Consider the following 288,358-nt stretch of genomic DNA (forward strand, 5'->3'; position numbering starts at 1 on the left):
AATTAAATTACTCTTTTTGATGGGCACCCAAACTACTAAGAATTGATAACAAGGAAGAGATGAGACGACACCCTGATTCTATAAACCTGGTTCAGATTGTAAACTTCACTGATGGAGTGACTTAGGTTAGATAATCCTCCAGCTCATCATCGTATCTGCCCGTGTTTTACAACTTCCCAAGCAATATTAGTGACAACATCTTTAAAGGTGTCCCTCAACTATTTCTAGTGACTGTTCCTTCAGTCACCTGGTTTCTATAGCATTTAGTGACTTTGTGGAGGTAGCTAGCGATATATCTAAATACTTAATTTGAGTTTCTGCTTCAGAGTTGATGAGGACCCGTTACCTTCGAACTGGAAAGGGACTATCCAGTTTTCAACATTCTAGACAAGTGGTCATTCTCATAAAGATCTAAAATAAATTTTGAAAAAAAAGTGATTAAGAAGGAAGAGATGATACTGCTGACTCAATTTGCAGGATTTTTAGAGTAGTTTGAGGAGGTAAAGAAAATAACTTCAAACCTTACTCATGTGAGATACAATTTTAAAGGCAGACATGGTCGGAGGAGATTTGTATTGATTTGCCATTGGCTGCTTAAAATTCATACTATTTACAAAAAATGATATTCTCTGTTGACAGAATCAAATAATCTATTTTTCTTACACTTTAAATTACTCAGTGAAGTCCTCAAAAAAAAAAGTATGACCAGAAATATTCTTTGAAATACTGTACATGTGAGACATGAGCCTAAGGAAACATTTAGAGCTGAAAGGAACCTTGCAGACCATTTAATCCAACTGCCCCCTATTCCACTTCCTCATTTTGCAGATGAGAGAATTGTTCAGAAAGGTTAAGAGATTTTCCTAGGATCACACAGCTAGAAAAGATGAAGTGTTTTTTTAATTCAGGACTTTGTGATTATTGAAAATTGACAGGTATTTCTGAAGTACAACTACCCAAAATCAATTTGGAGAACTGTATTTACAAATACTTAGTTCAAGTAAATTTCAATGCACAGGGATGAGAGAGTGGAGTTCAAAGGAATTAAAAATTAAATTCCAGCTAATTGAATTTGGAATCCTAAAATGATAGTGATAGAGCTAAAACTAATGTTTTTAAGGAACTAATGTTTTACTTAAAATTGGCTCCTCTGCCCCCTTAAAACCAATTCACAGTAGTAAAAAGAAAAAAACACTCAATAAAGGCCTAGATAAGAGAACACAAGCTTGATGACACTGCTGCTCTAGCAGTTAAAACTTAAAAAAAAAAATTTTTGTTAATTTTTATTTTTTTTTAGTTTTTCATCTGTGACACAGGTTGTCTTAAGCTCCGCCGATTAGAACTGCTACCAATTGTACAATAGCCACGGAAACAGGGACTGCAGTTGATTATACTGAAAGCCCAGGCTGCACTGATCACATACACAGAATGGATCAGGGAGATCCCAGCATCAGTTTGAAGCTACGTTATGTAGGTTTGGGTTCCATAAACAGGATGAGTACAATGGAATTTCGAAGAGCAAATGAAGGAAGATAATGATTTACAGTTCAAACAACCAATGGCTGAAGGGTAAGATCTTGGTCAGATAAAACAGGAAACTGACGAAGTGCGGAGGACCTGTAACTGACAAGCTTTATTTTGCAGGCTAATTACATGAGATGCTCATGTCTGAGTTAACAGTAACATTCAGACAGCAGTTCTCTTAGTGGTCTTTTTCCTTATTGTCGACCCTTTCTCCTACCATGGTTTGGTGGCTTAAATACCCAATTTTGATAAATGTGTTCCACTCAAATCTTTTTTGCATAAAATGCAGTTGAATGTGATTCCATTCAACGAAGATAATAAACAGATCACATACATTCTTAAGAAACAAACACATCCTTTTGCCACATCTTGCAGTGAGTAAGTATAACTAACCCTAAATTCGGTTCACCAAATTGCTTCGTCTGACTTAAGAAGCTTTTGCTGCTAGGTGGGATACCATATTCTGGCAGCCTCGGTTTCTGAGTTATGAGTACACTGATTATAGCTGACTAGGCATTGCAGGTTCAAACAGATAAAATAAGTGAAGAGGAATTACAAGCTTAATTCCTTTTGATGGCTACAATCAGAATAAGTATTCTTCAGTATCTCATTAACAAACATTAAGGTACAGCTTGCCAAGGTCATGTTAGACTCAAGGGGAGATAAAATGGCTTAATCAAACATGAAGTGCCTACTATGTGCACTATACTAATAGTGGCACTATAGGTACCATACTAATAAACACCAGGAATTCAAAAAAAGGACTGGGGTGGGGGGCGGTGAGAGTCCCTGCAACATGCAAAATCTATCTAGACACGTTCGAGATAAACGATGATGGGGTGACACTTGTTATCCTCATGGTTCTATGTAATAATGGATCTGTGGTAAGAACCTGCAAATATTTCAGAGAACATAATTTTAAATATTCTTTTGTGTTCCTTTTTCTCCACTGAAACCCTGTTTTACAAATGAAGTCTGAATCTAAAGTAATGACTGATTTTAAACAGGAATATTCGAATTTATTTAAATATGCCCTTTAAACCATTTCTATTGGCTATACACTTCTAACAATGTTGCCCTTGTTAAAAACCACACAAGTCAGTCTCAGTTACTTAAGATTTATTTTTGATTTAGATTTTATAAAACAAGAGCATTACTATATGAGGAAAAAACATTTTCCTCAAAAAGTTATGAGAAATTTCATTCTCAAGTCAGGTATAAAGTCTTTTGTATTTGAAGGGGCAATGGCTGAGGCTATATAATACAGGAGTTTTATCAGTCTAAACTTGTGATTTCATAGGATCGTTCATCTAGACCTAGAAAGGAACTCCCAATTTATATTGCCTCTCTCCATCTCTCCCTCCCCACCCCCCACTCCCCATTTTACAGATGAGAAAACTCTGAGGCCTGAGGAAGTTGTTACTCAAGATAACACAGCTAAGCATCAGAAGCCAGATTTGACTCCAGAATTAGCGTCCATCCAGATTGGCACCTGTTTTTCAATTTAGTTTTTGAGGACTTGCCCAGGTCGCTGAGAATATAAATGACTTGCCTATCACACAGTCAATATGTATCAGGGAGAACTAGTCTTAGAATCCAGATTTAGAGCTGGAAAGGAAGGGACCTTTGAGGTCATTAATCCAACTCATTTTATGGAAGAGGAAAAAAGCATAATTTTCAGCAGAGTTCATAGTAGGACTCAAATAAGATGGCGCCTGGGAGACATTTTCATTATGTTTTGATGATGATAGAAGAAAAGAAGGGTAAGAGGAGAAAAGGGAACAAAAGGGCAGAATGAGGAGACAAGTGAAGGGCACTCGTAGAAATTATACAGATGAAGAGGGAGGGAGGAGACATCATTTGGAACTAACTTTGATAACATAATGAGGCTGGGAGAACCAGAACAATTTATACTAATATATAGTCAGATGTGTATATACACAGAACATATGTATATATTATACACTGTTACCTCTTAACATATGTTTAATATACACACATTAGCATGTAGATTATATATGATGCATGTGTATATTCTCTATATATATGATTGTTATTTCCTCTCAACATGTTTATGTTATATAGATATACACACCTATATATATATACTCATATAAATACAGAATATGTTCTGTGTATACATCTATGTATACACAGAACATATTCTGTATCCATATAGACATTGCTATGGAAACACAACACACACATATGCAGAATATATTGTGTACACACACATCTACACGCTAACGGGGTGTGTGTGTGTGTATAAAAACATACGAACATGTTGAGAAGGAACAGCATAACCTCTCAAAATTCTACAACATATGAGTTATGTGTCAGGGCTAAGAGCCCAAATCCCTACTAAGGCAAGCTGATAAACACCAAAGACGGCCAATCCTCTAACCCTAACGTGGTGAGTCAGCACCTCCTCACCCACTAATATCCCATTCTGGTGGGCAGCGTGACCCACAGGCTTGTGTTCTGGGATTTGTTCAGCAAGTCTGTTGCTCCTGAGGCAATCTTGGCCAATACCTCCCCCACCCCCCACCCCACTACGCACACACCTTTGCCCCAACATTCACATTACTGTTCTGGGGCAAAAAGGAACAGAACTCAACTCCATTTCTTCTGACCCCACCCCATACTAAAGAGATGAAGGCATAGGAAAGCAGAATCATTCTCTGCCTAGACTTGTAGCTCATACACTAAACCATAGCTCAGTCAGAGATCTAAAAAATGGAACTGGAGCAGGGTGGCAGTGTGAGCGTCCATAAGATCTTATGAAAATGGTATTGACATCCAGCTGGGGCCAATTCTATCCCCCCAGAAGTCATTTGGGGCAGGGGTTGAAATCAGTGAATTCCCCAGAATGGAGAATTCTGACTGAGACAGCTTTGAGGTTCAGAGTTTGGGGAATCCATTATCAAAGGGGAAGAAGTCAAAAAGTAAGTGATAAGAAAATGTAAGGAAAAGGAATTAAAATTACCAAAAATCTTAGGAGAAAGAAAGCTTTGTTAAAAAAAAAAAAAACAAAACCCTGAACATAAAATAAATCAAAAGGGAAGGTATTATAAAGGCAAAGAAGATTACCTCTGGGACATTGAAATAGTTCAAACAATTCAGAACACATATTGCAAGACATAGGAAAATGACTGAACCCCAGAGGAGCCAAAGGACCATGTGTATTCTCAAAAGGGCATGGAATCACAGTAGAACTGAACTCAGTCCAAAAGAGAAATAAGAATCATTAAAGCAGAATTTATGGCCTAGATAGCAGAAGTAATTAGTACAATAGGAAAGCCTCAAATCCATGATCATAAGTCTCTCTCAAGAAACAAAAGAAAAAACACCAGATTGTGCTTCACGTCTGTGTATTCATATTTCCAACTTGCAGAAAGAAAAGCAACGATCGGTAGCGTTAAAAGACCAGGAAAGCACACTGACCATGAAGACGGGGTGCAGAGGGATAATGTAAGAGCGCTCCCAGAGGAACACAGCAAAGTCAAAAAACCAGAATGCAAGAAGTGAAGATGATGATGACGATGATGACAAACCTCTCCCGAACGTGTGAACACAAGAAGGTGCCAATCTAAAGAATCCATAGGTCACTTCTGGGAGGAAAAATGAATAAACCTATGCTGCAAATTCCAAGAAACACGGTGGTGAAATTGAACATTCTAACGAAAAGCAACCAAGAAAGTAACCTTTAAATATAAAGAAAGGAAATTCAAATAACAAAAATTCTTCAGTAGAAATCACAAGAGGAAATGAAATGCGCTCCAAAGAGCCAAGGGGCTCAGGATGCTCCAAAGTGACGTACCCTGCACATCTGAGTCTAATAAGAAGAAAAAATGGATTTCAATAAGGGAGGAATTTAAAGTATTGTTACCAAAACAAACACAGCCACTAGAGAAGATATAAATAACAAAATAATTTGTAATCAAAATGGACAAATATAGCATTTATATTACGCTAATTATAAATATAATGTTATAATTTGTAAAGATGAAATAATATATGAATTATATTTATAATTCACAATTACAAATATTGCATTAATTTAGTTATGAATACAAAACATACATGTTATACATGAATATTTTATATTATAGAAGATATCATTTATAGTTACATGTATCGTTTCTATTTCTATTTTATGTAGCATACAAGATACAGCATATTTATAAATAAATTTTAAATAAATAAAGCAGAAATATAAGGGGAAAAACCAAAAGAGAAAGACAGCAGCCACGGAGCAACAACGAAGCAAACGACAGAAGAGCCATGAAGAGTTTTTCTTTCCGAAAGAACCCAAGGAGACAAAGGTGGAAGAAGAACTTCAATAGACACGCCAGCAAAGGAAGGGTCCGAGGAGGGGGACGGGCTACAGGAGAGTGAGTCAAGGGGCAAAGGGACAGACGGAAATGGAGGAAGTTGAAGACCGCTCCCATAGTAGAGGGAGATTCTCTAACAGGACATGGGGACCTAAATGCAGGGAGTTGGTGCTTAGAGAATCACTGCCTCTAACCCTCAGGAGGAGAATTAGAGCTCCTAAGGGCAGCAGACATGAAGAAGGGCAGGAGGATACGGATCCAGTAAGGATTCTATTTTTGTGGGAAATGGAGGGAAATGATCACTCAGAGGGGTAGCAATGAACTGCACATTCAGGGACAAGGAAAATTGCTGCAATGGGGCAATATTTCTGCTTTTTCTAACTCCTCCAGGAATTGCTGGTTTTAAGTATGAGGCATAACTAAAAGGGGAGGAGGGTCAGTATGTATAAGAAAATAACAGAAACAATTTAGAAACAAATTAGAAGAGGAAACCCCAAACAGGGATATTAGTTGCTTTAACTCCATAGGAAAAATTGTGGGATGTGAGTTCCATGTCTAGGGAGGCTCACCTGTGGTGAGGGCTGTCCTGGTGTGGTCAGAAAGAAGGCAGAACATACACCGCTAGCCTCTTCTTTCTCCGTCCTTCTCCAAGGGAGGCTTGAATTCCTGCCAGGAAGGGAAGCAGGAGGTTAGGACCAAAGGTCACTCTGCTCCCCTCAGAGAGAGGGGGTAGGTAGCATGTCTTTAAATATTGTTATTCCAGGAGATGCAATTGAATTCAATCTAACTTCTGGTCACTGTCATTGTAACTAGGAGGAAGGAGGACCCCAACCTCTGCAGAACCCACAGAATGATGGAGTGAAGGAAATCTGCAGCCCAAGACAGCCTGGATGGTCACTGGGAAGTATTTATTGTGCCACACTGGGAGCAGAGTACAGTCCAGTGGGGGCTACAAGTGCACAGAGGGATCGTGAGCAGGCCTTGGGGAGACTGAATCTCTCACACTTGTGGTGGTTTCCAGACTTCACAACCCCAAAACAGTGAGGATAAATTGGAAAGTCAGTGGGAAAAACCTGTGGGACCAGTGCAGGAGAGTGGAGTAGTCTGCCCCAGCACCAGGGTGGCAGAGGGAAAAGGGGGCAGAGGAACCTGAAGCAGCCACAGCAGCAGCAGGGGCAGCTGCAGCCACTATTTCTGGAGCTCTAGGCCCACAGATTGAGGGGGGATTGAGCGGCTGACAGTACACCTCCCACCCCTACAGGAAGCAGAAAACTACCTTGACAAAGAGCTCAGAAGTCAAGTAAATGACTGGGGAAATGAGAAAAACCAGAAAAAGAATTGGACTATAGAATCTTACTTTGGTGACAAGGAAGAACAAAGCATGCAAACAGAAGAAAACAAAGTCAAAGCTCCTCCATCTAAAGCCTCCAAGAAAAATATGAATTGGTCTCAGGCCATGGAAGAGCTAAAAAGGATTTTGAAAATCAAGTAAGAGAAGTAGGTGAAAAATTGGGAAGAGAAATGAGAGGGATGCAAGAAAATCATGAAAAACTTCCAGAGGGGTATGTTCTTTGTCCCTTTTGAGATGGCTGAGATGAGGAATTATTTGCATCTTGCTGTATAAAGATGAATTCCCAGGGAGGAAGGAGGAAGGGAGGGGAAAAGGAGGGGGAGGAGAGAGAAAAAAATCTAAGATATATGAAAGTGATTGTAGAAAACTGAAAACAAACAAATTAATTAATTTAAAAAATAAAGATGAATTCTGTTCACAGCCAGGTCAAAGATAAGTATCTGCAAAAGGAGGGGGGTGAAATTCCTAAAGGAAATGGGTTTGATACATTGCCATTCCTTTTCCCCCACTCCCACCCCACCAAAGGGCTGCCACATCCTATATCCAGCCAGCCTCTGAAGTAATTAGATCCTGTCTTCTAGGTGGAACCCTATATGAATGGTTTCAGACTTTAGCCAACACAACAACAACAACACACAACACATAACAGGTTGATCAACTGGTGAATTCTGAGCAAGAGGTTGGGACAAGTATAGCTTGGGGTTGACTCACTGGAAACGGACATCACAGAACATGCAGCTGCCCTGCTAGGGAAATGAAATTGTTCTCTGGAGGGAGCTTTGGTTGTGGATTCTGAAACATGGGGTTGATAGGAATGTAGGTGATGACTTTTAAGGAGGGACAAGGTGAAAGGAGAGAAAGAATAGAATAAGGGGGGCAGGATAGAGAGACATACAGTCAACAATAGTAACTGTGAAAAAAAATTTGAAGTTTCTCAGACAAAGGCCTCATTTCTCAAACATATAGAGAACTGAGTCAAATTTTTAAAAATAAGAGCTATTCCCCAGTTGATAAATGATCAAAAGATATGAAATGTTTTCAGATGAAGTAATCAAAATTATTTATAGTAATACCTAGTATATATCTATATATATAGTAATATTTATAGTAATCAAAACTATCTATAGCCATAAGAAAAAATGCTCTAACTCACTACTGATTGGAGAAAGGAAAATCAAAACAGTTCTGAGGTACTACCTCATGCTTATTAGACTGGCTAATACAATAGAAAAGGAAAATGATAAAGGATGGAGGAGATGTGGTTAAAATGGGGCATTAATGTATTGTTGGTGCAATGGTGAACTGATTCAACCATTCTGTACAGCGATTTGGAAGTATGTCCAAAGAGCTATAAAACCAAGTAAAACCACTACTAGCTCTGTATCCCAACAGAGATTTTAAAGCAGACCTATATGTACAAAAATATTTGTAACATTTCTTTTCTGAGGGCAAAGAATTGGAAATTGAAGGATGTACATTAATTGGGAAATGGATGAACAAGTTGTGATATGATATTGTGATAAAATACTGTTGTGCTATGGGAAATGATGAGCGGGATGCTCTCTGAAAAGCCTACAGAGACTTGCATGAGGTGATGCAAAGTGAAATGTGCTGTGTACAAAGTAACAGTAACAGTGTAAGATGACAAGCTGTGAATGACTTATCTGTTCTCCTCCCCTCCAGAAGGCTGCAGTAAAGTTTAGATATGTTTTGCTATAAATATAGATATATGCATACATATATAGACATTTACTTTCCCAAACATATTCTACTCATGATCTTTGTTTTTGTGTTTGTGCGTATCTCTTGTTTCCTATCCCTTTCTGCCTCCTCTATATTTTACTTCTACCCAGTACCTTGTCCTCTTATTACTTGCCTACCCCTCTCCAAGGATCCCACCCTATCCTCCCATTCCCATAAATCTGAACACCTTTCTATACCCCCGTTTACCTATTCACTCATTCTTCTCTCTAAAGATCCCTCCCTTGTCCTCTCCCCCCTCCCTATGCCTCTATTGTTTTATTTCTTCTGAATTTATAAGACTTTTGTATTCTTCTAAATATATGTGTATTGTTCCCTCTTAAACCCATTCCTGATGAAAGCAGGTTACCAGAACTACCAGCCCTCCTCCCCCATCTAATTCCTCTTTATCGATTCTTCCTCTTGCACCTCATTTTATAAAATAATTACTCTTTTTAACTGTTCCTAAACGGTTTTACTTTTTAAATTTATATCATTCTTAGGTTTACCCCAATCTCTCTTAAGAGCTACTCAATTATTTTTTTAATTTAATTTATTTTTTTAATGTTCTACAATCACTACCATAAAATTTAGATTTTAATCCCCCCACACACTTACCCCCCACCACCCCCCTCCCTCTCCAAGATGGCATACAATTCTATATAGGATCTACATATACTTTCCTATTGACTACGTTTTCACTATAATCATGCTGTGTAGACGAACTAAAATAAATGGAAGAAATCATATAACAAATCAAAACATAATACACACACACACACACACACACACACTCACACACACAAACATGATCTGCTACATTCTGCAAATGACTTCCATAGTTCTTTCTCTGAGTGTGGAAGGCATTTTGCCTTAGAAAACCACCACTGGGATTTTTTTTTTAAGTTCTTGTGTTATTACGAAGTTCCAAGTCTACCAGAAAAAACTCTGGCACACTGTGGTCGTTGCTGTGCACAAAGTTCTCCTGGTTCTGCTCCTTTCACTCAGCATCAGATCATATAAGTCCTTCCAGGCCTCTCTGAAGTCTTCCTGTTCATCATTTCTTATGGCGCAATAGTATTCCATTACATTCATATACCACAGTTTATTCAGCCATTCCCCAATTGATGGGCATCCCCTTGATTTCCAGTTTTTGGCCACTACAAAGAGTGCTGCTATAAATATTTTTGTACATGTGGGACCCTTTCCCATTTTTATGATCTCTTGGGGATACAGTCCTAGTAGCGATATTGCTGGGTCAAAGGGTATGCACACTTTTGTAGCCCTTTGGGCATAGTTCCAAATTGCTCTCCAGAATGGTTGGATGAGCTCACAGCTCCACCAACAATGAATTAGTGTTCCAACTCTCCCACATCCTCTCCAACATTTACCATCTTCCTGTTCTGTCATGTTTGACAGTCTTATAGGTGTGATGTGGTACCTCAGAGTTGTTTTGATTTACATCTCTCTAATCAAAAGTGATTTAGAGCATTTTTTCATATAATTATAGATATCTTTAATTTCTTCCTCTGAAAATTGCCTGTTCATATCCCTTGACCATTTATCAATTGAGGAATGACTTGTATAGTTATGCATTTGAATCAGTTCTCTATATATTTTAGAAATGAGGCCTTTATTCCCGAGATTGAGCTACTCAATTATTAATAAGAATTTTAAACAGCATTTTACATTTTATATATATAAGAAGTAAACAGTCTGTCCTTATGAAGCACTTATAATCAGTCTTTGGTATGTACATTATATTTCTCTTGGTTCTTTTATGTAGAATCTTCTATAAAGTTCAGAATTTTTTTTAACAAAATCTTAAAAGTCTGAGGTTTTATCCAATGTCCATTTCTTTTTCATTCAAGATAATACTTAAGTTTCCAGGGTATGATATTTATGACAGGAGCTGCAGTTCTTTTCCTCTTTTGGTCTGCTTCTCTTACTTGATTTTCATACAGGACAGAGGGGACAGAGGTGGAGGAAAAATTGGGAAGAGAAATGAGAAGAATGCAAGAAAATCATGAAAAACAAGTCAACACCTTGCTAAAGGAGATCCCCAAAAAATGCTGAAGAAAATAACACCTTTAAAAATAGACTAACCCAAATGGGAAAAGAGATAAAAAAGGCCAATGAGGAAAAGAATGCCCTAAAAAGCAGAATTGGTCAGATGGAAAAGGAAGTCCAAAAGATCACTGAAGAAAATAATTCCTTAAAAATTAGAATGGAGCATATGGAAGCTAATGACTTATGAAAAATCAAGATATTATAAAACAAAACCAAAAGAATGAAAAAAATAGAAGACAATGTGAAATATCTCGTTGGAAATACAATTGAACTGGAAAATAGATCCAGGAAAGATAATTTAAAAATTATGGGACTACCTGAAAGCCATGATCAAAAAAAGAGCCTAGTTATCATCTTTCAAGAAATTATCAAGGAAAACTGCCCTGATATTCTAAAACCAGTGCATATAATAGATATTGAATGAATCCACTGCAAATTGGTATCTCTCCTCAGGTAAATTTAAAGTTATGCTTCTCAATATATCTATTCCAATGATGCATTCTGAAATGGGTATAATTTCCACAGTATATTCTTTCTTAGATAATTGTCTAATTTTCATTGTTAGTTTGACTTGTCTGGCTGATATTTCAGCACCTTCCAGTCCTGTGATGGTGATAGGAGTTCCATGTTTAAACTTATCAGGATTTCCATATATAAAGGTGACCTTCTTCCCAGTATCCATTAATGCCCTAGTATTTGATCCTTTTTCCCAATATATGGTCAAATTGATATGGAATCTCTAATCCTGCCTGTGTATTTCTTTAATCTAAGCTGAGGCTTGGCCAATTTTCTATTCTCCCTGAAGGTCTGACAAACTCAGATACAAGGGTTCAGGAGGATCTGTAGGGGCAGTTCTTACTTCTCTATTCTGTCTAGTATCAAGCTCTTGTCTCAGTACATTTTGTGTAGCTCATTAGTTGGAATATCATCTATGCTTCCAAGATCTACCCCTGCCCTTTTTAAAAAATGTTTATTTATTTATTTTTAGTTTTCCACATTCATTTCCACAAAATTTTGAGTTCCAAATTTTCTCCCCATCTCTCCCCTCCCCCCATCCAAAACACCATGCGTTCTGATTACCCCTTCCCCCAATCTGCCCTCCCTTCTCTTACACCCCCTCTTCCCTCAGGTATCCCCATCTTCTCTCTTTTCTTGTAGGGCAAGGTAGATTTCTATACCCCATTACCTTGTATTTCTTATTTCCCAGTTGCATGCAAGAACGGTTCTCAACATTCGTTCCTAAAACTTTTAGTTCCAACTTTTTTCCCTTCCTCCCTCCCTACCCATCCCTACTGAGAAGGCGAGCAATTCAATATAGGCTATATATGTGTAGCTTTGCAAAAGACTTCCTTAACAGTCATGTTGTGAAAGACTATATTTCCCTCCATCCTATCCTGTCCTGCATTTATTCTATTCTCTCTTTAGACCTTGTCCCTCCTCTAAAGTGTTTACTTCTAATTACTCACTCCTCCCATTAGCCCTTCCTTCTATCATCCCCCTAAACCCACTTGTCCACTTCTCACCTACTTTCCTGTAGTGCAAGACAGATTTGAGTGTGCATGTTATTCCCTCTTTAAGCCAAATGAGATGAGAATAAGCTTCACTTTTTCCCTCTCACCTCCCCCCTTTTCCCCTCCATTGAAAAAGCTTTTTCTTGCCTCTTTTATGAAAGATAATTTGTCCCATTCCATTTCTCCCTTTCTCCTCTCAATATATTTCTCTCTTACCCCTTAATTTTATTTTTTTAGATATCATCCCTTCCTATTCAACTCACCCTGTGCCCTCTGTCTGTATATGTGTGTGTGTGCGTGTGTGTGTGTGTGTATGTGTGTATAATCCCTCCAACTACCCAAATACTGAGAAAAGTGTCAAGAGTTACAAATATGATCTTTCCATGTAGGAATGTAAATAGTTCAACTTCAGTAAGTTTCTTAGGATTTCTCTTTCCTGTTTACCTTTTCATGCTTCTCTTGACTCTTGTGTTTGAAAGTCAAATTTTCTATTCAGCTCTGGTCTTGAAAGTCCTCTATATAATTGAATGACCATTTTCCCCCCTGAACTATTATACTCAGTTTTGCTGGGTAGGTGATTCTTGGTTTTAGTCCTAGTTCATTTGACTTCTGGAATATCAGCTCAATTCCCCCAGCGTCTTTAGGTGGAGGGTTCCAAAATGGATGCTGCTGCTGCAGTAGTTGCTGCTGGCAAGGCCAGACCCTATTTCCTTCTCACCCAGGTGAAAGAACTTTCTCACTGACCTTTGAAGCTGTCTTTGGCCTTTGTGGGTTGAGCAATCTGGGAATCGCAGCTGCTGCTGGGGATTCTGCCACCTGAGGTTTGCTCCAGTCCTGTCCCTGCCACACCATGGCCAAGGCTGGGTTGTGTTTCACTCTGTGCCTGGTGCAATAGACCTTTCTATCGACTTTCCAGGCTGTCTTGGGCTGGAAATCTCTATCACTGTTATTTTTGGCTTCTGCTGCTCTAGAATTTGTTTAGAGTCATTTTTACAGTTATTTTATAGGTTATGGGGGAGAGCTTTTACCACTCTGTCCTCCTCTGCCATCTTGGCTCCACCTCCTCTACCCCGCTCTTAATAGAACAGTAAACAATTCTTTCCCTATCAATCTATTCTGACTTTGAAACTGCTATTTACTCTTTTCTCTTGAGGAAATTTATCTTTTCTCCAGTCCCCTAAATCACTAAACTGTGAAATTTTATCCAGCATCTCTGAAAAAAGGTGCCCTATTTCCCCAATTATTAGAGTCAAAACTAGGTGATTGCAGTCAGGCAGAGCTGTCTTCACTATTATATTCCTATGGGAAACTGCTAAGGGGGTGTCATAGTATGCATCTGCATTTCTGATCATTATGGCAGTCTTCATTACCTCCTCCTTTAACTTTCTCATACAGTCCCTAAGTGAATACCAGGGTCTATCTCCACTAGGCCATATAGAGTCAGTAGGATACTACTTAATGCATCTTTCTGTAGCCAGAACTAATAGATTAATTGTATTGTTACCTCCTTGCTTGCTGAAATCTCTAAAAGTTTGCTGTACAAAAGGATTCTAATATCTAAGAATTTCAAGCAATCCACACTATCTATAGATACTCTTCTGGCCCCTTCATCATTGATTTTTGCCATCCAAGATATTAATGATTCTCCCATCCTTTGAGTGAACCAACTCAAAATATCTCTGACCTCCTGCTGAGGACAATCCTCAATTATCTCCCCAAACACTGATTCTTCTGTTTCCACCTTAGTGCTGTGTGTGCTTCTGCCTGAGATGCTTCTCTGTCTAATATTTTCATTTTCGAAATCTGACTTTGTTACATTTTCCTCCCACACACTCTCCTGCCAACTAGGCTGGGTCTATACAAAGGTTGCATTGCATACTTTTTTGCCAACTTTTCTCTTTTTCTGAGCTAAATGAACAGTTTTTTCTTCTACCACCTGAGACCACTCAGTTTGCTCTTTTAAAGGGTAGCCTAAATGCTGAGAATTCCCATGCAAACTAACTCTTTTTCCATCTCAATTTTTTCCTTCAATAGCTCATCTCTGCTTTTACATATAATACAGTAACCTGTTAGTAAAATCCAGCTTCTCCTACACAACCCTGCCTGTTCTTTCCTTGGTTTTATCGGTATTCCTTACAAATACCTTTCTGAATCTCTATGCTTTCCTTCTTGTAGCCTTTTTCCCCAGTTTTCACAGGGTCCAGTGCTTTTAGCCCATTCCCTTCCTAATGAGGAATAAGGTAAATTCCCCTATCCTGGCATATCCATTTCTTCCTCTAAAACATTTCTTCCTCCAAATAGAGATTTTTTAGCCTGTGATCCCGTTCATGATACCAAACATATCGCCAAGCAATATTCACAGCACTGACAGTGACTATAAATATGCTGGCACATTTAGCACTGCAGAGGACAAAGCTATTGCTAAGCCTTCCCCTCCCCACCCTTGCTGGGGCCTTCCCACAAACAAACACTCAGAAGCCTAGTTGTTTGCTTATCCCTGTCCTATCTTCCCTCTGCTGTAACTGCTCTCACAAACTTCCTCCCAGTTCTGTTCCACTCTTCCTATTCCATCCGTTCAGCAAGCTCCTCCCACTATATGTGACTTAGGATTCCATGTGATTTAAACAGGTCACATGGACCTATTCATGAGTGGGAAGTTCTTCAAATTAAGCAAAAATACATTAACAATACAACCTTCTAAATGTTGTAATAAAGATACAGTTCTCAAAAGTTACAAGTATCATCTACCCATGTAGGGATGTAAACAGTTTAACCTTGTTGAATAACATGATATTTTAAAAAACTTCTTGTTTGCTTTTTTATTCTTCTCTTGAGTCCTGTATTTGAAGGTCAGATTTTCTGTTCAGCTCTGGTTTTTTTATCAGGAAATTTTGAAAGTCCCCTTTTTCATTGAATTTCCATCCCCTCCCCTGAAAGATTATGTTCAGTTTTGCCGGGTAGTTGATCCTTGGTTGTAATTCAAGCTCCTTTACCTTCCAGAATATCATATTCCAAACTCTCTGATCCTTTATGTAGAAACTACTAATTCTGTGTAATCCTGACTGTGGTTCCATGGTATTTAAATTGTTTCTTTCTGACTGTGACTATCCTACAGTATTTCTCTTTGACCTGATAATTCTGGAATCTGGCTACAATATTCCTTGGAGTTTTCATTTTGGGATCTCTTTCAGGAGGTTGGTGGATTCTTTCTATGACTATTTTACCCTCTAGTTCTAGGACGTCAAGGCAGTTTTTCCTTGCTAATTTCTTTAATGATGCTGTCTAGGCTTTTTTTTTTTTTTTTATCATGGCTTTCAGGTAGACCAATAATTTTTAAATTATCTCTCCTGGATCTATTTTCTAGGTCAGCTATTTTTCCAATGAGGTATTTTACATTTTTCTACTTTTTCATTTTTTAAAATTTTGTTTGATTGATTCTTGATGTCTCATAGAGTCATTAGCTTCTACTTGCCCAGTTCTAATTTTTTAAGAAATTGTTTTCTTCAGTTAGCTTTTGTACTTCCTTTTCCATTTAGCCTACTTTTTAAGGACTTTTTCTCTTCAGTGAATTTTTGTATCTCCTTTTCCATTTGGCTAATTTTATTTTTTTAAGGAATTATTTTGTCTGGCCATTTTTTGTCCTTCCTTCAAGTTATTGGCTTGCTCTTGCATATATCTTATTTCTTTTTCTAATGTTTCTTCTACCTGGCTTATTTGGCTTTTAAAATCCTTCTTGAGCTCTTCCAAGAAGGCTTTTTGGGTGTAGAACCAATTCATATTCCCCTTTTAGATTTCAGATGTAGGTATACTGACAATGTTGTCCTCTTCTGAGTTTGTGTTTTGATCTTCCCTTTCCCATAGAAACTGTCCATGGTCAGTGTTCATTTTTGCTTTTTGCTCATGATGTTTGCTATTTCCTGGCTTTTAAAGTTGAGGTCTGATTCTGGGGCAGAGAGGGCACTGTCCCAAGCTTCTTTTGCTGGATCCAGGGGCCTGGTCACTGACTTTGTGTGCTAGGGCCTCAGGTACTGGCAGCTAGGAGAGTGTAGGGGTCTGGCAGCTTACCTGGTGCTGAGCTTGGATCCTAGTGGTAGTGTTTGGTATGTACTGAAGCCAGGCAGAGTTTTTCTGTGTTTCCCCAAGGCTACATAGAAGCATGTGAAGGTCTAGCCACTGGAGGAAGCCTGCCCATCCTGGGCTGTGCTTGCTGTCTGTAGTTTTGGCTGCTAGATGATGCCTGCCTCCTCAGGACTGTGCTGTCACACATGATGGTTCTCTGAGCTGGAGCCTGCTTGGTTCCCCTGGCTATGCTAAGGCATGTGGGGGGTCCTGGTGTTGGCATTTGTCTGCTCCACTACCCTGAGGCTCAGGATCTCCCACTGGTTTGCTGAGATGAGGCTTGTTGCTGGCTTACTGGGATTCTTCCTGTTCTGGAATGTACCCCCCTTTCACCCAAGTGAGACAGACTTTTCTTGATAATCTTTCATACTTTCCAGGTTAAAAGATTGCTTCATCCCATCTTTCTACTGTTCCAGGATTTTTCCTGGGGCCCTATTTTCTGTTTTTTTTAGAGGTCAATAAGAGAAAGTGACAGGACTTTACTGCTTACACCGCCATCTTGGTGCTGCCTCTATTAATTGCTGTCCATTTTTCCTGTATGTAGTTTATTTGTCATTTGCTTGTTATCTCTTCCATTAGATACCAAGTTCTTTGAGATCAGAGGCTGTTCTTTGCCTTTCTTGTATCCCCAGCACTTATCACAGTAGTGCTGGCACAGAGTAGGTGCTTAATCAATGCATATTAATTAACTGATAAAGAGGGCAAAGATTTGGTATTATTCCCCTGAGGGAATATTATTCCCCTGAGATAATTCTCATGTAGGGGGATGTTTTGGCAGGTAGGAAATTATAAGAAAAGTATTGATATCAGCTTTGTTCCTGGGACAAGTTGTATGTGAGAGGCTAGGGCTTCTTAGCAATTTTACTGCAGATGACTTTGATGGAGGAGGAATTGTTGACTGTGTCACAAGTGTGCATGCAGAGGCCCTCATGGTCTTGTAGTTGCTCCTGTTCATCATTACCACCTCACATCAGGAAAAGGAATCTGTGACCAGAAGCACCATCATCCATAGTGTGACTCTACTGTTTTCAATGCTGCTCTCGTTCATTATCACCATTTTCCATAAGGAAACCCAGTGTAAACTGCAAAGATGTTATCACATAGGTTGAACTGTGAGTCCTGTCTCTGTCTTTATGTCTCTGAGACATAGTCTTTCTGAAGGGAGAATGAAAGGGCTTCTGGTTTTTGTGCTCTTCCACATTTTTGGGTGGGAGGCTTGATTTCTGTTCCTTTTTTCCTTTTTTAGTACAACCAGTGCTACAAGGTCTGTCCAGTAAAAGACTTGAGGGCTTAGTTCTTCCAAAGGAGGAAAAAAAGATCTAGGATTATTGGCTTTTGTTATCCTCCACATATTTATTTTGTTTTGATTTTTTCCACTTTCCCCTCCTTTCCATCCCTTAATACACTATTCATGTCCAGAAGACTGAATAGTAAAAGGCTTGTAAGCATTTAAATGGTAGAATGTCCCCTGGAAGACCCTTAGTCTCTTACCACCAAAAGGAGGCATGTGATAGTATCAGTGTTTCCTGAAGTAACTTCCTTCAGCCCCAGCTTCCCCCATGCAGCTGCCTGGTTAAGAGAAGCAAGACCTCTCATACTTGGTGGGTGTCTGAAACCACCTGAGTCACCAGAACCTGATGATTTACTGATCAGATATGCTTCCAGATGGAGATGAGTGAGGCTGCATCCAGAGAAGCTAAGGGCCCCTGTATCCTTGTTGTAAATTCTTATTGCAATAGGGCAAAGTAAACTTCCTCTTTTGCTAAACTCTCCTGTTAAAAGCATGTGCTTCATTTTATCTCAACTTTGACTCTGAACTAAGAGAATACTAGTTTTCTTCATACCTCCAACAATCCCTAATAACATACATTAACAAAATAAAAGATACCATTAAAGAAATGAATAGACTTTTTTTTAAAATAGAAAGCCAAGAAATAAATGCAAAATAAAAACAAAAGAAGAAATGTTGAAAACTAAAAGAGAAATAGGCAATCTGGAAAACAAAAAGACTATATAAATATAAATAAAACTAAAACCTGATTTTTTGAAAACACTCAGAAATTGATACACCTTTAGCCAATCTGATTATAAAGAAAAGGACGGAAAATCAAATCAACCAAAATACCAGATGAAGTAGAAGAAATTACAACAAAATCAGAAGAAATAAAAATAATTATCAGAACCTATTATTGTACAAAAAAAAAAAGGAGACAGGGAAATACTTTTAAAAGTACAAGATAACTAAAATAATAAAAGACCAAATGTACATCTTAAATAAACTCATCTCAGAAGTAAAAATAAAAATTTGCTACAAAGGAATAAAAAAAACCCTCCTGAAAAAATTTCTAAAGAACAATTAGTACTAATACTACACAACTTATTCTCAAAAGTTGAGAAAACACTCTCCCATATTCCATTTATGAGACAAATATAGTCCTAATACATAAGCCAGTAAAGGGTAAAGCACACAAGGAGAACTTCAGAGCAACATCATTTATGCATGTTGATTTAAATATTTTAAATTAAATCTTGTCAAATAGACTACAGCAATTAATTCAAGAAATCATTCATTATAACCAAGTTGGATTTAAATTAGGAATGCAAGGATGGTTCAACACTAAGAAAACAATCAATATAATCATATTAAAAACAAATACATCATATGATTCTCTCAATAGCCATAAAAAACCTTTGATAAAATATAATACTTATATTAAAAAGTCCTACAAAATGTAGGTAAACAAAACTTTCTAATATCATAAAAATATGTTAAAGCCAAAAGTAAACATTATATATATATTGGTGAATATACTAGAAGCTTTCTTAATAAATATGTGAGTAAAAAAAGATGCCCATTCTCCCCAGTATTATTGGATATCTTTCTAGAAATATTAGCAATAGAAATAAAACAAAAGAATGAAAATAAAGACACAAAGATAGGCAAAACAGAGATAAAACTACCCCTTTTTGTTGAGAAAATGAAGGTTTATTTAGAAAACGTTAGGGATAGGTGGAATCAAGATGGTGGAACTGCAAGAAGTATTACAGCCTAACTTCCTCACCAAAACCCCTCCATAAAGACCTAGAAAACATACTAGACCAAATTCTAATGGGAAATTCCAGAAAAAATACAGAAGTCATTTTTCTCTAGCCCAGATTGGTTTAGGGAGCATGAAAGAGTGCATTTAGGAGTCTGGTTAGGAGCCTGCCATATGTGGAGTATTTCAGTGCCCAGGTAATGAAAGAAAGCTGAGAAGGGGCACCAGGAGAAAGAAGAGATGTTTTTTCTTTTAAAGAGCAAAAAATCATTTTATTTTTAAAAAAAATTATTCATTTTTAGTTTTCAACATTTATTTCCACAAAATATTGAGTTCCAAATTTTCTCCCCATCTCTCCCATCTGCCCACCCCATGCATTCTGATTACCCCTTCCCCCAATCTGCCCTCCTTTCTATCACAACCCTCCCTTCCCTTATCCCCATCTCCTCTATTTTCTTGTAGGGCAAGATAGATTTCCATACCCCATTACCTGTATATCTTATTTCCCAGTTGCATGTAAAAACCATTTTTAACATTTGTTATTGAAACTTTGAGTTCTTACTTCTCTCCCTTCCTCCCTCCCCACCCATTCCTACTAAGGCAAGCACTTCCATATATGTTATACATGTGAAGTTATGCAAAAGACTTCCATAAAAGTCATGTTGTGAAAGACTAACTATATTTCCTTCCATTCTATTCTGCCCCCATTTATTCTATTGTCTCTTTTTACCCTATCCCTCCTCAAAAGTGTTTACTTCTAATTACCCCTTTCTCTCATTTGCCTTCCTTTCTGCCATCCCTCCCCATACCTCACTTATCCCCTTTTCCCCTACTTTTCTGTAGGGTAAGATAGATTTTCATGGCAAATTGAGTGTACATGTTATTCCCTCCTTAAGCCAAATGTGATGAGAGTAAGCTTCACTTTTTCCCTCTCACCTCCTCCCTTTCCCCCTCCATTGAAAAAGCTTTTTCTTGTCTCTTTTATATGAGAAATAATTTGCCCCATTTTATTTCTCCCTTTCTCCTCCCAATATATTCCTCACTCATCCTTTAATTTCATTTTTTTAGACATCATCACTTCCTATCAACTCACCCTGTGCCCTCTGTCTCTATGTATATAATCCCTCCAACTACCCAAATACTGAGAAAAATCTCAAGTTTAATAAATATTATCTTTCCATGAAAGAATGTAAACAGTTCAACTTTAGTAAGTCCCTTATGAGTTCTCTTTCCTGTTTACCTTTTCATGCTTCTCTTGATTGTTTTGTTCGAAAGCCAAATTTTCTATTCAGCTATGATGGTTTCAACAAGAATGCTTGAAAGTCCTCTATTTTACTGAATGACCATTTTTTTTCCCCTGAAGTATCATACTCAGTTTTTTGGGTAGGTGACTCTTGGTTTTAATCCTATTCCCTTTGACTTCTGGAATATCATATTGCAAGCCCTTTAATCCCTTAATGTAGAAGCTGCTAGATCTTGTGTTATGATGATTGTTTCTTTCTGTCTCTCTGCAATATTTTCTCCTTGACCTGAGAATTCTGGAATTTGGCTACAATATTCCTAGGAGTTTTCCCTTGGGAATCTCTTTCAGAAGGAGATCAGTGGATTCTTTCAATATGTATTTTACCCTCTGGTTCTAAAATGTCAGGGCAGTTTTCCTTGATCATTTCTTGAGAAATGATGTCTAGGTTCTTTTTAGATCAAGGTTTTCAGGTAGTGCCATAATTTTTAAATTGTCTCTCCTGGATCTATTTTTAAGGTCAGTTGTTTTTCCAATGAGATATTTCACATTGTCTTGTATTTTTTCATTCTTTTGGCTTTGTTTTGTAATTTCTTGGTTTCTCATAAAGTCATTAGCTTTCATCTACTCCACTCTAATTTTTAAATACCTATTTTCTTCAGTGAGCTTTTGAACCTTTTTTTTTCCATTTGGCTAATTCTGTTTTTTAAAGCATTCTTCTCCTCATTGGCTTTTCGGACCTCTTTTGCCATTTGGGTTAGTCTATTTGTAAGTTGTTATTTTCTTCAGCATTTTTTGGGTCTCCTTTAGCAAGGTGTTGACTCTCTTTCCAAGATTTTCTTGCATTGCTCTCATTTCTCTTCCCAATTTTTCCTCTACCTCTCTTATTTGATTTTCAAAATCCTTTTGGAGCTCTTCCATGGCCTAAGACCATTGCATAGGTTTTTTGGAGGTTTTACATGCAGAAGCCTTGACATTTATGTTTTCCTTTGATGGTATGCTTTGTTCTTTCTCAACCAAAAAGATGGAAGAAAACACCAGCTCACCAAGAAAGTAAGCTTCTAGTCTTATTTCCCCCACCTTTTTTGGGTATTTTCCCAGACAGTTACTTGACTTTTGAATCCTTTGTCAAGTAGAGAGTATACTCTTGGGACCTATAAGTTCTCAGTTTCTCCAAGGTGGCACAATCAAGGCAGAGGAGTTTACTCCTCTCCTGGCCTGTGCTCTGGTCTATGAGCAACCACAAGCACTCTTTTCTGTCCAGGATCTGGTAGTAGGGTTCCCTCTCCACCAACTCCACTGTGCCAGCTTTCCTCCTCACCTCAGTTGCTCGATTCCCCCAGAGTCTTTAGGCTGAGGGCTCCAAAAGTGGATGTTGCTGCTGCCCTGGGGCCAGATGGCACTTCCCTTTCACCCAGGTGAAAGAGTTTTCTTATTGACCTTTGAAGCTGTCTTTGACTTTTGTATGTTGAGTAATCTGGGAACTGCAACTGCTACCCATGATTTTGTGCCCTGAAGCCTTCCACAAGGGCAAGGCTGGGCTCTGCTCAGTATGATAGACCTTTCCAGGCTGTCTTGGGTTGGAAATCTCTTTCATTCTGTTGTTTTGTGGCTCCTGCTGCTCTAGAGTTTGTTTAGAGTCATTTTGTACACGTATCTTATGGGTTACGGGGGTAGAATTAGAGCAGTCGGTCCTTCTACTGCACCATCTTGGCTCCACCCTATTTTATTATTTCTTTAGGTATCATGGAGTCATAAGCTTCTATTTGCCTAATTCTAATTGTCAAGGAGTTATTTACTTCAGTGATGATTTGTACCCCTTTTACAAAGCTGTTAATTCTCCTTTCATAATTTTCTTGCATAGCTCTCAATTCTTTCTCTACTTTCCCCCTACTGCTCTCATTTGGTTTTTAAAATTATTGTTTAGCTCTAGTAAATCTTTAACTCTTATAGGAATTCTTGTTGGGCTTGTGTCCAATCTGCCTTTTTCTTTGAGTCTTTGTAAATATTTTCAAGTCACTATCTTCTGTATTTGTGTCTTGGGCTGTCACCCTAGTAGCTCTTTGTTATCAGGTTCTTTTGCTGTTGTTCATTCTTTCAGTCTACTTCTTGCCTTTAGACTTCAACATAGTGGTCAGTTATGCTCACCTCTGGGTAGAGGATGTCTAACCTGAACTTTTGTCCTTTTATGTTCTTCAGTTTTTTTCCATAGCTTATTTTGGGAGCTTGCAAGTTTGGGGAGAGGTCTGTTCACTGACTTTCTGGTTTGAGCTCTGCAAGTTCCTGACCTAGGTTGAATTCTATTGTCTTGTGTGTGGTTGAATGTCAGTAGACTGCTATAGGACTCAGTAATTGATAGCCCACTGGGAGATTGCTGCAGGTTCAGAGCAACTGAATTGTTGATTCCCCTCAGTCTTGGTCTCTTACTCTGATTATTCCACCATAAGTTGATTAAGTGTTATGCTAAAGGACCAGCTCTGCTTCTGGGCTCAGAGCCACACAACTGTGTTTCTGGAACTTGTTCGTTGCTCAGTACTCAACAAAGCCCCATGGCTTTGTTGGACTGACTGCTCCTGTCTTCCCTGGACCTGTGACCCCAAAGTGGTTTATGGGCAACAGTGCTGCTAGATGTCATTTGTTCCTGCTTTTACAGCTAGTTCAGGGTCTTTCGGGATTTCTTTCAACCCTGGTGCTCTGTCTCTGATCCCTTTCCATCCCTGGGCACTGGAATGCTCCATATCCCTGCTGCCACTGCTCTCACCATGATGTACTCCCAGCCAATATCTACTTCAGTGTCCAAAGACATTTCCAGTTTCCAAATAGCATATTATATTAATTATAAGGCCTTTTGTGGTACTACTGAACAAATCTTTCACGTTCTCCCTGGACTGCATTGAGTAATTCTATCCTAACTGTGAAGGGTTAGCAAAGTCAGAATTTCCTGCTGAGCCCAGGTATTACTTTAGTTCTTTAGCCACAGGATCTTACTGTTGGTGGGTTTTTTTTTTCCTTTCAAAAGCCAGCTTTTAAGGAAACTTTCTTAATTTGAGCAGCAGAGGCTTGCTTCACTCTGGAACTCAGGAACTCTTTACACTCACAAGGTAAAACCCAAGTGTACAAACTTCCAGTTCTCAGGACAGTAGTCAATGACCTGTGGTAATAAAAGGAAATAGCAGATGAAGGACACCAAAAATAAGGGAGTTTAGGGACCCCAGTTTCAGGATTGCTTGTGTGAGCATATTTCCCAGTGCCACCTGCAGCTACTGCAAAATGCTTTTATTGATGTGAGGAGCAAAAGGGGAAGAATTCTCTCCACTTCTCGCTGGAAAACTTTAAACTAGGGAAAAGAGTCGAAAAGAGGTGGAACCAGTTCTATAGCTAATTCTTATAGGCCATAGAGGCCATCAATGCAATTTGTTATTAGTACAATGGACAGAGTACTGGGCCGAGAGTCAGGAAGATCTAAGTTCAAAACTAGCTCTCAGTGACTTATTAGCTCTGTGACCCCAGTAAGTCACTCTGTCTTCCTCAGTTTCCTCAACTGTAAAATGGTGATAATAATAGCACCTACCTCATAAGATCAAATGAGGTAATATTTTGTAAAGTGCCTAACAGTGCGAAGTTGTGAGGATCAAATGACATACTATCTGCAAAGTGCTGAGCATGGTGCTTGACAGACATTAGGTGCTAAATAGATGCTTGGTCCTTTTTCCTTCTTTCCTCCTGTAATTTAGTGGCTTGAGAGAGTTGCATGGGGCATTGAGTAGTGAAGAGATTTGCCCAATATAATACATTTTATACAATATATATCAGAGTCAAGGCATAAACCGAGGCATTCCTGATTCAAAAGTGGTATTGCTAGGTCTAAGAGTGTGAACAGTTTAGTAACTTTTGGGATTCCAAATTGCTTTCCAGAATGGATGGACATAGCTAAACTAAAAATATGTCATTGCGTCTGTTTTCCCAAAGCCACTCCACCATGTCTTTTCTTGCTCTGTCATCTTTACTAATGCAAAGTGTGAGATAATGCCTCAGATTTGTTTCATTTATATTTAATTATTAAAGATCTGGAGGATTTTTATATAGCTATTGATAGCTTCCTTTAGTAACTGCTTGTTCATATCCTTTGACTATTTACCAGCTGAGGAATGACTCTTATTCTTATAAAATTGAATAAATTTCTTTAACAGTTTAGAAATGAGATTTAAATATACTTCAAAGATTTTTTTGTTTACTGCCTCCCTTCTAATTCAAGTTACGTTGATTTTGTTTGTGCAAAACTTTTAAATTTTATATAATAAAAATTGCATATTTTATCTTTTATGATCCTATCCCCTGCCTCTACATCTGAAAAAAAATTTTTCCTTTGTTCCTCTAATTCATTAATGATGTCACCTTTTATAGTTAAGTCATGCATTAATTTGGAGCTAATCTTGGTGTATGATATGAGATTATAGCTCTAAACCTAATTTTTGACAAACCTGCTTTCTAGTTTTCATATTGATCAACAAATCCTTACTGTTGCACTGGGATTTGGGGGTTTATCAAACATCAGGGTACTAGACTGATTTATTTCTATATATTGTGTACCCAATCTGTTTACCTCAGTACCCATCAGGACCCCCAGGATCACTCTGATTAGAGGGCAAAGGGGAGAGTTCCTCCAAGAAGCTCCATTTAAAGGGAGGATGCATGTTAACCATCTCATTTCCCACCCAGCTGCCCTCCTGTGAACTTCTCTGTCATGCTCCTCATGCAGAATAACTTTCATTCCCCCTTTTCAGTTTCCTTTTGTGTATTGTCTTCTCCCTTAGATTAAAACCTCCTTGAGGGTAATGACTATCTTCCTTTTTCCTCTTTGTAACCCCGGTCCTCAGCACAGTGTTTGGCATGTAGCAAGCATTTAATAAACGTTTATTGACAGAGTATTCCTTTAATCAACTTTTCTAATTTTTAACCAGTACCAAATCTTACTGAGTGCTTTGTAGTGTAGTTTGAGACCTGGAACTCCAAGGCCTCCTTCATTCTCCTTTTCAATGAGTCTCTCCTCAGTTTGTTTTCCTGGTCATTTGTTTTTGATATGATAACTAATTTTTTCTTCTAGTTTTTCAATCTTTTGATTTTATTTTTATATTTCACGTTGTCTCATGAAATCATTAAATCCTATATAATCCATTTAATTTTTCAGGAGTCTGTTATTTGGATGAGGTTTTGTACCTCTTTAACAAGTTGTGAATTCTCCTTTCATTCTGTCTTCCAAAGTTCACAGTTTTTTTTTTCCAGCTTTTCCCTCTAGCATTCTAACTTCATTTATAATATAATTTTAAAAACTTGTTCTTAATTCTTGCTTAATTTTCCCAAGATTCTAGTTTACCCTGTGGCAAGTTGCATTTTTCTTTGAGGCTTTGCTTATAGCTATTTTGGATTTTCTTCTTCTGGGTTTGTGTCTTGGGCATCCTTGGCACCATGATAATATTTTATTGTGAGTCTTTTGTTTTCTATTTTGTTTTCTATTCAGCCTTCCAGCCTTAATTTACAAATTGAAGTTTTGTATTAGGGCCAGGCTCTTCTAGACAGAATATCAGTGTCTTAATTGGTCAACATTTATATACTCTGGAGTCCTGTTGATGTTCTCTGGATATCAAATGTTGTGTTCTTCAAAGATGTTATCAGAGGTTCAGTCTGGGGATGTGCCAGCTTTCAGCGTGTTCTAAGCAGTCTGATCTAGGACAAAGCCTGAATGCTGCCCTCTTGGTCTGTTTTGCAAGCTCCTAATCCCAGTCTGAGTCTGGGCAAGAACCTTGGGCTTGTCCCTCGTTGGAAATTCAGCAAACTGCTTCTGGTCTCAGCCAGTGTCAGTGGACTGGAAGGCTCTGATGATTCAGAAAGGCAGAACTACAGGTTCCCTGAGTCTGAGCTCCCGGCCCCGGCCCCATTGCTGAGCAATGCCATAGAATCCTAGATCTCATTTCGGAGTCAGTGTCACATAGCTGCTGCATGTTCCTATTCTTGCTCCTTGCCCAATATACTGCTTGAGGTCTGGTCTAAGTTAGATCTACTAGATGATTGGTTGCCCTTTGTCCTGAAACAGCTGCAAGTTAGCTGTAAATTTCCATTTAAATCTGGATCTTCCCATCTAAATTGCATCTGCAACCCAACTTAAGAGTCAGAACTCCATAAGTTCAGGCTGGGGCTGCTCTTGCTCCCTGCAAGGTATATAGGGTCAGGCTCAGTCCCTTTTAGACCTATGACCATTCGTTGTCCTGGAAAATAGCTCCAGATTGGCTCATATCTTTCTACAAGTCTCTTCCTAAATCTATAACTGAATCTGCTGCTCAGCTTTGAGGCCAAAAAGATGTTAACTGCTGCTTATTCCTGCTCCCTAGGCTAGAAAACTGACAGTATTTTGTTGTTGAATTTTCTGAGCAATATTTGATCTAATACTTTTCTTAGATTTTTGTTGGGTAGTTGTGGAGAGTTCTACATACTCCATCTTGGCTGGCTCTCTGCGTGTGATAACCTCCTAGAAGAATGTAAGCTCTTTCTTCTTTTTAGAGGAGTTAAGTGACTTGCCCAGGGTCACACAGCTAGTAAGTGTCTGAAGCCATATTTGAACTCAGATCCTCCCGACTCTAAAGCTGGTGCTCTCTCCACTGTGCCACCTAACTGCCCCACAATGTAAGCTTTTTGATGGCATTTGTATCCTCAGGACCAAATACAGTGCCTAGGATATATAACAGGTGCTAATGAATGCTAAATAAATAAAAAAATGCAATAAAAAAGATCATAAATGACTATTCTTTCATGAAAAGTAGTACAGTTAATCAACTGGAGGGCTGGCCTTGGAGTCAGGAACACTGCAGTTCACACTTGGCATTTGACACATACTAGGTGTGTGAACATGGGAAGTCACTCAACTTCCGAGTGCCCTAGGCAACTCTCTAAAAGCATAAGTTTTAGGTGGGGAGAGTTTCCACACAGTGAATTCATTTCTAGATGAAATCAAAAATTTGGAACAAAAATTAAATTCTTTCATGTATGTTTGCTTAAAAACAAAACCAATGCTTTACATTAGGAATTTTGTTTTTCTAGGAATGTTACCAAAGTGGGGAGGGTTCTAACTAGTCTGTATGGTCTATAATATATGCATACATGTGTATAGATGGACTAATGCATGTTTTTTTGTGTAAATATGGAACTCAGTGGAAAAGTTGATAGTGAGGTGACAGAAACTTATATTGATTAGAGTGCTCATGAATGTAAAGAGCAGGAGTGGTAGGAGCAAAAGATGAAAGAGGTAAAAAGGAATCCCTAATTAGTAGCCTCAACCCAATTTGGAGAACTTTGAAGAAAGATATAGTCAAAATAATATTGAGTAAATTAATAATGCTGACACTGAAGTGTGAAGGAAGCAAATCAGAGAAAAGATGTTAATGTTAATTATTACAAAAGAAAGTTGGCAGACAGAATGGTACAGGATCCTGGATGGATATAATCATGCCAAAATAAAGGTTGAGACACAGAATAATGAGAAATGACAGAGAAAGATAAAGATAAAAATGAGATACAAGGGGAAGTAGAAGGGTTTGGCAACTTTTTGGGGAGGAAGTTATAGTTGATAGTTCTGAATAAAGGAAGTAGTCTTTGCTGATATATGAGAAGTAGGAAGAAAAAAATAACATGCAATTTCTGGATCTAGCTGAAAACAAGAACTTGGCTGAACTACTTTGTCATTGAAATTATGCAGTAAGAAGTATCTCAAGGCAGATGTATTCCAGTGACATTTCCAGGAAAGGAACTACAAAAGGTTATTTTGTGATCATTTGCTCAAAGTGGTACAATTTTGTGCAATTAATAGTGACACATGTACTTTGCTTTAGCCAAAGTGAGTGAACAGCTGACAATCCATCCACTTCCCTTGCAGTATTGTCTGTCCCATTAAACCTTACTTGATCCCCCTAGTCAATAAAGATCCTCATGCTCTTCACCTCTACTCTTTGGACCATGAATGGCACTTGGTCTGCACCTCTTATACACTTAGCTCTTACTATTGTATAGGTTTTTTTTGTGTTTGTGTCATGTTCTCTTTACAGAATGCAAGCTTCATAGATGACAGGGCAATTTTATTTAATCTTTGTATTTCTTCCTCCTAACTTCCCTTTTTCTGTTGAAGGCATCACCATCTTCCTAGCCATACAAACTTGAGTCATCCTCCATGCCTTTCTCTAATCATTTGCCAAATCTCATTAATTCTTCTACAGTACCACTTACAACCGTCCCATTCTCTCTATTCCTTTAAGCTATCATCCTAACTGAGTACTCATCACCTCTTGCCAGGACTATTGTAATAACCTCCTAACCAGCCTCTTTGCCTCCAGTCTCCTTTCTCCAATTCATCCTCCATAGAGCTGCCAAAGTGATATTCCTAAAGGAATCTAGAATTCCTGACCTCTGTACCCTCTTGTCTACAAAGCTCCCTATTGCCACTAGGATAAAACATAAAGTCTTCTGGCATTCAAAGCCCTTCACAATCTAACTCTAACCTACCTTTCCACATTATTGTTTATAATATATAATTTCCAAAGTCACCTACTTGGTGTTCTTCATATGTTACATTCAATCACCTGTACTCCTGTTTTTGCACATGCCTGAAATGAACTCCCTCCTTACCTCCACCTCTCAAAATTTCTAGATCCTGTCAAAGTTCTGCCCAAGTGCAGCCTCTTACGAGATGCCTTTCCTGATTCACCTTCCCAGCAGACATCTATTTTCAAATTGCTTTGTGTCTACTGTGCATATATTTTGTATTGGAGAGGTACTGTGGATGGAAGGCTGCCCTCAGAACCAGGAAGACCTAAGTGCAAATCCACCTCTGATATGTGGCTATGTGACCCTGGGTAAGTTATTTAACCTCTCAGTACCCAGGTAACAACTTGCATTGGAAGAGGGAGCTTCTTCACCTATGAGTTTCCTATGTTGAAGAAATCACAGGGCCAGTCCCTATTCATGTATTTTATAATGACTTTGATGTGTTTATGTTGCCTTTCCAGATAAAATGTAAACCCCTTGAGGGTACAGAATTTTCTTTTTGTTTTCCTGTCCCCTAACCCTAACCGTAAAATGCACTCAGGGCAGCTAGGTGGTGTAGTGGATAGAGCACCAGTGCAGAAGTCAGGAGGACCTCAGTTCAAATCTCACCCCAGACACTTGACACTCACTAGCTGTGTGGCCTTGGGCAAGTCACTTAACCCCAACTGCCTCATCCTGGGTCATCTGCAGTCATCCTGATGAATATCTGATCACTGGATTCAGGTGGCTCTGGAGGAGAAGTGAGGCTGGTAACCTGCACAGCCCTCCCTCATTCAAAACAAAGTCACTTGCAAGTCATGTCATTATTTCCCTGATGGCATGGTCTTGTTGGGCAACGATGGACAAACTTCCTTCCTTCCCCACTGCCAGACACACACTCTTAAAAAATCCTTGCCTGATAGATCCTCCTGTGCCTGGTACAGAACTTTGCATATACAATAGTGCTCTGGATGTGACTGTTTAATGAATATTTAGTTAAGTAAATCAGTTCATAAAGAACACTGTAATCTGCTACCTTAAGTACACTTAAAACTTTTAGAACATTATAGCTGTGCCACACAAGCTGACTTTGTCTACTTTGCTTGTTGGTATAAAAAGGCATTTATCATTAAGGGATCAAATGTATTACTCTATGGTGGACAGTTCTGCTTTTTGATTCTCTGATCTTAGTAAGACAGCATTCTAAAATAGGACTGCAAAAAGGGTGGTTTCACAATATTTGGGATGCTTAATCATTTTAAGGGCTCTTATCTACTATATTTCTTCTTTCTGATTACTAAGGCAAATTAATAAATTGCTTAAATCATGTAAATCTTTACTATACCACTTACAAATTGTTCTTCATTCTCTTTTCCAGTAGTTGGAAGAGTTGCCAATTTCATCATAAGCCCTAGCTATCAAGGTATACCTATCAACAATTTAGTGAGTAGATCTATTCCCCAGGGATAAACAAATAAGGAAAGAAAGTTTTAAGACTCTACAAGAAACTGAGCAGAAAGCTACATACCATGCCAAAGGGGAACTTGATGAGTAAATCTAAAGAAAAAAAAGAACTAAATCTGGTTTACTAATTTATTCCAATTGATAATCGTTGGGAAGCATACTCGTAGGGGCTCATGAACTACACTTTAGAAAACCATTCCTAAATCTTCAGGGTTACTCCTAGAATGGTGAGGGCACATGGGAGACCAACATGCCAGTGTGAATGGGGGTTGGGAGAGGAGCTATTTACTACCCTGAAATCATAGGAAATATCAGAGGATCTAAGATCTACCACCTGTTATTAAGAGGGTACAGGGAAAAAATTGGTAACCTCTTTGTGTGTGATCTTTAGGCTCCCATTCAGTTCTAACGTTTTTTTTGTTTCTAAGCACAAGCTTCTCTGCAATTGTCCAAATTAACCTTAGTGTAAAGATATGTACGTATACGTGTATGTACATATATGTATATTATATATAGGCACATACTTTTTTTTTAGGGGAAAGGACATTAGAGCTGGCATCTGTGTCCTAATATAGCTCTTCACATACATGCAGCACTGCTACATTGTGTCTGCAGATCACTCATCCTACATACTGACGGTCCAATAGACTTCTTGGAAATTTGGTCACTTTCATAATTTAAACAGTAGCACTAGTTGTTTGGACTGTGGTTACTTTTCTAATGTATTTCTAGGAGGACTGGAATAACGTTTTCTTAGCGCTGAGAATTTAAGGCCAAAGGCTACTGCGGGGTGATTCCTTATTTTGGAATTTCCTGGGCATTAAGAAATACAACTCCCGGCAGATAATAGAGATCATGGTGTGCTTGAAGGCCATCTCCAAGCTCGGTTTTACTAGGAACTAGGTGTGGCTTTTTCAGTTGTTAATATTTCACTATTTGGAAACATTTTCTGAAGCTGGGGGCCATGAGGACACTTGTTAAAAAAAAGGTTTAAGCAGCCTTCCGTCAAAGGAAGGATCGGAGCATTTGTCTACACCCCGACCTGAGAGGCTGCAAAGAGGGTTCAGCGAGCAGCCTTTGGCCGCGGCTAAAACACAATTACTGGCCCGGGCCCTAGGACAGGGCTTCCGCTTCCTCGTCCAGGGGGAAACATTCGGTGAAACCTCCTAACAGTGCCATCGGACTTCATTTTACCTTGGGAACACAAGAGGAACAAGGGATTTCTTTTCCCTCTTGGGCTAAATAAAGCGCGTTAAAACTTGCGGCTTTTTCCACGACTTCGACCCTCCTCCGGGCGGAGGGCAAGCCGGTAACCTGGACCCCAAGCAGGCCGAGGAGACCACGGTCCCCGGGGGGCGGGACGCTGAGCTCCGGTCCCTCGGGTCCTCGCCCGAGCCGGAGGCCGCAGACATCCCCGGTGTCGTCCCGAAAGGGCCGCGGGAGCCGGTTCTGCTCCCGCCGCTTCCTCTTCTTCGGGGCGGGGCCGGGGAAGCGGGAAGACCACGGAGGGCGGGGGGGAGGGGGGAGGGGGTAGGGCGCGAGGCCAGCCGAGAGGCACCTCCCCTCCCCCACTCGTGCCCTCGGCGCCAGAACCACCCACCCTCCCTCCCTCCCTCTACGTCCTCCGCTCCGCTCACTTCCCCACCTAGATCCCTAGAGCGAAGCCCGCGGGCAAGCGCGTCCCCAAAAGAAGGGCGGGGAGCTGGGAGCGCTCGGGGAGGACGCAGCCAATACCGTCCCGCACGCCGGGGGAAAGGGGCGAGAGCAGCCGCAACCGGTCTGGGAACTGGACTGCGGGGGCGCGTGCGCGAAGCCGAGGGGGCGGGGCGCGCCGCCTTGCAGAGGCCGCGATGGCCGCTAGGAGGCGCATGCGCCCTGGAGGCGTCGGGCAGGCCTCGGGGACAGAGGCGGCGGCGGCGACGGCGACGGCGGCCGAGCCGGAGGAGGGTGGGGGTGCCGCTGGGGGCCGGGCCGGTGTTTACACAGCGGAGGCGAGCGGGGGTGGCCGGGAGAGCACGCAGGAGCCCGGGCGGCGGCGGCACGATGGTCATGGCGCATTTCGTCGAGAGTTTCTGGGTAGGGGAAGGAGCTGGCGGCGTCCTGGGAAGGGAAGGAGGGGAGAGGAGCCGGTCGGTCGGGTTCGGCGTCGACGTTTGGGGGCGGGAGCCGCGGCGGTGGGGCTCCGGCTCCGGTCGAGCCGGGCTCTGGGGTCCTCTGCGGCTGTCACCGGGCTGGGGGGGGACCCCCGGGGAGCGGCCCCGCGGGCCTGGGCCCCCCGCCCCCCGGAGCAGAGCCCGGACCCACCCCCACCTCCGGGCCGGCCCGTCTCAGCCCGGTCCACTCCCCTGCCCACTGCCCGGCTCTCTGGGCCTATTCACCCCCTCCCCCAAAAGGTTCTAAAAAGTTGGGGTGTGAATATCTCGGCCTCGGCGCGCCGAGACCCCCGCCTCCCCTCCCCCCGACCCGCCTCGGCTCGCTCATTCCCGGCTCGCCCCTCCTCCGAGCCCTTCGGCTTAGACGGAGCTTGTTGGGAGAATCCCTCCTGTCTCCGTGTGAGGCTCCGGGTGCGTTTTCCTGCAGTTATTGTTCGCAGCCAGGGACAGGAAAGCGGCTTGTTGACCGGAGAGGCCGAGATGGGTCTGTCCGACACCCCTCCGCCGGCGTTTGCGTTGGAATTCGGGGCGCTGCAGACCCTGAAGGTCCCAAACCTGGGTCTCCGGGGTCCTTTGACTTGGGCTCCTCCTTCCAGAATGCGGTTTGTTTAGAGAGCTTTGAACCACTCTTGCTCTCAAATTTTTTTTCCCCCAGGAGTATTGTAAAAGCTAGCTGTTAGGTTGTGAAAAGGCAGTTTATAAGTTAGTATTCACTCCCCCAAAGACCAAATTTTACGTGGAAATGTAAGTTGTTACAAACATATTACCTAGGTATTTTTGAAATTCGCTTATTGCGGCTGTAATGGGTTTTTGGGTTTTTTTAAAAGAAAAATGCTCATTGAACTTCTCCCGTAGTTATTGATTATGGTTGTGGAGGGACAAGAATATTTGGGATAATTAAAATCCAGAGAATTCCGAAGCTTCATTCTATAAAAAAGCTTCAGATTGTTTCCCACTGGTGTTTCTTATAGAACCCAAAGTGGTTGAGATTGCAAAATGAGTTTGATTCATTTTTACTTCCTTCCCAGGTGTCTGCAAAGACATCACTGAAAATAGTGCGAGTGGTCTGATGGATAGAGGTCTAGCCCCTCCCCGCTCAAGAACACCGACGTCCAAGTTTCCACATTTAATATATGCTGGTTTTGTGATCCTAAACTCTTAGTGCCCTAGTCCTAGTCTATAAGTGTGTAAGTTGCTGAGCAGGTGCAGATTTGCATTGGTAGAGTCTCTCATTAGGAATTCTTTACACCAATAAAATCACAGGTCTTCCATTCCACACATTCCCTTCTCCACAAGAAGAAATTAAAACTATATAGGATCATAGGTTTGAGAGTTGGAATAGCTGAATCAAACTCTTCATTTGATTGCTGAGGAAATTTAGGCCTAGTGAGATAAAGTAATTGGAGTCAGGATTTGAACTCAGGTTCTCTGACTCTTAAGCCCAGTATACTTTCCACTACAACAAGTTACCTCCCATTTAACCATTTAACTCTTATATAGCATATAAGTAGAGAATGTTTATACTTAAAGGGGTAATGCTTTTGAGATGAAATAAAATGAGTTGAAGTGAGACTGTGAGAATGTTACAAAACTTTAGATCTAAATGATACTTGTTTCCTTTTCAACATTTATAAGAATTGGAGATATCTTTTTATTGTAGCATTTTTGGACATTTGTAAGAGGAAACATATTCTAAGTTTTAAAGAAGTCTTTTTCTTTTAAAGTATCATTCTTGACCAAAATGATATACTAAAATGATGAATTCAATGTATTTCAAAACTTCCTTTAGAACAGGTGTTTTATTACTGATAAGTAAGTTTTTGCTACACAGTATGGTACCATTGATATTCAAACTGAAACTGTTTTTCCTTTCAACTAAGTTAATCAGCTAAAGTCACTTGGAAAGCAAGAGTCTTTGTCTTCCATATAGGAAAACAGGTGTTAGCCCATCAATAGAGTACTTGAAAAAAAGTTATTTGTATTTACAATATTTGAGGAAGTCTGCTTGTAGAAGTGCAGGGTGAATGTATATTGCATGCATGAACTGATGATCTGGGTGGTTTCAGTTTTTGCATGTGTGTATTTGGAATAGGGTGAGGTTGTGGTAGAGAGTACATTGGAGTCATAAAACCTGTGTTGGAGGTCTCTACTGGAACTCTTACTACTGATATGCATGACCTTGGTAAGTTCTTTAACTTTTTAAGTTTTTTAACCATGTCTATATAATGGGAATGATACTTTAGCTACCTAATTCATGGGGTTATATAAGAACTCTTTGTAAATTGCAAAGTACTTAAATGAATGTGGTTATAATTATTTAAATTTATAATATTTTGAGATCCATAACCGATATTGCAAAATGATTCAGTACATTGCCCAAAATGAATAATTTGATATTGAATTCCATCTGTATAGATGATTCTCAGATCTGTTTATCTAGCCCTAATTTCTCTTCTGACATCCAGTCTCCCATTTCTATCCATCTTTTGGGCATCTTTGAACTGGATGTTCTGTAGACATCTTGAACTTCACATGTCCAAAACTGAACTTGTTATTCCTACCCTTCCCCCCAAATCTGCCTTTCTCCCTAGCTTCCCTATTACATTGGACAGCATCATTTATCCTCCCAGTTACTCATACTTGGAAATTAGGTGTCATCCTCACCTTTTCTCTCTCTTATCTTCTTTTCCCGGTATTATAACCTGTTGCCAAATCTGTAGTTTCTACTTCGCAACACCTGTCCTAAACAACCTCTTATTTCCTCTGACATTGCCACCTCCCTGATTCAGGCCTTTGCCATCTCATGCCTGAACTATTGCAATAGCTTTCTGGTTAGTCTTCCTACCTCAGATATCTCCCTGTTCTAGTCCATGGTCTACTTAGCTGTCGAAGTGATCTTCTTAAAGCATGGGTTTGACCATACCACCCCTCTAGTCAGAAAATTGCAGTGCTTTCTTATTACCTTCAAGGTCAAATATAAACTTTGTTTGCTATTTAAAGCCCTTTATGACCTGGCACCTTCATATCTTTGCATTCCTCTTATACTTTATTCTCTTCCACATAATTTATAGTCCAGCGATACTGACCTTCTTACTGTTCTTTGAACATGACACTCCATCTCAACTGACTTCATGCATTTTTACTGGCTGTCCTCCAGACCTGGAATTCTCTCCCTCCTCATCTCCACCTCCTAGCTTGCCTACTTCTTTTATGTCCCGGCTGAAATCCCGCCTTCTGCAAGAAGTCTTTCTAGTCCTTAGTGGTAGTGCCTTCCCTCTGATTTTTGTTTACGCATAGTCATTTGAAAATCTTCCTTCTGATTAAGCTGTGACCTTCTTTGAAATGGAATGTTTTTGTCTCTTCTTTGTATCACTAATGCTTAGCACAGGGCCTGACAGTAATAGGTACTTCTTAAAAAATGCTTCTTGACTTAATTATATTATATAACTTTACTAAAGAATTGAACAAAAAGCTTATAAACTGTGGATTTCCTGAGTTACTGTTTAACCAAAAGAATGAAGGTGGGCAAGGGCAAAACTTTCAATAGTACTTTCAAGATATACTTTATGCACTATATCTTACATAATGCTTCTTGTCTGCTTGAGTAGACTATATAGTATTTAGAATATTCTTTAATCTGTAACATATATTAATAACTAGTACTTTTGGTTTAGAGGACTTTCAAGTATTGATCACTTAAAAGAACATCAGGCCTATTCAGCCTTTTAAAGGAAAAAAAAACACCTTAAACCATTTTTTGCTTATTTTTTCCTTAAGTTTTCTCTTTCCTATTGAATCTTCACCTTTGGAGAGGTTCAGATTGCTATTGTCTAACTTGTTGGTGACTCCAACTCCATGTGTAGTAATTCTTTTTAGTGAATATAATATATATCAGAAAATCTTTTGTAGTATCATAGAACAGACAGGACATTTTAAGAAATCTTGAATTACCCTTAGTAACAGAAAGCAGGGGGTCACAGAATCTCAGAGGTGGGACCTCAGAGGCCATCCAGTCCATCTCATATCTTCAGGAAAGGCAAGACTGGACAAGACCTTAAACCCAGTACACTTTGAAGCCCATAGATTGGACAACAATAGGTCCCTGCCCAAGCTCCACTTAATGGCTGTTTTCTGGACCCTCCTGGCTTAGAGTTATTATCAATAGTAACTGTTTCTCTTTCCCTCCCAACTTGATTTAGTTATTTTTTTCTTTTGCTCATTAAAGGGGCCATTCCCTGATGATTTCTTAAAGAGGCCTATTCACTGAATGGGCATTACCTCCCTCTAAGTGAGTACCTGAAAAGGCCAAGGTCTCCCATGGCATCCTGGGCCATCTCCAGTCATCCTGAACACAGATGGCTCTGGAGGAGAAGTGAGGCTGGTGGCCTGCACAGCCCTCCCTCACTCAGAACAAAGTCAAGTGCAAGTCATGTCATCATTTCTCTGATGGCATGGTCTTCTTCGAAAACGAAGGATGAACACAACAACAATCTTCAGGAAACCCCTCTATAACATCCAGCCTTTATTTAGAAATGTCTGGTGAGGAGAAACTTATTTCCCAAGGCAACAGGTTACACTTTTGGATAGTTCTAATTATTCTAAAAGCTTTTCCTTACATCAGAATCTATCTCTGCTCCTGTAACACTCATTCATTCCTTTTAACTTCTTCAGAACCTTTGGAGACAAGCAAAACAAGTAAAATCCCTTGTCTACATGACAACCTTACACATACTTGAAGACAGCTGTCATGTGTGTCCTCTCCCCTCCACTTCTCTTTTCCCAGCTGTGCATGTCTACTTCTTAAACAGGCCTATTCAATGAATGGGTGTTGTCTCGCCCCAAGTGAGTACCTGTAAAGACCTTGGCCTAAAGGGCCCAAGGTCTCCCAGTGCATCCTGGGCCATCTGCAGTCATCCTGATGAATGTCTGGTCACTGCATTCAGATGGCTCTGGAGGAGAAGTGAGGCTGGTGACCTGCACAGTCCTCCCTCACTCAGAACAAAGTCAAGTGCAAGTCATGTCATCTGATGGCATGGTCTTCTTTGGCAGCGAAGGACGAACACGATGTCTAGAACTGCGCTCCTAGGACAGAAAGTAGTAGGACTCCCACACTCCTGGTTTTGGTTGCTGTGCATCTCTTAATTTATTCAGTGTGAGATTGCGTTGACTTTTTTGACTACCAGGTCATATTGTTGATCAAGATTGATCAACTAAAAACTCTGCAGTTATTTTTGTGTGATTTTAATGAAGTAACAAAAACATCTATTTAAATAGGTAAAGACAAAGGGGAACCAGGTATACTTTAAATGATATTGTGAACCTAATTTAGCATAGATTTAGTTTGAGATATTTTCCATTATCTTGGATGTTTGCTAAAAATATTCTGATTCCTTAATTCTGAATTAAAAGAAGCAGCCTATTTAAGTCAGTATTTATCAAGAATTCTAATGTAAGCAAAATAATAAATACTATGAGGAGATACAGAGGCAAGGCTATAGCATCTATATTTAAAAAAAACCCTTCTATTCTCTCAAAAAATCTTCTGGAAGAGGGAGTGAAATTTCTAGAATTTTAAAGCTAGTCAAAATTAAGTGTCTACTGTATGTCAGACATTGAACTAAGTGCTGGGAATACAAAAAAAATTAAAAGACAACCCCTGTGATTAAGGGGCTCACAATCTAATGGTGGCAGGTGGAGGGAAGGTTTAAAAGCATTTGTATAGTACCTACTATGTGGCAGGCACTTTACAAATATTATCTCATTTGATTCTGAAATAACCCTGGAAAGAAGGAGATGTTATTATCTCCATTTTGCAGTTGAGGAAACTTGAGGTAGACAGGTAAGGGACTTGACCAGAGTCACTTACCTAGTAAGTGTGTGAGGCTGAATTTGAACTCAGTTCTTCCTAACACCAGGCTCAGCATGTTATGCACTGTGCCACCTAGCTGCCTTGACTGGGGGAAGCAGCATGCAAGCAACTATGTACAAACAAGTTATTTATGGGAAAGGCACTAGAGTTCAGAAGATCAGGAAAGGATTCTCATGGAAGGTGGGATGTTAGCTGGGACTTAATGTAAACCAGGTAGTTGAGGGGCAGAAATGAAGAGGGAGAGCATTTCAGGCATATAAAAATTCCTGCAGTTTAGAGATGGTGCTAACAGGGATCAGAGGGGATTATCTGATGCAGTTCCCACTTTTTATAGATCAGGAAGCTGAGGCCTTGTGGAGGTCAGGAGCTAAACATTTTTTATAACCAGTTTTAATATTTAACTGGTTTATAACTGGTTTTCACTTGTTCTGTTTTTGGGGAATGTTCCTGATGTATTCAGAGCTAATTGAGATTAATCTGGAATTAATTCAAGAAAGTAATTCTTGAACAGTGTTTTGAAGGAGGGGAAGAAAATAATTTGGAAAGGTAGTAAAAAATTATCCAGGGAGGAGGAACGATGTGAATAAAAAGTCACGGAGGAGATGGCATGCATATTTTGTTAGCTTGAATGAATAGTTAGGAAGGTAATAAGGCAAGATAAAGATGCGTGCTAATTGTTGAATATTTTTGAAAATCAAATTGAGAGTTTTTAAGTTTTTTGAAGGCAGTGAAGAACCTGTAAAAGCCTTTGAAAAGAGGGGAAAGGCAGTTACAGGAACAAAATGACAATTGAGGAATATGTAGTTCTACCAGTTTTGTGTACAGAGTAGATTGAATGGAGGGTTGGCAAGTACTTATTAAATATATAAAATCTGTCATGTCTTGATTTATAAGGAATGCTTCAGTTGTACCTTACCTATTTAAAGGCGATACATAAGGCGATGGAAGAGAGAGTAGACAGGCCTAAAGAGAGGAGACAATAACTTGGAGAGTATAAGGTTGACTTTTAAATTAACTATAGTGGTTTAGGTCCTAAGTGATTTACAGTATTAGGTAGTATGTACACATTGTGGAGGAGAAATAACATTATTTGTTCCACACCCTTTTTTTTTACTTGGTAAGTTTTGTTTTTCAGAACATGCACAACAATAAACTACCAACAATTTTTTTTTCTGGGAGAAGAGTTAAACAAAGCAGGATAAAAGTGATTGCCACTGTTAGTCCATTTTCAATCTTATACTTAGTTAAAAGAAAGGCTGCGTGCCTTAACTTTCCCACATCCCTTCTCCCAGTTTATATGGATTATTAAGAGACAGGAGTAATGTGCCCTTTACCTTTGAAAATATCATATTGCCATATTTGACCAGAATATTTTTGTCTCTCATTGGTAACTGTATTTACATTGTTGGAGGCCTTGTACTTATTGTTCTTTTGATGAATCATTTTACTCTTGTCACTTACCATAAGTCTTTCTGTGTTTCTCTGAATTCATTACATTTTCCAGGCTTTTTAATGTAATAATATTCCATCATATTAATGTGCTACAGTTTGTTCAACCATTCCTTAGTTGTTGGGCACATATCTTATTTTCCGTCATTACAATAAATGCTGCTATGAATATTTTTGTACATATTGGTCTTTTCTTGCTCTGAGTGATCTTCTTAAGCTACAGGACCGGTAGTAAAATCTCTGCGTCAGGGAATAGAAACTGTTTAGTAACTTTTCTGGCATAGTTTCACATTTTCCAGAATTGTTGAGTCACTCAATTAATTGCATGTGTGTTTAACTTTGTTTTTTAATTTTTAAAAGATAACTTTTTGTCTTTTTACATTAATCCAAATATCTCTCCCTACCCCACCCAAGGACCCTCCCCTCATAACAAGAATGGAAAAGGAAAAGGGAAAAATATTTGACCATGTATGTATAGTATTTCATACTCCTGGTCTCCCAGCTCTTCAGTGAAGGGAGGGAGCTGATTCCCAGACCTTCTAAACCTAGTTTCTTCTGAGTTCTATTCCCATGTTACCAACTGTACATTGGCTATTTTGAACTCGATGTTCCATAGTTTTCTCAAAATCGACTTTAGAATAGAACAAAACTTTACTCCTAAATTGACCCTTCCAGTCTCCTCTGTAGTTCCCCAGGATTATAGCTTTGGAGTCATCCTTGACTCTTCACTTTTATCCATCCCATCATAGAGTTATAGATTTGGACTGGGAGCAACCATAGAGGCCTCCTAGTCCACCCCTCACTTTACAAATGAGGAAACTGGGGAAGTTAAATGACGTATGATAAATCATACATCTAAGTGACAGACATGAATTTTGAATCCAGGTCCTCTGACTTAAAATCCAGCATGTTTTCTGCTCTACCTTGTTACCATACAGTTACCAACTCTTGTTGATTACAGCTCTGCTCACATAGTTTGCATCCTACCCTCAGACTTTCATCATACCTTGCTTGGGCTATTTCCATAATCTAATTGAATTGATCTTCTTAGCCTTCCAACCCTCTTCTCATCATATCATTCTCTCTACTGTTGCCAAAGTGCTAATCTTAAAGCACAGATCTGTTCATGTGTCACTTTCCTGCTCAATAATAACTTCAACAACTCTGTTACTTGTAGGATAAGATATGGATTCCTATGTTTGATATTTAAAGCCCTCATCTTGGCTCCAATCCATATTTCTACCCTTCTTATACATTATTCACCTTCACAAAATCTTCAGTTGCTGTTTCTGAAACAAGACACTCTTTCCTGTCCCCTGAACTTGTGCCTTTGCAGTAGCCTGTTCCCCAAGTCTGGAAGTTTTAAGCCTTCTTAAAACTACCCTTTAAAATCTCTAGTTTCCTGGGCTAAAATGCAAACTCTTGCATAAAGCCTTTCCTGATTCTCTTAGTTCTTAGTACCTCCCCACCCTGCAAATTTTCTTACACTGTTTTTGTATATATTTTAAACTTTATATTTGTACACATCAGCTTTCCCAATAGCATGTCATCTTGAGGACATAGATGTTTCATTTTTGTGTTTGTATCCCCAGTGCTTAGAATATCTCCTGGGACATAGTAGATGTTTAATTAATGCTTATTGATTAATTAAGGTGTATTTTCTTAATTCCTGGGCCATTATAATTATCACCATATTCATTTTTGTCTTTCTGTTTACATTGTTTTCAGTTATATATTGTTATTCTGGTTCTGCTTGTTTCAGTTAACAAGTCTTCCATTATGTCTCTGAATTCTTTATATTCATTGTATTCTATTACATTTTTAAAAAATCTCAGTTGGTTTAATTGTTCCCTGATTGATGGACACCTATTTCACATGCAGTACTTTGCTTCCACAAAGTGTTCCATGCCTTAATTTTGGAACAAGTGAGTATGATCATTCTCCTCTCCATTGTGTTTAACCTGAGTTTTGTTGCCTTTTAATGTGATTATTTATGTAGTGTATATTGTTCTTTGACTCTGCTTCTTAACTCTGCATCACTTGTTACACATTTTCTCACATTTCTTTTGCCTTTATAACTTGTTGAATGTTACGGCACCATGACATTCCATAAAAACCATATACCAGAATTTGTACAGTCATTCACCAATTGCTGAGCGCATAGTTTGTCTTAGTTGTTATAAATAGTGGTGCTGTAAATATTTTTGGTGTTCTTGTCTATAGCTTCCTCATGTTATAAACCTAGTCCTGGAGTCACTGGGTCAGAATGCTCATCTATAAAAAGATGGACACCATAGACTATTCTGGGTACACTTTGCTATTGACTTTGTTAGTAGAGTTTTGGTATTCATGGGATCATTTCTTTGAGACTGAAAGGAACTCCAGAGACCATCTAGTTCAACCCCTTCATTTTACACATGAGGAAACTGAGACCCAGAGAGGATCTGTGACTTTTCTAAGGTCACACAGGGAGTATCAGTCTAAAGATATCAAATGTATAAGTAACTGGTGAGAGAGTGATTCTAACTTTTCACAAGTTACAGATGATAAAAACATTTTATAGCTTTAACTGTTGTGATTGAATTCAACAGTTTTATAATTCTTGCTAGTTTAGGAAAACTTGCTGGGTACTTCTATATTTTCTAGCAGACTTCAAAATAAAAAATGGCAGCAAGGATTCATCATTATTAAATTTATATTTGATACTGGTAGATATTGTAATACTGAAGTTAACCAAAGAAAAGATTTTCCTTGCCTTTATGGAACTGCTGTTGAAAACAGATACAAGATTTTACATGTTTTATGAGCACTATTAGAGAAGGTTAAGGTAAGAAGATCTTATCTCCCTTATTTTTAGAGGAAGGAAGAGAAAAAGATGAGTGCACAAGGTACAATCCGTTCTCCTTCGTGGGTTCCTATGCTGCTTGTGGATCATATCCCTGTTTCTTGCATTTTAGGTGTCTAAATAATTGACCGTTCACTTAATATAAATCTGAAATCAGTTCATGTGGTTATTTTGTTGGAACCTTTGAAAGATTCAGAGTGAAGAGGGCAGAGCCATTTTCTGAAGGAAGCTTGTGGCTGCATTGTGTCTTTGCTCTCTCACGTCTTATAACCCGTTCTGTCCTTGTTTACCATCCTAGGGTCCGTGACACTAGCAGTAGGCAACTCTGCCGCCGTTGAAGTCTGCGTTCATTATTATTGTCACTGGTGTGTGTGTTTCCTCTCAAAATGGAAATACACTAGTGCTTTGTTTAATGGTTATGTTTTGAATTTACAATTATACTGAAAAGTTCTGAGAAAATTCTTTTCAGTTTCCAAAGCCATAGTTAATGATGGAGCTAAGATTCATTCCATTAGAAACTTCAAAAGTTTCTAGTTTTCTTCATTTCTTTCTGGATAACTATAATTTAATTTCTCAATAGTTAAATTCCAATTAAGTTGACAAAGTGACAGTTTGAATAGAAGAGTGGTTATCTACCTCTCAAAGTGGTTATGAAAAATCAAATATGAAAGTGTAGTTTGTAACCATAAAGAATTAATTTACATGCGTGCCGATTATTCATTGTTGCTAAAGGAGGCAACAAATGCTGGAAGGCTTATGTTCCCTTTAAGGGACTTTGTGACTCCAGACCAGTCACTTAAAGGAGGATAAGACTATGTCATGATTCATAATACATACGAGGCATGTGAAAAATTTTAACTCTTTAATTGTAGCAAAATATAGAGATTGTGGGATTTAATAATAGTTAACATTTAATGTGGTGCCTATTATGTGCCAGACACTGTGCTAAGCACTTTACAAAGATTATCTCATCTGATCCACACAACAACCTGGGGAGATAGCTGCTGTTATTATTCCCATTTTACCGTTGAACCTGGGGCAAGCAGAAGTTAAGTGACTTCTGACCAAGGTCTGGATTTGAATTCTCGACTTCCTGACTGTAGTCCTGGTACTCTTACTTATTGGAAAATCCAGGATTCTGTGAAGTACTTGGACACCAGCACATGTGTTAGCCAGTGTCAGTAGATACCAGAATTATTGTCCTCCTGTATTATTGCTTATCTGTTTACCAGTACTATTTTAAAATATGTTTTTGTCAGTTAAGGAAAATTTCACTGAAAGAACAGAGCAAGAAGAATATGCTCTTCTAACCATAACTGCTTCAGGCAACAGAAGCTTGTTAAACACAGTGCAGAAACCCTGGAGAGTGAGTGCACAAAAATGTTATTTGCCTGGCTCTAAAGTATCAATTAAACTAATGAATAATCCAGCTGTAAATAAGCTTGCCACTGCTGAGTAAGAATGTCACTTAATTCCAGACTTCCAGCTTGTGAGCAGGGCTTTATGTCGACAATCATAGCATGCCAAAAGCATTAAAAAGACTTATAACTATTTTCAAGGTGATGCATGGTGATATAAACAGCTGCCCTCCCTGAGGCAAAAATACCTTTTTGAGAGAAACAATTCTTCTGTTTTTTTACCCAGGTAAATTTCCATTACAAAAATGTAATAGAGATTTATCAGTAGGAAGTGTTTTGAAATTCACTATTCCTGCAGAAACAGTTTAGGTGTCCCAGTGGATGGAACACGGGGCCTAGAGCCAGAAAGACCTGAATTCAAATTTGGCCCCACACACTTAGTAGCTGTATGATCCTGGCAAATCATTTAACTTCTCTCTGCCACAGTTTCCCCAGCTGTGAAATGGGAATAATAATAATAGCGCCTAACTCACAGGGTTGTTGTGAAGCCCAAATAAAATAATATTTGTAAAAATACTTAGCATATATTTGTAGTACTTGGTAAATGCTTGTTTCCTGCCTGCTTGCCTTCCATGGCATTTTAGTTAACACAGGCCATATAAAGAATAAGTTGGAAATAATTCACAGAGAGAAGGCACTGGGACTAAGAGGGGTTGGGTACGGTTTCCTGTAGAAGGTGGAATTTTAGATAGGTCTTAAAGGCTTCAATAGTCAGAGCAGAGGAGGGAGAATGTTCCAGGCATAGGGGACAGCCAGAGAAATACCAGGAGCTGAGCGGTGGAATGTCTTGTTCATGGAACAGTCATGAGGCTTACTGTAACAAAAATATAGTTTTTCAAGACTTATTTTGTTAGAAATTAACATGGAGTCAATATTTCTTGAAGTTTTTCTGTTTGAATTTGTAACAAGTGCTTCTTAAAGTTAGGTATAATGTAAAAACAAGATTAAAAACAAAATGCTTAAATATAAAGGTAGATGTCATATGAAAATTACAGAAGCCCAGATGAGACAAAAAAGTTGTTGAAAAACAGTAGATAAATTCTGGAATTTGGCAGAACTACAGATCTGTCAACAGCGTTCAGAAATCAACTTTTTTTCCTCTGTGCCAGGTGTGTAGTAGAGGACAATATGAGTGGAACATTTAATGGTAATCTTTAAACTCAAAGAAATGGAAGCATCCTCTAATTTAACCCCTTACTTTCCAGAGGAAGAAACTGGGCCCAGAAAGTTTTAGGGACTTAGCCCAATGTTAGCTAGAGAAATAGGACTTTTAGAGTTGGAAGGGACCTTATTGGTTGTCAGGTTAAGATATTTGTTCCTTTCCTAAGCAACTGCTGTGTACCAAGTTCAAGGGGCCAGATTCTAGGTACTGAAGATACAAAAATAAAAGTGAAAATAGTTCTTACCCTCAAGGTATGTATGTATTAGATATATGCAGAATAAGTAAAAGTTGGTTGTTGGTGGAAGAACTAGCCACTGGGAATGAAAGGTAGGGAATCAGGAAAGGCACTGTGTAGAAAGTGGTGCTTATGCTGAGCCTTGAAGGAAACTAATGATTCTGAGAAATGGAGGGAAGAAGGAGGTAGATTACAATCGTGGAGGACAACCAATGCAAAGACATGGAGATGGAAGATGGTATAGGATGTTCAGTAAAGTTGGCTTGTCTGGACTACATTATTTATAGAGAGAAGTAGTATGCCATAAATTTGGAAAGGGGAGTGAGGGCTTAGTTGTATGAAGGGCTTTAAATATTGAAGAGAGATGTTTGTATTTGATCCTGGAGGTAATAGGGGCTACTGGAGTTTATTAAGTAGGGGAGAACATGATCAGATTTGCACTTTAGGAAAATCAGTGTAGTAATTATGTGAAGGGTAGATAAAAGGAGATATTTGACATAGGGAGACCAATTAGGAAGATTTTGGAATAGTTCAGGTGAGAGGTGCTGCTGGCCTGAACTAAGTTGCTGACTGTGTGAGTGGAGGGAAGGAGAGAGAGATATCAAGATATGGATAACATGTAGGAATTAAGTAGAAGAGCTAGAATTTATTCCTTATTAACTCCAAATTTAGTGCTCTGCCTATTCCACATGCTGTCTTCTATGTCTTGTGATTGGTGTGCCAGTCTGTTATGCATTTAAATTTTTGGTACTGATTTTTGAATAATTTCTTATTTCTAGTGTTTATTTTGGTAGGTTGGACTCTATGACACTTTCTAACTCTGAGATTCTGTGATATAGGAAAATTGGCGTTTCTTTTTTAAGTTAAACTCAGGCTTCACTTCGTGATAATTCTAATCAACTAATATGCCAATTAGATATACTGTATGTCATTTAGCTCTAAACTCCTGCTGTGGGACCAGGCTTCTTTACCTTCATCTACCACCCATCCCTGTCCCCCCACTTTCTATCGTTTTCTCTGGAAACTGTAATCAAATCAAAATACTCATTACTTTTGGAAAGGATATCTAGCATAACTGCTCCAGTGGTTCTACTCTCTATCCCTTATGACTTCCTAGACCAAAATACTCTTTCCTGGCTACCCTATATATATTGTTTACCCTAGTAACATATAAGCTTCTTGAAAGCAGGAAGTATCTCACATGTGTGTATGTGTGTGTGTGCGTGCGCATGTGCGTGTGTGTTCTTAGTGCCTGGCACATAGTACACACTCAATAAATACTTTTTCATTCATTTTTCCAACTTTCATTTACCAAACATTCATTAAGTACATGTGCAGAACATAGCTTATAATCTAATGGGATGGGGAGAGGATGAGATGTGTACTTCAGTGGATTCATGAGTTCACTGATGTGAGTATTCCCTTCAGTGGTGTGGATCCTATCCATCACACTTTCTCATCTTGGGCAGTTCCTGTGTATCTTCCAATAAATCCTTCATAGGACATCTGTAAATCTTCCTTTGCATTTTTGGCATCTTATGGATACCAAAGCCACATTAGGATTGTATATTTATTACCTATTACTATTCTGTCTACATGAATTTTCTAACTAGATAGTTCCCGGATATCTTAGTTATTTTTGATGTCATATTACAGCCTATGCATGTTTACCATACATCTTTTTATTGCCTCCTCATCACTTCATTTGTCTTTAGACTGTATTCCAGATTTTCTCCATCATGAGAAACTTCTTCCTCCTGGAAAATCACTCCAACCCTGGAGTTTCACACATCCAGTCTCAGCAGCTTCTCCCTCTGATTGGATGGTTCCTCTTAGAACCTTCATTTAAGGAGGACAACCAGAGTAGCTATGTCTCATTTCTCTCCAGACTGCATTGTGGACTTCTGTCATGTCCCAGCCTCTCCAACCACACTACCTTTGTAGCTTCTGTTTATGTGTTGTCTTCTCCTCTTATAATGAAAACTTCTTGAGGGAAGGGAAGGCATTATCTTTCTATTTCTATTTGTATTCACAGAACTTGTCACATAGTAAACTCATAATAAATACTTGTTGCTGACCGACCAATAGTTTTGCTTTCTTTAATTGATTTTCACCCATATAGCATCAATGAGAAAATGTTGGTGTTAAGAATAAGTAAGTGAGTTTCTGTGTCTGTGGGCAACTTGGGATCATTAAAATTACTACATAGTTTCCGAAATGCAAGTCAGCTTTGTTTTCTACTTCTTCTCTACTTCTACTTCTTCTCTAGTTCTAGACTCTCAGCTTATTTTCCTTTGGCTGTTTGTTCAAAATGTGGATTGACATCCAATAGCATGACAAATCCATGGATTCTTAACCTTTTTTGAGTCATAGACCCCCTTTGGCAGTCTGGTGAAGCCAATGGACTCCTCACAATAATGGTTTTAAGTAATTGAAAGTGTTGCTAAATTCCAGTTCAAAGTTAGTGAAAAAGAAAGATGTAATTCTTTTTTCCCATCCAAGGTCACAGATTCCTTGTATGTGGACCTCAGGTTAAGAATAAGAACTCCTGATGTAAACAGGATTTTCTTCATCTATTTGTTTTTTTCCTTGTGTTTTTTAGGTAGTTACGGATCTTTTTTTGTAGGGCTATGTGATCCACAAGATAGACCGACAACCCTGACCATTTTCCTCTTCTTCTAGAAAGTCAATTTTATTTGAAAGAAAGCTTGCTTACAATGAATTGTCTTGTATTTTGGTGTTTCAGAAGAGCAGATTGTGTAGGAATGTATCTCTGGTAATTCTTCATTATATATTCAAATATGGACATGTCCTGTTTATGGTCTCCCAGTGCATCTTGGGTCATCTCCAGTCATCCTGATGAATATCTGGTCACTGGCCCCAGATGGCTCTGGAGGAGAAGTGAGGCTGATGACCTGCACAGCCCTCCCTCACTCAAAACAAAGTGAAGTGCAAGCCATGTCATCATTTCTCTGATGGCATGGTCTTCATCGGCAATGAAGGATGAACACAACCCTGTCCTATTTATCCAAAATGTTGGGGGATTCATTCAGTCTACCTTTATTAAGTGCTTACTGTTTTTAGGGGACCTTGTTAGAACACTAGGGATGAAAAGACAGGAATGAAATCAATTCCTTGCATAGCCAAGTAATACACAGTAATTTGACAAGAGAGAGACTAACAACTTCTGGCATCAGCAAAGATTTCTTGAAAGAAGTACCATGTCTTCCTGAGCCTTGAGGAAAGCTAAGGATTCTGACAAGCAGGGCTGGAGGAGAGGATTATCAGTATGTGCAGAACTGCATAGGTAGGTGATGGAGTGTTGAGTTTAGGGAACTCAATGAGCCAATTTTTCTGAGATTGAGTTCATGATGGGAGAGTAAAATGAACTGTCTGAAGAGGTCAGGAAGGAAACTGCTCTGTCAGGTCCCTAATGACAACTTAACCAAGGAGTCCAGAGGTCTTTTTTCATTCTTCATCCTTCTTGACATTTCTGCACCCTTTGGCTATTTTAATCACCCCTGTCTTAGGATACTTTTTCCTCTAGTGGTTTCATACACACTGGAGTCTTCTGGTTTTCCTTCTGCCTTTTCAGTCACTCCTCTGATTCTCTGATTGCTTCCTGGTTCCTGCATCCTCTTCTTGCCCCTGTAAGGTAGGTGTTCCAAAAGTCTGGTAGGCTTAATCAAGCCCAACGTTTTAATTCAGTGTGGTTATCAAGCATGCATTTAGGCCTGACTTTGGAGCTCTAGATCCAAATCCTCAGCTGCCTAGAAGATAATGGTAGCAGAAACTTACTGTTAAAGTGGAAAGAGAAACATTGAGATTTGAGGACGAGTTCAAATTCTAGCTCTGCCACTGAATTAGTTCTGTGATTTTGAGGGAATTATTCATGTCTCTGAGTCTTAGTTTCCTTATCAGTAAAATGGATATGATTATTTATCTACTTCATTGGGTTGTTGTAAATTTTGAACGAGATGTTTATAAAACTCTTGTAACCTATAAAACACTATGTAAGTATCATCCTATTATGTCCCAAGAAGACATGTCAATATGTTTTCTCTTCATCCTGCTTTGTGACCTTACTGACCTCACTGTTTCTGTTTATGGCATCAGCATTCACCCGCTTTGCCATGGGCATAATTTTGGGGATTATTTTTATCTCAAACTTCCCTGTTTGTGTTACAAGTTCTGCCAGTCATCTAATTTTATCATCATCTCACCACCTATATCCAGTTGATTGCCAAGTCTTGTCCATCACATCTCTTCACATTTTCCAAATCTGTTCCCTTCTTTCTACTCATACCCAAACTAACCTCGTTAAAATCATTACCTCCTGCCTGGGACTGTTGCAGTAGTCTCCTAATTATCCTTCTCGCATCTAGTCTTTCCAATCTCTGGTCTGTCTTCCACACAGCCAAAACACAGGTTGGACCACATCACTTCTCTGCTTAAGATCCTCAGTGCCTCCCCATTGCTTTTAGGATAAGACAAAAACTCTTCCATTATTTTAATCCTGTCATAACTTGACTCCGGCCTCCAAATCCATTTGCGAGTTATTCATGTTCACGCCTTCTGCATCCTAGCCAGACTTGTCCCTGTATACGCTTGTGTTCCACTCTGTCTTCTGCCTTTTGCACACGCTCTCTACTGTGATTTACCTTTGCTTCTGGGAACTTGTGGCTCCCTTCAGGGTTCAGCTTGAGTCATCTCCGGCAGGGCAGCCCCCTTGCTCCCCATCCCCTGTCAGTGTATATTTTATATGTATACTGCATTTTCTTATCTGAATGGTGGCTATGTCCCTCTAGGAGATGGAGACTTTTGAGGGCAGGTATGTTCTCACTTTTTGTTTTTGCGTTTTTATGTCCTGCCCTCGTATTGTGCCCAGCAAATAGTAGGCACTTGGATGCTTATTGATGCCCTCTTCTGTCTCTCTAAGTCCTGTTGATTCTTTCTCCACAACATTTCCTTATATATCCCCACCTCTCAGTTCCTGTTTACCCATATCTTAGTATAAGTCCTTCACAAATAACTCACCAAATTATAATAATAACCTCCTTTCAAGTCTTCCTCTTGCCGCTCTTTCACCTTCTAATTAGTTCTTCATTCTACTTCTTCCTTTGCTCAAAAAACCTTAGGTAGCTCCCCAATTGTCTGTGAAACAAAATTAAAACTACTGACATTGAAGACCATCCACAATTTGGGTGCCAGTCATTTCATATTTCATGTTTCATTTCATATTTCTCCCTTCTCTGCACTATATGATGTATCCATAGACTAGCTCTGCCCCTTGAGCATCCCTCAGGTTCTCATGTTATTACTGATATCTGGTGTGGTCTCTCTCCTTGGCTTCTATCAAATTCCTACTAATCCTTTAAACCAAAACTCAAATGTTATCTCCTTCTGGAAGCTTCCACTGAAAAATAACTCCTTCCTTCCTAACTCTTCTTTAGCAGCAGCCTTGTTTTATGATTTGCTAATGCTTTAATGAAATACGTTTTTATTATCTGTGTTGTTGTCTTATCTCTCTTGCTTATATTGAATTCTGTCAAGTCAAATTCTCTGTTTTATTTAAATTTTGTATCTTCTCCAGGGCACAGCAGAAAACTAGTAGACACTGGAGAAATAGTCGTGGTAGAAACAAAAACAGTTTTTATTTTTCATATAATTATCAATATTGAGTATAATTATCTAATTTTGCTGCCTTTACGTCATTTTGTATTTCCACATTTCTCATACTTTTTCTTATTATGATGTGATCTATCTGTCCAGTCTTTTCTTAATTGCTGTACATGTAGATTATTTTTTATTTTTTGTTATTACGGATAAAGTTGCCAGAAATTTTTTCTAGCCCTGTTTTCTGATTTCCTTCTCAAAAGTCTCTGTTTTGGAGAATTAAAAAGTAAGGCAGAATATAGGAACTACAATGAGATTATGAGAAGGGAAGCAGATGGGCCAGGAACTCACTATTCTCATGGGTTGCAAAGTCTTTAAATCTACACTTGCTTCTCATTCCTTTTCTGACTTCAACTATCTCATATTTTCATTGACTCAGATATGGAAGTGTGATCTTAGGACTTAAAAGTATGGAGTCAACCAGACCACTTTGGGGATATCAGCCAATGGTATTGTGGATAGAGCACAGGACTTGGAAAGAGGGCGATGGAAGTTTGAATTGTGTCTCAGACACTTAATAGCTGTGTGACCTGGGCAGGTCACTTCACCTCTTTCAGCCTCAGTTTACTCATCTGTAAAATGGAGATAATAGGACCTACATCACAGAACTGTGAAGATCAGAAGATCTGTGAAGTACTTTGCAACCCTTCCTAACTAGCTCTTTGCTTTCTCTTCCTCCCCTCTAATTTGTTGCTTCTTATCTATTGGAGATTTGGAGACGTTGGACAAGTGTAAATCCAGAGTAAATGGGTTCTGAATGAGGAAGTAAAAGGGTTCTGATGTGAGCGAAATGCACCTGCTTAGGTGCCTCACCTTTTGTGTCAGAATCAGAACAACGAGTTTCTGACTCCTTCCTCTGCCACCTGCTGATAGTGTGACCCTGCACTGCTTAGCCATTTAACCTCTCAGGCCCTTTGGTACCTCTGTGTTGCAGTCCTGTCAACACACATTTAATAAGTGCCTACTGACTCTGTGCCAAGCATTGTGCTAAGGACAAATCAGGTACTTCTGAGATACCTAGAGACCGCCAGATGGTACAGTGAATGGAACACTGGACCGGGAGTCAAAAGACCTGAATTCAGATCTGGACTCAGGCACCTCCTCACTGTGTGAACCTGGGTAAATGGTTTAACTGTTTGTTTCAGTTCCTCCGTTTGTGAGATTGTGAGAATCAAATGAGATAATATTTGTAAATTGCTTTGCAAGCTGTGACACCTTACGTAAATGAGGGTTATTATTGTGTTATCACTTTTACAGCATTTGTATAGGAAAGGCTTCACTAAAGCTCACCAGTGAAATCACAGGTTTGGTTAAAAGTCGTTGGCTTCTGCGATCTGTGTGACATTCTTCTGGATTCTTGGCTGAAATGTGTGTGAGTAAGGGACTCCGAGGAGAAGCAGAGACTCTCGGCTGCTTGCTCTGCTTCACACATTTTACAGCCAGCCTTGATCTAATCTGCTGGCAGGGATTTTTCCTCAGGTTGTGTTCATCTATTGGGGAAAAATGATCTTTTGAGCAGAGATAGTAATGGAATCTTCTAATATCATTAGTACAGGCAGGTTTTGGTCAGGACTGTCTCTACCTTATAGATTTAGAGCTTCCTGGAGCTCTCAGAGGTTAGGTGACTGGCCAGGGTCACATCGCCAGTAGGTGCCAGAGACTGGACCAGACCCCAGGTTTTCCTGATTCAGAGGCCAATGTAGTATCTACTATGGAAGGCTGCCTCCCTATTGTTTGAATGGCACAGGATAATTCACAAGGCCAAAGCTAATTGCTAAATATGTTCCTGTTTTTTTAATTTGAAAATTAAAGAACTCAGATACTTTCTAAATGGAAATACTTGTTCAGAAAATACCTTTTTTTTTTTTTTAACATTTGGAAAAGAGTGCTCAAAATTCTAAGGAATGTTTATAGTGCTGAAACATAAATATAAGATTGTGATTTTCTGTGTGTGTAGCAAAATGCAGACTTGCCATACCATTCGATGAGGTTATTAGGGACCACTTCAGCATAACTGGGAGTTCCTGTAATCTGTTTCCTGTTTTCTTTCAGTTGTTGAAAAAGCTGGGTTTCAGATTGCGTAATATTTGCTTGTAGGCTTGCTTTAGTATACAAGTACAATACTAAAGCATTGGTTTTTTTCATAGTTATAGGGAAACCAAACTGAATAGCTTAACTGTATATTTGAAGGAAAGGGGTTGTCAAGTCTAAGTTAAAAATTTTAAGATACTTAATTAGCATTCAAGAACTGTTTAGATTTTACTATTTTCTTGGTACTGATATTGGACTTTAATATTAAGAAATAAAGCTTATAATTTAAAATAGAACATTGCTGTTTAAATGAATTCTGGTAAATATGTACTTGTTAAGTTTATTATGAGCCATCTGTGTGTTTTATCTATGAAGTGGACATTTAAAATCATATTTCTTTCACCTTGATTTGCTGGTGTTTTGTTTTTTGAATCTTAAGCAACTTTGTCATTCGTAGAGTGTTAATCTTATCCATGGTCATACAGCACTGACCTTTGGAAAGATGGTGTAGTATCCCTGGAAACATCATTTGTCTTTCCTGATGATTAAGTTAAGATTTCTAATCAAGATCAGTTCTAAGCAAGTAAGATAATTCCTTTATCGAAACCTGTTTTTCCTACGTTTCTTTCTTCTCAAATTCACCCAAAGATAAAACTAGACCACAGACTAGACTTGCAAGGGTAGTGAACATTGCAACCCAGAGGCTGGTAGAATTAAAATGTGGAGTTTAAAATGTATTGTGATCACCATTAAAAGAAAAACAAAACCACCCTGAGTTTAACATTTAACATCTGTTAAAAGAATCAGCCTTTCTGAGATCTAGTAACATATGTATTTTAAAGGTTATTTTAAACTAACTTTTATGGTTATTTTAAAACTAAGATGTCTTGAATTTCTTCCTTTCTTAACTGAAGCCTAGATTGATCTTTTAAAAGCTTTAAGTTAATATCAGTGATCTTATCTGGAATGAGGAGTTTATAACTTGAAATGTTATGAAAACAAAATTTAAAACAATATTTTGAATAGAATTATTAATAATAGGTAGAGAGAAGGAAAGCAGGTGAATAAATCATCAGTTTGAGTAACTGTTAATGTTTATTTCAGTGTCCTAAAGATACGTTGATCTATTTTTTTAACTAAAAATCTTTGTGACCTTTAGGGGGAAAGAAATAATGGCTTTGATGTACTCTACCATAACATGAAACATGGACAGATATCAACAAAGGAACTCGCAGATTTTGTGAGAGAAAGGTATGTGGTTTTTATATTAATATTTCATGTTAACTTTTTAAGAGGAAAACTGTTAAAGTGACATTGGCTTTTTTTGTTAAGTTTGTATAGACATACTTTGAAACTACACAATAAGTGTCAACCCTATAGTTTTCATTGTATGTGATAGGTAGCAAGGTGATATAATAAACATTTTATATGAAAGAATTTTTTTTAGACCACAAGTAAGAAATGCTATTTCTTTGGCTAAAAAGAATTGCTCTAATTCTATAATAAGAAAAGACAATTATCTGAAATTATATAAATCACAAAATGTTTATCTGATAGATATTACTTAAAAATTTCATCTTGATATATAGAACTGTAGGGTCTCTTTTAGAATATTATTACTGATGTCATGGTCTTCTTTGAGAATGAAGGACAAACACAACAGCTACAACTAATTTTGGGGCTATTCAAATAAGTAGATTTGGGTTATTAATGAAATTCAACTTTTGCAATGCTGTTTACAAGTCAGTTTGTTACTGGAAACACTTAACAGTGGTCTTATTGTTTTGAGCTCTTCCCCATTCTTAATATAGTTGTGCTTTGCTTTCATTAAAACAGAATTATTATCCCTCATTTGTCATCAGAGAATGAACTATTCAACATAAATTAATTTTCCTTGTAAATGAAACTTACCTTCACCTGGTTGAAGCCAATCAGGCGTTGTTAGATGTTTTTTAAATATTTATCTGAGATGTCTAGTGAAATGATTGAAGGATGAGGAGGAAGAGGGAGGGCTAAGCATTGTGTACGTGTTGGGGGAGGGCAGGTTGCGTGAAACAATCAAGAAAAGAGAAAGAGGAGAAATAGAATGGATTGTCTCTCGTTAGACCCTCTATCCTTGGGAATACTTCCATCTTCATCTTTATTATTGCCACTCATGAATTACCCTGTTTTCAAGGAAGTCTGAAATAGGGGTTCTTAACCTTATTTCTTTCATGAAGATCCCTTTGGTAGCCAATAGACTCATTCTCAGAATAATATTTTTAAATTTATACAGTCCATAGGATTAGAAAGGAAATAAATTATATTGAACGGTACTTATAAGAATATTTTATAAGAAAGTTCATGGATCCCAGGTGAAGATCACCAACTTTAGAATTTGCCCCCTCTAGGAATGTTACGGGCTTCTTATACATGAGCCTTGCCATGGAGAATAATAATATCAGTAACAGCTCACATTTATCTACTGCCTTTTTTTTACAAAGTGCTTTCCTTAAGACCAATACTCTGAGGTAGATAGCGTGATTTAGTCGTGTGTTTTACGGATGAGAAAACTGAAGCTTAGAGACTGACTTGCTTATGATTACATAGCTAGTAAGTGGTTCAGTTGGGGCTTGAAGTCCTATTTCTTGACTCTTGGTCTAGTGATCTCTCCACTATCCTATGCTGCTTTCTCGTAACATTGAAATAATTGGAAAGCTAAGAATAGCTCACATGAAATATAGGAGATTAGGTGCCCAGGTATTTGATGTAGATAGAGATTGAAGGGTGGGAAAGAGGTTAAAGTTATGTTGATTGAATTTGTTAGGGAAAGCTTAATGGAGGAAATAGGACTTGAGCTAATCTAGGAAAGAGGAGTAGAAATTGAATACATGGAGAGGGAGGGAATCCAGTTATCCCCAAACATATACATACATTTAGGGAATGATGGAACATCCGACTAGAGTCGATGGTTTTTATGTAGGGGCAGCGAGGTGGTGTAGAGACTAGAGCACTGAGCCTCAAGTCAGGAAGACCTGAGTTCCAAATGTGGCCTCAGACACTTAGTAGCTGTGTGACTCTGGGCAAGTCACTTAACCTCTCTTTGCCTCAGCTTTCCTCATTTGTAAAATCCCAGGGTTGTGAGGATCAGATGAGATAATAATTGTGAAGTGCTTGGCACAGTGCCTGGCACACAGTGCTTATGGAAGTGCTGTGATGGTGGTGTTGATGTTTGGAGTTCTTAACCTTCTTTGTGTCATGGGGTCTTTTGGGGAGTTCTGGTGAAGCCTTCGGACCTCTTCAGAGTAATACTTTTAAATGCATAAAACAAAATGCCTCGGATTACCCAGGAAACCAATTATGTGGAAATACAGTTTTCAAAATATATATAAATGTTCCCGGACCCTAGATTAAGAACCATTTCTCAATGTGAGAATAAAGGAAAAAGTCCAGACTTGTGATGTCATGGATGTAGGCAAGAATTCCAGGTGAAGAATGCGTGTGCACTGATGCATGTCAGCAGCTGCCTTGCAGCTCATGATTCAGAGAGATCTAAGTGACTTTCTCAGAGTCATGTAACCGGTACGTGTCGGAAGTAGCAAAGCTGAGATTTGGCTGGCCCTCTCTTACCAAGTATCTTTCTATTACTGCTTCACTGCTAATGCATATAGATAATAATAGGGAGGAAAAGGAAGGAAGCCAACATTTATTAAGAGCCTACTGTGTGCTGGGCACTGTGCTTTACAAATATCTCATTTAATCTTCACAACAACCTTGTAAAGGAGGTGCTATTACCATTCTCATCCTTTACTATTTCCATTTTACAATTGAAGAAACTGAGGGAGACAAAGACTAAGCAGTTTAACCCAGGATCACACAACCAGTAAGTGTCTGAGGTCAGTCCTTTCTTACTCCAGGGGCAGAGCTCTATTTTTCTCCACTATGCTACCCTGCTGAACAAATAATAGGAAATCAAATTGTACAAGGCAGGAGCTCTAAACCTGGGGTCAAAGGACCCTTGAATATGAATAAGGAAGAAAAATTGTATCTTTATTTTAACTAAACTCTATTTGAAATCTAGCATTTTCTTTAATTATTTAAAGACATTAGTCCTAAATGGGATCTACCAAAGGTGCCCGTGATGTGAAAAAAGGTTAAGAATGCCTGATACATGCCATTGAATGTTAATCAAAAAATGTTTACTAAGCGCGTATTTACTCCTTGAAGATTAGGGATTGTTTTATTCTTTGTATTTCTCTCTAGTCCCTAGCACAATGCCATCATAGGCACTTAATAAATAGTTGTTGATTGATTGATTGCCACTCTCTTCTCTTAGCTGAGAACGTTTCCTCTTTACCAGAAAAAAAAATCATATTGAAGGATTGCTCTTTATTCAAGTAGATATGGGAAATAGCTACTTCTTAATACTTTGAAAGACTGCTTTGAAAAAACCTTTAAAGGAAATGACTTCATTATTGATTTACTGATACCAGTTTGTCTGCTTTATATCTTGGGCTAGGTTGTGAGTTGTTCCCTTATTATTCATGTGCATCTCTTTCCCGAGCTTCCAGCTCACCTAGCCATAGATAATCAGTAACCCTTTGGATTCCCAGGTGGGCTTTCTGAATGAGAAAAGATTTTGAGCTGAAATTCATTAGAGTATATCTGTGTTAACTGCCTTTAAATCTGATTTGTTATCTCACTAAGTTATATACTTAGCCACTTCCTCAACCATTAATTAGCTTTTTCTATGTTGGAGAAATCTTGCATGGTATGACTCAAGGACTTTTTCCTTCCAAAACAGCAAATGAGACCAAGGAATTTAAATATTATAGCTTAAACATTTTGTTTTTATTATGAAAAAAAGATGAAGCTTAGACCCGGATCACTTAGTCCTTTCTTTTCTTCCTGTTCATTGTGCTTACATTTTCTCTTAATGGACAGCCTTCTCTAAGACCTGAAGACATGCCTCAGTATGGTCCCGTTTGTGCTCTCAGGTTTTGTGGAAAATTGGCTTTATTTCACACCATCTGCTTCTAGTCATAGCCTCCTTGTCTGTTCCCTTGTACTTCTCACTTTGTGAGAAACTGGTGCTTGCTGACCTTCTTGAAGTGAGTTCTGTAGGTTTGGGGAATATTTACCATGCCAGCAGCAGCATTGTTAGCTCTAGGAGAGCTCTGCCCCATTCTTAAAAAATTTTTACAAATTTCTCAACCCTCGCATTCCTTTCAAGCCATCATCCTATATCTCTCCTCCCTTTTTAGCTCAACTTCTTGATAAATTGTCTACTCTTGCTGCCTCCACTTCTTTTCTCTGTGTTTCCTCAGTTCCTTGCCATTTGATTTCTGACCTTATTACTCAGTTAAAATCACTGTTTCCAAACTTACCAATGATTTCTCTTTAAAAATCTACCCAGCTTCATTTTATTTATATGACTTTTATATCCTTTTACTTATTTTCAATGAACAGGCATTTATTTTCTCTTCCCCATTTCCTCCCCCTGTAACTAATATGGATAGACAAAACATTCCCACATCGGCCATGTCCAAAAGTGTATGTGATGTATCTTCCATTACCTTTCAGTTAAGGATGAGCAGCATAATTCATCATTTGTCCTACGGAATTGACCAGTGATCTGTTAATTGCTGAATTTGATGGTCTTTTTTCAGTCCTAAACCTTGTGCACCTGTTTGACACTGCTGACCAGCTTCTCCTCCTGAGTATTCTTTGTTCCCTAGCTTTTCATGACATTATTCTCTTCTGGTTCATCACTTCTTTCATCTCTTCTGCTGGTTCCTCCTCCTCATCATGCCCTCTCAACTGTGGATTTTTTCCAGGGCTCTTTCCTGGTCTTCTCTTCTTCTAAGCCTCTTTTTTAAATTTTAAATTAATTTGTTTGTTTTCAGTTTTCTGCAATCACTTCCATATATCTTAGATTTTCTCAGTTTCCTTCCCCCCGCCTCCCTGAGACGGTGTGCAATCTTATTACGCACTTATTAAATACATTTTCACCTTAGTCATATTGCATAGAAGAATTAAAATGAATGGAAGAAACCATGAAAAAAACCCCAAACAAAACATAACACAAGATAAAATAGTCTGCTTCATTCTGCGATCAAATTCCACAGTTCTTTCTCTGGATGTGGAAAGCATTTTGCCTCAAGAGTCCTTTGGGAAGGTCCTTGGATTGCTATGAAGGGCTAAGCCTACCAGAAAAATTGCTAGCACATTGTGGTTGTTGCTATGTACAAAGTTCTCCTGGTTTTACTCCTTTCACTCAGCATCAGTTCATATAAGTCTTTCCAGGCCTCTCTGAAGTCTTCCTGTTCATCATTTCTTTTTTTTTTTTCAAATTAAATTATTTCTTTTCGGTGTTCTACATTCACTTCCATATATCTTAGATTTTTTTCCCTTCTTTCCCTCTCCTTCCCCCCTCCCTCCCCACTCCTTTCCTGAGATGGCATACAATTTTATATAGATTCTATACATACATTCCTATTAAATACATTTTCTCCTTAGGCATGTTGCATAGAAGAATTAAAATGAATGAGAGAAACCATAAAACAAAATACAATAAAACGTAATACAAAAGAAAATGGTCTGCTTTAATCTGTGATCAAATTCCATAGTTCTTTCTCTGAATGTAGAAGGCGTTTTGCCTCAAGAGTCCATCAAGAATTTTATAAGTCCTTGCATTGCAATGAAGTATTAAGTCTGCCAGAAAAATTACTCACACACGGTGGTTGTTGCTGTGTGCAAAGTTCTCCTGGTCCTGCTCCTTTCACTCAGCATCAGATCATACCAGTCTTTCCTGGCCTCTCTGAATCTTCCTGTTCATCATTTCTTATAGCTCAATAGTATTCCATTACATTCATATACCACAACTTGTTCAGCCATTCCTCAGTTGTTGGGCATCCCCTTGATTTCCAGTTCTTGGACACCACAAAGAGAGCTGCTGTAAATATTTTTGTACATGTGGGACCCTTTCCCATTTTTATGATCTCTTTGGGATACAGCCCTAGAAGCGATATTGCTGGGTCAAAGGGTATGCACATTTTTGTAGCCCTTTGGGCATAGTTCCAAATTGCTTTCCACAATGATTGGATTAACTCACAGCTCCACTAGCAATGAATTAATGTTCCAACTCTCCCACATCTTCTCCCACATTTATCATCTTCCTGTTTCGTCATGTTAGCCAATCTGATAGGTGTGATGTGGTACCTCAGAGTTGTTTTGATTTGCATCTCTCTAATCAAAAGTGATTTAGAGCATTTTTTCATATGACTATGGATAGCTTGAATTTCTTCCTCTGAAAACTGCCTTTTCATATCCTTTGACCATTTATCAATTGTTGGAGCATGACTTGTATCCTTGTACATTTGACTCAGTTTTCTATATATTTTTGAAAAGAGGCCTTTCTCAGAGACACTAGTTGCAAAAATTCTTTCCCAGTTTTTTGCTTCCTTTCTAATCTTGATTGCATTGGGTTTGGTTGTGCAAAAACTTTTCAATTTAATGTAATCAAAATTATCCATTTTGCCCTAAATAATTTTTTTTATCTCTCATTTGGTCAAAAATTTCTCCATTCTCCACAAATCTGACAAATAGACTACGCCTTGCTCCCCTGTTTTGTTTATAGTATCAATTTTTATACCTAGATCATGTACCCATTTGGACTTTGTTCTTGTGTATGGTGTCAGGCCTTGGTCTATACCTAGTTTTAGACACACTGTTATCCAGTTTTCCCAGAACTTTAAGTTCTTATCCCAGAAGCTGGAGTCCTTGGGTTTATCAATCAGTAGATTGCTGTATTCATTGACTACTGTCTTGAGTACCTAACCTATTCCACTGGTCTACCCTTTTATTCCTTAGCCAGTACCAAGTGATTTTGATGATTACTGCTTTATAATACAATTTGAGATCTGGTAAGGCTAGGCCACCTTCCTTAGCATTACTTTTCATTAATTCTCTTGATATTTTGGACCTTTTGTTCTTCCAGGTGAATTTTGATACTACTTTTTCTAGCTCTAGAAACTAATTGTCTGGTAGTTTGATTGGTATGGCACTGAATAAATAAATTAATTTAGGTAGAATTGTCATTTTTATTATATTAGCTAGGCCTACCCACAAGCAACTGATGTTTTTCCACTTACTTAGATCTGACTTTATTTGTGTGAGAAGTGTTTTGTAATTGTGTTTACATAGTCCCTGGGTTTGTTTTGGCAGATAGACTCCCAGATATTTTATAGTGTCTAGCATAGCTTTAAATGGGACCTCTCTTTCTATCTCTTGCTGTTGGGCTTTGTTAATAACATATAGAAATGCAAATGATTTATCTGGGTTTATTTTGTAACCTGCAACTTTGCAAAGTTGTTTATTATTTCAGGTAGTTTTTTACTTGTTTCTCTGGGATTCTCTAAGCATATCATCACGTCATCTGCAAAGAGTGATAATTTAGTTTCTTCTTTGCCTATTCTAATTCCTTCAATTTCTTTTTCTTCTCTTATTGCTAAAGCTAACATTTCTAGTACCATATTAAATAACAGTGGTGATAATGGACATCCTTGTTTCATCCCTGATCTTACTGGAAATGCATCTAGCTTATCACCATTACACATAATGCTTGCTGATGGTTTCAGGGAGATACTACTTATTATCTTATGGAAGGCTCCATTTATTCCTATGCTCTCCAATGTTTTCTAGTAGGAATGGGTGTTGTATTTTGTCAAAAGCTTTCTCTGCATCTGTTGAGATAATCGTGTGGTTTCTGTTAATTTTGTTGTTGATATGTTCAGTAATGCTGATAGTTTTCCTAATATTGAACCAGCCCTGCATTTCTAGTATAAATCTTACCTGATCATAATGTATTATTCTCCTGATAAGTTGATGTATTCTTTTTGCTAATATCTTATTTCAAATTTTTGCATCTATATTCATTAGAGAAATTGGTCTATAGTTTTCTTTAAGATTCTTTCTTTTGGAGCTTCATCAGATCTCATGGGTTTAACTGTAATCTTTGAAGATGACTTTCTGATGTATGTATATCCAGCCAAGTCCCTCCTCTGAAGCAACAGTTCTGCAGCACCAGTTGCCTATTGGACATTTCAGACTTGATGTCCCAGAGATATCTTAAATTCAGTATACCTGAGACTGAAATCATTCCCTTTCCACCTAAATCATCTCTTCAAACTTCTCCTATTTCCTTTGAAGTCACCACTCCCCAGCCTGGTATCTTTGTTTTTCTTGACCTCATTAAAGGGACCATGCCCTGGCTACTTCTTAAACAGTCCTATTCAATGAATGGGTGTTGCCTCACCCTAAGTGAGTACCTGCAGAGACCTTGGTCTAAAGGGCCCAAGGTCTCCCAGTGCATCCTGGGCCATCTGCAGTCATCCTGAGGAATATCAGGTCACTGGATTCAGATGGCTGTGGAGGAGAAGTGAGGCTGGTGATCTGCACAGCCCTCCTTCACTCAAAACAAAATTAAGGGCAAGTCATGTCATCATTCCTCTGATGGCATGGTCTTCGGCAACGAAGGACGAACACAAACAACCTTTTCAGTTCTCAGATTTGTAATCCTGTGATTTCAGAAGATGGTTAGAAAAATGGATGGATGTGCTCTCTATGGGGAGAGTATAAAGAAAAGGAAAACAGGGCCTAGGATTTACTCTTTTTAGAACATCTCTCTATGATTTAGGTCAGGGAGAACAAGATCCAGAAAAAGGTATAGGAGATATTGGGATTGGATGGTGTCACAGAAACCAAAGCAGTAGAAGATAACTGAAAGGAAGTTGTAGTCAAGGTATCTATGGAAAACACCCTAATTTTAATTGTATTAGCTCTTTGAAGGTATAGATAATAAAATTTCACTTTTCACTCTTTTGATCCTTGAGTTATTTCTCTACGTTTCATTTTTCTGTTATGACTATAATAACATTTTGTCATGTTATTGTAGTTTTAGGTGGCTATGCCTACTTTGTTGTGGTTTAGAAGCATAAACTTTAAAAAGAAATTGGTCATTTAAGTAAAGCATGTAAATAGATAGCAGGTTTGTATTGAGTTTTTGTTCCTACGTGTTGATGGGGGCAAATGGTTTTTCTAGCTCATTTCTGGAAATTTATATGTTATGGCCTCTGACTTTGTGGAAAGGACTAGTTTCCCTTATATCTTTCCTTGATGCTCCCTTCTTACCCAGCAGCAACCCAGAGACTTAAACTGAATAGATGTATAAACCACAGTTTTTAGCACAATAAATTTTAGTTTGTGAAGGTAGTAGATACAGCTTCAAAGTAATTGGAATTCAGGAGCTGATTCATTATTTAAGTTGGGGTAGATCACTGGTCCTCGCTTTTCTGATCTGTGAAATGAGTGTAATAATGAGCTACTATATCAGAATTGTGAGGACCAATAAAAGTATGTAAAGCACATTGCAGAATTAATAAGTGATATACCAAGTGATTTAGTGTGATGATTCAGTAGTAGAGAACATAAGCATCACCCTTCAGTTTCCTGTTGAATCACTGAGTGCTACTAAATAAAAGAGGTAACTATGTTGTGGTTAATTATAGGTTCCACGAATCCCTTTAGAATAGATATGAATATTAATTAGCTCCTTATAATATGATCTGCTTGTAAAAGCATTTGAATCTGGAAAAGAAAATCTTGGTCAAAAATAGGCTTATTTTTAATGTAGTCATTTGAAGTGTCTCTGGTACTAATAGAGGTTTTCTAGTTTGATAGTTTTGGGGCGCTAAGCTGTAGGTATTGTTATGGGAATTTTGTTTCTTTTTAAACAGGGCTACAATAGAAGAGGCATATTCAAGGTCGATGACAAAACTAGCAAAATCAGCAAGCAATTATACACAACTTGGGTAAGTTAATATAGTTTGTTCCTCTTTTTGCATGATTTTATGTGCATCTTTGTATGTAAAGTGTATTTTTTATGTCTGCACATTGATAACCCTGCATATAGGCCATGTCTCTATAAGCTCTCATTGAAAAAAAAAATGGGTATACAATGAAAAATTACTATGGTAAAAACAAAATCCACTTTGGAGAAGCATGTAGTTTTTCTTTTTTTCTCCATCTTATTAATTTATATATTTTTAGTTTTCAGCATTCACTTCCATAAGTTTTAAATTTTCTCCCCTTCCCTTGCCAAGATGGCATACACTCTGATAAGATATATTTAATAGATTCCTATTAAACACATTTTCACATTAGTCATGTTGCACAGAAGAATTATAATAAATGGGAGAAACCATGAGAAAGAAAACAAAACAAAAAAGAAAATAGTCTGCTTCATTCTGCATTCTGACTCCATAGTTCTTTCTCTGGATGTGGATTGCATTTTTCAGCATGAATCCTTTTTAATTATTTTAGGTCCTTGCCTTGCTGAGAAAGGGCTAAATCTATCAAAATCAGTCATTGCACACTGTGGCTGTTATTGTGTACAAAGTTCTCCTGGTTCTGCTCACTTCACTCAGCATCAGTTCATATAAATCTTTCCAAGTTTTTCTGAAATCCACCTGTTTATCATTTCTTATAGCCCAGTAGTATTCCATTACGTTCATATACTACAGCTTGTTCAGCCATTGTCCAGTTGATGGGCATTCCCTCAATTTCCAGTTCTTGGCCTCCACAAAAAGAGCTGCTATAAATATTATAAATATTTTGCTATAAATATGTGAGTCCTTTTCCCATTTTTATTATCTCTAGCCCTAGAAGAGGTATTATAGACCTTTTGAGTATAGTTCCAGATTACTCTCCAGAATGCTTGGATTAACTCACAGCTCCACCAACAGTGAATTAGTGTTCCAAGTTTCCCACATCTTCTCCAACATTTATCATTTTCCTGTTTTGTCATGTTAGCCAGTCTGATAGGTGTGTAGTTTTTCTTTCCTAAAAGCAAATAAGCTTCTGTCCCACAAAATTTTGCATTATAGCAAGTTAAAAAAGATCTAAGAAAGTGGGAAAATTTTGAATAGTGAGCAAATATGAGAAATTGTATGTTCCTGGCCAAGGAGAAATCTTATACAAATGAATCATTCTGCAACCTCTCATTCTACATCCCGGGCAGTACCTGAATCATTTGCAGTTTGGAAGCCTAACAATCCGTAGGGTCTGTTATCTCCCTCTCCTTTATTACTTTTTCATTGATATTGAATTCTGTACAGTCTCCTCTGCAAGTAAAGGCTAAGCCTTTTAGGGAGATTAACTCCCTTTCTACCACTTGCCACAACTCACATAGCCTGTTCTTTCTTGCCTAGGGCAAATAGGAGAGAGAGGTGAGTTGATGAGTTTTTCTGTGAGATTTCTATGTCTAAAGCAGAGATTCTTAAACTGAGGTCCATGAACATATTTTTAAAAAATATTTTTGTAACCTTATTTGAATATAAATGATTTTCTTTGCAATCTGTATTTTATTTTATGATTTTAAAAGCGTTATTCTGAGAATGGCCCATAGGCTTTTGCAGACTGCCAAAGTGGTCCATGACACAGAACAGGTTAAGAACCCCTTTCTAAGGGGTTAGGAGGAAGGACACAGGACAGGACATTACTGGGAGACATGGTGGGGCATTTGCTTCTCTTACCTTGTAGCACCAGTATCTGGTGTCTGGCTTAGGGTCCTTTAGCGTGTTGTGGCAAGCTGTTGCTGCTGCTGCTGCTGCTGTGGAGGAGACCTTATTCCTCAGTGTTTATCACCCTCAGTATGTGATTATAGGCTGCCCACGGGTTTTATGCAAAGCCAGGTTGGGGGAGGAGGGTTGGGGAGGGCAGTTTGTGTTCCGATTAATAGGGTGAATATACATGCCCTAAGGTTTTTATTTTTGGAGGTTGTCCAGTTCAGATAGGAAACATTTAAATCAGTTAATAGATTTGAAATGAACCAGGCATTTGGTATTTCCTACTTTTATTAAACAGTTTGTATACATAAGTTTTATAGTGAGATGTTGTTATGGGTACATGCAAAGAATATAGAATGATCTTTAGATTTTCCTAAAGAGACTTAAATTGTTCCGCCATAATTTTTAAAAAATCAATTAAAACAAAACTTACTTTCTCTTTATTTGACTGAAAGGCAGTATTCTTTAAAAAAAATTTTATTTTTCATTTCTAATTTCTCCCCCCTTCCCACCCCCATTGAGAAAGAAAGACATACGATAGCCATTTTGCATGTGTTCTTACCATGCTATCCCTTCAGAAATGTAGCATCAGGAACAAATTACTGGAGATGCCATTAGGTGCTGCTTTAGCAGAGTACATATATATTTCCCTTCTTGCTCTGAACCCCTTTTTTGTTTCCTTTAGTGTAGCCTAAAAGGGCATTTGCTTTGCTTGCTGCTGCAGAGCTACAGACATGACTAACTCACACTGCATCTGTATTCCACAGAACCTCTGTTTCTTTTCCCATTAGATGTATTTGGTTACGTCTTGCCTCGTCCTGTATTTATGTAGTTGTTTTTTCCAAAAAACCTGAGTAAAGACTTCTACACTTGCCTGTATTGAACTTCTTCGTTCAGGTTGGCCTGCAGTTTGACTTGTACTCTTATAACAGAATCATTTTTTTCCTTCTTCCTTTGGTCCTCACTCAGATGTTTTCTACAGTGCTTTTCTTTTCAGGTTCATGGTTTTCTATACAGATGGATGTGTTGCTGCTCTGCTTCTCCTATTTAATCTCTTCTTTTTTCATAATATTTTATACCTTCCATTACTGTGGACTGTCATGAATTATAGGGTCACAGCTTTAGAGTTGGAAGGGGCCTTAGAGGTTGTCTACCAGCCCCTACATTTTAAAAATGAGCAGACTGAAGCTTAGGGAGGTTAAGGGACTTGTGCATGGTCATTGAGTTACTAAGTAGTAGCCAACTTCAAATCCAGTGCTCTTTTCATTGTACTGTCAGATCTTCTAGCAAGTCTCAGAGATACCTGTAAGACCACAATTACCTTCTGTTTTGGAGATCTCTAGCTTGCTTTATTACGATGTGAACTTTGGGAATTGATCTGTAAACACCTGAGGCCATGAGGATCATTTCTGCCCCTTTGTGTGTGGGGGGGTGGTGAGGAAGGGGTGGTGAAGGAGAGGATATAAAAGTGAAGAGGCAGGAGCAGAGCTGGGAGAGAAATGAGCATGAGTACATGTAGATTGTGGTCAGGAGGAACACACCATTTGGAGTACAGGGTTACAGGGATGGAAGCATCTCCAGAGTGAGATGACAGATGGGGTAGAGATGGAGAAGTCCAGAGGCAGGAGTAGGTCAGAGAGAGGAAAATAGTTAAATGATCAGGTAGCTTAAGTTAACCTTTAGAATGTTTTCATGCTTATTTTGAATTAATATCTGCTAAAATTGAGGAAAAATAGTAATAAAAAATTAAGATTTATGTAGACCTAACTATATCAGTGATTATTTGTGATTTTTTTTCTAGAACCTTTGCACCTGTGTGGGATGTATTTAAGTCATCAACAGAAAAATTAGCAAGCTGCCACTTGGAGCTTGTTCGAAAGTTACAAGAACTAATAAAGGAAGTACAGAAGTATGGAGAAGAACAAGTAAGAGCTCACAAAAAGGTATCTCTTTTCTCTTACCAAAGAATATATTGTCAAATATTGTTTTCCTGTTATTATATCATTTTGATGAATTACTTGTTGTTTAACAGACTAAGGAAGAAGTTGCAGGAACTCTAGAAGCTGTACAAAATATTCAGAGTATAACTCAGGGCCTCCAAAAATCCAAGGAAAATTACAATGCCAAGTGTCTGGAACAAGAACGTTTGAAAAAAGAAGGAGCTACACAGAGAGAAATAGAAAAGGTAGTTAAAATAAGTGGCTTTAAAATTTTGTTGTTTCTTTGATACTTCGATGGATGCATGATATCATCAGTGTGTCTCATATTCTATGCTATTTTTATGCATATCTTTTATTTTACATTTTTTATTATGAACTTAGTCAAATTCAGCATTTAAATAAACAGTATAGAAGATTGTATCTGAAATTTTGAACTTTTTAAAAGCATATGTTAAAAAAAAAATGAACCTGACCATCATCAATAAATATGAGTATTTCTTAATGTAATTAAGAATAGGGGATTGTGCATGACACTGTGAATCTCTGTTGGGTACAACTTTTTTTGGGGGGGTAGCTTTTTTTTAATTAAATCACATTTTTTTTCCAATTAGTAAAAATCCACTCTCCCACTTCCCTCTCACTGAGGGAAAACAACATCACCTAAGAAACCAAGTAAAGATAGTAGAGCAAAACTAATTTCTGCATTGACCATGTCCCAAAACTATGTCCTGATCTGGACCCTGAGATCATCACCTCTCTGGTATGCTTCATCCTGGTACCTCTGGAGTCATGGTTGGCCCTTAGGCTGATGACAACTGTTGAAGGTTAGGTAACTTTGAAGAGGAAAGAATGCTAATAACATTCATTGGGGAAAAAAAAGCATTTTTTGCCAAGTATTTCCAGTATTTGTTGGTGCCACGGGAATGTCTGTCACAGCAGCAACAGTAATAATGATGACAGCTGAAATCGAGAAAGCCCTTTGGAGCTCTGAAGCACAGTCCAGACTTGATCGCCTTTGGTCTTCACAATAACTGTGCCAGCTGGGCACTGCAGGCTGTATGGTTTTGTTTTTTCAGATGAAGGGAGGGTCAGAGGTTAAGTGACACAGACAGCAAGTATCAGAAGCAGGACTCAGAATTACAGAATTAGAAGGGACCTCCTGAGCTGGTCTAATCTATTCCTCAGGATCCTCTCTACAACATCCCTGACAAATCATTGTTCAGTCTTGCCTTGAAGGCCTCCAGGAGCAACTTGAGGTTGGGGATGTCATCTTTTCTTTAAAATTCCAGCACTTAGCACAGTTCTTGGCATGTCTTAGGGGCTTAATAAATGCTTCTTGACTTTGAGGAGAGGAAACCCTCCTGCCTCCAGAGGCATCCTCTTCTACCTTAGGACAGCTTTAACGCTTAAGAAATAGCAAGCCTAAATATGCAACTTCCACTCATTTTTTCCAACCTTTACGATGTGGGAGTTGAAACCCAAATCTTTCCTGACTTCAGATTCCATGCTCTTCCCAGTCCACCGCCCTGCATAACAGGAGAGAGGAGAAGAGGCCACATTCACAAATATGGGGGTGGGAGGAAGTGTTGGGAGGACAGTGCAAGTATTTGTCAAAGGAGGGCATTGAGGTGAATGTACAGACAGCACATCAGCATATATAAAGAAGTTCATGTAGGGAACATGCTAGATCAAAGACAGTAGTAACAAATGAACTACTTATGCTAATAGGAAGTTTTCCTCTTAGGTCTGTCTGTGATGATTTACTGAAAATATTTGGATTAGTTTCTTGGCTAACACTGAGGCTAAAATCAAGTCCTCTGTGAATAGGTATTAAGCACTTATTTGAGGATATTTATGCCTTTAATTTCTTCTTCTTATCTTGATTGCAATTGTTAGCACTTCTAAAACTATTTCAAATATCTATTAATAAAAAGCATTTATTAAAGCCCCACCATCTGGTGCCAGGCTGTGAGAGAGACAGAGAATCCCAGAATCTAAGGAGTTAATCTTGTAAAAAGCAGTGGGTAAAGGGCTTGGGGGGTGAGTGCACTGGGGGATCAGGAAAGATTTCACATGGGTGCTATATAAGATGAATTTGGAAGGAAGCTAGGGATTCTAAGAGATAAGAAGATTCTAAGCCTAAGGGTCAGTTCAGCCAGACCAAAGAGTACAGAAGGGGAGTAATATATAAAGAACCTAGAATATGGAAGTGCCAATTAAAGAGTGTATTTGATTCTAAAGGAAATAGGGAGCCACTGAAATTTGTGGAGCAGGGCAGTGATGAAGATAAATGTGCACTTTAGTAATATCACTTGTCAGAAAGGTCACACAGGCAGCGTCAGAATGGAGATTCGAACCCAGGTCTCTCCTGACTCCTCCACTACGCTTCCTTGCTTTTTCTGCCCTTGGATACTCGGGCTCTACGGTAGCATCTACTGTGCTGCTTTGGCTGTTAATCCAATATAATGGAAAGCCTGTGCTACTGATTTCCGGATCTGGAAGAATAAGTGGGGAGGCAGGTAGACAGTGGTTTGTCTGAAAAGAAGGTTGGGGTTTTAGTGGACTGCAAGCTCAGTATGAGTCAACAGGGTGATGGTCAGTAATGAGAATAAAATCACCTACTCTGTGGGGTTATTGTGCGGATCAAATAAGATACTACAGGTGACGGTGCTTAAGTAATAAATGTGATCTTACACTTATGTGTCACTTAACTTTTCAAACAATTCCCAGAAATCCAGGCTGCCCTCAGCCTTTCGTATTTAAAAGATACCTTGAAAGTCCCCTGTACACACTGTATGTATGTGTCATTACTTGTGAGTCTTTGTTTTTCTTCCACAGGAAAAAAAACAGCAATGCCAGGTTCATGGTAAAAAAAGTGTGCCCAGCCGCACATTGTAATAGAATTAACAAAGGATTCTAAAGAAAATCAGTTAGCTGAGATTAGTTTTGTACTTTGAAGAATGCCTGTCTGAGGAAAATAAAAGCTAAAATTACATAATGCTAATTTAAGGTTTTATAGCATTTTACACGTGTTTTCTCATTCTGTCCTCACAGTAACCCTGAGTGGTAGGTGTTATTATTATTCCTATTTGGAAACACAGGCTGAGAGTTTAAGATACTTGTTTAGGGTGGAGTCTGGATTTGAACTTGAGTCTTCCACAGCCAGCATTCAATCTCCTGCATCACCTCCCTTCATTTCATAATGTTGCATAATCCTCTGTATAGTTTATAGCTGATTTTATTTCAAAGAGCAATTTTTTGATTCAGAACACAAAAGGAACATGGTACATCTCACCCATTGAATAAAATTTCATTTTCTCCAGGACTAAAGAATTGTGAGTCTGTTAAATGTCAGCACATGTATCTTGTAGTCAGCATACCTCTCAGAATGAAAGACGTGGAGAAAAAGCATTATCAGTTACTATTTCATAGATTGAGTGAAAAGAAAAAACATAATAAAATATCCTGAGGCCAACTTAATGTCTAAAAAAATACATGTTAGATGAGTAAATGCTAATGATTAGAAAACTCTTCTCCTGTGTCTGCTCAGCGACTGCAGCAGCCCTGCTTAACCCCTACAACTTTTTTTTTGATAGTTCATTTATTTTTTTATATTCATTTTATTTATTTTTAATGCTCTACAATCACTACCATAAAACTTAGATTTTTTTTTCCCCCTACCTGCCCCCCACACCACCCTCCCTCCTCAAGATGGCATGCAGTTCTATGTAGGATCTACACATACATTCCTATTGAATACATTTTCATTATAGTCATGCTGTGTCTAAAATAAATGGGAGAAATCATATAACAAACCAAAACATAATACACACACACACACACACACACACACACACACACACACACACACACATGCAAATGATCTGCTCCATTCTGTGATTGAATTCCATAGTTATTTCTCTGGATGTGGAAGGCATTTTGCCTTAGAAGACCACTGGGAATTATTTTTTTTTTTTACGTCCTTGCATTGCAATGAAGTTCCAAGTCTACCAGAAAAAACCCTTGCACACAGTGGTCGTTGCTGTGCACAAAGTTCTCCTGGTTCTGCTCCTTTCACTCAGCATCAGATCATATAAGTCCTTCAGGCCTCTCTGAAGTCTTCCTGTTCATCATTTCTTATAGTCCAATAGTATTGCGTTACATTCATATACCACAACTTGTTCAGCCATTCCCCAATTGTTGGGCATTCCCTTGATTTCCAGTTCTTGGTCACCACAAAGAGAGCTGCTGTAAATATTTTTGTACATGTGGAACCCTTTCCCATTTTTATGATCTCTTTGGGATACAGCCCTAGAAGCGATATTGCTGGGTCAAAGGGTATGCACATTTTTGTAGCCCTTTGGGCATAGTTCCAAATTGCTTTCCGGAATGGTTGGATCAGCTCACAGTTCCACCAACAATGAATTAGTGCTCCAACTCTCCCACATCTTCTCCAACATTTATCATTTTCTTGTTCTGTCATATTTGCCAATTTTATAGGTGTGATGTGGTACCTCAGAGTTGTTTTGATTTGCATCTCTCTAATCAAAAGAGATTTAGAGCATTTTTTCATATGACTATGGATAGCTTTAATTTCTTCCTCTGAAAACTGCCTTTTCATATCCTTTGACCATTTATCAATTGGGGAATCCTACAACTTTTTTTTGAAGTATATATTATATTTATTATGATAGTTCCAGTTTTGCCCTGTTTATCTATGTAAGTCCGTTTTCAAACTTCTCTTTCCTGTATGTGTGGCTTTTTTTTGCGGGGCCGGGGCGGGGAGGTATCACTATCACTTAAGGATTTTTTGTTTGTTTTAGTGTTAACGTCCCTTAACTCCTCTTCATAAGTGTCCCCTCCCCCCCAAAAAAGCTCATAACTAATGAGAATAATCTAGCATTGACCGTGTCTAAAAATGTAGGTCTCTTTCTTCACCTCTCTGCCAAGAAGTATGATTCATCATTAGTCCCTGGAGTCATTTTTGGTCATTGTATCTATCATAGTTCTCAATTCTCTCACAGTTTTTTTTCATTTATGACATAGTCATAATATAAATTGTTCTCTTGCTTCTGATAACCTTACTTTCCATTAATTCATATGAGTCCGCCCAGATTTCTTTGAATCTTTGTCCCTGTTTCTTATGACACAATATAATATTCTATCACATTTTCATATAACACAATTTGTTCAGTCCTACCCCAACTTATTTTTATTTTTAGCTCTTTGCTACAACAAATAATTCTGCTTTGTTCTTTTAAATTAAATTTTAGTTTTTCAGTCATCAAAAATCTACCTATTCTTACACCCCTCCATGCACCTTCCCTGCCATCAAGGGTAACAAAATTCTTCTTATAAATGTAAAAAATCTGGAGAGGCAGGAGCAGAGCTGAGAGAGAAATGAACATGAGCACTTATTCATATGTAGATGGTGAATTGGAACTTGCCATCGGGAGTACAGGGCTACTGGAATGGAAGCATCTCCAGGGTGAGAAGGAAAGTAGGGTAGAGGCAGAGAAGTCCTGAGTCAGGAGTGAATTGGAGAAAAGAAAAAATACTCAAAACAAATTTCCACATTGGCCATGTCCAAATAAACACATGTTGCATGCTTGCATAAACGTGTATGTTATCTCCCTCAGGATTCTGAGTCTTTCAAAGTTGTTTTTCATTAAAATATTTTGTCATTTCATAAATTATTCTACTGTTCACTTCACTCTCCGTCAGTTCATACAAGTCTTCCCAAGAAGCCATCCATTTCCATTTTTACAGCACAGTGGTGTTCCTTCACAATTATATACCATGACTTATTCAGCTTATTTATTAGTTGGTAGATGTCTAATCACTCCCTTAATCTGCCCTTCTTCCCCTTCTTCCCATTTCTTTCTTGTTTTCCATTTGAGTGAAATATACCCAATTTTGTGTGTGTGTGTGTGTGTGTGTGTGTGTGTGTGTGTTCAAATGAGAGTGAGGCACAAGTGTCAGCACTCATCCCTTCCTTGTTTGTATAGACTTATGCTTATGAACCTGGACTATGTGAGATACATTTTTCATCCTTCCCCCCTCCCTAAAGTTCATTTCTCTTAGCCTCCCTTTCTGTTCACCTCTCAAGATCATCATGACATAACAGAACTCTTCCTAGGCCTTCTGTGCGATTGGACCCCACTATGACCCTTGAAAAGGGACATGTGTATCCTCTCCCCATATTAGAATGTAGGCAGTTTATTCTTGGTTAGCCCTTTTTAATTTTTGTTCTAGCTCCTGTCTTTACCCTTCAGAATCCTTTGGCAGCTCAGGTCTTTTTATCAGGAACGTTTGAAAGTTCATTCATTTAATGACGACGATGATATCTGAAATGATATCTGGCATTACCAGAGCATTTACTGTGTGCTGAGCACTGTGCTAAGTGCTTTACCACTGTTACCTCATTTGAGCCTTACGACGACCCTGGAAGGGAGGTGCTGTCATTATCTTCATTTTACAGACAGCAAAATGGAGGTAAACTGATTCAGCGATGTGCTCGAGGTTATACAAGGATTAAATGTCTCAGACCAAATTTGAACTCAAATCTCCCTGACCACAGGCCTGGAGCTCTCTGTCCACACAGTACCGCCTCGCTGCCTGTTTCACCTTCAAAGTTGATTTTCTTCCTCCCCTTTTATGATCATACTCATTTTGGCTGGTAAAATATTCTTGGTTGTAAACCTTTATCATTCGCCTTCTTGGAGTGGGACACTCCCAGCTGTCCTCTCCTTTCAATGGCCGCTTCCACATGCGTGATTCTGACTGTGGCTCACTGGGAGCTGAGTTCTCTCTGGCGCTCGCAGGGTTTGTTCTTTGGAAGTTCTGGGATCTGGCAATGGGAGCTTCAGCTTGGGATTTCTCAGGAGGTGACGGGCACTCTGCTCCCTGGCGCTGAGAGGCAGGCGCTTCTCTTTGATCTCTTGGGACGTTGCACCGAGCTTCTTTTCTTCCCTGTTTTGGACACGTCTCTCCGTCTGATAGTCTGATGGTTGTTACATTGTTTCCTCATCTTTGTTCTGCTCTGAGATTTGTGCCTCTTGTTGTTATGTGCTCTTCTCTTAATGTCTTTATTCCTTAGCTCTCATTTCTTTTCTAGCTTTTTCCTCCAGGCATCTCTTTTCCTTTATAAAAACATTCTTGAATTATTATGTATTTATGTATTATATAAATATATATTAAATAATATAAATAAATTAAATATATAATAATATGTTTATTATTATAATAAATTAAATATATATTATATATTTTAATCTTTTGCTTCATTTCTACTGGGAATTCTAGAGTTGAATTTGTGCCTAAGCTTGAATTTTTCTTTGAGATTTTTCTTGTAGAGGTTTCAGGTTAATTTCTTCTGGGTTTGTGCCTTTTTAAAAAGTTATTTTCATTTATTTTGTTAAATATTTTCTAATTACATGTAAAAAAACTTTTTTTAGCAATTTAAAAAAAATTTCAATTCCAAATTCATTCTCTCTCTCCCTCCTGCTCCTCTCCCCTCCTTGAGAATGCAAGCAATTTGAATTTAGCTATTCAAGTGAGGTCATGCAAAACATATTTCCATATTAGTCATATTGTAAAAGAAAACAAAATAAAAACAAAAATAAAGTTAAAAAATAGGTTTCAGTCTACATCCACAATTCATCAGTTCTGTCTCTGGAAGTGGATAGCATTTTCCATCATGAGTCTTTTGGAATTTTCTCAGATCATTGTCTTGATAGAGTAACTAAGTCTTTCTGTTTGATCATCCTTGTAATGTTGCTCTTTCTGTGTGCAATGTTCTCCTGATTCTGCTCACATCACTTTGCGTCAGTTCACACAAGTCTTCCCAGGGTTTTCTCAAACAATTCTGCTTGTCATTTCCCAGGTGTGGTAGTATTCCATCACAGTCATATAGCACCACTTGTTCAACCATTCTCTGATGAACATCCCCTCAATTTTCAACTCTTTGCCGCCCCAAAAAAAGAACTGCTAAAAATATTTTTGTACAAATAGGTCCTTTTCCTTTGATCTTTTGGGAATTTCGACCTAGTAGTGGTATTGCTGGATTAAAGGGTATGCACAATTTATAGCCCTTTGGGTGTAGTTCCAAATTATTCTCTAGAATGGTTGGATCAGTTCACAACTCTGCCAACAGTGTGTATTTGTGTCCTAATTTTTCCACATCCCCTCTAGCATTTGTCTTTTTTCTTTTCTGTCATGTTAGCCAATCTTATAAGTGTGAGTGATATTTCAGAGTTGTTTTAATTTGCATTTCTCTAATCAGTAGTGATTTAGAGAGTTTTTAATGTGATTATTGATAGCTTTGATTTCTTCTTCTGATAACTGCCTGTTCATATCTAGGTTTGTGCCTTTAGTTTCCCTGCCCTGTAACAATTTTTTTACGATGGGTTCTTTTACGTTTGTTCATTCTTCCAGCCTGCTTCTTGACTTCAGACTTTGTGTTAGGGCTAGGTTCTGCTCACTTTTGGAAGGAATATGCAGGCTGATACTGAGTATTAGGTTATTCAGAGGCCTCTCAGGCAGTACAGACTGGAGATCTGAAAACCTTCAGGGCTTCCAAGGTTGTCTGATCTAGGCTAAAGTCTTATTATCACTACCACAACCCAGTCTAAGCTTTGCAAGTTTATGGCCTGGGTTTCTATCTCCGCAGTGGTGGGTGCTGATGAATTCAGCCACTTTCAGTCAGCTGGAAAGCTTTGCTGTTTCAGAGGGACAGAATTGACTTGCCTTTGGTCCTGCCCTAGTAATGCCTATCTTTGCTTCAAACTGGGGTAGACTGGAAGTGAGACCTTACTCTGCTCCTGGGCTCTGAGTCACTCAGCTGCTTCTGAACTTGTTCCATGCTCAGCATATAACCCAGAGCCCATGACCATTCCTTACCAGGACTTGACCTCCCACCCTCCTCTAAACAGATCCCCTCCTCATTCTGTCCTGTATTTGTGACCCAGAATTGAGAGTAAATAACAGCCAGTTGGCAGCAGTCTCTGGACCCTGCCCAAGATCAGGCTCTCTTCTCTGCTGGATTTGGAACCTCTTTTTGCCCTGATATATAACCTGTACCTGCACTGAACTGCCCTTTATCTGGCATCCCTGGTTTCCATGGATCTTTGTTTGCCTTCCTGTGCCATTCTGTGCTGGAAAGATGTGCTACTCTGATTAGTTTTCATTGATTTCCTGGTTAGGATTAGGTCAATATACTTCTTTCTGCTACTCTACCTCCCCAAAGTGCTGATTTAAATATTTTTGTGCCTATGAGTACTTTTCCTCTTTTATCTCTTTGAGGTTTAAGTCTAGTAGGATTAGCGATGGGTCAAAGATATGTCAAGTTTAGTGACATTTTGGATAAAGTTCCCAATTACTTTCCAAGAGGTTGAATCAATTCACAGCCCTGCCAACAATGTTTTAAAGTGCCTGTTTTCTTTTTTCTTTTTTTTTTTTTGGTCACGTTTGCCAGTTGGTAGAAGGTAGAGCTCCACAGGGTTTTTTTTGCATGGTTAGTAACTGCTAGCATTTTTTCTTTTTGGAATTACCTGTTTTTATCCTTTGACCTGGTACTTATTGGGGAATGACTCTGTTCTGTATTTGAATCAGTTCTTTAATTGTAGGTATCAGCTCTTTATCAGAGAAATTTGCTGCAATGATATCCCCCTCTTTGGTTTAATAGCTTTCCTTTTAATTCTGTTTTGTGCAGAATTTTTTCAGTTTTATATAATTAAAATGATCTATTGTGATGTTCTCATGATCCTCTTTAACCTTTGGTCAAGAATTCACTTATCTATAAATGTGAATAGTAATTCCTTCTCTGGTAATCTAATGTGTTTATGAGGCAATTAAATTGTGCAGTGGATAGAGCTGGGCCTGAAGTCAGGAAGATCTAAGTTTAAATTCAGCCTCAGAAATGCCCTATCTGTGTGACCTTGGGCATATCACTTTACCTCTGTCTGCCTCAGTTTCCTGAATTGTAAAATGTGCTTAATAACAGTACCTGCCTCACTGGAAGGTTGTGAAGATTCAATGAGATGTTTGTCCTTAGCACAGTGCCTGGCAGATAGTAGATGCTATATAAAGGCTTATTCCTTCCTTTCCTCCTGGTTTAGGGATGATTCTCAGGGTCTCTGATGATTTTTAAACTGTCTTTGTTTCCCTAAATGCACCTTTACCTTTCTTCTTTTCCCCCCAGTCATTTGACTTAGAATATTTCCTATTGTCTCATAGAGTCATTGAGGTCTGATTTTTCTTTACTCATTTCTTGAGTAACAATTTCTACCTTCTGTTCTAAATTATTTATTCTCCAATCTTTTACTCCAGAGTTGTAATTTTCAGTTTTGCTTTCTTGTATCCTGTTTCATTTCTTTGAGTTATTCTTATGGGCCTTTTGGCTAAGCTTTTTTTCCCCCTCTGTGGCTCTACTACTATTTGTTGTGCATTCACTTTTTGTCTAAATTTGTGAGCTTCCTTTAATCCATAGTATTTCTTCTTTGTGTTCTATTTTTTTAAATGTTTACTCACCTTTTCCCCAGTGGAGCCCCAGTGTAGGCTTTAATCCCTTTACTGAGATTTGGGCTGGCTTCCTGGTGCAGGCTTTCCCCTTGGCACTGCTGGCTTCTTGCCGCCTTTTTTTCTGGAGTAAATAAAGGCTTTTCTGATATTTTTTGTTTTTGTTTTTGAGAAGAACTGGTGGGGAATTCTTTATTGTTCTTTCATCTGGGATCCCCTTCAGATTTTTGCTGGAGTGTGTCATGGACTGTTTATCTGTTCATGTTATCAACTTAAGAATCATGGAATCAGTTCTGTCTCCATCCCACGAAGCATGTTTCACAAAATAAAGGCCAGGGTGTTAGGCCTGAGTAGACTGTTTTTCTGGGTTGAGAAGGGGGAGGAGAGGTGTGGAAAAAAAGAAGAGAATGTTGGATTTTGTTTCTCTGACCATTGGTGTGGGGGAATAGTGCGCAGCCCTAACCTTCTGTGGCTCCTAAAAATCCCTATTAAATCTAACATAATAGTATAACTGTTCTTAAACTGTCCTTTTTATGTTCTCTTTTGAACTAACTTCTCAGTGTATTTTTAAAAATGTTTTATTAATGCTATGATCGTTTTTGCATCAGTATCTCTACCTACCAGTTCTGTCCCCCACTGTCCCCTTCTCTAAATAGAAACCTTCCATAGCACAGAAGTATAATCAAGCAAAATAAATCATTACGTGATCTGAGATTTAAAAGGTGTCTCCTGTATTTCTGATCCATCATTTCTTTGCCAAGGGTCAGGAAGTATTCTTCACCATTATTGTTCGTCCATATCTTTTCGTATGGTTTTCCTGTAGAGGATCTACCCAGTGTTTGGAGGTTTCCCTCTGCTGCTTGCAGTATTTTTATTGGTGCTAGTGTAGCACTCAGGCTTTCCATCTAGTATCTTAACTCTTCCTGATCAATCCGTTTCCTTTTCCAGTCAGACCTGATGTCTTTTATAATGCTTTTTGGGTATCAGCTTACAGTTTGAGATATATTTTAATCTACACATTTACTTATTGTTCTCTTTTTAAAAGCTTGATAGCTTTTGTTTTTACATCACTGTTATTTTCAGATATCCTTCTTTACCCCAGAGTCATACAAAATCAAAACTCATCAGCGCATCATCCATATGTAACATTCTGTCCACTGCTCTAAACCTCTGCAGAGGGAGGGAGGTGCCTCCTTGTGTCATTGTAATTACACAGCGTTCAGTCTCTTATTGTGACTGTTGTTTATCGTATTAATATTGATGTGGTCATTTTGAACACTATTCAAACCTATTTAAAATGATGTTTCTAATTAAAAATATTTATTGAGATTTCAGTGGTAAAACATTTGTCCTGGGAACTCTTTGGTGCAAGGTGTGGTAATGGGCTGCTTTTGTTTTCTTTAAAGCAAAGCTGTGGTGTATTTGAAATCACATATATTTGAAAGTAAGCACTAATGATTGGTTGAGGGCTGCTTTTATTTGCTATTTATGTGCTATGGTTTTGTGGTAAACCACAAACTCCCCCAAATTTCAGTTGGAAAAAGATGTTTAAAGGAAGGTTTACCCAACCATTCACTTGTTTGATGTTGTACACTTCATTTAGAAGTGCTATTAATAGGAACTGTAACCACAACTCAGTAAGCAGCGGAGTGCAGGTTTCTGAATCACTTATGCAAATGTTCTGTTTCCGCAGGCCTTCTGTACGAACGGAATAGCTTTCTATTAACCAAAGGAAGCTGTTGGTTTGTGCTGTCTTTCTTCTTTACATCCCTGTGTAGTGCCATCAACATAGATGCCCAGTTAATAACTGGTTACTGATGAGAATTTAAGTTGAAAGAAATTAATATTATGAGTTTTAAAAAATATAAATATTACGTTTTTAATATGAAATAGCTATAGATTTTTTGGAAGTTGCTCATTTGGTGTATTCTGCTCTTGTTCCCTGTGGAAAATCTATATTTGCTTTTTTAAAAATAAGTTTTTATTGCTATCTTTTTTTACGTCACTATTTCGCTCAATATTCTTCCCCTTCCCAGAGAACTCTCATGTAACATATATTATTTTTTTAGAGAACTAAAAAAAAAATAACAAGAAGAGGAAAAAAATCAACACAATCAATATATCAGAACTGTCTGAAAGTATGTGCAGTAGACGACATTTGGCCTCCCACCCTTTGCAAAAGGACAGGGTGGAGGATGTCTGCTTTTGTATCTTTTCTCTAGCCCTGCTTGTTCTTCGTAATTTTACAGTATTGACTGTTGATTTGTGTGTTTCTTTCCACTTAAATTGTTGTGGCCACTGTGAATTCTTTTAGTGTTTTTATTAAAATACAAATTTATGTTTCTCTTTTTTTTTTTTACATGTTAGTTTTCCTCAGTATCCCTCCCCTCTCCCAGATGACCATCCTGTGTAACAAATAGTATTTTCTTAAAGACAAAAGAAAAATAGAGGAAAAATTCATTATAATTGATCCATGCTTCATAAAAAGGTCTGAAAATATGTGCAGTGTGAAATACTTCTCGTATGTCTCTACATGGGCTTAGAATAGAGGAGTCTTCTCATTTCTTCTTTTGAGCTGTGATTATTCTTTATTATTTTGCAACATTTAGTTTTGAATTTTTTTCTTCTTTCCACTTACATTTCATTACGTTCACACACTACAACAGTTTGTTTAGCTATCACTAATTGATGGATACCTACTTTGCTTTCAATTTTTTAATATAAAAAGTGCTGCTATAAGTGTTTTGATGTTTATGGGAACTTTTTTCTTATCATTGGTCTCTTTGGGATATGAATCTAGTAATGGAATCTCTGAGTCAAAATGTATTACAATTCCAGATTGGTTATCCTAATTCACAGCTCCACTAATACTGCACTAGTGTGCTTATCTTCCACATCCCTGCCAACGTGGTTTTGGTTTTTGTTTGTTTTTTTTATTATCTTTATCAGTTTTCTGGGTGTGAAGTGAAACCATGATGTTGTTTTGATTTTCATTTCTTATTAGTGATTTGGAGCATTCTTTCATATGGACCTTCTTAGGAGAAAAAAAATATTCATATCCTTTGACTTAATTATCAGACAATGACTTTTTGTTATATCTATATCTGTACATATAGATTTAGCTATAGTTAGATAGATATGTCTTAGATACCAGAACTTTATCACTTTTTCCATTTTACCACTTCCCATCTTAACCTAGCTGCATTAATTTTGTTTGTGCAGAAGCTTTTCATTTTCATGTGATCAAAGTTATCTGTCTTCTCTCTCCCTTGTTTGGTTAAGAATACATTTCCTGCCCATAACTATGGAAGGTATATGATCAACTTTTCCTAATTTTTTAATATAATCTTTAATATTAATGTCACAGGTCCATATAAAAGGGGCATCTAGTCTTGCAGTAGATAGAATGCTGAGCTGGGAGTCAGGAAGACTCTTCTTCTCGAATTCAAATCTGGCTTCAGATCCTTACTGGCTGTGTAATCCTGGGCAAGTCACTTAACCCTGTTTGCCTCAGTTTCCTCATTTGGAAAATGAGCTGGAGAAGGAAATGATAAAACATTCCAGTATCTTTTCCAAACCCCAAATGGGGTCGTGAAGAATTGGACATAACTGAAATACAACAGTAACAATCTGCATAGAATATGTTGTGGAATATGGGATAAGCCCAGTTTCTGCCATATTGCTTAGTAGTCTTTAGTCAAATAGGGAGTTCTTTCCTAAGTTATGTATGGTTTCCATTTTATCGGATACAGGGTCATTTAGTTCTGTTCTTATAGATTCTCCATTGTTTAGACTGTTCCGTTGATCTGCTTCTCTGTTTTACAAACCAATACCAGATGGTATTGATAAGATCTGATTGTGCTATTCCCCCATCATCCCTGCTTATTTTCATTATTTTCTTTGATAGTCTGGATCTTTTATTTTTTCCACATGATTTTTTTTCTTATTTTATCCGGTCCTGTAAAGTATGCCTTTGATAGTTTGATTGGTATAGCATGAAAACTTCGGTAATATTGTCATTTTTATTATATTGGCATGGTGCAGTGGTGAGCAATGAATATTTCTCTAGCTGTTTAATGCTCTTTATCTATTTAGAGAATGCCTCGTAATTAAATCTATGCAGGTATTTTGTTTGCTTTGGTGAGTTGATCCCCAGATGCTTTATGCATTCTATGGTTGTTTGGAAGGAAGTTCCCTTTCTATTATTGCCTCTTGGGTTTTGTTATTATTACTCAGAAATGATGTTGATTTTTCTGAGGGCTTTCTCAGTGAGTACCTTTGCTGAGTCCCTAGGATTTTCTAAGTAGGCCATCATATCTTTGCCTGTATTTACTCCTTTATTTTGTCTTATTGCAATTGGTATCATTTCTTGAGTGTTATCAAATAAGTGGGGAGAATAGACATCCTTGTATTTATTGGGAAGGTTCTAGTGTATCCCTGTTGCACATGATGCTTGCTTTTGATTTTTATATACCTTTTGTGATATTAAAGTCTCTCTACCTATATTTTGCATTTTTTTTTTTAGCATGAATGAGTTATACTTTATAAAAGGCTTTTTCTGTATGTAGTGAGAATAATAAGTTGGGTTTGGATGTTTTAAATAGGATTATGTTAATGTCAACCTTGCATCCCTAATATAAATTCACCTTGGGTAATGATGAATGATTTTTTGGATGAATGTAAACTTTTGGAGACAATTTTATTTAAAATGTATTAATCGATATTCAGGAATGATATTAATTCTTAGTTTTAACTAAGAAGCTTTTATTCAGATTTGGAATACAAAGGAAGTACTTTTTATGAATGGAGAGATTTGACTCATCTGTCATTTGGCAACTTCTAAAAAATTTCCAGTCCAGTCCTTCATCATTCTATGGAATTGTTCCTGGGTTATTAAAGGTTTTGTCACTGGAGTGCAAACTGGCAAATTTTAACAAGCAGGTCTCGGGATGAACTGAATTTGTTCTCTGAGGACCAATCTAGTTAAGTATAGGGAGGCTCTTCATCATGCCTTCAGTCCCATGTGAGCCTTCTTTCTGCTTTTACAATGACAGTGGTAGAAAAGGGGACAGAAGTGTTAATCACAGTTTTTAGACCATCTGTAAACATTGTAACTAGGCATGATGACACATACCTGTAATCTCTGCTATAATTGGAGTTTTGAAGGGGAAGAGGCTAAGGTTTTGGGTTTGCTTGAGCTTGGGCATTCTGAATTGCAGGCAGTCAGGTGTCTGTGCTATAACCAGAACCAATATGGTGAACCACCTCCCCGGCAAAGAGTCACCAACCTGCCCACAGAGGGGTGAACTTGCCGGGTCAGTAGTGGGAAGGGGCCCATTGGAGACTTCCTGCCTAAGATAGGGAAATCCAATCTGAAATAAAACAAACCAAAAAACTATTAATATTTTTGTTCTGATCAACTCTGCTGTTAGTGAGAGTTTAAAACAAGAGAATCATATCTTGGTATAACTAAAACCAAAAGGGCATAGCTTAAGAACATTGGAGCTAGATGGAAAGATGGTTCAAAGGTCCACTGTGGAACAAATGAAGGAAGGACGGATTTAGTCTCATCATGTGCCCAAAGACAGTAAGAAAAATCAGCTAATGAGACAGTTGATGATCATGGGTAAAAACTAAAAAGTCCCTTGAAGATAATTTCAGGTTAACTACCAGCATCTCTTGCAGAAGAGTGGAGAAATTCTATAAAAAATTGGACAATATCTTCCTAAACAAAATGTGTACTCTGGGATTATCAACATGTATGTGTCCTCAGTTTGTATATTCATTGACTTCATTATGAAGCTAGTTGACATAGGAGAAGATGGTAAATGAGTTTCTGTCAGAAAATGTAGTTCTGTATTAAGAAATGTAAGAGGCCAAAGACTCTGTAGACTATTCAGAAACCTCACATATAGTACAAATTGTCTTATTTTTTTTTTTTGAGAAAAGGTCACCATATTTAAATAAATTTTATTAGTTACTTTTTACGTGATAGCAAATATTTTCCTTAAGAATGGAGTTGGAAGGCAAGAGACAGGGAAAGTCTGGTTACTAATGTGGGAGTCTGCTGGTGCATTCGGACCATTGACTAGTTAGAGCAAAGGTGATTTGGGAGTCACACAGCCTGTGTTTGGATCCTGACTGCCTCTGTAAACTTGGGTGTGCTGTTTAACCAGCTTTAGGCCTTTTTTTTCTCATTTGTAAATGAAGGTTCATGAATGGCTAAATCTGTGATTCTGTGATTAATGACTTTTAAGAAAGGATAAACGTTGTGCATTCATTTAAAATAACATTAGTCTGACCTGTGGCAAACAAGCTATTTAATTCAAAAAAAAAAAGAGTACTGGAAGTAGGTAAAGAAATATACTTTGATTTTTGCCATTTCTTCCTACAGACATTTAACTGATAAAAAGCAGTTGCTGTAATGAAGAGACCAGTGGAGCCCTAGCCAGCAAACATTTGTTCTCCTTGCCAAGCAAAGAGACATGGCATCCAATGGTAACACTGGTCTGGAGTGCCAATTGACTTTTTAAAAATCAGATTCTAGTTTTAGAAAATAACAAGTATATTTTCTCTCCATCCTACTTTTCTTCAGGGGAACTTCTAGTCTTGAAAAAAAAAAATGGAATACAAGTCCTTATAGCAAATACATACAATCAAGCAAAACAAAAACAAATTCCTGTATAGTTGCTATGTCCAAATATGCCTGTCTGGTTCTGTATATTTATTTATTTATTTATTTATTTATTTTTTTATTTTATTTTATTTTATTTTTATTTTTTATTTTTTTTTTTTATTTAGCTTTTAACATTCATTTTCACAAAATTTTGGGTTACAAATTTTTCCCCTTTTCTCCCCTCCCCCTCCAAACGCCAAGCATTCTAATTGCCCCTATGACCAATCTGCTCTCTCTTCTATCATCCCTCTCTGCCCTTGTCTCTGTCTTCTCTTTTGTCCTGTAGGGCCAGATAGCTTTCTATATCCCTTTACCTGTATTTCTTATTTCCTAGTGGTAAGAACATTACAGTTGATCCTAACACTTTGAGTTCCAACTTCTTTAGCTCCCTCCCTCTCCACCCCTTCCCTTTGGAAGGCAAGCAATTCAATATAGGCCAAATCTGTGTAGTTTTGCAAATGACTTCCATAATAGTTGTGTTGTATAGGACTAACTATATTTCCCTCCATCCTATCCTGTCCCCCATTACTTCTATTCTCTTTTGATCCTATCCCTCCCCATGAGTGTTGACCTCAAATTGCACTCTCCTCCCCATGCCCTCCCTTCTATCATCCCCCCCCACTCTGCTTATCCCCTTATCCTCCACTTTCCTGTATTGTAAGATAGGTTTTCATACCAAAATGAGTAGGCATTTTATTCTTTCCTTTAGTGGAATGTGATGAGAGTAGACTTCATGTTTTTCTCTCACCTCCCCTCTTTATCCCTCCACTAATGAGTCTTTTGCTTGCCTCTTTTATGAGAGATAATTTGCCCCATTCAATTCTCCCTTTCTCCTCCCAATATCTTTCTCTCTCACTTCTTGATTTCATTTTTTTTTTTAAGATATGATCCCATCCTCTTCAATTCACTCTGTGCACTCTGTCTCTATGTGTGTGTGCGTGTGTGCATGTGTGTGTGTGTAATCCCACCCAGTACCCAGATACTGAAATGTTTCAAGAGTTACAAATATTGTCTTTCCATGTAGGAATGTAAACAGTTCAACTTTAGTAAGTCCCTTATGACTTCTCTTTGCTGTTCACCTTTTCATGGTTCTCTTCATTCTTGTGTTTGGAAGTCAAATTTTCTTTTCAGCTCTGGTCTTTTCATCAAGAATGCTTGAAAGTCCTCTATTTCATTGAAAGACCAATTTTTCCCCTGAAGTATTATACTCAGTTTTGCTGGGTAGGTGATTCTTGGTTTTAGTCCTAGTTCCTTTGACTTCTGGAATATCCTATTCCATGCCCTTCGATCCCTTAATGTAGAAGCTGCTAGATCTTGTGTTATCCTGATTGTATTTCCACAATACTTGAATTGTTTCTTTCTAGCTGCTTGCAATATTTTCTCTTTCACCTGGGAGTTCTGGAATTTGGCCACAATGTTCCTAGGAGTTTCTCTTTTTGGATCTCTTTCATGCGGTGTTCTGTGGATTCCTTGAATATTTATTTTGCCCTCTGGTTCTAGAATCTCAGGGCAGTTTTCATTGATAATTTCATGAAAGATGATGTCTAGGCTCTTTTTCTGATCATGGCTTTCAGGTAGGCCCATAATTTTTAAATTGTCTCTCCTGGCTCTATTTTCCAGGTCAGTTGTTTTTCCAATGAGATATTTCACATTATCTTCCATTTTTTCATTCTTTTGGTTTTGTTTTGTGATTTCTTGGTTTCTCATAAAGTCATTAGCCTCCATCTGTTCCATTCTAATTTTGATAGAACTATTTTCTTCAGTGAGCTTTTGAATCTCCTTTTCCATTTGGCTAATTCTGCTTTTGAAAGCATTCTTCTCCTCATTGGCTTTTTGAACCTCTTTTGCCAATTGAGTTAGGCTAGTTTTCAAGGTGTTATTTTCGTCAACATTTTTTTGGGTCTCCTTTAGCAGGGAGCTGATTTGCTGTTCATGCTTTGACTTCATGTCTCTCATTTCTCTTCCCAGCTTTTCCTCCACCTCTCTAACTTGATTTTCAAAATTCTTTTTGAGCTCTTCCATGGCCTGTGCCCATTGAGTGGGCTGGGACACAGAAGCCTTGATTTCTGTGTCTTTGCCTGATGGTAAGCATTGTTCTTCCTCATCAGAAAGGAAGGGAGGAAATGCCTGTTCACCAAGAAAGTAACCTTCTATAGTCTTATTTCTTTTCCCTTTTCTGGGCATTTTCCCAGCCAGTGACTTGACCTCTGAATATTTTCCTCACACCCACCTCACCTCCTGATCCTCCCAGCCAGTGTTTGGGGTCTGAGATTCAAATGCTGCTTCCAGCCTCAGGGCTTTGGGCGGGGGCAGGGCTGCTATTCAGTGTGAGGTTAAATTCAGATGCTCAGTTGAGGGCAGGGCTGCCTCTCAGGCTCAGTTCCCTCAGGGAGTTTATGCACAGACCTTCAACAATGGATCCAGGCTCCTGCCTGCTTGGAGAGCCCTGGTCTGCCGCTGCCCCTCAGCTTCTGTCTCCCGAGGGGGCCCGAGCCATGGGGGCACCCCACTCCCCCCTCGACCCGCCAAAGGGACTCTCTCACAGACCCCCGTCACCTGTGGGTGGAGGTACTTGTGCGGCCGCTGGAGATCCCGTCCCTGAAGCCCGCTCGGATCTGTTCCTCTCGGTGCCGCGGCCACGGCAGGGCTGTACTCAGCTCCCAGTCCCGGCGCCCAGTCCGCAGCACGAAGGACCTTTTACGAGAGGTTTGCAGGTCTCTCCGGAACAGAAATCTCCCTCGCTCCAATGTTCTGTGGCCTCTGGGTGCAGAATTCGCCGTGAGTTACTTCTTTGTAGTTGTTCTATGGGTTGTGGGTTCGGAGCTATGTGTATGTGCGTCTTTCTACTACGCCATCTTGGCTCCGCCCCCTGGTTCTGTATATTTATAAAAGTTCATTACTTCTCTGTCATTTCACTTTACATCAGCCCATGCAAGTCTTTGCAGCTTTTTCTGAGAGCATCTGGTTCATCATTTCTCATAGTACAATAGCGTTATTCCATAATAACCACATACCACAATTTATTCAGCCATTCCTCAATTGATGGGCATCCTCTCAGTTTCTAATTACTTTTCCACCAGAAAAGAACTGCTATAAATGTTTTTGTACATATAGGTGCTTTTCCTTTTTGTTTTTTATCTCTTTTGGGATAGAGAACTAAAAGTAATATTGCAAAGGGTATACATGTTTCATAACCCTTTGAGCATAGTTCAGAATTGCTCTGTAGAATGGTTGAATCAGTTTACAAATCTAGCAGTGCATTAATGTCTCATTTTTCTCACATCTCCTCCAACATTTGTCATTCCTTTTCTGTCCTATTTGACAATGTGATAGGTATGAGGTAGTACCTCAGGATTGTTTTAATTTGCATTTCTCCAATCATTAGTTATTTTTTCATATGACTATAGATAGCTTTGATTACTTCATCTGAAAACTGCTTATATCTTTTGATCATTTATCCACTGGAAAACGGCTCTTATTTTTATAAATTTGACTCAGTTGTCTATGTGTTTGAGAAAGAAGGCCTTTAGCAGAGAAAGTTGCTTCATAATTTTTTTCATAGTTACCGGTACTAACTGTATTTCCCACCATTCTATCCCCTCCTTTTTTCTGTTATTTGCTTGCTTCTCCAGCCTATTTTTTTTTTGCTTTTATTGCTAGGTCCCCTTTACACTTTTTACAGTATTTCTGATTTCTGATGAAATTGTTTCTGTAGATGAATTTCACTACTTTTTTTTTCTGCCTATATAAAGTAGTCCATTGGTACTAAATAAATTAACTTAGACATATTATTATTTTTATTATATTGGCTTGACCTATTCATATGCAATTGTTATTTTCCTAGTTATTTAGATCTATCTTTTTTGTGTGTGAACAATGTTTGTAAAATTTCTGTACGTATCTTAGCAGTTAGATTCCCAAGCATTATATGCTGTTACTTAAACATAGTTATGTGTTTATAACTATATAGTTATATAGTTACTTAAAATGGAATTTCTCTTTTTATCTCTTCCTGATGGGTTTTGTTCGTAATAGCAGCAGTGCTGATGATTTATATGGGTTTATTTTAGATCTTAAAATTTTGGACTGTTGTGACTACAACTCAGAATCGTACCATGTTGTCTCATAGTTGTCACTATTTTTAATGAAATTCTCTGTTTCTGTGATGTGTTCTTCAGCTTATTTAAGATTAAATTGTTCAGATAATTTAAAATTCTTTCTTTGATTACCATTTATTCAACATAATTTTTATTGCATCGTAGTCAGTAAAACAATGTTTAAAATTTCCACTTCAGTGTATCTGTGAAAGTTTTTGTGCTGTGGTTTACTAAGGTGCTGTAAGCAGTTGAGAACTGTACGTATAACTGTCCGTTCTCATCCAGTAATCCCCAAGATTTATCATGTCTAACTTCTCTAAAATTCTGGTCATGTCCTTACTTCTTGTCTGTTTTTTTTTTTGTTTGTTTGTTTTGGTTTGATTTGTCTAGCTCTGAAGTTCTCCATCATTATGGTTTTATTGTCTTTTTCTCTCTGTAACTTTTTTATCTTTTCCATTTGTGCCATTCAGTGGATATCTTTCAAGTAAATATACTAATTTATTGTCTGTGGCACCTTTTAACTTAATTGAGTTCTCCCATTTATTTCTCTTACTCAAATGAATTTTTGTTCTTGCCTATTGTTTTGAGGTCCATTGAAGAATAAGAGATTTTGTTCTGTCCCTCATTTTAACTCTAGGTGAGTCTTTTATGTTTCAAATGAGTTTAGACTTTGTTTTATTTTGTTTCTGTTTTCGTAAATACCATATTGTTGCATTATACTTTCTAATTCATTCTTCTGTTTGGTGGGTGAGTTCACCCGCAGAGTTGGGATGGTTAATTGTGTTTTTCCCCTTTCTCTTATTCTCTTCGACTTTTCCTTCTTTGTTTTTCACCTGTGAGAGAAATACTTAGCGCTAGAACTCTGCGCTTCGTACATTTTGCTTCTGCTCCAGCTTTGTTTCTCTTGCCCACCCTTCAATTGTAGCTTCTTACTTTTTCTTTTTTTTCTTTTAAGCTTCCCTTCCAAATTCCTACTCCAAGCTTAGTTAGAATTTGCCCAGCACATAACTAAACTCTCCCTAGATCTGTCCTTTTATTCTCTGATTTCAACTCTGCCTGTTCCTTCGTTTCCCTGTTGAGTTAAAAGTTATTCTATATGAAACACTATGTGTGTTTATGTAGCATGTAGTGTTCTGCCTTTCTTTAACCACGTCAGATGAAATCAGTGCTATATCTGATACCTCTTTCTTGTTTGTATGAATGTCTCTGTGCCCAGCCTGATTATTTGAGACAGTAAGTTCCCTTTAGGGCAGCTAGGTGGCATGGTGGGTAGAATGTAGGGACTGGAGTTAGGAAGACATGTCTCTTGAGTTCAAACCTGGCCATAGATGCTAGCTATGTGACGCTGGGCAAGTCACTTAACCCTGTTTGTCTCAGTTTCCTCATCTATAAAATGATCTGGAGAAGGAAATGGTAAACACTTCAGTATTTTTGCTGAAAAAACCTCAAATGGGTCATGAAGAGTCAGTTGTGACTGAAAAACAAGTTCCTCTGGCCCTCTCACCTTTTCTTCCCTTGTGTATCTTTTTGCCCTCAATTTTTTTACTTTGTAAAGATCATCAGAACCATACAATTACTCCTGGGCCAGGCTCCCTTGTAACTCATTCCCTGTGTTTCCAGATGGCCTTCGGATTCTAAGGGGACTCACATCATTTCTCCTCTCCAAACCCCCAGCTAAAGTGTAAATATTTCATCATCATAATTCTGTTCCGTGGCTCACTTGTAGCAAACACCTTTTACAAACAGCCCTTTCTCCTTTTGGCCTGACCTGATAAACCCCAGGCTAACATGGCTGCTTCTGCTCTCTGATCTTCTATCTTTCAAGGAATCTTAAAAGACTTTGATATATGAATGGTACACACCTCTTATAAAAGAGTCTGTAAGGTGGTACTTGTTATCAGCAGGTAGTAAGCACATGGGACCTTCTGTTCCTCACAGCTGTCAGATGGTGAAGATGTGGTCCATTGTTCCATGTCACTAGTAAGAACATGCTTGTTCCCTGCTGATAACTTCATTGTAGATGCCCTTGACTTGTGTTCAGGTTAACAGTAAATGATGTTCTCAGTTGCCTTTTGTTTTTTGGTATTAATAAGGTCTGAAATTTCCCCCCTCCTTTGAATATCATTCCTTGCTTTAGCTACCTGGCATGTCGGCTGTTTAGTCCCTTCGCAGTTGCATTGCCTCTGGTATGTAGATCTCTTCTGTGTGTACTTTGTCCAGTCTCAGTATTTTCCCTACCATTATTCTTTTTAGTGCGCCTTCTAAGAACATCTGGGACTGTGACGGCAGGGCACTAGTATTGTAGTCTTACTTTCTTCGGTAGAGAAAACAATTTATCAAAATGTTGTTTGCAGGGCTTTTCCATTTTTCCTCTGTTTGTAGTCTTTTCATTTTTATTCTTGAATGCCCTTGGTTATTAGATTATTGCCTTTGATTAGTTGGTATCTTTCTAGACTTTTTAAAAACTGATTTTAACCTCCATTATTTTTCTCCATCTTGTGAAACAATATTGCACATTATCAACTTTCTTTGTAAAATTTTATGAACCAGTTGTATTCTAAGCCAGTGATTGCAGTTCTGTTTCTCCATTTGACTAATAAGTCAGATGTTTGTTGACTAGAATGCCTTTCTGAACCTTTGGTTCTCTTATTGTGGTAATTAATTCATATTGATTCAACTTCTGATAAAATTGTTATAGAATTTGTTGATGTCATTTCTGTTGTCCATTTCCTATTTTTGATTTTCAGTTCTAATATTTTGAGGTTGATTTGTTTCAATTGTATGCATGTATTTTCTTAATTATTGTAATTTCTTTTGTCTTTTGTTAATTCTGATCGTAGCTCTGACAATTTGATCTGGCTGTGGTCTGAAAAGCTTACTTGGAGAGAAGTCCTACTTCAGTAACATCTTTTTTTAAAAATATAATCTCTTTCATTCTTTTTGGTTTTATTCGATGCTTTCCCTGCCAGGCACTTCGTAATAAAAAAAAAATAGTTTCCAATATATTCATGATATAGAGGATTACTGAGGGAATCTTTCTTCCCCCCCCATTGGAGACTTGAAGATAGAAAAGAGCATTTGGAACAGTGGTTTCCAATAATGAAGTAGAATAAATTAAGGAAGTATTGAAGGAGTTCCATGAAGCAGCAAGGACCTGGTTGAAATTAAATGCCATCACTTCATTGTATTTATTTATTTAAGTATGGTTATGATGTTTGTTTTTAAAAGCTTTTATTCTGAACTTAGAAACTCCAAAAAAATGACCATTTCCATAAACAAAGCAGCCCAAGAGGTTTTTATATGAAACTGTTAACCTCTTATTTTTTTATTGCTTTTTTTAAAGTATGCAGTCTTAAGTCGTTAAAAGTTGTGTTTCTTTTACAGTATTGTTGTCCTTGTATAAGTGGTTCTCCCAGTTCTCATTTTATTCTGTGTCAGTTTATACTCCCCAGGATTCTTTGAAATCACTTCCTTAGTAATTTCTTATCACACAGTAATATTCCATTATATTTAATATACCATGATTTATTTATCATTCACACAGTTGATGAGAGTATCTTCTTAGATTCTATTGTTTTTTCCTGCCTTGCCCTTCAGGAGAAGGAAGTTTTGTTTTGCTTTTGATATTTTTTTCTGTTATTATCTTCCCTCTTAATCCAACTCCTTACTCTATCTCAGCTTGTTTCCATGTTGTGTTTGATATATTTCTGTATATACAAAATTTATATGCGTTCACTTCTTTGTCTGGATCAGAAAAGAACAGGGTTTATTGATTGCTCAGATTCCCCCCATCATTCAATTTTTGTATATTCTTCATCTTACCCCAATTATGAGAGATAGCAAGTTCTCCCCTCTTCTTCCTAGAGAGGAATAGGATAATCCTTTTATTGTCCTTCTTTTGATTCCCCCCCCCTAAACATCCTCTGTTTTTCTTATTTAACTCCCTTAATATGTTTTAAAGATGCTAGACTTCTGAAGTTACACTCATTTCTTCTCCCATGTTAGACTATTGAGATTACTCCAACATACAACCTCTTCTAATTGTTCAGATAATTCTAGGTGTCTTTTGCTTCTTGTTTGTTTTTTAGTATTCCTACTAAGCTCTGGTCTTTTCACCAGCAGTGCTGAAAAATGCTCTCCTCCATTAAAAATCTGTTTTCCTCCCAGTAGAATTACACACAGCTTTGCTAGGTAAGTTATTCTTGGTTGTAAACCCCTTCCTTCTGGAATATTGAGTTACAATATCTCCCTCCCCTCATTTATAGTAGAAGTGGTAAGGTTTGTATGGTCCTGATTCCTCTTCCTTGGTACTTGAACTGCTTCTTTCTAGATGCTTGTAGCATTTTTTTCTTTGACATAGGAGTTGTGGATTTTGACTATGACTTTCCTGATATTCCTCCATTCCCTCCTGAACCAAGATGTGATTGGTGGATTCTTAGTCTGGATGTGTCTGTGTGCGATTTCTTGAAATATGATATCCAGGCTTTTAAAAAAATGTTTTCATTGGCTCATAACTTTCTTTAATATATTTTTCCAAGTTGGTTGTTTTGATAGCAGATATCTTATATTTTCTGCTATTTGAAAAAAATTTTTTTCTTAATACTTCTGTCTCAGTGAGTCAGTCATTTATGTTTGGTTTAGTCTAGTTTTCAGGCTATCTCTTATTTGGGTAAGGTTTAACAATTTCTGTTCTAAGCTATTCTCTATCCAGTTCTTTCCTCTAAATTTTTTTTTAACTCTTGTTTTATTTCTTCTAGGTAGTCATATATAGTCCTTATGGAAAAATCCGTTTTTTCCCTTGGATTTCCGCTTATAGTTGTTATTCTTTCCTTTGAGGGGGGTGGGCTTTTAGATCTACATTAATTTTTTCATTCTGGTCAGTGTTTTCAGTTTACTCCCAAATTGATGCTTGCCAGACTTGATCCCCAACTCCCTTAGCCCTGCTTTGTCTCTTCCTGGGTCCCCTGGTTTTCTCTGCTGAATGTTGCCTTCCTGGGTCAGACTTCCCTGAATTTTGATTTTCAGGGGTGCTGGATCTCCAAACAAAAGCTCTTGGAGCCCCTGTCATGGTCTGCTCAGTGCTGTACTGGGCTGGTCACTGCTGCCTCTCAAGGCTTCCAAGAACTTCACCCTCAGCTTTTCTGATCACTGTGGGGTTTTCTTAGAGGAGCATTACTTTTTTTTTCTTTTTAAAAATTACTATTAATTTATTTGTTTTCAGTTTTCTATAAGCACTTTCGTAAGTCTTACGAAATTATTATATGACTGAGGCACTGTGCCCTCCCTCCCCCCTCCTCCCCGAGACGGCATACAATCTTATATGGGTTTTACACATACATTCTTATCAAACACATTTTCACATTAGTTATGTTGCATGGACGAATTAAAATGCATGGGGGAAATTATGAGAAAAACCCAAACAAAACAAAACATAAGAGAAAATATTCTGCTTCATTCTGTGTTCCACTTCCATAGTTCTTTCTCTGCATGTGGAAGGCGTTTTGCCTCAGGAGTCCTTTGGGAATGTTTTAGGTCCTTGCATTGCTGTGAAGGGGTAAATCTACCAGAAACAGTCCTCACACACTGTGGTTGTCACTGTGTACAATGATCTCCTTGTTCTTTGAGAAGCATTACTTTTGCTAGCCCCAGTCACAGAACCACAGACCACACTTGTCTCTGCTCACTCTGGGAAGCTGTGAGCTTGTTTGCCTGTACCTGTATTGAGTTTGCTGTGAGCCCTCTCTCCGGTTGCCAGATTCTGGCTGAAGTGAGAGAAATCATTTTTAATCTGGTAGGAGTTTCAGGTTTTTGCCAGAGTAGGTATATGGAAGCTGGACAGTCTGCCTGCTGCCTTCATGCAGCCAACTGCTGGAAGTTGGATCAATTCAGTTTCTGTCAACAATGTAGCACCCTCTAGTGTTTACAGGTTTTTTTGTTATCTTTGCCACATGAAGGGTATGAAGTAAAACTGAGAATTTATATTTGCATTTCTATTAATTATTTTGAGTATTCTTTCTAATGGTGATTTGTAGTTTATCTTTCTTCTTTTGAAAACTGCCTGCCATATATTTTAATGCCCTTTTCTGCTGATTGGTAAGAGCTTACTATATATAGTTGTACCTTACCACCTCACCTCTTTCCAATCATGATTCTCGGGCCTACCACTCATGCCACTACATCTTTCCAGTTGAACCTCTAGAGACCATGCTACTTAGTGGGAGCTTACTACATGTATCTAACCCCAGACACTTGTCCTCATCAGCTTCATGTCATACTATAACTTGTATTCCTCTCTCCCTCTCCTTCTTGTGCTGGGAGTAGTAATAAAATCACTTCTTATCTTTGCTTCTAGAAAGGACAAGTTCTATGAATGCCTTGTGGATACCATCCCTGTAACTTCACCCTTCCCTGGATACAACTCCCCATGTGTATTATACCCCTGTTAAGATGTAAATTTTTTGAGGGCAAGCATTGTCTCATTTTTGTTGCTGTGTCGTTGCTCAGCATAGTGCCTCAGTCATGTAATAAATGCTTTTTCATTCATTCATTCGTACATTAGAAATTGTTCTTCTTATATGTTTGTATCATCTCTCATAGCCATCATCTCAGGTGGTGGCTTTTGTGGAGAAGGTGCCATTTCCACCAACTTTACAATCAACTCACAAGGCAGGCAAGGCAGCCTGGCTGAAGTAGCAAAGTCCCCTGAGAGGGATAGGAGGCAGCATGGGCTAGGCAAGTCAAATCATCAACACCTTCATTGCTATATTCCCTCAGACCCTGATGGATACAGCCTAGGATCCTGAGCCCAAGACAAGAGTCTTGGGAATCTAAACCACCAAAACTTTCTACTCCAGCCATCATTGTGAGCAGAAATCATTGTGGAGAAGGGCTCTTTCCTTGTCATCACCAGTTATAACTGCTAACTAACTGTCACCATAGTCAGATAAATACAGGAGCCCTGGGAGCAGCAGAACCCACTAGCCCACTTGGTCATGCTTTTAGACCAGTCCCCACTGCCATCATCTGGAGAAGAAACTACTGTAGAGAAGGGGCAGCTATATCAAACACTTGCCATTCAAACCAGCTTAACTGAAGTGGAAAAGCACCTGGGGAGAGAATCAGGAGTCAGTACATGCCAGAAAAGTCAGCCCTTCTCCCCACTTCCACTGCCTTGGCCACCATCATCTCTTTTCAGACCATGATGGAGATAGCTCAGGACCCTAAACCCAAGAAGGTGCCTATGGAATGACACTTCCCTAGCCGCCATCCTCAGAAGATGCATCATCTCTGTGGAGATGCTGCCTGGAGACTGCTCCTGCAGGTGCTGCACCCATGACTCCTGAAGACTCAGGAAGGAAAGTTCCTGTAACTAAAGCCTTTGGCACTGTCATATGGCTCTGCATCAGAAACTGACAAGACTTTATCAGTGGATATAACATTAATAAAGAGACATTAACTTCCCCACTGGTGCACTCTAAGGATCATAGGACCTTTATATCTGACTTACAGCCACAGTCTTCCATAATTATTGTCTCCCCGTAGTAGAATGTGAGCTCCTTAAGGGCAGGGGATATTAGACTTTTCTGTTTGTGCCCGTAGCACAGTGCTTTGTGCTTTAGGGATCGCTTAATAAATACTTCATTTGTTCATTTATTCAATAGTTCCTAATATGTTTTGTATGTCCAACCTTTATTTGAGATATTTGCACTGAAGATATTTATTCCCCTCGATATTCTCTTATAATTTTATCTCTTGATTTTGCTTATGGAAAAGTTTTTAAATTTTGTAAATAAAATTGTAGAATTGTCTGTTTTATATTTTATGATCACATTTATAAGGGCCATCTCTTCACGGGGGAGCAAAGGAGGAGAATGGAATTGACATAGAGGGTTTTTGAGGTGTGGGTAAGACAAAAGTGTTACTTCTTGCTGGTGATTTCAGTTTTCTCAATCTTTTATCAGGGTGGAGAGTTATGGTAAAGATAGCAAAAAAGAAACACCATGGAAATATGAAACAGTGGAATTTATTGATTATTTGAATTTAGGCAGAAATCAAGATAATTCTTAAATATTAGGGGGTCCTCATGATCAAATATTGCTTTAGTAACAAAGCAATATTTCATAAAGACTCATAATGCAAAAATTAATTCAAAACCTACTGAATATAGAAGGCAAAAAGAAAAATGGATAGCTCTCTTATTTTTTATTTTTGTTGTCTATTTTGTTGTTTATTTTGTTTGGAATTATTGCTGTTTGTGGAATTTCTTTCCTTCTCTGATTTCCTACTATAACTCCATTGGGAATATGGAGGGAGAATGAGTAGGGAATTAGTTTGTCAAATACTGAGTGTCACTGTAGTAAGAGGTTTTCTGAAGGATGTGAAATGGAGCGATGCTTTAACAGTTGGGAAGGTATTGAATTCATGTTCTAAATGTAAATTTTCAAGGGAGGGGGTTGTCTCAGACTTTTTAGTGATTTCCGTAAATGCTAGTAAAGGATTTAAATTATCTGCAATGGACCACCATTATTTTATTATCATAACATGATGCCATTATTTACTCAGAAAAATTAAATAATACCATGTTTAACTTGCAAAGTATTCTCCATCCTTTAAAGGTGAAAGAATGAGTAGGCTCCAGTAATTCAAAGATAATGCTTTAACTTTTGAATAATTGATGTTCACAAAAAGGAAAAGAAAATAGATGTCTTAAGCAATTTTGAAAAAGTAATGCTACAGTATTTAAATTTACCATATATGAGTACACTGTATCATCTCTTCAGAAATCTCCTGGAATTTGTTTTATTTTACATGAACACATACAAAAAGAAGAATAAATGGTTATTTTGTGTTTTTTTGTTTTTTGTTGCGGTTGCTACAGGCAGCTATTAAATCTAAGAAAGCTACAGATACCTACAAGCTGTATGTGGAAAAGTATGCAACGGCCAAGTCTGATTTTGAACAGAAAATGACAGAAACGGCACAGGTTGGTGGTTATGAACTAAGGACACATTTCACTTACAGAGCAACCCTGGGATCTTCTTTACCTCAAACACAGAGAGAGGGACTTTCTTAATTGATTGAGAACCTAATTTACGGCCAGTTCTGCTGAACATGTAACTGATAGGAAAAGAAATTTGAGTTGTCAGCATATGAAATTGAAATTGTGTTTTCGTAATTGTGAGGTCACACCGGTTCTTGCTAGAAAAAAATCTCTGTGTATAAAAATCCCCTTTTGTTCAACATGGGTTTCTCAGCCTTTGATTTAATTGATTTAGTGAGCTCTCAGCGAAGGAACTTCTAACGGTGCCAATCACAGTACCTGCTCTCTGACTTACAGTAAAGATTTTGGAAGAGAGAGAAAGGAAGAAAGGAAAAAAACATTTATTAAATGCCTACGTCTGGCAGGCACAAATTTAGTTGGTGCCGTGAACTCCTAAAGAGGAAACTCTCTCTGCCAACACAAATGGGCAACTACTTTGTAACTTTGCAGTCTCAAAGAGGTCCCTGGAAGTGAGCGTTTATTAACTGTGTGGGGGCACTGTGCTAGCACTTTACAAATACTGTCTTATTTGACCTTCACAACAACCTTGAGATGGAGGTGCTGTTATTATCCTCATGTTACAGTTGAGGAGACTGAGGCAAACAGATTAAATCACTTGCTGAGGGTCACATAGCAGCCACTGCTGACCAGCTGCTGCTCACAGTCAGATAAGCACAGGAGCCCATTGTTGTCACTTCTACGCTAGTCCTCACTGCCATCCAGAGAAAGAAATGTCTCATTTGAGTTTAGGTCTTCCTGACTCTTGGCTCAGCACTCTATCTACTGCACTGCCCAGCTGCCTCCTGGGATAAAAAGAGATTAAGTAACTTGTGCAATCACTAAGCCAGTATATGTCTGAGCAGTGACTGTAACCCGGGATTTCTGAGTCAGAGGCAAGCTCTTTTCCCTTAATACCATGAAGGTAAAAGTATCACAACCCCCTTATTCTTCTTCTTCATGTTTTGCAGACTTTGGGACTTTTTTGCAGTACAAAGTGAAAATTAGTTTATCTACTTTTCTAAAGATATATTTGGTACAGCTCCGAAAATAACCAGTTGCCCAAATATGTTGCAAGTTTGAAAGATTTTTTTTAATGCAAATATCTGAACCTCTGTCTGTAGTAAATTGAGTGTTTACAGCTGAAGACTTTTGAAAGGCATTTTTGTATAAGAATAGGAAATTTTCAAAGTAGATTGAGGGGAAATGCTTGTCCTCTTAGAGTCTGACATGATAGATAACAGACTAGGTGAAAAGTGTTATTTGCATGTATACGTACTCACATGTGCACACATACATACATTAACTTAGTTTAGTCCCTTAAGCAAATGAACAAGTACTTCCTCATGAATTTCATATAGTCAGTGGTGGATATACTATATTATAATCATAGCTCTGTGTGATTCTCTACTAGACTACCTTTTTGCCTACTTGACTAGTTCAACTAGTTTAAACATTGCTAATGTCCAAGTAATTATTAGTGAAGTTCTTATCAGCATATTAAAAAACTTACATCTCTAGCTAATTAGCACAGATCTTTTTCATATGAATTTTTGTTAAATAAGTTTGTATTTGTGCATTTAATTTAAAAAAAACTAAAGATATTTATCTTTGTTAAATTTCATCTTAATCAGCTGTTGCAGCCTATTGATGTAATTTTGAATTTTAATTCTGTCACCAAAGTTTTAGTCATGCCTCCTAGATTTGTGTCATCTTCAGATTTGATAATGCTTCCTCTACTGTCTGTGTCTGTATCTAGGTCATTGATAAAAAAAGAATTGAAGACGATAGGCAGACTGTAGTACACCTGCAGTAATCTCCTCATAGATTAAATTTCTGACCATGAATTAGCAGTGTTGGCACACAAATGTTCCGTTAGTTAGGAGTCTGCTTAACTTACTGTGACTTAGCCATCATTTCTCTGTATTGTCAATAAAGATCTCATAAGAGACTTTGTCATACCTTGTTGACATACCTTGTTGACAGATTAAGATTCATACCTTTATAAAGTGTCTGTAGTGTGCAAAACAGCGCTGTCCTGGTTTGGAGAGTTACAAAGTTGAGATAAGATGTGGTTCCTGATTTCATGGAACATAAACTTTTGTAGGGAATAAAGTATACGTGCAATGTGTAACATAGACTGTTACTGCTAATGACAAATTCCAGGGAGAACAGTTATTACTGATTAGGGGCATCAATCGAAAGCATTCATGTAGAAGATGCCATTTTAATATTTGAGATACCTATGATGAAGATGGGAGGAGAGGACATTATGGCTTTAAGTAACATTGTGAGCCATGACAGCATGGAAAGCATAGTGCATATTCAGAAAACAAAGTAGGTTTTTGGTTAGAGCTTAGAGTGAATGGAAAAGAACGATGTGAAATAAGACTGAAAAGATAAGTGGATATCAGAATGTAGAAGGCTTGAACTCGCTTAGGACAGATGAGGTTGAATTTTGACCAGTATAGACAGTAGAGAGCCACCTAAGATTTGATTTCTCTGCAGAGGAGTGATAAATGGCCAAATTTATGCTTAAATATCAGAGACATTCTCTTTATCAGCCTGCCTAGTTAAGTCTAAGGAAATATCTTCTGTGTGGCCTAATTCTTAGTGATTAATCTTGATGAAGGCTGTTTTCTTTTAAAGGTCTTTTCAAGTGATCTGTTTAATAATCTGTCCCAGGATTTTGCTGGGGAATTAGCATCAAATTTGCCATGTGGTAGTTCTCAGATTCTGCCTCTTTTTACTTTTCTGAAAATTGGAAAGAAGCATTTTCCTATCTCTGTCTGTTACTGCTCTAATTTTTCATGACTTGGTAAAGATTATGAACTATAAATGTGTAGTCACATCTGTCCACTGTCTTCAGTGACTTGTCTAATTCTTGGCTTGGAGATTTGAACTCCTGTTATTATCTGTTTCATTAAGATAGAAAAAAATTTTTAATGAATAAGTTTGGGTAGATGGCTTTGAACATAGCAGCTATACATCTGAGAACTCTTGGCAATGTTAGCTGGTTTTGTTACTTTGAATAGTCCATCTTCGTAAAATTATGTCCATCCTAATGCTATTTTTTAAAATGCATTTTCAAATTATAATTTAGAACATCTAGCTTGTGACCAACCTATGAAGGATTTAAGTAAAATTTGTAAAATCCATTTGCCTGTAAACATCTTGGCAGTAGTTTCTAACATTTTTCAATTATTGGTTGTTAAATATTTACAAATTAGATGCATTCAGTTAAAATTATATTGAAAATTCTGAAAATTTATTACTGGCAAGACCGTAATTTTTTATATTTACTGCACAGAAATTTCAGGATATTGAAGAAACTCACCTCATTCATATAAAAGAGATTATAGAATCTTTGTCAAAGGCTATACAGGAAATTCATTTACAGATAGGCCAGGTAAGTTTATTTTATATTAAATTTTCTTTTTAAAGGTGATGGGTTTAACTTTATTATTGTCATGTACCAGGATAGGTATAGAAACAACATGCCCTTCTGCGTGGTATGTACCATAAATGAACTGTATCTTTCAGCTGCTTCATTAACTCTCACTGTTACCAAACTTTTTAATAGAATTAATGCTTTGAGGTCATGCTCAGTCACTGCTGTTAAACTATCTTACATATATATTAAATCCCATCAATATGGGCATAAGGATATAGGTAGAGGTAACACTACTTCATTCCCTACATTCCTTTGCCTTTGCTTAGAAAAGAGTACTTTTTATAACATTGCTGTTTAATTTAGCAAATATAATATCCCATTAAAATGACTGAGAAGTGATCTGTTCAAAGAATTACACTAACTAAAGGTATTTTGCGTATCACCATTGTTTAGTCTAAAAACCTGGCAACCAGTCACAGTGTATAAAGAGAGTAGTATGCTTTGGGATGTCTGTGACTGGTATATGACTAATATAAAATTATATTCTTATCCCTACATTAAACTTGCACTTTAACAGTTACGGGGAATTGGGTACTTGAGACAAAAATTGTTTTGTGTCAGATGTGAATGGGATAAAAAATCCAGACTATGTTGACTTGGCTGTAGAACAGTAATATAGTAAAGAAAGAAGTTTACAAGGGACATTAGATTAAAAAGAAATGTATATAGGTACACAATTTAAATATGCCATTTATAGGTTTAGTGATATAATTACCAATGCAGATGATTCAGTTTTAATTTTTACAATGAATTGTGTTCATCTGTCATAATGCATGTAGAATATGTTAAATATCTGAAGTTTGGGTTGCTGTGGAAACAGACATCTGGGCTAGTAAATCTTAAGCACATTGTTTTGAAATTTCAATACACTTAAAGAGACTATTGATCTTTAATTTTGTTTCCGTTTATGGGGGGAAAGAAACAGATACAGTGATGGTCAATAGTAACCGTATTCTACCATTGGGTTACACTGTCTTAAAACGGAGAAGCCATTTTTGATTTTAAAAATCCCAGTTGGTATGACAGTACCTATATTGGTGTTGTCTGTTGTGGGGGTTGTCAGTCCTGGAACAATTGGTAAGATGTGAATAAGTTGTAAAGAAGGTATTTTTGCCTGTGAGGCAAGTGATAGACCAGAATACTAGAGGAGTAGTGGTTCATTTGTCCAGATATAGGCACCTGAGCTAATCTTTAGGATATACAGATGGTTGTATATTTTTTTCAACACTCTTTTTAATCAGCCATGAGTCAGAGGAAAAATCTCATGTTGTTACTAACTTTTCTTTATAGCAGTTGTTTCTAAATTGGAGGAGAAATTTCTGTAGAAAAAGAAAATAGTCTTTAATTGTACTTCTCTTTAGATACACGAAGAATTTATAAACAACATTGCAAACACCACAGTTGAAGGTTTGATACAGAAATTTGCTGAGTCAAAAGGCACTGGGAAGGAAAGACCTGGTAAGATTAAAACTATTCAGTAGAACATTTTTTTAACCTTTTAATTCACTTTTAGTCATATGTAGACATGACTGCCTCTAAAAATTCTGCTGTGCTGCTCTTGATTATAGTTAGAGATATGATAAGCTTTATCTGAATAATGCTGTGACATTATAAAAACCTCTCTGAGATAGGTATGAAATATCTATAAGATCTTTTTTTTAAACTTATTTTTCCTTGTATTTTTCCTTCTATCCTGTTGAGCTCTTGAACTAAGATTTTTTTTAGGGATCAAGAATTTGGTATAAATTAAAATGACTATTAGAACAGAATGACTTGGTAGTAGTTGCACTTTAGTTATGGTGAGAGGGCTGCTAAAGCAACTGAAAGTTTTTTTAAATGAATTAAAGATTGAAAGAAAGCATTTCAAACAGTAAAGTATTGATAGTTTTAGTGTAAATCTTTTCTTATAATGGAGTAGTTTTTTCCTTTTCAAATGACTTCTTTAATACTCTTTTTATAAAAGTGTTGTTTTATATTGAATTAAATGACACATTCTTCCCACAATCACGAATATGACAAACATGTTAAGAAAGAGTTCAGGGCTTTTCTTTAACACCTGTGGTTTACTTAGAAGACACCTATGTGATTCCACAACCGAAAAATCCAGAAACAATTGTAAATGTGATCTGAACAAGATGGAAGGGGTTGAATGTTTTCAGTAGAATTTCTCACAGTTTTTCATAAGGAGAGTAGGCATTAATGAGGCTTGAGAAAGAATAAAATGGCAGCAGGGAAGTTCCCAGTGGGCGTTTACATGAAAGAAGAGAACACCATTTGCCAAATGCTGATATATTTAATTCAGTTCAGCAAACATTTTGTATTGGCCAGTAAGAGGGGAGGGGAGGGCATCAAGAAAGGCAGCTGAAGTCTATTGTAAAGTAAGAGGGGAGTACTTTCCTGACACGGGAGACCTGTGTAAGGTACAGAGTAGAAAATGAAATGTAAATGAAAATGAAAATGGAGAATGTGAAAGAGAATAATATGAAATGAGATTGGAAAGTTCGATGGGACCCAGATTGTGAAGGGCTTTAAATGTAGGCTGAAGAGTTTGTATTTTATCCTAGAAAAAATTGGAAACCATTGAAGATTTCTGGGGAGGGGAAGTGAAATGGTCCTATCTGGAGTTTTAGGAATGTCCGTTTGGCAACTCTGTGAAGGATAGTTGAGAGGGGAAAGATCAGTTACACAGGCAGCTATTGTGTAATGTTCCAGGTGAGAGGTGATAAGGGTTGGAAGGAAGCTGTATAAGTGGAAAGTCTAGATTCAAAAGAGATTATGGAAATATGATTGACAAGACTAATTGGTTATGGAGGAAAGAGGAAAGAATTCCAGATGACTCGGGTTCAGTGCCTGGTTGACTAGTAATAGAGTGGTGTCAGAAGAAATGGGGAGACCTGAATCAGGAAAAGGATGTTGAAGAGTAGAGGGAGCAAGAATGGGGTGTTCTGGACATGGGTGCAGAATGGTGTGGGGCCAGTAAAGACGACCAACTTTGGGGGAAGATGGATCTGAACAAAACATTGGAGGAGAAGGCTAATTTTCACAGCGAGAGTTCAGAGTTTGAATGCATCAGGTCGGCTGAGGTGCCACCACCCCTAAGAAATCTTTTCTGATCTTTCCCTCTTACACTCCAGTTGCTTGTGTTCTCTTGCTCTAATTACTCTGTTTTATTTACCTGCATACTTGTTAAGCTTCTCTCTTGTTCTACCCGACTCAGGGAAAATGTTAGATCTTTGAGAAAAGAGACTGCTTTGATTTTGTGTGTGTCGTGCACTAGCAGAGTTCTTTGCACATAATAGGTGTTGAATAAAGAGTGGTACAGATGAGTGTGGATGATGTCTTAGAATGAGGGACTTGAACTGACCTGTTAAATAGAAAACAGAATGAACCCTAAACTGAACTGGTCTCAAATATCATTACCTGATTAAACTATGATCTTACCCCATTTTTTTTTAAAGAACCACAAAAAACCTTAATGAAGCAATTTGAACTAGAATGGAACTTGTGTTTTCCCTAAATTATTGAACCAGAACAAAACTGTCACATTAGACTACTCTCTGAATCCAGCTTATATTTCATTTTGACGCCTTGCTCAGAAAAGGGATAGACAATCTGTGGCAGTAGTGTTTGGTGTTCTTTACCTTGTCACACCCTATGTATTCTTTCTTTTCTTTCTCATTCCACTGCCCTCTGTTATCTCCTCCTCCCTCTTCCTTATTATTTTCCTGCTCCTGCCTTAAGCCTTTGTTAACCGTAGATATTGTTTAGGTCTATTTGAGGGCTTAAGCCTGAAGAATCCCAGGGCAGGGCAATTGTATGTTATGTTGTTTTTAGCATATCTCATGTCAGTGGTTAATTAACACCTGCTCCAAAACAACTGTTTTTCATCATGTTGTTTTTCCTGAAAATTAAGAGAAAAACAAAGATGTATATAATTACTTACAAAAGAAAGTCTGAAATCATTTATAATTTCTTAATATAACTAGAGATGCCATAAGTACATTGCAAACAAGCTAATAAAATGAATTAGGCTAAAAAAAGGAATATTAGTTCAACTTGATGCATTTTTAAAAAGTATAGGTTAACAAATATTTTACTAGCTCTAAATTTTGCAGCTACCTTTCAGAAACTTAAAACGATACCATCTACTCCCTATTCCTGTTAACTTTTTACCCCTGATAATATTCAGCCCAAACCTATTGAGAATCATGTCATAGCTTCCTTGAAAGATCTAAGTGTAGATAATAGAAAGGAGATAGTTTTTTTTTTAATTAGGTACTATGTATTTAGGTCTTTTACTGCTGTATATTAGAATACTCTTCTCTTATGGGTCATCATGATATCTAGAGAGTCATTTTATTGGAGGACAGTGGGAATATTTAACCATGTTTTGGTCACATATTTGGAATGAAGAGCTAACCATTACTGTTCTGTCTCCTGCTCTCCTTTGGCAGCCTTAACTGTAATGGTTGCTGGGTGTTATTCACCATGTGTTCCCATATTCAAGAGAAAGATTGAGACCTTTTAGCTCTCGCTCCCTGACCCTCACCCCCTACTCCCTTCCACTCTTACTCTCTCCTCACCCCCTTTTCATTTACTATAACTTTATTATAATTATACCTCTTTATTCATGGGTATTGTGGGGGAAAGGATGGGGTACAGAACTAATATCAGATTTTCTTACAGAAGTATTTTACTCATAGGTTCAGTGTGGTCATAAATAGCATTTGAGCCCTGTCTGCTTTGCAAGAGGGCCCTCTAGTGGATAATCCCTTCCCCCAAGGATTTTAATGTAATCTGTCAATATATAGGTTTTTGGAATAGAATATATTAAATGTGGGTTTGTGTATGTTTAAAAATTAACCTCTCTCTCTTTGTTCTCTTTGGTTTGAAACATAACTACTCACTTTTTAAAAAGAAATTTACTCTTTAATTTGTATAACACTTGATTGTGAAGCAGGTTGGGAGGATTAAAAGTTTATTTTTCCCAGTTCTTAAAATCTGTTTTATGTTCTATTTAACACCTTTCTTATGGTTAAATTTTAGGTAAAACATTGCACTATTTGTTTTTTTAACACTGACTGTCTTAAAATATGGCAGTGTTTTTCACTTTAACACACTGGCTAAGAAATTCTGTCACGACTAAACAGTTGAATTATGGTTCTGGTATCATTTTGGAAGAGTCCTGTTTTTGATCATGATAGATCTTGTCTCTATTTAAGAAGTTTTTTATTTTGAATTTAAGTATTTAAAAAACATTTGTACACATATAACAACACCAAAAGAGGATTTAATATGAAACTCATTTGCTCTTTTTAAAAAGACAATAAGTTTTACATATTCCTTTCAAAACTGTCCTGTCTGTTCTTCTGAGTTTCATTCCATTTTCTTGTGTGCATTTTAAAGAATGTTACAATGACCTTATTTTGGGGTCATCATTACTGCTAATATTCGCTTTTCCCTGACTCCTTACTTAAATAAAACCGAGAAGAAGAAACAGAGAAGGAAACCTTGGTCGTGATAAGTATAGTTGAACAAAAAAGAACTCAGATAGTGACAGTTTTAAACAACGCATGTCTTTCTGTCCCTTGTGCCCGTCTCCTCTCTGTCAAGAAGTGCTTCATCGCGGTGCTCTGGTGGCATGGCTAGGCCATTGAATGGGTCAGAGTTCTTAAGTCTTTCAAAGTTATTTTTCTTTTTAGTTTATTCTGGTTTTCAGGGAGCCCATATTTGGGTAGGGTTTACCACTTTTGTAAATTACTTTTTATCTTTTTAATTCTTCCTTTTGGAGTTTTTATTTAATTTTCCTTTTGTCAGTATTCTTACAATCTCTGTGGAACATCTGTTGTCATTATGGCCACTACTGTGTGGCGCTTCTGTAGGCTTCTCAGGGGAGCCCTTCACTCTTGCTGCCTCAGGCAGAGAACCTGCAGGCTAACTGATGGCACAGTGAGGAGAGCACTGGCTGGCAGTGACCTGGAGTCAGGATGACCTGATTTCAAATCTGGTCTCAGATACTTACACCTGTGTGACCCCGGGCAAGTCATTTAATTTCCATTGACCTCCGTTTCCTCAGCTGTTAAATGGGGGATAATAATGGCACCTACTTCCCAGGATTGCTGTGAGGATCAAATGAGGTTCTTAGCGTGGTGCCTGGCACATAGTAGGTGCTATTTAAATGTTTATTCCCTTCCTTTTCCTTCCCTTCCCTGTCATAAGGATCCCAGGTGCATCCAGTCATTGTTGCTAGGCCACCCTGTCCTGGCACTGGTTTTGCTGACAGCCTCCTTTCTTGTTGTTTCTTCCTGATGGTTTCTTCATGACCTTTTATGAAGTCTTGGAGTGGAAGAAATCACTTATTGTATTTTTTTATTGGATTTTTTAAATCATTATTTGGTTTAGTACAGACTTAGAAGGTTTTAGTGGAGTAAAGCCTGGTGGTCTGCTTCCTAATTAGACAGAAATCTTGGCTGGAAGAGACCATAACAGACCTTGTTATACGTAGCCCAGCAGCAGAGCTGACCTTTGACCACATTCATGATTGTTTCTTTTTGAATATTTTCCAGCCTTCTTGCTTTTCACCCATTTCATTAATTCTACTGAGCACTGTCTTGTCCATGCAAGTCTCCATATCTGTGTTCTTTTTTGCCAAAATAACTCATCAGGAGGAAAATACCGTAGGACAGTTAGACATCATCTCTGCTGAAGAAAGGCCTACTTATAAAACGTTTGTGTGCTTTCACTGCTATGTTGTGAGTAATAGAAATCTTCAGGTTTCTAGAATGTTTGAAGAAGAGAGCTATATTAGAAAAACTACTTGGGAAACAGTCGTCAATGAGATGAAAGAGAGAGTTCTGTTTACATATAACATGTTCTGCTTTACACTCAACCTTATGGTAAATAATTGTACAATAGCACCTCCTTTAGAGAGCAGACTTCTGGAGCCCTCAGCTGTCCATCGTGGCTTTAGTCTGCTGAAACTAGGTTAGAGGTTGTCTTTGGTGACAGAGAGCATCATGTGAATATCAGGGAATAGTGAAAATAGGTGAGAGCACGTGATTGGTTTGTCTACTACATGGACAGGACTACTGACCATGGCAGAGAATGTCTACAAAGGTCAGCTTTCTTGTGGGAAACTTGAGAATCAGGAGAATGAGGATAGACAATAAAAGAGAAGGACTAACAGCATAGAGAGAAAAGGAAATGAGTGCTAGAGATTACAAGTAGTAGATGGGCAGTCGTAAAGAGGACCAGTGAGGAAGAGACAGAAGGTAGAATAGTCTTATGGATATAGACATACAGGATGTTGGGATAGAACACATGTTGAGTTTGTTACATATGTTACAGCTCATATAGGAGTTTATAAGCAGCAGAACAGAACGAATGTTTTTTTCCTTTTCTTTATTTTATCACTTTATTTCAAGTTCCAAATTCTCTCCTCTTTTCCAATCCCTTCCCCACTCATTGAGAAGGCAGACAGTATATCAATTATTTATACATTGGAAGTCATGCAAAACATTTCTGGCTTAGCCCTGTTGCAAAAAAAAGGCAAGAAAAATAAGAAAAGTGGGAAAAAATATGTTTTGGACTGTACGCAGAGCTCCTCAGTTCTCTGTTGGAAGGTGGATAGCATTTTTGTCATGAGTCCTTTAGAATTATCTTGGTATTGAGCAGAGTAGCTGATCTTTCCCAGGTGATCATCATTAGAATATTTTTGTTACTTTGTACAATGCTCCTCTGACTCTGCTCACCTCACTTTGCATCCCTTCATAGAAGTTTTCCCAGGTTTTTCTGAAATCATTCTGCTCATCATTTCCTAGAGCACAATAGTTTTTCCCTCCAATCACGTATGTACCAGAGCTTGTTCAGTTTTTTCCAACTGATGGGCATTGCCTCGATTTTTAATTCTTTGCCACCACAAAAAAAAAGCTGTTATGAATATATATATATATATATATATATATACATAGAGAGAGAGAGAGAGAGAGAGAGAGAGAGAGAGAGAGGGAGAGAGGGGCAGAGGTTCTTTCCTTTTTCTTTGATCTCTTTAGGGGGCAGATCTAGTGGTGATATTTCAGGGTCAAAGATTTATAGCCCTTTTGGCATAGAACTAGCTTTTTCCGCAGCAATTTCCACAACTACTGTTGGGTCTGTACCCACTGAATTCTGCCCTACACCATTTACTTATTTTCAACGTGGTTTTTTAGAAGGAGAAAACATTTCCATAAAAGATTTATAAAATATTTCATTATGTAAAGGTCGTATCCAAGAATGATAATTCTCCCTAATGGTGCTGGGTGATTGCGTCGCTCATTTGTTGTTCATGGCCCCTCGGAAGTTTTCTTGGCAGAGATGCTGGGCTGGTTTTACCATTTCCTTCTCTTGCTCATTTTGTAGATGAAGAAACTGAAGCAAATAGGGTTAAGTGACTTCCCCTGGTCACACAGCTAATAAGTGTCTGAGACTGGATTTGAACACAGGAAGATGAGTCTTCCTGACTCCAGGCACAACACTTTACCCACTGCACCCCCTTGTTGCCCATTTTTTTTACTGACTGTTGTAATGGAAAGTAAGGAGAGTTGAAGTGAGGGAGTAAGGGAAGGGAAGCAGGCAATTTGAAAAAAATTAATTTACCAGCTACATGTAGTCCAACTGGAACTAAAACCAGAAGCACAAATATCAAGTAGGAGATTGTGGTATACCATGTGTGACATTGAGGTCCTGGACTGGAGCAGTTGTAATGAAATTGAAATGGAAAATAAGAGAGACATTACAGAGGAAGAATTGACAGGTCGTGGTGATGGATTGAGTGTAGGAGACTAACATTAGAGGAGTAAATCATGCCTTATGATTTTGAGTCTTAAGGTACTTAATGAATAGTGATAATATTTTTGGCAGTAGTGGTCATCAGGATGAGATGTTTTTGAAAAACATTTAAGGTATAAAGAATAGACTGGAGAGAATGTAAATTTTAGAACCATACAGATGGTATTTAAAATAACTCCTAAAAGAAATTAATATAAAGGGAGAATAGAAGTCAAGGATTAAACTGGGATGGGGTGGGGGAGAGGAGTAGTAGTAGATTGCTAGGTTAAAATGCTAGGGGAGGAAAAGAATCCAGCAAAGAAATAAAAGCTGTAGGAGAACAAAGCATGTCTAAGTATATCAGAAATTCAGGAGAATTCTAAGGCAGGGAGATGAGAGGTTCAGTGTTATGAGGTACAGTTGAAAATTGAAAAGAAATCGATACATTTGTCCAAAAAAGGATTCATTAGTATTTTTGGAGAGAAAAAAGGTTTTTTACAATAATAACAGCTGACATCCACATTGTGCTTTTGAGTTTAAATTGTATTTTATAAACATACACATATATGTATGTACATACACACAAATGCATTTATATGCGTATTTACGTATACACATATACCTATTGACATATTTGTAAAGACTAGCTTTCTCCTTATCCTTGTGTACATAGGTGTAATTATGCACAGGAAAGTATGCCTGCACATAGATCTACATATGTATGAATATTGTATAAACATAGACATACATCTCTATCCACACATTAGGGTAGGAAGATGGTAAGAGAGCAGTGTGATGGATCTGGAACTCTCAAAATACAGATGAGGGTGTTAAAATATTCTTTAATTAAGATACAAAATCACAATTTAATCAGTGAGTTATGTATACTCAGCAGTTGATTTACCCTCCCTCCGATCACAGAAAATAGAAATGATAATTTGAGATTTGAAGGGGCAATTGAAGGTGGGCTTTTTTTTTTTCTGTGGTAGGTATTTAATCTGGCCACATTTAAAATCCAATTGAAGAAATTGAAAAGAGAATAAAGTTACTTAAAAGGGTGAAGATAAGTTAGAGCAAGATTCCTCATTGGGTAGAAAGGATAGGATTGTAAGCGTAAGTTAAAAGATAAACCTTTGAGAAGAGCAGCCAGGGGGATTCTGGGAAGATGGTGGAACAGGTCAGAAAACTTTAGGCTCTCCCAATTTCCTCCACAGAAAAGGGCAGAATATGGCTTCAGGGTTAACATAGAGAAGAAGAAATAAACAAAATTCGGAGTAAAGCATTTGTTCTCCTAAGACTACTTGAGAAGATCCCAGGAAAGACTTGACATCCAGGATGGAGGTTTGGCCTGAGTGCAATGAAAACACCTCCCTGGGAGGGGGCAGCTGGGTGTGAGGCAGCCACAACCGCAGGAACTTTCATTTCACATACAGCGTAGGGGATTGTAGCTGCGTAGGAGAAGATTGTTGAGGGGCCCCATTGACAAGGTCAGCTGTGACCAGATGCTGCCATGGCTGGGCTGCCGCTGTGTGGGAGAAGGAGCTAGCACACGCCTATTGAGTGCAGTAACAGAGGTGCTGGGACCCTGCTATCTGTGGGCACTTGCAGGACAGCAGAGTCCCTGGTTGAAGGGGCAGTTGGAGTACGCAGCCACCAAAGGGACTGCAGGGAGCAAGGGCATTTGTGGGACTGTGTGGCCGGGGCCCAGGCCTTGGCCTAGGGGTGCTGGAAATGTTCAAAGCTGGGCCCAGGACAAAGCTCAGAAAATAACAGTAAGAAGGACCAGAGGCTTGGGGCATCATTCCTCACACCTCAGAACTAGAATCATTATAAAAATGAGTAAGCAAAGGAGAAAGAACCCAACCCTAGGCAGCTACTGTGGAGATAGAGAAGATCTGGGTTCTCTGAGGAAGACAGTGGAGCTAAAAAAAAAAGCCACTCCATTTTCAGTGAGAAACGTCAAATGGTCACAGGCCCAGAAAGAGCTCTTGGAAAAGCTTAGAAAGGACTTTAAAAATCAAGTAAGAGAGATTGAGGAAGAATTAGAGAGAGAAAGAGCAATCCAAGGAGAGCAAGAAAAGTATGAAAAAAAAACAATAAAAAAAAGAGAAAAAAAAGAGAATAAAAACTTGAGGAAGAAAATAATTCCATGAAAACTGGAATTGGTCAAGGGGAAACTATAAGAATTGTTGGACTAGCTGGAAGATACAGTTAAAAAAAGAATTTAGATACAGTATCAGAAGAAATTGTTAAGGAAAATTGCCCTGAAGTTCTGGAACAAGGAGGCAAAGCAGAAATAGCAAAAATCCAGTAAACACCTGAAAGATATCCCAGGAGGAAAACTTAGAGGAATGTTGTAGCCAGGTTTTAGAGCTCCCAGGTCAAGGAGAAAACATTGCAGCAACAAGGAGAAAAACAACTGAAATGTCATGGAGCTACAGTCAGGGTGACTAAGATCGAGTAGCTTCTTTGTTGGAGGTTTTGGAGCAAAAGAGCTGGGGTTATGGCCAAGGGTGATTTACCTGTCAACATGAAGTATAATCCTAAATGAAACAAGGGACATATAATGCATTTAAAGGATTTCAGGTTATTTGTGACAAAAAGAGCAGAACTTAATGGAAAATGTGACATCTAAGATCCAGGAGAAATATAAAGGAAACATTAAAGACCAGTTAGAAGAGGCTCAAGAAGATCACACTATTTACTTCCTCTATGTGAAAATGTTATCGGTGCTCTTATGACTGTCATCATTATTTGGGTAATTTGAAAGACAGGATTAGACTGAGCTGTGTATGATGAGGTGGTTCTAAAAAGTAAGACTTTGTAGGGAGAGATAAAAGCAAGTAATTATTTCTTTTTTTTTTTCCTGGTTTGAAGAGTATTTTTTTTTATTAATTTTTAACATTTATTTGCACACAATTTTGGGTTACAAATTTTCTCCCCTTTTATCCCCTCCCCCCCCCCCAACTCAAGCTTTCTAATTGCCCCTGTGACCTATCTGCTCTCTCCTCTATCCTCCCTCCCTGCCCTTGTCTCCGTCTTTTCTTTTGTCTTGTAGGACCAGATAGCTTTCTTGACCCCTTAACCTGTATTTCTTGTTACCCAGTGGTAAGAACATTACATTTGGTCCTAACACTTTGAGTTCTAACCTCCTTAGCTCCCTCCCTCTCCACCCCTTCCCCTTGAAAGACAGGCAATTCAATATAGGCCATATCTGTTTAGTTTTGCAAATGATTTCCATACTAGTTGTGTTGTATAGGACTAATTATATTTCCCTCCATCCTATCCTGTCCCCCTTTACTTCTATTTTCTTATGGTCCTTTCCCTCCCCATGAGTGTCGACCTCAGATTGCATTCTCCTCCCCATGCCCTTCCCTCCATCCTCCCCCCCACCCTGCTTGTGCCCCTGTCCCCCACTGTCCTGTATAATGAGATAGGTTTTCCTATCAAAATGAGTGTGCATTATATTCTTTCCTTTAGTGGAATGTGATGAGAGTAGACCTCATGTTTTTCTCTTGCCTCCCCTCTTTATCCCACCACTAATAAGTCTTTTGCTTGCCTCTTTTATGAGAGATAATTTGCCCCCTATAACTTCTCCCTTTCTCCTCCCAATATTTCTCTCTCACTGCTTGATTTCATTTTTTTTTTTAATATATGATCCCATCCTCTTCAATTCACTCTGTGCACTCTGTCTCTATGTATGTGTGCGTGTGTGCATGTGTGTGTGTGTGTGTACTCCCACCCAGTGCCCAGATACTGAAATGTTTCAAGAGTTATAAATATTGTCTTTCCATGTAGGAATGTAAACGGTTCAACTTTAGTAAGTCCCTTATGATTTCTCTTTGCTGTTCGCCTTCTCATGGTTCTCTTCATTCTTGTGTTAGAAAGTCAAATTTTCTTTCCAGCTCTGGTCTTTTCATCAGGAAAATTTGAAAGTCTTCTATTTCATTGAAAGACCATTTTTTCTCCTGAAGTATTATACTCAGTTTTGCTGGGTAGGTGATTCTTGGCTTCAGTCCTAGTTCCTTTGACTTCTGGAATATCCTATTCCATTCCCTTCTATCCCTCAATGTAGAGGGTGCCAGATCTTGTGCTATCCTGATTGTATTTCCACAATACTTGAATTGTTTCTTTCTAGCTGCTTGCAATATTTTCTCTTTCACCTGGCAATTCTGGAATTTGGCCACAATGCTCCTAGGAGTTTCTCTTTTTGGATCTCTTTCATGCGGTGTTCTGCGGATTCCTTGAATATTTATTTTGCCTTCTGGTTCTAGAATCTCAGGGCAGTTTTCCTTGATAATTTCATGGAAGATGATGTCTAGGCTCTTCTTTTGATCATGGTTTTCAGGTAGTCCCAGAATTTTTACATTGTCTCTCCTGATTCTATTTTCCAGGTCAGTTGTTTTTCCAATAAGATATTTCACATTATCTTCCATTTTTCGAATCTGCGCGGTATGTTCTGTGATATCTGTCTTTCTCATAAAGTCCTTAGCGTCCATCTGTGCCATTCTAGTTTTGAAAGAACTATTTTCTTCAGTGAGCTTTTGAATTTCCTTTTCCATTTGGCTAATTCTGCTTTTGAAAGCATTCTTCTTCTCATTGGCTTTTTGAACCTCTTTTGCCAATTGAGTTAGGCTAGTTTTCAAGGTGTTAATTTCTTCAACATTTTTTTGGTTCTCCTTTAGCAGGGAGCTGATCTGCTTTTCATGCTTCTCTTTCATCCCTCTCATTTCTCTTCCCAGTTTTTCCTCCACCTCTCTAACTTGATTTTCAAAATTCTTTTTGAGCTCTTCCATGGCCCGAGCCCATTGGGTGGGCTGGGGCACAGAAGCCTTGATTTCTGTGTCTTTGCCTGATGGTAAGCATTGTTCTTCCTCATCAGAAAGGAAGGGAGGAAATGTCTGTTCTCCAAGAAAGTAGCCTTCAATAGTTTTATTTCTTTTCCCTTTTCTGGGCATTCTCCCCAGCCAGTGACTTGACCTCTGAATATTCTCCTCACACCCACCTCGCCTCCTGGTCCTCCCAGCCGGCATTTGGGGTCTGAGATTCAAATGCTGCTTCCTGCCTTAGGGCTTTTGGCGGGGGCAGGGCTGCTATTCAGTGTGAGAATTAAGTTCAGGTGGTCAGGTCGGGGCAGGGCTGCCTCTCAGGCTCAGTTCCCTCAGGGGGTTTATGTACAGACCTTCCACAATGGATCCAGGCTCCTGCCCGCTTGGGGAGCCCCTGTCTGCAGCCGCCTCTCAGCTTCTATCTCCCGGGGTGGGGGGGGGGGGCCGAGCCATGGGGGCACCCCACTCCCCTCTCGACCCGCCAAAGAGACTCTCTCACCGACTCCCGTCACCTGTCGGTGGAGGGACCCGCGTGGCCGCTGGAGATCCCGTCCCTGAAGCCTGCTCAGATCGTTTCCTCACGGTGTTGCGGCCGCAGCAGGGCTGCCCTCTGCTCCCAGCGCCCAGTCCGCAGCGTGAAGGACCCCCCGGGAGAGGTTTGCAGGTCTCTCCGGAACAGAAATCTCCCTCGCTCCAATATTCCGTGGCCTCTGGGTGCAGAATTCACTGTGAGTTGGTCCCCTCTAGCCGTTCTGTGGGTTGTGGGTTCGGAGCTATGTGTATGTGCGTCTTTCTACTCCGCCATCTTGGCTCCGCCCCCAAGTAATTATTTCATGCAAGTGAGCATATGCAGAAGAAGTGGAGGTGGAGGGCTCTCATTGGAGCTGGGTCGGGCTTGCAGGGGTGGGAAGCCTGCGGTCTGGAGGCCCTCAGGTTCCCCACCCCTGTGCCTGTTAGGGGCATAGGATAAAGGGTGTGTAGATTAAGAGTTGTTGTCCAGTCTGTGAGCTCCAGAGTGAAATGGGTTTAAAGTTTGGTCTTTGAGAGAGAGAAAGAAAGGAAAGAAGGAAACGAAAGAAGGAAAGAAATGGCAATACTTTGGTCCTCCTGGCTCAGAGTGAATGTGAATAATAACTGTTTCTCTTTTGGCCAATGACCCTGAGGGTCTTTCCCTCCCAGTTTGATTTTTTTTTTTTTATATTAAAGGGACCATCCCTGGACTCCTTAAATAGGCCTATTCATTGAATGGGTGTTACCTCACTCAAAATGAGAACCTGAAAAGAAGCCTAAAAGGGCTAGGGTCTCCCACTGCATCCTGGGCCATCTCCAGTTGTCCTGATGGATATCAGGCCACTGGACCCAGATGGCTCTGGAGGAGAAAGTGAGGTTGGTGACCTTGTACAGCCCTCTTTCCCTCAGATCAAAGTCACCTTCAAGTCATGTCATCTTCTCCCTGATGTCATGGTCCTCTGAGAACGACGGACAAACGCAGCAATGAGATTAGGAATTAGGAGGGGAAAGGGATAAGGGAGAAACTCTTGGGTAGATTAGGGTGGAGGGAGAAGGTAACGAAGAGACTCCTAGAAGGGTGGGTAGATTAAGAAACAGGAGGGCAAGGTAGCCTGTAGAAATAAATTACACTAGTGAGGAGGGATTGGATAAATAGGTTGAGAAGAATGATGAGGACAAATAGGATGGTGGGAAATACGCAAGTCATTATAACTTAAAATGTGAATGGGATGAATTTACCCATAAAATGGAAACAGCATAATGGATTAAAAATTTCAATTTAACAATATGTCACTTTCAGGAATCAGAATAAAAATGAGAAAAACACATGTAAAATAAAGGGCTGAAGTAGAATTTATTATGTAAAAAAAGGTGGGGTAGTAGTCATGACCTCAAAGTTAAAGCAAAAATAGATTTAATTAAAAGAGAAAAATAGGGAAACCATTATGTGTCACCAATATTATTCAGTATTATTTCCAACCATTTAAAATAACTAGACAATATAAAGTAAATCATACCCCAGTTGATGAGTGGTCAAAGGATATGAACAGATAATTTTTCAGTGAAGAAATCAAGACTGTATAACGAAGTGAGAAAATGCTCTAAATCATTATTGATTAGAGAAATGTGAATTAAAATAACTTTGAGTTAACATCTTACACCTCTCAGATTGGTTTAAAAATGATATTTTCAGCTGGGGAGCGGCTAAATAAGTTGTGGTATATGGAATATTGCTGTGATATAAGAAGTGATGATTGATGTAGGAAAACATGGAAGGACTTGGATCTATGAAGGAAGATGCTGTCTACCTTCAGAGAAAGAACTGACAAATGGAAGTATGCATAGTGTGGTCTTACATACGTTATATATGTACATATGTGTATGTTTATGGATATGTATGTATGTGTCTGTATATTTCCATTTAATTGTAGCCTTCTCTAGGGCAAGGGGGAAGGAGGAAGAAAAAAATAAAATAGCAGAGAACAGAAGAAAACTCAGAAAGCACAGAAAAGCTAAGCCGGGTTGTTTCAGAAACATTGTGCAGGATTTATTTCATAGGTTTTCATGAAGTGGAAATTTATTGTTTTGTACTGAATCTTATGTTTTCCTTTTCTTCCCTTGTTTTGTATTTAAGTTTAAAATTTTAAAAAGAGGGAGAGAGAAGGGCAGGTTCAGGTCCTGCTGTGATGTTTCATCATGATGTGGAGGTAACCTTAGGATCTCTTAGTTTCATGCAGGAATGGCATGTTTCTCATAGGTCATATCAAGGTGGAAAGATGTGTAGGGACTCAACTTAACAGATCGAGACTCAGTATTGGGAGGCTGGCCACCAGATGATGGAATTTTTTTTCGCCACAGCAACTAATAAAAAGTAAGGTGTTCAGAAGGGTTGTCCTCCAAATACACTTAGATAGTAACTACACCATTGAAAATGTATTTTCTGAAATGTGGAAGCAAGGTAGATTTTGTTCTTTTGGAATACATGGACGGGTGAGTTGCAAGGATAAGAGTTTTCTTAATAATTCACATTTTCATCTTTAAAGTAGAGTGTGTCATCATTAGCTCTGGTTAGGGGTTTCAGGTAAAAACAAAGTTTCATATAATTCTTGATCAGTCACAAGTGAATCACACATTACGGACCCACATTTATCTGTTTTTTAAATTTATTTTTATTTTCAATTCCAAATAATCTTTTCTCCACCAACTAAAAAGGCAAGAAAAATAAAAACGGTTGTGAATGTGTATAGATATACGAAACAAATTCACACATTAGCTGTGTGCTCCTCAAAAAAAGAAAGTAAAAGAAATGCTTCAGCCTCCACTTTGAGTCCATCAGATCTTTCTGGAGGTGGATAGCGTGTCTGATCCCGAGTCCTTTGGAGTTGTGGTTAGTCATCGTGTTCATCAATTATAATCAAAAGATCGCTGTACTAGGAAACCTCTGAGATGTAGTTAGAATGCAGTATGAAGTCATAAGATTACAGAACGCCATAGGTCACCTGGTTCCCCCTCTCATTTTACAAATATTGAAACTGAGTCCCAAAGAGGTTAAATAATTTGCCCAAGGCCACTCAGGTAGCAAGCATAAAAGCACATGATACGAATGTGGGTACTCTTATTGCAGCTTTAGTACTCTTTCCACTGCCCCATGCTACCTCTGGGCGGATGGTTAATGAATAACTGGGCACTTAGCCCATTGCTTAACTGGAAAGTCCAGTCTAATGAGTGGTTGCCAGATTATCAAGCTGCCACTCGTTACGTCTTTGATTCTTTCAGGCCCTTAATAGTTTCTCGTTCCCAGATAAATACATAGTACTAATGTAGCAATAGACACCGCATGACAGACACTTTCTAAGGACATGCTTACCCTTGGGATTCAGCAAGGATCTTTTTGATTAAATTAACACTTGTCACTTCCTTTTGAATGTGTGTTGTCTTCAGACTTAGGCCTTTGAGCCAGTTGTATGCAGGACCCTTTAAGGACAGGGTGCCCCAGATGTTCCTTGGCTCTTCCTTTTGCTCGCTGTGTGCATTGTTTTCAATCAGAATCTTCAGGAGTAGCTTTGCTGTTCTTTGAGACAGCCTGCAGTTGAACATGTTGCTGTGTTTTGTAGTTTCCTGTCGTGACTTCAGTTCTTGAGGAGGTGGAGAATCGTCCTTCAGAACCAAGATTTGCTGCTTAGACATTGGAGTATTTGGGCAGATTTCACTCTAGAAAGAATGGAATCCTGTTAACTAATTATATTCCAGAATTTGTAGTTCATGAAACTGTCAGGCTTTCGATGGTTCCTCATCCTATGCTTTGTTCCTTGAGCCCTCAGGCAATAGATAACCTTATAGATGTCTTGTCTTGGGAAGCAAGGACAGAGTCTCTGCCTCAGAAGGGGATTGGATCAGTATAACCATATGCTCTTTGAGGGGAGAGACTTCCATTTTTGTCCTTATATTCCTAGCATTTGACATAATAGGTTATACATTTTGTACTTATGTTTGCTGAATAGTATACAATCCTACTATTAAAATATTTTGCCTATATCTTAACTACTTTAACTGGAAGGTTTTTTAAATCCCTATTACCTATATCCTCTGGGTCCCAAATCTTTTGTTTCCCTGGTTAATAGCCTGTCTACCTGAAAGGTCTTCATCAGTCCCAAAAGTGTCATTTTACAGATGAGGAAACCAAGGTCCAGGGAATTAAAATGATTTCCTCAAACTCTTGGAGTAACATTATTTTCAGTACTCTTTAACATTAGTTTCAGTAAGTTGGGGCTTTGGACAGGTATGTTTTGATGGGAGGGAGTTTGAAGAAGGGCTAAATTTTGAACACATAAGCCTGCCCTGAAGACAGTCAAAATTGGGCTATTGCAATTCAAAGTTTAGAGTAGTATGAGGACCCTGACTAGGGAGGATTATCCAAAGCAGAGAGTGAAACATAAAAAAAGAAAGCGATGGGAACAGGAGAATATAAATTTCATAATTATATACTTAATAATTTTACCAGCTGAACGGTATAGGGCTTTCTACATTGCATATCCAGTGACTTAAAAATGTCTCTTAGCTAGCAGACTAATCATGTTTAAGATGACAAAACTTCATTTATTTGTGAGGTGTTCTCTCTTCCCCCATAATTGAAGTTTGGCTGCACTTTAATTTCCTCCTTTCCTCGTCAGCACTTCAGATTTTCTGAGTGAATGGCATTGGTGGCAAAAGTAGATTCTAGGATCTGAATTTTCTTTTCTACTCCTGGTTTCTAGCATATGGATTCAGTTTCAACTTTGCATTAGAGCTTAATCTACTTCCTGTGCAGATGATCACTTTTTAATATAGACACCTTTCAGTCCCTCCCGCTGATTCGATGGTTGGCAGGGAAGCTGAAGCCTGATGATTTTCTTGGTTTTGTTTTTAAGATATGGGCCAGTCTTCCTCTGCATTCTCAGAGGATGTATTGGATTCCACAAGTTGATCAGCAGGCTTAAAAAGATAGTCATTTCTATTGACTTTACAACTCTTAGCTCTTACAGTCTGTCATCATCAATCCTTTTGTTCCCTTAGGATGAATCGAGTTTATTACTTAACCTTTAATCCTGTGGATCAGATATTTTCTAGTCAGATCTCAGTACCTGAAGATACAGGATATTTGTTTTTGATGGTGTAGATCTAATATTGGTCTGTTGACATAGTCCTTAAATAATGAAGGATAGTTTGTCTTCATGTGTCTTGTGCTTGATTCAGTAATGGTAGTTTTAACCAATAGCTCTTTATTCTTCCTTTTAATATTTCTTCTGTGATCAAAACTTTTTTTAAAAAAAAGTTTTAATCTTCCTGTTTTCTTGGAAGGATATTGATGCCTTTTTTTTTTTTGGCCTTGGGAATCAAGGCATTTATATTATTGTGGGTGATTGCTTTTCTTAGGTTTGTTCTTCCATCTTTATCTTTAAATTTTATTATATATGTATTTTTTCAGGAAAATACGCCTTAAACAGCATCAGATGTTAGGAACAATGCCTGTTTGCTTGTTTACATGTTAAATTGACCTTTGTGATTCAGCCTAACATCTAAGCCCTTAGAGCAGTCATTTGTTTTGACAGAAGGATTAATTGAGGCTAAAACAGTTGAAATTCCACTTGTATCAAACTATTCATTAGGAATTGCTTTCTGGCTCTAGTACTGTCAGAAAAATAACCTGTCTTCCTTTGATTAAATAGCAGAATGATAGCCGGTCCACTGATTTTGAGAGAGAGGTTGAATAAACTTTCTACTTTGGAAACAATTCAGAAGTGACACACTGTAAGGGAGGTCATAATGTGCACTGATGTCCAGCTGAGCTGCTGACTGGCTCTGAGCCAGGCACGCCAACCTCACCACTTGAAGCAGCATGTGAATCATATACATTTTTTAAAATCCTTTTACACATAGTTTAATGTCAAAATGAGTATTTTTAAACTTTAAAAATCAGAAACCAGAACTGTCCATAATTATTTGTACCTGTAGCATAAATCTTTATAGGTGCAGATGATAGTTATATACAGTTTTAAAATTATTTTGTTATCAGATAACAGATTTTCCTCTCATATTCGGTTGTATTGGTGGAAAAGCTTTTACATTTGTTTTAAAAGTGATGCCCATTTTGAAAAAATGATTTTTTAGCATATTTCATTATATTTTCTTTATATAAAAAGCTTTAAAAGTAGGTTAGATTTGACAAGAGGCAGAATAAAGCGACCAAAATGATGAGATTGGTTAAATGGGTTTTAGAAAGAAAGGTTAAAGATTTATTAACACGATGACTAGGAAACTAGGGACAGGGTGATATTAAATTAAAACTGCTTAAAATACACATAAATATTTATTCAGAAAGGCATGAACAAGAGAAAAGGAACTTAAGATGCATTTGAAAAGTTTGTTTAAATTTGAGGAAGATCTTGTTGACCATAAGAGTCAAAAACAATACCCCAGACTGTTCGAGGAGAGGTTGTCGAGTCCACCATCGGTGACTAGTTAAGGCTGTGTTTCATGGCCACATTCAGCGCTGCCAGAGTTGTTTATGATAATATGGCAATTACTGTCATCAGGAAATGGCACTAAAATAAGTTTGGTGTGTATTAAATCATGGAGATTGATTTTTTATCTTGTTTTTAAGGACCAAGTGCCCATATTGACATCTTTGAGGCCATATTCTTTCAGTCCTTCAAGTTGAAATTTCTGGACTCGTTCAAACTATGTGTTCTTGTAACAGATATAGGGAGAGTTTTTACCTGATAACAGTTGTGATACTTTGTCTGTAATATAGGCTTATTTGGCAAAATAGGTTTGATATGAATCATATCATTAAATGGAAAAGTGATACTGTGAAGTTGTTAGAATGCAGGCAAGATTTACTCACAGTTTTTCTAACTAGAATTTCTTCCTCCTTTCTGTGATGCTGTATTATTTATTCAAGGTCTAGCTAAAATCCCTTTCCTTAGGTAAGCCCCTCACCCTGATGTTCTGAAACACCTATAGCTTGTTTAGCATTCCTGTATTCTACTATGTTTTATTTTTCTTGTACTGTACTTTGTCCTTTCTCTCCAGCTAAGTTATAATCTCCTTGAAGGCAAACACCAGGTCTTCTAATACCTCTTTTAGAAAACAGGCATGTTTACTTTAATGCAAAGTAAACATACTAGACTCTTGGAGAGATTAAGAAATAAAGCAGTCACTGACCTTGAGCAGTCTAAAGTCTGTTTGCCTGTCAAAGTGGTGTTTTACATGTAGAAAGTACTTAATAAGGCAATGTTAGCATGATTTAATTTCTTTAAATATTAACTAGTTAACATTAAAAAACTGGAAAAATATGAGAAAAAAGTTTTTTAAACAGCATTTTGATGTTCTCTGATTTGATTATTATTTTCCACCAGGCTACTAAATTTGCTCTTTCTTCCCCCAGGCCTTATTGAATTTGAAGAATGTGATGTTGCTAGCATGGTTGAAGGTAAGTTACAAATGATGAATTACGTTATGGCATTAGAATTTAAGTAGTTAATAGCCCCTAAATCTTAGCAACCTTACGGTCTTGTTCTTGAACAGATAAACGTTAGGGATTATTAGAACATCAGAAGGGAAATTACAAACAGCAGTCCTAGCAAGGGGGTATTTATAGGAAAAAAAGAGTATTTCACCCTTATAATATATTAACATGGTATGAAAATTAGCAGCACCTTATCTTTATTTACTCACAAGTAGATCTTTGGGTTGCCAAAAGAAAGTATCATCTTGTTGCCCAAACACACTCTATTTGATAGAAAATGTGATGTGTGTATTTGCCTAGAGTTAGAAAGGACTGGGTTCATACCCCACCTCTAACGTTGTCAGTCACTTAACCACTCTGGACTCAGGTTTCTCCATCTGTAAATTTGGTGATCACAGGAGAAAGGAGCAGGACAGGAGTAAGGTGAACCAACACCAGTCTATTAGAGACAGCTGTGGAGGCCTCTCCTGCTGATTATCGGACCACTGGCACCCTGACGTATGAAAGGAAGAAGATTACTAGATAGTCGTTGTACACCTAGAGGGCATGATTCGACCTTGTAATGATCAAATCAGAGTGGTTTTCTTAGAAAAATGATTGTCTTAGAAATGTTCTTTCCTTCTCATATCACTATCAAAAACTTTAAACATGAACTATTTGCTAAGATTCACAAAATGCTCAAATAATGTCTCTGCTAAAGCATCCAATGAATAATTCATCATTCTCTGTTAACAATAAATCTTCACTTTAAAGGGATAAAGCCAAGAAAAAGAAAGACTTTCGCTTTGTCAGGAATAATTAAGAAGGATAAGGATGCAGACTCAGTGTAAGTAGATTAAGTGTAATTTCTTTTTCTGTATTTTTTGTAGATTCTGTCCCTCTCAAATTTAATTATATCTCCTTTTTTTCATGAAAACCTAGAGAGGAGAGAGTATTCAGGAGGAGAAGGTGCTCAAGCCAGCAAACATTTATTAAGGGTCTACTATGTACCAGGCACTGTGTAAAGGACTGGGAACACAAAGAAGGACCAAAAGTAGTCCCCAGCTCAGAGAGCTCACAGTTCATTGGGGAAGACAACACACAGCTGCGTTACCAACATGACATACACGGGACAAACTGACAAACTGAGGGGAAAAGTACCACGGAGGACTAGTATGGTCTTCTTATAAAAAGTGCAACTTTAGCAAAGTGTTGAAGGAAGCCACAGAAGCTGGGAGTAGAGATGTGGGAAAAATTCCAGGTGTGGGGGGACAGCCACTGAAAATGGGGAAGAAAAGCAAGGAGGCCAGTGTCGTTAGACTGAGGGATACAGGAAGGGAAGTAAGGTGTAAGGAGACTGGAAAAGGAAGAGGCCAGTTAGGAAGGACAACAGCTGCTAGGATCTTAATTGGATGATAAATATGAATTAATAGAACCTCAAAGGAGGAGAAGGTGATAGTGGCATTGATAAGCAAGGAGAGTGTTCAACGCCCTGACCTCTGCCAGTGAGTGACAAAGTGAATATAAGTAAGTGAAAGTGCCACCAATGTCGGTTATTGTTGGAATATTATATCTGTCTACATGCATTCTCTGTAATCCTGGGCAAAGGGCATGTGTGGAAACTACTGTATTTGAAATGCTAGAATCAGCAGGCTCCACATCCTTTAAACCATAGGAGAGGGTAGCATGGCCAGTGGCTCCTCTCAGCTCAGCCACCTCCCTTTGGAGATGTCCTGGGTCTTGTCCTTCATTTACTTTTGTGTGTGTTCTGTAATAGAAGGCAAGCTTTTTAAATACAGGACCTCTTTTTTTGTATCCTTGGTGCCTAAAATAATAATGTCTTACACTAAAAGTTGCTAAATAAAAGCTTGTTGAATATATTTTATACTATAGAATATTCACTATGTAAAATTGTGGGTGCAAATAACATCTTTGGGAAAATGGTTTTCATATATAATGTTTTTGGGTACAGAAGGTACATTAAATGAATGGGTTTGATTAAAATCTATTTAACAGTTACTCTAAGACTATTAACTTCCTTAACAGTATGTTTGACAAGAGAAAATTCATAGAAGAAAAATAATTTTTAATGGTATTTGGGTCAGTTAGGACAAATTTTGTTTATAGATTATTAACAGATTTATAGTTCAAAAGAACAAATGTATATAAAATATTTTTCATAATTAAAGTGCTACATGAATCCTGTTATTTCATTCACCCTGATTTTAGTATTAGAGAATTAATTTTTAACAGTGGAAGGGAACCTGTGACACCTCAAGGTCACATGTGGTTTCCCACCCCTGGATTTAAATCATGTCTGAATTAGTATTTTCTGAAGATTCAACTATCTTTTTAACCTCCAGCTTAATAGTTTACCACTAGCATGTTAGGATATGTTTATATTTAGTGTCTTAGAAATTTCTGGTGTGTTGAGTAAAAAAGATGATATTTTAAGTACTCTTTAAAAAGAAGCTGAAACATAATTAGTAATTAATTCTGGTGTATGAAAATGTCTAAGATTTTTTTTCTTTTTCGTTTTAAATAGGGAATGCCCAGATGCAGATTCAGTTGTAAGTAGATTTCTTCATACTACAGATGATGTAAATTAACTGTTTTCATGAGAAAAGACAAAATTACTGTTATATGAATTTTAATATTGACTCGGTGTCATGTGTAATGATTTTGTGGTGGTTGCTTTGATTAGCACGAGTCTTTTCAGCTTATTCTCATTAAATAGAAAGTATTTTGAGATGTTACTTATTTTGAACACCATTATATTGCTTTTTTGCCTTTGAAGAACTTGGCATTCCCTAATCTCCTTAGTGTACTGATTATGTTCATTTGTTCTCAGATCTCTCATCAAGCCACACTTTTCTATTTTTACTATAAATCAGTTTGATTTTCCTAGAGATTATAATTTTAAAAAAAACATTGTCGATACTTTTCTTGTTTAATAACATTTGAAGGTTGTTTTTTTAAAATCTCTTGATATAATTCAAAAGCCTCAAATGAAGCTCCCCATGTCTGCAGTGGGAGAATAGGTTTACCAAAAGTTGTAAACAGTCTGTGGTGCTGATAGGAATAAGGGCCCTCACTCCTTAATTTTTTGCTTCTTGTCAATACCTGCTACTTATTTCTTATACTTTTAGGCTAAAAACATTTGTTCTTCTAGTCTTTTATAGCAAACTTAATGTTATCGTTTAGAAATAAATTTCTAACAGACTTTAATTTTGCATCTAAATGTTACCTAATTGAATTGCAACCATTTTGTTCCATATTTACTTGAAAAAAACAACAAATGATTGATTATTTGGGTGGTAAATTCAACTTGGAGGAGAAAGATGTAGTCCTTGTAATAGTCTTTAATGGAGCATTGATCTGTGACAGCTATTGGGTTAAAAATCACTGGAATGAATAATAATTAGGTTGACTCATAATGTTAACTTATGATTTGTTTCAGTACCCATTCCCTGGCTTAATAATTAAGGAAATATTTATCTAAATATATCTAACATTTCTTTCAGACATTGTAGTTATAAAAATTTTAATACATTAATAAAAAGGCAGAGAGTATTTTATAAAATAAAGTTTTTATAATTTTTATCAAATGTTTCTTTTTTAATAGTCTGAATTTTTCATATACCACTAATGCTTTTTAGTATGGTCCAATATAGCCCAGTTTAGACTTTGCATAGTTTATAATTCAACCAGCTGCTGCTCATGGTGGCTTAATTTAAATACTTAGTGATTTCTAGAAAAATCATGAGTGTGTAGGAGGTAATTCAGTATTTTTCTGTGTCATTTTGGGGACGTGTTTTTACTATGTTTGTCATGTTTCTGGAATAATACTTTTTATATATTTCACTTTCTAATTTGATGAAACCTCTGATGGTTTAATTTTTGTACTATCTACCAGATGGTAAATTTTTTAGTATCCTAACAATTTCTAAGTTATGTACATGCAACCTCTCCAGTGCACACAATCTGAACTGGTAAGATCCATTAATTAATGGCTGATTTAGAATAGAGTTATTTGTGGATATTAGATGGATAAGGCTTATTACTTTACTGGTAGCAAGAATTCCCAGATGAGGAAACTTTCCTCGGCAGGGTAGTTGGGAACCCTCTCTGCATCTCACCATTTTAGAGAGTTGCCTACAACATTCAGAGGCTGTGACTGGGCTAGGGTCACATAGCCAGTAGTGTCATAGTCATGCAGTGAAAGAGGAAGCGCTTGAACCTAGAGCTTCGTGGTTCTTTGGCCGTGGCTCAGGGCATAGAGTGGTGGATCTTAGAGTCAGGAACACCTGAGTTCGAATCTTGTTGCCCTCATTTACTAGCTGTGTGATGCAGGGCAGGCTGTTTTATTTTATGATTCCCCCTTCCCTCTCCCCCACCCCACATGCCTAAAGACTTCTAGATTGAACACACTTTTACTTTTTTGCCTCTGCCATGTTATTTGTGAGAACATCGCGCGCGCGCGCGCGTGTGTGTGTGTGTGTGTGTGTGTGTGTGTGTGTGTGTGTGTGTGTATGTGTGTGAGAGACTTGATAGGAAGAATCACTAAAATCGAGATTTCCAGGATTCTCTACTTCAGTAGCTCACAGCAAGAAATGCATATGCTGAAAAATGTATTTAATGTGATGTCTTCAACCTTTATTATTTCAGATGTGTTAGGCAGAGAGGATAAATCCTCTTTGGATATATGTTTGAAAGATGTTAAGTTAGGTTTTTCACAATGCCACATCAAACTCGCTTAAACATCAGTTTCATTGTATCATACCCTCCTTTGCTTCTTACAGCATCAAGTTTAAACTCTTTATGCCTTCTGTGATGTTCCCCCCATCCGTATAATCTGTTTCCCCCACTCACCACACTCACTATTGGTTTTAGTGAGGCCCCTGTTTTTACTGAACCAACAATACACCATGCTTGTTCCTTTCTCTGTGCCTTTGTCCTTCTTGTTCTCCCTCAGATAGCCTGGCTTCAGAGCCTGCCTGATCTCGTGCCTTCCTCCCTGAAGCCTTCTGTGCGCAGTCCCCTAGCTACCATAGCCTTGCCCCTTCTACCACCTGATTTAGCAGTTCTTTACATACTGCATGTTAATATGAAGAGGCTGCTTGGACTGACCTCTGAGGCAGAAGATCTGGGTCTAAGTTCTGTCTGCTGACCCTTCTTAGCCATTATTTTGTTGTAATTATTAGCTGTTTGACCTTGGGTGTCTAATTTACCTTTCAGTTCTCTAAGCCAATAATGTCAAAGGGATCACGAAATGTACGCAAGGATCCCTTTGCACCTCATGTTGACTTAGAAAACCACATTTAAACTAACATTATCTGTATTCCATTGTTTCTTTATTTTCCTAAATATTTCCCAGTTACATCTTAATCTCATTACTCGGGAATGCTGGGGTTGGAGCCAATCATCTAAGACTATAAATTACAGTGAAAGTGCTGACCTGCTTTGGCAGAGGGAGTTTTCTCACCTGGGAGTTCTTATACCATTGAAATCATAGGTCCAGTTCCTATCCCTGTACCAGCATGAGGTTAAACACAGAACACTGTCACGTTGCTTGTTTTTCTTACATCTGTATGCAAACTCTGTTGATAGGGCCACGTAGATACTTTTCCCAGCATTGTGGTTGTGGATATATTTATTACCCAGTAAGTTGATTTGGTGATTTTCAAAAGACTGTAAATCTGCTTTTCTCTCATGACTTCAGAAGAAAAATAAAAATCAAGTGCTGAGTCATTGAAGTGTAATATGCATCATTGTCTTGTCATTTATTATCTTTTCCCTGAGATAATGTCGTCATCATTTTCATTCTCCATTCTTCTATTCTGTTACACTTCTGAAGCACACGTTATAAGTTTAAATTATCTGCAAGTTGAGAGAGAGCGTGTGCACATTTAGTCTGGCTTTAGAATTTAAAATAAAGCTAAATTACTGAGCATATATAAATTAGAGCTGCCTTTGCAATAAAATTCTCATTTTTTTCAGAACATTCCTGATGTAGACGAGGAAGGCTATAGTATTAAACCAGAAGCAAATCAGAATGATATCCTTTCATTTACGTATTTGTCGAATTTGCTATATTACATATGTGTCATAAGAAATAAGTAAATGCTATTTGTTTCAATGTTTGAGTCATTGAGCCAGTCATTACTTAGGGTATAATTTTTTAAGCGTCTCCACTTAAGACTGCATCTTTTGTTTGTAGCGTTTTTTTAGTAAATATTCTTTATTGTATTATGGTCTTAAAAAGAAGCACCTTGGTGTGGTAGATATAGGCCCAAGAGTCCTGAAGATCAGCATTCAGATTCCACCTCTGACAGATGCTGGCTGCGTACCTGGGCATGGTATCTAACCTCTCAGTGCCTCAGGCAGCTCTGGAAGTCTCTGAATTGGTATTGAGTTGGTATTGGAGTGCAGTATTCCAGTGAAATGACAAGTCTGGTTCTCCCTTCGTGGGTTTCTTCCTTCCTCTTTTCCCCTTCCCACCCCCAAAATCTGTAAAGAGTATAGTTAAGATTTCACTTTTTCTGCATTTGAGTTCTTTTTGTCCTTCAGCATAATCAGTTATTATAAAAGACTTGGTTGAGGATCACCAAGGTTCTCATTCAGTATTTTTCATAATCAATCATAGTAGGCATTTAATAAATTCTTACTTATCTTTCTAACATTCTGTGGGTAGTCAGTAATTTCCTTATTTATCTCTATTAGTTCATCAGTTCTTGTTTGAAAGCAAAGGATTCTAAACTTGGGATCCATGAAACTTTTTCTAAAAACAGATTTTGATCATCTTTAATCTGTTTGCTTTCCTTTGTAGTCCTACGTATTTTATTTTATGCACTTAGAAACATAATTTTCAGGAGAGGTCCATAAGTTTCACCAGACTAACAAAAGAGTTCATGACACACAAAAAGCTAAAATCCTCTGCTTTTAAACTCTTTTGCCTTGTAAAGTTGTACTTTGTAATCAGTTTTTGAGGCAAAAGCCCTGTCCCACTTTACTTCTCATGAATGTTGGTGCTTAGTTTTATTAGATAGGCAGTCTGTTTCCCTTTGTCAGTGTGATGCATTTCCCCCTCTTTCTTTTCTTGTCTCTGTTACATGATCCAATACAATTCTGATGTGTGATGTGCTGCTTCTTGCCTGTAAGCATCTCTCTGAGACTAAAGCTATGCAGTTTTTCTGTCTTTCTGGGTGAATTAAATTTAGGGTTCCTTGTTCCACAGACTCTCTTGGTCTGCACTTTGCCCTCTTTTGGACAATTTTTCCTTTTATTGATTGCCTGGAGTAGTTGCTCTTGCTTATTTTTCTGAGAGACTGAACAGTTCAGCTTTGTTGTTTTGAATTGTAGAGATCTTAAGACTTCTTCCAATTGTACTGTTTGGTTGTGGGTTTTTTCTCTGCCATCTTTGCCTTTTTTTCCCATCTGGCTGCTCTTGTTTTCTTCTAAGAAACCATTTCTTTATTCAGATTTTTCCATTGACTATCCCAGACTGTTGACTTGTTTGTCTTTTTCTGTCAGTGCCGCTATGTTCATTTTTGTCGGTGGCAGATCTTCCCTTCTGCCTCTTAATGAGGTTTTTGTTTTTTATACAACTCCGAAGATTGTTTAAGATCCATTTCTTCAGTGAATGTGTCTGTGGATTTTTTTCAGGAGTTAAGGGGTTTGAGGTTGGAAGCAGTTAGTTGGTTCTTTCTGGAGAATTTAGCCTTTATTTTATTCTACCTTTATTCCTTTTAAGTAGATTTTAAACTCTTTGGGGTCAGGTGACCCACATTTTGCTTTTGCCATATATATATGGCTCAGGATTTCATTGGTTGGGGGGAATCCCTTTTGGAAAGTTCTCTACTGATGTTGATAGAATTGGAGCACGTTTAGGGTTAGTTCTATGATGTATTGTCTTACAGAGTTGCCTGGGGCCCTAAGAGGTTAAGTCATTTGCCTGGAGTTACCCATTTCTGTAACCTTTCTCCTGATAGGTAGTGAATAAATTCTTCCTAAATGCATTGGGGCCACTTTTGTTCACTTATTCCTTCAGATTCCCTGTTACATCTCCTGTGAAGTTTTCCCTTCAGAAAAGGATTTTTTTTCCCTTTCTTTCCTTTTGGTGGTGGTTCTGGACTCTGGTGTAATTTTTGATGTGATGTGGTGATAAAAAGGGAACTGGGCTTAGCTATGACTAGTCATGTGCTCTCTTCCCAAAATCCTTGTGTTTGTTGCCTAGCTCATTATTCCTTATTTGACAGCTGGGTTTTGTTTTCATTTCACTGAATGACTTCTCTTGAGTCATTGACAATCACAGGTGAGAAATGATTCTGTATTTCCTCTTGGTTCTTTTGTCTCAGTCAGTCTCAGGGCCTGCCCTCCATGATCCTAAAATGTTATACCCAGGCTCCACTGATTTCTCTGTGTAGAAGTCGTTTTTCATTGAGAACATTTTGAAAATACTTTCCTCAACTGGCCCAAACATACCAAAGAGAACCATTTCTACTCATCCAGTGATTCTGATTCTGAAGATGAAGAACCAAAGAAGTACCGCATAGAAATCAAGCCTGTGCATCCCAGCAACTCTCATCATACAATGGCTTCTTTGGATGAACTGAAGGTATCCATTGGGAACATAAGTCTTTCACCAGCAATATCAGTAAGTAATATAAAATCGTTTAATTTACTGTTTTATGTAACATAAAATATACATACAAATGACATTTAGTATTTGGTTCAGGGATGGCAAAATAAGGGAACATATGGTTACAAATAAATTGAGTAGATTCTGAGATTTTAATTTTCATATTACCTAAATAATAAAAGGCTATGACTAGATAATTCTGTGCCACTGAATATTCATAGAAAGATCGTAAGGTTCTAGTTTTGAAGCTAGAGGGAAACTTGGATGCTCTTTAGTTCAACTCCTAGAATTTTTAGCTAAGAAACAGAGGCCTAGAAAGGTAAAGTGGTTGTTCCAGGTCACACAGGTAAGTGATAGGGTAGGGATTTGAGCCTGGGAATTCTGATAATGGTCCAAATTCTTCAGCACTTTTCTGTAACGTACTTTTCTGTAACTCTCTAAGACAGTATTTAATTTGTCAAATTTTATATGGTGGGGATGGGGGGAGCAAAGCATTGTTAAATTCATGTTTATAACCATTTGTTGATAGTAGTTGATTTGTCTAGTTTTTTAAGACTTTAGAGATTATTTTTGCGTATAAATCCAAAGGGGATAATATTGATGAATATATGGTTTTTACTCACATTCAATCTAAAAGATTTTTGCAAACCATTAGAAAAAAATAAGTACTTACATCATTTTATACCTCTTACCTGTCACATATGAACGTTACAGCTGATTACTCTACATCGTATACTTTTAAGACAAATCGGCACTTATTCCCCCTCTTGTGGATGCTCTGGCATTCATGAGAATTGCCAGATGATAATTCTATGTAGGCAGCATGTGGTAGTGGAGGATGAACCAGGCTGCCTGACCAGAAGACCTCAGTGCAAGTCCTGCCCCTGACATTCTGGTTGTGTGTAACGCTGTTGTGACACCCACAGCAGCCGCTATGGAGATGCGGGCATATTTCCAGGGTAAATTTGCAAAATATAAACACTGTTCCTCACAACAAAACCAAAATATTTATTCAGATGCCAGAAAATCAGTTCCACCATGGTAACAAGGAAGTTTGTATTCTCAATGGAGGGAGCACCGCCATCCCCAAGCCTTACCTCCATCAGACCTCCCCACAAACAAACTCCCTTAGACAAAATCACTCCCTCTCTCTCTCATGCTAGCTGCTGTCTCTCAGCTCTGCCTCACTGTCTCTTCCTGTTCCACCCATTCATCAAACTCCTGCCACCATCGGCTCCATGTGACTCAGGCTGTGGGCTGGGCTAAAGCTCAAAGCAGGTCTCATGGACCTATTAAGGGGCAGGGAAGATCTTCAAATTCCTTGAACTTTATATTATGTGATGCTGGGAAAGTCAAGTAACTTCTCAGTACCCTGAGGAGCAAACGCTCCATAGTGTTAAGTTGCAAAACAGGTGCTGGTCTGCCCTGGTCTGCCAGCTTTGCTGCTGGAAATACCTTTCATTTCCTCATTTGGAGCTCCTTGCCCTCTCAGATGGTGAAGTCTTGTAGTAGAATATGGCAGATGCTACAAATAACCGTAATGCACAGTAATCCAAGTTGCAGAGAGGAGAGTAAGCAAAATGCCATGAAGGGTCTGAGTGGCAAAAAAAGTCAGTATCAATTGGAGCAGTAAGGGAAGAAGGGGTCATTGTGGAGGAGGTGATGTCTGCATCTCTTTAGTATCCTGACCAGAGAATCTACGTACTGCCTTCTGTTTAGTGACGTAGTAGGGACTTCATAAAGGCTTGTTGATTGATTAGAAAATTTTCTGGCTAGAATCAGATAGCAAAGCTATACTCAGTAGTAAACTCATGCTTGTTTAATATTTTAGAGTTAACAAAGCACCTACCTCATAACTACTGTATGATATGCATGTTAGTATAATTAATATTTCCATTGTAGAGGTTCTTGGTAGTTAAATGATTTGTTTATAGTCATGTGGATGGCTAGCAGGTGGGACAGCTGATTCTTAAATCCACTTTTTTCAGGTATGCATCAGTTCACAAGATGGGAATTTTGCTTACCTTTTTACTAGAGAGGAGTTTTTTTTTTCCCATCTCAATCTTTGAATTTATTGGTCTAGGAATTCCTAATATGGAAACTATTGATGCATTTTGGCTACTTGTCTCTAACTCATGGTCTTTGAGAGTTGCATTGGGTACTGAGAGGTTATGATTTGCTCATGGTCACACATCTGGTATATGTCATATATTCATTATGCTATGTTGCCTTTCATTAGGAGTTACACATATGTATAAAGAATGTATGTAAGTGTGTTCAAGTGCCTACATGTGTACATATAGATAGAAAGATATACTACTTTCAATCAATCAACAAGGATTTTATTAATTAGCTACCATGTGCCAGGCAAACGCTGCACAGTTCTGTGGACGCAAGTTCAGAGAATCATATAATTTCATTCTAATGAGGGAGACGTTAAGTACATATATAAATATATACACCGTAAGTATAAAATGAATGGATGTGAATTACACATAGTAGTTAAATTCAGAGTAGCTCAGAAGAGAGGGCACAATCATAAAGAACTAATTGATAAGATGTTATTTAATTCCATATTTTGAGTAGGCTATCATATTTATATAAAACACTTATTTTTAATACTTTGCTGATATACTTATTAACTTGACAGAATTTTTGTTTTCAGGATTTAATTTCTTCTCTGAAAATTTAGTAAGATCTGTTTAACTGGAACTGTTTGGCATGAATCATTCGATCTTTAAATACAGTATTAAATATCTTGTATTAGACTTTGTTTAAATTTTCATTGCTATGATAAGCTTTCTTGGTGATCTAAACTTATTTTTTTTAAAATTTCAAATTATGGGTGCTCTTAGTTAAGACTCATAAGGCAGAAATAGAAGCAATGAATAGAAGTTAGAGCAAAGCATGCTTAGACTGTGGGTATTTTCCTAAAATTCTCACAATCCAATAGTATAGTGAGGCATGCCAATAGATCTTTTGGGTGACTCTACCATGACGGTTTTCAAGCAAAGACTGAACATAAGGATGTTATGAAGGGATTTCTTGGTCAGGTACAGGTCGAACTAAAAAGCCTCTAGTCTGTTACCAAAGGTCATAAAGGTGTATTCTCATACCTAGTTTAAACAAGAATTTAAAGAATATTTTCAGACTGACCAGAAATAAATAGAATGGAGAGAGGGTCAGGCAGTGGGTGGAGAGCGTTGGGCTCAGTCAGTAAAGCCTGGTTTCATTTCCTGCTTCTGACACACAGGGTTTTTGAGTCAGGTTAGTTTCTGTGTTAGCTGACCTCAGGCAGACTTACTTATAAGTCATGAGAGCTCATCTCAATATTCATGAAGTATTCAAATCTGCCGTATCTATGTAAACAAAAAGGTCAACAGAAAAATATTGTCCTTAGAATTTTAAACCTAACATTCACCTTTTTCTTTTTTCTTTTTCCTTCCATGTGATATTAGAGACACAGTCCAGTAAGTACAATTTTTTAAATCTAAGCTATTGATACTAATCATTAAATGTTATCATATGTCAGGTTGATGTCACCTCAATGAATTAAATACTTATTGTGTTTAATATATCTAGACTACTGTCTAGGTGCTAATGGAGATACAGAATTATAGAGAAGATATAATGACTGTTGTCTTGGATTTTATAGTCTAATCTTTGAAAAGGTGTTGATTATTGGACACCTTAAATGCCAAAGAAAGGAGTTTGACCTTTACTCAGTAGACGTTAGGAAAAGTATTGAAGCATGTTGAGCACATGAGTAGTATGAACATATTTATTGATGCCTAAGAAAAATAAGTCTAGACAGGAATGTGTGTGATGATTTGGAGGGGGACAGAGAGAACGCAGATAATGAGAAAAAGTTTGAAGGAGGCTCCTAGATCTCTCAGTAGGTGGTAGTGAGAGTCCATACTAGAGCATTGACAATAGAGCTAGAGAGGAGAGTACAGATACAAAAGATATCACAGAAGTACGATTGATAAGATTGGATAGCAAAAAAACAGCATGGCATTGTGGGCAGTAAGATGGTGTTTTATCAAATCAGAAATGCCCAAGTTCAGTCCCACTGGGGAAACTCGGCTATCTTTTGGAGATGCTTAATTATAAGAGAATTGCTGATTTTCATTATTGTAAGATATTAATCAACAGGAAGATTCCCTACCTCCTAGAAATCACAGGTCTGAACAACAACAACAAAATCCCCCAACCTCAAAGGAATGTTATTGGATATGAAAAGGAAGAAAAAGAAAGAGTCAAAGATAATAGAATTTCAGTGAAGCATATGGAACAGCAGACTGTAGCAGTATTAATCAGTTTAACATCCTATTGGAATAAACTTGTTTATTTAGTCCTGGTTACAGTCTCATTAAAAACAATGATCTTGACTTTGTTTTGCATTCACATGTTTAAGGAACTCTACCTGCTGTGTGGAGAAGCACCTGACAGTGTGGCATCTTGTAATGCAATTAAATAATTGGGCCTTGAGTATCGATGCCATATTGGCAGTTTTTTCATACGTAGTTTAATGAAACAGTGTTTCATGTTTCTCATGTGGTTTTCCATTTCTGTTTCAGGTACAGATGAACAGGAATTCATCTAGTAAGTGTAAAACTTTAATTAAGGGATATTTTGTGTCCGTTACTACATTTTATCATGCAAATTGTTTGATTGCTTCAGTCCTGTGCAGCAGTCACAAAGGACTTTCCTCATCAAAGATATGACTTGAGGGCAGAATGGAGGGCTCTTCTCATTTCTTATAAACTATCAGAATTTTCAGCTTCAGCTGAGAAAACAAGGAGAAAAACGTTTTTAAATAGCAAGTGAGTAAAGGTGAGATTTTTATAGATTGTTTATTCGCTATAAAGTAGAAGAACTATAAAATTTTAATTTCCACAGTTTGGGCCTAAATTTTCCCCATAGTTAACCATATTGTATTATGAAGTTAAAATGATGCACTTCATACGTTAAAAAAAAATCCATTCCAAAAACCATCTTTCCGTGCTTGCCATTTTGCAGGCTACTGTGCTTTTATAGTAAGTGCTTCAGTTGAAGTTTTTCCCCATAACCCTATTTCCATTTTATGAGAAAAAACTTGAAATAAAGTGTTCTATAGCAAATGTGTTATTAACTCCAGTAATATTGGTAACATGTATTATACAACTAGAAGGTGGAATTACTTTAATAAATGTCAGAATAATTTTAGATAGTAGAATAATCTTATTCCTACCAGAGTTATCAACTTGGACCATTGGAAAAAAATAAGAAAGAAAAGGTTCAAAACCAAAGGGCAGATAGAGACTCCCTTCCTCCTCCACCTTTGAACTCTCTTTTGTAATCCTAAGAACAGAGTTAAGCAAGATCAGCCAAGACAGCAAGTATTCCCACCCTCCTGTATTGAGGGGAGGAGGAGGATGTAGCACCTTATTGGTTCCCTGGGATTGAGACTGGTCATTACCATTTATTATTTTCACTTATATTACCAGTCAAATAAGATATTTCCCCAAATCAGGTGAATTCTCTCCAAGGCCTTTTAAAATAAATTCCTAAGGGAAGGAATTACATTTTAAATTCTGTTAGCCTGCATTTATGTTTTTTGAATTCCTCATACTCATAGCAGATTTGTACCAGTTTGTGCAGCCATTTTGCCTTCAATCAGTTGGTACCCACTTTTTTCAATGTTTTTTTTTCTGATATAAAAAAGTACTGATTGTCATCATTCTAGTATACACGCAGGACCTTCTACCTTTGGCCTCTCTGGAGAAGTTCAGGAAGATTGACCATTATAAGGATATGAACATTTTAGTGATTTTTCTTGAGTAATTCACAGTTGTTTTCCAGAAAGTTTGGACCAAATCACAGCTCCAGCAATATGTTAATTATACCTGTGATCTCAAAGACCTTCCAATAGAATTGTTTTAGTTTGTCTTTCTTAGTAATTTGGGATAATCTTTCATGTCGTTGCTGTTATTTTACAGTGGGGTTTTTTTTAAAAAAATCTCGATTGTTGACTGTCCCCAAAGTAGCTCCTTACCCAAGTGTGACAGGACCTGGAATTAGTTCCTACAACCTGAGCTTAGCTCTTGGAACACACACAGCTTGTGGGAGAGGGGTAATGCATCACCCTGTTGTGCACGACTGGCGCCGTGATGCTAATGCTCCCTGCCCACCCTCTGCTAGGGTGTGAGGTGGTTCTGAGTTAGGGGTAGGAGGGCCAGAAATGAAAAGGGGTGTTTAAGATACATTTATTTCATTTGTGCATGAATTAAAAAATGTAATGCAGTGTAAAAAAGCAGTTCTTTTTGAGACCTGTCTGAATTCCTTTCATAGGCTAGATTTGAAAGTCTTTGCGATTTTTAGCATTAACTAAATTTTCAGTTTTTCCCATATTTACGAATACCCTTTATTGTTGCATCATATTCTTTTGTGGATATACCCTTTGCTTTCCCTAGCAAGCCCTTCCTTGTAACAAAGAATAAATAACATTTCAGCAAAACTAACCAACACCTCAATCCCATCTGACTGTACAAACAGCGCTGCACTTGTGGCCCTAAGGCCAAGCTTGGTCATTACAACGACCCGAGATTTGGGGCTTTTTTGTTGTTGTTCTTTAAATTTACATTGTTGTGGATATTGCTTGCATTGTCTCGTGACTTCCTGTTTCTCCGAATTCTTCATTCTCTTCATTTGTTTTAGCACACTGACATTCCATTCCATTTGTATCATTAATTGTTAGTGTAGCAGCTCTGTAGTTAACGACCACAGCCAGCATCCAGGACAGTTGTACTTCAGGCAGAGACATTTGCTAAGAGAGATGCCACGTCATTATAATATTTTTAGCATTTTACCACGGTGGGGAAAAAAAAACCACTGAATTTTGATTCAGAAGATCTTGATTCCAATTCTGGCTCTGCTATTTATTATCTGTTTTATCTTGGGCAAGTCCCTTTGTCCATCTGCACCCCAGTGACCTCATCTTTAAAGCAGGGAATGGACGAGATGACTTCTAATGAGTGCCTCTTTCAGCTTTCATAATGTGCTCTTATTCCTTTTAGGAAGAAATAATTTAAAGCTTTAATTAAGGGATATCTTTTCTGGCAAGAAATATTAAGAGGAGAATTTGAGCCTGTTCCAAAGGTTAAATCCCTTTTGACCCTAAAAAAATTCTCCTAAAACTCTAAAACCTCCCCACAACTGTAGCAGAAATTAAGCACTTACAGAATTTTTAAAAAATTAACTAGAATACAACTTTATATGATTCATACTAGAGTTAAAAGACATTGGTGTCAAGCATACTCAGCATGTTTTAGCTTTATAAATTTTAGCTGTAATGATTATGACGTACCATAAACGTTTTCTGGGTCACTGTTATATATATTTGTCTTATAAACATTTGTATAAATATTCATTTATAGTAGAATTATTTTTCCTTTCTAAAACTTAGTAAATATTCTGAATACTTTAAGGGACAGTTTAGGATACAAAAAATAGAACAATCTGATTAGGACAATCTTTTTATTCATTTTTCCTGTTATCTCATAGATTAGGAACAAGCAAGTTTTATATTTTTCTTTTTCTTTGCAAACTTAAGAAGTTTATTTTATTAAAGAAGTCATTATACCTTTTAGCTATTGGCTTTTAACAGCATTATATATTTGGAAGATTCCACTAGAGGGCACAGGAAAGCTCTGTGATCTCATATTTCTAGTGGGTACCTTTTAGTCTGATGGTGAATCCAAGAAAGGTTTTTGTGAAGATAATAATACTGAGACTATTCAGGTGAAATTCCTTCTCCTTTTCCCCAAATTTACCAGATACTACTAGAACCATGATATTTAATAAAGTTTGTGGGTGTATAGATTTTTACATAGCTTTTTCTTGGTGCCAACATAACCCCCACCCCCTGCCAAAAAAAACCCAAACCAAACCCTAAACTTTTGAGAACTCAGGAATAATTTATAAAATAGTTTGGATTGGAAATGTCATTTTTAATTTATTTTAAATTTGACAAATATTATAGCTATAACAATTTTAATTTAGTAGCACTTGATAGTATTAATTAATCCACTTGGGTCCATAGAATTTTAGAGCCCGAACTACTTTATACAGATTGAGGCAATTTGAATAGTGCAACAAATAGTTCTTAAGCCTAGAACTAGAAACCTGACTCAAGACTAGGATCAATGTCTCTTCTATCTTTAATTGTTTTTGACCCCAAATAATTCCAGTGCCTTTTAACCTAGAAAAATGCCTGTACCATTGAAAAATAGCTTCTTTTCTTTAAAGGATATTAAAATGAAAGTTTATGTATTTATGTATACACATCATGCTTTATTGGTGTACTGTTCTGTTAGTTTTAAGGTTAGATATTACTAAATGAATGAAACTAGCTTTTTACAGTGGTAACATTACTAGCCAATGAAGTTTATCCAGAGCTCGATTTATTGCTAATTAAAAACTAAAATTAAACTTATAAACACTTATAATTTCTTCTTATTTGATATTTTCAATTTACCCTTCCTCCCCCCCATTTCCTAACCCCCTGAGTCAAATTTTCTCTTATCAAAGGAACTTAACTTTAGTGAATACAGTAGCCGAGTGGAAGCAAATAATGTCCTAGTAAAGGTAATGGAAAGATTATTTGGCAGACACTCATCTTTTACCCCCTTAGGATCTCTTCAGTTCTTAGACTTTGTAGAAAATACATAGAAATCTTAATTTCCTTTTGTTTCATAATTTTTCAGATTATATTTGCACCTTGTGGTTTCAGAATTTTTAGGTTTTTGTGTGCATGCAGTGTTATTCTTATCTGCATGTGTGTATTTTGTGTTTTTCTCATGGCATTGACTGATTTTGTTACTCAGATTATATGATTTTTATTTGTCATAATATTTTAATTTTCTAATTAGGTGAAGAGTTAACAAAATCAAAGCTTTCCACTCCATCCAATGAGTAAGTTCATTATTTAAAATTACATTTTACATTTGGCATCACTTTATTTGCATTATGTTCGTTTTGGTAGAAAGTTGCTTTTGAAAATAGTTACCTTTGACTACCCAGTTGTGCTTTCTTTTCTGATTTTTGGCTGTCAGCCATCCTTTTCCTACCCTGGACTTGGGGTTTCCGTTGCTATGGTTTTGTTACCATTGTTATGGTATTGTTATAATTTTGTTCTGACTATTTAAAATTATTTCACATTTTAAGAGAACACAAAATGATTATTTCGTCCCAGATGGAGTTTTGGCTGATTCACACAAATAATGCTGTCAGAAGACCACGATGTCTACATTTCAGTTGGCTTCATTCACAAAAGTTAATTTCTTTTATCAGCTTTGGTAGTCACCTTGGACAGTGGCTATGTGATTCATGAATCATAAAGGCCAGAAGGAATATCACTTCCCTGTCTTGGAGAGTTATAACAGAGGAAAAGAAGATGAGGTGTGAATTTCAACTTAGCAAAAAAGTTTGGTCAACATACATATTGAAAATCAGTGTTATTTACCACTTAAGCTATAATTACAAATTGTGTCCTGAACTCCTTTCCTTACCCATCATTAAATGTATAATTTCCTTGCTTTCATTTCTTCCATCCGCAAAGAGAAGTTTTAGGAACATTAATGGATTGATTATTTTTTTTTGATGTATTAGTATCTTCAGAGATAGTTTCATGTTATATTTTATTTACAAACTCTTCATTGTTTTAAATTGTCTTAAAATACCTTATGTTGAAGAATTATTTATAAAATTTTAATGTCTAATCAAATTAGATAGTACTTTACCTTTTAAAGCTACAACTAAAGTTACTTTTGCAAACTTCAATGTAAGTTTACATTCAAGGGACTATTGACTTTAAATAGTTCTTCTCTTTAAAGAGACAAATAGTATCTACGTATTGATTCACAGCATCTCTCCATTCTGCACAGATTCATTCACAGCAAAAATCATGGTGCTTTATGCTTTTGATCCATTTCACTAAATTACCTTCCTACTCCCCCTCCCCCATTCATCACCTATCCCAGGAACTCTGTCTTGTAGCTTCAAATTTGTGAACAAGTATAACCTCTTAAAATCCCCATGTTTTGACATCAGTTAAATTTTTTTTTAAATTCAGTTTTATTGAGAGTCCCACTGGACTTGCAAACAATAGATATCCTTTTCTTTGGCAACATCTTTTTTGAGTGGTCCCATGAGGGATTTCTTTCACAATTTGGCCATGGCCAAATTCGGAAGAAGTATTGATAAATTATTCAAATTATTCTTCTCCAGGATGCAGCCTTTAGTCTCTATGAGCAAGGACTTTCATAGAGCGAGGACATGCTACTTGCTTCCAACAACACAATCTTTCATTATGATAAAGTCACTATTTGCTTCATCATAGTGGGCAGAATCCTTCCAGAGGGTTAATGCTCTTGTCAGAGAGGTCATTCATAATCAGTAGATGCACTGTTTTTGATCAGTTTATCATCATTGATCCAATAGACCTGACCAATTTTGTAGGTACGCTTTGTTGATTTCAGTGCCGTAGTGGTAGCACTTCTGACCGCCCTGGACAACAGAGAATGCCACATGAGTAGGATGCCAAACTCCAGTACAGACCACTTTGTGCTGGCCTTGGTGGATTTCATGAAACAGTGTTCTTTGCCTGCCAGCAGTTGGTGATTCCTTTGTAACTCTTGCCCTTGGTCACTCCATTGACATGTCACCTCATTCTGCCCAAACACAGTGTAAACAGGCATCTGCTGCTTCAGCTTTTCCTGGACTCAGTCCAGTTTCTTAGCCACATTGCTGTCATTCTCTTGGTTCTCCATCAAGTAAGACTTTTCTGCTTCAGAGGAATCATACACATCTGGGTATAACTCGGCAATAGTTCTTCATGCTGTTGAACTCTTGGTTTAGCTATTTCTTGCTTTCATCACCCTTCCATCCTTCATCCTTCCAGAAGTGCTTAATATAGGCCTCTTCTTAGCTATGTGCCAGTTTTTATTGAAGTACCTCTTCAGTTCATTACTGATGTCATGGGTCAGGATGGTTTTGAACTATCCTCTTTGAGGGTTTTGTATCCCATGATGCTTCCAGTGAGCCCAGGAAGCATTCCCACATTGATGGCTGCCTTGACCTCTTGCTTTTTCTTCACCTTGGAACTAGGCTTACCTTGGCCTAACCTAGTAACCTTACAGGAGTTTTTTAAAGATAAAAGATAACCAATTAACTCTTTGAGGAAGGAAAATGGTGCTGAAAAAATATGTATAAATAATAGTTTTTAAATGTGTTGTTTTTATTTGCTTTTTAAAATTTGCTTTCTCAACGTTAAATCCTTAGCCCTTTCTCTTGTTCAGGCTAAGGACTGCTGATTCTTTGGAATACAATAGTACATTTTTCTGTTGGAATTGTTTTAGGATATTAAAGTCTTCCTGGATGGTGAAAGTTCCAGTTTGATTTTGGAATAGTACCTCTACACAGGTGGGGCAGACATACCAATGCTAATTATAACTTTGTTTGCCTAATGTAGTTGCATCCCCTTGTAGTGAGTCTTGTTTTTAAGATGATGTTTTGCATCCTTCCAGAAATAAACATTTTTACTTTGAAATCACTTTCCTTAAGAGAAGGTATCACTGGTTTTCTTCTGTATCTGATCCTTAACCCTAAAAAAAAACTAACTTTGTAAATTTCTCACTTGATACAAGGGAAGAAGACAATATGAACATTAAAAAAATCCAGAATGAATTATTTATACTCTGCACTTAAGTGTTCTTTAGTTGATTTGTTTTTAGGGCATTGGGAATTTATAACATTGTTTAAAAATAGGGACCCATTTTAAACTTAACATTTATGAAACATAAGATTTTGTTTTAATTATGTACCTTTGATCATTTGTGAGTCCCAGTATAAATCAAATATAAGTGATTTGGTCTTTTATGCTGTTAAAGTGTATTTGGTGTTTAATTTTTTGTTTTTGAAACGCTATATTAGGAAGGGGAACAGTGACTTACTTGCATGGGACCCGTTGTTTGGACCATCTCTTGATACATCTAACGCAACACAATTGATATCAGGTAAAAAAACAATTTTTTATTAGAAATTGCATTAGCTAGCTATTTTTTTGTATTAAATTGTTAGTAGCATTTATAAGTCTGTACATGCTATTTACCATTTCATTTAAGTTTAGTAATGAGGATGATTCTGATACTTGGATACTATGGAGGCAGTGTATTGTGTGTAAAAGTTTGTGTGAGTCAAAAGGTTAAAATTTTTGGCAAGTAGAAATTATATTATTCATTTTTTAAAGTGACTCTGGTATTTATTTCTAATATTCCTATGCCTTTAATAGCTAAAGGTTATTTGATTTAATCAGTTAACACATATTATACACCAACTGTGTTAATATTGCGGGGGAGGGAGGAAGGGGGGAATATGAAGTAGTGTGAGATGTGTAATACAAAAACCATCTCAAGATGGTTTGATTAATTGCCAAGTAAATATTATTGTCAGTAAATACTGTCACTGAGAGAAGGAAATGTTCATGAAACACTGTGGTTGTCTGTGAATGTTTCATGGACAAAAAGGAATTTTGAGCAAAGCGTAGGTATTGCAGAAAATCCATTCAAGAAATTTAGAGAACTTATAATTGGGGAAAAAAATTCCTCTTTGAGAGTAGTGTCATATATGTTAGCTTCTAGGACTGTTCTCTGACCATGTTTACAGTCATTTGAGCTATGGCTGCTGCTCATGATGCCTATTAAAATATTAAATGCACGCATGTCATTTAGCTGCATGCATTTATTTATAGCCTATATTTTGATTGTGCGTCATCCTTTTGGAGAAGAAAGAGTGCCAAAATTTTTATATACTCTGGCAGACCCTACCTATGACAGTTTTAAAAACTAGTTTCTGTAGTTCATGGATATGTACGTATTATTGTGCTAAAGGAAATCATGGCTTTATTTGGGAAAAAGTTTAATTTCATTGGCAGAGTAGTTTTAGATAGGAAGCAATTTTGAAAAAACATGTAATCTTCAGGCAAGATGAAGAGATCGTTCATGAAATTTAAAGCGTGCTAAAAGTTGTAACTACCTTTTAGTTTTAATTTTGGCAATAATAAAATAGAATTATGTTTGTATTTTTCTTAAAAATGCTGTTGTACCAGTTACCAAAGGCAGATGCAAGTTGTTCACAACCTGTTCAGAATATCTTATTTGGATTGATTACAAAATTTTTGATTATTTACTAATATGAATTTCCATAATGGTGATATACTATTTAGAATTACGAAAGTCAAAACATGTCTTAATATGTTTTATCTTCAATGATGAGATGAATATCAGTATTTCTAATTTAGTCACTCCTTCTCCTTAATTTTTTTCATCATGTCGTATAGTACAAAATCTAGATATAGGTTCTGCTCTGAGTTTTGCTGATAACAAGTTGTACGACTCTAAGACAGCCTCTTACTCTTGCCAAGCTTTGTTCTCTTTCTCTGTAAAGTGAAGACATTGAACTGGACGATCTCTGAGGAATCTTCTAACCCTGCAGTTGTGATTTAAGGTTGCAGGAGAGTTTTAAGCAATCTCAAGCCTAACAATTTTTGAGAGAGATAAGTAGGTTATTCTTGTGAAAAATATACACTGTTAAAATGCATTAACCAATTACAAATTTATGAGATTTCTTTTCAATATTTGAAGTAATTTGATTACTCAAAAATTTTTTTCTATATATTTTGCTTAGCTCAAGTATTATAACTTTGTTGATTGACCAACCTAGTTGAATATAATAATTGGATTGTTTCTGATGTGATTGGACGAAAATGTTGGGAAAGAACAGTACAAGAGTAATAAAGGTTTATTATTAAAGTCATGCTGTGTTTTTTGTTCTGAATTTTTTTTCCAGTGTGAGCGTTAGTATCTTTTTAATTAACTGTTCACTTGGACATCACACAAATCTCAACTTAACATTCCAGAGACAATGTTTTTGAGTCCGTGCTTTGTTTAGCGCTGCTTTCTTTTCAGTGTGATCTCTGCGTTTCTTCCCTACCTCAGTCTTCTTTCCTTCTCTTGCCTCCTCTCCAAAGAGTGTTTCACCTTTACCTCAGGTAAAACTTTTTCATCCAGTAATCATTTGGTAATCATTTCTTAATTTGAAATATTTATCAAAGGCATTATTTAAGCCTTTTCTAATTTTTACAGAGTTCTTTATTATACATAAGAGAACCCAACCCTCCAGTGCTGTCTGCATAATAGCATTACATCACATCTTTGGCTAAACGTTGTTAAGATGACCTGATAAATTATCCTATTATACTATCAAACTCTCCTTTGAATTAGAAATAAATCACTTACCAAATTATATTCCATTCTCCTAGGACTGTATTGAATAGTTTCTCTTATGCAGCTTAAAAAAAATTAGGCAGAGTTTGTCTTGTTTCTTTCTACTTCCTTTTTCAACCCTGTATTTACTTTTTCCCTCAAAACTAGCACTTCATGCTGCCCCCTGTGGTATCCCACCCTGACCTTCCCTCCTAGCAGTGTTCCCTATCCTGCCATTATCTCCCCCGCCCATCAGAGCCCTTTTGTTGGTCTGATCTTACCTGTCAAGAAGTCACAGTGTCATGTACCCTGAATTACTTGTGTCTGTTAGTATCTCCAGAACCCCAAAGGAATGAATATCTTATAGCATGATATCAGGCACTGTCATGACATCGTATGTTTGGAGATTTGAAGTTAGAAGCTACCTTAGAGGCCACTTAATTTAACCCCTCATTTTACAAAAAACTGAGGTCCTTTACAAGTGAAGTGATTTGCCCCAGTCTGGGTAAGGAAGACATTTCTGGGCAGGGGCTTCTCCACCTTATCTACCCTGTCTAAGGAGGCCTGCCCTGGTACAATGCAAAATGCGATAAGCCATCTTCTAGAAAATTTGGTAGTTTTTTTCTTTGCTATACTTTCCATCGAGGTATATTTAACACTCAGAAGAATATGATTTCTTTACACATCTATTGATAACATTATTGGCGGTCAGATGAGCCCAGTACTGTCTCCTAACTTTGTTAGATTTGATCTGCTGTGTGGTAGTTGTTGCACTGAACTTGGGGGAAAAGAAAAGAAAATATTTTAGCTGGTTTTCTTTCTGAAGGGAATCCTCTTTTTACATGCACAAATTTAAAAATATACTTTAATATTCTTTTATTTTCCAAACTTAACATATGTTTAGCAAGTGTTTATATACAACGTATATTTGTTGGCAGCTTTGAATCATATCAGAGCATTACAAAACAGTGTCGAGCTGTTTGTTATGTAGTTTTAAAATACAAGTTTTAGAATTTTCCTGTTGCTTTTAGTTTTCAGTCTTTTTCTTCTCCTTCAGCTATCCTTAAAGAGCAGAATAGGAACTCCTCTTCCTTTCCCATTGGTTTGCCTGGGTGTATAATAGCTGAATCTTTACTTGGAAGTGAGTCCAATTCTGGGGCCAGGAGCCTGTTGGCAGACTTGTCTATTAACTCGCTGTGCCACCCTGATGTAGCAGCCTCATCAGAAAGCACAGACATCTTGCCTTTTGCATCATGGTCACAAAGTCAGTGGATTTCCTTTACTGATGAACTTGTTACCGTTAAACACACAAATGCAGACCAGAAAGCATTCCAAAGATTGCATTGTAAAACTGAAAATCTCTTCAAGTTCCCTGATACTTTGCCTGGGAGATCTTCCAACAACTGTACCTCCAAGGATCAAAGTAACCGTGGCTGTAATGTTAGATGTCCTGAAATATCACTGGCTGAAGAGACTGAGGGTGCTGCAGAAAAGTCTTCCACATCATCTCTGACACCTCCGGACTCTAGTGTAGTCTCTGCCTTTGCTCAGATATCTGACGGTACGGCAAGCATGCATCGTATGTCACGCATTGCTAATGGCTAACGTCAGGGCTGGTGGAGGCTGACATTACCGTATCTCCTTTTGTTGTCCATTACTGGTCACTGTTTAATGCTCTGCACTTCTCTGAAACCTCCCTTCCTCCCCCGAAATCATCAACATTTAAAAAACAGTAAATCAGGGCTCTCTTATAAGGACTAATATAGGTTCCTCACTGTAATAATCTTTTCAAGAAACCCTTTATTCCAATGATGTCCTTTTAGAAGCAATGGCTCCATGGCATTTAAAATACATACTACTTAATCTTAGTGCATGGCCCCTCTCCCCTCATAAAGAAACTTGGAAGCTTATGGGAGCAGAAATTGTCATTACCATTCTGAGTTAGCCCAGAATCTACTTTACAAATTAGAATTATGTTCAAGGAAGGAGGTAGTCAGTGGGTTCATATACATGACTGTACTTTCTAAGTTGTCTCTCAAGTTTAAAATAATCACAAGCTTCACAGATCTAATGGTGGTTTGGGAGAATAAAATGCTGTATAATGGCTTTTAAAATGATCATGTCATGTTCACAACTAGTCTCTCCTGATTAATGAGAGCAAGTAATCCCATGAATTGGTTATATATTATTTGAATTTACATTATTCAAAATTATAAGTATCTGTCAAACAGGGCAATTGATTCCAGCCCAAAGAAAGTACACATTGCAAATTTGAATGTGGCCACTTTTCTGCATTACAGCATCAGCTGAAATCTGGTTATATGCAGTTCTGTAGGTCTAGATCTCAATTTGTGCTTACTTATCTTTTGACTTGTGGCTTAAAGTTCACAAGTTATAAGTGACAGCATGAAAGTTACAGGTATAATGAAAAGCAAACTAATCATAGGATGTGGATTGGCTTAGACTCTATCTCCCCATCTTTTATTTCTTCTCATTCCTTTTCCTGTTCTTTTTCTTTGACGCAGCTTAGTCTCTCCTCAAATATGAAAATCATCTCTCCCCGCATGTTCTTCTCACTGCTTCCCCCCTCCTCCCGTTTTCTTTTACATCCTTTTGTGTACTCTCTTTCCAGCTGGCTTTGGTCACCACAGATTCCATTTTGTGAGTTTACACATTGCTGACTACCTGGTATGAGAGGAAGGCATTGTGTTGTAGTGGACAGAGAGCTGACCTCGGAGTCGGGAAGACCTAGATTCAAGTTCTGCCTTTGTGCATACTATATGACTGGACAAGTCACTTAACCTGTCAGTGTTTTAGGCAGCTCTGTAACACTATGGGTCGAATTGATAGAGGAAGTTCATCACCAGGAAATCTCTACCCAATGAAATCACTTGTTTGGCTTAAAAATAGCACCACCAAAAGCAATGTCCTTATCTCCTATTTCCTGTTTTACTGAAGTTTTCTTCCCTTCTACCTTTGTTTTCTTTACCCATCAAGTGGTGTGTGTGTGTGTGTGTGTGTGTGTGTGTGTGTGTGTGTGTCCAATTAAACTTTAGTTCCTAGTGTCTTTTTTCCAATTCACTAACCAGTACTCCTCCCATGTTCCTTTTTGTGGTTGCCTGTCCCATGCCTTTTCTTTTATGCCTTTTTTTAGTGTTCTGGAGCCGTCTGCTAAATTTCTCATCTTTTTACATATGCAGTTTATTCGTATTCATCTCTTACTTTTATGCATTCACACACATGCTGAATATACTTCAGTATTTCTACATACATACACACATACATGCTACACTGAGATTTTTAGGATTCCTGGCCCAGGAGAGAGAACTTTTAAGTTGTCAAAGAATTCCTTTATTGTCATGATGAGTTTGTGCATTTCTGCTCCCACACTTTATTCTTCCAGTAATTTTTACACTAGTTAATTTGTGCCTTGTTCATAATGACGTACCTGAACATCACTCAGTAATCTCCTTCTTTGGGAAAGAATCAGTCTGTGGCCCAAGTGGGAATGTTCTCACAGAAAATATTCAGGTCTATAAGTTATTTTTAATTAGAGGAAAAATCTAAACAATTAGGAGTCAAGAAAGAGCTGTGGGAAAAATGTGAGCATTATATTGTTTTTATTTGAATTTTAAAATGTATTATTTTTAAAAATTATTTAACTTGTATTAATTTGTTAGATTTTTACTAAGCTAATACAGGGTTCTAATGCTTTTTGTCTGCATGCACAAATGTAATTGCACTGTTTGAATTGTGAGTTCAGATAAGTATTGTGCTTGTAGCTCCAGTCAGTAGGTCTAAGGTGTTGTATTTAAACCTAAAGGCTTTTTTTATCCTGCAGTAACTCCATGCAAAGCAATTGCAGAGGGGAAAAAATCGAAAGCTAATTTTTGAGTATTATATTCGTTTTTCTCCCATTTTAGGTTTAATGCCAATAACAATAATGAAAAAAACATTTCACTCATGTTGTGGATTAGGGTATTAATAATATTAGCAATATTTTGGAAACTACATCGGATAGATTTTTGAGTCATAGTGACAATCAGAAATTTGTAAAGTATTTGGAAAATAGAGTTTATAAGAAGCAATTATTACATTTTTTTCACTTTTCCATTATGATAGGATAAGCTCAGATTTTTCTTATTACTAATTATTTCCTTCAAATTCTCTCTTTTTCCTCACTAGCCAGGCCTACAACTCCTCTTTCTGCAGGCACCATTGTCCCACCTCCAAGACCTACTTCCAGACCAAAGCTTACTTCGGGCAAGCTCAGTGGGATTAATGAAATAGTATGTATTTAATTTTTTAAAACTCTAGCACTGTTTTGATTTAAAACATGATTTTTCTTTGTCCACATGTAGCTGAATAAGTAGATCTAAGTAGACAGATGTACCTGAATTAATGATATTACATTTGAAAGATCAATGAGCTATAACTGTCGAGATTTACTCCCTGTTCTGCCATTTATTAGCTGAGTAGTTTTGGGCAAATAAGTTCATGTAACTTGAAAAGGATAGAATTACAGGATGGTTAAGATCCCTTTCAAATGTTAATTCTATGATTCTGTGATTCTAGATGCTAAATCACTGTCATCTGAGGTGTGCACACTTTTTTAACTTAAATATTTGGTATTCTCCTTTTAGGAATTTGGGAAGTCTAAGAATAATGAAACTCTTAAAAATAAGAAGCGTGAAAAAGCTTTTCTTTAGTATTTAGATCCCCACATAATCTATAAATAGATTACCCTTGAGATGAAGATATATAGTGTGTACTTTGGACTTTGAGATCTGGTATCTCAAATGTTATCTCTAATCCAGATACATGAGTAGATGTTTTTCATTAGGAAGTAAAAAACCCCACAGCTTCATGTGGAGAATCTCAACAAAATAGATGATTCCTACAAGATAGCATGAAGCAGCATTTTACAAATTAATTTGGGTACAATACCTTTGGGCTTAGAATGTACAGGTGGAACTCAAGAATTCTTGGCTAGGGGATATAGAATACTACTGAGATAGCAGGGTTGGGGAAATTTTAAAGCAAATTACAGAAAGTTAAGTATACAGTATTCATATTTAATATTTCTTAGGGAAGATATTGCTAAGGTTGAAGTTTTTCCCCAGAACCACTGTTCCCATTGTACAACACAACCAACCTTCCATAAGGTACAGTTTGAGTGGTAGAGAGTATTTTCCAGGCAGGAATTTTTTTGCTCCCCAAGCCCTCTTTCATGGAAGCACTCCAGCCATCCAAAGGGCTCGTTTAGAAAAATACTGAGTGGCAAAGAGAAAACAAAGCAAAAGTACAGTTGTGAAGGGTTCTTACATCTGTCATGAAGAAAGTACTCGGTGTTGCCTACTGTCAGTATGGAGACAGGGAACAGTCGCAAAAGCACTATAAAGACAGAAGACTTCTTAAGTCTTGTTATAGACATGGAAAAATCATAAATGAATACAAGAGGATATATAATCAATTGATAAATTGTGTGGTACAGTGGATGGATGGATGGATGGATGACGGATTGATGGTTGGATGGATGGATGGATGGATGGTAGATCAATAGATATAGAGATGGATGGGTATATGGATGGATAGATAGATCTATTGATTGATCTTCCTGATTCCAAGGCCAGTGCTATAGAACTTGAGCACTGTGTACAAATTTTACGTGTGTGTGTGCACACACACACACACACACACACACATACACACACACATATATATATGTATTGCGTGCATATGAAATAACTGTGTATATTGATGAAGTTCTGCTGGCCTTGGAGTCAGAAAGAACAACATTCGACTCCCACCTCTGATCCTCTGATACCTACCAGCTGTGACCCAGGACCCAGGATGAGTCACTCAGCATTTTAAACCTCAGGCTCTGAGACTAAGTTACAAAGAGTTACTAATTTGTGTCAGTGAAACTCCTTGATGATCTTTTGTGACTTTTGGCCAAAAAATGTCATACATCTATAGACACATAAAAATAAAGTTCTGTAGAACTGGAAAGGGAGGGGCATAAGAGCTCTTCATTTTACCTTAGTGTCATCCTCAACTCTCATTCAACCCACATATCCGTTCAGATGCCAATTTTCTCATCAGTACCTTTGAAATATCTTTCATTTACATCCCCTTTTCTCTCTTTGTATGACTACTACCCTAGTTCCGATCTTCATCATCTCTTGCCTAGACTATTACAGTAGGCTTCTAACTAACCTCCTTGCCTCAAATCTATCTTCATTTCTGTCCATCTTCCACTCACTGGCCGAGGTGATTTTTCTAAAGCGTTCTTTCTGAAATCCCTCTGCTCAGTGAGCTCCTCATTGCTCCCAGGATCATGTAAGCTTGTCTCTTTGGTATTTAGAGTCCCAGAACTGGCCCCTTCTTCTGATAGTTCACTCTTCCTTCGTGCTCTAGTCACACCGGCCTTCTTGCTGTACTTCCAGCCAGTGTCTCCCGTGTCTGAAATGCTCTGCCTCCTCACCTGTGCTTCTTGGCTTCCCTAACTGACCTGGATTCTGGCTTGGTTCTTTCCACTGCCCAGCCGTGCAGCTTAGTCCCATCATAACTTCTCAGGCCTCAGTTTTCTCATCTGCAGAGAAAGCTCATTTTCAACACAGAATCCCATTGTAATTAAAACTAATTAGGAAGCATTGATTTGGATGATAAAGGATTCATCATAGTTTAATTTGTTTATTCTTTAGTAAACTCAACCCATTTAAGTTCTTGTTTGTAGATTACTAGTACCTTGACAAAGAAGCTTTTGTGGGTGAAAGAATAAAAAAAAGCAAGCAAAAAAGCAAGCGAGCAAAAAAACCTTGAGTTGTTTAGTCAGTGCTAATGAAGATCAATCAAAAACAAAATGAAACATTTATAGGCAGAATTTGTGATGTCAGTTAGTGAAGAACTATTATTTAATTTACAAAAATTCAGACTACATATCTTCCAAGGAAAATAATTTGCCCCCTTTTTTGTTGTTTTTTGTGTCTACACGTATCTACACCCTTTCTCCTCAGTGGTGGAGCTTCTGAAACTTTGTATCTTTATGGAGATTGTGAGAAGCTTTTGTATGATATACTTTAGTTTCTTAGAAATTTTGTTGATCTATTTCTTAGCTCTTTTTGTACTTAGCATGATGCGTTTCAGCATTATAATCTCTGTGAGGCTGATAATGTTATACTCTAATCCCCATTTTATAGATGAGTTAATATGTGGAAAGATTTTTTTTTATGGCTGGTTCTGTCATTTTCTTGTACCTTTTGTGAGATATCATTTTAACAACAAAGAAAAGTTATTGTCTTGCTAGAATCCTATGATGCTTACTCTGAAAAATTAAAAATATATGAGAATATTTTTATTGCCCTCTTATCCCATGATGCTAGGTCACTGATTCAAACTGTGAATCAAGGTGTTTTTCAGAATAGTCAGTGCTGTTTTAAAAGAGTTAATGACAAACTTGATACCTCCTACAGTCAGATACATAACTGTCAGTATTGTTATGTTAAAAATACAGTTCATAATTTTGCATATGTCTGAAATTCTTTTCAAAGTTACACATTAAAGAGACCTTGAAGGAAAAGAAATATGACCTGGCATTATGTAAATAGAAGTGCCCTTCTGATAAATTTGCAGACGTGGGAGTAAGCCACTCCAAAACATATTAGTGTATGTCCTTAAGAGAGTGAGCTGGTCTTTTTGTGGTGCTAAAGAATTGGCTGTTGAGGGAATGCCCATTAATTGAGGAATGACTGAACAAGTTATGGTTTATGATTGTGATTATTTGCTATTGTGCTATAAGAAATGATGAGCATCCATTCTCAGAAAAACTTGGAAAGACTTGTTAACTCATGCAAAGTGAAGTGAGCAAAACCAGGAAAACATTGTACACAGTAACAGTAATATTGTAAAGGATGATCAGCTGTGAAAGACTTAGCCACTCTAATCAAAGCAGTAATCCAGGAAAATTCCAAAGGATCCATGATGAAAAATGCTATTCATCTCCAGAGAGAGAACTGATGAACCCTAAATACAAATTGAAGCATACGTCTTTTTACTATTTTTATTTTTGTTGTTTTATTTTTAGTTTTCTTTTGCAATATGGCTAATATGGAAATATGTTTTGTACGATCTCACATGTATAATTGAAATCAAAATTGCTTGCCTTCTCAAGGATGTGGGATGAGCAGGAGGGAGGGAGAGACTTTGTAATTCAAAGTTTTTTAAAAAGTGATTGTTTAATTTTTTTTTACATTTAATGAGGAAATATCTAATGAAATAAATAAAAACAGTTTTTAAAAAAAGAAAGTGAGCTGATAATCCATCTTCACGTCTCATCATTAGATTTAGTGCAAGGAATATAGAAGAATGCAGTCCAACTCACAGAGTGGTACTCTTTAATCTGCTTTTTTGGTAGCTCAGAAATCTTAGATTATGTTCTTTGACACTAATAACAGCTGTGAAGATGATACTGAAAACCACGAAGACTTGGCTTTTGATTCATTAATATTGCATAAAAGCATGCATGTTACATTCATGTTGTGAAAAAGGCCTAAATGAGCTGATTCCAAGAACTTGTTAAAGAAAAGCACTCACTAAGAGGCAGCATCTGTTTAGCCTTTTGTCATATACCATCCGTAGATGCGCTGTTGTCCATTTGTGACAATAAGCAGTGTTCGTAGTGATGACTGAATTGCCAATACAGTCTTTATTTCAGAGGATTCTGTATAAGACAGCAGGGACAAAGATACTAAAACTTTAAAACGGTCATTAAAAGTATATCTTTGAATGTTGAGATGTGTAGGGTTAACCTACAACTAACTAGCAAAATATAGATAGCCATAGTGATACATTCCCATGAAAGTTTTTGATAGCTTACTTTTTGCTACATGAAACACTGAGTCTTATTGCAATTTTAGTATATATGGAAGCATTTAGATATATTTTTATAAATATATTAACAAAACCTCAAGTTTACTTAATAAAAATCAAGTGTGTTAAGGTAAATTGGTTCTTGGACTCAGGCAGGTCACTCGGAGGTAGAGCTACTATGAATCACTCCCCCCTTTCTTTGAATGTTGTAGCTCCTCAGTAGCAGCTCTCACTCTTCATCTAGAAGAGGAGGGAAACGCTTTCACAAAGTTGTGCTCTAATGCCTTATTGTGACATGGAAATAACCTTGGTTTTTGAAGGCTATACCATCAGTGCTAATTTTGGCAGGTTTCTACCATACTGAATAAACTTTAAGTATGGTTTTAACAAGAGACTTGTTTATAAAGATCATCCTAACTAAGTATGGAGAGAATGTTTCCAATAAGCTAGCCACTTGTTGATGTATTATTTGGAGAGGCAAAGGAAGAAGCTGGCAGAATTGGTTTTATCATGTATCCACAGGCAACCAAGATATATTCCTTCCTCAAACATTTGGTCATCTTGAGTTGCATTTCTCATGAGAAGTATGTGCAGAAAAGCCCACCATGAAAATAATTGTAGCTTATACGCATGTTTTAGGTGCAGAAGATGAGGAAGTGGAGGAATTTTATGCAAGAAGAAAATTGAGCTAAATGAATTGTTGTATAAGTTAGATTTCACTCACCAAAGATGACCAATTTAAATATTTGTGTGTGTGTATTTTTCTGAGCATCCTGTGGTACCTTCACAAAAATTTATAATGTTCTAGGGTATAAAGAAATCATAAACCAGTGCAAAAAGGCAGATGTTGTAAACACATCCTAATGCAATAAAATTATGAAATTACTAGTTTGAAAGGAAATAGGAGCAAAAGATAACATATCTAAAGGGAAACTAATCATCTCCTAACTAATGATTGGTTCAAAGACTTATTAATCTTTTAAATTGCTGTGTTAGAGGTGATAACAATGAAACGTGCCAAGACTTGGAGAGAAAAGTAAAGCAGTCCCCAAAGTAAAACGTATATTTATGAAAATTTACATTTGACAAAACAGAAAAAAGATCCTTTTAGAATGTAGGTGACAAATGGATGAAAAGGGAAAAGATTTTTGTGATACTCTTTTCAGGTTCAGTTATTGTAGGGCCACTAAGTCTAGACTCTAACAGAAGAAATGAAAATAGCATTAGAAAAAAACAAAAAAAGGGAGGAATAACTGATCCAGATAAGTGCGCAATGGGAGTCCGTGATGGAAGTAACCAATTCTGGGAGAACCTCGGGATTGATTCTGGAGTGCGTTTTTGTTGTTGTTCAGTCATTTCAGTCGTGTCTGACTCTGTGACCCCATTTGGGGTTTTCTTGGCAAAGATCTAGAGTGGTTCACCATTTCCATCTCCAACTAACTTTACAGATGAGGAACTAAGGCAAACAGGGTTAAGTGACTTGCCCAGGATCACACAGCCAGTAAGTGTCTGAAGCCAGATTTGAACTCTGGAAGATGAGTCTTCCTCAATTCAGTGCTAGCACACTGTCCATCTTGCAATTATTTTGGTAGTTTTATAAAGACCTGTGTAGCCCTTGCCATTACCCACTTTTCCAGAAAAGCTTGATGGAAACCTGTGCCCTTGAGGCTACATGTGACCCTCTGCATCCTCAAAAGTGCAGCCATTTGATGGATTTGTTCTGTGAAGTTTGGATTCGGTCAGAGAACCACACTTGAGGACATAGAGGGTCACATGTTCCCCACCCCTGACCTAAAAGGTCTAATCTCATTAATTTAAATGATTACAACTACTCCTGTGGCGTGAAGACTACTCCCATCATGTGAGAGCCTTTGTCTTGTGACTTTGTGACCTTCACATCATATTTTGGCTGTGGTTAAGGGGGTTTCAGAAGGGGAGGTCCAAATGATGTAATCTCATTTCTATCTCATCAATAGTTGTTGTGTTTGCCCTTCGTTCTTGTGGAGGACCATGACATTAAGATGATGACGTGACTTGCAGCTGACTTTGATTTGAGTGCAGGAAGGCTATGCAAGGTCACCAGCTTCACTTTCTCCTCCTGGGCCATCTGGGTGCAGTGAGCTGATATTCATTGGGACGACTGGAGATGGCCCAGGATGCAATGGGAGACCCTGACCCTTTCAGCCTAAGGTCTTATCACATTCTCACTTTGAGTAAGATACACCCATTCAGTGAATAGGCTTCTTTAAGTAGTTACTCAAGGGATGGCCCCTTTAGTAAAAAAAATAAAATCAATCTGAGAGGGGAAGTTACTGTTTAGTATTTACATTCACTCTGTGCTAGGTGGGTGAGGACCTGTTATCCAGTCAATGAGCTCCAGAGTGAATTGGGCTTAAGGCTTTGTCTTTGAGCAAGAAATCTAGCCAGTAAACCCAAAGGAAAAAAGGCAGCTTTTGGCCATGGAAGTGTACTTTCCCATGTGTAGAGCACCCCAGGAGAGAAGAGGAGAGGAAGGAGATGAGAGGAGCTCTTATTCACTCACTGGTTGTGTTTGTCCTTTGTTCTTGAAGAGGACCATGACATCAAGATGATGACATGACTTGCAGTTGACTTTAATTTAAGAGAGGGAGTGCTGTCCAAGGTCCCAGCCTTGCTTTCTTCTCCCATCTCTTCAATAGCCAATCAGATGAAGAAACTTTGATGTTGCTCAGGATTTTGCTCAGTCATCTTGCTTATTGTCATAAAGGACCCTGTTAGCCCTCACTCAAGGCCTTTGGTAATAGAGAGAGGTCATTGGCTTAAAGTATTGGTTACTACTAGCCTAACTGATAAATTGATAGTGCTTGGAACTTTGCCTCTCAGTTTACCTTAATGTCAATCATAAAGGTGCCAGAGGGAGAAAAGAAAGACACTTGTCTAGTGATAGGGCAGGCAGCAAGATGCCCACTTGGACCTTAGCTTTTTGCTAGATTCGTAGGTGGAGTATAAAGTATGATCTGAAGCTAATTGCATGTAATGGCTTAGGTAAGTTAGTAGTTAACAACCAGTGGGGACAGGGCTGAGATCCATAAATGGGTGGATTAACTCCCCTAGAGAGTGAGGTCTGGCCCTTGAAGTCAGATGCAGAGAATGCCTATTGTAGATGGGAAGAAAAACAGGGCATTGGAAGGGTAGATGACAGTGTGCCTAAATAGGTACACATACACGCACGCATGCATGCACGCGCGAGTTTTATGGATATTCTATAGGATTCATCCCTCAGTACATGTGTCTTGGACAGGGAGGCAGCTAGGTGGTGCAGTGGATAAGTGCAGAAGTCAGGAGGACCTGAGGTCAAATGTCACCTCAGACACTAGACACTCACTAGCTCTGTGACCTTGGGCAAGCCACTTAACCCCAATTGCCTCATCCTGGGTCATCTCTAGTCATCCTGATGAATATCTGGTCACTGGATCCAGATGGCTCTGGAGGAGAAGTGAGGCTGGTGACCTGCACAGCCCTCCCTCACTCAAAACAAAGTCAAGTGCAAGTCATGTCATCATTTCTGTGATGGCATGGTCTTCTTCGGCAACAAAGGACGAACACACTGACACACACATCTTGGACAGACCTTGCAAATTGACAATGAGCTAGACCCAGAAGAGGAGGAAAGAAGGTTAGATTGCCTTTGGGAAATTAAATGATCCTTTTATTAACCCCAAAGTTCACCTTCAAACAAAGACTAGTCTTTTTAAATACCAGTGCTTTTCCACTGGTTTTGAGTTTTGGAATATTCTCTGAAGAATTGGAGGACCACGAAAAGACAATGGAGAGATGCATGGTGGGTGATAGTTGGAGAAGAAAAAGATGAACCAGTCATAGAGTGAGGGACAACCAGTATCTAGCCCACATACTGCATTGATATTCATGCAGTGTCAAGAGAGTGCAAGGAAGGCAGCTAGTACATTGTATGGACTCCTGTGGTGAATTTATGGGAGGATGTATGTGATAAAATCTCCCAAAATGAGAAGACACAGTTGAGTTGTTATCTGCATTGTTGGAATGTAAAATATATCCCATGCTGAGGAGGTCCTGGATTCATTGGATTATTGGAATGGTATAGAAAAAGACTGTTTTATTACTGAGAAAGTAAAATATAAAAGCACCTGTGACTTAAACCTCCCTACATCAGTGGTGCTGGGACAATTGAAGAGCTGCCTTTTAGATTCATCAGCGCTTTTCAGTGTGTTGTACAGAGGGAACACAGTCGGACCCACGGCTCATCTGAATCTGTGTAATAAGCCGTGTTATAATGGAGTTCCTTGTTTTTGAACATCAGTGTTTTGACATTTAATATTTTGTTCTGAAGCCCAGGCCATTTAGCCCACCTGTGACTTCTAACACCAGTCCGCCTCCTGCAGCCCCTTTAGCACGGGCAGAAAGCACCTCCTCTATATCCTCATCTGCTTCACTGAGTGCAGCAAATACACCAACAATAGGTAAGTAATTCAAAGATCAAGGCAAGTGATTTGTTGCATCTTCTCTTACTTAAAAAAAGTAAACTTTAAAGTCTTTTAAATAGTTTTTCATCTAACTGTGAAATTTTAGTATCTAAAGTGTAGCCAAGATTTAATTTGTTGAAATTCAGGTGGTTTGAAGTAGAAATTTTTATATGAAAAATTTACTTTTCAGTGTTAATCCCTTGTCATATCTGATACAGCTCCCCGGCTAGACTTTTATTTAAATGTGAGTGTTTAGGGGAAAATAATCACATTCACATTGTTCAGTAGTAAATGGAGGTAAAACACTGAAATTTCAAGTTCAGCCTGAGAAAATATAGTATAAGAAAAAATACAAAATTGTTTGTTAAAAAGTATGTGTAGTTCTGTGTCTATGGGAAGTATGTGTATATTCTTCCTAAATTTGACGTATATAAAAGCATAGGGCTTTTCCCAAGTTTTATACATTTGTATTTTAGTGTACACTAACAAGATATTCTTTTGTTTTTTAATGACTTTTTAAAAATAAATTTTTCATTTAAAAAATAGGTTTTTATAGAATTAATGTTTTCATATTTATAAAAATTTAATTTAGGCTTAACAGAATTCAGGTAGATGGGCTGAAAAAATGACTTCCCCTGTTTTTCCATTATATTTTAATTATTTTTTTTCATGGAAATAGAGGTATGTGGTGAAATTCTGTAAGCAGCTGCTTTTGTAAATAATTAGGGATAAAGTGAGCAATAGGCAATGGGTGACATGCAGCTTTATATGTATTTTTTGAGTCAAAGATTCTTTTTCAGTTTAAAAAGTGGAACCTTTTGCTGAACAATTTTTGTGTAGATTTTAAATTTTGATTCCTTTGGCCTTTGCAATTGTTTTGCTTTCCTGCAATATTTTGTTTTATTTAAATATGGTAGAAGATGATAATTTCATTGGAATTCTCTCTGAAATTGAAAAGCAGTCTGAGACATCATCAGGTATTGTACCAGAAAAAAAAATTACATGTTAACTAATTATCCTAAAGTATACTTAAAATACTTGTACTTTGTGGTCTAACCATTCCTTTTCCAGCAATGCGTGGTGTCATAGAAATAATGTATAATTCTGCAGTTTAATAACCCCAATTTTATATTAATAATGTTTTGTTGATATTCCAGGATCCATTGAAATTTGGCATCTAAATTACAAAAAGTTTTGACTTAGTGCATTACTTAAATGCAAGCTCTTTCCTTTTCCCCAAAATCATGATGAACATTTGACATAGTGATAATTTTAGCAACTTCACCAGAATTTCTAGTTCAACATCTTTCTTGTAATGGAATTATTAAAATGAATACACTGGGAGAAAAAAGATAAATACATTGTTACAAATCACATTTCCTGATTACAGGACCTAGAGATGAAATGTGACCTCTGGCCAATCCCCTTGTGGTTAATTAACAAATAAGAAGACGGAGGCTGGAGGAAGGCAGTGATATTACGTACATGTTATCTTGATGCCCTTTTCCAGCTGTCTAAGCTCTTGGATCATATTTTATGTATTGTTTGATTTTGATGTGATATTTGAAAGGTCAATTAAAGAAAGGCCAGGTGAATATAATGCTTTATAATGGGACAAAAAAATGTCAATAGGGCAACTACCCTAAGCTCAGTTTTCATTCATATTGCAAACAGTAGCCAGTCAAGTTACTTTGTTAGAGAGAACAAAGAGGACTGCTATTGGTCAGATTTTTTTCCCACTGGGCATGAAATATCTTGGTTGCATTCAACTCTTCTTTGTATATGGTCATTGAAGTGAGATATTTCCCTGTATCATATTTACTGATTTCTTTCAAATCAAGATTCTCTAGCTCTAGTAAAAATGTAGATTGTACAAGGCTCAAAGTAAAGTGAGTATGTTAAGGACATCTCTTTCATTCAGTGGGATGGATTGAAGCAAAGAGCTGGACCTAATATGCTGAAGCCTGGGCGCTGCCTTCCCAGGGTGATAGTAGGGGATCTCCTTATTTGCTTGAGGCTTAGGATCTCTAGCTTTCAACTCATGGTATATTCAGAATTTTTTCAGGGAAACATCAGTGTCAGCAGTAAATGTCTGACTGAGGTGCATCATTACAGTGTTTCTTTTGAACAAAATAAGAATCTTGAGTAATAAAGGTAAGACTTCCTGTTATAAATATGGAAGGAACTTATTACTTGGCAAAAGTAATTAAAAAGAGAACAATTTTGTAAGTTTCTTTTGATCCTGGATATGTCATAGCAGTAATAAATGTTATCCTATCATACCTGTAAGTTGTTATTTGTGAGGGTGATTTAAGGAAAAGTGTTCTTAGCATACAGCTTCTTAATATTGAATTATATACTAGGTGTGGGAGTAGGAAGCAATAGTGTAGTTCCCCTGTTTTTTTTTTCAAATTGAACAGCCCTTAATTGCTGCTCCTTTTACGGGCTTATTTAGGACAAGAATTGAAGGGGCCATTTCCTGATGGCTGCACACGGGGCTCCAGGGGGATCTGCTCTCTTTTACCTTGAGAGATCAGTTCACCTTATGCCTTGTTGTTTTCATGTTAAATTCAAAATCACCTTTAATCTTTGGCCATCTAAAATTAGAGAGGGCAAAAAATATTTAGGACTTTTTTCCCCAAAATGTTTTGATTGTAGTAAGTACTTGACCTCATTTTTCTCCCTTTTCAAAACCTGTATCAGTTAAAGCTTTAGGGTTTTTATTTCTGTCTTCATTGTTTCATTTCCCTCCGACCTTTTTCCCCTATTAGGATTGTAGATTTTGACAGAAAGTGGTATTTATGAATTGTTAAAGTTTTCACATTTAGAAGACAATTAAGCAATTCTTCTTATCCTTGTATTTTCTGTAAACACTGAGTTTCCATGAATTTGATGTCAGTGTTAACTTTTTGTTCAAGATTTAGACTTGGTTAAAAAAAAACCCAAACCTTTACTCTTCATAGCATCATTGCAACTTTTTTACACCCTTAACAAAAGCTCACAAAAGACTGATAGAAAATATTGTCCCCAAAATGAACATACTGGGTTTCTCAAAGGTAGTTTTGGTTCTGCAGTATTGATAATCTATCTGGTTTTTAACAAGAATTATTCTATGGACAGAATACTACTGTTTCTAAAGGTCTTATCTATATTACTTTCTAGGTATATAGGGGTTCAGTTTTTTTACAAAGTGTCTTATAAGAGTTTGCAGTCATTTGACCTGAAATATAAATGTTATGTTAAAAATCCTTTAAAAGAAGAAATGTTATTTTTAGAGGCAAGATGTATTGAAGGTCCAATAAAAAGCCTTCCTCATACTCACAAGGAGCTTACCATCTGGTTGGAAAAACAGGGTATACAAAATCTGTGAACAAAACAGGGTATGAGCTATCCAAATGTTATTTGGATTTTCAACCCTTTCCTCTGAGAAGGAGGAAGATGAAAGGATTTTTAGAAGACTGATGGTTAATGGGTTTGTGGTGGTAGCCTAGCAATAACAGATTCCGTAAGTCTTCTTTCTGTTGTACTAATGGTCTTGGTGTGACCACTAAATATTATGTAATAAAATGAAGTTATTTGTTGCTAAAGAAGGGTAAAATGTGATACCAATAGAACCCTCAGTGTTACATTTTTTACTCTTTTATAATTTAACTAGCTTTTTAAGTGGGTTGTATTTGTAATGCGAATCATCCATTCCCTCAGAGAGACCTTGAAATAGGAGATTTTAACTTGTTCAGGTTCTGCCTGCTGGTATTTAGAGAGATTTAGTTTCTGGTTTTTTTTAACTGTGTTGGTTTTAATAGAAGTTTCATTTCTTTTAAAATACTCTTTTTAACTCTGATTTATTATTTTTCCTCTCTGTGTCTCTATAGTCTTTCGTACTAAAAAGAAGAATCATTGTGTCGGATTGCTTGGTCTCATCTCTTCTGATTTATGTTTTTGTCGATGAGTGTTTTTTATGCTCCAGATTAATGCTTTGGAATTCACTGAAGCTTAACTATAGAGATCATTCGTGACAGCTTACTGAGATGAATTACAAATATGATGTGTGTATATTTCAGGTGTTTCACGTGGTCCCAGCCCTGTCAGTCTTGGAAATCAGGACACCTTACCTGTTGCAGTAGCCCTAACAGAATCAGTTAATGCCTACTTTAAAGGAGCAGATCCCTCCAAGTTAGTCAAATCTTTTTAACTTTGGAAACTGTATTTTCAATGTAGTTTGATTTTTTTTGTATTTGTGTTTTTGTTTAACTTTTTTTAAATAAGATTTTTAAACTAGATTTTTTTTTACTAGTGATTTCATTGGTATGAGAAGCTTCTCTTGTGAGAAATTCCCTCTATTAATGCAAATCTGCATATATTTTGTAACTTATGTAATCTTGGAGACTAGCCTGGGGCAATGACTTGCCTGAGGTCCCATAGTCAACATTGGGCAGAGACAGGTTTTGGACCCCAGGTGCCCTGTTTCTGAGGCCACTATATCACATTGCCTCTCATTTTCTCATTTCAATTATAATAAATCATTTCATGTTCAAAATTGCCATTGAAATAAGTAGAGAATTTTACTTAAATTATTATACTCTTGATAAGCCAGCCAGGGTTATAGATGCAGTACAACTCAGGAGGAGAGTCAGCTCTGGCCGGCTCACTGCATGGGAGTATCAGTTGTGATCTGTTGCTGGTAAAACTGTAAACTTCCCAGCAGAGATGTGATGGACTTGCTTAATGTAAAGACTCATCATGCAAGCTTTGTCTTCTTTCTTTAAGGAGTTATATCTTCCTTAGGAGTATGGTCCCATGCTTTGTGGAGGTGGTTCTTATTAATATTATTTCCAGTTTTATTATTTACTTGTATTTATATTTGCAGCTATATCTCAAGAAGGTGACACATGAACAAGCAGGGTCATTTTCCCCAGACTATAAAACTCTCAATTGGAATCATTTTTATGATTCAGATTGTCAAGATATTCAACTACAAATATCAGGAAAATTTTTTTTATATGTGAACTTTTATTTACCAGGTTTGCTTTAGATAACTTTTTAAAAATTCTCTTTTAAATTGTTTTTCAGGTGTATTGTAAAGATTACTGGTGATATGACAGTGTCATTTCCAAGTGGAATTATTAAAGTGTTCACTAGCAATCCCTCTCCAGCTGTACTGTGCTTCAGGGTTAAAAATACAAGCAAACTGGAGCAGATTCTTCCAAATTCACAGCTCATTTTCAGGTTTTGTATACTATACTTATTAGAAAAAAGATTTAAAATCTGATCTCTTTATTTTTCAAGTAAACTCTTTTAGGCTTTGAAATAGTTGGCTTAAATGTGAAATGTCTTATAACATTTAAGTAGAAATCAAAGTCTGCAATTGTGCATCATTGGCCTTTATTCTGCTTTGTGAATACCTCTTCTCTGCAACACCCTTTGTAGACACTGCAGGCTACCCCCGCTTAAAAATCATCCTTTTTGTGTGACCTCCCCCCCTTTTTTTAACCAGTTTTCACTGTTATTACAAGCTCCCTCCTTCAGGGCTTTCTCTTTCCTTACAGATTAATCATGTAATTACTGTTGAAAGTACAAATGATAAAAGAAATTTCTCTTCAAATGAAACAACTCTTTCTTTTCTTCATATCTTCATGCTTGCATACAGTGATCCATCACAATGTGATTCCAGTGCAAAAGATTTTTGGATGAACATGCAAGCTGTCACCGTCTACCTCAAAAAGTTAGCTGAGCAAAATCCATCTGCTTCCTACTATAACGTGGATGTGTTAAAATATCAGGTAATTCTATTTCCTTTTCCACTTTACAGGACAACTTAAAGAATTTTGCACCCATATTAAACTGAAATATTTTGGTAAATAATTTTAAGTCATCAGGACAAGCAAGAGAATCTTACATCTGCATTATTAAATTAGCTAGCAGGGTAGAATGTTAGGATCAATATTGGTGTACAGGTTTCAGCACATCCTCTTGACTGCCTTGCAGCTCATCTGGGGTTCTGTTTACTTGTGCACATTGTCGCTTTAATAAAACGTATCTTCTGTTAAGTCCTTGTTAGGGAGAAAATGGCTCTGGAATTATCAAAATGTCTTTTACCAAGCTATCCAATTCAGTTAACTTTGATACTGAGCGATTATAACATGGCCACAATGGTAATGCATTCTAACGTGATGACTGTTGACTTAGTATTTGTTCTGTTGCTGTATGTCAGCAAAGTGAAAGGCTGAAAATAGGAAATAAGAATTATAGCGTTGAGTTTGGCTGTGTTCCTGGCTGTGTTCCAGGTCTGCCATTACCTGGCTTTTCTTCTTTATGTGCCTTTTGAATTCTTAAAGAGAAGACTCTTAGAATTAAAAGGAACCCTAGAGGTGGTGTTCTCCCTAAAAATGGATCTGCTCCATTTACTTTTCTGTTGAATTACTTTACTGATTTTTATCAGTATTACTGATTAATTACAGTTATGAATTACTGATTTTTATAACTTGTTTCCCTTTGAAAGGTATCATCAAACGGCATCCAGTCAACTCCTTTGAACCTTGCAACTTACTGGAAATGTAATGCCAGCACTACCGATGTTAGAGTGGATTATAAGTACAACCCAGAGGCTATGGTGGCACCAAGTGTGCTTTCTAACATACAGGTGGTAGTCCCAGTGGATGGAGGTGTCACAAACATGCAGTCACTCCCCCCTGCAATATGGTAAATTAAACACACTGCTGACTTTGTGCCCAATTTCTCTTGTAATACTGGCATTACCCAATTTACAGAGGACTTAAGTTCCAAAAAGTCATTTATAAGTAAACTATTTGGAACCTGACCCCTGTTTTCATAGCAGCTTCAGCAGATAGTCATTAAGTCAGGCCTGCACAACCTGCCGTCCACAGGCCACTTACAGCCCATCAGAGGATTTCCTCTACGTACCAACAGTGCTTTCCTCTACATTTTTCATGAGCTGCCCGAAATTCTTTGCCATGCAGCAGATGGCTCAAGGGCCATAAGTGGCCTGTGAGCCACAGGTTTTGCAGGCCTGCATTAAATGCTTGTTCTGGGGTGAGCATAAAGGCTATTTATATTCCTAAATTATTCCACAAAAGCTTCTTTGACTAGATCTGTTCTGTTTAGTGAAAAATCGTAGGGTCACCACTTTGGACTTTCTGACAATTAGAGGTGACTAAAATGTAATAGGGAGCCTCACTGGGTTTTACTGCAGGTGTTTGAGACCCATTTGGAGATACTAGATACATATTTTCCCTCACTGCAGTTCAGTTCCATTCAGTTCTTTTCCTTCATGGGTATTCCCATTCTGGATGAGCTCCTGCTTATGATAGGAAGAAGGAATGGTCTTATTGACACTGGTGGCTTCTAAGGGATCAGTACATATAGGAGATGGAGGAACCCCCATAATTTCTATGCCCACTGAGGCTTTTGTAGGGTCAAATTAGGGCCCTGAAAAGAAAGGGGACCATGGAGAGGTTAGGGCACTCACTCCTTCAGAAGTAGTGGTCACCAAAGGACTGCAGCTTAGTTAGTGAAAGTGGTGAAGGTAGAAGGCAACAACACAGAACAGTCTGCCTTGAGCTGAGTTCTTTAGGTAGGGGATTCATCATACTTAATATATTTGGCTTGTTAAAAGAATTTATAAAAGGAATTAGTAATTATGAGCATGTAGCGTAATATCTTATCTTTCAAGCCAAATGATACTACTCATTCGAAAAATGTCACTTTTAAATTATTTTCCAGTACTGATCATAGGATCATAGATGTAGAACTGGAGGTCTCTAGTCCAGCCCCTTCCCTTTACAGATGAGTAACTAAGAGAGAGGTTAAGTGTGCCCAGGGTCCCACAGGTCGTAAATGAGAGCTGGGATTGCAGGCCAAGTCTTTCTGACTTCAAATTCAGCCTGAACTTCTTTCTCTTTGTAAATACTATGAGTTCAGGATAAATTATATGCATTTCGACTCTATAATATAAACTTGTTTTACCATCATAATTATTCAACTTAGAATATTTTTTTAAATAGTCTTCTTGTATTTTTACTACAGGAACGCAGAACAAATGAAAGCTTGTTGGAAGTTGTCAGGCATTTCAGAAAAATCGGAAAATGGTGGTAAGTGCGAGAAATAGCATTTTCATGAAAAGAACTAAGAAACAGAGTAGGCAGAGGAAGGGACTTGGGTGCTACTGACAAAGAACATACAGGCAGACAGAAGCTAAACTGAATCTTTTTATAAGGTTAGTACTTCCCAGGCCTTCCCTTCAGAACCGTGATTGGTCCCAGCTCTTCCAGGTTACAATCTTTCTAGCCCACCCATTACATGTCACTCCTTGATGTGCTCCCTCCTTCCAAACATACTTCAACATAGATCCCATGATCAGAAAATGGAGGGATAATATTATGCGGGTTGTGTCAGTTAATATGCATGAAGGTCATTAGGCATGCACAGTACTTAGTTTTCACTGACTGTGCACAAACTCTCGAATACAAGCCCTTCTGCACATCTCATTCTCTCTGTCATCCATGAGCTACAAGGCCCTGACCATTTGGGTGTGCTTATCTGCCCTCCCCAGCAGCTTCCTGTATGGTGATATCTGTGGAAGCAAGACTCCCAGTCTGTTTTTCTCACAGTAATCATACGGCTGAATTTTTAATTACAGTGTGAAATCACTGGAATAGGTTGGATTTGTCAGGACCCCTCTAGGTTGATGGTCTCTTCCTGATTCTTCGTGCCTCTAATTCAGTTGGCTTTCCATGTAGTGATGGGGAACCTGTAACCTCAAGGCCACATGTGGCCTTCCAGGTCCTTAAGTGTATCTTTTTGACTGAGACAAAGTTTTACAGAACAAATCCTTTTATTAAGGGAATTGGTTTTGTGAAGTCTGTATTCAGTCAAATAGCCACACTTGAGCACCTAGAGGGCCACGTGTGGCCTTGAAGCTGAAGGTTCTCCACCCCAATGATGAGTGACAGGCTTTCACAGAGGTGTAGGATGTCCTCAAAGCATGTCTGTCCAGCCAGGGAAGAAAGCTGATGAAGGCTCACTCACTCATTAACCATGAAATGCAGAAGGCTCACAGAAGTTAAGTAACTAGCCTACGTTTCTGTAGCTGATCAGTAGCAAAGCCAGACCAGCATTCTCCATACTACTCCACATTTTTCAGTGTAATTCTGCTTTTGGAGGCAGTTTTTCTGTAAGCCTTTAATCAGTATTGTTATTCTAAAATACTAATTACCTGTGTAATATTAGGAGAAAATGTTATTTGTCACAGAAGTTAAAAAAAGTAGAACTACTAGGCATAATTCTCTCCCTATTCCTGAATTAAACTGGTTTTAGTCATTACGTAACTCCATTTTATTTTTGTCCTCTCAAAACTAATGAGAATTCACATTGAATTTTCCCAGTGTTAATAAGTAATCTTGGCTTAAAGCAAGTCTCTACAAATTCCTGGGCATTATTTGATTGCAGCTGGGTATAACAGCCCTCACTTCTCTGTCCATTGCCAAGCCTGCTTCTTTTCCGATCCAAAATGAAAGGGAGAATGCGCCACTGGGTGTTAGCTCCTCCTCCACAGCTTCCCCCATGGTCTTTAACTATCAGTGCAGGATATAGTTGGTTTTTGAGATAATTTAGTTTATAACTTAGAAGAACTTATCTGCTCTTTTTTGCCACATTAACCAGGTGGAGTTTATAGCCTTTCTAATTCAATTAAACAAATACTTATTATTGAATTGAATTTCTAATGAATCCAAAATTAACACACACACACACACACACACACACACACACACACACTTACCTTATTGCTTCTGCTAAAGTAACCTTGTTAAATTGGTTAAGTAGTTTTACTAGCTTCTATAGCCCTTTATAGTTAAATTTTTTTAAAAAAAAATTAAATATAATGTTATCAGAACACAGCAATCTAGAACTAGAGTTTCCTTACATTGTTTTGGTCTAGAACTCTGATTTCATTGTTGTAGGAAGTGCCTTGTGTACTCAGGTGCTAAGAGTCAAAATTTTCTGTCTCAGAGAGATGTTTGGAGCACTGAGTAGCCAGTATGTGGTACATGATGATAAAACCATAGATTTATTTAGAGATAGAAGGAACCAATTTAATCCAGCCATCCCTGTGTAATCCAGCATATTCTGTTTAGCTGTTTTCTGGATGAAAAGCACCATGGATCCTGTGTAGATCTGTCTTGGCATCCCTTCCTCCCCTCCCCCAGTTGCTCATAATCAAGTAGGAAGGAAACATTTTCCCATATAACTGAAATACACTATTACATGTTCTTAGGTAGCTGTTACAAAGGAAAGAAAATTTGTGCTTGTGAATTTTCTTTCATCTAGAAGTCTTCAGAATTTCCTTTTGTTAAATATCAGAGTATATATGTCAGTACGATTCTCTAGTAACTTCAGTTAAGTTTTTAAAGTAACTCCAGAGCAGATTGCAAACTAACAGAAGTGTTCACCAGGAACCTAGAACATACTGTTATATTTAATGGAGCTTATAAAAGGACAAGTGCTAGTTAGGAGGATTAGACAATTTGAACTTTGATGTCTGTTCTTTGTGCCTTGACCTCTGCCTGTGATAGTGTTTGCACATAACTAGATTGCATACTCAGAATAGTACTTAAAATTTTTAAGGAGCCCCTGTGTACCCATTGAAAAGACAGCTGTAAATGAGATTGCCGTCAGGTCTTCTTTCCCCTTTCTGATTTCCTGTGCTGATCTGCAGAGGGCAGGCTAGCCAGACTGGGCCAGCCTTTTGGGCCTGTTCTAATATTCTCTGTCAAGGATTGTGTGAACTTTATTTATTAAGCACTGATTATGTACAAGACAATGCTCGGCTTTGGGAATACAAAAACAAAAAATAGACAGTTCTTGTTCTCAAGGAGTCTATGTTCTGGGGGAGATGAGGAAGAGATGTGATATGTATACAGAAAAGTACAGACAAAGAATGTGAGAAGAGAGGGAGTGCTGAGAACTGGTGGGACCTAAAGGACTTCTGTCAGAAAAGGCTCCTGAGCTGCACCTTGAAGGAAATGTGGGGCGGAGCGAATGTGTCCCAGGCAGGTTGGCATAGGCCAAATTGGGAAGCAGATGGGACTGAGATTGTGGAGGGCTTTAAAGGAAATGAATGATGAAAAATCTGCCACCATCGCGGCATTCATCAAAATCCCAAAGTGTTTGCTTGACTTCTCCATCAGCGCTCAGTTGTTCTACTTATTATAAAATGTCAACCTATTGTTATGAATATAGTTTGTTTCTGTACCACATTCTTTTCTGAAAAATCTCTCTCCCCTTTTCCGCCGCCCAGTGAGCCCTCCTATGTAATAAAGATTAGAAGGGGAAAAAACAGTTCAGAAACACTAACCACAACATATCCATTGAACTATTCCATGCCTCTAAACCGGCCTCTCTGCAATGAAGGAAGGGAGGTGCATTTTCTTTTAACTCTTCATGGGCCAAGCTTGGTTATGATAATAACGTGACATTCCATTTCATTTTATTATTTCTTTAAATTAGTTGTTGTGGTCATTAAGTATGTTGTTTTCTGGCTTGCCTTAGTTCAGTTTGCATCAGTTTGTGTCATTCTGCAAGGAGGGGTCTGGATTTAGGATTTGTAGGTGTGGGGAACTCCTGTTTAGGAAACCTGCTCTGCAGTTTGTGGTTTTATAAAGTTGCACTAACAAGCTAAATGTTTTGCCCTACGATCATAGAATGGCTTTGTGCCAGATGTGGGACTTGAGCCTGTTTTTTTCATTGAGACCAGCTCTTTGCCCACAATGTCATGCCTGCTTCCCATGGAGTAGAATGTAATCTTTGATTCTGAATGTGCTTCAGGATCCTATAGTACCTCAGAATGAACATAAGGAATCTCAGCTATTTATAGCTGCACAAGAGTCCCTGTGAGAGATTTCTGGTTAATATAACATTAGGACAGCTTTTACTTTCATCACCAAACCCTCTATTAGAAAGAAGTTAATGGAAGATTAGTGTGGACACAGTGCTTCCAAGTCCCCAGCAAAGACTTATCCCTATCCACCCCGTTAATGGCTCACTAACAAGAGTCATCACCCACTTTTGACTTCTCCTATCACTTGTTCTCTGTTCTTCCTTAGCAGCCTTCTCTGACAGCTTTTTCCTGCCAGCTCGCTCCTGTGGGCCAGGCAGGCAGGGTGTCGTCTGGAGGTCCTGTCCAGGCAAGACTCTCCTAGAACTTGAAAGTTAAGTTGGATGCAGCTTAGCTCCACAGACTGCGTTTTGGAAATGGCACAGTCAGTTGTTTATCGTTCATGTCCTGTGTCTCGTTACAGGTTCTGGATCCCTCAGAGCAAAGTTTGATCTTTCAGAAGGACCCAGTAACCCTACAACCCTTGCAGTACAATTCATTAGTGAGGGAAGCACCTTGTCAGGCGCAGACGTTGAGCTTGTAGGCACTGGCTACAGGCTGTCCTTAATAAAGAAACGATTTGCTACTGGTAAGTTGGAAGATTTTGGTCCTTTTAATTCTCTGAGTAAATATTTGCATGTTTTCTAGCCGTTCCTAAATGCCCCTCATACAAATTGAAATCAGAAGGCAAAGAAAGTTTTTAAAAAAATTTAAATGTGTCAGATCACCATTGGTATCAGATTGAAATGTTCCTAAGGTGCCAAATAGAAGCACATGTGAGAATGATTATTCATGCTCAGTAAATTGTATTCATTTTAGGCTAAACCTTCTTCTGGTGTCTGTATTGTAAACAGACTTGAACTCTGTATCTAACGACACAGAAATTTCCTTATTTGGGCTGTAATGCGACACTGCTATGGGAATTATAATTGCAAAGGGTTGTTTTTATTTTCAGGGCGATACCTGGCAGATTGCTGACACCCCTGCGAAAATTGTTGAATCCAGGGAGTATAAACCTACTTTTCTGCATTAACTGTACCTTCCAAACACTATCTTCACATGTATTCAATGAATTTTTATCTTTGACCTACTTTGGAGCTGACTACAAAACCTAAAAATGCACTTTTAAAGTAAGTCATTTGAAAGGAATAGCACTGAAGTGATCTTGAACACTGTAAATGATCAATATTCAGGAAAGACATTTATTCAGATGCTTAGTGAAATGAGATTTATATAGGCTGAAAGTCACAATAACCAGTTGCTGTATTAGAAAAAGTTATGTTATGGCATGAACATCAAACTTAAAATTGAAGGAGAGCAAGCACAAAGGTTTTTAGCTTTCCGTAAATTTTCAATTCCAGGGTAGTTTTGCAGGTTCATCTGTTTGATGTTGGATGCAAGCAGAAGAGGAATGGAAGGTTTGGGATGCTGTCAGCTTAACCCCTCAGTCACATTGTGTCTGTGTGCCATCACAGAATCGGCTCGGAGTTAGAGTGTGCAAAAAAGACCATTTGATTCCCATATAACATATATTAATAAAGTGTAAATGGTGTTTTATATAAGATTTTTAAAAAAAATCCTCAAGTGCAATGTGTTTAAAAATAAGCTCGCAAAAAGGGCAGCGGAGAGACTCACTCTGCAGTTAGTTCACTTTATGGGAGTTGTGATCGTTTCGATGAATTAACGCTGTAGATTTAATTTATTTTTGTATGAGTTGCATAATGTGTGCCTTTAAGACAACAACAGGACTGTGCCTACCCACCTTGTGCTTATTGATGTGCCTCACTTCCTTTCTCAAAGTCTGGATCTTCCATTCAGAAACTTAAGATGGCTAAAGTTCTTCATATAAGATACATACAGTTTATAGTCCCTTTGGGATACAGAAAGGAAATGAGGAAAACTGGAGGATGCTCTTGAGTTGCATTTTAAAATACTGGATTACTTCTTTGTGGGGTAATTGCAATCAATGTGGCTGCTGTAAAGGGAAATCACCTGATGCGGAATTTTTAATATGCTCACAGAAAAAAAAAATCTTCAAAAATTTAATCCTAACCTCACCAAAGATGTGTGAGTTTTAAAACATTCTGGCAAAAAACATAATGATAACCATGTAACTGATTTTTAAACTGTAAATTTAGCATTTCCCTTTACTTTTTGTTTGTTATTCAAGACTTACGTCTCCATTGGCTGCGTTCTGTGAGCGTAAATGTCCTCTTTGTGAGGGACAGCAAAGGGAAGAGGACTGCCGCTTGTGTTCTCAATTAGTATATTGTTAATTGCCACACAGTAAAAATAGGGTTTGGAGTGATGCATTTGCTTAACATTTCTTAAAATAAGCTACTAACTGATAGCACAACACCTAGCAGATTTACAAACAAGGCCTGGTCAAACGTAAATGAAATCATATATAATACTGAAAGCCAGTGTTCTTCGTTTTACATGGTAGAAGCAATAATATATTGTGTTGTGTGCAATTTTTATAAAACCACTAATCGGTCAGTTATACTTTACAGAAATTAAGACCCATTCTGTCAGATATTTATGTAAATTCTTTTTACACACTAAATACAGCAAAAATGAAACACCTCACTGGCAAATAATATGTGCTTTTTTTTCTGTGCATTCATTATTAGAAGAATTTTAAATAGATTTGACTGAAGCAGTACACATCCATCATTTGCTAAGATGTTAATCTTTGCTAAGTGGAGAGCATAAATAGCATAGACTTTCTAACTCCTCTTGTGCTCCTTTACATGCCAGTTACTGTCTCTTACTGGAATCTGCCTTGCTGTCAGACTGCTTACTTGGGCAGTTAACTTTTCATTATTGGAATCCAGACACTTTACCTGCCATGTTTGTTTTAATCGAGTATTGCTTAAAAGTTCTAAATTAGTGGAATGGTTAGGTTTCATTACATTTAATCTACCAGAGTCTTCATCCCATGTATTGACATACGAATTGGTATTGGGTGCAGGTTGCAATTTTGAAGCCATACAAGTTCATATTGATTTTTCACTATTAGAAGCCCATTAATGGTGTCAGAAATGCCAGTAGATTTCCATTGAGAAATGTATTTAGCAAGCTGGTCCTTGCTCTTGTATACAGGGCTATACTTTGTAGCGGTGTCTTAACCAAGAATTTGTAAACGCAGACCTCTTAATGAATCTGAGTTTTTATGGATTGTTACTTCTTTGGGTTGTAATTAGACCAACACAAATCTATCTTACAAAAATTTGTAAATATTTTTGATTTTTTCATATAATGTAAATTTTACATAAAAGTTGCACCCTTAATAAACATGTAATATATAATTTATTAGCTGGTGTATCATTGTTTACACTTTCATTTAAAAAGACTGCTAAGCGTTTGGAGCAGTTATACCGCGTATCCAAAGATAAGTCAAAAAGAATGAATCACCACTTATGTAATTTATACAGTCATTTCATAAATCAAAGGAATTAAGATGTTGTATTTAGTTCTTTTAAAAAAATTGCGCTCATCCTTTACACATCATGACTTTCCCCATTGTGGTTTCAATATATTGTGGGTCAGCATAAGACATTAAATGGGAATTTTAGGAGAGTTTTGTGGAAGCTGCAGGTGACCCATGAAGGCCAGAAGACAACACCAAATCCAAATTTTACAGTAAGGTGCTGTAAACACCCCATAAAAGAAAAAGAAAAAATTCAGACTTCTCTGGTATGAATGAAGGGGCAAAAAATTTTACGCAGATTTTCCAGATCAGAGGGGTACCACACCCCTAGCCTCCGCAATGTGGAAGGGATAACTCTGTCTTATTTTTGTATTGCCTACATTTTTCAATACATCTTCCTACCCAAGAACCCATGTTTAGTTTTAATTGGCCAAGTAGTGAGTCTTCAGTTTGGAATATTACTTCAATATGTAAACATTCTTAGTCACAGGCTAGTTTTTTGGAGTGTTTATAGATTGTGTTTACCCCTTTAGTTGGTCTCCTCAGACATTCTATATCAGTTTCATGACCCAAAAAAAGAAAAGGGGGACTTGGAAGCATACGTAATTGAAATTAAGAAGTGTTCCTATTGTATATGCACCAAATGCACACTGGAATACGGAGATACATCTAAGTGGATAATAATACATCACAAATATAAGTGTCATTTCAGTATGCTTTTCAATTTCAAATGTTTCGGATGTAATAGTTGTAGCAGGTTTTGCCAGGATTTTTGCCTGTACACTTGATTTTTTCATCCATGATTTTTTAAAGATATTGACATGGTTGCCTAATTGAAGGCCAGTCTTGTAGTCAAGTGGGTTGACGTCATCTCAACAAGTCATTAAACCTCGGTGCCCCTAAGCCACTCATTGAGATTATAAATTGCATAATATTTGCCAATCGGCTTTGTTGGAGGATCTTTCCTTATTGCTAGTTTCTTTTATCAAAGAAATCATAGGTCTGAATCACCTTCTAGGACCCTCCCCCCCAAATTAAGTAGATGAAAGAAAAAGAGTGACTCTGCTATTTTACCAGCAAGTTTTTATTTTGTTTGTTTTCCAGTGCCTAGGAAACCCCTTTAGTCCTTTAGAGGGTGTGGGTGAGAAGTATTATGGGACCCAGGTAGAAAAAGAACCAGTTGCTAAAGTCATATGTATTCAGGGAAAGGAAGTAAAGAAGACTTACTAAGTAAGTGCTTCTCAATCTAGTGCAAATGGCTTTCAGTTCAGTCTTATGGTCACCATGTTATGCCTAGCAAGGCATGACTACTGTTCCTCATTTATTTAGACCCAAATTATTTGGCATTTAAAAGGAACATTCAGACTTTACTCCAGGCTCATTCCCATTCCACAAGAAAAAACAATTTAATGAACTACAGGATTTTTTAAGTATCTCTGTCTTACTCTAGGGACAGAGTAGGGGAGGTTGATATCCATGAACCTCGAAGGCAACAACACACACCTTCATAAACTCACTATGTGTAGTTTACCTTTAAGAACTCCATCTCTGTAAAAGCAGAGGCTTTCAAAATCAAGCATGAGTAAACATCTTCCACATGATTGACAAATTTATATCATACTGTATGAGCTAGAATTCCTTTTTTAAGGTGCTTTTTTGGTGAAAAGGGGCAAACCTAATGATTTCTCACATCTGCTGCTAAAAGTTTAATTTTTAGGTAAATGTTATTAGGAAATAGATGCTAAGACATTTGAAATTGGGGGTAATGAATAATTTAGGTCTGTGGAAGGGGTTGTAAATATATTAACATTCAGAAATTACTCAGAAGAAGTGGGTTATTTCATCCAACATTCTAGACGTTGCATATTCTGTTTTTCTAGATATTTATCTGTGTCACTGTGGAAATCTTGGAAACGTTCAGCACTGGTTGGTTTTCCCAAGAAAATGACTAAGACTTCAGTCAGCGTCATCTCCCTGTGTTTTAGTGCAGTCAGGGTGAACCAAAGCCTCTGTATTTGTTCTTTCAGCAGTGCCTCCAGAGTCAGTGCCCAGACACAAGCAAAGCAGGCTCTTGGCTCTTTTAATCCAATGTTTAGCAACCACCGAGACTTGGAAATCCAAGTTCTTTGTGTGCTTTTGAAGTACCAGGGTATTATGGGTGATGGGTACCACAGAAATGCTCCAGTGGGGAGAGACTTTTAGCTGAAAAATGTTATTACTGAAGAGAATCAGTGCAAGCCTGTCCTGCTTCCTTAGGAAGAACAGTAAGGTGGGTTTATATGGAAAGTTAATAGAAAGCTTATCACTCATTGTGATTCTTTTAGACTGTCAAAAAAAAAACCAAAACAACCCAAAACAAGGCCACTTAGCCGCTAAGGTAACTCAGAATAAATAGCCAACCTTTATAGTACTTAAAGGTTTGCAAAGTGCTGTATCTCATTTTATCCTCACAACACCCCTGGAAAGTATACACTATTACCATTTTATAGATGGGGCAACTGAGGCAGTTAGAGGTTAAGGGACTTGCCTAAGGTAACAGCTAATAAGTGTCTGAGGGTGAACTTAAACTTGTCTTCCTAACTCCAGGTCCAAAGCTCTTATCTATTGCAGCCTAGCTGCCTGTAGAACATACTCTCTTATACTTCAGTGAAACTAAGAAAGGCAACCAAAAGAAGACCTGGGAGTCAGAAACCCAAATTCACATGCAGATCTGTTTTTCAGTTTTCTCATGAGAAACATGAAGACAGTAATAGTTAGATTATTGATCTCACACAGTGGTTGAGAAGAAGATGTCTTGCAAATCTGCAAGTGTGAAGTATTAAATTTCACTGATGTGGGTGCCCCCTCAACTCTTCAGTAAGCATTAGGTTCCTACTAAGTACTAGGTGCTGAGGTACAAAGACAAAAAGGAAACAACCCCTACCCTCAAGGAATTTATCTTTGGGAGAAGGAGAGGGTGAAGAAACAATGCAAATACAAGTAAGTAAATACAAATTAAAAGACTAACTACAAAGTAATTTCTGGGGAGAGGAAAGGACACTAGCAACTGGAGGGGGATCAGGAGACACCAGCAGAACATAACCTAACCCTTCTCCCATGTGATTGTCCATGTTTTCCCATAAGTCTTTCACAGAGATCTCTCTGAAAGCCAGGGTGGTTTCTCATGTGCTTTTAGTATCTTGGAAGAATCAGTGAGCCACTCAGCCTGACTATTAATAATTTCCATTTGTCCTGCATGACCAGACAACCTCTCTTCCCACTCCTGTCTATGCAATGACCTTGAGTGAATGAATAAAGCAGTACTAAACACTTACTACGTGCAAAGCACAGGCTGGCCTAATAGAAAGGGGAGGGAGTCCCTGCTCTCAAGATGCTCACATTCTAAGGTAAGAGACAACAACTGTGGAAGAAAGATGTCAGCTGCGAAGGTCTCACAATCTTAAGAGTACATCAGCAAAGCAGATAGTAAATGCCTCTTTAATGTCATTATCCAATATATAATATCGGAGGCCTTAAGATTGAAGCATATGGACTACAGATTTGTTCTCAAAATGAAGGAAACCTGCTCGTGAATATCCAGTGTTCTCCTACCAAGACGATCACATTTCGTGTTCTATAGAGAGATGTTGACGGTGTCAGCTGTCATATTGACTATGGCTGATCAAGAGCTAAAAGAAAGGGCCCTGCCCTAAGGAGGTAGTGGTAGGGTAAGTCAGATTGAGCTAATCTAGAAGAGCAATTTGATTATTTTGGATCATTGGGGTGCTGGATCATTTACCATCTGGAAATCTGAGTTTCATAATTTGCATAGGAAGCTCCTTTCTGCCTCACTCCCTTCACCCCCACCTCCTCCCCCCAAAAAAGATCTGAGACCTGATGCTGAATATAAAATTCAGCCTGTTGGTCTAAAACTATCTTATTAGACATTTATTCAGTCAAATGGTAGATTTGAGCATTAGTATCCTAGGAAGCCAGAAAAGAATATTCCCAGAGAAAAGACCAGGAAACCAGCCATGCACGCAAGTGGGTATGTAGGTGGAAGGGAGATGGGTGGGGAAGGAGGGGGTTAGCTCATGAGACTGATCAGAGAAAACCATTGTGTCCTTTCCTTCTCATTTTCCTCCCTAACATTTTGATGCAGGTGAACATGGAGAACAGTTTGAAGGAAAGGAGAGGAAATGTTACAGTAATGATGAGCCTAGTTTTTTTCCTTGTTTCTATGTATTTAAAAAAAAGTCTGAACATGCACATTTACAAACACTCATGCATGTACAAAAAACCTTCCCATATGTATAGTAGGCCTTAGAAAAAGAATCTCCATTTCATACTACCTGCTTTTTTTTTTTAAGTATCTATCTCTGTATTACTTTCAAAATTGTCCTTCCCATGCTTCCTTCTGAATTTTATTCTGTACATTAAAAAACTGTCTCAGCGGCCCTCTTTTTGTTTTGTGCATCACTATTGTCAACTCTCCCTTTTCTCCCCCTCTCTCCCTTCCCCAATTTAAAATGATGTGAGGAGGAAGGAGAGAAAAAGCACAAAATATAACCGAACAAAATGAATGCACACGTGTTCGTTACTGCTCCGTCAGGTGATAGGCAGCATGCCTCTTCATAGGTCCTCAGTTCATTTTTCAGAATTCCTAGGAGTTCTCTTTCTTCCAAAGTCCCTTCTTTGAGGGGTTGTTGAACCGTGTATATATAAATTGTGCTGCTTCACTCACCTTACTCTGCATCGGTTCCTGTTACCAAGGATTCTCTGAAATGATCTCATCATTTCTTACTGAGCAGTAAAACCTCATTACATTCACATGACACAAGCTGTCCAACCATTTTCTAATTGATGGGCACCCCCTTATATTCTAGTTCTTTTCTTCCCCCAACCACCCCTTTAATTTTCCCTTCAGAATCGGAAAGTTTGTTTTGTTTGGTACTAATTCTTCCCTAGTAAAATCCTCCTATCTCCCTGTCTTTCCCCTTTTGAGTTTGATGCATCTGTACCCCAAATCCTGTGCTTTTAATTCTCTTTTGTTCATTTTATATCCATATCCAAATTCCTATAGTTTCATCTGAATTTTGAGAAAAAATAAGTTCCTTCTTATTTCTCCTTTGAAAGTCCTCTGTTCTATTAAAGTCTAGTCAACAATCATTAAGTGCCTTCTACATACTGTGGAGACAAAGAAAGGCAAAAAATAATCCCTGCTGTCAAGAAGTTACAGTCTGATGGGGGAGGCAACATGCAAACAACTACAAATGATACATTGTATATATATGTATATACATATGTTTGTACACACACACACACACACACACACACACACACATATATATGGTTAATAGTACAATAAGATATAAATAGGATGAATTGGAGATAACCAATTAGCCACCAGCATTAAGGGAATGAGGAAAACCTTGCAGAAGATGAAATTTTAGCTGGAATTTTAGCCAAATCTAGGAGAAAGAAATGAAAAGGGAGAACTCCAAGTGCAGAAGGACAGCCAGTGAAAATGCCCAGAGTCAAGGGAAATGGGGTATTATGGGGACCAGCAAGGAAGCCAGTGACACTAGGTCACATAATATATGGAAGGAAGGAAGGTTTAAAAAGCCTGGAAAGGTAGGAAGGATCCAGAGTATAAAGAGTTTTAAATGCCAAAAAGAAGATTTTTTTATACATGATCTTGGAGGTAACAGGAAAGCTGTGGCATTCATTGAACAGAAGGGTGGCATAGTCACACCTGTGCTTCAAGTGTAGGGTTCTTTGAGGATGTGGGAGACACGTGTTTTCCTGGGCAGTAGGGAAGCAGCAGAAGAGAAGAGGAGATTAAGATTAGTAAGAAAGTAAAGATGATAGAAGGAACAATGTACTGGAAAAGATTGGATGGAATAAGGTTACTTGTGCATGTAGAGTGCCTTAGTCAGGAGAAGGGACATCTCTTCATGTGAGACAAGGGGTGAAGGGGGAGATAGTGGCAGGAGGAGTCTGAGTTATATGAGATGAGGACGGGGAGGAAAGATGAAGTTCTTGGTGATGGTCTCAATTTTTAAAATGAAATATGAGGCAAAGGTTCAGGGGCAGCACCTGAGAAGGTTGAGGAGGGATGCAAAAATATAGAAAAGCTGTTGTGAGTGGGACAGTATAACTGACCAGAAAAATGTGAAATGATTGACTTTCCATAGGGAGGGCCTAGTTGATATTATGTAACATACATTTGTAGTGGATCCAGGACCATTTTGTGTTTTTCTTCAGCTTTGCAGCCCATAAGTAGAAGTAGAAGCAACAGATGGTGGATGTAATCCAAGGCTAAGGTTTAGCAGGGCAAGATTTGCTATAGGATAAAGGGGCAAGGGATTTGAGAGAAGAGGACAATGTACTACCCGGTGAACTGATTCACCCAGGGATTACGATGGAAAAGAGAAGAGAATGTCAAAAGTCCAAATTTTTTAAAGTCCCCTTTAAGACTATACTCAGTTTTGCCTGGTAAATTATTCTTGGTTGTAAAACTTTTGTCCTATGGATGATTATATTTGGATATCTTCTATCTTTATAGAAGAAGTTGCCAGGTCTTATGGGATTGACTGTGTTTAATATTTGAAATACTTATTTCTGAATGCTTGCAGGGTTATTTTTCCTTTGATAGAAGAGCTCTGAATTTTATATATGATATTCTTGGGACTTTTCCTTTTGGAATTCCTTTCAGGAAGTTATAAATGGATTCATCTCTTTATTAATTTTGACCTCCCGTTCTAATAGATCTGGGCAGTTTTAGTTTATAATACAGTTTAAGAACTGGTACTGCTAACCCTCCTTCCTTAATTTTTTCATTAATTTCTTTGATATTCTTGACTTTTGTTCTTCCAGATGTATTTTTTTCTAGCTCAATAAAATAGTTTTTGGTGACTTTGGCATGACATTGAATAAGTAGGTTAGTTTAGGTAGAATTATCATTTTTATTATATTGACTCTGCCCATCCATGAACAATTAATATTTCTCCAATTATTTAAATCAGACTTTATATAAAAAGTGTTTTAGAACTGTATTCATAGTTACTGAGTTTGTCTCAGCAGGTGTACTCCCACGTATTTTATACAGTCTACAGTTATTTTAAATGGAGTGTCTCTTACTATCTCTTCTTGCAGAGCTTTGTTGATGATATATAGAAATGCTAATGATTTATGTGGATTTATTTTGCATCTTGCTACTTTGCTAAAATTATAAGTTCAGTGATTTTTAAATTCTCTTTGATCTACTTTCCAGGTGAATTGTCTTTGATATCAGGTATCTTACAGTATTTTCTTCTGTTTTTTTCTTCTTTTGCTTTTGTCAGAATGTCTCTGGCTATCTCGTGGAATTATTGATTCCTGTTTTGTCTCTAGTTTGCAGGGAGTCTCTTCCTTTCTCATCTAAGCTTTTTATTCTCCTGAAGATTCTTTCCTCTACAGGTTTATTTTATTTTTTACATCATTTTAATTAATTTCTTCTTAAAAATATGCTTTGCTTCCTTTGAATCTCTACTTAGAGTTGTTAAGCAGTTTCTCTTTCTTTATAGACTGGATTTTTGAGCATCTATTCCTAAAAATAGTATTTAATATTGATCAGAGTCTTCTTTGGTTTACTCATCTCTCCTTCCTTTTGTTCTTTGGGGCTTTGTGCCAGGTCCAGGCTCTTCCACCTGCTGTGCTTTTGGGTGGGTGGGTGGGTAGGTTGATCCTGGGTTCTGTGAGTTCCTGTACTCACCTCTTTGAGGTTTAGAGCACTAATTCTTCAGGACTCCAATGGCATCTCAGGATAGAGTACTGGGAACCCTGGGAGCCCTTGGCCTGTTCTGGTCTGCAGCACGATGCTTGTCACTACTGCTCCCTGTTGTTTCCAAGGTTCTCCCTTCCCTCCCCCACTAGGCTTTCTCATCATTTGGGGGCATTCTTGGGGGGGAGTCCCCTCCAGACATAGATCATTGGAGATTATAATTCTCTGTCTCTGTCTCTCTCTGTCTCCCTGTCTCTTTCTGTCTCTCTCTCTCTCTGCGTCTCTGTCTCTCTCTCTGTCTCTTTCTTTGTCTGTCTATCTCTCTCTTTTTGTCTCTCTGACTCTGTTTCTCTCTGTGTTTCTCTTTGTGTCTCTGTCTCTCTCTGTCTCTGTCTGTCTCTCTGTCTCTCTCTGTCTCTGTCTCTCTCTCTTTGTCTATCTGTCTCTCTCTCTTTCTCTCTTGCAGCTTATTTGCCCACACTGGCTCTGGTTTTGCTTGTGATCCCCTTCCCATTGCCCATAGGCTTGTGGGTAATTTTTTTGTGCAGTTCTGGGATGTATGAAGTTATTATTGGTCAATTAAAAAGTGTTGTGTCAGGCACTATGCTAAACGCAGAGAATAAAGAGAAAGGCAAAAGACTAGTCTCTGTCCTCAAAGAGCCCACAAATCACTGGCAGAGACAACAAGCCAAGAAATGCGTACAAACAAGCTATACACAGGATTAAAAAAGGAAATAGTTAACAAAGGGAAAGCACTCAAATTAAGAGGAACTGAGAAAGACTTCTTGTAGAAGGTGGGACCCAAAGGAAGTCAAGGACATCAATAGGGAGGGAGAGCATTCCAGTCCTGGGAGAGAGCCAAAGAAAATGCCCAGAGGTAAGAGATGCTGTGTCTTCTCATGGAACAGCCAGGAGGCCAATGTCACTGGATCTAAGAGTACGTAGAGGGAAATAAGGTGTAAGAAGACTCGAAAGGTGGGAAGGGGAGTAGATTATGAAGTGCTTTGAATGGCAGCAGAGGATTTTTTAATTGATCTTAGAGCTGATAGAAAACTACTGGAGTTTCATGAGTAGGGAGTGACTTACTGGAGTTTCTCATTATATTTCTTGTAAACAACATATTGCAGGACTATGGTTTTTAATCCATTCTGCTCTCCACTTCTGTTTTATGGGAGAGTTCACCCTAGTCACATTCACAGTCATGATTAATATCTGTGTCTTCCTCTCCATCCTATCCCCACCCCATTTATGCTTTTCTTTCTCCCTTCTCCCCTTCTCTCCTCACTAGTTTTGCTTTTGACCAGCACCTCCCTCAATCTGCCCTTCCTTCTTAACCACTCCCTCCCTTTTCTTTCCCCTTTCCCTTCCTACTGCCTATAGGGCAAGTTAGATTTCTATACCTAATTGGATGTTATTTCCTCCTTGAGCCAAATCCAATGAGAGTAAAGTTCAAACAATGCTCATCTCCCTCTCTTCTTTCCCTCTACTGTAATGTCTTTGTGCCTCTTAATGTAATGTAATTTACCCTTTTCTGACTTCTCCCTTCCTCAACTTCCATTATAACCCCTTTTTGCCACTTAAGTAGGTTTTTTTATCATTATATCAAAGTCACCTTAAATCCACTCCCTCTGTCTATGTATATCCTTTCTAAATGTTGTAATAAAAATATCATTTTCAAAAGTTATAAGTATCTTCTTCCCATGTAGGAATGTAAACAGTTTGCCCTTATTTAATAACATGGTTTTTTTTCCCTTTTTCTGTTACTTTTTTATGTCTCTCAAATCCTGTATTTGAAAATGAGATTTTCTGTTGAGCTCTGGTCTTTTCATCAGGAAAGTCTGAAAGTCCCCTATTTCATTGAATGTCCATCTCCTCCCCTGAAAGATTATGTTCAGTTGAGCTCCTTTGCCTTATGGAATATAATATTCCAAGCTCTCTAGTCTTTTAATGTAGAAGCTGCAAGGTCCTGTGTAATCCTGATTGTGATTCTATGTTATCTGAATTGTTTCTTTCTGGTCACTTGCAGTATTTTCTCCTTGAGCTGATAATTCTGGAATTTGACTACAATATTCCTTGGCATTTTGGGATCTCTTTCAGGAGGTAATAAGTAGATTCTTTGGATGACTGTTTTACCTTCTGGTTCCAGGACCTCAGGGAAGTTTTCCTTGATGATTTCTTGAAAGATACTGTCCAGGATCTTTTTTTGATCATGGCTTTCAGATAAACTAATAATTCTTTAAATTTTCTCTCCTGGATCTATTTTTCATGTCAATTGTTTTTCCAGTTGGGTATTTTACGTTTTCTTCTATTTTTTTTTTCATTCTTTTGCTTTTGTTTAACTGATTCTTGATGTCTCATAGAGTCATAAGCTTCCACACCCAATTGTAATTTTTTTATAAATTGTTTTCTTCAGGTATCTTCTGGACCTCCTTTTCCATTTGGCCAATTCTGTTTATTAAGGAGTTGTTTTCTTTGGTGTACTTCTTTTTGCATTTTGTCAACTGTATTTTTAAAGGAATTGTTTGATTTTTCTTCTACCTATCTTATTTAACTTTTTTTTTTTTCTGGAGAAGGCAAGGCACTTGCGGTTAAGTGACTTGCCCAAAGTCACCCAGCTAGTAAGTGTCAAGCATCTGAGGCTGGATTTGAACTCGAATCTTCCTATGCCAGGGCTAGTGCTCTATTCACTGTGCCACCTGGCTGTCCCTCTTATTTAACTTTAGTTTTTCTTGAGCTCTTCCAAGGAGGCTTTCTGGGCTTGAGACTAGTTTGAGGTTTCAGATGTGGGCATTTTGACAATGGTGTCCTCTCTTCAATTTGAGTTTTGATCTTCCCTGTCACCAAGATGCTTCTCTGTGGTCATGTTTTCATTTGTTGCTTTTTGCTCATGTGGTTTGCCTCTCTTCTGACTTTTAAAGTTGATTTCTGCTTCTGTGGCACAGGGTGCACTGTCCCAGCTTTTTGTGCTGGGATCTAGGGTCCTGGTTACTGGTTTCGTGTGCTGGGGCTTCGGGTGCTGCCAGGTGGAGTTAGCTCACATGGTGCTGAACTGGAGCTGGTGTGTGCCTGGTGTTGGCACTTGCCTGTTCCACCACCCTGGGGCTCAGGATCTCCTGCAATTTGCTGAGGCGGGGCTTGCTGCTGGCTTGCTGTACTGGTCTCCTTCAGTCACAGCAAGAGGGACCTTTCCTTTACTCCCCCTAGCCTCCTGAGCTGTAAGACTTCCTCACCTTCTCTTTCTGTTGGCTGTACTATTTCAGGTTTTTTTCCTGGGGCAATATTCTCTGGTTTTTCAATGTCAGTAAGAGAGGGTGAAAGTGACTTACGGCTTACTAGACCATTTTGGCTCCCAGAAGTCCTCTCATTCTATTTCTGGAGCATGATTCAGTCTGGTGTATATTTCAGGTTTTTGTTATGATAGATATGTGGGAGCTAGCTCTTCAGACAATGATCTTGACTAGAAGTCAATTACAGCTTTTGTTCCTGTAGTGCTTTATACCAATCATGTCAAATTCAAACGGAAATGATCTCACATTGACTTAGAATACCAAAAATTAACATTACCCATGTCATCCTGTATTTCTTATTTATTTTGTTAAACATTTCCCAATTACAGTTTAATCTGTTTTGGAGTTTTCCCTTGGCAGTGCAGTGGAAAGTTTGACTTCTCTGTTTAACATTTATATCATTAGAGCTTTGTAACCCAAAAAGCTTTGGATTTGGAGTCAGTGGGCCTGAATTCAAATTCCATTAGTGCCACTGACTGCCTGTGTAGCCTGGGCAGTGATTTACCTTCCTGTCTGTGTACCTGTTCCCTTGTCTGTAAAGTGAGAGGGTTCGATTAGATGATTTGTGAAGCCCTTTACAGTTTTAAATCGGTGTAATTCAAGGAGACTTAGTGATTTGCTCAGGATCACACAGATAATAAATAGTAGAGCCAGGCCTCGAACCCTGGTCTTTCCAAAATCCAGTTCACTTTCTACACTATTAGACTTAAGGGTGGGAGAAGGAAAGCTCCGTGGTTATTAATATCAGCCTCACTGCATTTCATGCAGGCTGTGGGTGAAGGTTGGATTGCTGCTTATATGTGAGCTTCAGAGTACTTTTGTAGTAGCAGCTGGTGTCTCTTCCTGCTGTTCACAGCCTCATTGAGGCAACCGTAGCCTCCTGATCACCGTGACAGTGAGTGTGGAAGAGAGGGAAAGGAGGGAACTTCAAGCCCAAGCCTATTTGCCAAAGGATGGAACCTGGCAATGAGAGATTAAATGGGAGAGATGGCATGACACTGTAAGGACCATCGGACAACCTTTCCATCTAACTTGCCACTGAAATCTCCTTTCTGTGGTCTTTCCTGTTAGAATGTGAGGTCCTTGAGGACAGACCCTGTCTCTGCTTTTCTGTTTTTATCCTCAGTTCTTAGTGCTGGGTTTGGTGCACATTTTATGAAATAAAATTATTTTCCATTTATTCCCTCTCAATGAGACAAAAAAAAAGGAAGTGGAATGTAAGGAAGGAAATTGTTTATCAAAGACACAGTCTTGGGAGACAAGACCATTAAAAGGTGGCAGAATGGTATTCTTAGACCCTTGTGAAAGAAAGAAAGATCACAATAGCCTGTATTTATATAGCTCTAAGGTTTGCAAAGTGCTTGACAAATATTATTTTATCCTCACAATAGCCTTGGGAGGTAGGTGCAATTATTATCCTCATTTTTTTTTTTACAGATAAGGGAACTGGGGCAAACAGAGATTAAGTGACTTGCCCAAGATCACAGAGCAAGTAAGTGTCTGAGGCCAGATTGAAACTCAGGTTTTCCTGACTCCAGGCCACCTAGCTGCCTTGCCATGCTTTCTCTTTGTTGACCTTCCAGAAGTTCACAAACTTCCATTATGGTTTTTTTTTTTTTTTACTGAAGCGGAGATGGGGGTGGCCCCATTTATTGTCTACTTAAAGCATTTTCACCCCACAACTTGCCAAAATCTTTCCTTCCTTTCTATTAAACACTTCCCATAACTTTTTCAGTAATGATGATGAGGATGATGATGCTATGGTGGTGATGATGATAATAAAAATAATAGCTACAATTTATGCAGCACTTACCATGTGCCAGGCACTGCCAATAGGAAGAAAGCACCCTCTCCACTTTCTCCACTCTTGCTAAGTCCCCCAAGTCACTTTCCTTCACTAGCCAGTCAATATTTCTTACCTATCTGCTTGTGCAACTCTCTGGGGCACTTAGGACCATAGATTTAGCACTGGAATAGATGAGAGAGGCCATCTAGTCCCATTCCCTTTGTTCTGTAGATGAGAAACTGAAGACCTTAGAAAGGCTTGCTCAGCATTACATAGTAAGTCAGTCAGTATTTGAACTCTAGACTCTGCCTCCAAACCTATCAGACTTCCTACTTGACTATTCTGTCTCTCTTGGAGTTCCAGTGGTCCAACACCCTCATTTTAAGGACACCATTCTCCTGGTTCTCCTCTCACCTGCCTGACCGCTTATTCTCAGTCTCATTTTTCTGGCTCATCATCCATATCATGTCCCATAACTCTGGGTACTCACCAAGGTTCTGTCCTTCTCTTCTCCCTCTCTATTCTCTCTTGAGGTTGGTCACCTCATCAGATCTCAGGGGTGTAACTGTCATCTCTGTGCATGATACAGACACACACAGATACCGGTAGATATAGATACATAGACACATGTGTTTATGTGTCTATGTATCTATATATGGATCATGCATCCAGATGATGATGTCTGTCTGTCTATCCATCTGTCTGTCTATCTCTCTGTCTATCTATCTAAATGCATGTGTGCTCTTCATATACAACTCCGGCTTCTCCTCTGAGTTTCAGTCCTGTGTCACCAATTGCCAGTAGATCTTCCAAACTGATTGAGCTGGAAACATTTAAAATGCAACAATTCTGAAACTGAAACTATTTGAATTTCCCCTTAAACCTTCCTTTCTGCCAAATGTCCTAATTTCCATCAAAGATACCACCATCCTCCCCTTCTCAGAAAAATGTTTCTAAGTGTCAAAGCTTGGCACAGTGCCTGGCACATAGTAGGTGCTTATTAAGGCTCATTAACAACTGATTATACAAAATAAAATAAAATATATAAGATTACAAAGGAAACCAAAGATTAGTGAAACTATATAATTTTTTCCCATCCAAGTTTCCATCTTATGCAGGGACTCCTAATTTGAGAATCTCTGCTCTAGGATAAAATCTAAAAGTCTTCTGTTTAGCTTTTAAAGCCCTACACAATTTGACCGCAGTGCATCTTGCCAGTTTATTTGGTCATTATTTCCCTTCCCACATTCTGCATTCCAGACAAACTAGCCTTCTCTCTGTTCATCCTTCATAATTCCTGATCTTCCATCTTCATGCCTTTGCCCTGGCTGCCCTCCTAAGCCTTGAATGAACTTTTCTTTATCTTCCCCTCACAGAATCTGGCTAGCTCAAGCAGTATCTTCAAAACGAAGCCTTTCTTGATCTGCCTTACTGCTAGTGCCCTCCCCCACAAATCACCTTGTATACCCACACTGGCAATATTTTCATTTCTAGGGGATTAGTCATACTTAGCTTCTGGAGCCAAGCACATGAATTTCTCTATTCTTCTCAAAATAAATTTACACCTCCCTCATGGCAACCTTCCCTACTCCTGTAGCCTCCAAGGTGTCTTCCAATTCCAATGTTCTATGTATGATTTTGTAGCCAGTGCAGCTGCACTGACTCCAGTGCTCCTCACGCTTTGACCTGAAGCTACGGACTGACATCCTTGGCTTTCCTACCACAACTCACCTTTGGAAACAACTAAGGAATATAAGTAGAAGAATATCTATCTATCTATCTGTCTGTCTATCTATCTATCATCTACCTATGTACTTATCTGTCATCTATCTATCTATATATATCAATCTATCATCTATCTGTCTATCTATCATCTACCTATGTACCTGTCATCTATCTATCTATGTATATCTATCAATCAATCTATCTATCTGTCTGTCTGTCTATCTATCTATCTATCTATCTATCTATCTATCTATCTATCTATCTATCTATCTATCTATCTATGTGTGCTCTTCATATACAACCCATATATAGAATTCTTCTATAGAACTATAGAAGAATTATATACTTAATGTTGATCATTATTTCTGGGTGCCTAATATGAGGTTGCTAAGGTCAGAAAATTAGGAACAGAGCTATTGGATGGTACAATGTCTCAGCTGCTCCCTGATTCCACTCCTGTGAGCTCCTTCTCTCACTGATGAGTTCTTCCAGGAGCTTCCATTTTGGGAAAAAGTCATCCCTCATTCTCCAGCTTTAACTCCCACGTCCTCCTTCCCTCTCCCCCAACTTTCCAGCTTTGCTTTTACGTGTTGGCTTCCTCCATTACAACATAATCTCCCTGAGCGTAGGTACTGTCTTTCTTTTTGCTTGTATTTGCATCCCTAGTACTAAGCACAGTCCTTGGCACACAGTGAACACTTAATAAATACTCATTGACTGACTAACTAAAGCTAACACAGATTTGGAATCTGGTAAGATCAGAGTAGCAGTAGAACAAGGGCACAAAAAATTAAAGGTAGAGGAATGTGTATAGTTGAACTGATTAATTAAGAGGTGAAGATTTTGGGCTCCATTATTACCTTTTACTTGGACTGATGCAATAACATCCTAACCAGTCTCCCTGACTCCACTTTTTCTTCTCACACCAATTCAGTATAATACTGTCAGATTAACCTTATTAAAACAAAGCTCTATCATGATCTGCACAAAAAAGCCCTCCAATGGCTCCCAATTGCCTATCATATAAAGACTAAATTCCTTAGCTTAACTTTCGTAGCCTTTCATGTTTAGCCTCAATTCATCCAAACGACCCTACTTACTCTTCCCCATGTAAACTCAGTGCTTTCCTGCTTTCTTGCCATCCATGCCGATCCCTCCATCCAGAATATTTCCCCCTCATTCCATCTGTCCAATATCTACCCATCCTTCTAGGCATGTCTCAGATGCTTCCTTCTCCACGGTTCTGATCCTAATCTCATTAGCAGTACCTTCTCCGAGCTCCCACAGCATCTTCTATGTGTCATATACCTTGTGTTATAGACCTCATCTCCCCACTGAGTACAGCCTTGTGGGCTAGGATGAGGCCATGCCCTTCTGCATTAATTTCAGGCTTTTACATGAAGCCTAGCACAGCATGGGCACTCAACATGTATTTGTTGAATGAATCAGCAACAAAATTTTTTAATACTCCACAATATTTAGTTATCCATATCATGAGTTCCTCACAAATTCAATTTTTTCTTTCCCCCTCTCATTTATCCATCCAATCTTCCCTGAAAGGCATGATTTTAGTTTTTCATATTTTTAGGCTTCTCCAGTGACCCTGGCCTACTTTCAGCTATTTTCTCCTTTTTGGTGTGTGCATTTGTTTAATTTCTTTGAACTCATTTTTTCCTTACTCTTTTGATTTATATCTGTCTCTTCCCCTTGTTGGGTTCTCTTCTACTCTGTTCTTCCTCCTTCCTCTGGGCTTCTTTTCCTCCTTATCTTCTTTTCCCTTCCTAAAATTCCTTGGATAATCTCTCAGATGTGCCCTCTTGTCCAGAACAAAGCTGCTTTCATTTTGTTTTCTTGCTGTCTTAGATCTCATGACTCCAATCCATGTTTTTTCCCCTGGTATATGCCAGAAGAAAGCTATTATTGTGCCCAACAAGGTCTCTCATCAAAATAAAAAAGCATCTAGGTAAAGTATCTAAGCCCAGTGGCTAGTCGACCAGACCTGCAATTGGGAAGGCTTGAGTTCAAATATTGTCTGAGACACTTACTGACCATGTGACCCTGGGCAAGTCCTTAACCTCTGTGAACTGCAATTTCCTTATCTGTAAAATGAGGGTGATAATAGCACCTGCCTCTCAGGATAGAGCACTGGATGTGGAATTAGGAAGACTCATCTTCCTGAGTTCCAATCAGACAGTAGTTATGTGACCTTAGACAAGTCACTTAACCCAGTTTGCTACTGTTTCTTCATCTCTAAAATGAACTGGAGAAGGAAATGGCAACCTGACATGTTTTCTTTCTACTAATTCTAACTGAAGTGAATGTGTATATATTTCATATGCATATGAAACATCTGTGCATATATATATTTATATGAGATGTGTATATAATATGACGTGTATGCTTCATAGATATTATTATTACATATATATCCTTTTTTTTAATTGCTAAAGACTATAAGATATAATAGGACTTTTACTTCTATCACTTATTCATTGTGCAAACAATGAGTAAATTGCAGCCTCTCTGGTTCTCACTCTCCTGATCTAGAAAATGAAAGTGCTGGACAAGATGATCTTTGATAGTTCTTTTAGCTCCAGGCTAGCATGTCCTTCTAATCTTCTTCCCAAAGCCCATAGTTACTAATGGATCACAGCTTGTACTTAGTTAAGATGGTCTCCCATGCTGCATGCAAGGGAGACAAGGCTCCTCATTGCCCAAAACAATGTTAAATACAATGTTATGTACCTATGTAAGGGACTTACTGTGCTAGTTCTAGAGACTTGGGAGAGACACATAGAGAAATTACCTTCTAGGAGGTGACAGAGAAAACAATCTGAGTGACAGACTGTATCCCTTTGAACTGCACATGTTTGGGTGCTGACCCCATCATGTCCTTGACCTCCAAGTCTTGTAATTCTAGAAAATGCTGAGAGATGGCCTCCCCTGGGTGAAGTGAGAGGCAGCTAAATGGTGCAGTGGCTAGTGCACTGATCCTAGAATCGGAAAGACCTGAGTTCAAGTCCTGCCTCAGATTCTTACCAGCTGTGTGACCTTGGGCAAGCCATTTAACCTGTTTGCCTCAATGGAATGTTGATAACATTTTATAATTAATAATAAAATTTTATTTTTATTTTATTTATTTTAAAAATGTATTTATTTAGTTTGATTTAATTAAAAATAAATCATTATTTATTTTATTTATTAAAATAATAAAATTTCATCATAATAGCACCAGGATTATTGTGCTTATCAAGTGAGAGACTATTTTAAAAATACTTAGTCTGGCACATAGTTAGTACTTAATAAAAGATTATTTCTTTCCTCCCCCTGGTCTGAGTTAAGTTCTTCTCTCACCCACTGAAGAGCTCATTTACTTCTTGTCATATTCTAATTTGCAGAACTTCTAAATTTCTATTTGCTGTTTTCCATGGATAAACCGGTTTACTCCCTTGTTACTTGAGATGATCTTTTACACTGGTTAGGGTTAGGGTTAGGGTAGGATGAGGGACCATGCTGGTGAGTATAAGCTATGGGCTCCTCTTTTTAAAAGCATTTAGGGAAATGACTTTCCCAATGATCCCAGACTCATATCATTAGACTAGAGATATTTGAGAGATGGTAACTAGATATAATTCTAGTTCCTTATCCCTCTTGAAAACTAGAGGTGAGATTACCCAGTCTTAGCTGTCAGGGACCTTGTCTGACCTTTCTTATAGCAATCATACTAACAATAAAATAATGCCTTCTACTCCTCAGGCACTGTGCTGAGCACTGGGAATACAGACAGTCCTGGCCCTCAAGAAGCTTACAATCAAATGAGAAAGATAGCATAATACAGGAAGTTGAAAAAGGGGTGGTACTAGGGTATCCCTGAGGGCACATCTTGTTCCTTGGAGTTGAAACCAGGCAGAGCTGCAGATGGAAAGGGTGGGGCCAGACCTGAGATCATGTCAGAGATCCATCACACCACCTGTGAGCTGTGTCTGTTTATTTAGACAGTCCATATACACATATCTTCCTCTAATTTCCCTTTCTCTTATAGCCCCAGATGGGTTTTCTACATTATCTGGGCAAATTCCATTATTACCAGGTCAGCTGTGCCAAAGGATCATAAGGGCTTCAAGCTGGAAGGGATCTTAGTGATCATTTAATTAATTCTCTTTTCACAGAAGAGAAAGTAGAGTCCTGAGAAGGGGAAATGATGGGTCTAAGATAATACAGTGAATTAATTAGTCATGGTGGCAGGACGTGTCTCATCTATGGCATATTCACCCTCTGCTCCACTTTCCCCACCTCCTGGGCCTCTTGGGTGAGCTGCTGCAGCATTTTCCACAGCCATTCTCACTGTCCTCCTCACCAACAAGCATCCATGGACCTCTTTCCCAGCAAGCACCCCTCTTCTGTCAGGCGAAGCAGAATCTTTTCATTTGATAGATGAAGCTAAGTGTCTTGTTTGGGGTCACACAACATGTTAGTGACAGAACTAGAACCAAAACCGAGATCTCATGACTCCAGTCCATGTCCTTTCCCCAGGCACATGCCAGAAGAGGGCTATAATATCGTGCCCCCAGAAGGCTGTCATCAAAATAAAAAAGTATCTAGGTGATCCAGTGGATAGTGGGCTGGACCTGGAATTGGGAACACTTGAATTCAAAACCTGCCTGAGACACTTACTAGCCATGTGACCCTGGGCAAGTGACTTATTTGTTTGCCTCAGTTTCCTCATCTGGTAAATGAGCTGGAGAAGGAAATGGCAAACCACTCCAGTATCTTTGCCAAGAAAAGCCCAAATGGGGTCACAAAGAGTCAGACATGACTGAAAATGACTGAAAAACAACAATCTCTAGGACCAAAGGAAATCATATATTTAGAGACTTTGGCAAACTTTAAAGCACTGTATAAAAATGCTAACTATTCTTGTTCTGATTCTTATTAAAAGTCCCTCACACCACTGATAGATAATTACATATGACTATTTCCATACCAGCAGTAAGAACACGGGCAGAAAAACCTTTCTTCAGTTCTGGAAACAGGATACCTCACATGATTAAAACTTTGGACAACTTGATGGCTTATTTTGACAAGCCTAGCTAGAACATCCAAGCAGGGATCCCACAGGAAATTAAATTGTGATTTTAAATGGAAAAAGAAAAAGATCTTGGTGAGCTGAAACTGCCCAGGAGATCCATTTGTAAATGTAATCAAACAGCTGAAGAGGACAGGCCCCAGCTGGAGCTGTCCATCTGCTCGTCTGGGGTGTGATGATAATGACAGAAAATGAAATTTTTCTCTGCCTCTCAGGAAAAGGGGAGGCAAAGTGTCTCCATTCTGGGGCACTGGCAGAGAGAAGCGATTTTCAAGAGTCACCGTGTGCAGCAAATGTGGGCTCTTTGCTGTGGTCCGAATGTGCCTGCCTTTCTGGGCTCTGCTTTCCCTGTTAATGGATCGACTTGGTTAGATAGGACACATGTCAGATTTTGCAGTCATGGGGAGCCTAAGAAAGATGAGCATGTCCTTATGGAATCCAAGGACTGGAGGATCATGAAGGGCTAAACCTTTCTTGACAGATGAAAATCTCTCTCATTTTTAAAAGCCTCCAGGGGGAGGAGGTTCTCAGCCCTCCTTCAGTAATTTATTCTCATGCTTTATAACCTTTTCTGTCAGGAAATCACCATGGTGAAGTGGAAAAGGCATGGAAAACCTGAGTTTGGCTCTCACCTCCAACACTTAGCTCTGTGTGCTTTGGATAAACCTTTGGACCTTAGTTTCCTCATCTGTAAAGATGTGATAATAATATTGGGACCATCTACCTTACAATGTTGTGAGGAAATAATGAGAATGGTTAAAATTTATTTTTCTAGGGAAGTCCCATATTCCTTCCTCTGTACCCCTTAGCTGCCTCAGAAGGAGGCTACATGCTTTATAACCTGCAAACACTATGTAAGTGGAAGTTATTTATATGTATATGTATGGATGGATGTGTATGAATTATTTAGAAAGGCTGAAGTCATCCACTGCATCCCAGACCATCCCCAGATGTCTTGGCTTCTGTCTTGCTATTGGACTTTGATGACTGAAGGAGAGAGTGAGGCTGATGACTTTGTGCAGCTCTGTCTCACTTAAATTCAGTTCATGAGCAAGTAGAGACATCACCCTCATGATGTCATCGGACCTTTTCAAAAATGAACATACCATATCCATATGTGTATATGTGTGTAAATATACATATGCTGTCCCTTCATATATGCATGTATGTATACATGTACACATATTCATGTGTATACGTAGACACACACATTTATATACAGACATGTGCATACATATACGTGTGTATAATGTATATATACATATATGCATGTATGCATGGGCATAGGGGTGTGTGTATGTGTGTACATACATGTATGTGTGTGTATACATGCATGCATGCATGTGTATGAATTTTCATTTGAACTTTAAACATGTGCAAATAGATGAGGTCCCCAGAAAACAGCTATCACTTCCAGGTCCAAGTGGATTCAACTTAGAAAAAGTATAGCTCACAACCTTCTACTACTGTGATTCCCTTTAACAATTATGCCAGTAGACATAATTAGTAGACACAGTTAACTCTAATCAAAGGCATTTACTCAAATAGTATAGTCCGAACAGTAGCTATGAAGAAACACCTTCCCCCCGCCCCCAGTCTGGGGTGCTACCTCTCCCTAATATGTGCAGTCTGTGAAAAGTCAGAGCACAATGAGAGTGAGGCATGTGGGTAAGGACTACTTATGGTTAAGGCTGTTCCCTCCTCCTCTCTTCCCAGATTCTGACGACCTTTCTCTCCTTTGGAGTTCTTAAGAAGCTACCCCTGGGGATGCACATCTCTCGAGGGAGGGTAGCTCAGCTAGATTCTCCTAGACTGTTCTTCGCAGGGCACAGTGACCCTCTTGGGTCCATAGATGACTGACTCTCTTCTCTGCTTCCAAGGGTCATGTTTCCTGTAGTTGCCTCCAACCTGGAGTGACTGGCCCTTTGTATTCATGCCTCTTCTTCCTTACTTATGCTTCCTACTCTCTCAAATGTATATGCCACCTGCTGAATTGGGGGTGTCTCCTTCTGGGTAGAGAACTCTGTTGTCAGATGCCATGGCTTAGGATAAGGAGGGAGACACTAAAATTTCCCTGACACCTGGTTCCTGCCCTCAATTTCATTTTTTGGATGCAGTTGTTTAGAGCTCTATAAAGCTATGACCCAGTTTTTAAATTGTACAATGAAGTTTCTCTTTTCTGACTAATTCAGAGAAGGTGTTCATGCTTTGTAAAGGGAAAACAAGGTGTTAACACCTTGTTAACACATGAAAACTTCATCTTTGAGTCCACCCTTACTACATCAGTTAAACTGGGGAATGGGGGCCCATCTGACACAGACTGACTGTGTGATCCTGGGTAGATCACTTAACCTCTCATTGCCCCCATATAACTCTTTACAATTATAAATTGCAGAGGAAGTTCCAATCTGCTGTGGTAGAGAGGACTTTCTTATTGGGGATTCTCTGTACCACTGAAGTCACAGGCCTAATTAAAAAACATGGAAAGCACCTAACCCTAAATGCCTTCCTTCTGTTAATTATTTCTAACTTATCCTGTATATAGTTTGTTTATACAGAGTTGTTTGCATGTTCTTTCCCCCATCAGAATATAAGCTCTTTGAGGATAGGGACTATCTTTTGCCTCTTTTTGTCTCCCCAGAACTTAGTACAGCATCTGACACATAAGTGCTTAATAAATGCTTATTGATTAATTGTGCAAGTGGCATAGTGATCTGGCCTCAGACTCAGGAAGATCTGAGCTCAAGTGCCACCTCTGACACATACAAGGTAGAAGGAAACTAAGTGGAAGAAAGTTACAGATTTTCCTCATAAAAGTAAATTAGGGAATTGATCATAGAATTGGAAGGGTTATCTCGTCTCGCCTGTCATTTTAAAGATGAGGAAACTGAGGACCAAGGTTACATGGGTAGCAAGTGACAAAGGAAGAATTTGAACTCAGGTCTTCTGACTCCAAATCTAATAATATATTTATCATACTTTTGGAAACAATACTACTTTAGACAAACACAATGTTAGTACCACATTGTCCAAGTTAAACACAAATCCCTCCTTTCTTTTGTTGTTTAGTCGTTTAAGTGTCCAACTCGTAAGATACTGGAGTGTTTTGCCATTTCCTTTTTTAGTTCATTGGACAGATGAGAAAACCGAGACAAACCAGAGTAAGGTACTTGCCAAGGGTCACCTAGTTAGTAAGTGTTGGAGACCAGATTTGAACTTAGGAACATGAGTCTTCCTGACTTCAGGCCCAGCACTCTATCCACTGTGCCACCTGGCTGCCCCTTTTCTATTAATAATCAGTCAACAAATTGTTTTCCTGGGAACATATCTTGTGGTATTATTGTATATTATATTATATTATATTATATTATATTATATTATATTATATTATATTATTGTTTGAGTGTTTGTTGGGAACCTCTGGTAATACCAAAATATTATACATCAGTGAATTTAACATTTTTTAAAAAAGGAATTGGTAGAGTTGGTTTCATCATGTCCCACAGGCAACAAGAACCATAATTTTATGGGATTCTTGACTGTCTTATCTTGCATCACTCAGGAAAAACATAAAGCAAATGACCTCCATGAGGAGGAGAAAGAAGGAATGAGCATTTCTATAGTGCCTACTATGTGCAAAGCACTGTGCCATGTGCTTAGAAAAATATTATCCAGTGTGTGCCAGTATTCATTGATGAGGATGAAGTAGAAAAATGCTAAGAAAAACTTAACAAGATCCTTCTAAGTCATCATACACTTCAACATTCAGTTACCTCCGTGTGAATGTGGGTATAGAGAACGACAGCAGAAACGATGTTAGAAAATAGGGCTTAGAAGTTGTGGTGTATGAGTGTAATGGAATAGTATTGTGCTATAGTAATGATGAACAGGCAGATTTTTAAAAAAAAACTGGAAAGACAGACACGAACTGACGCAGAGGAGAGTGAGCAGAGCCAGGAGAACATGTACACAGTAACCGTAACATTGTGTCATGCTCAGCTAGGATTAACCTATCTCTTCTCAACAACGCCACGATCCAAGACAATTCCAAAAGCTTCATGAGGGAAAATGCCATCCACATCCAAAGAAAGAACTGATGGAGACAGAATGCGGAGTGAAGTATACTATTTTCATGTTTTCTTTTGTTTGTCATGGTTTTTTCTTTTTGTTCTGTTTCTTCTTTCACAACATGACTAATGTGGAAATGTGTTTTACATTAGTGCACATGTGTAACCTAGATCAGATTCCTTGCTGTCTTAGGTAGGGAGGAAGGAAGGGAGGGAGGGAGAAAAATTCAGAACTCAAAATCTTTCAAAAATCGAATGTTGAAAATTGTCTTAAAGTGTAATTGGAAAAAAATACTATTAAAAAACTTAAAATGAAAGTAGTGTGTAGAGGCAGTTTAAAAAAAGAAAGAAAATATAGTTTAGGACTACAAAATGAAAGAGGTCAAAGGCTTATAGACTACTCAGTAGTTTTATATTTCATTAATACTTTCTTAGAGAAGGAAGTCAGAAGTTTCTCTACATGGCAGATACTGAATAACATCATAAAAATTGAAATTGTCTTTATAGGTTAAAAATGTATTTGTTGCCCATGCAGCACCTGTATTTGGTAGAGGAAGCTTCTGAATGAGGACTCTCCTTCTACTGGGGCAGGTCAGCACCTTCTCTGCAACACTGAGTCTTGGTGACTCGCCTAAAGCACTGAGAAGTTAAGTTCCTTGTTCAGGATCACACAGCTCTGTGTCTCTGGCAGGATTTAAACCGAGGTTTTCCAGGCTTTGATGCCAGCTCTCTACCCACCACTACCTTTACCAATGTGAGAGTATTTACCACTAAATTGTCAACCTTATAAGTTGCTAAATATGAAAAGAAGACATTTCACGTGATCATGAAAGCTCTTACCCAATCTATTTAAACAAAGCTGTCTTCTCTGGGATATGTAAAATGAAACAAAGCAGGAAAAGGTACCCTTATAATTTCTTAGAAAAGTTAACTAATATATTGGAGTTACCTGATTAACTTAATGAGGGGAGTGATCCTCTGGGATTCTGATTATATTGCTACATAGAGTGTAGCTATGCCCATTGGCACTCATCATAACTCCATGAAGATGGATGATTGAGTCTCCATTACTGGACCTGTAAAATGAAATTGGTCTCATTCAAGTCTTTCTCACACACATTTTCCCACTTTTTTTTTCTGGAAAGGTTCTAGATCCTGAGTTTTTGAACATTCAACTTTCTGGATAAAGAAGGGGAGATTTTTCTTTGTAGTAGGGAGGTGCTGGGCACTTCCAGAATCCATCCTTCTAGAAAGGAAAGAAGGAATTCTTATAGAGCCACTGTCTTGGAGAGATGAGGCTGGCACATAGTAGACCCTACAGCTGGAAGGTTAACAGAGATGAAGTTGTGATTTGAAGTAGTACAAGACATGGATTTTGCTTTCCATTATTGGCATGAGTTATTTGGACAGTGAAGATCTGATGAGGAGGGATTTTCTTTCTGCCTATTCTGAGTTAGTTTTCAAGCCTGGGGAAGCCCATGCCCTCAAAAGGCTGAATGCCTCCCGGAAGAAAGTTGAATTCCTTAAAAATATCAAGAAGTTGTCTCTCTACAACCCCAAATTATCAATTATTTGTGGATTGTTGTCTCTTATGTGTTTTCTGCATTTTCTGTGAGGTGATATAAGGGCTGTTCTATTCATATGAGAATGTTATCTTGATTATGGGAGCTGGATACCATTTTACCTAGTCCTTGGCTACCCAGATTCAAGCTGTATTTTGAGATTTCCCCGAGGGAACTCTCACTGGGAGCAAAACAAACCAGAGGGGGCCATTACCAGGGTAGAACCCCCATCCAAGTGCATCAACCCTGTGGGATGTGTGAGATGCCTTTTAGGTAAGAGCAAACAGGACAAGCTTAGCCACACTTCTCCACCCTAGAGTGGGGTTTTAGTCACAGGTCACATGTGCAAAATAATCGCCATAACAAAAAGACCAAAGGGACCCAGGAAATGCCTGAGAGAAAGCACTTCATTTCCTTGCCAATGAAGGGCAGCAAAGACATCTAATAGAATTTCATTCACCAAACATTATTAAGGAGTGAGATGGAGGCTATGAGCAATATTGCCTTCTGAAACAGGGAAAGAAACTTACAGTGAAATCAAGCCCGTAAAGATCCACCAAGACCAGACCATGCTGAGGACATTTGTAGATGGAACCAAAAGTCAGACAGCAAACACAGTCAATGCAACAGATCAGATCCATCATTGTTTTGATGGAGTAAATAACATTCCACAACAGACCATGTGTAACTGACTTACAAATGTGGAGGATAACAAAATTCTACTTTGTTTATTATTGTTGTTTAGTCATTTTTCAGTCCCCTCTGACTCTTCATGGCCCCATTTGGGGTTTTCTTGGCAGAGATACTGGAGGAGTTGGCCATTTCCTTCTCCAGCTCATTTTACAGATGAGGAAACTGAGGCAAGCAGGGTGAAGTGACTTGCCCAGGGTCACACAATTAGTAAGTGTCTGAGGCCAGGTTTGAATTGACTTCAGACCTGGCACCCTATCCACTATGTCACCTAGCTGCCCTCCATGCTAATCATTGGTGGATTATTAAAAAAAAGCAATTGATTAAGTAGAGCAAAGTTCCTTCTTAAAGCCATTTCTCTAACAAGATGTATTCCATGCATATGTCAAAATAATGTGAGAACCCTTGAAAAATGTAAAAATAGAGATAACTTTGTTCAATGACCCTTTGATTATTAATATCAAACAAGTCATAAAATAAAAAGACATATTCATCAAACAGGCTTGCACTATTGTGCAACTGTGGAGGGTATCCAGTGCAACATCCAAATGGGAGAGTGATTTCCTACACAGTGAGATCCTCTAGTTGCTTGTTTGGTGATGACCCTGCACAAAATTCATTAGACTCCAACTACTGCAGAACCTCCTGAAGCTGGCCCAGAATTACTCAAAAAAGTTTGATCTAACTATTCCATCCATTGGGCAGCTAGGCATTGCAATGGATAGATCAGTCAGGAAGAGCTGTGTTCACATATAATCTCAAACACTTGTGAGCTGTGTGACCCTGGGAAAGTCACTTCACCTTGTTTGCCTCAGTTTTCTCATCTGTAAAATGGCAAACCCCTCCAGTATCTCTGTCAAGAAAAACTCAAATGGGGTCAAGAAGAGCTGAATATAATCGAAAAATCATTGAACAGCCACATTCCATCCATGCTTATTTGCTTTTTGCTGTCTTGATACTCCAGTCTCTGCCACTCCTGTACCAACAGTCTCCTCCTCTGAAGATTTGTCTGCCCCACAGCCCCTGTTCTGATTGCAGAGTTACTTCCCAGGATCACCATTTCATGAAGAACCAAGGCCAGCTACACTGACTTCTCTCCTGGCTCTGTACCCGACTTATCATGTTATTTCCAAGCAGGTTTCTCCCTCTCCACTTTGCTCCCATTGCTTCCCAGCCTGCCTCCCCCTGCCCCCCACTTTTTTCCCCATTAGAATATAAGTTCCTTGAGAACAGGAACTCTTTTTTTTTTTTTGGCTTGTTTTTGTTTTCCCAATACTTAGCACAGTGTCCAACATACAGTAAACAATAAATATTCTCTCTCTGTCTCTGTCTCTCTCTGTTTCTCTCCATCTACCTGTCCATCCATCCATCCATCCATCCATCCATCCATCCATCCATCCATCTGTCCATCTGTCCATCCGTCTGTCCACCCATCCGTCCATCCATCTGTCTGTCTGTCTGTCTATCCATCCATCTATCTTTCTATCCTTATCTGGAAAGTGGGGACAATACTAGCACCTGTCTCCCGGGATTATTGTGAGGACCAAATTAGATAATATTTATGAACTGCTCTGTGAACCTTTGAGGCAGCCAGGTGACTCAGTGGATAGTGCTGAGCTTGAAATGAAGACCCAAGTTTAAATCCTATCTCAGACACTTAGTACTTATATGACCCTGGGCAGGTCACTTAGCATCTATCTGCCTCAGTTTCCTGCACTGAAAAATAGAGATCATTAAATGAAATAATAGAATCCTAGCATATAGTGAGTGCTTAATAAAGCAATAATTCCCCCTCCCTCTTCCTCCCCAAAGAACTGACATTGAGAGAAGCCACAAAAGACAACGGAGAAGGTGCGTAGCAGATGTGAATGGGCCACTGCCACATTATCAAGCAAAAACCTCACAGAAATGGGAGCATGAAGGATGCTGTTGAAGAATGTCCAGGAAAAGAAGTGATGATCACATATTGAAAGTGGGGGAAATCCAAGAGGCTTCCATGCATTTCCACAAGCTCCAGGGCAAGGCCCCCAGTGTGCTGGATCCACAGGAAGGGGTAAATAATAGTAGCACAGAACGACCTGCTAGGTATGCGCTATGATCTGGATACTGGAGGAAGCCCTTGTCTTGATCCATTGAAAGATCAAAGGATTTTTATTGGTGATGATGGAACATTTGAATTTCATCACCTAGTACATGATGTTCTACCTAAGAGAGTGGTGATGGCATTTAAAAAGTCGAAGCTGGGAAGGAGAGTCAAACCTGACCCAATATATACAGAGAAAATCTAAGCTGGAGGCCACTAAGCTTTAAAGGCACACAGGGAATGAGCTTTTAAATTTTTAAAAATATCTCAAAATTATGTTTCAAAATATCTCAAAGGGAAAATTCTAAAAGGATGGGGAAAATGTGTGCATGTTTGTTTATTTCTATCAATCAATAACTTACTAATTAACTAACATTAATTTAGCGCCTACTATGTGCTAGACACTATGTTAGGCACTGGAGATGCAAATACATCTGTCCTCAAGGAGCTTGTATTCTAATGAAGGGATGGAGGGGGACTCATATCTTCACAGATATATAAGTATAAGCTATGTACCAAATAAATGCGAAATAATTACCAGGGAGCTCGGCATATCCAAGGTGATTGTGTGTGAATAGTTATCTCTATTATATTTCTTTTTTAAAAGATTGTGTCTATAGACATAGATGTACCTATAAATGTATGTATTGGGCAGCTAGGTGATACAGTGGATAGAATGCCAGACCTAGGGTCAGGAAAAATCTTCCTGAGTTTAAATTCACCCTTAGACATTTACTAGCTGTATGACCCTGGACAAGTCACTTAACCCTCTTTTTCTCAGTTCCTCATTTGTAAAATGAGCTGGAGAAGAAAATGGCAAATTACTGCAGTATTTTTGCCAAGAAAATCCCAAATGGGGTCATGAAGAGTCAGACACAACTGAAATGCCTGAACAGCACCCTTTGTTTGGGTAATGTTTCTTCTTCCAGGCACACTTGTGAAAGGTGACTATCTCCATTTTCCTCCAGTTTGTTAACAACTTCCCAGGTCCCTTTTCATTCTAACTCTTGTGAGTCCATGAAGAGTCTAAGGCCAAAGTTGGTGTTTCTAGTCAAATAGAGGCAAACCTCCCCAAAGACTCTAATTGAAACTGGAACGATCAGATGCAGGATGGACCGATGTTTACCTTTCTCTGTCTCGGAAGAAAGTTTGGGGAGCCACTGAATAATGTAAAGAAGATTTCTAGTTGGGTGGAAACAATTTCGCTTACTTAAAAGAGCAAACCATTTTTTAGGACTGTGACACCTAGGCTATGGACAAATAGTGCCTCAGATTACAAATGAGTCACCTATTCATGCCTTTTAGCTTATACTTTCAATTATTTTGAAAGCCATATAGCTATATTCCTTTTTAAACTGTCTCTAATTGACTTCTAGGTAATTCAGATATGCCTTTCTCCAAACAAAGATTTTTTTTTTTTACTGCATTTTGTTAACTGAAATTACACATATTTGGAATCTTTTCAGAGAACTGCCGTTTGGTTTGCTGTGCATAATTTAAAAAATAAGCCACTTCCTCTCTAGGAATTTATATGTGGCAATATGTACAAATTTCTCTTACTTTGTGTCTTAAAAAGCAGATTTTTTTATTGAGTTTTAAATAGATGTTTTCCCTCCTCTATTTATTTGGTAGATTTCCTGTAGCCAACCTGAAGGAGATGGATCATGTAACAACGGTCTCTGGGGAAACTTGTTTGAAAGAGGGGATTATTTCAAAAATAAAACTCCCATTACAACTCCGGGGAAGTTAGTTTCATTAATGACCTGTGAAGCTGTACAATTATTTATAAGATATTATTTTACATGGGAAGTTTCTTCTGGTTGGAATCAGAAGTTGCTTGGTTGGCTAGGCAGGAAATGGGAGGTGGTTTTGTTTTTCCATCAGTCCACCAGTGAGATATCCTGGATACGTAGCTATCTGATGTTGCTATCAGTAGGCCATGTTCTTAAGCAAAGCAATTATATTTTCTACCTGGTCAGATATTATAGCTGAGCCAGCAGAATAGTTGACCTGGTGGGCCTGCCCAGAGGGGAGGCCTAAGGAAAGCTGAGAGTCTGTACTCACAACCTAACTTCATTTAAAGGGACCTTGGACTATCACAATACATGGAAATGGAGGCTAGGGAGACAGATAGTGGAGATCTAGAGTTGGGAATAGGAGATTCTGATTTATGGTGACACTGTTCTAGAAACCTCTTGGGCTACACAAGTGGTGGGGTGAGTTCACCAAAGTTCATCATGCTATGCCCCCTCTCTCTTTATTTTAAGTTCTCCTCAAATCCTCCAGTCTCCCCAAAGCCTACAGACTACGGGTTTGAGTAAGGATATATAACTTGACCCAGGAGCATTGCCAACCTGCCCCATGCACAGGATTTTTAAAAAATTCAGTTTTATTTTATTTTATTTTATTTTATTCTATTCAGTGAATTCATTTCAGTGTCTTTAGCAGAGAGTTCCAAATGTCACCTGGGAAAACAAAATTATACCACTGTTAGGTATAGAAGTGACTTCTTAGATTGGCTCTTCTTTCTTTCTTTCTTTATTTTTTAAATTTTCTTTATTTTTTTCAACGTTCTACAATCACTACCATAAAACTTAGATTTTTACCCCCCACCTGTCCCCCACCACCCCCCTCCCTCCCCGAGATGGCATACAATTTTATATAGGCTCTACATATACTTTCCTATCGACTATGTTTTCACTATAGTCATGCTGTGTAGACGAACTAAAATATATGGAAGAAATCATATCACAAATCAAAACATAATACACACACACACACACACACACACACACACACACAAACATGATCTGCTACATTCTACGAATGAATTCCATAGTTCTTTCTCTGAGTGTGGAAGGCATTTTGCCTTAGTAGACTATTGGGATTTTTTTTTTTAAGTTCTTGCATTGTTACAAAGTTTCAAGTCTACCAGAAAAACTCTCACACTGTGGTCGTTGCTGTGCACAAAGTTCTCCTGGTTCTGCTCCTTCCACTCAGCATCAGGTCATATAAGTCCTTCCAGGCCTCTCTGAAGTCTTCTGGTTCATCATTTCTTATAGCATAATAGTACTCCACTACATTCATATACTACAATTTATTCAGCCATTCCCCAATTGATGGGCATCCCCTTGACTTCCAGGTTTTGACCACTACAAAGAGAGCTGCTATAAATATTTTTGTACATGTGGGACCCTTTCCCATTTTTATGATCTCTTGGGGATACAGTCCTAGTAGCGATATTGCTGGGTCAAAGGGTATGCACATTTTTGTAGCCCTTTGGGCATAGTTCCAAATTGCTCTCCAGAATGGTTGGATGAGCTCACAGCTCCACCAACAATGAATTACTGTTCCAACTCTCCCACATCCTCTCCAACATTTATCATCTTCCTGTTTTGTCATGTTTGACAATCTTACAGGTGTGATGTGGTACCTCAGAATTGTTTTGATTTGCATCTCTCTAATCAAAAGTGATTTAGAGCATTTTTTCATATGATTATAGATATCTTTAATTTCTTCCTCTGAAAATTGCCTGTTCATATTCTTTGACCATTTATCAACTGGGGAATGACTTGTATAGTTGTACATTTGACTCAGTTCTCTATATATTCTAGAAATGAGGCCTTTATCCCCGAGATTAGCTGTAAAAATTCTTTCCCAATTTACTACATCCCTCCGAATTTTGGTTGCCTTGGGATTGGCTCTTCTTTAAAAGTAATTGAATTCCTTTTCTTTGTTAAAAGGGAGAGTCCAAAGTTAAAGGTCAGAAGAAGATGAATGAAGAAGCAGTTATTAAACACTTATGATGTGCCAATCATTGTGTGAAATACTAGGGGTACAAATAAAAAAGTATGTTCTTAAAAAGTTTGCATTCTACTTGGGACAGACTACACATGGCAGGAAATGAGGGGCAGGTATAGAATGGAAGACAAGGTCAATAGGGCCTTTGGGTGTATTGGAAAGTCAAATAACAATGCCTATGAGGTCTAGAGGGGATGGTCTAGGAGCAGTGGTAAGGCCCAATAGCTATCCACTGACCAGAATGATTTTAGTGAGTTATATCCTACTCACTCAAGCAATGTGAGCAACAATGTTTGCCTGATGGGGACAGAGCTGAAGGGGTGTGGACTACCCCCCAGAAGGTGCCTGCTTCCTGCCAGACCCACCACATAACAGCTGGGATATCAGAAATGAGTGTGATATAAAAGTTGTTGCACAGTTGTATCAGTCATGTCTGACTCTTTGTGACCCCATTTGGGGTTTTCTTGGTACAGATACTGAAGTGGTTTGTCATTTCCTTCTCCTGTTCATTTTAGAGATGAGAAAACTGAGGCAAACAGGGTTAAGTAACTTGCCAAGATCACACAGCTAGTAAGCGTCTAAGGCTGAATTTGAACTCAGGTCCTCTTGACTCTAGGGTTTGTGCTCTATCTACTGTGCCACTTAGCTGCTGTATATAAAGGCAAAAGGCATAAACATGACTTTTTAAAAAGTAGTCAAAATGATTGATTGATTGATTCAATAATATGGAATTCAATGAGGGAGAGATGGATTCCGTGACTTCCCTGGACAGCAAAATTCTGGGCACTATTTTTCAAGGGCTAGATTGAAACCTAAAGCTATCTGATATTTTCCATCAATGATCTAACTCAGTGGTCTTCAAAATGGAGTGTGCACACTCCAAGGAGCGTGGGGTGAGAGATGAGTCTTTGTAGCGGAGGAAGAAAATATCCGAATTTCTACTTATTCTCTGTGTTGTTCAGTCCTTCCAGTTGTGCTGACTCTTTGTGATCTCATCTAGGGTTTTCTTGACAGTGATGCTGGAGTGATTTGCCATTTCCTTCTCCAGCTTATTTTACACATGAGGAAACTGAGGCAAACAGGGTTAAGTGACTTGTTCAGGGTGACACAGCTAGTAAGTGTCTGAGGCTGAATTTGAACTCATCAAAATGAGTTTTCCTGATTTCAGTCCTGGAACTCTAGCCTCTGAACCACCTAACTGCCCTAGTTATTCTTATTTTTATCTAAAAATATTAGAAAATAAAACACTCAGTTCATTTTAAGCCTAGGAGCCATAGAAAGGCACCTAAGATCCATGTGGCTCCCTCCTCAGAGGCTTTAGGGAGTTTACCTTAGATGAAAAGTTATGAGATCAGCCATAACCATTGTGAGCCCCCAGTTTGGAAAACTGCTAACATGAGGTTGGACTCTGCCTAAATTGATATCTATCGCTAATGGTTGAGGTAAAATTGTATTGCTAGAAGTGTTTGCGCAACAGAACAGTTGATTATATCATAATGACTAAGGATAGATCGGCAGATAGACAGAAGGAGGAGTTGGGAACGCAGCAGACTTTTTCTTGGAACTGCTCTCAGTCTTCTGTTCAGAAGATGCTCATGGCACTGATGGCATCCCTTCTCTTCCATAGGTCAACCCTATATTCTTCTTCTCCTCTGGCTAGTTGCTCCAGGCCTGCCAGTCTCCTTCTTCTCTGCTCCCAGCCTTAGGAAACTACCTGGTTCTAAGGTAGCTCTTTCTTTTTACTCAGACTCCTTAGGGTATGACCAAGTCTCTCACATAATGGCTTTGATTAAATCAAGGAGATGTTCTAGACCCCTTTGGTTTGATAAATTGATTCAGACAAGAAAGTTCTTACCTAACAAAAGTAATTGCTTCTGAGTGGGTGGGATACTCAATGGAACCTCACTCAATAGAAAGAAATTAACCTTTGTTAATATAACTTACTGGGTGTCACCAAAAATCTTAGGATAGTTTTAAGCCTTAATTAGCTTAAGAGCTTATAATATTTGCCTTTCTCACTCTTCCCATACTGTTGTGTCCGTCTGATATAGGATCTACCTATAAGAGGTCAGAGTTCATCCATGAACGTGAAATCTCTAAAAGTTTTGATGTACTCTGGAGAGCAATGATTCTGATGCCATCAGATGGTAGAATTGCATTAAAATTCCAAATGACTTTGAGAGGTTACAAACATAAATAGGATGAAGTTTAGGGGACATGAATGTAGATGAATTTGTCTGACTCTTCATGACCCCATTTGGGGTTTTCTTGACAGAGATACTAGAGGGTTTTGTCATTTCCTCCTCGAGCTGAGGAAACTGAGGCAAACAGGATGAAATGAATCACTTAAGGCCACACAACTGGCTACATTTGAGACTGGATTTGAATTCATTGAGAAAAATGTCCATTAGAAATGTTCATAGATATGACTGTGTTTCTCATGTAGCACATATTTTGGTCTAAAATGTTTTGTAAAATTCTGATTTAGAGGCTTCCTGATGTTCTCAGTTATTTTGTATAAAATATTTTTAGGTTGGTTGCTCAAATTTAGATCTAGAAGCCAATTCAGATCAAAGATTAATAATCACATGGATTTTTACTAGCTCCAAAGTAAAAGGTGAACAGACTATTTTATTAATAAATTTACCAAGTTTTTCTCAAACCTGAATTTGACCTTCACCCCAATGCACTCTGCCACCCTTCCCCCGCTGATTCCTGGATTTTCCTCTCAAGAATATGTCTTTTTAATACATGATGCAATTCCACCTTCCTACTCCCCATTCCCACTCCTTCATTTTTAGCCAGTCCTGTTTCTTTTAAATTAATTATACACTTCTTGAACTATATTCTAGTCATAGAGCTTAACCCACCAAGTCTAAAGGATGTTTATGAAGTTAAATCTGCTTCCTTGTGTAGAATTTCTAAATATTTGTCCATTTTTTATGCATTTGTGTTTGAGAATCTGAAGCATTAGGTTTCATTATTAGTTCTTTGTTTGGATTTTTCTTTCCTGTGAGCCTCTGTGTGTATCTGCTGCTATTTGTCTTACTACACTGTGGCTCTTTTCATGTTCTCTACACTATGGCCAAAGGCTACTATATCCCCCCACTTTCTTATTTAGTTTCATACCCTTTGGTTTAGCTTTGGAAAACTCCAGGCAAATGCATTTTTACCAGGCTTTCTTAGATGTACTCTATCCCTGACCAGGAACCTGTCATTCCTGTATTTTAAGTCATGATCCAGAAATCTAAATCCCATTTACACATACCACCTTCTTATGCCTGCTTTCCTTGTCCATTATCCCTTGCCTTCAATATACAGCAGTGATTAAAAACAAAACAAACAAACAAAAGCCACCTGCGTCCCAAAGTTTCTTGTCCAGAACTAAATAATCTTTGCCAGTACTTGCTAGGTTCCTTCCAAGAGTATAATTGTTGCCTATATGAATGACAAGATGTGCACAGAACTAGTCATCCAGTTTGACAAGCATTAGGAGGTTGTCTCCTCTTGAATCGAAGTCCCCAAAGATACTACTTCTTTCTACTGTGGATATCAGGTCCTTTAAGGGCTTGTCCAAACACAGATCTTCTGTTTCTAAACTATGTCAAACATGGATTATAGCTGATGCCATAGCCAGCACAATAACATTAGCAGTAACCCTGGCTCACACCAGCCATATACAAAGATATTTAGATGAGGGGGTGAAAAGTTGAGTGAGAGCCATCCAGACCTTTCTTCTTTGGATCCTCAGCCTTGAGAAATGTAACAGACCTCACAACTTTTGTTGCCACATGGAGCAGATAGTCTGGGTCCTCTTGTTCCTTTTTGCCTTTGGCGGAGTAGGGTGGAAGGATTAAGTCAATGGTCCTCCAGAGAATTCATTTTGGGGAAAACTATTTTATAATGTCTTCATTTCTTAACAGCTGATGAGATTCCTTGACTTCTTGGTCAAAGGGAATGGGAAAATATCTCCATCCTTACATCTATCTCAAGGTCTCTTCAAGGTTGAGACTTTTATCCCATCCTCATCTGCCTCTTAAATGATGGGGCAATGGATACAGTACTAAGCTTGGAGTCAGGAAGACCTGAGTTCAAATCCAGCCTCAGATGCTTACTAGCTTTCTGACCCATGGCAAGTCATTTAACCTCTGTTTGCCTCAGATCCTCAGCTCTAAAATGGGGATAAAAATAGCACCTTCCTCCCAGGGTTGTTGTAAGGATCAAATGAAATAGCATTTATAGAGTGTTTATCATGATATCTGGCACATAGTAGGCACTTTTCATTGTACAAATTCAGCCATTTTTAGTCATGTTCAGCTCTTCATGATCCCATTTTTTTTGGCAAAAATACTGGAGTGGTTTACTCTTTCCTCCTCTAGTTCATTTTACAGATGAGAAAACTGAGACAAACAAGGTTAGGTGACTTGCCCAGGGTCACACAGCTAGTAAGTGTCTGAGGCTGAACTCAGGGTGATGAGCCTTCCTGATTGCAGGCTTGGCACTTTGTCCACTGCGCCACCTTGCTGCAATGAACCCTGGGAGAGTGCATGGATAGAAAGCTATACAAGAACAAATGTTGTCTTGGGTTAAAAGTTCTGAGATAAAAGCCGTCATCTCATCAATGATACTAGATGTGGTAGTATTCGTCTAGGCTGCTAAGGGTTGGAAGGTTCTTTGTCATATCTTGGAAAAGAACTGGCACCAGAGGGAGACACAGACCGCTGCCATTCTTAGCACACCATCTTTAGGGGTGTGTAGGACCCACCTCGTATGAGCTTGGGAGAGCAGAATGTTCAATTTTCAGTGTGAGCATTTACAGCTCAGAGATCAGCCAACACTACAAATCAGGACTAGGGTTATTATTTTGTTGCTTGTCTAGACTTAAGCAAGCGATGGGGAAAAAATGTTAATAATGCAGGTTATGAGTATATTGTGTGTTCTTTTCTTTCTTTCTTTCTTTTTTGTTTTGGAAAACTAGTTGATAAATTTTTAGCAGTATACCACTAATTATCTCACTGTTACAAATTCCTTTACTACTGCCTAACCTTTGAATTTAGTGAATCCCATGAACTCTGACTTGACCAGACCAGGATTCTTCTTTACACTCTTGTATCATTTAGTGAACCAAATCCTTTTTCTTTAGAAAAGTTCTTTCTCATGGGCCTTATTAATTGGCCTAAACACCACCTCAAAATAGTGGTGTGTGTATGTGCGAGAGCATGTGTGTGTGTGTGTGTGTGTGTGTGTGTGTGTGTATGTGTGTGTGTGTGTATGTCTGTGTGTGTGTGTATGTCTGTGTGTGTGTGTGTGTGTGTACTTCCTGGGATGTTGCTAAAAGTCTGAAGAGCTATGTAAGTCTTTAGGGAAAGTGGAGACTCTATTTCTGAGCTCAGATGCAAGTTCTTTGCATTTTTTATTGGGTTAAATTAAGCCAGTTCTATGTTTGATACTTTGTGAATCTGAATATTTGAATGGTGGTTTAGCCATGGTAAGTAGGAATTACCTAGGTAAGGGCAAAATAAACCAATGTCTAATGTTTCCTGGGGAAAACTTGGGTAGAAGCATGATTATGTGGCTGCTACTGAGAAGCCTTCAAGATTGAACATGGCCTGTGTGAGCCCTGAGCTTGGGTAAGTGGGTCACAGGTTATGTCATCATAGAATATTAGAGCTAGAAGAAACTTGAGCAATCATCTATGTAATCCAACCCACTTATTTTAAAGAGAATTAAACTATGTCTGAAGTCCTACCTAAGCTGGCTTGCTTTACTTTTTGGTGGGGCTGATGGGGTGCTTGGTTGCGTGTGCTTGGACTCCAATCCTAAAATCGCGTTTCTCCCTCACCTCAAAACACTATCCCAAGCAGTTTCTCCCCAGCCCAAGGACAAAGCCCGCCCTAGCAAAACTTTTCTCTCTTTTCCTGCTACGGTAGCCAGCTGCACCTATAGAATTTATTAGTTTGAACCAGCTGCATACTGGCTGAACTGGCCGTGTACTGGCTCATAATGACATTTACTCCTCACTGACCAATCCTGTGTATCCTAGACTTAGACATACACTCCCTTACATTTATCTTGTCTAGCAAGACGTTGATGAGAGCAGCCTGGCATTCCTTAGTCAGTCCTGACTGCTATTTGACTTAGTGACATTTCAGGTCTAAAACCACACCTTCATGTAGCCCTCTGCCCCCAGGCTATTTTCTGATGAACTCTGGGTAAAATGCCTGCACAGTAGATACCAAAAGTGCATGTTCCTTTAAGAACTAATCACTCCTTAACCTTAAACCTGCCCTGAATTACCTAGTTAGCGTATTTGGCATATGTTTTACTATAGAATATCCTATATAAACTTTACCTGTACCCCTCTAAGGTTTCAGGTTCCCTAAGAACTCTTGCCCACTGAAAAGTGTAATAAATCTTTACTTTGATTTCAAGAATGCTTGAGTTCATGAATTCATTCCAGGCGACCTGCCCCTGGTACTCCAGTGGGGGATCTCACACCTCCCCCCCCTCTTCAGCCTTCATCAGGACTTTACCTACATTATAATTTAATTCAATTTAATTCCACTCAACAAACATTTATTAAATGCATCCCATGTGTAGGGAACTGTTAGGTACATTGAAGGGTACAGAGGGGAATAAAATGTGACCCCTTCCTTTCATGAAGCTTAAAATCTATTAGAGATAATGAGACATGGATACATATAAAGTGTTATAAAAACACAGGAGCCAAACACATCACTAAAGAAACAAGAAGAGTTCCATGAGGGAGGTATCTTTTGAACTGGATGGACCTCAAGGTTTTCAAAACTTGGATGAGGGTTCTGGGGAAGGAAGGAAAGCCATTCAAGGTAGAGGAAGTAGAGTGAACAAAGGAGAAGTGAAGTGAATCTTTGGGGACTCCACTGAAGTCTTCCTCTGTTACTCAAAAGAGTTTTTGAAGCCTACACTCCAAACCAAGAGCTCTGATTGGTCCTGTCCAGAAGGAAGGACTTTGAGCATGGCCAGATGACATGTCATCTGAGGAGCAATCAGACTAAATTCAGAAAGGCCTAAAACCATGTTTTTCATAATGTGGTGGATTTGGGGACCACAGCATTTCTCAAAGGTAATCTACCTCATTGTAGCTATGCATTGGAAGATGGAGCTCCCACACTAATAAGAACACAGTTGCTTCAAGTGTTGAAATACATGGGGGAACTGCAGGCAGCCTGGTTTGGTGGAGCATGGGGTACATTAAGGAGAAGGATGGGACATTAGGCTGGTAAGGAAAACTGGGATCAGATCATAGAGAGCTTTGATTGACATGCTAAGTATTTTTTCCTTTTTGGAAAAGTACTAGTTTCTCTTCACTTTTTCTTTCATTGTCTCCTTTAAGCTATCTAGTCAACCCTCGTGAAGATTTAGACAAAGTGGGCTGAATGAAGAAGACATAGAGAGAATATGTGTGCATGCTGGGTGGGAGATTACAGGGGGCAGGAAATGGGTGAGGGGATACTTACTCTTAGAGAAGGTAGAAGGAAACTGGAGAAGAGTGTGGAGATAATAGAATCAGTGGGTAGGTGGGTGAGCAGAAAAGAAAATGAATAGTCAAAGTAAGTATAAGTTAGCAGGAAAGTTTAAATCTGCTCCCGTTACATTCTCCCTTTCAAAACATTCCTCTCCTTTCCTGTTCTCCATTCCTTCTGTACCTGTTGCTATATTTATGTGAAGGAAGAAAAGAAGGAAAGAAAAAATGAAGGAAGGAAAGAAAGAAAAAAGAAAGGAAGGAAGGAAGGAAAAGGCATTTATCAAGTGTTTAAGTGTAAAACACTGTGCTAAGCAATGGGAACACAAACCGAGAAGCAGAGACAGTCCCTGGCTTCAAAGAGCTCACGTTCTGCTGAGGTATACAACACATATGGAAGGTTTTAGTTGCGAGTCAGATGGAAAGGTCCCATGGTTCTTCAGCAAAGCAAATAGTAATGCCTCCTCCTTAAAGTCATTTTCACTGGTAAAACCATATCGATTTTTGTTGTCGAACTATTTGAATGTCAATGACTTTAATGGCAAGAACTTTCTTTTCTGGGGTCTTCAATAGCCCTGGTCATTGAGTAGGCAAGGACTACAGTATCTGGTCATTGGGTGCAATTGGAAATGGTGATTGAGGTAGTGGCCATGGTTTGGTATACATGACATATGCTGCCTTCTGTCTCTCCCTTAAGGTGTCTTGCTGCTTCTGGTAGGCTGGCTTATCTGCCTCATGGTAACAATTAGGAGGGATGGTTGGCCCCTTCTCCCCAGGAGTTGCTTACCTGGATGTTGACTTCCAAGGCTGGGTCAGGAGCGGGACCATTGGGGAGGTGAAGGGAGAACACTACTATTCCTGGGGTCTTTGAACTGACTTCAACTATTGGGTGAAGTTAGTCAGTAGTTGATGGTGTTGTTGGTGGTGACAAGGATGATGGCTTCCTTCTCCACATCCCTTCTTGGATGATGTCTTTTTCACTTGTATTTTTTTTTTCAGCATGCTCCCTTTACCTTGAAACAGATATCAATCATTTCCCTTACCAAGCATTGTGGATTACAATCTACATAAGATCAACAACCCCTTAGATCTATACCAGGCAATGAAAGATCTGCAGAAGGTTGGTCTTTGTTTTTGGGTCAGCAAAGTGGTCATATTTAAATGAACATGTCCCATGGGGTGAAAGGTAACATGTCAGTCAGTCCCACCTGAAGTGTTTTCTGGTTAGCATCCTGGTAGTTGGTGCAATGTGTGTGTGTCTGACTCTGTGAAAGGGAAAGAGGTTCTCAGTATAGCTTTAGGTCAACAAGTAAATGTGTCTTAATGCATCAGTTCTCCATCTTCAATCAGTAGGGTTCTGGACCAGAAGAGAAATTAAAGGAGTCAGATCTGGTTTGAGAAAGAAGGTGTCAAGAAGTCATTGGAAAATCAGGTAATTTTGTGGCATGCCCAAAGATTGTGGATAGTTCTAGATGGGGCACCTTGAACCCTCTCAGAAGTAGACCTGGTTCTTATTTTTCAAATGTATAGAGAACTGAGCCAAATTTTTAAATATAAGAGCCATTCTCCAATTGATAAATGGTCAAAGGCTATGAACAGTTAGTTTTTGGTGGAAGAAATAAAATCTACCAGTAGTCATATAAAATGTTCTAAATTACTAATAATTAGAGAAATAAAAATGAAAATGACTCTGAGGTATCATCTTACCCACAAAAGATTGGCTAAGATGACAGAAAAGATAAATGACAAATGCTGGAGGGGATACTGGAAAACAGGTATACTAATGCATTGGATTTTTTTTTGGTTTTTTGTTTTTTTTAAAATTAATTTTATTTATTTTCAGTGTTCTACAATCACTACCATATAACTTAGATTATTATTTTTTCCCTCCCTCACGCTAATGCATTGTTGATGGAGCTGTGAACTACTCCAATCTGGAGAACAATTTGGAGTTATACCCAAGGACTATACAACTTTATATACCCTTTGACCCAGCAGTACCACTACAAGGTCTATTTTCCAAAGATATGAGAGAAGAAGGAAAAGGATTCTTATATACAAAAATATTTATAGCAGCTCTTTTTGTGGTGGCAAAGAATTGGAAACTGAGGGTATGGCCATCAACTGGGGAACGATTGAACAAGTTATGATATGTAATTGTGATGAAATACCATTGCGCTGAAAGAAATGATGAAGGAGTGGGTTTCAGAAAAATCTGGGAAGACTTGTATGAACTGATGCAAAGTGAAGTGAGCAGAACCAGGAGAACAATGTACATGGTAATGGCAGTATTGGAAAGATAAACAACTGAAAAAATTTCTCATTGATAAAATGATCCACCATGTCTCCAAAGAACTCATGATGAAAAATGCTGTCCATCTCAAGACAGAGAACTGATGGATGGACTCAGAATGCAGATTGAAGCATATTTTTCCCTTTCGTTATTTTTCTTGTACCCTCCCTCCTTCCCCCTGCATATGGCTAATGCAGAAAAATATATTGCATGACTTCTTATGTATAATAAGTATTATATTTCTTACCATCTAAATATATGGGGGAACAGGTAGAGAGAAGGAAAGAATTTGTAACTGGAAATAAAAAGAAAACAAAACAAAGAAATCGACCTGGAACCCTACATTTGCCATGAACCTGACCTCTTCAGCAGAATGTATTATACCATGAACTGGGCTGAAGTAAAATTTCAGGAGCTTAGAGAGGGTGGAATCTCTGATCATCATTTAGCTAGTGGTGCTGAACGACCAAGACATTTGGAAATGGATTTAGAAAGTTGCTGGAGGTTAGAACCAGACCTGGAAATGTACTTTTCACTTGCCTTCTGATTCATGAACCCCTGGGAAATGGCACCATTGAATTGGGCAGCACAAGCTCTACTGGTCTGCCCCATGTTTTGGTTCTTTGTGTCATTTTATAAGCAGTGGCTTCCTGATTTGGCTGCTCTGATGCTGGCATGTTCCAGCCTCTCTTCCTTGTCTCCTTCTAGGGGGAAGTAACAATATCATTACTAAATAGACAGACAGAAGCCATGTCTAACCTTGCTCATGGTGATTCTTTGACTCCTGTGTCTTTTGGATTCTGTATCACATTGATTTGTAATAATTTCACTAGTTTCTTTTTACAGTTCTTAAAATATAATCAGTGTTCCAAAAATGTTTAATTCAATGTTTCATAAGTGTTATCACTCCCATCCAACTAGATTTCTATTAGACTTTCCTTTCTTTATTTTGCCCCTAAATAATGACTCGAGAGGGGGGAGAAGAGGGAGAGTGAGAGGGAGAGGGAGAAGGAGAGGGAGAGAGGGTGGGAGGAGAGAGTTGCTGAGTAGGGAGCTTCCAGGATTGCAGGGGGCTTCAGTGACGCCATGCTCATTGTAGTAGACAACACAATGGAGTGCATAGAACCCACCATTTATGTATATGAGCATCATGAAAACAAATGGCAGTGCAGAGATCCACACTACAATTATTATGAAGGCTGGTGGAAAGCGCAGAGGATCTTGGCATCGCTATTGGACAGCAGGTCCTGTGAGACCCTTGTGGATTTTGATAATCACTTGGAGGACATCCAAAATGATTGGACAAATCCAGAGATCAATACAACTGTTCTACGCTTACTGACTGATTTATAGACATTTCCTCTACACTGAAAAGAAAAAAGAAATATTTTAAAATGTAAATAGATTGATATCTCATACCTTGTATGGAATGGTTGTCTTTTTAAAACAAAGATCGCTAAAGAAGACATAAACTGTCTAATTTAGCTTTCCCTGGGAATTCTTTCTCAGTTGTATGTTGCTCCAGTCTTTAAAATCAAAGCTATTTCTGCTCGTCCAAGGTTGTTCCTATTAAAACTGTTAGAGACAAATTTGACACACAGAAAAGGTATCAAGAAAAATTTATTAAATATGGAGTTCAGAGTAGGGAAGGCCTATGTTCCTTCCCCTGAAGGAAGGGGCAGCTTCCAGCATGGCCACAGGAAGGACTCCCACCAGTCAGGATGAGGAAGGACCCTTACAGAACTCTGAACTTTGGATTCCCGGAGATACTGTCCCCGGGCCAGGTGACTCCATGTTCTCCTCTCTGACACAGCTCCTTGGTTCTGCACATTAGTTTCTGACCTCTACCCTGTCCATGTTAGGTCACAACCCTCATCAAAGTGTGGAAAAAAACTTACTTCCTCTTTTCTCACAAAACGATTTTAACTAAACTTAATAAAAAAGAGAAATCTTTCTTAACTCAATGGGGAAGGGAAAGAGATAAGAGATAGGAGGGGAAAGAGATAAGAGAAAGAAGTGGGGGAGGGGAGGAAGGGGTAATAAAAGGGAGGGTGGATTAAAGTAGTCTATGATCAGAAGCAAAACATACTTGGGGAGGGATAGAGTAGAAAGAGAAAGAGAGAGAGACAGGGAGGAACACAGAGAGAAATGGAGAAATAAACAGGGTCAGAGGGAGAGATAAAGTCAGAGAACATTTATTAAGCACTTACTATGTACTGGGCATGGTACTAATTTCTAGGGATACATATACAAGTGAATAAGACAGTCCCTACTTTAAAGGAGTTATATTCATATGGGAGATGACACAGGTTAGTTTGGTACTTTAGAACTATTTTTTTTAGGGTCTGTCTAAAGCCGAATATACTATGCCCTAAGTCAGGGATGGGGAACCTGTGGGCTCAAGGCTGCCTGTGGCCCTCTAAGTCCTCAAGTTCAGCCCTTTGCCTGAATCCAAAACAAGTTTGTTCTGTGAAGTTTGGATTCAATCAAAGGACTACACTTGAGGACCTGGAGGTCCACACAGGTGGCCTCATAGCCTCAGGTTCCCTATCCCTGCTAGTGAGCTCCAAAAAGCAGGGATAGTATTCATGTTCTCCAACAAGGAAGAGTAAAAATAGACTTGAGCAAAACAGGTGATCAGGGAAGACACATCACACTCAAAGACCCCAGACGATGACACAATATCAGCATTCAGTCTAATCAAGTGACATAACATAGTATCCCCAAACTCAAATAGACAGATAAAGTATTTATCAAGCACCTCCTAAGTGTTAGGGATGCACCTACAAGTGAGTAAGACAATCCCTTCCCTCAAGGAACTAATATTAAAATGGGGAAGTCAACAGACCTAGGGAGTACCCAACTGGAGCACAGTTGAAATGCCTGGGAATGTTTGATTGCCTGGATTCAGATAAGATAAAGTGAAAGCAGATCTATCAGCCCAGGAGCCAAAGGGTTCAGCAGACCTTAAAACCAGAGAACTGCCCCTACATGGTGGGATTAGCCAAACTACAGGGAGGAACACGAAGCAAAACGGTAATAGTGGGAGACCTCAATGAAACCAATTTAGACTCGAGCTGGGGGGTCTCTGGATCCTAGGGGCTGTTCCTTCTTGCTCCATATTTCTCTCTAGGGTACTGCCAAACCCTCTGCAGTCTGAGCATGAGGTCAGAGAGTGAGGAAGTAGGAAAACCAAGTGTTTAACCAACAACAAAGCTGTGAAGTAAAAACTAAAAGTCCCTGTTATTCAAAGTTTACAGATGAGGAGACTGAAACTGAGAGATATTAATGGGCTTGTCCGTGGTCACATGACCAGTAAGGGTGGAGACAGCTTTGTACCTGCAGTTCTATGTCCAATATCTTCACTACAGAGGTGATGCAATGGATAGAGTACTCGGTCTCTATTCAGGAAGACCTGAGTTCAAATGTGAGCTTAGAAGCTTGCTATGTGACTGGGTAAGTCCCTTAGCTTCTGTCTGCCTCAGTTTTCCCAACTCAAAAATGGGGGTCATAATAGCACCTACCTCCCAGGGTCTTTGTGAGAATCAAATGGGGTAACCTTTGTATTTTTCCCAGTACCTGGCACCTAGAACATTTTAACAAATGCTTGCCTCCACCCCTCCCCACCTTTCCCCACTCTCCCCCATGGAGGCAACAGACAGAGAATACCCTCCCTCCTCATCTGCCTCCCAGCTTCCCCACTTTTCTTCAAATCCCAGCTAGCATCATACCTTCTATAGGAAGTCCTTCACAGCCACTCTTAATTCTAGTGCCTTCACTGTATTCATTATTGCCCATTTATCCTGTATATATGTATGTATCCTGCATGTAGCCTGTTTGTTAGCTTGTTGTCTCCCTTACTAGACTGTGAGTTCCTTAAGGGCAGGGATTGTCTTTTGCCTCTCTTTGTATCCCTGGCTCTTAGCACAGTGCCTGCCACATGGTAGGAACTTAATAAATGTTTGACTGAGTGATGAACCAACACATATTTGTTGTGTTGTGTGATCTTGGGCAAATCATTTAACTTCTCTGAGTCTCAGTTTCCTCTTCTGTAAAATAGGGATAATAATACATATAAGTATCTACCTCACAAGTTTGTTGTAAAGAATGTTCTTTGAAAACTAGAAAGCTATGAAACAGAGTTATTTCCCACCCTTGCATAGATCACCCTGCTTCCTAGCTTTGCTTATTGGCCTCCAGTCCCTGAGTCTGATCTTTGCCTTAGTCTGGCACTGTTTCTCTAAATCTCTAAATATAGCCATCCTTTCCTAGTGCAGTGAAAGATTATAAAGTCAGGGAATGAGCATTTCTCAGGAATGGGTCTGCTACTGAGATAAGAACGCTGTCTTCATTCACCTTTCTGCACTACGTTCTTTTGCTTTCTACTTGACTTGTGACAAAACTCCAAGTGGGTTCATTTCCCTCAAACACTGCTCCAAAAAATATAAGCAGTTCAAACTACAAATCACCCAAGTGGCAGCTAATCCGATTGGCCCTTAGTGTTCTGCCAGCCAGAGCATTGGTGAGTGCAGAACATGGAGTCATTTGGTGGCCACTAAGGAAAGTAAGTATCCTCAAAGGTCTGTCAGTCTTTGAGAGGATGTCTTTCTTTAGAAAATACAACAACATATATGTGTATATATATTTATGTATGTATGTGTGTATACACATATATTTAAATATTTCCCAGTTACATTAAAAAATTTAACATACATTTTAAAAAATTTTGAGTTCCAGATTCTGTCCCTTCCTCTAACCTTTGTTAAACCTCTTGAGAAGGTAAGCAATATGATATTAATTACATATATGAAGTCATGCAAAACATATTTCCATAATAGCCATGCTGCAAAACACATGCACACACATACACACACAAGAAAAGTAAAGAAAGGGAAAAAATATGCTTCAATCAGCATTCAGGGTACATCAGATGTGTGTCTGGAGGTGGATAGCACTTTTCATGAGTCCTTTAGAATTCTTCTTAGAATTCTTTGTCTCGATCAGAGTAGCTAAGTCTGTGAAAGACTTAGTTAATCATCCTTCCAATATCACTGTCACTGTGCATTGTACAATGATCTGGTTTTGCTCACTTCACATCAGGCTCCCTTGGATCGAATTCTGAAGTATTTAGCTTCCTTTCTGGAGAAGGAATAAATGGACGAATAGAGAAGAAAGGAGATCCTTCAGGCAGAAAGAATTTCCATCTAGTAAAACGACATATTGGGAAAACAGAGAACCATTTGATTAAGGTTGCTTATCTCTAGGTGAGCTGCACATGCTTCTGGCTTATTTCAGAAGCTGATATCTCTTGATGTTTGCCTTTATGACCAGGAAATTTCTCTCCCTAACAGTAGATGACTGTTACTGTTACTTAGCCAACAGGGTCTAAATAGTTACAGTGAATCAATACCACAGCCATCTGACTTTAACAATGCTTGATTTTTATCTAAATTATTCCATTTTAAAAGCTGCATCCTTTTCAGTAGTGTGTCACTGGAATGTTGAACGCCTTGGTGGAGGTCATTCACTGGCCAAGTGTCAGAAGGTCTGGGTTCTGAGTCCCTTTGTGAAATAGGTGAAGCTTATTTCATAGACTTCCTCCTTTCTTCGGCATTCCCAGCCTGTCTACAGACCAACCTTCCTAGGCTAGCAATCCCTGGATGTTGTGCTAGGCTCCAAAATTACCCTCCCCTCCTTATCCCTTCTTTAGTGCAACTCCTATCGCCTTGGTACTCTTTCACAGAAGAATAAGACACAACAATCAATTCGTAGCTTATCCGAAAATCTAGAGGACTGAAATCAGAATTACATCTCCCAGGTGTGCCCCTCCCTCCCTTCCTTCCTTCCTTCCTTCCTTCCTTCCTTCCTTCCTTCCTTCCTTCCTTCCTTCCTTCCTTCCTTCCTTCCTTCCTTTCTTCCTTCCTTCCTTCCTTCCTTCCTTCCTTCCTTCCTTCCTTCCTTCCTTTCTTCCTTCTTTCCTTCCTTCCTTCCTTTCTTTCTTTCCTTCCTTGCCCATTAATCCAAATCATAGCAAAACAGAAATCAAAGAAGGTATACATAAGATAACATACACCAGACTAAATGGAGTGAAGGAGCTCTCCCTCTGAGAATGAGGTAACTCAGCTCAACCATGAGAGAAGGTCCTGAATCTGACCCAAGAGGAAATCTCCCTGAAGGCTCTACAGTAGCAAGCTAGGAATAGAGAAACATGACTCACGTCTTCCCATAGTCTTTCACTTCAGCCACCTGAAGAAGAGTCAGCCTTGCCTGTATTTTTGAAAGTTCAGTGGAAAGGGGGCTGACTTTAGACCACTGAACTTGGAGTCATGGGAGCTGGGTTTGAATCCTGGTTATTTTACTACTATCTGTGTGCCCTCTGTTAAATCATGTAACTTCTCTGGGCCTCAGTTTCCTCACCTGTACAAATGAGGAGTTGGACTAAATGACCTCTGAGGTCCATTTCAGCTTAGCTAATTACACCATATTGAGTTTCATTTCTGCTATTTTTGTTTGGGTAATTGTCATGTATATTATTTTCTTCCTTCTGCTGGGTTGTGCCATTTTCAGAGGAAAAGCCCTTGGGTACTTTTAATTCCTAGAACCATGAAGAAGAAAAAAACAGAGATACTGATTGTTCCCCTTAATCTGGTATGAATTAGGTATCACGCACTAACTACACATGAGGTGATATCACAGGGAGCTGATGAATAAAATGTATTTTTATTTTTTTAAGTCCATAAAAAGCCTCCAGGTGCTAGATTTACAAAGTTTATACGGTACTACACAAGGACCTTTTTCTGCTCTCTTGTGCCCTAGGACTGTATACTACAGCTGACGGTCAAGAATCTGAGAAGCTGAGAACAGAATGCAATCATTAAATCAGTAGCACTTTGTGTCAGGAACAATCTAGGATCCTGTGCAGTGGGCACAAGACATCTAACCTCTCTGGGCCTCAGTTTCTTTCATGTGTTTTCCAGGTCTAAAATTCTAGGATTCAATGAGTAATGTAATGATGAGTTATGTGTAGTTTAAATGATTATTGCCCACACATGGGCCACTAATCCATGGATGGCCAGCCTGTGGCAGAACTCACATTCAACTTCAGTGATAGAAAAATATTGTGAAATATGTGAAGTTTACATTCTGAACCTTCTCCCTTCCCTTCTGTATTGCCAGCCCTTAACTGTCCTCTCTCTCATGAACCTCCCTACTCAAATCTGGAATTACTGGAGGCCTCAAATGAAGTCATATTTGTCATGGCACATAATAAGTGCTTAATAAATATTCTTCTCCCTTCCTCTTGGGTCATATTCTAAAATTATTCCACCTTTCTTATCCTCCCCCTACAAAAGTCTCATTCTGAGGTACCCCTGATCTCTGTTAGCTTCTTAAGAAGAAAGGAATGGGATTAGCTAATTCATACCTCCTTCTAAAATATGCTTAATTTAAATGACTGTAAACAGGATTACCTGTCTCAGGTAACCCTGTATTTTCAAAAGGTGTTTAAACTAAAGGACTATATCCCTAATGATAAAATTTCAAATATTTCGACTGGTGACTGCAGCCTGGGGGAAGAATCCTCCCCTCCCCCAACACATTGAAAGGCACCATTAGGGGTGCATCTGCTCTCTCTGTCCAGGCCAGCCCTGCTTGTCATACCTTCCACAAAGCCTTGATTTCTGTTTTGGAAACAGGAATAGATTTCCAGTTCCACAGAACAAGTTTCTGGTGGAACTAGAATTCAAATTCTCCATCTCCACATTCTGCTTCAAGTTCAGGGCATGTCTCAGGAGAAGAATCACAGTTTAATTCTTGGCCTCACAACTGGTATATGTATTAAATTGGGTGTTTTCAGCAATTGAAATGGAGAAGGTGAAACACTCTAGGGGGTGGATTGAGGTATCACAAAACCTAATGAGGGCCTTAGTGTTAAGGACTTTAATCCTAAATAAACAGGGCATGAAACCCTTCCATAAATGCTAATCAAAACTCTATTTCTAAGAAGGGGGAAGTTTAATCTAGCCTGCTGGCTGGAACACCGGCCCAGAGGCAGGAGTCAAGATCTCTGGGCTTTCATCCCAAATTTGCCGCTAGGTGATTTGCAGGATTAGGATCCGAGGGGAGGTTGGAGGAGGAGGGTGTCACTCTCTGATGTCCACTTTCTTGTACTCAAAATACTCGTTTTCTTCTGAAAATTTATGCTGCTACTTGGAAAGTAGCCTGCTCCATTGCCCCCACCTGGTGTTCTTAGGTGAACCCCAAACCGGTTTGGGGAGGACTAAATAACTGAAAGGGGTGGGTGGCAACAGTGACAACCTGTTCCTAAAGCCAGGGGAGTTAAGGCTGAAGAGAAAACCGCCGCGGGCACATCTCCAAACCAGCCTCGCCAAGGGGGAATGTGCTCTGGGGAAATGTAGGAGGTAAAGGCCGAGTCAGGCTGGGGCGGGGGCGGGAATGCTGGGGGCCGGGGGGGGGGGGGGGGGGGGGGAGAAACGTTCACATTCAGAGCCGCAGGGCGAACCCTGGATTTGAGGAATCTGTTCTCACACTGGCTCTGGGAAAACTCATTTCGTTCCTAGGCCTTCTCTGGTCCCAATTCCAGTCCCAACAGAGGATTGCGGCGGGTGGGGTGAGGGGTCAGAATTGGGGGAGTCCTGGGGGGCGGGGGGAAGAGACCCAAAGCTTGCAGCGCTCCCAGCCCGGGTGGCTCCGATTTTCCGAACCCACTGGAGCCGGAGGAATCCGATAGAGGCCACGGAAGGCTTGGGGATGGGGCTCTGCTGTGGATCGGACGGGCTGCCCACCGGGAGGGGGTTCTGAGCCCTGCCTTGGAAAGGACAGATAGGCAGGGTTCTGGATTACACACATCGAGAGCACGCTTTCTTTCTGCTCGTCACTGTTTCCCGGGTCCCTAGGGACCCACTCGTCGGCGCCCGGGCCGAGGACGGGACTCCTGTTGGCTCCCGCGCCCCGCTCGGCGCTGGCCAGCTCCAGCTCGCCCCGCCTTTCACCTGCTCACTGCAGCCTCCCAAACCTCCCCTCCTCCTCCCTCGGAATAAAAGCACCCGCAGCCGGGCTCTGGCTGTTTCCCTCTCCAGCCTGCGCAGGTGTGCCACGCTTCAGACGCGCTGACACAGGTGGGGGTGTGTGTGCCAAAGGGGCAGGTAAGAGGCCCTGTCCCAAGGGGAAGTGCTGGACGGAGCAGCGAGGACGGAGAAGCTGAAGCCTGGCTGCGCTGCAAGAGCTCCTCCGGTCCTCGGGTCCTCGGGACCTCCCGAGCGCCCGGTCCTGCGAGCACCCGGGGCGGAGCAGTCCGACCCCGGGCTCCGTGTGCCCAGGTAAGGGACTCACCGAACCCGGCGGTCTAGCAGGCGGGGAGCCCTGCCCTCCCGCCTGAGCCTGAGCTCGGCGGAGCCGCCGGGATTAACTCGCTCCCTTCATCTGTCTGGCCGCTGCGAAGTTTGGGACTAAAAAATGTTTCTGAGCTGTTGTGGGGGCTGGTCGGTGCGGACGCCGGCCACGAGGGCATTTGCTCCGGGGCTGTAAATCTAGAAATCACTTTTCTGTAAGATAAATGGTTGCCTCTCACGGACTAAGGACCTTTTCGGATTCCTTTCGGACGTTAGCGGCCCCTGACAAATCACTGGGTATTTATTGCCTACATTTGCGTTGATGTGTCTTTGAACGCGAACACTGAAGCCCTTCGAGGACGGGGATCACCTCCCCTTTTTTGTACGTGTGAGACAGCTAGGTGTCACAGTGGTTAGACAACTGGATCTGGGGTCAACAAGACCTCAGTTTAAATTCACACACAGTCACCTGCTAGTTGTATCAGTTTCCTCACCTGTAAAATGGGCATGGTAATAGCACCCATCCCACCGGGTTATTGTGACGATCAGATGCAAGAATATTGGTAAAGCTTTTGGCACAGTCCGGACACTTAGTAGGTGTTTAATAAATGCTTATTCGCTAATTGATTAGACTTTGCAATCTTATGTTGATGGAGAGAGGCCTCCAGCGAATAATGGGGGAGGGAAGTACAGGAAGGAGATTGGCTATCGGCCCTCAAGGAATTTATTTTTTATATTCTGCTCTCTAGTCTCACCAGCGTAAAAGCAAAGATTACCAAAATTAGAAATTGTACGCCGTCCTCCATCAGCCAATAAATATTTCCTAAGCTTCTGCCGAGAGGCAGACTCTGTGCTAAGCACGAAAGGCAAGAAGCCATCCCTGCTCTCTAAAGGGCCATAACATGGAAACAGCTCAGTATGGACAAGCAGGCTGCATACAGGATAAATAGGAAGTGATCATCAGAGGGAAGACCTTGGGATTAAGAGGAATTGGAAGAGGGTTCCAGTAGATGGAGAGACTTTGATTTGGACTTGAAGGAAGCTGGGGAAGCCAACAAGGGAACTTTGTGAGGGAATTAATAGGAAAGCCTGTGGCCATGACTTGGAGAAAGAAATCGGAGCCTACTGTGAGATTTCTCTTCTCTTCCCTTTCTTTTTCCTTCCCTATCTCCCTGCCCTCAGTCTGTTTCCTCTGTTTGTCTCTGTCTCTCTGTCTCTCACTTTGTCTCTCTCTGTGTCCATCTCTGTCCCTCTCTCTCTGTCTGTCTCTTCCCACCTCCTTCCTTCCCTCCCTTCTCTGCCCCCATTCCTTTCTTTCCAAGATGCAGTGATCATCCAAGTATGCAAAATGAAATGAGTAATTCTTAAAACTTTTTAGTGGAGGATTTGTCCCTGCCTCCTTTTCATAAACACCAAACAAAGTTTTGGACATTCTTCTCTGTGTAGTTCTGAGAGAATTAAGAAAATGTACAGTCTTTTAAAACATGTGTGCCTCAACTGAACTGTATGCCCATGTAGTATGGGTCAGCACTTTCCCTGTTATCCTTTGAGATCAGAATTTCTTTTTATATATTATATATATTCTGAATAACTATTTTTAGAATTCCAGACATTTGGAAGGGATTTTACAGGTTCACCATTTTATAGGTGAAGAAACTGAGGCCTAGGGAAGGGAAAAAACTTGGCTTAGGTCATACAAATAGTCAATTGAAGAACCCGGACTAGAACCTAGGTGTTTTGACTCCTGGGCTACTGCTCTTCCCCCTTTGATAGCACTGTACAGACTATTAAATGCCATATAAATGAAGGTGAGTTGTTTTATTACTTGTGGGGAAACTCTTGAGTTTTTATTGTTACAGATGAGACCTACTGATTAACTTAAGGTCAGAAAAGTAGTAAATACTGGCTGAGTTGAGGACAAAATAGACTTCCTTCATTAAATCTTGGGTGCTTTCCACTCTCTCTGTTGTCATCCTTCCTAGCTTGTATCATCTCTGCTTCTTCCTGGAAAAGTATTGCCCCATATGTAGTGTCCCATTTGTTTTCCTTTCCCAAACGGACCTTCCATTCATTCACAGTACTGTGATTTCAGTGTCAATCTGGCTTGGGTTTTAAGGCTTACCTCTTTAATTACCTCATAACATCACAGATCCCAAATGGGTCAAAGCTTTAGAGAACGTTTTCCCTCCTTTGAGGAAGTTTGAAACATCCCAATAACTTACAAAGTCTGAAAATTGGAATCCATTTGAATATTATATATTTACGACAAAGAATGAGAATCATCTGGAAGTGGCCTCTTTTAAGAATTTCCCAGTAATAAAATTCTCTATAAATAAGCTTGCAACCTAAAAGTTGCTTTAAAAAAACTGAAGTATAGTAATAGTAATAGCTGATATTTATGTGGCACTTAAGGTTTACAAAGCCTTGCAAATATTATCTCATTTACTCCTGAGAATAACCCTGAGAGGGAGGTGCTACTCTTACCACTATGTTTCAGATGGGGAAACTGAGACTAAATGATTTGCCCAAGGTCACACAGCTAATAAGTGCCTGTGTGTGTTTGTTCTTCATTGCCTAAGAAGACCACGCCATCAGAGGAATGATGACATGACTTGCACCTGACTTTGTTCTGAGTGAGGGAGGGCTGGGCAGGTCACCAGCCTCACTTCTCCTCCAGAGCCACCTGAATCCAGTGACCAGATATTCATCAGGATGACTGGAGATGACCCAGGATGAGGCAATTGGGGTTAAGTGACTTGCCCAAGGTCACACAGCTATGTCTAAGGTGAGATTTAAAGTCAGGTCCTCCTGACTCCTGAACTAGTGCTCTATCCACTGCACCACCTAGCTGCCCCAAGTGCCTGAGAGTGTATTTGAACTCAGGTCTTCACAACTCCAGATCCAGCAGTCTAGCCATTGCACCATTTTGCTGCCACTATCAATTTACAAATGTGATAACATGCAATAATGCTTTGCACACCTTAAAAGAGCTATATCTATGCTAGCTAGTATTAGCTATTATCATGATTATCACAAAACACCCAAAACCAAATGAGATAACATGTAAAATTCTTTTTCAAATTTTAAGAAGACAATATCAATGCTAACTATTATTATCACAAAAAAATAACTGTCCTCTACATTAATTAAGGTATTGGTTTGGGTGGCTTTGGGGAGCAGTATGTTTTCCTAGTAGATTTTTCTTGCATTTTTTTTCTCCTACTCATGGTCTTGTTGTACTGAGTAGGACTTTTAACTCATGATTTTTGCTATCAGTTGTTCATTTAAAAATTAATCTCAGTTACTTTTTGCTGAAACATGGCCAGCTTAGCTCAAAAATATGAGTGCAGAGGCTCCATTCTGTCTATCTAAACCAAGCTGGTTCTGATTCACCTACCTGCCCTTGACTTTCGCTGCTCATGCCAGAAAACTGGTGGCTGTTTCCACAAATAGAGGAGCTATCTGGGTCCAAGATGACAAATATGTCATTTCAGGTCAGGCCCACATAGCTGGATCAGGACCACCATTTTGGCTGGTTTCAGTTCAATTTGAATTTATTTTAAAAAATTCAGTTTGAATTTAAGGAGAACTGATTGTTCCTGAATAAAATTCAATGAATATCCCCCAGAAGGGAACCCAACTATTTGGATAACTTGACTGGGGGTCCTAAGAGATGGAAGTGATTTTAAAGATTTTTTAGTCCAACTGAAATAGAAATGACCCTCTATGTTGATTTAGAAAGCCTCAGATGAACACTATCTGTATTGTATTTTTATTTATTTTGTTAAGCATTTCCCAATTACATTTTCATCTGGTTCATGCTTTATTTACTTGGGAGATTTTCTGGCCAGGAGTGTGAGACTTCCAGTCTAGTCTAACTTCTTGTCTACTGTAGGAATTCACTTAAATGGCTGAACCAGCAATGAGTGTGGTCATGCCTTCAACATAAACGTATGTGGTGGAAAGGAGTAATATAAGTAAATTTATACAGTTAACTTGGGATTATAATAAGGAAATATGACATTTGTAGATTGAGAAAATTCTGTGTATCTCTGTGAAGGTTTACATATGGAGAATGAGCTTCTAAAAACCAGAAGCCAGTGGAAAAACTGGATTTGGAGTCAGAGAATCATAGCTCTAGGGCAGCTAGGTGGTACACTGCCTAGGGTGTTGGGCCTGGAGTCAGGAAGACTCATCTTCTCAGGTGTAAATCTGGCCTCAGACACTTACTAGCCACGTGACCCTGGGTAAGTCACTTAATGCTGTTTGCCTCAGTTTCCTCATCTGCAAAATGAGTTGGAGAAGGAAATGGCAAACCACTCTAGTATCTCTGCCAAGAAAACCCCAAATGGGATCATGAAGAGTCAGACATAACTGAACAACAAACAAAGTTGGGAAGTCTTCAGAAAACTTCTTTCTAGTTCAACTCTTTTGTTTTATACATGAGGAAACTTAAGTTCTGTGGAGGTGAACTGACTTGCCCAAGGTCACACAAATGATAGGCACCAAAGTGAAGGCTCAGGACTCTTTCCACTGTACTGTATTCCTTCTGAGGACATCCCTTCAGAACCTCTCTCTCCAGCTTATGGCCTGGGTAACCTTGGGCCCCTCTGAGTGTCAGTTTCCTTGACCTGTAAAACAAAAGGGCTGGTCCCTAAAGGCTCTTTCATGACTAAATCTTCCACATCTAAAAATCACACTCAGCTTTTGGAATGAAGACGAAAAGAAAGAAAGATACCAAGAAAGCCTCTGCTGCTTACCCCTGAAGTTGCACTTCCTCTTCTTTTGAGTATCTCCATAAAAATCTCCCACTCAGGCATTTCTGAGCATTGGGCCTTCTGACTCATAGGCCAAATCATTGTTCTAAAATCCCTTCAGATGTTGTTCACTTGTGTGAAGTCCCAAACTGAAAAAGAGGAAGGGTTTCCGTTCTGAAAGGACAGGAGACGTTCTGGCAAGAGGGAAAAGTACAGTAGGGAAGGACGTGGTGTTTGGACAGATCTGGGCACTTCTTACATTCTGTTATTTATTTTCAGAGCTCCCAAGGGCTGGCAGCACTCAAGATTCCGGTGGCAGAGTTCCCTTCTCCCTGGTGAGAAGGGGCGCTTCTGCAATGTCCCCAGCTACTGCTCCTGAACCTGGTGGGATTGTGAGGGAGAGGCGCATCAGCAAAATCATTTTTTTCCTTTTCGTGTTTGGAGTCATCTTACTATGTGCAGGAGTCTTGCTTTCCATCTTTGGTTTCCAAACGTGCCAGTATGAAACTCTTATTGACTGCAGTGCAGTCCTGAAAATTGTGGGGCCTTCCTGTGCCGTGATCGGCCTTGGAGCAATCATATTGGCTCGCTCCAGGGCAAAACTTCAGCTCAGAGAGAGGCAGCTTCGAGGCAACCAGGTTGACCCAGACAGCTTCTTTATTTGTGGAGAAAGTCGTCAGTTTGCCCAGTTCCTAATCTTTGGATTCTTGTTTTTAACCAGTGGGATGCTGATTAGTGTGCTGGGCATTTGGGTCCCTGGATGTAACTCAGAATGGACCCAGCAACCATTTAACAACACAGGCACTTCCAGTGCTGACCCACAGGCATGTGGGTTTCTGTCTCTGCAGGTAATGGGGCCCTTGATAGTGCTCATTGGCTTATGTTTCTTTGTGGTAGCACACATTAAGAAAAGAAACAGCTTGAGTTCTAGCCAAGACTCTTCAGAAAGTGAAGAAAGGCGGTCACGGAACAATGAGCCTGTACAAGTCACCGTAGGTGAGTAAATCATGCCAATGTGCTGATGTTGCCATGACAGGCTGTTATGTTATGAGTTTAGATTGAATGCTTTAGGCTGTGGTTTGCAGTTTCCAAACCTGAAGTGATAAATGGTAAAAATTCCTTAGGTGTCATATATTTACAAAAGCATTGAAAATAGGTCAATAATAGTATTTTATTTTACCTATGAGGATCATGGATCTCATTCAGTAAACTCTGCAATGTTCTAGAGCCTGATGCAAACAAGGCAATCTCATATCGGACCTCAGCATCCATAGAGAATCTTGACATTTGGATTCTGTAGTGACTCTCCCCCATGACTCCTTTGGGAGTGGGGTGTACACTTCTCTGTTTTATGCCTCATCTGATTAATGATCAGAGGGTCATTAAACAAATTATTTCTGTTAAGTATGTTAAGGAATCTTACGTAGTTTGGGGAGACATCTTGTTGGAAGAGAAACTTTTAGGGTTTTTTTAAATAGTTGGCAAAATAATTTTTTTGACTAATCCATCAACAGTAACAATGATGAAATTTTATATTCTCAATTATGTGATGGTAAAGATGTGGTCTAGTGTAGAATATTATTTGCAAGAGACTGACTTTATTCCTTTATCCTACCTTCATCAACAATGTCCTTAATGGATGTGCAAGTTGCTCTCAAAAAATCTTACAAATGGAGAAAATGAGCTGTAGGTTGGCGGTTATTGATGTTTTGTCAGGGCTCTTCTTGGGGTGAGAGGTATTAATAAAAAGATTTGAAGGGTTTTTTTTCAAGCCTTCATTATACTCTTCTCTATTCATACAGGAAAAACCCGCTGGTTGAATAATGAGTATTGTCACTCTGCCAAGGGTAGGAAACCTACGGCCTCAAGGCCACATGTGACCCTCTGGGTCCTCAAGTGCAGTCCTTTGACTGAATCCAAACTTCACAGAACTAATTTGTTTGGATTCAGCTGAAAAGCTATACTTGAGGACCTAAAAGACCACATGTAACCTCAAGGCCTCAGGTTTCCACCCTTGTGTCTAGACAATCAATTCTCAAAGTGTTATCTGAGGAACCCAGCAGTCCATGAGATCAAATAATAATTTTCATAATTCTAAAATACTTTAATTTCTAATACAGTTAAATATTGATAGATAAAAGCCTTCCCAAGAACTCTTTGGGGTGCTCAATAATTTTTCAGAGAATAAAGAGGTACTGAGATAAAAAGTTGGAGAATTGCTGATCTAGATCAAGATATGACATTGAACTGAGAAGCCGTAGAACTGGTCTATCCACATGTATAGGTTGAATAGACACTGTGGATAGAAAATGAAGTGGGCCCGTTACTGAACAGACAGAGGGTCAGCTGGATTGCCTTTAGGAAACTGTGCAGTGCTTTAGTTGACACCAAGCTTCTCCTTGAACTAAAGGCCCAGCTGTTCTTTGAGGGATGCCATGTGATGATGAGTCAGGGAATCCTCGTTTCAGAAGAATTAAGGGAGGAAAGGGAAGCTCCTGCTCTATGTCAGTCACTGTACAAGGTGTGGTAAGGATCACATATCATCTGACCCTTACCATAACCCTGTAAGATAGGTGCTACTGTTATTCTCCTTTTGCATATTGGGAAACTGAGGAAGGTAGCGGTTAAAGTATCATGCCTAAGGTCATACAGCTAATAAGGGTCTGAGACTGAATCTGAACTCAGATCTTCCTGGCTCCAGTCCCAGCACCCTATGTACTGTGTCACCTAGCTCTCACCCAAAAGGGCAAAAGAAAGGGGTGTAGGTGGGCTGCAACCTGTATTATCAATATATACATTGCCAGTAAAGAATTGCCCAAGAGAAACAGCATCAGAAAAGCATCAGAGGTATGACTGGAAAAGACATGAGCCAGTCATGCATCAGGAGCCAGGGAATGACAAACATAAAGCTTCCCCTGAGCCACTGGTCACAGCAGAAGCTTCAGAAGCATAGAGGAAAGTCCTTAGCTTGGTCTTTGCTGGAGGAGGTAGACAGGGGTTGTGATGGGTGAGACACTGCTGATGGGTTGGGACTTGCACCATTGGAAGGAGTACCCACACCTGTGAGCTCACAGCCATTGAAGGGTTGCATATATGAAGTACTTCTGAGGGTCCAGAGTGGAGTGATTTTCTCCTAAGGGCAAAGCAATAATTTAGAAGAATATACTGGGGGAAATGGAAATTTTGGATCAAATAACTACCATAGCTAACCTTTATATAGTGCTTATTATATGCAGGGACTGTCTACATCCACTGATAGCCTTACAATTATCATCTCATTTGATCCTCACATCTGGGAGGTAAGTGTTATGATTATCCCCATTTTACAAATGAGGAAACTGAGGCATATAGAGATTTTTTTTTTTTAAGCGGAAAGAACAGAGAAGAGACCTGGGTTCAAAGAATCTGAGTCAAGAAGCATCTCAGAGGCCATCTAGGCCAACTTATAACTGAAAAGGAATCCTTTCTCCAACCTTCCCAGATAGTGCTCTCAGCCTTCCTCTTGAAAAGCTCCAGTGAGGAAGGACTCCCTTCCAACGTGACGCATTCAACTTGTGGACAGCTATTGTGGTTCAGTCATTTTTCAGCTGTGTCTGACTCTTCATGACCTTGTTTGGGAAAGATACTAGAGTGGTTTGCTATGACTTTCTCCAGCTTATTTCACAGATGAGGAAACCAAGTCAAACAGGGTTAGGTGACTTGCCCAAGGTAACCCAGCTAGTATCTGAGGCTGGATTTGAATTCAGGAATACCAGTCTTCCTGACTCCAGGCCCAGCACTCTGTGCACTATGGTGCCCCTGAGCTGCTCCTTGCACAGCTCTACACCCAGACAAATCTGTCTCTGCAATTTGAGAGCTTGTTGTGGATAGAGCAGTGGACTTGGCATCAGACAGACCAGTGTGCAAATCTTGCCTCAGGTACTTACTAGCTGTGTGACCTTGGGCAAGTCACTTAATATTTCCGCATTTTCCAAAGCTTCTCCAAGTGTAAGATGAGAAGGTTAATTCTCCCAGGTGTCTTCCAGTTCTAAATTTATGATCCTATGAACTTCTAACCATCCTTTCTACTTCTGTTTTCTGGAGCCACCCCTCTTTCATGCATCAGCTCTTCAAGAACGTGACCATCCCAGTCACCTTCTTGTGGGCAGGCTCCAGCCCATGGATGGCCTTCCAAAATCAAGGGTGCCCAGCATATCCTTTTATTTTGTGGAAATTTATTTAATGGGATTCTTAGTCTAATCAACTGGTGGTACAAACAACCAGACAGGTGACAATGATTAGAGGGATGTGCTCTGAGTTCAGGCAAACACTTGATCAAAAGGATAAAAACTGGTCCTAATCTTTACTGCGTGTCTGACCCAAGGCTAGTCACTCAACCCCTTTTTGCTTCAGTTTCCAACTCGTTGTGAGAAAAGCATTTGGTAAGCCTTAAAATGCTTTGAATTTTGACTAATTACTATCATTAAAATGCCCTTTTAGTAAGATAATAATAACTCCCAGTTCTGTAGCACTTTTATATTCATAACATGCTTTACTCATAACAACAATCCATGAGGATTATTGGACAGAGTGCCAGGCCTGGGCTCAAGAAGACCTGAGTTCAAATGCAGCCTAAGATGCTTACTAGCTTTGTGATCCTGGGTAAGTTATTTAATTTCTGTTTGCTTGAGTTTCCTCATCTGTAAAAATGGGAATAATCATAGTTCCTACTTCCCAGGGCTCTTGTGAGGATCAAATGGAATAGAATATAATAATTGCAAAGCTCTTGACACAGGGCCTGGAAGGTCCTAAGCACTATACAGATGTCAGCTGCTACTATCCCCACTTTACCAATGTGGAACCGATGCTATATGTAAACCGATTAAATACAAAAAATTAAAATTAAATATAAGTAAATAAAATTTTGATAAATAAAATTAAATATAAACAAATCATTATTTATTTATAAATGGATAAATTAAAATTACTCAAACTGATGTTTAAGCATTTGCTCTTGATTATGCAGTCTGTCTATGTCGGAGGCAGGATTCAAATTCAGGCCTTATGTGTCAAAGTTAGCAGTCTATGCCACAAAACTCACTAAAGCTCTGTAGCACATGATTGGAAAACCAGAGGCTTGGCCTGTTAAATTGTACTTTCCATAGCTTCCAGAGCCCCATGAATCAGGAAGAGTCGTTTGTCTCTTGGGGCTTAAAGCAAACAAAGGAAAGTGCGAACCACACATTTTGCACCTTTTCAGGATCATTAGCTTCTTTGGTCATCTATATTTAGTTGGTAAACTATATTTAGCTTTGGCTTGTGGAAAATTAGCCAAAGGTGATTGCAAAGGGCAAACAGCTCCAGAGGTCCACTCCCTGGCTGAAAATGATGAAGAACAATTGGAAAGATAACCCATAGAGCCCTTCTTGTTTGAGACTGACAGATAAATACCCAGGGCTAGGAGACCACTTGTGTTTTTTCCTTTAGTTGGTTGATTTAATTGCTACAGAGTCAATTCATTAACTAGGCTTCTAGCTTTGCGTGGGATTGACACTGAGGAGGGGTAGGAGACTAAGTATTTATAAATATTCAACAGGTTGATCCCAGCTGATGGCCTCTGGTTATTTACTTGGGTGTGACTGCACGAAAGGACACCTTTCTCTATGCACATTCCTTCATGCATGTACTTCATCCTCTCTACATTCAGGCTAGGAATTGTAGTGTTTGTGTCATAACTTGGCTATTTGGTTGGAAAGGTCACAGAGTAGGCTATTTGGATGCATTAATGATGAGGGTTGTTAGGTGGCGCCATAGCAGATAGAGCAATGAGCCTGGACTCATCTCCCTGAGTTCAAATGTAGACTTGGACATTTCCTAGCTGTGTGACCCTGGGCAAGTCACTTAACCCTGCTTGCCTCAGTTACTTCAACTATTTAATGAGCTGGAAAAGGAAATGGTAAACCAGTCCAGTATCTTTGCCAAGAAAAAGATTCAGACGTGAAAGAAAAGCTACTAAACACCAAAAGAGATAAAGTTGCATTTTGCATCAAGCCAGGCAGATAGACTCATTTGAAATAAGAAATTAGTAGACCTGATTCTTGCCACAGAGTTTCTGTAACAAACAGTATTCTCTGATTTCTTGGATTCAGAGGCTCATGGCATTTAGAGAACTGGAAAGAATTCTAACTATTGTGTAGCTCTAAAGTCTAGAAAGCTTAACTGACTTGCCCCAGATCACAGGTATTAATGAACAGAATCCAGTGCTCTTTCGACTATTTCTTCCCTCCTAATAAAGAGGCTGACAGCTTTGTGTAGCTCTGCCTCACTTAAATCTGATTCATGCAGGAGTCAAGGCATCATCCTGTGATGTCATAGGTCCTCTTCAAAGACAAAGGATGAACAACATCTACGGTATAAATAAACATAGACAATACATACAAAATAAATACATGGGAATATTGAGAGGGAGCGCCTTTGGATGCTGGGGGACATTAGAAAAGGCTTCAGGGAGAAGACTGCACTATGTGATTGAATCTTAGTTTGGACTGCTGACTTGTCTTTGCTGTTATCCCAAAAGGTGCAGCTGTGTAATGGAAAATATGGTAGACTTGAAACTAGGACAACTAGGTGGGGATTAACATTTTCCTCTTGATATAACCTTGTGACTGCAGTCAAGTTCCTGAATCTCAGTTCTTTCATTAAAAAAATGGAAGTAATAATCCTGATGATAACTTCTTCATAGAGCTATTGTGAAGGTCAAATGAAATAATGTGCATCAGATGTTACATCAATGTCATTTATTATTATTACTTGGATTTTTTATTTTGCCTTACACGGGTGAGCATTCTTCATTCCTTTTGCCTTCTTACTGTTAATTACGCACTTGTTTCCTTAGGTGATGCTGTGATCATCTTTCCGCCCCCACCTCCATCTTATTTTTCAAATGTTTCAACATCTACGGTGGCCTCGCACAACTCAGCATCTAACAGTTTGCCTCTGAGTGAGAACCCACCATCATACTACAGTATTTTTAATTATAGGTAAGACTTTCGACTTTAATTTCTGGAAATGAAATGCTTAACTTACAATGTCATAGCCTGGAGGATAATTTATAGTTATTCAATTCTTACCAATTATAAAGGTTGTCCCAAAAACCTTAGGGCAGTTTTAAAGCATTATAGAGGAGATAAATGGCAGAGGTGGATAGAGCGCAGGTCCTGAAGTCAGAAAGACTCACCTCCCTCAAATCTGGCCTCAGACATTTGCTAGCTCTATGACCCCGGGCAAGTCACTTAGCCTTGTTTTTCTTAGTTTCCTCCTCTGTAAAATGAGCTGGAGAAGGAAATGGTGAAACCACTTTAGTCTCTTTGCCAAGAAAACTCCAAACTCTCCAAATGGAGAGTAAGACGTTGCAGAACAACAACAAAAACCAACGTAAAGAACTTAAGCCAGTGGTGTCAAACTAAAAGAAAAAATGGATCCTTCTTGGCTGTACGTTGACTCAGAAAATTGGCATTGTCTGTGTGGTATTATATTTTTATTTACTTTGGTAAATATTTCCCACTTAGATTTTAATCTAGCTTGAGTCTGTAACCCCATTAGGATACAGCTTAACCACACATGTCAAACATGGGACTGAGGACCTTAGCCAAACTGACATGTAATGGGGAAATATGTGTATATATAGTTTATTTGTAAAATGTATGATAAATATTACACTATAATACACATGTAGATAACATACATGCAGTGTATGAAATCTGTAAATATTTTATATGCACATATATACATATGCCTAAACATACATCTGTGTATATATATGTATGTAACTTTAATAGTTTAAAACTATATTAAGACTTTTGGGAAATCCCATATAAAAATTTAAGCATAGAATTGATTAATTTTCTTCTTATTTTTAACTCTTTTGTTTTTTAGCTCTTTTTTTTTTTTTGGAAGCAATTGGGGTTAAGTGACTTGCCCAGGGTTATATGTCTAGTAAGTGCCTGAGGCTGGATTTGAATTCAGGTCCTCCTGATTCCAGGGTCAGTGCTGTACCGCCTAGCTGCCTCTTCTTATGCTATATCTTGAATTTAGAAAGTTTTGCCATCCTACCTCTCCCTCTCTAAAACGAATGCAGTATAATATTGCTTTTACTTGGGAAACCCAGTGTTTTATAAGTGTCACTAGCCTGGTCCTTGTTCCTGTGAATCAGGTACAATATCACTTATGGGAAGCAGAGACAGAGAAACTTGCCTAACTCTAATGTGGTCACACAACAAAGGGAAAAATGATAAAGGTAGGAGGAGAGAGCATGCATCCTGCCTAGACCAGTGGTCTCTGCTCTGACCTAGTTTCCTGATTCCATTAGGTTTCTGTCAGCAAAGGAAGTAGGAACAGAAACTGCCTAGTGCTAAAGCATCTGCTCAGTTCACCCAGACTACCTCTTGTGGGCCCAGCCTGACAAAGGAGAAAGGTCACTATATATATGTATATAATTTATCTGTAATTTGGACTCAGAGCCTTGGCTCCCCTGCTCAGGGGGCCAAGTAGACTTATGGGGGTCATCTGGATGAAAACATCTGTTGATAAATTTTCTTTTTGCTCTAGCAGCTGCATGTTTGTGGTGAGTCTTGTGTTAACCAGCTGAAAAAAGGAAGCGGGAGCCTGGCTGGCCCCTTTCACAAGGAGTTTTATTGAGTGAAATTCTTCTGCCTTGTCTGTGGGTTTTGATCTCACTTGGTAGTAGTTTTTATTAAAAAAAAATTTTTAGAGAAGGTTCGTATGTGCGTTGCAGGAGAATATTTTTTTAGGGGGGATGGGATTGGATAAGACATTGAAAGGTGAATATGAACTGTGTTTGGCTGGACATGGTCACCTGTGGAGAGAGATACCTCAGGTGAAATCACTAATGAGCTGGACCTTGTTCTCACTTGTCAGTTGTCTAAGTATCCATCATTGTAAATCTGGATAGTAATAGTTATGTTTTAAAAGTTATTGTGAAACCACCTGATGATACTCTGAGCTCCCTCTGAATAGATGCTTGTTTTCATTGCTTCTCAGCCTTGTGGACTTTGAATTATAGGTCACTTTTCTAAGAATAAAATAAGGTTAAAACAAATTGTTTTCCAAATGACTGTGGGAAGCTAATTAAGAAGACCTCTACTACTTTGTCTCCTATGAAGGATCTCACTTTGGTTCTTTTTTAGGCTTACTCCCTCCATCCCTTTCCACACTGCTCAAGGCGGACTTCAGTCTCTGGTCCTACTGGAGACTTCTCCAGAGTAGCAATGGCCTACCAACTGATCACTATCCTTTCTCAAAGCTCCCATCATGGCTTTGCCTTCTCAAAACCTTCTTAGGATCCCAGACTCCTAGGATGTAGAGCTGGAAGGAACTTTAGAGCTCATCTATTCCAATACCCTCTTTTCATGGATTTAATCTCAAGTCAAATGACTTGCCCAGGCTCTCATAGATAAAAGGTGTCAAAGTCACCCACACACTTGATGACAAATCCAGAATTGTTTCCATTTTAGTCTTCTTAGACTGAGGATCAGTGTGGCTTAATGGGTTAAAAGATGACTTTAGGAGGATTTCAAGTTGTTTCTGGCATACATGGTTGTATGACCTCATGCTCATGTCTTAACTTCTCAGTGCTCTCAGTGAGAGGTGTCAAATATGCAGGCTCAGATAACATGAAACCTACCTCTTCAATACTACGAATCGCAGAAAAGGCTCATATGTGCATTGCAACAGGGATTTTCCTCACTTGGGAGTTCCTTATATCTATGAAGGTGGAAGATTTATCTTAACAGATGTGAAATACCCAGTAATCCTTTCTTCAAACAATCTAATTTCAGAAGTGTTTCTTGACTAACTACTATCTACAAGACACAGTGTTTAGTACTGGGAGTACAAATGTGGAAAGATGTTATAGTTCTGCCCTGTTATATTTGCCTGATGACTTGCAAATACTTTTCTAGGGAAAGGAGATAGAGAGTAAGCTTTTGTTGTTCTTCAGTCATTTTCGGTTATGTTCAATTCTTTGTGACTCTGTTTGGGCTTTTCTTGGCAAAGATACTACAGTAGTTTGCCATTTCCTTTTCCACCTCATTTTATAGATGGAGAAACTGAGGCAAACAAGGTTAAGTGACTTGCCCAAGGTCACACAGCTAGGAAGTGTCTGAGTCCAGATTTGAACTTAGGAAGATGAGTCTTCCTGACTCCAGGCTTGGCACTCCAACCAGTGCACCAACTATCTTGAATAGGTTTAGCTGGTGCAATTCAGAGAGGCAGCTCTGGCTGGACTGCCATAATTTTTGATTATCAGATTATTCCTCTAATTCTAGTGAACATGGTGTGTGGGCTCAGAGCACAGTTGTACCTAGAGCGTGGGTGCACTGGGCCTACTCTGTATACATCTGTCTGATGCAGGAGCTACCTGATCCTCCAACCATGGCAGAAAGAGGGCTGGATTAGGAGTCAGAGTCTTGAATTTGAATTCTATCTCTGCTATTGACTGCTTGCCATGTGATCTTACACAGTATTCAGGATATCTCAGCTTTGTTTTCCTCATGTAAGAAATGAGGTTGGATTAGACAATCTCTAAGGACTTTTCTAATTCAATCCTTTGTTCTTGTCACTCCTAACTGAAGGAGACACCAGGAACACCCAGTGATGTCATAAGGGGAGGAGACCCAAGACCAAACCTATGAGGAGCCAAAGCTCATGAGCCTCACCTGGTCTCCTCCTAGTACACATTCCATTCATTCTTCCATAATGCTAGCACTTTCTTACCACCCTGTCTCCCTTTGGGGTGATGTGGGTGCTGTTTTATTGCTTGGGCCATGTAGATTATGTGTGTCCAGGTGGTTCTGTGGCTCACAGGGAGGTCAGAACAGCTGCTTTTATCATCTCCTCCCCCGCTTTTGCAAGGGAGACTGATTCCTGCCAGGAGAGAAAGCAGAAGGTTGGGGCCAGAGTATGGCCATTCCCCTGTCCTCAGAAAGAGGTGGTACTGGGTTAGAATTATATCCCTCTGCTCCCTTAAATATTGTTAGTCTAGGACAAGCATTTGAGCCAGGCAGGTGACTCCAAGTGCTGGACTTGGAGTCTGAAAGACTGAGTTTCTTGAGTTCAACTCTGGCCTGAGATACTTACTAGTTGAGTAACCCTGGGCAACTCACATAACCCTGTTTGCCTCAGTTTCCCTGTCTGTAAAATGAGCTGGAGAAGGAAATGGCAAACTACTCCAATATTTATGCCAAGGAAACCCCAAATGGCGTCATGAAAAATCAGACATGAAAGAATAATCAGGAGGAGAAGTAATTTTTTAGGTTTTAAGATAAACTCCTGATCACTGTCCTTAATCCCTATCCCTTAATAGAAAAGGAAGGCCCCAAGCTATATATCTAAGACTTGACTCCCTTCTCACAAGATGTCAATTCCATAATGAAAATACACAGCGAATAGCAAACAATCCCATTTACCCAAACAGAGAGCAAACAAACATCAGAAAAAGTATATACAGGAGAATTTATACCAGACAATACACAGAGTAAATGAGTTCTTCCTTTGGGCAAGATAACTTAGCCCAGCCAAGTAAGAGAAAATCCAAGATCTGACCAAAGTGAAATTCCCTGAAGTCTCTGGTATGGCAAGCAAACAGGGGACAGGGATATGACAGACATTGCCAACTCCTCTGCAGATTTTCTTCTTTCCAGACTATTTGTCTCCCTTTGGGGACATGAAGAGGGGATGGAATAGCTCATCTTCTCTCTTGAATCTAGAAGCCAGAAGGGCCTCTATCTCTCTTCCCTCTAGCTCTTATTGACTGCCTACCCTTGGTTCAGGTACATTGAGTAATCTGTCTCCACCAATGAGGAGAGAGTCCCATATAATTAACCCTTTGAGTCAAGAGTTACATTCCCAACTTCAATATGCCACCAAACTACTATCTGTCAATTCCTTCTCTGCTCTCTGGTCTTCTTAAATAGTCCAACAAAAGTACCAATATAATCACATGATCAGAGGAGCCACACTTAGCAGTTCCCTACTATGTGAGGGAAGTCAAAGGGAAGTCTGACTGAGTTTGAGTCTATGAGACACGTAGAGCACCAAGGAACCCTAGGCTCCCTAATATACTCCTTCATAACATAACTCTCTCAAGAAGTTTGTAATCTAATTCTGGATATGTAGTCTATTATACACAGATGAAAGGTACAATGCAAGGTAGATTGTGAAAAGAGAAAAGGATAAATTAAGACAAAGCATTCCAAGAAAATACATATGCAGAGGGAGAAAGCTTTTTTTAACTGACCATAGCAGAAAAACTTGATGGAATAGATGGTATGTGCTAGTCCTTGAAGAAAGAGAAAGAGGTCAACAGGCAGAGCTAAGTTCTAAGGCAGAGCTTAGCTCTAGACCTAAGAGCTAAAGAAGGAGGACATTTCTGAGATGAGGGTTGGGAAACTGCCTGCAGAAATGAATAAAGGTATGAGACTGCAGGGTGAGATTAACCTGGAGTCTGGTTTGGCATTATTCTCTTTGCCATTACGGACACAGAAGGTATTATGGGAAATAGAGTGAAACCAAGTTGTATTGGTAGATTGGAACCAGACTGTGGAGGACTTTAAATGCCATATGACAGAGTTTATGTTTTGTCCCAGAAGGAACCACTGGCATTGTTTGTTACCGTTGTTTAGTTTTTGTTTCTAGTAGAGGAATACCCTGGGCAGACTAGGGTGAAGGGCGGAACAGAGAGAAAAAAAAAAGAGCCAGGGAGACTAGTTAGAAGGCTATTATAGTGGTTTGGACAAGAGGTGATGAAGGTCTCCGCAAGGGCGGTAGTCATGAGAGAAGAGAGAAAAGGGCAAAGATGAGATAAAATCATCAGGACTTAGCAACTGATTGGAAATGAAGGATGAAAGCAAGGAGAATGGCAAAGGTTACCAAAAAATGTTGAGACTGAAGGACTGAGAGTAAAGAATTCTTTGTCCAATTTAGTATTAATCCATTAAACTGGTAGATATAAGTGAACCATGTTCTTGGCACTATACTAGGCACTGATGGGGATATAAAAGAATTAAAGGATAAAATCATTGCCCTCCAGGAATTTATACACTGAGTTCAAGGGAAAAGATATAGAGCACAAGCAGCCATTATATAACCATATAGGGTAGAGTGTGATTAAATCTTAAATGAGTGGTATAGACAGTGTGAACTACAACATTAACATGGTGACCTTGTTTTTTGAGTCGAGAAAACTGTAGTCTGTACAACTTGTAGTCTGAGAAAGACTATTTCTTTGGAAAATTTTTGTTAAAGAACATTTTCTTTTGTTGAAATCAGACCAGTCCTAGGAGCCAAAAGATGTGTAATCATTATGATTATAGGGCCTCTTGGAGAATATTGGACTTGAGCTAGACCCTAGATCAGGAAAGATAATATTTGTGAAGTGCTTAAAAGCACATTTCCTGGTACATAATAGGTGCTTAATAAATGTTTGTTTTCTTCCTTCTTTCCCTAAAGGATTAGGACAGATAAAGGAAGATCAGTGACTGGGAGAACAGTGGGATTCATAGCAGGAAAAGGAAACTGGGAAGTAGAACTGATTTCTAAGGAAAGGTGGTTTAGATCTGCGACTCTGAGGTGAGAGTGAAATGTACAAGTGGAGATGACATGTAGCTATTTTGGGCGGATTAAATCAGCCTGGACATTTAGGTAAGAGATCAGGCTGGAGACAGAGATGTGAGAGTCTTTAGAGCTAATAAAAGCCATTAAACAGGAGCAGTTTCTGGAGGGAAAGGATAAAGTAAGAAAAGAGCAAAGGACCAAGTATTGAGCTGCATAAAATGCAAATGGCGAATAGAAGAGGAAAGCAAGACTTGCCGAGAAGATAAGGGAGGTGTGGAAAGAGAGGAAGACAATCAGGAAAGAAAGTGAAGTCTTAGAGGAAATAGAAGAGTTTTTATTTTTAAAGAAGTATTCTTTATGTTTTTGATACCCTTTTAAAGAAATTTTGAGTTCCCAACTCCTTCTAGCCTCTCCCTTACCCACTCAGAAGAAAACCAATATATAAATTGTACGTGTAAAGTCATGCTAAACATTTCCATGTTAGCCACATTACCAAAAAAAAGCAAGAAAAATAAAGAATAAAAAACATTCGCTTCAGTCTGCACTCAGAGTGCCTTAGTTCTCTCTCTGAAGGTAGATAGCATTTTTCATCATGGGTACTTTGGAATTGTCTTGGATCATTGTATTCAGAGTAACTGTCTTTCACAGAGGATCATCATTACAATTTGTTCTTAACCGTGTACAACGTTCTCCTAGATCTGCTTATTTACTTCAGTTTGTATCAGTTCATATAAGTCTTCCCGGGTTCTTCTGAAATCATCCTGCTTGTCATTTCTTATAGCCCATTAGTATTCCATCACACTTATATACCACAATTTGTTTAGCCATTCCCTAAGTGATAGGCATCTCCTCAATTTCCAATTCCTTAGCACCACAAAAAAGAACTGCTATCAATATTTTTTCTGAATATAGGTTCTTTAACATTTTCTTTAATCACATTGGGATGCAGACCTAGTAGTGGTATTGCTGGGTCAAAGGGTATGTACAGTTTCATAGCCCTTTGGGCATAGTTACAAATTATTCTCCAGAATGATTAGACTAATTCAAAGTTCTACCAAAAGTGCATTAGTGAATCTGTTTTCCCATATCTTCTCCAGCCTTTGTCATTTTCCTTTTCTGTTAAGTTAGCTAAATTGATAGGTGTGAAATGCTACCTCAGAGTTGTTTTAATTTGCATTTCTCTAATCAACAGTGATTTAGAACATTTTTTTATATGACTATTGATAACTGATTTCTTCTGAAAACAGCCTGTTGATAACCTTTCACCATTTATCAATTGGGGACTGGTTTTTATTTTTATAAACTTGACTCCATTCCCTCTATATTTGAGAAATGAAGCCTTTATCAGAGAAACTAGAATGATATCCCCCCAGTTTCCTGCTTTCACTCTAATTTTGGTTGCATTGGTTGTTTGTGTGAGAAATTAATTTGTTTTATGAAAACTTAATAATTTTATGTAATCAAAATTATCCATTTTATATCCTCTTGTTTGGTCATAAACTCTTCCTTTACCCATGAATCCATGGACAGGTAAATTTTTCCATGCTTCCCTAGTTTACTTATAATACTACCTTTTATGTCTAAACAGCGTATCCTTTTTGACTCTATCTTGATATATGGTGCGAGATGTTTGTAAATACCTAGTTACCACCAAATTACTTTCCAACTTCCCCAACAATTTTTGTCAAAGAATGAGTTCTTGTCCCTGAAGCTTAGATCCTTCCGTTTATCAAGCACTAGTCTACTTTGGTGAATTTCTTCTATATGTTATGTTCTTAATCTATTCCATTGATCTACCACTCTATTTCTTAGGGGTGCCAAATTGTTTTGATGATTACTGCTTTGTTATATGGTTTGAAATCTGGTACTGCAAGGTCACCCTCCTTCATATTTTTTTCTCATTGATTCCCTTGATATTCTTGGCCTTTTGTTCTTCTGCAGGAATTTTATTATTTTTTCTCTTTCTATAAAATAATTCTTTGATACTTTAATTGGTGTGGAACTGAATATGTAATTTAATTTAGGTAGAATTGTCATTTTTATTAAATTTCCTCAGCCTGCCCATGAGAAATTAACATTTCTCCAATTATTTAGATCTCTATTTTTGGTGAAAAGTTTTATAGTTGTGTTTATATAGTCCTTGGGTTTGCCTTGGCAGGTAGACTCCCAAGGAATTTTATACTGTCTGCAGTTATTTTAAATGGAAGGCATTTCTCTTTCTATCTCTTTCTGCTGGGTTCTATTGGTGATGCTGAAATGAGTTTATTTTTGTATCCTGCAACTTTGGTAAAGTTCATTGTTTCAACTAGTTTTTTATTGGTTCTCTAGGGTTTTCTAAATAAACCTATATATCACCTTCAAAGAGTGATAGTTTTGTTTCCTTGTTACTTATTCTCATTCCTTCAATTTCTCTTTCTCATCTATTGCCATAATAAACATTTCTAGTACAATATTGAATAATAGTGGTGATAATGGGTATTCTTGCTTTTTCCCTGATCTTATTGGAAAGGCTTCTAGCTTATCCCCATTATAGATAACATTTGTTGATGGTTTTAGATAGATACTACTTATCATTTTAGGAAAAATTCCTTTTGTTCCTATGCTCCCTAGTGTTTCTAATAGGCAGGGGTATGTATTTTGTCAAAAGTTTTTTTCTGCACCTATTGAAATAACCATATGATTTTTATTGTTTTTGTTATTGATGTGGTCATTTATGTTGATAGTGTTCCTAATACTGAAGCAGTGCTACATTCTCAGTATGAATCCCACTTTATCACAGAATATGATCTTTGTGATACGTTGCTACAATCTGCAACGAATGAACCAATGCTTTATATATTTCACTGGTCTTCCCCCCACCCCCCCAAAACCCAACTTCTACCTTTGTTTATTGGTTCAATGGTGTTTTTACTTTTAATTTTATTAATTCCTCCTTTGACTTCCAGTGTTTCTATTGTTTAATTGGAGATTAAATTTTTTTCCAGTTTTTTTTTATTTGCCTGCCCAATTCACTAATCTTCTCTTTCTGTTTTTTATCTGATGTGAACATTTTGGACATAACTTTCTCTCTAAGTACTGCTTTGACTGAATCCCACAAATTTTGGTGCATTGTCTCATTGTTGTCATAATCTTTAATTAAATTATAGATTGTTTCTATAATTTATTCTTTAGCCCACTCATTCTTTAGAATTAGGCTATTTAGTTTCCAATTAATTTTGAATCTGTGCTTCCAGTGTTCTTTATTTAATGTATTTTTATTGCATTATGGTCCTAAAAAGTTGCATTTAATATTTCTGGATTTGTTTGTGAGGCTTTTATGCTCTTATTCATGATCAATTTTTGTGAAGGTGTTATGTATATCTGAGAAAAAGGTATACTCTTTTTTATTCCCATTAGATTTTCTTCAGAGGGCTATAATATCTAACTCTTCTAAAATTCCATTCATCTCCTTAATTAAAAAAGAAGAGTTTCAAGAAAAGAAAGTCATCTGCAGAGTCAAATACTACAGAGAAGTCTAGCCTTGTCTAAGACAATTCCATTTCACATATTCTACCCACATGTCAGTGAAACCAGGTCATTCATTATTCTCCCCAAAGGTCCCAAGTCCTTGTGTTTTTGCTTTGACCTATGTAATACACTCTAGGAAGGGACAACCAGGTGGTGCAGTGGACAGAGCATCAGTGTAGGAGTCAGGAGAACCTGAGTTCAAATCTCACCTCGGACACTTGACACTCACTAGCTGTGTGACCTTGGGCAAGTCACTTAACCCCAATTGCCTCATCCTGGGTCATCTCAAGTCATCCTGATGAATATTTGCTCACTGGATACAGATGGCTCTGGAGGAGAAGTGAGGCTGGTGACCTACACAGCCCTCCCTCATTCAAAAACAAAGTCAAGTGCAAGTCATGTCATTATTTCTCTGATGACATGGTTGTCTTCGGCAATGAAGGATGAACACACATACTCTAGGAACCAAGGGAGTATTAAGATGAGTAAATAAAAGTCCCCTCTGCTCAAGAAACTTACATTCTAGTAGGGGGAGAGATAAGGTGTACACACATATAGCTCTGATAATCCTTAGGCTAGGATCATAGATTTAGAATTGGACCCAGGTCTAACCAGGCCATTGAATCCAATCTCTCTATTTTATGAACAAGAAAACAAGTCCAGAGAGTAAGGTGAATAGCTCAAGGTCATACATTTAACAAATAACAAAGTTGAGGTCTGAACCTATGTCTTCTGACTCCAAGTCTAGTGTTGTTTCCATTATGCCAGTCATAGAGCACATAGTTGAAACTGTGAGACAGATTAGCTTGTGTATAGAAAGAGTAGAGTTAGACAAAGAGCACAGATCTTTTCCTGACACCTGGAATGCCTTCTCCTACATCTCTGACAATGGAAATTCAAACCCTACCTGTCTATCCTGATCTAAATGTTGCCTCTTCCAGCACCTACAGATGTACCTAGGAGATCCAATGTATAGGGTGCTGGGTCTAGAGTCAAGAAGACCTAAATTAAAATCCACATACTTCCTAACTGTAGGATTCTGTTACAAATTATGTAACCTCTGCCTCCATTTCCCCGCCTTTAAAATGGAAATCATAATAGCATCTACCTTCCAGTGTTATTGTGAAGATCACATGAGATAGTATTTGTAAAGTGCTTAGCATAGTGCTAAGGGACGTTTGGGTCCCAGACAAAATCCCACCCTCTACAAGAAGCCTTTCATGATCTCCTTTAATGTAAGAGACTTCTCTCTGCTGATTATCTCCAATTTATCCTATCTCTTGTTTGTACATGGATCTTTGCATGCTGCCTCTCATATTAGACTATTGAGAGCAGGGACTGTCTTTAGTTTTTCTTTGTATCCCCAGCACTTAGCCCAGTGCCTGGCACATAGTAGGCTCTTAAAACATGTTTATTGATAGACTGATCATTTCCCTTGGGCTCCTTAGTTTAGGCATGCTGCCTCCCAGTATCCTGCCCCCACCCTCCTCCTCCTTGCATGACCATAAACTCACTCCCAGACATCCCTGGAGAAGAGGTAGAGGAGCAGAGCAAAGGGAGCATTCAGCTCTCATTAATGAATAGGAGAGGATGACCAATGATTTCTCTTCCAACTCTGAATCTGTGTGATTTTTTGGACTGTCCGAGAGTAGGATGAGACACATTGGGATACCATGGTTCCTGATAGACCCAAATGCATGGCATGTATGGATGTCTCCAGAAGATTTTCAGCATCTAATAAACTACTGCTCACACATACAACTACTCTCACTAGAACAAGAACTATCTAACATTATCATGAAACAGTAACAGAAACCGATCCAAAATCAATTCAATATACAAATGATATGACAGCAAACCTACTAATAGCAGAAGACAAAAACAACACATTCCCCTGGTCGATGGATGGACCCATATGCACATTAGTAGGATTCAAACCATGGGAAACAAACAAATTAGACCAATATGGCTACTACTTTCACTCACTAAATGACTTTAAAGCAAGGTCCAAAGAAGACATTAACAGAACAGACCCATCTGTAAAACTTCACGTAGCACCAACCAGCAACATATTTATTTCTCACATTAGAAAATTCAATACCAATTGAAATGCTAAGAAAAGGAGACAGTGCAGTGGAATATATACATTCAACTGCAGCACAGTAAATGTAAGGAGAAACATACGGGTTCAAAGAAAACTAGGAAGTGTACCTAGAACCAAACAAGAATACACTGGTCAGGAAAATACGGCCACAGTACCCAAGCAGCAAAATCCAAAAGCTTTCAAACACATCACCCAGATAAGCCATACTCAGAAGAAATCAGAACAAGATAACATGAAGTAGGACACCTACACCCGCCACTGGTATTCAAAACAGGCACAGGAAGGCCAGCAGTGGGGTCATCTAGATTACCAAAGGAAACTACAGGGACAGAGCAAATAACATCTTGGGCGGGAAGTGGAATGGGCAGTATGGGACAGTTTTGATAGACAACATGGAAGGAGGGCACTAGATGGAACCTCAGGAAGCAAGGGAAGATAAAGAATTCTTCTTAATAGAGATGTTTATGCAGAGGCTTTAAAACCACTTACTCAGATCACTGTAGAGGGAATTTTTTTTTTTTTTTGTAAGCATGAGTTGGGGTAGAAGGCCTTTGAGAGCTGTAATTCTGCGCCTTCATGTGGTTTAAAAAATGTCCCTCTGTTTCCCTCATGATTTTTGTTCCTTTTTTTAATAGGACCCAAGTTCCTGAAGGTCAAGAAGCCATCTCTTATAGAGATCCTGAACCTATATATACAATTTCTGGAACTAATTTATCTCCAGAGATGTCACCTGCCTCTCATATTTCATCTGAATTACCTCCCAGATATGAAGAAAAAGAAACTGTGAATGTCCATTATCCCACCTCTTCTAATTCCTCTTCTTCATCTCAGTCTTCTCCACCATGAACCATTCTCCCAACCTTGTTTATGTCTGATCATGCATTTATTTAATTTGTTTTTTTAATAATAAAAGCATACAACAACATTGGGTTATGCTGTATTTTTCATAGTCAGTCAACAACCGTTTCTGAGGGTAGACCAAGGTTGATAAGCACTGGTTCCTTGGAGTGAGGTGCTCCAAAGTTCAGCTAATCGCAGCCTTGGCTAATGGTTAACATGCTTATTGATGGCTTCAATGTCAACCACTGCTTTGAAAAGAAGCAGGAACATGACCACTGTCTAATTTTCCTTGGTGCAGTTTTTATAAACAAGATAATTAGGGAACCTGCATCTTAAGGCAGTTGTAAGCACGTGCTCACCCTGGGGTCTAGCTAGAATGCGGGCCTTCAGGGCCATGCTGTGAGATCAATGCATAGATTCAACTGATTTTAAAAGTGTCTTTGGGTACTCCTCCAGCTGGATCCCTTTGAAGGGAATCCTAGGCAAATTCTGCTCCATAGCATTAGAGCGAGGTCTGGATGCATACTTGTATGACATATATAATTACAGATATACGTAAGTATGTTATATAAGTTTATGAATATATTCATATGTATAGGTACATATACAACTATGTACATACACACAATATTTACATAAAATATACACATTATAGATATGTATAAATATGCGTACATATATAAAAATTGAGACGTAGGTCATTGAGAAGCAACCATGGTGGGATAGACAGTTGACTTCCACTCCAGGAAGACCTAGGATTAGGCTCTCCTTCGGACGTATATTGGCTGTTTGACGTTTGGGTGAGTGGAGTGTTCTTGACCTCCATTCCCTGGGCAATTAGATAAGACTCAGTTGCTGGGAAGGTACTGGCCTGTTTTGTTAGAGGGAGTTCTCTTGCCAGTGAAATCACAGGTCTAATTAATCCCTATCTCTAATGATGTATATAGATAGGAATTTTGTTTTTTCCTGAAAGGATACTTCCTAAACAAAAAATATTTGTATCAGCACCCAAAGCACTATAATTAGGGTAATCATAGATACACATCTGAATAAACAACCATGAATAATGAATGGATGGCTGAAAGTTAGGTGCTCCCAGACTGAAAGAAATGAACTGTACACTTTGGTGAGCCAAAACTTTGAACCCTTTATAGCCAGGCCATCAGATAATTCCCATGAAAATGAATATGAAGGGGGCAGTTCAGTTGCCCAAGGCAAAGCAGAAGGATTTAAATGCTTCAGCAGTTCAGGGAGGCAACCACTGACTTCTTGGGCTGGGCTGCTAGGGCAAGGCTCAGCTATTTTTGAGTTGGATGTTTGTGGGGTTGAACGGCTTGGAAAAATCTGCTGCTTTTCCTGGAAGGTGAATTGCTATGTGGGCTAATTAGAACAAAGGGCAAATCTCCTCTGGTTCTTTCTGGCTTTATCAGTTTAAAATACTTAGTTAAGCTGCAACTGCTAACCAGGTTCCTGTGGAAAAATATCGGATGGTGAAAAATGCTAAAAAAAACCCCTAAATAATGCATTTTAAAAGCTGTTGACACTTTAGATATGTGACTGAAATTATGTTACTTTTATGATCTAATAAACTCTAAGGAAGCTGCCCTAGATATTTAGGTTTAGGCCTGGCCTTCTGGAAATCTACTCCACTGTCTAGAGCTTCATCTGGAACTAATATTTTGCACACGTGATAGCAGGTGTGGCTTGGAGTGATGAGTAAATCTCCACCTGGGATACACTGGGTTCATCTTTCCATTTGTTTTATCTATTAAACATACTGTAGTGTTACATACCCAACCCTGCTCTCTCCTCCCAGTAGAATATAAGCCCTTTGCGGGCACAGACAATCTCTCTTCTGCATTTGCATGCCTAGTACCTAGGAGAGTGCTTGCCACACAATCAATGCATAATAAATGCTGATTAATGATGCTAATGATGATACTTTAACTTTTTATTAACCCACAATCTGATGTATTCTTTGTAAAACATGTTGCTAATGGACAAGAATGGCCTTCTGGAAAATCTGTCTGGTAGAATGAGTGAAGATACCAATCTCTCTACCCTCTGAGTTGCCATCAGCCTCATAACAACTCAATCATTCTCTTGCCCTTCCTGTCTAAGAAATCTGGATCCCTGATTCCCTCTAGGATACACTCAACCTTTCTCACCCAGGGGATGTGTGACTTGATTCAGAGAACAATTAAAGAAATCCCTGGAGCAAAAATAATGATGAGAGTCAATAAACTTCTGACTTCCTTGTCTTTCCTATTGATAATGTTTAATATAAAATTTTGGAATAATCTCTTTGTTCTCTCTGAAGTAAACTCAGAGAGTGCCTCTTCCTATGTCAGCAAAAGCCAGCCAAGGCCGACTCTACACTCCTTAAGGAGACCTTTAACCTAAGACACTATATCTTGAATAATGAGACTTTCCTTTGAATCTTATTATCTACAGACATGTACTATGTTATGGCATATTAATGGTAAAGAAAATATAGACATCATAGGTCGTAATTTCTATTGAACATTGTTTACCCTGTCCTATGTCAATTATCTGTTTAGGGGAGGAAGCCTGCCACTTACTAGTGGTGGGGTTTCTTTCCTTATCACCGAGACATATGCTTACCCAGCCTGAAATCCCAAGGCCTGACTAACATTGCTTTGTTAATTGTCCTGTCTTACTGAATTTATGATTTGCTTAATTAGGAGAGTTTCTTTCTCATGGCAAAATGTACTTAAGACAGATGATTTCTGTACTAGGTAGTCAGAGTCACCTCTGACTCTATAGCGCTATGTAACTGTTTTCTTTATAGGGAATTGATCAATTAATTAATTAAATCATAAAATGTATGCATTTAGCCTGTTGCCTTTTCTTAACAAAGTTTTCAGGTCAACATCATCTACCCTGATGACAACACTTCCTGGCTATGGATGACCAGGAACAGTCCTTATCCAAAAATGTTAAATACAAAACACAAGGTCTTAAACCAACTTTCCTCCTAGCTTTCATTCTCCACTGTAAGTCTTCCAAGGGAAATTATGCAACAAATTGTAGGAAACCAAACCCACCTTCTCAGCCTGGTAGGTCTCTTCCCTGCTTTATCCCCAGTAAGAATAGCTGTGGACTAGTTGAAAAAGCTGAAAATGAACAGGTCAGACAATGGGTAGCCAAAGGAGAGGAACTGTTGTTGTGAGTGGAGTTGGAAGCCTTCATCTAAACTCTGATTGGTGTGTGTGAGTTGTGTGTTTGTATGTGCGTGTGTGAGTTTTGGGGGTAGAGGGTAGGATTGGGGACTAACGTCCAGGTGAACTCTTTATTCAGAGGTTGCTAGAATGCTGAAGCCAAGTATCCAGATTTTGACAGGTCCTTTTCGATGTTTAAAAAAAGGCAGATTGGAGAAAATGTTGATTTGATTGAAAGGTCTTGGCTTTAGCCAGGCATCTGAGGGTCTTCACAATCTGGTTCCAAAGCTGACTTTTTGCCTTATTTCATGATTCCTTTTGCATATTCTAGATTAAGCCATATCCTAGCTATTCCCTGATTTTGTTGAGCGCTCTCCAAACTCTAGGCAACTGTGCTGTCCATTTCACTCCTCTATCTGAAATGTGTTTCTTTCGCTAATTTCCCAGTTGCAATTCATCTCTTTCTTCAAAGCTTAATTCAGGTATCTGAATTAATTAATTAATTAATTGATTAATATCCTCTGATCCTCAAGCTGAGAGTGATGTACTTCACCGCGGTTTTTTTTTTCCTATAACAGTTTCTCTAAAAGTCTCCATTGCTTCCCTTGTATTACACTCATCTACATACATGTAACATGTTGTAGATTATATGGTCCCCCCAGGACACTGTAAGGGAAGGAACTCTGTTGTTGATCTCTGTGTTCTTTTGTGAGTGTATAAAGAAAGAAATGTAGGTAGAGTGTCAGAAACTACAGGACAAAGGTTTTCAGTTCTGTTGTGCCTATTTCAAGGTTGCTAAGTGCCCCCTTCAGGCTTATTGAAGCTTCGGGGTAATTTATATGGCCTTGTCAAGGAATACCAGAGTCAGATCTTACCAGCTCCTGAAAGTGATCATTACATTTTCAGTGTGTAGTATTTACACTTTGGAAATCAGCAAATGCTATGAAGCCGAGCTTGGTTTATTGATTTCTATTTAGACATGAGAAAATGATGGGAAAATGTTAATTATACAGATCCAAGTATGTTATGGATATTTTTTTCTTCAGGAGAGTCAGTTGTTAAACATTTATTAGCACACTCTGACCTTAAAGCCAGTAGCCAAGGTCATGATTAAAGTTGAAAGGGACTTTTTGGTGTTGATGGTGTTCAGCAGTTTGAATCATGTCCAACTCTTTGTGACTCTGGGGTTTTTTTTTGACAGATATTACGGCAGTTTGCCATTTTCTTCTCCAGCTCATTTGACAGATGAAGAAACTGAGGCAAACAGGATTAAGTAACTTGCCCAGGGTCACACACATAATAATTTTCTAAGACTAGATTTGAGTTCATGAAGATGAATCTTCCTAACTCCTGACCCAGCACTCTACCCACTGAGCCACCCAGGTGCCCTTTAAAGAGACTTACCACAACCTAAATATCAGGGTGCCTTGGGGTTCCTTTTGGGGGTGGAAAATTTTGATAGGAAAAAACAACAATGGCCACAACCGGATCTTTATGAGAAGGGGCCATTTCTATTCCTTAGCATCTGAAAGTGTTTTTTTTGATCTGTCTCACAGAAGTCCAATAATCCAGCTTTTGAGGAAGTACTTTGCCTCAGTGGCAGAAGAAGCGTACAACAGATGACAGCAATGGCCTGGAAGAGAAACTGTAATTGGCAATTTCTGTGCTGTCCTCCAGGGACTAACTCCTAGGAATGTGAATTTCTTCCCCACTGGCAGCATAGGAATTTAAGGGAGGTTATGCGTGCTTCTCTGTATAGCAATTTTTTCTCCCTTGTTCTCGTTCTTCTCTAATTAAAAACTTTTCACTTTCAATTATGATTTCTGCTCTGCAGATAGAGAATGCCCTGGAGGGAGGTTGGAGTCCTGTTTGCACACTTCTGATTCTCCTGGACCACAGTGAACACTCGGGTAGGGAAGCTTTCCTGGGACCCATGCTATGTATAGTAGGTATTTACCTATTTGAATTTAATTGAACCGGTTATGAGAAAACTTGGGTCTTGGCTCAAGATTTGATAATAACAATTCTTAAGTGGTTCTCAACCTTTGGACTGTGAGGATATGTTTTTAACCACAAAAAAGAGTTTGGGGGGGACACATCTTTATGAGAATAGTTATACTTTTAGTAGTCTGTTTGAGAAAATACGACAAAAAGAGACTATAAATTTAGTGATACTTTTAAATAAATTTGCATTTGGCTGTTTGTGACAGCAGAAGAAAAGGTCTTAATTCATTCCAAAAAGAAATAAAAATTCCTATTTTTATTCATTATAATGGGATTTTAGTATTTTTTCCTAGTAGTAGTAATAATATGATATAATACTGACAATAATAACTAGCATTTGTATAGCTCTTTACAGTTTGCAATATACTTTATGCATATTATATTCTTTGGTCCTCACAATGACCCTGTAGGGTAGGCACTACTATTATCACCGTTTTTCTGTCAAGGAAACTAAGACTGAGAGAAAGAAGTTAAGTGACTTTCCCAGGGTCACACAGCCAGGAAGCTTCTGAGGTCAAAGTCAAACTCAGGTTTTCTGGATTCCAAGTCCAGGGCTCTATCCACTGCTCAGAGATCAAATGAATGGAAAATACCCATTTTGCCACCCCTGCTAAATGAAGTGTTGATAACTTAAAACCATCCACACCAAAGCTCTTAAAATCGCACAGACTAATTCATTGTAACTAAGTTAGCCAATCAATCAACAAGAATTTATTTAGCGTGTACCACATGCCATGCCCTGCTCTAGGATTGATGATACAAAAATGAAAATGCCTTTGTCCTCCATGAGCTAACAAATATCTCTGTGACTATAGAGATATACTCTCTTTGAAGCACATATGAATTCATGGTCATCTTGCAATACTTACAAGCCTCCAGGGATTCACAATCAACAGTTTAGGACCCACTAGTGTTTGCTTGTTCACTTTATCATTCAATCAATAAACATTTATCGAGCATCTACTTTGTGTCAGGCACTGTGATAAGCTCTGGAGTTACAAGAGGCAAAAGAGAGTCTCTGCTCTCAAGTAGCTCACAGACTAATGAAAGAGACAACATGCAAACAAATATATGCAAAACAAGCTACGTGCAGGATAAATAGGAAACAACAGAGAGAAGATACTAGAATTAAAAGGCGTTTGGGGAAGGCTTCCTGTACAAGGTGGGATTTTAGGTGGAACTTAAAGGAAGTTAGGAAAGTCAGTCGCTGGAGATAAGGAAGGAGAGCATAAGCATGGGGGACAAGTCAGAGAAAAGGCCCAGAGTAGGAAATGTTCTGTTTGTGGAGCAGCCACAGGCCTGTGTCATTGAATCAAAGAGTATGTGTGAGGGAGGGGCTAGGTGATGAAGGGCTTGGAGTACCAGCTTTTTGTATGTGATCTTGGAGGTAACAGGAAGCCACCAGAGTTTATTGGGTAGAGATGACGTGATTGGACCTGCGTTTGTTGATGTTCAGTCATTTCAGTCACGTACCTCTTTGTGACCCCATGTGGGGTTTTCTTGGCAAAGATACTGTAATAATTTCCTTTCCCAGCTCCATTTCCTTTTCTAGCTCATTTTACAGATGAGGAAACTAAGGCAAATAGGGTGAAGTGACTTGTCCAGGGTCACACAGCTAGGATGTGTTTGAGGCCAGATTGAACTCAAGAAGATAAATCTTGACTCCAAACCTGACACGCTATCTATTGGGTCACCTCAGGCTTTAGGAAAATCTCAATAGAAGATGAATGGGAGTATGGAGACGCTTTACTCCCTTTACATAAATAACACTTCCAAGACCCATTTGGGTCAAATTGGATCTGTCCCACCTGAAAAAAACAACTAATCTTGAATCAGGACCTTCCTGTGACTTCTGAGGCTCCAGGGGGGTTTTCAGGGGAAGGGAACAAGGAGACACATTCTAAGACTGAGGAATTTCCCTTGGGGGGAGAGACAGGTGGTATGTGGGCTGAGAGAACATGGGGGAAAAGTCACTTCTGATTGTTGGTGGGGAACCATGCATGGTGTGTTTTGTTTCTTTCCTGAGTTTTCCTGTGTTCTGGCCTGTGGCTGCATACTTGAAATTCCTAAAAGTATTGCGCATGCTGGCACCAGGCTGTGCACTTGATTTTAGGTCCCATCTGTGACTGAGTTCATCGGTAGGTGGAGGTCCTCCTGTATCTCCTCCTAATGAAGGATGCTTTGTGTGTGTTGGGAGATGGGGGTGGAGGAGAGGTATGACTGGAGTTAAGAGGCTGTATTTGAAAGTGTAGTTAGTTCCCCTGTCAAAGTGACCTCATCCAGGATTTCCCAGAGGCCAGGAAAGAGGCACTCCCCTCAACCCTGCTTTTCTGTCTAGAGCACAACACTGTCAGGAACAAGTACATTGGGAGTTTTTTGTTTGCTTGTTTGTTTTGGTGGAGTGGAAAAAAGATGCCAACTCAAGAGAGATGAGGCAACCTGGCATCATGACGAATCCTGAACTTTAAGCATTCCGTGAGGCCTGGGTTTGTGTCCTGGCTCTTCCATTTACAAGCTGTTGTCTTGGACCAGGCTTCCCACTTCTCTGGGAGGTGGGTCAGGACACACCAGGAAGTTGGATTAATTGATCCTTGAGGTCCCTTCTGCTATCTAAGAGTATATGTGTGTATTTACAAAACAGAGAATGAGAGCGTCTAAGTAAGAGGAGGAAGAAAACATTTAGAGCCCAAACGCTCTAAAGTCACGGAAAACCAGAAGAAATTGAGAGGGGAATGAGTGTTTCTTTGAATATGATCCAAACAGACTTTTCTAGAAAATTCTGAAATGGCAAGGACTTCCTGCTATGAAAATGTGGGTTGCTTGAATTACTCCACATTTCTACCAAGGTTTCATGTCCAAGAGCAATCTGGTCATTCCTGGAGGGATTTCTAAGGGTCATTTGCACAGAACCACAAAAGTGGAAGGGAATGGTGAGGTCATCTGTCCCAGTCTCCTGCTGGGTGCTTATCTTGCTCAAAGATCACTGATACAATCAGGAAATACTTTTCTTAACCTCTTGCTGCTTGCTACCTTAGCCCTCTACACATTGTCTTCTCTGGAGAAAGCATTCACTTTCTTTCCCTAAATCCTTCAGATACTAAACCACCCCCTCAGATTTTCTTTCTTTAGAGTAAAATATTGACTTCTTGTGTCAGTGTCCATGATGTAAGAGTTAACATTGTCTTTTCAGCCCTGTGATCATTTCTCTAAAGTTATCATTTCTGTCTCAGTTCTTGCTTCCACTAAGGAGTAAGCTTAGTATAGGACTCCTAGGATTCAGGAGTCCTGTGTTCTACTCTTAAGATCTGCCACTAAGTGCCTGTAAGAACTTTTGGCAAGGCATGATATTCACTGAGCCTTGCTTTCATCATCTGTAAGCTAGGTGGACAGTGGATAGAGTGTCAGGCCTTGAGTTAGGAAGACAAGTTCAAATTTGACTTCAGACACTTACTAGCTGTGTGACCCTAGATAAATCACTTAATCCTGTTGGCCTCAGTTTCCTAATCTGTAAAATGAGCTGGAGAAGGAAGTGGCACACCATTGCAAAGTCTTTGCGAAGAAAACTGAAAATGAGGTCATGAAGACTTAGATACTACAGAACAATAAAATGATACTGCCGCATTTTCCAAAAGAAAGAGGCCAAAATTGTGGCATCCCAACTTGCAAGGCAGGTCCCAGGGGATGTCTATTTATTAATAGTCCAATTTTAAAAATGCATATTTGGCTCATTAGTCCTCTCTTTTTCTATCTTGTTCATAGATGATGGTAAGGATATGATTTTCTGCATTAGCTGCAACTCAGAAATTTTGCCATGTTGTTTCATCATTATCATTGCCTTTTACAGTTATTGTTTCTAGGGTTTCTTCTTTAGCCCATTGAAGATTTAAGATTTCATTGTTAATTCTCTACTTGGATCTGTATCTTCTGTTTGTGATTCCCTCAGAGAGTATCTGCCCCAAGTTCATAGCACTGTATGTGTCTCTACCTTTAAAACCGTAACTCTCAAGCCCCTACTGGTGCGTTTACTTTTAATAGTGAACGAGAGTATACAGTTTGGTAGCTGTAAAGGCATTTATTACATAGTAACAAATTATAATTACATTGTAATTGATGTGTAGTAACAATGACATAGTAAGAAAAGTGGCACCTAAACATGTCTTATGTGATGTGCCCAGTGCTTCTTCCGTAAATATCTACAGTATCGGTGGGAAGAGTAGACATTCATGGAGAACACTACTCTTGTGAATGGCTGGGGGCATTGTCTTCGCGGCTCTCTGAGACGCTGCTCTGGCAGATGCACCATCTTTGCCAGACATGGTTGGCTGTTCACCATTCACTAGGCATGCCCAACTGCCTCCAGCTTCTGACTCAGCTGAAATCCTTGGCTGTCTTTTCTTAAAGGAAAGAATAGGTGCTGCCATGGGTTTTACCTCATGGCTTATTTTATATTTATCTATATCAATATACTTATATGTTGATTTATATAAATTTATATTGAGTTTATGGCCCATTGACTTTTTCTTGTTATATTGCTTTTAGACAAAAGTTGAAGCCCTTTCCACAGACCAGCTACAATTCGTCCTGTGGAAAAAGCAAAATAAAACAAAATGAAAATCCCTTCTTGCCTTTTTTCTCCTTCAGAGAGTGAACACCTGCCTCATTGGCTGCCTGGAGTCAGGTTGGTTCCTGGAGTCAGGGACACTTGGGTTCAAATCCTGCTTCAGTCGATTACTAGCTCTGTAACTCCAGGTAGGTCACTTAACAATGATTTAAAGATAGGGAGCAGTGACGTGTGTTACAGATTGTCTGTCCTCTGTCTCTTTGGGAATCTGCTTCCTGTGGACAACCATGCATTTCTGTTCACCCTGGCACATGCCACTTGCCTTGGTGCAAGATATTGGAGAGAAACAGCAAGCCCTGAGCCTGGACTTGTGGAGAATGCTAGAAAGAAGACAGAGGTAAGAGAAATCAAGTCGTGCCTGACTTTTCATGACCCCATTTGGGATTTTCTTTCAAACCAGTGGAGTGGTTTGCTATTTCCTTCTCCAGCTCATTTTACAGATGAGGAAACTGAGGCAAATAGGGTTAAGTGACTTGCCCAGGGTCACACAGCTAGTAAATGACTGAGACTGGATTTGAACTCAGGAAGATGAGTCTTCCTGACTCCCAGCTCTATCCGAACTGTCTATGAAACAAATAGTTAATCAATCAACAAGATTTCCCTCCTCCTCCTTGCCCCTGTGTTTCAACACATCTCTCTTCTGGATGAGTTGAGTCAGTAGGCTTAGAGTTGGAAGCTGATGACAGAGGAGGTACTACCACTGGATGTTGGCTGTGTAGACTTATGGCGTCCTCGGTACCAGATGCCCCCACCAGGACCAGGGGAGTTGATTCTCAGTGCTATACTACAGTACCTGGATCTTGAGCTTGCCACCTTTCCCCTGACTTGCAGAGACAGCTCTTGGTAGGTCCTAGACATGACAGTTATTCCTTTGGTCTTCAGAATGGGCCAAGAAATTCAGAACTGTTCTTCTGACACTCTGACATCGAAAGCAGGAGGAGGCTTTGGGACATTTCTCAAGTTGAACACTTAATGATCTTATAATTTTGCTATGTTCAATAAGCCTTGTGGTTTCATAAAGAAGGCTACCTGTGTAATAGAAATTAAAGAGGGCATGACTGACATGAAGTGTCAGCCAAATGGGGCTGACACATTTCCAGAAAGGACCAAGCAGGAGGTGATATGAAAGGAAATGGAGGAGAAAAAAAGGCAGCATCTATGGGGATAGGTAGTAATGGAGTTTAACTGGCTGATAAAGCCCAAGCCATTGGGACTTGACCTGTTAGGGTTGTGAGTCTCTTATGGGGACCACAACCAAATTTCAAAAGAGGGAGGTAGGGAACTCAGGATGAGGTATACTACTTATAACTATTTCCCTTTTTTATTCTTTATGTTGTTCACTTGTTCTTAGGCATGTCTAACTTTTCATGACCCCCATTTGGGGTTTTCTTGGCAAACATACTGGAGTGATATGTCATTTCCTTCTCCAGCTCATTTTACCAATGAGGAAACTGAGATAAACAGGGTTAAGTGACTTGTCCAGGGTCACACAGCTAGTAAGTATCTGAACTTACTTATGCCCCAGAGGACAAAAGTTAGACAACATGAAGTGAGGCAAGTTTGTCACCACCCGGAAGTCATCGCTGGGATCCTTGAAATCCTGCCTGCTTTTTGCTTTTGGGGGTACACCTGTGCAAGTAACTGTCCAATGATTTGACTTCAGGTCTTTCTGACTCCAGCTCTGACTCTATATACACTGTACCACCTAACTGCCTTACCTTACATACCTTGTACTAAAGTTGCTTTAAATTCAAATGCCTTGGTACCCAGTGGCTGCTTGTTTAATTGGGAACTGACCAGTGGAGTTCAGGTCTTCAGAGCATTCAGAATAATCTTTCTTCTGCCAACCCAGGTAGAGGGTTTGGTAACTTTGAGTCTGTAAGTAGAAGATGATATGTAATGGAGGGGCCCTGTTCTTGAATCAGAGCATGCACAGGTGTTCTGTAGCTGTTTCTTGTCAAGCTTACTTTGTGATAAAGAACCTCTTCCTTGGTTATTCAGCTGGAACTGAGTGCATACAAAGGCTCCAACAGAGAAATTCAATCTCTCTCAGTCCCTAGAGAGAGCAGGCTCACACTCAAAGTGGTAGCCACAGATATTCCTACCAAGTTTGCTTCCGAAGGTAACGTTGCCAGGGGAAGAGTGACTCCCTTACCTCTAAGATACAGGGGGTCTTGGCTGCTGGGTCGATTTGTTGCAGTGCTGACTCCTACAGGTCAGGACTGGCTCCTTCCTGAGCTCAGTCACTGGGCCTCAGGGGGCTCTGAATTGTGAAGTTCACTAGCTTGTAGCCTGATTATTCCATCTGAAATACTCATTGACTTAAGAGAAGGGAAAAGAAACACACTAAGGAGCGGTAAATCTATGCTTTCAAGGTCTCAAGTAGGGGCCCATTGGAAACAGGAGGCCCCTGGAGCTTTCTCTCTACTGGGAGGCTAATATGAGTTCCTCCCTTGCTAACCACTAGGGACGAGGGAGATTGATTTTCTCCACTGGAGATTTTTGTAAATACTTTTAGTTCCTGTTCAGAAGCCTGTCAGCAAGCCAGGCTTTCTCTTTACTACAGAGCCAGCCTGACAGGAAGCAGACATAGAATGTCTGGGTAGCCCTGGGTCAAGAGTATGATTCCTCCCTCCATTACACACCACCCCATCACACCCTTCCAGAAGTGGGCTCATGTCCTCCCTCCTGCTTCCCCCATGGAGGATTGGCAGCAGGGAGAGTACAGTGTACATGTTCTGAGGACTAGGATCCCCACATTGACCAGTCACTTGTACAGGTGTACCCCTAGGGAAACCCAAGAGCAAGAAGCAGGTGGGATTTCAAAGATCCCAGAGATGACTTCTGGGTGGTGGCAAACTCTTGTTCCAGCCTGTGCTGTCTAACTTTTGTCCTCTGGGGCATAAGGCAGAGATCTCTAGGCTCTGGTTGTAGTTGGGACTCAGGTTAATATTTGTGTTTTTAGTTTCCATTATAAAAACAGGGTGGGCCACATCAAATTGGCAAGATGGTGAAAGAGAAGTCATCCACACTGGAGCAGCTATGGGAAGACAGGAAGACTGATGGTGGTGCGATGAGTTTATCCAGCCATTCTGGAAAACTGTTTGGAACTATGGGAGGAAATTTAGTAAAATATTCATATTCTTAAGATCATTAATGCAACTACTGGGTATATACACACACACACATGTATATATAATATATCTGGGTCTATGTATCATATTAAACACATATATGGCTATGTGTATATATACAGTATATACATACATGTATATCTTGGTGTATATATATATATGTCAGGGTGTATGTATGTGTATATATATATATATGTCAGGGTGTATGTATGTGTATATATATATATATATATATATATACACATACATATATATCTGGGTATGTATATATGTATGTATCTGGGTGTATGTATGTGTATATATAATATACATATATATTTATATCTAGGTGTATGTATATTTATATATACATATATGGGTGTATGTATGTGTATATGTATAATCGTATATGGGTATATATCTATTGTATGCATGTGTGTATATATACATATATATCTAGGTATATGTATGCGTACATATATCTGAAAAAAAGGCCTTAGCGACAGCTAGGCTGCTCAGCAGACAGAGCTCTGGGCCTGGAGTCAGGAAGCCCTGCGTTCAAATCCAGCCTCAGACACTTACCAGCTGTGTGACTCTGGGCAAATCACTTCACCTTGATTTGTGTCAGTTTCCTCAGTTGTGAAATGGGGATGACAAGAGCATTTACCTTACAGGGTTGTTGTGAGGATCACATGCAGTGACATTTGAAAGCACAATGCCCAGCCTAGAGCAGCCATTACATAAGTGCTTACTCCCATCCCCTTCATTCAGTCCAGGCCTATGAATATGTCAGTGTAACATAGTTAGTAGAGGACTGTCCCGAGTCAGTAAGTCAGGGTTCAAGTCCTTTGGGATGTGAGAAGCGCAGACAGTCGCATTCAAACTTAAAGAGCAAGGCCTTTCGATGAGAAATAAACATGCTTCATCTTAGAAAGAGGACTACGTACACCCAACTGTACGTTAAGGGACCAGCCAGTGATCTTAGTTCACTCTTGCCTCGGTTTTAGACTCATCCAAGCATCCTCAGGCTCCCAGAGAGATGACTGTCTTGTTCCTCAAGCTTTCCCATTTCTCAGAAGCATTTTCAGGACCCACATAACTTAGTGTCTGGAGCTTCTTAACTTTTAATCCTATGATTCTAAATGAACTTCATCTCTATTGCAATTTGAGACCTCCCTCCAGGGAGATCAAGAAAAGCACAGGCTCTCCTTAGTATAACAACAACCCTTTGTCTACTTGGGCAGTGTGCCCTACCTTTCCCCTAGCCTCTTTGCCAGTCTAAATAATTTGAGCTGTTTTTCTCATAAGTCCCATTTGGGTTGGGAAAGTCTGGGGGTTGATGGAGCTTTTTGAGCTCAAGGCACTTGCTTTGATTGTTAGCCTAAGTTGGAGGCAGTTAGCTCAATTGGTTAGAATGTGGCATTAGGCTTGATCCCCACATGGACCTGTCAGTCTTATACAGTGTGGACTCACACCCACAGATTCTACCCTTAACCCTGGCCAGCTGTCTTACAAATGGAAGAATCTGTGGATGGCTCAGAACATTTGGAGAAGCAACTCAAAGAAAATGTCTTGCCCCATGATGGTGTGGTAGCAGCATCTGCATATAAGAAGGTTAGTTCATCACCAGTTCCTTGGGGGTGAAGACCACCTCATCAATTGCTATTCTGGCTTCTTGTCTGTGCCAGCTGAGGAGATTCAGATGGAAATGACAGTCACAGAACAGCATCCTTAAGTTACATCCTTTCAGCTGCCTGAGAAAACCAAAACAAAGATTTTATTTTATCTTTTAACTCCCAGAACAATTATATGAAGGATGCAGAGCAAAGAACATAGATGTAAGGGAACAGAATCCATGATAATTTAATAATTTTAATAGTTTAATAAAAGGATTTAATCATGATTTAATCATCCAATAATGAAATGATCATAGTGGTAAAAAGTGATTGGACTCTATTAGAGGAGAAGGTAGTCTACTTTCTAAGCTGTTGATGTCAGATCACTGTCCTCACTATTTCTAATAGAATACTGCTACCACACCATTATTGCAAAGACATCTTCTTGCCTCCGCTATTAACTCACTAACCCATCTCCTGCTGCCTGGTTTCCTGTATAACCTCCAGCCTTTGGAGGGAAGAGGATTAGTGAAACAGGACCTCGACCCCGACCACTTCTCTCTGCCCCTCCCCTAGAAAGAGGACGGGTGCCTTTCCTTCAGTGAGAAACATTCTCACTTCTGGTTATTCCTATCCCTAGGAATCTGAACCCCAATAGGTCATCATTCAAACCCCCATTCCTATCCCCTTTCAGGCAATTCTTTCCTCCCATTATCTCGTGCATTCCTACCCCAACGTTCTACCCAAACTTTCCACTGTGCCCTCTGGAATACTTCTTCCATAGGCAAGAAACCTCTTCATCTTCTGCTCCTTCCATGTTTTAGCTACTATTGAACTCAGGTTCCCCACCAACACAGCCTGCCTGGCCACCCTTTCTAGAACTGGCTGCACCTCCATTCATTCCACTCAGCTCACTGGTCTCTCCCAGGTAATCACCTCTGCACTAGCATCATCGGCACTCTTCCTCATGACTCCTTGGTGAACCAGTCCAACTCCACTAGCCCCCTTATCATATCAATAATTGCTCCCTCCCAAGCCCTGTCCTTAGACTACTTCCTCCATCCACTGCCTAAACTTCTATACACATGCTACTGAATGAAGATGGAGAAAATCACACAATTCCTCTGAGTGGGTCAACTATAAATTTATGTTACATGATCTCAATTGGATTCTCACTGCTGCTAGGCAATCTTACTACACCTCCCTTATAAACTCACTATCCTACTCTCCCTAACACCTCTTCCAGATCTTTTCATCGCTCCTGAAACTTCTCGTGGCTCTCCCTCCCCCCACCCTCTCAGCTGAGATTCTCATCTCATATTTTAAAGAAAAAACTGAGGCCATTTGCCATGAACTCCCTCTTCTTTCCTTTTTCTTATCTCCTACCATCAAATGCCCTCTGCAAATTTTTCCTCCTTCACCCCTGATGCTTTTCCCCTCCCAGATTTTTTTAAAGTGGCCATTCTTCCTTCATTTTTTAATTAAGTCTTAATCACTGAATGGGCTCTGTCTCAGTCAAACTGAGACCTGTTAAAGACCTTACCTTGCAAAGGTCAGTCCCTCTCTGCATCCAGGGATACCTCTAGCTCTGATTCATATCAGGCCACTGGACCCAGATGGCTCTGGAGGAGAAAGTGAGGCTGGTGACTCTCCCCAGCCCTCCCTCACTTAAATCCAATTCACTTGCAGGTCATGGCATGACATCCCTTATTGATGTCATGGTCCTCTTCTGGAATGAAGGACAAGCAACATGATGAAGTGGCCTTCCTCCTTACCAAGGCTAGCTCCACTACTTGTTCAAATGCTTCCTTCCATTCTGACTCCTCCGAAAGACTTCCTTCTCTGTCATGCCTGCTCTGAGTGTCTCCCATGCCTGACATGCTCTACCTCCTAATCTCTATCAACTGGCTTCTCTGGCTTCCTCATGTTCCAACTAAAATCTTTGCCACCTGCCTTAATTTTAGTGCTTTCCCTCTGTTAATCATTTCCTATTTGTCCTGGATAGAGCTTGTTGATATATATTTGTTTGCATCCTGTCTCTCTCATGAGACTGTGAGATCCTGGAGGGCAGGGACTATCTTTTGCCTCTTTTGGTAGCTCCAACACTTAGCACAGTGCCTGGCACACAATAGACAACAAATATTTGTTGACTTATTTTTTTATTGACTTAGAATAAGGAAGCCCTGAGGTCAAATCTTGTTTCAAACACTAAGTGTGAAACTCTGGGCAAATTACTTAACCTCTTTCAGTCTTGGTTTTCTTATCTGTAAAATGAGGATAATAATAGTCCTATTTCACAGGTTTATTGTGAGGATCAGATGAAATGGCATATGTAAAGTGCCTAACAAACCACAAAGCACTATTTACATGCTAATTATTATTGTTACTATTGTTACTGTTATTGTTATTACTATTATTACTATTGTTTTACAGTTGTTTCAAAAATGTCTGACTCATTGTGACCCCCATTTGGGGTTTTCTTGGCAAAGAAACTGGAGTGTTTGACCATTTCCCACTCCACCTCATTCTACAATTTGTCTAATTTCGACAATGCAAACTAGTATGAACCACAGGTATCGGCATCTTACTGCAGTGACAAACTCTCCATTTTCCACCAGCTGCTCCGCTTGGTTTTGAATCCTCAGAATATCATGCCCTGGAAAGGGCAGAATCTCCTCACCATGCTCACCACCATCAGTTTTTGATATTGAACACTTTTCCAGCTCCCTCAGTTGCCTCTCCCTCTTGACTGGAGGGTGGAACATTAAACTCTCCCCAAAGCCTTCCTTTTCAGGACTTTTCAGGTAACTTCATTTTCCATCAGTGGCTCACCTTGGCTATGACTCCATGGAGCATCATACCCCCTGCCTCCACCCTCTTTTCAGCTTCTTTTTGCATGTTGTCTTTCCTGAATTAGAATGTAAGCTCCTTGAGAGAAGGGACCGTCTTTATCTTAAGTGCCTAGTATATGCAGGTACTTAATTAGTGTTTAGTGAATTGAACTGAATAAAGTATGATGTTCTCTTAGATATATGTCAGACCCAAGATACTTGCAATAAAAAAATTTCTAATGCTTAAACGATAATGTGAGAAATCTTGCTTAACATTTTTTTAAACTTCAAAATAATTTTTAAAAATAGCAATTACATATAATCCTAGAGAGGGAAAAAAATCCTAGAGGAGTTCTCAATTTGTAGCACTGTTATGATAACTAGTTATAGTAAGCCTATAATAATTATCTCTGTTAAACCTAGCTCAGTATAATAGCTGCTAAAGTCCAGGTGGTTCCCTCCACTATGCCTTTAGGATGTTTGTTTTAGAAAAAAGTTATTAGTTAATTAGCTATCACTCTAAGCCCCTGGTTAGGGAAAAGGGAAGGCAAAAGAACAGACATTCGTATAGAACCTGCTACGTGTCAGGCATTGTACTAAGTGCTTTTTGCAAATAATGTCTTATTTAATCCTCACAGTAACCCTGTGAGCTACATGCTATTTATTATCACCATTTTACAGTTGAGTAAACTAAGGCAAATGGAGATTAAGTGACTTGGATCATACAGCTAGGAAGTGTCTGAGGCCAGACTTGATTGAGCTCAGGTCTTCCTTGACTCCAGAGTTGATCCTCTGTCTATTGTGCCTCTAGTAGCCTCTAAAGTTAGGAGAATTAATAAGAATTATTAATTATTAAGGTAGAGGTGGGGCTCTGACAAGCTTTTCATTTCCATATATTTCCAGTTAATCTCTGGACTCTTTATGAGTTAGGTATAGAAATGTTTGGTTGATTAAGTAGTAAATAATCTTATAGTGTCTCTGAATAGACAGGCATCAGGAGGAAAAGGGAGGGGGGTGTAAAGAGCCAGACTTTCTTGGTGCTTCCTGTAGCCTAGGCCTTTTGCCGAGATGCTTATAAAGCCAATGACTCTCCTTGACATCTCCCTTCTCTGTCACAACTCAATCCAACATTCATTCATACTTTAAAGATGTGTTAGAAGACTACATATCCCGATTTTTGAAATTCTTCCATCTTCTCAACTCAGTAATTTATAGATTATAAAGCCATAACCAAGTTTATCAGCTTTTTGGAAGAGAGACTTTCTATCTACTTAATTCAATGGGCATCAAAAACTTTTCATATTTAAGTCTAAAGTCTTTGGATTAATTGCTTGAAACATGTTCTCATCTAGTTGAAGAATCTGAACCAAGATGTTACGATGTGGTGCCAATCACAGTCTTACATTAAAAAAAAAAGAAGAAAAAAACCTCCTTGCCTCTCCCTCACCCCAACTCTCTGCCCTTAAGGAATTTGCATTCTATAAGAGTTCCTCAGAGAGATTTTGGGGTTCAGTTCCAGACCACCTCAATAAAGGGAATATGGCAATAGAGTCACACAAATTTTTTGTTTCCCAGTGCGTATGAAAGTTATGCTTACATTATAAAGATTCTATTAAGTGTGATATGGTATTATATCTAAAAAAATCAATGTCCATAACCTAATTAAAAATTTTTCATTGCTAAAAAATACTAACCATCATCGGAGCCTTCAGGGATTCTTAATCTTTTGTTGATGAGTGGCCTTGCCTCAGGGTTGATGGTTGCTGACTGATCATGGTGTTGGTTGCTGAAGGTTGGGATGACTGGCAACTTCTTAAACTAAGCCAACAATGACATGTGCCACAGCAATTAACTCTTCCTTTCCCTTGAACACTGAGAGGTCATTGTAGGGTTATTAACTGGCATAATTTCAATATTGTTCCGTCTCAGGGAATGGGAAACTTGAGGAGAGGAAGAGAGATGGAGGAACACCCAGTTGGTGGAGCAGTCAGAGTACACACAGCATTTATCGATTAACTCTACTATCTTACTATGGGTACATTTTATGTCTCCTCGAAACAATTCCAAGAGTAACATCAAAGGTCATTGATCACAGGTCACCATAACAGATATAATAATAATGAAAAAGTCTGAAATACTGTGAGATTTAACAAAATGTGACAGTGACATGATGTGAGCATCTACTGTTGGAAAAATGGCCCCAATAGACTTACTTAATGCAGGCTTGCCACAAACCTTCAATGTGTAAAAACAAACCACAACCTCCACAAGGTGCAGTAAAGGAAAACACATAAAATGAAGTATGCCTGCACTAGCATTTGTATGTTTTGGTTTGAATCTCTAATTTGCCACTTGATTGTGGGCAAATCCTTAAACCTCTTTAATCAACCTTGGTCTAAATTTCCTAATCTGTGAAAAGAGAAGGCTGGACTAGAAGCATCTGAGATCCCTTATAGCCTTAGCTCTATACTATGACACTAAATATAATACAGGATGGTTGCTACTGTTTGTCCTTCATTCTCGAAGAGGACAATGACATCATGGAGGTGATGCCATGACATGGCATGCAAGACCCAAATCACTCTGACTCTCACTGATTGGCCAACAATAATCCAAGGTAGACCTTGACGGGACAGAGGAAAGACGTAAACAAGAGGCCCTAGGGAAATGTGAAGAGAGAGAGAACTCAGTAGCTGGGAGCAGACATTGGAGGAGGATCCAGGAAATCTTTCCAGAGAAAGAGGCCATTTCCCCCTCCCCCCCTACTTAGCTCTAGATCTCTAAATAAAATAGAGAATTTATTCTATAAACTTGAAGGTCTGTAAGGTCACTCTGGAGAGCTGAAGTTTTGATATGTGTGATATTTTGATATTTGATATTTTGATAAGCTATTGTTTATTTTTTAGGTGGGGAAGAGGAGAGAAATTGTCCCTTCCCAACCTCAATTAATTTCACGTCCTTCCCTGGGGAAAAAACAAACAAACTGCTCCCTCCTATCTCCTCTTCTTGACTACCATAAATAAATAAAATACCAGCACCTCGCATGACAAGGAAGAAAATGAAACTAGAAACTGTGGCGTTTGGGAACGCGATGTTCTCTTGACTTGTCATTTATCTAGAACAGTAAATAGCCATTTGAGTTTTACAGAAACTTGTTGACTATTTGAGTGGAATGCTGTTGTGACTTATAAGGACAAAAAGCATGAAGGGATCAAAGCAAATCCTACAAAAGTCTTTTATTCTCTTACACTTATAACTAGGATTCAAACATTTATGCAACCTTCACCTTCCACGACATGACTGACTCATGGTTCCCAATTAGGGTAGTCTTGGCAGAGCAAGCCCACTTTCTTCAGGCTTATAATTTTAAGAAAACCTAGTATTACTTAGTACAATCAAGGTTCTTATAAATAAATAAAATTAATTTTTCCCCTTTTTATTCCACAAAAATGGAATCTTTAATTTCTTTACCTTAATAGTATTTTATTTTTTTCCAATTACATGTAAAGATAGTTCTCAACATTCATTTTTGGTAAGGTTTGGAGTTCCAAATTTTTCTTCCTCTCTCTCTTGCCTCACCACTCCCCAAGACAGTGAGCAATGGTGATATAGGTTATACATCTATACTCACGTTAAACATATTTCCACATTAGTCATGTTGTGAAAGAAGAATCAGAATAAAAGGGAAAAACCATGAGAAAGAAAAAAAAGTGAAAACAGCATGCTTTGATCTGCATCCAGACCCCAAAGTTGTTTTTCTGGATGTGGTTAACATTTTCCATCATAAGTCTTTTGGAATTGTCTTGGATTGTTACATTAGTGAGAAGAGCTAAGTATCATAGTTGATTGTTGCACAATGTTGCTGTTACTATGTACAATGTTGCTATTACTGTTACAATGTTGCTGTTACTGTGTATAATGTTCTCCTGGTTCTGCTCACTTCACTCAGCATCAGTTCATGTAAGTCTTTCCAGCTTTTTCTGAAATCTACCTGCTCATCATTTTCTATAGAACAATAGTGTGGAATCTTTCACTTAGAGCATACTTGTTTCTTTATAACTTCATAACACAAAAGTTAGCTAATTTAGTTTATTCCACAGTATTAGGGAAAAGAGTTATTATTTATTCACTTTCTGTTTATAAATCTAGACATATACTATGATATGGCACAAAATATTCAGAAAAGAAAAAGACTTCTAATTACAGTTCATAGGATTATAGATTTGCATCTAAGGAGAGAGTGCTAGGTCTGGAGTCAGAAGGACTTGAGTTCAAATCCAGCCTCAGACACATACTAGCTGTGTGACCCTGGGAAAGTCATACAACTTTGGTTTGCCTCAGTTTCCTTAGCTGTAGAATGGGGATAATGATGGCACCTACTTCCCAGGTTGTTGTGAAGATCAAATGAAATAATATGAGTAAAGTACTTGTCATAATGACTGGCACATAGTTGTTCAGTTTTTTCAGTTGTGTCTGACTCTCTGTGACCCTGCTTGGGTTTCTTTTGGTAGAGATACTGGAGTGGTTTGCTATTTTTCTTTTCCAGCTCATTTGGTAGCTGAGGAATTGAGGCAAACAGGGTTAAGTGACTTGCCCAAGGTCACACAGCAGGTAAGAGTCTGAGGCTGGATTTGAACTCAGGAAGATGAGTCTACCTGACTCTAAGCCTAGCATTCTATTACTCTGTCTGTCTAGCTGTCCTTGGTACATAGTAGGCACTATATAGATGTGTATTCCCTTCCTTCCTTTCCCCATATCTGAAAAGGACCTTAGCATCCAAACTCTAATTATATGGAGGTTCAGAGAGGTTAAGTGATTTGTCCGAGATCACACAGGTAGAAGAGCTGGATTCAAACCCATACTAGAATTCTAAAGATATGGAGCTTGAAGGAACCTCAGACTTGGTCTGATGTTTTTATTTTGCATATGACAGGATCAGATCAGGAAGGAGTAAAATAAACCACAGGTCCTAGTGAGGACAAAGAAGTTGAGGAGAAGTGGGGCAGATGGAAAGACAGAAGGAGAGGAGATTATGACCAGAGAGGAATTTCAAGTTCTGGACTGATCAATAAATCAAATAATAAGCAGTTCTTAAGTAGCTACTCTGTGCCCGGCACTATGATAAGTACTAAGGATACAAGTACAAAAGAAAATAGTCCGTGCTCTCAAGGATTTTACATTTTACAATAATAGGGAGATAGGGATCCTGGAGATAAAACAGTATAGGTTGATTGGTTCCTGAGGTAGAGTGATGTACAGGCAAGGGAGTTTAGGAGGCTAATGAACTTCAACAACAGGAATTGAGGGGACATCGTGACCTGCATGTTCCACAGCTATCTTAAACACATGTTAAAGGGCCCAAGGTCTCTCAGTGCATCTTGGGTCATCTCCAGTCATCCTGATGAATATCTGGTCGCTGGATTCAGATGGCTCTGGATGAGAAGTGAGGCTGGTGACCTGCACAGCCCTCCCTTACTCAAATCAAAGTCAAGTGCAAGTCATGTCATTATTTCTCTGATGGCGTGGTCTTCTTTGGCAATGAAGGACAAACATAAACTCATGTGTCCAAAACTGAACTCATCAATTTTTCTCTAAACCCTCTTCTTTTCCAGACTTCTTTGTTACTACAAGAACACAACCATCCTCCCAGTCATCCAGACTCTCAAGTGTCATCCTTGTCTCTTCACTCTCTCTTATCCAATCTATTTCCAAGGCCTGTCAATTTTACCTTTGTAACATCTCTGCTACATTCCCTTCTCTGACATGGCCACCACCCTGGTACAGGCCCTCCTCACCTCCCTCCTAGATTATTGTAATTGCCTGCTAGTTAATTTCTCTGCTACAAATCTTTCCATACTCCAGGTCATTCCCTCTCCAGCTGTCAGTGATCTTCTTAAAAAGTAAGCCTGATTTTGTCATGAAACCCCTCTCTGCCCTCCTACTCAGTAAACTCCAAGGACAGTTAGGTGATACAGTGACTAGAGCACAGACTCTGGGGTGAGGAGGATCTGAGTTCAAATCTGGCCTAAGACACTTGACACCTACTAACTGTGTGACCTTTTTGCCTTCCTCCCTTCAAAAAAACCTACTCCAGTGGTTCCCTATCACCTTCAGAATCAAATATAAAATCTGGAATTCAAAGCCTTCCAAACCTTCTGTTCCAACCTTTCCAGTCTTCTTACAAATACCCCCCCCCCACACACACAAATACACACATACCCCAACATACTCTGACATGCAGTGACACTGTTTCCCTTGTTGTTCCTTGCACAAGACATTCTATCTCTTGACTCCACTGACTGTCTTCCATGTCTGGGATTCTATCTGGAATTCTCTCCCTCCTCATATCTCTGCTTCCTGGATTCCTTCAACTCCCATCTAAAGCCTCACCTTCTACAGAAAGCTTTTCCCCTTAATACTACTAACATTGGACTGTGTGGGGTGTTCAGGGAAGACTAGCACTTCTGGTGTGAGGGCTTGCTGACCCCTTTTCAAGGCTGCTTATCTATTTCTGGTGTCCATCTGTCACCCAACTGTCACTTGTGGCTCCAAGAAGCTGGAGCATGCCCAGCAACCACATCCAGGTAAAACTATCTTAGCAGATGGGTTAATCCAGGTTGAGGGTGACCCACTGGTATTATACTGGTGGGTAACTTAGGGGATGTCTATCCCATGCATGTGAAGATTTCACCCAACAGAAGGGCAGATGAGAACAACTGATTTCAATAACAATGAAGCTGCTGAAGCAGGCATTGTAGAGCGCTTTGAGGCTGGTCAGACATAGAAGGTGCCAAGGTCATCCACCGCATCCTGGGCCATCGCCCATCCTCTTGACTTTTGTCTTGTCACTGGACTTTGATGACTCTGGAAGAGAGAGTGAGGCTGATGACTTTGAGCAGCTCTGTCTCATTTAAATCCAATTCATGTATGAGTCAAGACATCACCCCATGATCCCATTGGTCCTCATCAAAAATGAAGGCCAAACAATGATACTAGCAACTGGGGGTTGGGGGGAAGGAAGTAGCGGGAACCTTATAGGGAGTGAGCAGTGGGAGCACCTGGATTAAGTGAGACTTGAAAGAAGATAAGGGTTCTAAGAGACTGTTATTCCCTTTGTGGATTATCTCTAATTTAGCTTGTCTATAGCTTATTTCACACAGTGGTCGGCTTGTTGGTTCCCCCATGACACTGAGTTCCTTGAGAGCAGGGCCTATCTTTCGCCTGTTTTATATCCCCAGAATTTAGTGCCTGGCATGTACTCCCCCAGACTCCTAGGCTATCTCTTATCTCCCCATACCCTCCCTACCCCCCATTCCTTGCTGTTAGCAATTTCTTCCTCCTCAAATTACTTTGTATTTAATGACCTGGATATATGTTATATCCTTCCAATGAAAGGATTCCTCCAATGGAAGGAAAGAAACAGCCATTTGTTGAGTGCCCACTGTGGTTCCAGGTACGATGCTAAGTGTTTTACAAATTTTATCTCACATGATCCCCCTAACAACCCTGGAAGGTAGGTGCTACTATTATTCTGATTTTATAGTTAAGGAAACAGGCATACAGAGGTTAAGTGACTTGCCCAGGGTCACACAATTAGGAAGTCTTTGAGGATGGATTTAATTTTGTTCTTCTTGACTGCATACACTGTGTTACCACCTAGCTGTCTCTAAGACTTTTTCTTTGTGTCTTCAGGGCCTAACAACTAGTGGGAGCTTAATAAATGTGTATTAAACTGAACTGAGATAAAAATGATATTTGAAAATGCCTATTAGATGAGAGGTTTAATCAACAATGGATGGTATGAAAAAAACATTAAAAGTGTCTTCCTGATTCAAGGACAGCCTTTTGAAAAGGACACGAGGTCTAGGACCAGGGTGACCTTAAAGATCATCCAGTCTTGTCCCCTTATTTTACAAATGAATAAACTGAAGGCCCCAACATGAAGTGACTTGCCTAAGACCATGTGCAAAGTAACTGTCAGAGTCAGAATTCAAATCCAGGGCCTTTGACTCTAGATTCAGTGAATTTTCCAAAGATAGCACTTCATCTTAGGATGCCAGCAGCTATATGGTGGAATGTGAGGAGACACCAGGTGGACCTTGGGCCTCCAAATATAACTCCCTTTTTAATATCTGCAATGTGAAATATACTGGCCAAAGGTGTTTTCCACTGTGTTGGAGCTTGTCCACTCCAAATGAAAGAGGACTTCCCTATCCATTAGGAGATCTTCTAAATGCTCCCATCTACTGTGCTGATCACAGGGGCAGCATGGTCGAGTGAACAGAGAGCTAGTCTCACAGTGCAGAAGCCCTGGATTCAAGTCCTGCCTGACACATACTGGTTGCGTGATCCTGGACAGATCACTTGACCTCTCAGTGCTTCAGGCAGTTCACTAAGACTGTAAGCTGCAAAGAAGGTGTTGACTTGTATTAGTAGAGAGAGTTCTTTATGCCAGTGAAAGTATAAGTTCCTATGGTGCTAATTATATCGAACCTTGGGTTATTGTTGAACCTTCTAAATGAGATCCAGAGTCACTCAAAAATATTCAGCCTTACTACCCACACAGGAAAAAACCATGTGGAAAATAGTAAAAATACCTATTGCCAAGTATGTGATTGAATTGTCATATATCAGTACATATATCTTGAATAAACATTATAGATAGACAGTGAACTATACAAAATAAAAGTAGATAGAGGAGATAGGCCGGGCTTGTATTGAAGAAGTTTAAAATTCTTTCAAGGACCTCTGAGCTACTCGAGGCGGAATTCGATCTTTTTTAAGCACGGCTGTTTTTTCAGTGCCTTATGGTTGTAAATAATGGAACACCAGCTACTGAGGAACAAAAACTGTGGGTCACCCAAAAGACAACAGAGAACTTTGTGGGTACAGTGAGTAGGCTCGAACATATTGCAAATGAACTGGGGTAAACAAAAGCTTCAAAGAATAGATGCCTGACCAGAAAGGGAGGTAGGCCAGTCAAGTTTCTAGAGTGGGAGACAATAGATGGACAATCGATAGGCTACATGGATATCCAAGTAAGCTGAAGAGATCAAAAGGGAGGTCTTCATGTTGGGTGGACATCCTGTAGAGGACTGAACATGGTCCTGTGACCAAAGTCAAACAAGACGAAAAGACCTAGATTTGTTGCAATCAGCATGACTGGAGGGAATAGCCCAATTAAGAAGAGCCATTCAATGAAACAATGAAGCAGCAAAACTGAGTCTTAGAACCAATAGGCCAAGTGTCCTCCAAGTATCTGAGGCAAGAGACTCAAAACTGGAAGTAGCATCTACAGTATGACTGGCAGGTACTTACCTGGTGGCGGGTTGAGACCCTTTTTACCTGTCTATAGGTCCAGAGGAATCATTCTATTTAGATGGTTTAAAACTATCCAGTAAGTAAGCTAAAAATAGAATTATCTTGTAAAACCCAGGCTGGGATCCCACCTACAAAATGGCACTACCCCACTCTGATTTAAAACTGGGTAAAACTTGCTGATTTTGAATTGGTGAGATTTGATCCTTGCTATGAATGAATGAATGCACAAACGTATTTATTAGTTGAGAGTAATCCTGCCCATTCCCTATCTATTCCCTGGCTCAGTGCTGCCACACTGTCAGAATGTGAGCAAATGGTTCCTGAGCCAACAAGAGACTATTTAGATAAATGATTAACTTCCAAGTCTGCACATGAGACTCCTGGGATGAACTTTGTCTTATAAACTCAAAGTCCGAGCCAGAGGAAGGAGAGTAATAAGGAGCAGGTGACCACTTTTGCTAACTAGTCAGAAGTCAGACCCATGTAGGCTTTGGACAAGTAGAGGTGCTTGACTCAGAGAGAGACCTTCATGGGAAACTGCAGAGATCAACATTCTCTAGCAATGACAACAGTAACTAGGTAATACATAATCAACTGTTCCTTGACCCTTTCCGAAGCCACACTGGCTCTTAGGTAGATGACCATCCTCTAGGTGAAGGATCAGCCTATTAAGGAGGACTCTGACAAGAGTCTTGCCAGCGGTGACTAAGAGAGTGATCCCCTTGTGACTGTCAAAGTACAATGTATTCCCTTTACCTTTATAGAGATGGACAAGGAGTCATCCTTGAACTCCTAGGGTGTAATGTCCTCTTGCCATATAACCTGGAAAATATCAGTCAGCTTTTGTTTGAGCAATGGTCCCCCTACCTTGTAAATCTCAGCTGGAATAGAATCAGCACCAGGTGCTTTGCCACATGAAAGGAGCCTAATGGCCTCAAAACCTCTTCTTCAGTTGGGAGTTGAGCTAAGGAGGGATTGACTTCAACCTGAGGTAAATGGTCAATGGCCTCAGCTTTGATTGATGATAGCCTGTTAAGAACGCTATGGAAGTGTTCAGCCTATTTCTCTAGGATCATGTCCTTATCACTAATCAATGTGGCTCCATCAGCACTGAGTAGTTGAGATGCACCATAGGTCTTTGGCCCATTTATAAAGCGCTTTGGATTGTTACTATCAGCTTAAAACTAAATTTCATCTGCCTTCTTCCCAAGCCAAGAGTGCTGCATCTCTCTAAACTTGGCTTGTATTTTACTTTTGATGCAATTAAATGCTGCCTTCTTAGAGATGGAAGAACTATCCTTCTGATAAACCCTGTGGAGTTCTCATTTTTCATTTAGCAGCTTCTGAATTTCCCCATTATTTTCATCAAACCAGTCTTGGTGTTTGTGAGTGTTCTGACCTGGATGAACAAATTCAGTGCTATACACTAAATCTCTGAAAGCTGCCTACTCTTTTTCTACTCCACTGTTGTCAACTGTGTGTTGGCTCAACTTTTCCTCCAAGTTAGCAGCAAACTGTTCCCACTCAGAGAAGAGCTCTAATTTGTTTGAGCAACAGTTGATATGATGTTTGCTGCCTGACAACTCTAGGAGAAATGCCAGGAGCAGAACAGAGGTCTGTACACAACATTTGTAGATCTGACCAAGGCCTTTGACACAGTTAGTCATGAGGGCTTATGGAAAATTATGTCAAAATTTGGTTGCCAGGAGAAGTTCATCAATGTTGTATGCTGATTTCATGATGGCATGTTTGCCTGGATTCTGGATGATGGACAATGCCCTCATGCTTTCCCAGTCACCAATGGAGTGAAATGAGGCTGTGTGTTTGCTCTCATGCTTTTTAGCATAATGTTTTCAGACATGTTGCCAAATGCTTTCAGTGAGGAAGAACATGGCATTAAGGTCAGCTACCACGCTGATGTTAAATTCTTCAATCTGAAAAGGCTACAAGCCAAGACCAAAGTGGAGGGACTGTTGGTGCATGACTTTCTGTTTGTGGATGATTGTGTATCAATGCAGCTTCTGAAGCTGAGATGCAACAAAGTACGTATCAATTTTCTGCTGCTTGTGCTAATTTTGGCCTAATAGTTAACACCAAGAAAGCACAGGTGTTCCATCAGCCACCACCACACCATCCTTATGTGGAATATATAATAATACAGCCCTTCAAAGTTTGCATAGCACTTGACAAATATTATCTCCTTTTATCCTCTCAACTACCCAGTGAAGTAGGTGACATTATTATCCTAGTCTTAGAAATGGAGAAACTAACATTGAGAAAAGTTAAGGAATTTTCCCAGCAATCACAACTGTTAAGGGTCTGTGGCAGAATTTGAACTCAGGCCTTCTTGACTTTAAGTCAATAAGGAGTTAAACTTCCTGTAAAACTGATGATCCCTTTATGAAGTATGAACACTTCTCCAATTAAGTAAAAAGAAACAAGGTTATTGATGATCAGTCAGAGCCCTGGGAACTTTTAATAGATAAATTCTGGAGACTTTGTGAGAGTACCAGCAAGATGCTGTCTTTGGAGAAAACCCTTTAGTGGGAGAGGAGGGGCTGGAGTGAGAAGAGGTGCTTTTAGACTAAGTTCATGAGATACAGTTCATAAATAACCTGGTGATTAATATTTTTCAAAAATTATATAGGCCTTTGATAGCTTGTGAACCTGAGGATTACATTCACTTTAATATTCATGGCTTTTTAATTTTAATAAGAAGATGTCATATTATAGGGGTATCTAGAGGGTACAGGACATGGGGGGAGGCAGGGCTCTGGAGTCAGGAAGGCTCATCTTCTTGAGTTCAAATCCTACCTCAGGCTTTTACTAGCTGTGTGGCCCTGGGCAAGTCATTTAATCCTGTTGGTCTCAGTTTCCTCATTTATAAAATGAGCTGGAGAAAGAAATGGCGAACCACTCCAGTCTCTTTAACAAGAAAACCCCAAATGGGGTTATGAAGAATCCAACATAACTGACATGACTGAATCATTTTATAAAACTCTTGTGGGTTACTACTGTCTCAAAGCTTGCAAAGGCTTTCCCCAACCCAAAGACAATGAACTACGAAAAAGAAAAAAGAAAATTGAGTCTCCCTCTGAGAGGGAAGGCATCGTCCTTCCAGAACTTCCAGAACACGCAGGGATTTCCTCACAGGGGTTAGGCACCTGAAGTAGTCAGCCCCTTGGCTTCAGGTGAGAAACTACACGTGGTGCTTAGGTAACAACATCAAAGCCCCCCTCCCTTCAATAACAATATAATTACATGTAACTGACCTCAAATCTACTATTTTAATTTATTTTATGTATTTATTATTATTAATTAATTCATGTTATTAATATTTTATACTAATTGCTCCTATGTATATGGCACTTTGCAAAGAGCTTTCTTCAGTGCTATGAGGTAGCCACTGGCCATCATAGTTCCTGAAACCTACTGAGCATGGACTAGAGTTGGAGTCTACATGGGTAGATGCAGTGCCCACATCACTGTGAAACCACAACTCACTGAAGCATGCAAACCTATCTGAATTATGATAACCTATGTCCCAGGGTAGAGATCAGGGAAATAGCACAGAGAGGGTTAAGTTCTTTTGTCCAGGATAACACAGCCAATAAGCATTAAAACTGGCTGTAAACCCAGGTGGACTTTTTCCAGTGCTGTCTCTCAGTTTAGAGCTATTTTGGCTTCTTCTAGTTTCTCTGCTTCAGAAAAAGGGTTGGCAATTCTTGTGCTCAGTGTGTGTGTGTGTGTGTGTGTGTGTGTGTGTGTGTGTGTGTGAGAGAGAGAGAGAGAGAGAGAGAGAGAGAGAGAGAGAGAGAGAGAGAGAGAGAGAGAGAGAGATTCCTTCATCTCTTCTGGAGAAGAGGTTCCTCATTTAAAAGTTAACTCACAGGCCAGAGACCAATCCCTTCTAACTAGACTATTTGTGATCTCTTGATGAGTACTGCCTCCTTTAATGGCTCTGGGGCTCAGCCATAGCAACTGGGAATGAAAGTTTGAAACAGATGTTTTACTGTGGCATGTCAGGCCTGGAGATGGCACTGTACAACTGCTGGATGTGCCTGCCATGGATGTGGCACTAGCCATGAGCATCACTGCGTGGGTTGCCATAGATCCTTTTTTATATTTTTTCCTCTTGGATGATGTGTTAGTAATAATATAGTACGTGTCCCCTATTCTCCCTATCTCTGCACAGGGACACGGGTTATCATAATTCAAATAGGTTTTCATAGTACAGTGAAGTGTGATTTAACACTGATGTGGGGGCACTCCATCTACTCACATAGACCCCAACTCTAACTCTTCCATGCTTAGGAGATGGTTTCAGGAATTACTATGTATGACCAAAAGAGTTGATTACTTGATGGCCAATCCTCTGGGGTTGAAGTTCTCTGAACTTAGCTAGTCTGTGTCTCAAACAGCAGGGAGTCCATTGAATTGTATACAAAGCATTGGGGTATCTTGAAGGTAGAACCATGACTAGCATGGGGCATGTATTGTTGAGAAGAGCTAAGTCAGCCATGGCTGATCATCGCACAATGTTTGTGTTATTATGTACACAATTTCAGAAATGATCACATTGATGATATTGCCTCTGGAAATTCTTTTCCAACTACTAATCAAGATTCATGTCTTTATAAAACTTATAGCAGAAAAATCGATTTTACACAAAACTCTGCTTTAAACAAAGAAGATGCTACAAATAAATGGTGGAAAATTTTTTATCTCTGATAAACCAGATAACTATTTACCTACAGACAAAATGCAATAAAAATTTCAGACTCAAACCTTTATTGCAACTGCCTATCACAAGATATCCATTAATTGTTCTTACTCAGATGGAGAAAGACCAAATGTAACCCTTTTTTATGGCAAATGAACTTTTTTCCTGTCTATATTTAGAAATGTTGGGATCTTTAACATAAAAGTTAAAATTAAAAAAAAAAAACTGGTCAAGAGATAATGTATAAGTAGGTCTTTATTTCTGTTTTATTTGCAGGATTCTGAGATAGCATACATACATCACATAGAGTGTGATTTTTAAATTTGAGGAATATATAAAAATATTATTTTGGAAATTTGTTATCCAAGCTCCTTTTCATAAGTGCAGTCACTTTATCTATATGGGTCAGAATTTGAATTTAAGGATTTTAAATGAGCATTTCACACTTCTCACCTGTGTGTGAGTGGATGCCTCCTTACTCTATTGGTTGACTTGCTTGCTCCAAACTGCTTTCAATCAGGTAGGTCTAGGTTCCAAGAGAAGGATTTTTTGTTTTTCAGTCATTTTAAGTTATGTCTGACTCTTTGTGATTGCATTTGGGTTGTTTTATTTATTTATTTATTTTTGGCATAAATATAGGAATCATTTGTTATTTCCTTCAGCTCATTTTACAGATGAGGAAACTGAAGCAAATAGGGTTAAATGACTTGCCCAGGGTCTGGAACTCTTATCTCCTGTGATACTTAGCTGCCCAAGAGAAGGATTACCACCATACAACTGAGTTCATTCTTTCAGGGTCCTACGAGTACCCTTTTGTGAGGAAACATATTCCTGCTATTCACCACTCTCAATTCTTGAGCCCCCATTGATGTATTTCTATTTACACAACCAATCACAATGATGACACATTTCAATCTTAAACATAACTAGCTACTTAAGAAGGCAAAAGAAAAATAATGGTAATAATAATAGTATTTCAGATACTCAAATATTAAACCAGATAAATGAACAATAAATACATCACAGTCCATATATAACCTGGGTCATGCTCTCCCACCATTGCACTTAGTATCAATGAGAGAGAATGGACTCATACCTGACAAACACCTGCCAATGAAAACTCACATGCTCAGTGGAATGCATAATTTTGAAATTGTAAATTTAGGTGTCCTATCTCTATTTCAGGATGAATATATTTTCTGTTTTGAATATAGACTTCCACTGCTAAACTGAGTTAATCCAGGCTGTGCTTGACTAACATGCCACTGGGTATGATCTGTCAGTCTAATTAATTGATCTGCTGAGGAATTTCTCTGATTCTTTGCTTCCAGTCTCTTCACCAGCTCAGCTACATCTCCTCATCAACAATTGCATTATCTGTCACTTACAGCTCCAGATTTAATGGATGCAATTCTGAAATCTGCAGTTTCACTTCTCTCTTATCATTCTAGGTTCAGTCTCAGAATCTTCTTCACAAACAACTCTATCTCAGTTTATAATCAATCATTAAATTCTCACCTTTTGTCTATAATTAGATAAATTATATCTGTCTCCAAATCATACAACAGTGCTGATATTCATGTCTTCCCAGTTTTCTATGACTTGTCACATTCAAATGTACTGTAACAACTGTCTTGGAATTCTCAGTGAACATCTGCTTGATAATCATTACTCTTAAAAACTCCGAGCAGGCTTAATAAGTTGGCTAAAAAAATCTTAAAGAGACAGTACGTTGCACACTGATTAATTTAGAATATTATGTTTTTCAAACATAAATACCATATATGAAAGTTTTAAGAGGAAAGTTTTATAATAAAATTAGATTGTTCTCACTGAGAAAACTAGAGAATTCTTTTAGTTCAAACAACCTTTTAAGTACATTGGCAAAAAAAACCTAGCATCTTTCACAAGATTGTAACACAGTTTTCCAAAGATGCTTCTTTGTAAAGGATTATTTTTTAAAGCTGATTCCTTTCATCCACTTTGTGGGCCATTGGTGTATGAAGTAGTATGTCTCTGGTATGCTCAGGGGAAATCACAACTAACTCTACTCCACCCAGAATTATTGATTAATCATCTCATTAATTCTTTATCTCTGAGAATTCAAAGGAAGTCCTAGTGGATATACCTTGGAATATCTCATTATCTACACAAAGGATAGAAAGTTCTCTAATTTGTTTGGCCTCATCCCTGAAGTAATATTAAGGAAATCTCTTCTCCCATAAGCTAGTTTCTCCTCTATCAATCACAAACCTCAAACTTACAGGCTTAGACAAAACCAATATTGATGGCCATGTCATTTCATTAGTGCTGCTGAGTAATCTAGAGACATAAGCATTTACATCAAGTACAGAAATTGGTGCGGGGTAGCGCTTGTAGCTAAAGTCACTTCATGTATAGTTACTTATTCCTTTCTCGTCTCAACTCCCAGTCCTCCAAACTTCCTCCCCCAAACCACAGCAATTTTTTTACCTTGGAAATTTACTCTGCCCAGTCAACTTCTTCACCTTGGAAGTTTATTCTTCCCTTGGCCTTCTCCTACTGTAGGCACACTCCACCCTCCAGCCCCTTTGTCTGATTGGTCAGTTCTTTCCAGAATCTCTATCCTGTTGTTGTTTTTTTTTTTTTTGGAGGCAATTGGGGATAAGCGACACAAGTAGTTAAAATGTCGAGGCTGGATTTGAGCTCAGACCCTTTTGACTTCAGGGTCAATGCTCTATCCATTGCACCACCTAGCTGCCCCCCAGAACCTCTATCTTGAGGAAAGTGCCCTGACCCACCATGTCTTCACTCCTCTCTGGGCTCTATTTCTGCTACCCTGGATTTTCTCCACACTGCACAGGTGCCTCCTCACCTTCCTGAAAGTGAGTTCCTTGAGAGCAGGTACCCTCCTTTATTTGCATTCCCAGCAGCACTTTGCACAAAGCCTAGCAAACAGTAAGTGCTTAATAAACGATTGTATTGTTGGTGCTGCAAGGGAAAAAGGCACCTGACAGCTAGCACTCCTGTCTAACTCTTACAGCTGCCAACTCTTATTACAGATGTGTCGTCCCTCTTTTTACTCTCCAGTCTATGCTTCTCCAGTCCATCTGCTTCTTTATTCGGATTTCTCTGACTCCCCCAGATGTCACCTCAAAACTTGAGTAAAACTCTATTTTTCAAACAACATTGGAACCATAAAAAAATAGCTTTCCTGAACAAACTACTCTCCTCAGAATATCCAATAAAAATCTGGTCTAAGGATTCTCTCTCCTCTGGCAAGGTCCTCTAAAGTCTATGTGATCCCATTAAAATATTCAAAGTCTCTGTGATCCTGGGTTTCAACAACCCAGGTCTACACTTGTTGCAACTTGGAAAAAAAGTCTCTCCCTACTCATATTTCTCAATTTAAGTGGCTGCCTGAGTGGCATGAAATGTGTCCAGACTGTGTGAGAAGACACATCTGTCAATGCAAAATACAATGTGATTTTCCCACATATGTCTTTTAATTTGTTAAGACTCACCACTTACATTGAAAATTTCTCTCAATGTGGCATTACCTTTAAAAGATTTGCATAGGAACCAATCTTTTCAACACAAGGTTCAGCATCTTGTTGTGTATACATAGAATCAAATAAACATTTTCATTTTTAAAATTTTTATTGTTTATTTTAAACATTCTTTTCTTTTTAAATTTTGAGTTCTAAATTCTCTCCCTCCCACTTCCTCCTCCATCCCCTAAGGCAAGCAATAATGGTATCACTTATATATGTGAAATCATGAAAAACATATTTTCATATTAAACATGCTGTAAAAGAAAGGCAAAAAAGATAGTGAGAAAATTATACTTCAGTTTGTACACAGAGTTCATCTGTGTGTTTTCACACACAGTGTGTGTGGTTTTCATCATGAATCCTTTGCAATAGTCTTGGATCATTTTATTGATCAGAGTAGCCAAGTCTTTTCACAGTTCATTATCATAGCATTGTTTTTATTATGAACAATGACTTCATATAAGTCTTGCCCCATTTTTCTGAAACCATCCCCTTGTCATTTCTTATAGCACTATAGGACCATCACAATCTTGTACCACAACTCGTTCAGCTATTTGCCCATTGATTGATGCCCCCTCAATTTCCAGTTCTTTGCCACCATAAAAAGAGCTGATATAGATATTTTTGTACATATAAGTAATTTTCATTTTTCTTTGATGTCTTTTGGATACAGACCTAGAAGTGGTATTGCTGAATCAAAGCCTATGCACAGTTTTATGGCCCTTTGGACTATTCCAAATTGTTCTCCAGAATGGTTGGACCAGTTCACTACTCCGCCAACAATTCATTAGTGCACCTATTTTCCCTTGTCTCTTCCAACAGGTGGTACCTCAGACTTATTTTAATTTGCATTTCTCTGATCAATAATGATTTAGAGCACTTTTTCATATGACTATAAATAGCCTTAATTTCTTCTGAAAACTGCCTGTTCACATCCTTTGATCATTTAATCAGTTGGGGAATAGTTCATAAATTTGACTCAGTTCTCTACATATTTGAGAAATGAGGTCTTTATCAGAGAAGGTTCCTGTGATTTTTTTTTTTATATTACTTCATAGTCTATGGTGCCTTTTAGCAAAATATAGTTTCCCAGATTATCTCTTTTAATTAGGTCTATTTTTCTTCTGCTTTGTCTGATCATTATTGCCAGCTCTGTCTTTTTTGCTTCAGCTGCAACATATTAGATTCTGATCTAGCCCTTTATTTAACTCTCTGTGTGTCTTTCTCTTTCAAGTATATCTCTTGTAAACAATATATTGTGGGATTCTGGTTTCTAATCCATTCTGCTATCCTCTTCTGTTTTATGGGTGAGCTCATCCCATTCACATTTTACAGTTATATTTCCCTCCATCCCATTTTCTTCTGTTTCTTCTTTTTTTGATCTTTTTATCCTGTCCCTCCTCAAAAGCCTATTTTGCTTCTATCCCCTTCCTCCTTTAATCTGCCTTCTTTTTTTTTTTATCATCTCCTCTCTTTCTTTTATCTCTTCCACCCTCCTATTTCCCTGTTGGGTAAGATAGATTTGACAGTGTATGTTTATACGTTCTTTCCTCTTTCAACCAATTCAAGCACTACCCACCAACACACCATTTTTCCCTCTACTATAAAAGTTCTTTCTTGTGCACCTCTTTTATGTGAGAAAAATTTTTCCTATTCTACTTCTTCCTTCCTCTTTCCTTTCTGTGCGTCTTTCTTTCTTACCCATTCTTTTTTTTTGGATATCATTCCAACATAATCAACCCACACTCATGCCCTCTAACTATGTAAATTCCTTTTAACTGCCCTAATAATGATTAAGTTCTTAGGAGTAACATGAATCAGTCTCTCCATATAGGAATGTAAACATTTAAATCTTATTAACCTTATAATTTCTCTTTCATGTTTACCTTTTCTGCTTCTCTTGAGTCTTATGTTTAAATACCAGATTTTCTATTCAGCTTTGGTCTTTTCATCAGGAATGCTTTAAAGTTCTCTATGTCATTAAATATTCACTTTCTGTCTGAAGGATTATGCTCAGTTTTACTAAATAGGTCAGTCTTGGTTGTAAACCTAATTCCTTTGCCTTGCAGAATATCATATTCCAAGACCGCTAGTCCTTTAATGTGGAAGCCACTAAATCTTGTGTGATTCTGACTGTGGCTCTGTGAATTTGAACTGTTTCTTTCTGGCTGCTGCCAATATTTTCTTCACCTGGGGGCTCTGGAATTTGGCTATAATATTTTGGAAATTTTCATTTTGAAATCT

At 38.7% G+C, this 288,358-nt stretch overlaps 2 protein-coding genes and 1 long non-coding RNA gene across 7 annotated transcripts; all 3 read left to right on the forward strand.

Moving 5' to 3' along the window:
* The first annotated feature begins 32,787 nt into the window (after window positions 1-32,787).
* On the forward strand, window positions 32,788-175,255 carry FCHO2 (FCH and mu domain containing endocytic adaptor 2). Of its 3 annotated transcripts, XM_072606318.1 has the most exons (28): window positions 32,789-33,035; window positions 54,957-55,048; window positions 64,573-64,647; window positions 68,204-68,345; window positions 68,435-68,587; window positions 98,512-98,616; window positions 101,981-102,079; window positions 103,486-103,582; window positions 123,695-123,739; window positions 124,529-124,601; window positions 126,300-126,324; window positions 129,755-129,812; window positions 132,235-132,410; window positions 135,854-135,865; window positions 136,976-137,000; window positions 141,308-141,350; window positions 144,369-144,451; window positions 146,464-146,484; window positions 147,756-148,259; window positions 150,884-150,987; window positions 159,918-160,047; window positions 164,112-164,223; window positions 165,121-165,276; window positions 165,698-165,830; window positions 166,550-166,749; window positions 168,094-168,158; window positions 172,365-172,529; window positions 172,896-175,251. In XM_072606318.1, the coding sequence occupies exons 1-28, from the start codon at window positions 33,003-33,005 to the stop codon at window positions 172,916-172,918; spliced, it is 2,949 nt and encodes a 982-aa protein (XP_072462419.1). In that variant the 5' UTR covers window positions 32,789-33,002; the 3' UTR covers window positions 172,919-175,251. The 3 variants fall into 3 exon arrangements, with proteins under 3 accessions (XP_072462418.1, XP_072462419.1, XP_072462417.1); XM_072606317.1 differs by lacking the exons at window positions 146,464-146,484; window positions 147,756-148,259 and having other exon boundaries at window positions 32,788-33,035; window positions 172,896-175,255; XM_072606316.1 differs by lacking the exons at window positions 32,789-33,035; window positions 146,464-146,484; window positions 147,756-148,259 and adding an exon at window positions 35,271-35,294 and having other exon boundaries at window positions 172,896-175,255.
* A 30,804-nt stretch (window positions 175,256-206,059) lies between these two features.
* LOC140502039 (uncharacterized) lies at window positions 206,060-217,878 on the forward strand. The gene is made up of 2 exons (XR_011966489.1): window positions 206,060-216,140; window positions 216,626-217,878. It is a non-coding gene; the product is annotated as an uncharacterized lncRNA (long non-coding RNA).
* Window positions 217,879-225,326: 7,448 nt separating this feature from the next.
* TMEM171 (transmembrane protein 171) lies at window positions 225,327-251,255 on the forward strand. Of its 3 annotated transcripts, XM_072606321.1 has the most exons (5): window positions 225,749-226,339; window positions 228,934-229,136; window positions 231,388-232,104; window positions 237,983-238,127; window positions 250,966-251,255. In XM_072606321.1, exons 3-5 carry the CDS (start codon window positions 231,465-231,467, stop codon window positions 251,174-251,176), a joined length of 996 nt encoding a protein of 331 aa, XP_072462422.1. In that variant the 5' UTR covers window positions 225,749-226,339; window positions 228,934-229,136; window positions 231,388-231,464; the 3' UTR covers window positions 251,177-251,255. The 3 variants fall into 3 exon arrangements, with proteins under 3 accessions (XP_072462423.1, XP_072462422.1, XP_072462421.1); XM_072606322.1 differs by lacking the exons at window positions 225,749-226,339; window positions 228,934-229,136 and adding an exon at window positions 225,327-225,421; XM_072606320.1 differs by lacking the exon at window positions 228,934-229,136 and having other exon boundaries at window positions 225,751-226,339.
* Window positions 251,256-288,358: the final 37,103 nt, after the last annotated feature.

This window comes from Notamacropus eugenii, chromosome 4 (genome assembly GCF_028372415.1).
Source record: "Notamacropus eugenii isolate mMacEug1 chromosome 4, mMacEug1.pri_v2, whole genome shotgun sequence".
In the NCBI taxonomy this organism is placed as follows: Eukaryota; Metazoa; Chordata; class Mammalia; order Diprotodontia; family Macropodidae; genus Notamacropus; species Notamacropus eugenii.

What these genes read in the sequence shown, in the direction of transcription:
- FCHO2 (XM_072606318.1), top strand. Translation starts at nt 33,003, where the DNA reads ATGGTCATGGCGCATTTCGTCGAGAGTTTCTGG. An exon ending in TTCATTTACAGATAGGCCAG is followed by an intron (nt 102,080 to 103,485) that starts GTAAGTTTATTT and finishes ACTTCTCTTTAG; the next exon opens with ATACACGAAGAATTTATAAA. An exon ending in TCAGTGGGATTAATGAAATA is followed by an intron (nt 150,988 to 159,917) that starts GTATGTATTTAA and finishes TTTGTTCTGAAG; the next exon opens with CCCAGGCCATTTAGCCCACC.
- TMEM171 (XM_072606322.1), top strand. Translation starts at nt 231,465, where the DNA reads ATGTCCCCAGCTACTGCTCCTGAACCTGGTGGGATTGTGAGGGAGAGG. An exon ending in GCCTGTACAAGTCACCGTAG is followed by an intron (nt 232,105 to 237,982) that starts GTGAGTAAATCA and finishes TTGTTTCCTTAG; the next exon opens with GTGATGCTGTGATCATCTTT. An exon ending in TACAGTATTTTTAATTATAG is followed by an intron (nt 238,128 to 250,965) that starts GTAAGACTTTCG and finishes TTTTTTTAATAG; the next exon opens with GACCCAAGTTCCTGAAGGTC.